Here is a 280775-nt window from a genome sequence, read left to right on the forward strand (position 1 = left end):
TGGGTTCAGTCCCTGGTACAAACAACAACAACAACAACAACAACAAACAAACAAACAAACAAACAAAAACCTTTATCCCTTAATCTTATTTCTATTTGGCAAAATCTTACAACGCTGTGGATTACTTTCTACGGCAAAAGCCTAACATTATGTGCTGTGATGCTGCTCTAACAAGAGCTCTGTAACTTGTAAAGCGGGCCGTTGCTCGTTGCTCTAGAAGGCAGAACTCTGAGGTCACCCCCACGCAGAATCACACCTTCTGGCCCAAAGCCTGCGGAAGGCCTGCCTCGGGGGACAGAAAGACCTGCCCCGTCGGAACAACCCGGGCTCGGGCTTCCTCCCACTTCACTGGGCCGGGTGCTGGAGATCAGGGAGTCCACTCACCTTCGGGCTCAGGCACAGCCTCCTCACTGGGGACCGCGGGCATGGCTGTGGGACACAGGCTGGCTGTGGGATCTGAGGCAGAGAGCGAGAGTCAGGGCGCTCCGTCACGCCCCGGCCCCGCCCGCCCCTCCGCGGCCTGCGCTCGGTCCCCACCTCTTGTCTCACCCAGCAGCTGGATGGCCTTGGTGGTGCCGTACACGTCCATCACCGCCCAGAGCGGGGCGCCCACGAGCACGTCCTTGCGCAGCAGGAGCCGGCGGCCCGCGTTGACCTTGGCAAAGAGGCGGCCTCGGCGGTTCACCCAGAAGCAGACCACGTTCCCGGGGAGCACGCAGCCCTCGGGCAGCACGGCCGCCCACGTCGGGCTCTGCTCCTCCAGGTCCGGGCACACGAAGGGCGGCAGGCTGGGCGCCGACACGCGCGCGGGGTCCAGGCGCGTGAAGCCCACGCGGAGGCCCCCGCACCAGCCGCCCTCCTGCCGCAGCACGCGCAGCGCCACGCGCTCGCCGGGGGCCACCGGCCGCTGGCTGAACACGATGCCGTCGTAGAAGGTGGCGCGCCTGCACGCCGTGCAGCCCCGCGCGTCCAGATGCACCTGCGCGCCCTTGGCGTCCTCGTGGAAGCGAAGTGCCTCTCGCGGAGCCTCAGCGGCTGTGGGGCAGGGTGGGGACGTGGAGAAGTCAGTGTGGGCCTGGCCAGACCCACTGGCTCCTTGGGGGAACTCACAGCACCCCAGGGGCCCCAGCACTCAGGGCCACCTTCGCATTCCCTGGGGGATCATGTCCACTTTGCCCAGGTCCCTTGACACAGCACCATCCTTAATCGCCCCGCGCTCCAGGAACCCCCCGGAAATCTGCTCAGAGCCTGGTGGGAGCCCACTTTGTTCCGGATCTGATCTCCTCTGCAAACCTACTAAACTCTCAGTCCCCTCAAGGAAGACATGAAAATTAAAGGAACTTGTGCCTGTTCCAGACGTCTAACCTCCACCCGGCCAATGGAAGCGCCAGTGTTAAGTGGAAACAGCAGGTGCACAAACTATGTTTATTATATCCACCCCAGACCAGCCCAGGAGTAGCTGGCCCATGTGCCAATGGGATCACTCTGGCAGGTGGCCTGCAGTACTTTCCTGTAGGCTTCTTTGACTCGACCATGACATTTTCCCACAAGGAACTGCTTTGCTTGTGGAGCCCTGCCCCACCCTTCCAAGGTGATGACCTCTTCCTGGGAGAAAGTGGCTCCCCACCGGGTAGGGGTGCAGGCTGGAGAAGGAGGCCGGGGTCAGCTGTTTGGAATCCAGGGTTGGTCTTGCCAAAGCGTGGAGTGGGCTTTGCAACCAGGGACTTCCCATCTGACTCTGCTTGGCAGCCAGGAAGGGGAAGTTCCGGTTGGACCGATCCTGCAGACCTGAGGCCTGGAGGAAGCTGGTGGAGCTTCCTGCCCCAGGGCTGCCCCTCCTGCCCCTGGGCCCTACTTCCTTCAGGGCTGCTTGGGCAGCAGCCCTGCTCTGCCAGGGTTGCGGGGCAGGGAAGCTGGCTAATCCTTTGCAGTTAAAAACAAAAACAGGTAAACTCAATCAGAACTTGAGCCGGAGCCCAGCCAAGACCCTGTCCCATGACGGGCTGTTTTCCCCTGGCTTGCTCTGACCACACACATGCCAGCCTCATCCCAGCAGGGGCCAGGGAGAGGAGACTCCATCTGGTCAGGCTTAAGGGACACCTTTGAGACCATAGTGACATCCGTGATGCGCTGAAATATCGTGCCCTGTGACCTCTGAACAGGCCTTCAGAGAGCCCTGTGAGTCCACGCTCGCCCACCTCACCCATGCCTCTGTCCCCAGTGTCACCCTTTCCCACAATGACCTCATTCCCCCTTTCATCTGATGGACGTACCAGACCCCTGTTCCTCAACACTCTACTTGTTCCTCAAGGCTGCACCCTGTTCCTCAGGAGGGCGCCTGCGGGGCAGTACATCTGGACTAGTGCCAGACCAAAGGGCCCTGACATCAGCAAGCCTGCCCTCTCTCCACTCCCGAGCCGGGCATCCAGGAGCCAGGGTGGGTTACTGGTCATGTTTGCCACCCGGATTCTTGTCCAGATCCCCCCTGCTGCCTAGGACCCAGTCTCCTTAGCCACAGGTAGGAATGATATCCCTGACCGTCCAAGGCCTGGAGTCTCTGGTCGCCTGCCTGGAGACCCTGAGCAGGAAGCATTCACTGCCCACCAGGGCTGGGGCTCAGGGGCAGCCAGGAGCTCCTGGTGTAACCAGCTCAGACCCAGGAGCGGGCAGGCCGCCCCCGCCACACACACTCAGCCTGCCCCTGAGTGGGCACTGGAGAGAAGCCCTGGAGTAGGCCAATCCTGTCATCTCCTGACAGCCACTGGGGACAAAACTAAGGGGCAAATAGGAGCTGTCCTAGGCTTGCCCAGCACAGGCCCTGCGGGAAAGCGGTCCGTCCCTGTCGGAACGGGAACTAGATACTGGTCACGCTCAGCTCCTGGGGCCTCCACAGTGACCAGCAGAGATGAGCCCTTCTGGCTGACTGGAGTTTCTACCCCCACCCCCACGGCCTGGGCAGCTGGAACAGAGACTCAGGCCAGCCTGACCCCTGGCAGGACCTACTCTAGGGGCAGGGAGAGGGTCAGAGGGAAGGCTTAGGGCCCTTCCCTTCCTGGAGGGGAGCCAGGGCACTGGCGGGCTGGGTCCAGACCAGGGAGGAGGGGAGACTCCCTGGGAATGTCCTCAGTGTGTGCAGGAGTCCCTCAGCAGGACAGGGAGGCCTTGGGGATGCCTGAACAGGAACTTGACAGTCTGCAGAGCTCCATCCCTACTCAGGAGCCTCCCCACTGAGCGGCCATGGGAGTTTTGTGTTCATGTCACCTACACAGAGGAGAACTAAGGAGACACACCGGAGGCACGGTCCCCGGTGGCCAGGATGTGTGAGCATCCTTCTCCCAGCTGCACACTTGGGCTATGCTCCCTACTCCAGGCAGGCAGTCCCTTAGCAATTGCCTCCCGAGTGTGATCTTGCAAGGTGGCCCCACAGGCAGGACAACACAGGGCTCTCCACACTCACTCTCCTGTACGGTTGTTATGGTTGTTCACTGCACAAGGCCCAGATTGAGTGGGGCTGAGAGCTACCCTCACCTAGCCAGCCCAGCAAGAGCCTACAAGACTGTGTCCACCCTCAGAATCCCCTTCCCTTCCTTTGCACCAGGTTCTGACACTTGAGTTTGGAGCTGGGCCACAGGGGCATGAAAAGGGTGGACACCCACTTTCATTCTGCCTGGGTCCTCCCACAGAGCTTTGCAGGAGTCCCCCTTCTCGACGTAGGCAACCTGGCACTCCCACCCCCAGGGTGGGGAATGGCAGAGGTGGGCACGGGCCAAATGTGGCTCTTCATGCAGGTCTGTCCTGCTGGCTGGGTTGACACCGGTTCAGAGAGCCCAGGCCCCTGAGCGCCCCCACACCCAGAGGTGTCTGTCATTTGGGGCCCATCTTCAGGCAGATCCTGAGGCTTAGTGGAGCAGCGTGACTTACCCATGGAGACCCTGTCCACTGCTGCTGGAGGAGAAGGGCTGTATACTGGGCTGGACAAGGACCCACCCTGGCAGCAGGAAGTTCAGGAAGCACGAGTCATGTGCTTTGGGATGTCTCCACCCCTGGACAGGTAGAGTCAAATTACAGCTCTTTGCAGCTAGGGTCTTGAAATTTAAGTGACATGGGGTCAGCGCCTCCTCCACTCGGGCCTCCTGGACCGTCGGCGGCGGCTTCATCACCAGCCCTCCTGCCTCAAGACTTTCGGGTGCGAGGTACCCACTTAGCTACCTGCAGCCTCTCGCTCTCCTCCCTCGCTCCACAGGGGAGGCACTCCGAACTTGGGAAGCTGGGTGACATCCACGTTCTGCCAGCCAGAAGCGGGGGACCCCGGCCCGGCTCCTAGCCACGCTCAGCCAGATGCTACCTCCTTTATGGCGCTGTCAGTGTCCTGCCTGGAGCGCAAACGTGGTTGTCAGAGCAATGGTGGGTCTGGGGGCTGGTACGTGAACCTTCCGTGCCCACCAGGGTGCCCTGAGCAGTGGCTTTGGCTCTTTGCCTGGGAGGGCATGTCCAAAGACACACAGTCCCGGCCTCTGAGGACGAAGGACCTGGTTCTTCTGCCCGCCAGAGGCCCTTCTACTCAGGAACGCCTGTGGCCCCAGGTGAGGCTCCCGGAGAGCCCGGTCTCTGTCAATTTGTTCCTCCTGGTAGTCCTGTAAAGCCAGCAGGGTGGGTCGCATTGTCCCCTGCCTACAGATGAAGGAACCAAGGTTCTGGGACAAAGTGACCCGCTCACGAGCAGAGCTGGGACTCCTGGTTCTCCACAGACCCTGCACTCTCGCCCGCTGCCCTCGCCCGCTGCCATTCCCTCTGCACAACAGGGTCTGAGAAGCATCACAGCAGATCCTGGACCCAGGTCTGCTGGGCTTCCGCAGAGCAGGGAAACGGCTGCACAGGATCCGAGGGGCGTCAGGCGCGGCCCCTGAGCCAGGGCGACCCTGCCTGCACCTCCACCCTGGGCTTCCACTGTGGCAATGACGGTCTCGCCGCTTCTTGCATCCCTGGCCCAGGATCCCAACTGGGGATGCAGGAGGTATACTTACAGGCCTTGGAGCAGAGGTGGGCTCCCATCAGCCTGGGTCCTTGGGCACAGGTCCCTGGGTCTGCAGGGAGCTGTCTGCTGAAGGCCAGTGGTCAGGTTTCCAAAGACTCAACAGGTTCCCTTTTTATGGGCCAGAGATCATGTTACCGAGTTGATGATTAATTGGATTGGCTGTCAAGCATTACAATATCCTGGGGATTTCCTGGTCAAGTTCTCCTGGCTTGCAGCAAACTTGGTGCAGCTGACCGACCTGAGAAAAGGAAACAGGAACTGGGGACATGGTCTGGGTAGGTTTTAGGGTTGCCTTCTCTGACTTCTGACCAATCTCAACCTGGCTGTGTGTTGTGATTGCTCAAGTCATGTTAATAAGCACCTGCGTCCAGACTTGCCCACAAAGATTCGGGTTCCATTGACAGGTGGGACCCAGGCATTAGGAGTTTTAAAAAGTACTCCCGGTGAGTCCAGTGCACAGCCAGGTGGAGGCCCACAGCTACAGGCCCCACATACAGAAGGCGCTCAATTTGCTGAAGTGGAATTGACTTGAATGAGTTGCACCCCAGAATCTGTGAAGTGGTGTCTGCCCTGGGTCTCCAGCACAGAGGAGGGGGCTCTGCAGACAGAAGGAGAGAGGGGGAGATGGTTCCCCCAGACCTGCTGGAGCTGAAATTCTACTTTCCAGAATTTACCACATAATGCAAAAGGCCCCAGCAGAGGTCATGCCAAAGGCCTGCTGGCTCCTGGCTCTGGCTAAGAAGTCAGAGATCTTTTGTCCCTTTGATTGCCGCAGGGAAACTGAGGCTCATGGAGGAAGGAGCTCCTCTTACCCAGTGTTTTCTATGGGGCAAAGAGTCTCCCGCACACTTTGTTAAAAGCAGAATGACTCAGAAGGCCTGGGGCCTGCAGGGATTTGTTTCTAACTTCAGGTGACAAGGCCCAAGCATGTCGCAGGCCTGAAGTACCTTGGCCCTTGACCCCCAGACTAAGCCTTTCCCAAGATCCCAGATCAAGGTCACGATCAGCCACTACTTGGAACTCTACCATTTGAATATCTCCTGGGCACAAGGACAGAACGGAGGTGCAGCGGAATAGGCTGGGGAGGTTGATCGGTGGGAGTGGGTGGAGAGTCTGAGACCCAGGCTCTGCTCCCGTATTACCTCGGGCTGCTCCCTTGCGCTCCCTGGGGTCTCCATGATAAAACAGGAAGCCACGACGAACTGGTCTGGGGGTCCTTCTAGCGACTGTGGGCTTGGTGAGCGGAAGTTGACAGCAGCCTGGCCTGGTTACCTTCAAAGACGTTGCTGCGCCTGGCCCGCCTCTCATGCCACACCCTTGCCAGGCTCTGGGCTTTGTGCATGACAGGCAGTTTTCCACAGGCCGAGAGCACCTGGGAAGGAGCCAGTGCCAATCATGAGGAGACGGCTCTTGGAGGTAACAGCTGGCCCCGTCCCCTGGTTTACGGTCCTGGTGGCCCAGTCTGAGGGAGCCAGGCTCATGGCATCCCCTAGTACCCTCTGGCAGTCCTGCCAGTCCTGGGGCAACGCAGGAGCCGCCTCCCTCCTCCCTGTCCCAGGCTCCACCTGTTGGACCGGCTGCCTTGAGCGCCTCGCTGATAAACCGCATTCCCACCGGAGAGATATGTGTGGCATCTTATCAGGGAAACCAGGACTGGAGCTTCAGCCTCTCTGGAAAAATACTGGGCAAGCTGTGGCCTGCAGGCTGCCTGGTTTGCAGGACCTCAGTGGGGGTGGACATTCTGAGACGCCAAAGCCTCCTCGGTCCCAACATCCCAGGGACAGGAGTGCCAGGCCGGCCCCCCACTGGCTCCCACGTGAATTTATTTAACAAACTGACAGGTTTGGTCCAGGCCCCTCTGAAATGTGGCGCCTCCAACGGGGGAAGACAGCAGAAGTGGGAAGGCAAGAGCCACCTTGCCCTTCCTGCCTGAAGCAGGTCACAGACCCTCAGCGGCATCCTTAGCTTTGAGGACAGCAGCAGAGGAAAGAATCCGGACAAACAGGCCTGGCTAAGCTCCCCCGGCGTCTAACCTCTAGTTCCTGCCCCTCTGTCCAACCAAGCTCCTACACAACAGCCACACTCCACCGCATTCGGCAGAAAGGCACGCGGGCGTCCCTGTTTCTTCAGGCCTTCCTTTGTGAAGGCTCCTGGCCACATGTTAAATAAGCTTCTCTCATTCATCTGTCTTTTGCGATTGGGGTCTTAGCCTTGAACCTAGCAGCAGGTGAGCAAAGACAGAACCTCTCCTTTTAAGAGACCACTCTTCTGAGTCCAGTACTATATTAACTTGGTACTCTTCCTGGAAGCTCCTCAGGTCCTATCTATGGTACCCATTCCCATTTCACAGATGGGGAAACTGAGGCAAAAGTGGTCAAGCAACTTGTTCTGTGTTCAGGAAGCAGGACTTGGTCCTCACACGGTGGCTGAAGAACAGGTGCCCTAACTGCCCATTAGTCCCTCTGTGGTTCCTCAGGGTACTTGGCACCTGGTGAGTATTTGGTTGCTATTAGTTAACATCTCCTGCACTGGACTGTGCTGATGCATAGTAGGAGTCTCATAAGGTAGTTGCTGACGGGTTGCCTGAGCGTGTGCTGGAAACCGCCCCACGATGGAGACTGTCCCTTCCCTACCCTTTGGTGCAAGGCAAAGCTGGTGCCTGGCAAGTCGTCGTAAATATTTGTTCTGAAAAGTGACAGGCCCTGAAACAGGGGAGCCTTTGACCGGAACGGAGGTTGGGGCGGCCCCTGCTGGCTGTATTCGGTACTGCCGGGTGACACGCGGCCCTGTGAGCCCTCCAAGCCCGGGGTGGGTCTGAGGCTTCCGCGGACTCAGCACCCACTCCCCTCGCCCTGCAGCTCCTTACACCCCCTCTCCCCAGGGCAATTTTGTCACTTCACTGGGACCCTCAGTGATAGTCTGCACTCAATTTGCCCAGGGCCCATTTTTAAAGTGCTTTTGTGCTGGTGCGGTGGCCCACGCCTGCCTGTAATCCCAGCAGCTCTGGAGGCTGAGGCAGGAGGATCTCCAGTTCAAAGTCAGTCTCAGCAACTTAGCTAGACCGTCTCAAAATAAATAAATCTCAAAAGGGCCGAGGATGTGGCTCAGTGGTTAAGCATCAATCCTTGGTCCCAGATATATATATATCTTCATATATATATGAAGATATATATATATATATGTGAAGATATATGTATAAATGTACATATATATGTATGTATAAAGTCTATATGTATGTATATATGCATATGTGTGTGTGTATATATATATATACTTACGTCTGTATCAAACAGGCACAGACCTTTTTTCCTTGTCATTGTTCCCTAAGCAATTCAGCCTAACGACTATGTCCATTGCACTAGGTAGCACAAGTAATCTAGACACGATCTGTACCTTATGCAAATAGTAGATCATTACATAGAAGGTTCTGAAACCAATCCCCACGGATACTGGGGCATGGCTGTGCTGTTACCCCAGTCAGTAGGCGTGAACCTGGGGCTGTGAGGTTGATGAAGAGAAGATTCAGAGAGCACCACTGCGCGTGTGCCTCCTGCCGGCTCGGGCAAAACCAGGCTGTGGTGTAGAAGCCCGGGTGGGGCTGCTCTTGGGGAGTCTGTGACTGGGGGGAGCACAGGGGAGCCCCTGGGATGCAGGTCAATCAGGTGCTGGTCCACAGCTGTGCGTACACACAGAAAAAGCCATCGGGACCCCAGTGGTATGCAAATTGCAGCTACCTTGCCAAAACCCCCTCCTGCCCTGAACTCTAACTCTGAATGAGCTGGTGAAGGACGAAGCCTCCGGGCTTGGCCAGCCCTGCCACCTGGTGGAGAGAAGGGGACTGACTGTCCCCCAACCTGGAGGGAAACAGTGGGCCACGAAGGCTGCGCCTGTGTCCCCAGACACTCACTTCTGGGCACCCAGTCTTTTTTGTCTTTTAGCCACTTCATGCCGGCCATGGTGCAGTGCTACTAGAGGGCCAAACTGGGACCTGGGAAACGGGGGGTGTCATGGTGGGTTGCTATGTCCAGGGAATGGGCGAGGGTTTGTGGAGAAACAGAGTTAAAATCAAGCCCTGACGTGGGATCACAAAAATAAGCCGAAGGTAGGCAGTTCAGGGTGGCAATGACAGCTCTGTGGTGCCGGGTTCCAGAACCCTCCTCTTTTCCGTTCCACCATTCCCACACTGGCTTCCACACTTTGGTCACTTTGTGGACCAAAAGGGCTGCTGGAGCTCTAGCTAGCACATCAGAGTTCCAGGAAACAAGAAGGAGCAAGGCCCAAAGAGGCCTTCCTTCCAGCTAAGCAGCTCTCTATCAAGTCGATTGACAGGGGGCCTGGCACACTTTGATCACATGTCATTGACCTAAACTTTGTCATGCAGCCACAACTCACTGCCAGCAGATATGAAAACTAGTCTTTATCAGAAGGATCAAGACAGACTGAATTTGGAGACCCCCCATCTGAAATTGGGAAGGGCGCCCCGCTGCTGAAACTGGAAGCTGAAGGGCTTTGCCCCTCTTCCCACGGTTTCTTCAATCGGTTCCTCCATCTCTAACACGCTGTCCTTTGGCATTCGAAGTTCTAAAGAAAGCCCTCTGATAGTGCGCTTATCTAAAAGGAAGCCGCAGATGCTGGCCCCACAGGTCCCAGCTCCTTCTGATGTGATTAGGAAGCTCCAGGGACTCACTTTGAAACTCCTGTTTTGTCTTACTGCACCTTTGTTGATCCTAAAAGCTTTTGGGAGAAGGAAACTTTGAAACTATTAAGTTTATCCTATCTTTCTTTAAATAAAACCACTTTCCTACCAATTTGAGTATTTTTGGAGCAGCGAGTATTATGGCCTCACCTCTTCCCTCACAGGCAGAGGTGCCTGGTAACAAGACCAGCTAAACCATGGCGTCCTATTAATAAGGAGGAAGGGGTAAATGGATACTGGCTAGGCAGGTAGCATGGACTAACCCAGTGGTCAAGTGGAGCACTGGTCCTTCAGTGTGTGGGAGAAGGGGGCAGCAAGGCCTTAGATTGCAAAGGTCATGATGAACAGGGTCTGGGCTCTATTTTGTAGAAAACAGGAAATTGCTGAAGTATTCTGAGAAGGAATTGAGGGTCAAGGGATCTGAAAGCAATCTGATTTTGGGAAAGAGCCATTGGTCATGTATTAGTTAGCTTTCTGTTACTGTAACAAATACTTGAGATAAATCAACTTAAGAAGAGGAAAGGTTTATTTTGATTCACAGGTTTGGTGCTTTCCATACATAACTGACAGACCCATTGCTTTGGACCTGTGACTTACAGTACATCATGACAGGAGCATGTGGTAGAAGAGGCCCAATCACCTGACAGTGCCCAGGTACCAAAGAGGAGCAAGAGACTGGTGTCCCAAGGGTGTACCTGCAATGACCTAAAAATCCCCCACCAGACCCTTCCCCCAACACACGAACCTCTCAAAGTTTCTGTCACCTTTAAATAGGGTCAAGCTGGGAATCAAGCCTTTAACACTGGGTCTCTGGGGAACACTCAGATTTAAACTACAGCAAGACAAAAACAGAGTGATATGCAGAGGTACTGTTAGGAGATGCGGAGGCATGAGGCAGGGAAGGGCACCATGAGAGGGCAGAGGCTAAGCCCTGGTGGCAGTGGGAGATGACTCTGCTATGGGGAGGGACATAGACCCAATAATACACTGAGCTCTGGGTATTTGTGGTGGGGCAGCTGCAGGTCCTGTCAGTTGGCTTGAAGTCACCTGTAATGGTTATTTTTGAATTGACAACTTGATTGGATTAAGAGATGCTGATGATTAAGCAGCTCTGGGTGTGTCCATGAGGGCATGTCTAAGGATGATTGGCATGTGGGATAGCCAACTGAAGTGGAGCCCCTCCCTACTCATGAGCAGCACCACCCATTAGGATGGATGGTGGCTTGGATGGAATAAAAGCTGGAAGAACAAGGAAGCAGATGTAGATGTAAGCTCGGCTCTTCTTGAAGGGGCTCTTGATTGCTGCTGTGATCACCTGAGGACATCAGAGTCATCGCTTCTTCACTCTTCCAAAGCAGACTCTGCCAGTGGTTCTCCAGGGAGTTTCCAGAAGCCTTGGTTTTGGACTAGGTAGCACTGTTGCTCTTTCTTGTTCTGGGGCTTCTGCCTCTTGGACTGCACACTGCTGGGTCTTGCAACTCTCCAGTTGCAGACGGTCATGGTGAACTGTCCATCTTCTGGTCTTGTAAGCCCATCTAATAAATCCCCTTTTATAATCACACTTCCTGTTGAAGGGTTTCTACCAACCCTGACTAATACGTCACTTGGGAATCCAAGTGGAAGCTTAGCCCAGAGGACAAGGCTGGGGATACAGAGCCTCAAGTGACCAGTCATACAGTGGTGGATGATAGCAGCCAGGCGGGGCCAGAGGAACCAGGTAGACCCTGCATCTTACAAAGGAGTAAGGACACACATTCTGGAGCCAGATAGAGCTGGGTTCAAATTCTGACCTCCCCACCTAATAGCCATCACCCCATGGCTGATTGTCCTTTCTAAACCTTTCACACCTGCACTGGGAACAAAGAAGCTGAACTTGAGCGACCACAGGAGGATGGAAATGCTTAGCACATTTTCTCTGGGACGCTGAACTGAGCAGCCTACACCAGCTCTTTCCAGTGGGGGAGCGGCCGTCCCCTTAGCAGGGGGGACATCGGTGCCTTTCCTGGGGCATCAGTGTGTCCCACACACCTGCTGAAGGGTGCTGCCCTGGAGCCTCGCATAGGCTCACTCGGGAGTGAATCCTGAGCGCTAGGTGTGTTCAGGGTCCTGCGAAGCCAGGACGCCCCAGATCCCCCAAACATCCCGGGCAGCGGCATCAGCAGCCCCAGCCAGGTGGGTCAGGAGGGGAGCAAGCGGGCCACGTAGGGTGCTGCAGGCCTTCTCTTAAGGGGAAGAGCCGGGGAAGGTCACACAGCACCAAACTTCAGCTCGCTTCCCATTGGCCAATGCTTAGGCCCGTGACCACAGACAGCCGCAGGGGCCTGGGAAATGTCGCCCATGGGGTGCCCCAGTGTAGTTAGGAGAGGGGAGAATGGAACTGGAGGGAAACGCACAGCCACAGCGTGCAGGGAGGGCGTGGCCGCGAGGGGCACAGGGCGGAGGAAGGCTGTCCCCGAGGCCATGTGCGCGAGGGCTCAGGGCGAGGAGTGACAATTCCGTAGGGCCCCTGAGGTCCCCTCCTCCATGGCACAACTAGACTCCAAGTGTCCCCCGCCGGAGTGGGTTCCAGCCCATTCTCTCTCCCTGGGCGCCCCTTCTGTGTCCCCTCGGCTTTAAGAAGCTGGAGAAGGGGGTCGGGGCGTGACTCGGAGCCTGCGCCAGCCCTGGGTTCAATCCCCAGCGGCGCAAAAAGAGAAGAAGAAAATAGAGACGTCGGAGTCTGAATTTCCCTTGGGCTGGGGATGACTCAGCCTGAGCCACAGATGGCCTGTGCGCCTTTCATTGTGCCACCCGGCGCGCACGCGTTTTCCCGGGGCGCTTTACCACGGAGCCGCATCCCCATTATTTGGAGACAGCGTCTGGCTAAGTTGCTTGGGGCCTCGCTAAATTGCTGAGGCTGGCTTTGAACTCGCGGTCCTCCTGCCTCAGCCTCCCGAGCTGCTGGAATCACAGGGGTTACAGGCGTGCGCCACCGCGCTGGTCCCCTGGTTGATTCTTTCAGTCATACAGTCAGCAGGTGTTTACCGGTGGCTCACGATGCCCAGTCCTGGGCTGCGCACCGCAGCATGGACTAGTGCAGACCGCAGCGCGCACTGGCGTCTCTGCACCTGCTGACTCTGGGACTTGACGCTACAGACAGGGACACTGAGACTCCGAAGACTGTGACTAGGACCGAGTCCAGAGCTCTGTCTCCTCTGGCTAACTCTAAAACAGAGACGATCAGGCTGAGTGAAAGCCCACGGGGCGTTTGAGAAATGTGCTAAAATGTGCACGTTTCCTTGTTCTCAGGAGTGCTCTGGTAAGGGAGGCAGCTACCGGAGGCTGCCGGGTACGTGCGGGCTGCCATCTTGGGATGGCTCTGCAGTTGGAGCAGCATGTGTTTGCTCACTCCGGGTGGGCTTGGCATGTGAGCTCCTTCAGCCCCCTGGTCCATGGGCTGTGCTGTTGGAGTGAAAGTGTCCTGGCAGGGCGGAGCGGTGGCTACGCCTGTGATCCCAGTGGATGGGAGGCTGAGGCAGGAGGATCGCGAGTTCAAAGCCAGCCTGAGATACTTAGCAAGATACTTAGCAAGGCCCTACGCAACTCAAAATAAAATACAAAAAAGGGCTGGGGATGTGACTTAGTGGTTGAGTGCCCTGAGTTCAATCCCTGGTACCCAAACAACAACACAGAGTGTACGGCTCCTCCATCTATGTTCATAGCAGCTCAGTTCAAAAGGCTGACCTGGGGAACCAACCTAGGTGCCCTTCAACAGATGAATGGATAAAGAAAATGTGGTACGTATACATAATGGAATATTACTCAGCCAAAAAGAAGAATGAAATCATGGCATTTGGTAAATGGATGAAACTGGAGACTATTATGCTAAGTAAAATAAGCCAATCCCAAAAAACCAAAGGCCAAATATTCTCTCTGATTTGTGGATGCTAATGCACCACAAGGGAGGGTGGGGAAGGAAGAACAGAAGTCCATTGGATCAGACAAAGGGGAAGAAAAGGAAGAGAGGGAGGAGGGAAAGGGGAAAGACAGTAGAATGAACTGGACACCACTTTCCCATGTTCATATGTGAACACCCGACCAGCGTAACTCCACATGGTGTTCAGCCACAAGAACAGGAAGTCACACTGCATGTATGTTTGATATGTCAAAATACACTCCCCTGTCCTGTGTAACTAAACAAAACAAATTAACAATCAGAAAGAAGTGTCCAGCTCCCCTTTTCAGTTCAGAGGGAAAGCCATGCCTGTCCCTCAGAGGCTCCGGGGCTCCAGGGCCCAGGCTCTCTCTGGCCACGTCCTTCCTCCTTCCGCATGCCCTGCCGCGTGCGCTTTCCTGTGGGTACTTTCTTCCCTCCAGCCTAGTGCACCCCAGGGAAGTTCTTCTCTTGATTTTACTCAGGTACCACTGGTGCCTGCATTTGTGAACAGCGACGCCGTGGTTTGGACGTGCTGGGTCCCTGTCCTGGAATCAGGACGTCAGGACGGTGGTGCTGGGAGGGTTAGATCCCTTAAGAAGTGGGACTGAGCGGGAGGTGGTTAGGTCATGAGGGGCGCTGCCCTTGGAAGGTAGTAATGTGGTTCTCGTGGGACCCTGGTCTATTCCAGAGGGAGCGGGTTAAATAAAAAATCGAGCCTGGTCCCTGAATCTCTCTGGCTTCCTATCTCACCGTGTGACCTCTCCCTCTTGCGTGTACTCCCATGATGACGCCATCTGCCATGTTGTGGCGGAGCCAGGAGGCCCTCTCCAGAGTGATGCAGGTGCTGTGACCGTGCTCTTAAATCTCCAGAGCTGTGAACCAAATGACCTCTTTTCTTTATAAAGTACTCAGCCTTGGGTATTTTGTTATAGCAACAGAAAATGGACTAAGACAGTGCCTCTTCCTGAAGGGTTAGGGCCATGCACTAGGTGCACTGAGGGAGGGCTCACAGTGCAGCGTAAGGTGGAGAGCAGAGTTCAGGTGGATCTCAGCTAGGCGCTCTTTTCCAAGGCCTTGTGATGTTTGTGGCACCAGAATTTTCTACAGTTCATTCACTGCGAGCCACAAACCTTCCTCCATCCTCCCAGGCCCTCGATTCTTCCTCTTTCTCAGCATCAGCCCCCTCCCTCACCCCCGCAGCCCCGCTGGCTTCCCATGCAGAGCAGTTCGGCTCCCCGATATTACCTCCAGGCCAGCTCTGCACGCCCCAAGGCCCCCGGGGGCTCAGCCACACATCAAGACCATGCTCTCAGGTCCCGTGGCATGGCAAACTCCCCTGATCCCAATGCCACGGCCGGCCGGCACCAGTAAGTTCAGAATGAAATGTTAAAACTGCACTAGAACTTGGGAAAGGGGGAGCCTGTCTGGTGCACTGAGAGAGCGCAGAGCCCAGGTGGGTTTGAGCCAGGTGACCCAGTGAGGAAGCGGAACTTGGTACAGGCCGATTCAACACCTACCTACACATAAGAGGTGTGGCCTTAAGGAGAAAGGAAACCGAGTCCCCTGGATAAAGCTGGAACCCTGGAGAGGCTCCTCCCTCCGGGGAGACCATCTACCACACCGGGAAGTGGCCGTGAGTCTCGAATCTTGTCTGAGCTTAGGCCTTTGCGTCGTCTCCCGGAAAAAAATCAAACCTCACAATCAAAACTATTCAGTGGATAGCATCCAAATTTATGATACCCATATAGCAGCAAATTCCCAAACAGACATCTGACATAAAAATATTCCCCTGCGGAGGGGGAAAAAAAAAAAAAAAGGTTTTAGGTCATTTTTTAAAAATTCATTTTTATTGTAAACAAATGGGATGCATCTTGTTTCTCTGTTTGTACATGAAGTAGAGACATACCATTTGTGTAATCGTACATTTACCTAGGGTAATAGCTTTTGATTCATCCTGTTATTTTTTTCTCCCTCCCCATCCCTCCCACCCCTCTTATCCCTCTATAGAGTCCCTCATTCCTCCATTCTTGCCCCCTCCCACCCCCAGTATGTGTCATCATCCACTTATCAGCGAGATCATTCGTCCTTTGGTTTTTTGAGATTGGCTTATCTCACTTAGCATGATATTCTCCAACTGCATCCATTTGCCTGCAAATGCCATGATTTTATTATTCTTTATGGCTGAGTAATATTCCATGGTATATATATACCACAGTTTCTTTATCCATTCATCAATTGAGGGGCTTAGGTCATTTTTACAACCCTGGACACACTGATTTCTACAGAACAACAGCCCCCTAGAGGTGAGCTCTCAGACAACAGCTGAAAATCACATGAAGTAACTATCGGGTGATGCATGTCTATAATTCCCGTGTCTTCAGAGGCTGAGACTGGAGGATCACAAGTTTGAGGCTAGCCTCAGCTTAGCAAGGCCCTAAGCAACTCAGTGAGACCCTGTCTCAAAAAATAAAAAGGGCTAGGTCTCACTCCAATCAGAATGGCAATTGTTGGCGAGGATATGGGGGAAATGGCTCACTCATACATTGCTAGTGGGACTGCAAAATAGTGCAGCCACTCTGGAAAGCAGTGTGGAGATTCCTCAGAAAACTCGGAATGGAACCACCATTTGACCCAGTTATCCCACTCCTTGGTTTATACCCAAAGGACCTAAAATCAGCATACTACAGTGACACAGCCACATCAATGTTTATATCAGATCAACTCACAATAGCTAAACTGTGGAACCAACCTGGGTGCCCTTCAACAGATGAATGGATAAAGAAAATGTGATATATGTATGTGTGTATATACACACACACACACACACACACACACACAAATGGAATACTACTCAGCTTTAAAGAAGAATGAAATTATGGCATTTGCTGGTAAATGGATGGAGTTGGATAATATGCTAAGCTAACTAAGCCAAAGCCAAAAAACCAAAGGCTGAATGTTTTCTCTGATATGCAGATGCTGATTCACCATAGGGGGGGCTAGGGAAGAATAGAGGTACTTTATATTGGGTAGAGGGGAGTGAAGGGAGGGGAAGGGGTACAGGTAGGAAGGATAGTAGAGACAGACAGACATTATTGCCTCGTGTGCAGGTATGACTGCATGACCAGTGGGATCCTGCAACATGTACAACCAGAAGAACTGGGGATTACACTCTGCTGACGTCTGAGCTACAAAATGATAGGTGCATTCTACTGACATGTACGACTGAGGAGAACAAATTTTTAAAATAATAAAATAAAAAACACATTATCCATAAACAAACAAACAAACAAAAGTTCTGGGGCTCAGTGGTTAAGCACCCCAGGGTTCAATCCCCAGCACCCAAAACAAACAAACAAACAAACAAGAGGGAAAGAGAAAATGCAGCTACTTAAAAATAAATAAAATAAAGGCATGCTGTCTATCTACAACTACAAAAAAAAATTTTTTTAAAGAGTTTGTTAGATAGTTTTCCATTACTATAACAAACACCTGAGATAATCAGTTTACAAAGAGAGATATATTTTGGCTCACTGCTTTAGAGTTTCGGTCCATGGTCGTTGGCCCTGATACTCTGGGCAAAGCAGTGCTTCATGGCAGAGGATGTGGTGGGGCAGAATCACTCACCATGTGGGTAGAAAGTGAAAGAGAAGATCTATTGCAGGAGCCAGGGTCACACTCTAAATTGTATTAACTGTAACATTCCACAATAATAGAGGCCATAAAACAAGAAACATAAATAGCTCCAATATGCTAAAGGAAAGTAACCATTAAACTTGAATTCTAGATCCATGAACACTGTTATCCAAGAGTAAAGGTGGTGCCATCTGTCATCCCAGCGGCTCAGGAGGCTGAGGCAGGAGGATCACAAGTTCCAAGCCAGCCTCAACAACTTAGCAAGGCCTAAGCAACTCAGTGAGACCCTGTCTCAAAATAAAAAAATAAAAAGGGCTGGGGAAGTGGCTCAGTGGTTAAGAGCATTGAGTCCTATCCCTGGTACCAAAAAAATTTTAAAAGAGAAAGAAAGAAAAGAAAAGGCTGCCTGAGCTCTATACCCAGGTTCTTGATTCATCATGTGCAGACTTCACCGGCTTTTATAAGAGAAAGCAGCAAACCATTAAAAATTTTAAAAAATAAATAAAATAAATATATTATATATATATACACACACAATCTTCTTGTGAGGACTTAATTGGGACAGAAACTGCAGGTTGAGGCCAATTCCGTCCCGTCTCCACATGGACCTGTACAGAAGGGGCAATGGTGTCCACACCATAATCCCAAATCCCTGCAAAGAAGCTCAGTGGATTCTCCACTTCTGTGAACTAGCTGGTGGCAGGGGACTCTGCTCTGGAAGCTGACGCTGCACACGAGCCTGGTTCTGTTCTGGTTCCTCTCACAGCCTAGAGAGTGATCACTGTGCACATTTTACAGATAAGGAAACTGAGGTTCTTGAGGTTTAGGTAACCTGACCAAGGTCACATATTTAGAAAGTGGTGGAACTTTTCAAAATACTAAGTTGGGGAAATGCTCATCATTTGTAGAAAGGTTTTCAATAAGGAATAAGAACACAGGCTTCCAGTTAACCCTCAGTTACCCAGAAAAGTGAATTCCCCAGAACCTTCTGCATGCCACTTGGGCCTGTGTGTGCGCATGCACTTGATATTCTGATTAAAAGAGCTCTTGGTAAACAGGCCAGACCACAGGAAGAAAAAATGTACAGAAATCAGTAATAGCATTCTCTGAATTCATTGCATGCTTGGAGATCCCCAGGCGAAAGGTAGCAAAATAGACTTTCCAAGCAAGCAGCCATGGATGGGGCCCGTAGCATTCACCACTACTAGGGACACAAGTGTCCACTGGGGTCCTTCCCAAGCTCTTGCTTTCATGGGGAGCTGACCCAAGGCTGACAGGCCACCTCCCTCTGCTCCCACTGCCTGCAATGCTAAAGGAAAAGCAGGCCCCGAGTGGGCCTTCTCCCTTCTCTGGACCTTAGTGTCCCCCTCCGTGGAATCAGGGGACAGCAGACTGCAAAGGACTCTGAGGGAAATCTCACAGGTTTGGTTGAGGATCCCAGGACGGCTGCCCCTCGGGAGGGTCCTCCCTCAGGACAGGGTCTTGAACCTTGAGGACCTGAATCGGGATCATTCCCGGGGAGAAGGAAGCGTCCAGGGGGTGCGCTCCCTCCACCAGGAGGCTGGAGGCGAGGCCCAGCTCCCCGCCCTGTTGTTTCCCTTTAACAGGATTGGAGTTCAGCTGAGGCTGCTGCCTAGCAAAGAGGGATGTCGCTCTCCCACCCAGTGAGCCTGTTCATGGGGCATGTGTGAACACAGGACAGCATGCCAACCGTGCCCTTCTCCTGGTTCTCTAAGGGGAGCCCAGAGACCCTCGGGCACCAACCCTTTGGGGCTAGGCCTAAGGCAGCCCTTGCCACCCTTTAGTGACAGGCCCGCACCTGGGCACCGGGACTTCCAGAAGGGTACCATGACAAGGCAGAGCCACCTCTGCCCCTGCCCTGCCTTCAAACCCTCTTCAGTGTCTTAAGAGATAGTCCCTGTTCTCTCCTGAGGCACCTTGGGATTAACAGGTGCCTCCACACGTGCCTCCAAACTACTCACGGTAATGTTGAGCACACCTGGGTAGCAGGACCAGGGGCTAGGCCAAGGCCACCAAGCGGCCCCACCTCAGTCTGCCTCCGAGCATACCCTGTCAGACTTCCCGACACTGCTCCAACTACAGGAGCTCTGGCCAGGTCTTCCGATAGGTCAGTGGCCAGGTCCACCCAGCCCTGTCCACCCCACCTCCCCATCTCTTAGTGTCTGTTGCCCTGGAACCCGGGACTGGGGACAGGAGTGGGGTTGCAGGCAGGGGTACTCCTCACACACTCAGCTGACCCTGCATGGCCCTGACCTTGGCCATTTCTGGCACTTGTCCTCATGTGGACCTGTGTCCAGACATCTTGCTCTGGGTGAGAGCAGCTTGTGCCCGGCTCACCCAGGATCTCGTGCCTGTCTGGCTGACAGGGCGAATTTCATGCTGAGACAGCAGCTGGGCCCAGGCGGCCGTGCAGCAGGCCCGGGCCAGGTGCTCTGGGCAGCCAGGGAGATGAGCCAGCAGCAGAGTCCTGCCCACACCTGTCCTGAGGTCAGGAAGAGCGGGGTCCAGCAAGTCCCCACACTGAGTCTGCAGAGCCTGGGCTGCCCCCTCAAGACTGAGGACAGCCTGCAGCTGAGCCGGGGTCTGGCAGGACCAGAGTCCACACAGGTGACCTTGAGATTGGACAAGGAAAACCCTGGCGCTGCCTGACCTGCTCCATCTGGCAGTTCAGCCTGAAAAGATGATTTGTTAAAATAAACAAATAAATAAATCGGTTGATAGACAGGTCAGGGTTTCTGTCCAGGTGAATGTCAGTCAGTAACCCCTGTTAACTTGGGTCTTGCTGTGGCCACTAGGATCCTGTCCAGAGGGCAAGGGCAGCAGGCCTGGACGTGCAGTTGTAGGAGGGGTGGAGGGAGGGGCAGCTTCCTTGGATGAACCTTTTCAAGGTGGCTTCCAGCTGGCCGCTATAAAAGGGTGCCTGCAAGAGCCCCCAGCAGGATCAGCCTCGGACTTCTGGAAGGCGTTGCGCTTTGCCCCAGGGGGTGTGCGGGCCTTTGCCAGCTGCGGAGAGAGCTAGAAGCCTATAGAATAGTCTGAGATGGGCCGCGGTACGGGGCAGGTAGATGGAGGTCTCCCAGAGTGGCGGGGAGGACCTGGGCGCCCCGCAGGCAGCAGGAGGCAACCTCCCCTGCTGGTCCCTTCTGACCCTTGGCCCTTCCTGGCCCCTCTTCCGGGTGGAAAGAGGAACTGTGCATGCTGATGGGGCTTTCAGTGAGGCCCGAGGGGCCAGCGATGCTCTGACCCTGGAGCTCCCTGCCTGGCAGTCGTTGGGACCCCAGAGAAACATTCGTGGCTGTGGCTAACCGAATTGTTCTTTCGGTTTGAGCCAGCACCCCTTTTTGACTCAGATCCGGCAGGGTAAGGAAAGCACTTTCTGGAACCCCTGTCTGGGTCCTCCAGGGGCAGAAGGAGCTGCAAGATCGAGGATCGAGGATCGGTGGGGACCAAGCACGTGCTTGGCACCAAAAGAGGAAAAGAAAAATGCTTGGAAAGAATTTGCTGTTTCCCAGCAATAGTGGATGCGCACTCTCCAGGTCAAAGCCTTGGGGATGTCCTCGCACTGACTTAACCGTCCCCAGCTGCTGTATTTCCAATGGTGTCAGGGGTGGGCATCCGGACCTCCTTCAGGGTTTAGTGCTGTCCCCACCCCCAACAACCTCTGGGCCGGCAGGTCTCCGTGAGTCCCAGGACTATTTTAAATCCCTTGGGTCACAGGGCTGCACAGCTGTTTGCAGAATTTTTCTTGCAGCGGATCTGCAGTTCTGCTTACTGCTCCTCCAAGTGACTCACAAGGGGACGTGGGGATTTCTGAGCTGTTTCAAAACTTACCCAGAATATTAGAGTTTTCATGCAGCCCTGGTTTATTTGAAAAGAAAGAAAGAAAGAAAAAAGCCCCAAGGCTAACAACATATGACACACAGATGCAGAAGAGGGGAGGGGGCCTCCCGGACTCACGGCCTGTGTGCGCGCTGGCGCTGGGGTCCTGCCCGGCTCCCAGGCCTGGTGGACTTGCACCTTCCACTTGGCCCAGGGTGCGTTCGGGAGGCTTCCTCCTTGGACACCAGCTGAGGTCTTTAAAGGAAAGCCCTCACCTGTGCATGTCACGGCACTAGGAGGGCAGTTGCTATGCTGTCCCCATTTTGTAGATAAGGACACTGAGCATGGGTAGCTAAACAGATTGAGGGCACTTGGTTTTCATCAGGTGAAGGATGCCCATCGTTTCCCACTCTGTCAAGGCAGATCCTGCCTGACCATGGGTGGATCTCATACTCTCCAGAGGAAGATTCTTGGTGTCCCCAACCTCCCTTTTGCAGAGACGAGCAGAGGCAAGGGGACCCTGAGCTCCTGAGGGGCTGAGGTCGTAAGCAGAATCCAGGGTCCAAGATTTGGCTCACCCTCATCTACCTGGGGTCAGCAGCAGAGGCCTGTTGGGTGGCGGGGAGGCTAAGCATTTACTTCTGTCACAAGCTCAGAAGCACACTGCTGTGGTTTGAATATAGTGTGTGTCCCCCAAGGGTGCGAATGTCGACACTAGATTCCATTGTGGGGAATCAAGACAGTGGAACTGCAGTCTTATGGTGTCTAACAGGGGGGCTTTGGGAGGCCATTAGGATCAGATAAAGTCACCAGAATGGGACCTCATGGTTGAGTCTTGGTTTTATAAGAAGAGGTAGAGACCAGAAGACAGAGTCGTGTCCCCCCGCCTCGGTATGTGATGATGTCCTGCATGGCCTGGGGACTCTGCCAGCAAAAAGACTGTCACCAGATGTGGGCCCTCAACCTTGGACCTTCAGAACCATGAGCCAAAATCAACCTCTTCTCTTTCCTTTTGTGACTCGCCCAGAGCCTGGGAGGATTCTGTTTTGGTGATAGGCTGAGAGGCAGCCTCCTTGGTAAAGGGATTTTTTTAAAGTGCCTAACTTGCTTCAAGGATCTTAGGACTGGGCTGTGTCCGCCCCAAAGCATTGGGTGGTCTGCTTGAAACTGGCTGGGAAGCCAGGGGAAGGGCTCTGGGCCTCAGTGGCCTGAACTACCGAGGATCCAGGTTAGGGCCACCAAGGATGGGGTCTTGATCAGCCCACCCTCCCCAGTTCATCCTAGTCCTACCCCTCAGGATGTCAAAAGCAGAGCTAATAGTCACCCTCTGGCCCACCCCATCCTAAAACAGGACAACCAAGGAGAAAAAGTGACAAATGGAAATTAAGGAACACTCCCAGCCCCACGCGATGATGCCTTTCCTGAAGTCAGAGGCAAACTGTGGGAGTGGGGAGAGAGTGGGGACCCTCCTTTCCCTTCCCTGAGTCCCCAGTCCTTCTTTGAGGGGGGGGGCGTGGAGCAGGTCTGAAGCTATCAAATGTCAACTCGAATTGGGGGCGGGCAGGAGTTCATGGAAGAGAAGGGAACCCCAGATCTGTCGGGTCCCATCCCCTTTCTATTCCCCTCGCAGGGCCGCCACCACGAGGGACACCAGTTGCTTTGGAGGAGGCAGCCCCAAGCTGGGCAGAGAGACCAGCCTGTGGCCCGGGGCTAAGCCCTTGGTGGCGGGGTGAACCGAGGCCCGCTCCTGGCTGCCTCCCCGCCTCTGATGTAAGCTGATATTTTAATTCTCTTACAAGGAATGGTGTTTAGAGAAATGACTTAACCGGATTACTCATCGTCTATAATGACTTGGCCCGACTCCGAGGCTATTCCTAGACGTGACGCTCGAGGCTTCGATTCTTTCTTTACTTTTGCCCCCGCCCCGCCACCCCGCCACCCCGCCACCCCGCTCCGCGTTTTTTTTTTTTTTTCCAATTTTTTTTTTTCAATCAAGAAATTACATTCCGACCACGCGGCGGCCCCGCCCCTGCGCGCGCCCCCTGCGCGGCATCCTGGGAGGTGTAGTCCCCCTGGGCCCCGTGGCCCCCTCGCCCGGCCCTCCCCACCAGCCCCAGGGGAGCGTCGCGGGCAGGCCGGCCTCACAACGCTGCTCACCTCCGTTTACCCGCCTGTCAAGTGAAAGGGCGCTCGCACAACATGAGCTGGCGGGCCGGCTGCGCTGTCCTTTTATGTAAAAGTGCTGCACAGACCCCTTTACTAAAAATTCGTTGTCCGGTGCATTCGGTACCCATCTCCAGGCTAGATGACCACTTGGCGACACGGTGGCTCTAGGTAGCCCGATCCCGAGATCCGGGACCTGGCACCTGGCAGTCAGCCCTTCCTGACTCCTTCCTGCCAAGCCTGTGAACTGGTACAGTAGTGTCTGTTCCTCAGTGTCCTCAAGAGCTCTCTGGGGGCAAATATAGTGGTAACTTCTAGGGACTGGGGTGATAGTAACTGAAATAACACAGGCCAGGTGCAGGTGCAGTGCTGGCTGGAGTAAACCCTGGTCACCTCTCCCAGCCCCTGGCCTTGGCTCAGTGACAAAAGGACTGACCAATGGGCCACAGTCCCTGGTTGGGCAAGGGCTGCACCCTCTGTGTCAGGAAGTTAGGGACTTGGCTCTGACTGTAGCTTGTCCCAATGTCTATCCAGTAGACAACTAGTTTACTAGATAGGACCACAAAACACATGTGGGCTGAAGGTCTAAATGAAGGTTAACTCCTGCTTCCAGATGAGGCACCCAGCTCCCTGAGGTTAAGTGACTTGCCCAAGGCTGCACGGCTGGGCTGTCTGAGTGGGATGAAAACCCCAAATCTCTCTCCTTGCCCTGCCTCTCCCCTCCCCGCAGGGGATTCCGCTCAGCTCAGGAAGTTCAGGATCTTGGGTTCCTCCCTCCTGTTGGTTGGGGTCAGGGAGGGGCCCTCAGCCCAGCCCTAACCCAACAAGGGAAGCTGGTCCAGATTCAGCAGGGAGGCTGGCGGGAGCCTGGGGCAGGTGTGTACGGGGCTCCCTGCGTGGACAAGCACAGGAAGCTGCGTCCACGTGCCCTGGTGGCCATGAGCAGAGCTCCTTCAGGCAGGAAGCCGGCCCCTAGTGATCAAGGACTGAGCCCTATCCCAGCACCACTACCCCTCCCCACACACACACTCCCTTATCCCCAAAGGCCAAAAGCTATTCTTGTCTTTTTCTAAAAGAGGCGTTTGAAACCATGAGCCAATTTTTTCCATTCCTGAGCTTGGGTATCGTCTATTTCGGGCATTTGTTGTTTTCCATGAGTTGCAAATGCCACCGAGAAGCCGGCCTTTCCTGGACAGCTAGGCCAGGGAGGGCGGCAAGGCAGCGCCAGCATTAAAAATACTTCCCGCTTCATTTCTCCTTTGAAAACAAAGCCCTAGGGGCCTTTTGCAACTGCTGAGCCTGGGAACAGAGCTTCTTAGGGCAGAGAACTGGCTGCGTTTCTGTTCTCTGAGTGCAGTGAATGGCTTTGCAGGTTTCAGAAGAAGCAACAGCACTGACTTTGCTCTGTGACCTAGGGCTATTTGCTTAACCTCTCAGGGCCTGGTGACCAGATGATCTTGAATCATCTGAGAGTTCCAGGGTGAGAAAACCCCCAAGGTCAGTTTCTCTTCTTAGAAACAGATCAACAAACGGTGTGAGCAATCAGCTTTAGCTCGAAGTGTCTGGGAACACTTTGGGAGCTCCTGGGCCCTGAAAGTGTTCTAAGGGGATCTAGAAAGTTCTCAGCAGAATTCATGTACTTGACAAAAAGATTAAAGGCCATTAAGAGGAGAGTAAATACACTGTGGTAGAACCCTGTGAAGGGAACAGCGGTCACAGAGAGAAGCTGATCTGTGTTGTACCTGCAAAGTTCCCCAAGATCTGTAGTTGACTGAACAAGCAGGTTGTGGGATGCAGCAATCAGAATTGTATCATTTACTTAACACACACAGAAAACAAAGATGCATACTTTATGACACCGTGGATTCCTGTATTTATGAAAATACATACGGAACATTCTAGAAGACTTTATCCAATCTGATAAGGGGGAAGGAAGGGAACTGAATTTGGGGTAGTGCCAGAAAAGACCGATTTATTTGTAGTATTTTTACAGGAAGAATGTGTTTATTTGTGATGGTTTGTTTTTCTACTGAGGGGCCAGGTGACCCCTTCAGGCTGTCCCGGGCTGGGACCTTGTGGTTGCAGGAGGAGGTGGCTGTGGGCTGGGGGTGGAGGTGTGCGAGATAGAAGCTTTAGCGATGGAAGTGTCTATGCTTTTAGGGAGGTAAACAGAGCTGTCTCTGTAAATCCTCTGCAGGATTTACTGGCCGTTGTAAATTACTTTCTATTGCAAATAATGCCCTCAGGAGGCAATTAAATTTAGATCATTTTGTTCTCAGGTTGGTCAGGCAGGTGTTGACTCGCTGGGCCTTTGCACAACAGCTCCTGCCTGAGAGTGTGCTCTGCTGCCTGGATAGCAGTGAACCCCTGTCCCGTGCTGTGATGCGCGGCTGCTCTGTAAGGGAGTGAGTTTCTCATGCATGGGAATATCCAGCCCAGGAGCGAGGGCTGGACTAGACTGTGCCCCGTGGGCAGCATCCAGGTCTCCACATCCTGCGGTGCAGTCGTACCTGCTTCAGTGGTGGGGCTCGAAGCCTGTTAAGCTTCCCCATGCCATCCATGGTAGGGTCTCTGTCACAGCCTCAGCTGTCCCAGAGGGGACGGTGACTTGTAACCTTGGAAGTGGGAGGCACTGTTAGAATCACCATGATGGTGATTATTCTGAACAGTTAATAAGTGTTGACAATGATGTGTCCGTTAGCAAATCTGCAGGTGGTGTCTCTTACACACCAACCATGGGGAGAGGGACAAGGGGTTTATCGTACAGAGCCCACAGTGCCGTCTGCTCTGGGCTGAGCTTGCAGAGATCTGTCATCCCAGGGCCAAAGAGTAATGGCCAAGGTGTGGGGTCACCAAACTGCAGCCTGATTCATTCATTTAGAGGATCCCTGGCATGCTGATGGCGGTGAGGAGGCAGAAGGTTGGTGGGCTCTTGGGATGGAGGCTTCTCTTCTAGGCCCCAATGACTGGGTTTAGCTCAAGCTCCACCATGCCCTGGCTATGTTACCAGAGCTAATTAATCTCCCAGACCTTCATTTTACCCTATAAACTGAGGATGATAATGGTGTGAACTGCAAAGAGCTGTTAGGAATACTAAAATCAATCAATGAAGCTTTTGCATACCTACTATGTGCTGGAACAGGTTTCAGATTCCAGCTAGCTATTTGCTGAGACTTTAGGCTCTTACTATCCAAGCCCCTGTTTCCTCCTGCACAGGCCCAAGCCACTGCCACGCTGGCTCCACACCTCTTCGCGTACTCCATTCACCCTAAGCCTCAGCGTCTCCCTCAGCAGGGGGTCATCTCCCCCCACCCCCCCACCCCCGTCTGCACTGCTCAGCTTGTAACTGCCATACTGCGTGGCATACGTGGACACTGGCTATTAAGGTTGGGTTGGAGACATCAGGCATTCTGGAATCCTGCAGAGCCTAGGTCAAGGACTCAGGAGTCTGGTCCCTATTAGGCTACCATGAACCACTCCGCCTTCTACCTCGGGCTGTGGGGGCTGTGAAACGCCCAGGACCACTTAAGACAACGTCGAAAGCACTTTGCTTACCCTGCTCAGCCTCAGTCTATGGCAGACGGCGAGAAGGATTCTTCCAAAACTCTAGTTGTGCCCCTAAGGGGACGGGTGCCAGGCCGGGATGATTCCTGGAAGTGCGCCTTTCTTTCTAGTGGGCGCGGGCGGAGGGGGCGCACACTACAACTCCCAGACTTCCCTGGGGCCAGGGGCGGGCCCTGCCCCTCGAGAGGACCGGGCTACCAATGGGAGCCCAGAGCGGGGCGGGGCCGCGCCCGGGCGGGGCGGGGTTGCGGGAGGCTGCGGCGAGCCGAGCGGCGAGTTAGTCGCGTGGGGAGCGCGGGGCCGGGCAGCATCGTGTGCGGGGTCTTCGGGCGGCGACGCGGGACCGCGGCGGGCCATGGGTAAGCGGCTTGGCGGCCCGGGACGGGCCCGGCGGCCCGCGGGGAGGGCGGGAGCTGCGGCGCCGGGTCTGCTAGCGGCGGGCGGGCGGGCGGGCGGGCGCGCGGGGCGGGCTCGGGTCCGGCTTCTGGCCGGGGCTTGGGCGCGCGGAGCGAGCGGAGACCCCGGCGCCCGCACCCGCGCCGGGCACCGCAGGGCGAGGCTGGGCGTCCGCGTGCGCTCTTCGAAAAAAGGAAAGACGAGAAGTTTGGCGGCCGGGGCTTCCCGGGCGTTTATTTCGAAACTCTTCTCGCCGTCTCCTGCCTGAAATTTACCAAACCCGGCAGGGTTGTCATCCCACTTCCTGCTGCGGTTTCAGTCTCGAGCTGGGCTCAGCTAATTTGTTGTGACAGCTGTCGGCGCAGTCCCTCTGCCCCCCGCCCCTCGCGCCCCGTGACAGCCCCGCGGGTTCTCAGAACCCGCCGCGCGGCCGAGAAGAGGCGCCGGGTCCGCGGCGCGCGGCGCGTCCCGCTGCGGCCGCGTTTCCTGAAAGTGACTGCGCGGGGTTTGAAGAACTTGCTCAACGCGCTTTGAAGAATCCACCGTTCCTCTTTCGGCTGGGGGTGTTGCTCGCCCGCGGTCGCCGGCTGCTGGCCTGCTGCCCCTTCTCTCGCTGTCTTCTTTTTCTCTTCCCTCCTCTGGTCTTCCCCTGTCTCTTGCTCAGCCTTCCCAGCCCCGTGCGGGGAAGAAGTAGCTTCCCCTTGCTCTCCTCTTCTCCCGGGTCTCCAGCAGGGACAGGGTGGTGGCCCGGGGAGTGAATGGGGAGAAAAGGGCAAAGGCGCAGGTTTCGGGCGTACAAGGAGAGAAAATTCCGTTTCGCTCTTCCCTGGAGCTGGGGGCGCAACCCCGGCGCCCCATCTCCAACGCTTTGCAGCTTTGCAGTGTCGGGGCGGGGGCAGCTGCCGGATTGGGGTCGCACCGCCCTCCGCCCCCGTCCCCTCCAGGTGCAGAGGCTCAAGCCGGGCATAGGGAGCCCGAGGACTCTTGGGGGTGGTGCTTTCTGGACGCAGCGTCTCTTTGTAGAGTCTTGGGCCTGCGGGGAGTGTCCGAGGGGCCCAGGGAGAGAGAGTAACATGTCCCCCCGCTGTTGAGAACTGATGCGCCTATGACAGTTTCTGCCCCTACAAGTGGGCTAAGGCACAGGAGGTGGGAGAGGGTGGCTAGGAGGTATGCCTCCAGAGCAGAGTTGAAGAGTGTATTCTGGACTCACCTGGGGCCTCGAACTTGCTATGGCAGAGGTAGAAAGGGCTCTAGAATTAGCCCCTCCACCTTTGACTTATAGTAAGAGAAGTGGAGGCAAAGACCAGCCTAGGTCTGGCAGTGAGGGAGGGACAGGCGTCCAAGACTTCTTGCTTTCGGCCTTCTCCAGGGTCTCCGGTTTGGGAATTGGAAACCCAGCTGGAATGATCACATTCCCTGAAGACCCGGGGCAGCAGGCTTGGAGGGCCATGCTGGGTGGGGACAGAGAGAGTAGGAAAGCCCAGAGGTAGGGGAGTGCCCCCTGTTGGGTGACATCTTGGACAAGTCACCTGCCCCTGCATCCTATTTCTCCCTAGGTGGGGTGGGAAACAGGAACCATCCTCAGAAGATCTTAAGGTTCCATCCAGCATCTCCCAGACTTGGCCGGGAGGGGCAGTGTGGGTTTATTTCCATCCTGGAACAGGAGTGTTTAGGACATTCCAGAACTGAGTAGAGGGACAGGGCGCTCCAGTGGGCTCGGGAGTTGGCAAAGTCACGTCTGGTACCCTCTGCCCTTCTGCCTTTTTGGACCTCTTACTGTCTTGACTTGACTCCAGCTGCTCCCAGGCCCTGTCCCTCACCCCCACCCTGCCCAGCCGAGGTACTGAGCTGGACTCTGCTGAGTGCTGCACCCTGAGTCCTCAGGGTCCCCTGCCCAGCCCCTTTGTCCTCAGCACTGACCGTTGGCAGTTCTCCCCGCCCCAGACTGCCCCCTGGAGTGAGCCCCTGCGGAGACTGCCAGCAGCCTGCTTCTGGGCCGGGCGGGACTGGCCGCTTCAAAGGCTGTCTTTGTTTGGGCTTCAGCTTTCACCAAGAAACTGCCGCCAGCAACCTGGGCCTGGCCAGGGGGCGGGGCTGTGGCTGCGGTTGCCATTCAGGCTGCTGTTGCCATTATTTTCGTAATTGACACAATGTTCCCAGTTGTGACTTTTCATGAAAGGAAGTGTCACTTCCTTCCCATCACACACTCGCTCAGCAGGCCCCCAACCCCAGGCAGTGCGGCCTCTCTGGGCGTCAGGGCTGTCTAAGGTGCAGGGTGCCCCTCCCACAGGCACAAGCTATGTTCCTGTGGTGCAGTGAGGTACCATGGGGACTGGGGAGGACAGGCAGGTGTGCCCGCATTCAGGGGTGCGTGTACACACGCCTGCCTGTGGTTTGTGGGGGGAACCTCATTTCTCATTGTCTTCCATTTAAAACCTTGGCCCGTTGAGTCTAGCATGCGCATCTCATAGGTGGGTAAACCAAGGCACAGAATCAGCGGCTGAATTGGCAGAAGATGCCCCAGCCCCCTACCCCAGCCCTGCTCCTGTCCCACTCTCTTCTGATTTCCACCATTGTTTGGCAGGGGAGGGGTGGGCTCACCAGGGCCACCGACTTCCCCTCACCCACCCACATTCTTTCCCTGGCTAAGCCCAGGTGAGACCACTTGAGTCCCTGTTCCTTCAGCTTCTTCCCTTTGCAGGGACTCCCTTCCTCCCACCCCAGTAGACAGCCCTGGCCCAGGAGTCCACTCCCTACTCTGTGGCAATAGGTGGCAGTTTCTTAAAGGAATAACAATGGACATCAACAGTTTTTCCTTCTGTTCTCAAGACTGTGGAGACAACAGTCTTTATTCAAAAATGATGGGCTTCTGAGGGCCTCCGAGGCCGGGGAGATTGACTCACACAGGAGAGGCTCTCTCTGCCCAGGCCGCAGCCTGTTGACCTGCCCCTCCTGTCCTGGAGTAACTGAGCAGTCCACAGACCAGCTGTTAGCAGTGTCAGGGGTCATGTGATACAGAGCCAGAAGGGGAGGTGGGCAGATTTGCATCCTGTGAGCAGAGATGAGGAAATTGGTGTCTCCCCAGTCCCATCAACCAAAAATACTCTAGATCTCAGGATTGAATGACTTGGAGCAGTCAGACTGCTCTGCCACTGGAAAGCTGTGTGACCTGAGGCAAGTTATGGCACACCTCTGAGCCCCAGGTAAGGCAGCTGTTAAAGCCGAGAAGGAATACCCACTGGCGAGGCTGGGAGGAGTTAGAAAGGCGGTGCAGAGCACCAGGCCCAAGGCCAGCCAGGGATCTGATTTGAGTTGGGGGAGCATTAGTGCAGGAAGGGAACTTGGGGCTGGTTGCATCCCAGCAGCTTGGGAGGCTGAAGTAGGAGGATTTTAAGTTTGAGGCCAGCCTCAGCAACTTAGTAAGGCCCTAAGCAGCCTATGAGACCCTGTCTCAAATTTAAAAAAATTAAAATGGCTGGGGGTATGGCTTAGTGATTAAGCACCCCTGGGTTCAATGCCTAATACCAAAAACAAAAAAGTTTTTTTTTTTTTTAAAGTAGTTGGGGAAGTGCGTGAGCACACACACCAAGAGAGCACCCTCTCCTGGGAGTGAGTGACACTACCGCAGCCGAGGATCTGGCACTCAGCGTGACTCTTGCCTGAGCCTCGGAGCTTAGCGGAAGCCAGATTCCTAACGCAGGAGGAGCCTGGGGCACGGCTTCCGCCCGCCCCTGCCACCCCTCACTGCCTAGTGAGGGGCTGAGGCACGGGGACCCTGGCTCACCTCCTGGCCCAGCCACCCGCCTCCCTGCGTCCTCTGCCAGCAAGAAGTGAGCAATCCAAGGGGGGCAGGTCAAGTCCTGCCCTCAGTGATCGGGACTTCCCTGAGGCCATGTGGAACTGCACGGACCCCAGGCAGCAGGACGCTGTAAAGGGGCTCAGGGCTGTCGGAGGGAGCCTCCAGGCTGCGGGGCACCTGCAGTGGAGGGTCGTGGTCCCTGACAGAGAGCTGGACAGCAGGCGGCGCTTCTCCTCTGCGTACGTTCTGAATGGATGTGCAAGTCAGTCACAGCACCGCTGCTCCTTGGCTCTTCGGTTGTCGTTGGTTGGTCTGGAGAATGTGACCAACTCCTAACTTTCCAACAGAGTCTTTTTAAAGAGGAGTGCTGGGGTCTTGCCCTTTGGATACTAAATTGTTTGACAAAGCTAGAAAAATGGAGTGTGCACATAGGCCAGCGTTCCACTGCGAACAGAGCAGAACAGAAAGTCCAGAAATAGCCCCAGAGAGGTTCCTAAAAGTTGAGATTGTGGGGGAGAGGCATTTCAGTCACTGGGGGGGGCCACCCGGTCAGTACTGGCAGCACCTAAGGCCGGGGGCAGGGGGGAGCATGGTCATCCCTGTGTCCCACCTCAGGCCACAGCCTCAGATGTGTCATGAGTAAACAGTGACACATTCATCACCATGTCGTTATTGTCCTAGACAGAAAAGGTCACATCTGAACGAGGTCTGTGTAGAGAGCGAGCTTGCTTTTCAAGCTCGAGCCACCTCCCCCCACAAACAGGACGTGGAGACCTCGTCCAGGAAGGGACCGTGTGCACACTCAGAGCAAGATACCGAGCGACTAGGTGGCTCCTGGCAGTGGCAGTGATGCAGGGGCGGGTGGGTGGGGCTAGGAGGCCAGGTCCCCAGCTCCATAAGCCCCTTCCCTCCCGTGCAGAAGCAGGCGGACAGGGCCCACCCCACGTCTGGGAGCCTGTTTCCCGCTTATTTTCACAGCAGAACCCTTTTTCCCCGTGAAGGTTTGCCTGAAACCCCAGTCTATAAGTGACCAGGGATGTGAGGGATTAGAGTGGCCAGGGACAGGCCACAGGGGCTCTTCTGGCTCTCTCATCTAATACTGTGGACTCGGGGGTGGAGAAGGCCCTGCCAGGACAGGCAGACAGCGCCAGCCCTGGTGGGGAGCAAATGGAGACCAAGTTCACTTGGGGACCTGGCAGGACACAGAGAGAGTGTCTCCCTTTGTGTCTCAGGGCAGGAGCGCTGGCCCTTTCCCATCTGGGCTTCAACAGCTCTGACTGGTGACCTCCTTTCCCGGTAACCCTAGTGCTCAGCTCCAGAAGGTTTTCCCTGAAGGGGAAACTTGGGAGCCAGAATCCAGCAGAAGGCACTAGAGGTCCTCTGGTCCATCTGACCACCTGCTGAGATGGCCCACATAGGATCAGTCTTAAAAATGCTCCCCCAGGTGGTTCTAATGGTCCCTCCACCTTATGTATTTATCAGTCGTTTTGCTTTTGAGAAGGGTCTCACTGTGTTGTCCAGGATAGCCTCAAACTCCTGGGCTCAAGTGATCCTCCTGCCTCAGCCTCCTGAGTAGCTGGGATGACAGGCATGCCACCCTCTGCCTGGCTCAACCACCTCATTCTTTCTGAAGTCCAGGGATAGTAGCATGACCGGAGAGGAGCCAGGTCACACTCAGAAATGGAGCCGATGGCCAGGATCTGAGGCAGTGAGAAGGAAGGGGGAGAGAAGGCACGTGTGCAGCAGGCAGGCGGGGAGGGGAAGGCCAGTGTGAAAGAGCACCCCGATGACCCGGAAGCTCCTGAGTTCACAGAGTTAGCGAAGGATTTGAGACCTTTCTCCATTTCACAGAGGGAATGACCAAGCCACCGAGTTGCCAAGAACTCGGCTGGAAAGGCATCGCTGTGGCGGGTCAGTGGTTAGCACCCAGGATTCCTGGAGACTGGCCGTGTCTTGATTGTCAGAAGGCACCAAGAGGGTGACCCCAGTCTCTCTGTCTCTGACTGGTCTCCAGACTTGTTGAGATTCTTTTTAATTTTTTTTAAAAATACTGTTTTAGTTGTAGTTGGACACGATACTTTTGTTTTATTTTTTATTTTTATTTTTGTGGTGCTGGTGATTGAACCCAGGGCCTTGTGTTGTGATACAAGCACTCTACCAGCTGGGCTGTGTCCCCAGCCCTGTTATTTATTTCTTTCTATGTGGTGCTGAGGATGCAACCCAGCGCCTCACACATGCGAGGCAGGCGCTCTCCCACTGAGCCACAGGCTCAGGGCTTTGCACAGGTTGATGGTGGCCGCAGCGGCCACTTCCCCCCATGCCATGCAGGCTTCGTTTGGCATCCTGGTCCACCAGGGAGACAAGCAACTTAGCCTCTCTGGCTTCAGTTTCCTTCTCTTTAAAATGGATCCTTCCCAGCCTGAGAGAAGGTGCGTGAAAGAGCGAGAGATGTGAGCAAGCGGTTGCAGGCTCAGCAGGGCCTCATGAACCACCAGCTGTCGTCAGAGGCAGATTCTAGCACCACATGCCTCTGGCTTCTGCGGCCCTGGGTCACGCTGGTACCAGCTTGTCGTTCCAAGGGAGTTTTTCCCTGTCTAGGCTGGAGGGGAGTCTTGCGGGTTTCCAACAATACAGACATCTGGAGCGGAAGCAGAGAGGAGTAGGAGCCCTTTCATACCAGAATAACTAGCGAAAAGCAAGAAAAGGCCGGTGTGAGAGGTGCCATTCCTGATCTTACAGATGCTGCCAGCCTGCTTCACGGCTAAGGTGGCTTCCAGTGGTTGTAACTTATGCAGAGGTGTTGCATTTTTGCAACCATAGGCACATAGCTGGCTGCCCTTGGTAGGACAGACCCTGCACTCGAGAATGGTTGTCCTGAGCCTTGCTCGCTCCTGCTGATCTGACACCTCTGCATTTGGAGGCTGGAAGTCTCCCTGAGGTATCAGGGTTACATAGGCGACAGGCACTTCTGCCGGGATGACCGTGAGCAGCTGAGACAGTGAGAGAGGAGTGCTGGGGCCACTGGGGCTGGGAAAGGCCACCAGGGGAAGGGACTTTCAGCAGAGAGCTATAGGGCCCTCAGGACCCTGGCAAGTACAGGCAGCTTGAGACCTAAGTGGGGCAGTTAGAAGGCCACAAGTGCTTAGGGACAGGCCGGATGGGTCACAAGTGGCACTCATCTGCATCACCCCTGGAGGAACACCTGTGCAGGCCCCTGGGAGGTGCTCTGGGGCCACAGACACAGGAGCCTCAGTATCCCTGATCAGTGAGTGAAACTTCCCGCCTGGGTGTGGGGCAGGCGTGGGGGTCTTGCCCACTTCCTCTGACTTGTCCCCAGGGGCTTAGGGTCTTCAGAGATGTGGGAGATGGCTGGGAGAGAAGAGAGGACAGAGACGATGTGCTTAGAGGGACAGCCTGAGGGCAGCCAGGGCCGGGGGCAGAGGCCACGCCGAAGGAAGGCGAGGACACCTGGGAGCCTGGGAGCAGAGGGCGGAGGGCGCGGGCGCCGGCCCTGCCCCTCTTCGCAGCTCACAGGCTCTCCCTGCCCTTCCCTCCCTCTTTTCCAGCAGCACCCCCTGTCAAAGGGAAAAGGAAACAGTCAGAGGAGGGCCACGCCCCGGAGCCCCCCGCATCCCCCAAAACCGACGGTGCGCAGAGCAGGGGCCAGAGCCCGATCCAGCTGGAGGTGGGTTCTGCGACTCCCCGGGATGTCTCTGCACCCCGGCCTCCGAGCGCTCAGGAGGACCCTGTCCCTACAGAGCCAGCGGGGGCCCACGCCACAAGTACAAGAACTGGGCGCTGAGCAGGCCAGGGGCTGGCCGGCCCCTGTGGCAGCGAGCCTCAGACATAGGTTTGGTAGCAGAGGCCTCCTTTCAAAGGAAGACGGCCGCGTGCTGACCACAGCCAGGCAGAACACTGTCCTCTGAGGTCAGCCTGCATTTCCACCCACCCGTCCATCCATCCAAGAGCACATCACAGTGGCCCATGGCGGGTGGGTTGCAGCAGCCATTGCAGCAGAGGCCTGGGAACAGCCCGAGGAACAGCCCCACAGTGCCTAGGAGCACCGGGCACCCCAGGGCCTGGAGATGCCTTCCAGGAACTCGGCCTGATACAGGGGCCAGAGGAAGAGTAACAGGTCAAGGGCGAGATGAAGAGGTGGTCCTGGCCAGGAGGAGGCAGGGCTGCTCCTCTGATGCTGGGCACTGAGAGCTGGCCCGTGCCAGCGCGACCCAGAACTGCAGTCCTTGCCCCATCCTGCCCACAGCCTGTCCTCCCTCGGTGCCCTTGCAGGTGACAGTGCAGCCAGGGAGGGGCTGGGCCGGCGCCTTGTCCTCCCCAGCCAGAGGTCTCTGCGTGCCTCGCCGCCCACGGGCGGGGGCCTGTGCCCACGCCTCCCGTTCTTTCCCTAGGACTCCCCCGAGGCAGGCGGGGAGCGGGAGGAGGAGCAGGCCTTCCTGGTCAGCCTCTACAAGTTCATGAAGGAGCGGCGCACGCCCATCGAGAGGGTGCCCCATCTCGGCTTCAAGCAGAGTGCGTCCTGGGGTGCAGGCAGGGAGGGGGGCCCAGCAGGAATCCCACCCGCCGAATGCCAGGGCAGGCCCCTCTGCTCTGTGACCCCGGACACTGCCCGCCCGCAGGGCTTCCAGACAGAAAGGAGGCCTCCGGCAGGGTCAGGGTCCGTGTGAGGTGGACTCCGTTCACGTGACCGCCAGGCCGGACGTGCACAGAGCCCAGCCTGCCTGGCGTGGTAGCGGCCCCGTCTGGGTGTGCGCAGGGTGCAGGTTGCGCCGCTCTGCAGTCTGACAGCCGCCCTGCCCTCTTCCCTCCAGTTAACCTCTGGAAGATCTACAAGGCGGTGGAGAAGCTGGGGGCCTACGAGCTGGTAAGGCGAAGGCCACCGAGCCCCCGCCATGCTTGTGCCCCCTCCCCGCACACCCCTGCTGCACCTGGGAGGTCTGGGCAGGGGCAGCCACAGGGCTGGCCTCGCCGCCGACAGGCAGGGAGCAGCCAGGACCCCCGTCCAGCCCCTCTCGCTTGCTGCAGGGCCAAGGAAGAGTCCAGCGGGGGGACTCGGCTGTTCTAGCCTGTTCCTCTCTTCCCCGTCCGCTCTGCTACTGGCCAGCAGCCACGGCCCCTCCAGCCTCCCGCCCTGGCTGGAGGAGTCCCGGGAAAGTGCAGTCCTTGCCCCATCCCTGCAGTCCAGGTCCCCGCGGCCAGGGGCCGCACACGGCCCTGCCCTGACTCGGTGTCCTTGCAGGTGACGGGCCGCCGCCTGTGGAAGAATGTGTACGACGAGCTTGGGGGCAGCCCGGGCAGCACCAGTGCAGCCACGTGCACGCGCCGCCACTACGAGAGGTAGGTGGCGCGGCCACCCTACCCGGCACCCGACTGGCCTTCCCCTCCCAGGGCCAGCCCCGCAGCGGGTGGCAGTGCACCTGTCGGGAGGAGCTTGCGGCCTCAGGGTCAGGAGGGAGGGAGGCCCCGGGGTGGCCGCCTGCAGACACGCTGCTCCCCCGCAGGCTGGTCCTCCCGTACGTGCGGCACCTGAAGGGAGAGGATGACAAGCCGCTGCCCCCCTCCAAGCCCAGGAAGCAGTACAAGGTGGCCAGGGAGCCCCGGGGCGATGACGGGGCCACCGAGCGGCCGAAGAAGGCCAAGGAGGAGAGGCAGGTGGACCAGGTGAGCACGGGTGGCGAGCGGCCCCCTGCAGCCCCCTTGGCCCTCCCGACCACCCTGACTGGCCACGGGGCATCCTGTGGCGCACTGGCGGAGGGCTCCAGCTCCTCTGCATGGCCCCCAGTCCCGCGCCTCTTCACCAGGCCATGTCCTGACGCCACACCATGACCAAAGTGCTAAAAAGCCCACAGAGGCCCTGGACACCCCTGACCCCTGATGCGCAGGCCCCGAGTCAGGAGGTATGGTCTGCACTCAGCCCTGAGGCATGGCCTGTTCTCATTCTAGATGGTTCCAGGAAAGACCAAATCAGATACAGCAGACCTGACACAGCTTCCTGGCCAGGAGCCCCCTAAGGACAGCACGAAAGAGCAGGGCCGGGCTCCGGGGCCCTCTCTGCCTCCTGTGGGCACCAGCGGCTGCCCTGAGGCATACAAGCGGCTCCTGACCAGCTTCTACTGCAAAGGGACCCATGGCATCATGTCACCACTGGCCAAAAAGAAGCTCCTGGCCCAAGTCAGCAAGGCGGAGGCCTTGCAGTGCCAGGAAGAGGGCTGTCTCCACGGGGCCGGTGCCCCCAACAGGGGGCCCCCAGAGAGCCCCCGGAGCCCGGAAAGGCTGGCCGAGGACTCTGGGCTTCAGCTGCCCCCTCAGGAGGGACCGCAGGCCCTTGGTGGCAGCCTCAGGGTGGAGGCTCCGGCAGGCCCCTGCCCGGCAGCGCCTGTTTTCACCGGCTGTTTCCACGCCTACCCCACCGAGGTGCTGAAGCCTGTCAGCCGACACCCCCGGGACTTCTTCTCCAGCCTCAAAGACAGGGTGCTATTGGGGCCTCCTGGCAAAGAAGAGGGGCCATCCGTGCAGGAGCCCCCACTGGCGTGGGGCGGGGATGCCAGCCGTCCCTCTGCATTCCATAAAGGAGGCTCCAGCAAGAGCAGCTTCTACCCCAAGCCCAAAGCCTGCTGGGTGTCCCCCATGGCCAGGGTCCCTGCCGAGAGCCCAGTGGCCCCACTCCCGCTCCCCGGCGGCCCAGGCCTGGGCAACAAGCGTGGCCGGGAAGACGAGGGCTTTGTCTACGGTGGCAAGAAACTGCGGGCGGTGCCGCCCTTTGTCCAGGAGGCTGATGCCAAGGAGGGCAGGACCAAGCCCGCCGTGCCCGGCCTGGCCCTCTCCTGCCTGCTGGGCCCGGGGCTGGGGCCTGCCCTGCCAGAAGCCCACAGGGGCACCATGTTGCACTGCCCACTCAACTTCGCCAGCACCTCAGACCCTGTAAAGGGCCAGGCCGCACTGCCCTTCAGCCCCCTGGTCATCCCTGCCTTCCCGGCCCACTTCCTGGCCACTGCGGGGCCCTCGCCCGTGGCCGCTGGCCTGGTGCACTTCCCCCCCACCTGCTTTGACAGCCCCCTCCGCCACAGACTCGGCCCAGCTCCTCCTGCCTGGCACACGCCCCCCGTCACTGCCTGCACGGTCCCCCACTTCTTGCACCTCAACACCAAGCTGTAGGTCGGGCCTTCGGGGCAGTACTGGGCAGGCCCTGCTGGGGGCCTGGGCCGCAGACCACCAACCAGGGCACCTGCACCGGCAGCCTGGCCTGGGCAGAGGGAGGCAGGGGAACTGGCTTGTCTCAAGGAAGAAGCCCGAGGCCTGGAGAGGACAGGCAGGGTGGGCACCTGCTGCCTGGCATCCCGGAGCAGAGCCCAGGAGCGGGCTGAGGGCAGGTGGAGGCGTCCAGGTCTCCCACGGAAAGCCTAATAAAAAGACCCCAGTATGAGCGCCATCAGCACGGAGGTGTGTACAGAGCGACCCTTGCAAGGGGGACACAGGCCGTGGCTGGGACCTCCAGCTGGGGCGCCATGGAGACAGCGCCGCCCTGGGATCTGGAGGCCTCCATGTGCTGGAGAGCCGCCTGAGCATCTGCAGGCTGGGCGTGTCCGGTGCCTTCCACCCGCTTCCCTGGTTGAGCCTCAGGATGACTGTCAGCCCTGCCTGCAGCCGGGAATCAAGCTCAGGACGGGCAGGGGACCGGCTCCAGCAGGCCAGGCCAGGCCAGGGCCGCACACCGATCAGCTGAGCCACAGGACTCCGGCCTCAGGGCTGGAGAGGGGTTCTTGACGTCTTGCCCAGGCTGGTCTCAAGCTCCTGGTTCAAGTGGGTCTGCTGCTCAGCCTTCCCCACGGCCAGACCACAGGCTGCCCTCCTGTGCCACGTCAGGGGTGGAGCTAGTAATGCTGAGGCCTGGGCTGCCCCAGTGGTCAGCCTTCACCCCCTCCTGGAGAGGCAGGAGGGGCAGATGTGGGGCCGGGTGGGCAGATGGCCTTTGATCTGCACCACTGGAACCCACTGCCCGCTGGAGTACCTGCTGCAGACCAGGGGCGGGGCATAGTGTGGCCCGTGGATCACGGGTGAGGCTGCTGAGGACAGACCCAGGATGTGCCTGGCACGGGGGTGGTGGCCGGGGCAGGAGGCAGCTGCCTGTGGAGTGCTGGGTGCAGGTGCCCCCACCCCAAGCAAGATCCGCAGCAGGCGGCCGGGGGTGGTGGCCACCACTGCTGTGGGCGCTCAGACTCCAGGGGGCCATCAACCAATTCCTTGCCCCTCTCCTGAGGGACTCTGAGGTGCCAGCCTAATTACGTGTGACCTGCCCTGAGCTCCTGACTCACATCCACACTCTGCCCAGAAGGTGACCAAAGGCAGAGGAACCGACCTGTCTACGCTCCAGGAAAACGCCCTGGGTGCTCGGCCACGGGCCATAGGGAGTCCGATCCCCTGGCTGAGGGGAGGTGGGGGCGTCCTGCCTTGGATGGGGCAGGAGCTGCAGGGTCCCCTTCATCTGCAGAGCAACGCTGGCCTCACCTGATAGGACGGTGGCCCTGTAGCCGGGTAGCAGGGCTCGGGCCCAGAGCACAGCACTGTGGCGATGGCGCCCTCTGGAGGCAGGTGTGGAGAATGTGCTTCTCGGGGAGACAGGCCTGGCATCCAGCCTGGCATCCAGCACCAGGGCGTGCCGGGCTGCAGGAGCTGGCGGGCAGTGGGGAGAGAAGAGGAGCAAACAACAAACACGGTGCCTGGAGGAGGCGCTGCTGCAGAGAAGCTAGGCTGAGGATGGTGCACAGCTCTGTGCTCCGGGGATTGGAGAACGCTTGCCTTCCCCGCCATCTTCAGGGTGCGTTCGCAGCGCCGGGCAACCACCGCCCCGCCCGTTCTGCAGGCACGCATTCAAGTGGACCAGAGCGGGCCTCTAGAAGGTGGCTTTGAGCAGTGGCTGAAAGCGGACGGAGGGAGCTCTGTGGCAGCAGGAGAAGCAGAGGGAACGGAGCTCCAGGTCCCAGGCAGCAGGCCAGTGGAGCCTGGTAGCTCGAAGGCCTGAGTGGAGCAGAGGGGCAGGAGGTGACCCAGCTGGAGAGGGGCTCCCAGGTCACTGGGGCAGCCAGGCCCCTGCTTGGAACAAGAGGAAGACAGCCGCGTGTCCCAGCCCGCTGCCTGTTTGTGGCAGTGCAGGGTCTGACCCTGGGCCGCAGGCACGCAGGCAGGCGCTCTACCCTGCACCCAGCCCTGCGGTTTTACCCACGGCTTCTGGGTCTGCTGGGTGGGACGGGGTGCCCAGGACGGGGGCAGAGAGGGAACCCATTCTTGGGGTGGTGGGGCTGTGGGCCCGTCTGGCCAGTGCTTCCGTTGGTCAGCGGGCAGCAAGGCTGGGAACTGGGTTTGGAGGAGGCTGGTGATCTCAGGAGCAGACGGTGGCTTGGAAGGCCCCGGGCTGCACTGGAGACAGGTGACATGAGTCTCAGTGAGACCAGGCGCCAGCTGGGTGCAAACTTGGGATCCCGCAGGGCTTAGAGAGAGGGTGGGTGGTGGCACGCACAGACTGCAGGTCCCCTTGGACTTGGACAACTGGGGACATACAAGGGGGTGGCTGGGATGATGCGAGGGCCGTGGGGATGGCCATCAGGGGTGGCCACAGGAGCCCGTGCAGAGGCTGTGGGAAGGCTCTTGGGAGCCCGGTTGTGGGGAGCCTCGAAACCACCACAAATGGAACTGCACAAGCACAGCGGACCAGGCCCAGGTCCACAGGGACTGGGATCCACAGCAAGGCACCATGCAGTGGGGGCACAGTTGCCTGGCAGCAAGGGCTCCCCTTCTTGGATAGGGTGGAGGGGAGAGATCTCCAGTGGGACAGAGCCTCAGGCTGACCTCAGAAGGGCAGCTGGAGCCCAGCAGGTCAGTCAGAGACTCAAGTGGCACAGAAAGGATTTGGCCTCAAGACTGGAGGCTGCTGCTAGTGTGTTTAGTGTGTGTGTGTGTGTGTGTGTGTGTCTGGGACGCTTTTACATACTAAGCTCTATACCCTGAGAGATTTTTGTTTATTTATTTATTTTGAGCTGGGGGTTTCATTAAGTTGCTGTCTTGCTAAGTTGCCCAGGCTGGCCTCAAACTTGCCAGCCTCCTCCCTTGGCCTCCCACATCTCTGGGATTATGGTGTGTGCCTCTGTGCCTGGCTAAGTATTTTTTTAAATATAGTTGACTGCATTTAAAATCAAATTTTGCAGCTCAGGGGCAGGGTCTGAGGCAGGAGGATTCCAAGTTCAAAGCCAGCCTCAGCAATTTAGTGGGGCCTTAGCAACTTAGCAAGACTGTGTCTCAAAATAAAAAATAAAAAGGACTGGGGATGTGGCTCAGTGAAGTGCCCCTGAGTTCAATCCTTGGTACCAAAAAAAAAAAAAAAAAAAATCAAGTTTCACCAGGTGTGATGCTCACCTGTTACCCCAGCAACTCGGGAGGCTGAGGCAGGAGGATTGTGGGTTCAAAGCCAGCCTCAGCAACTTAGCAAGGCCCTGAGCAATTTGGTGAGACTCTGTCTCAAAATTCGAATTTTTTAAAAAGGAACTGGGCATGTGGCCCTGTGGAACCACTTCCTGGAGCTAGGGGCTGCTGGCCCTTGGGCAGGGCGACCTCCATTCACCACCGTCCCACCATCCTCTTGCCCATGGGAGCCGGCGTGCCCCTGCCCTGAGCTCGCCTCCACGCAGCTGTGCCGTCAGACACCAGGGGCAGCGTCCCTTCTTTGTTATTGGAAGGTCAGCTCCCTAGATAGCGCTGCTGCTCGACGCTCCAAAGGTCCCGGGCAGGACGGTCATCGTGCCCTCCCATGGGCGAGCGGGGCAGTGAGGTGGCCAGGGACGGACGGACCTGGCTCCCACGCCCCTGCTCCTGCGGCTCGAGGGGCCTCTACTCTGCCCTGGACCTCTGCATGTCCACAGTGACCACGCTTTGTGTTCTCTGATCCAGAATGAGGTACAGCAGGCTCTGGGGTGGCCAAGGGAAGGGGCCCTGAACACCTCCTGGCCCAGCTCCTCGGGCCCTCACCGGTCCTGGAACACCAGCGTCACCTGCCCACGCAAGGGTCTCTCCGGCCACTGCCCCTGGGTGTGAGGGGCCCCACAGGGAGGCAGGGGCTGGGGTGCTGGAGGGGAGCCAGGGTCTTGGAGGTGGGATGACCCCCCACCTCTGGGCCTTCCCGGACGTTCTCTCTTCCCCATTCTTGGCTTTGTGCCTGGGCAGCGGGTGGGCAGCGAGGGTCAGGGAACTGGGAGGCTGAGGCAGCAAGTGGACCAAGCCCAGCCCAGGCGGGAGGGGCCCGAGCCCCAATGGAGGGAGAGCCAGACGCCGGCCGGAGCTTCAGGAGGGGATCTGATCCTGCCTGAGCCCCTGAGCTCGGGGCAGGTCAGCACAGAAGCCCTGGACACCCACCTGCTGGGCCTTCTGTGTCCCTGCCTGTGACATGGAGGCGAGTCACCCCGGCCTCAGGAGCGTGGGTACCTAGTGAGAGTCCCGGGAGGCGAGTCACCACCTCCTGCGACTGTGGTTCTGCTCCGCCCGCCCCCGTCCTGCCCTGTCCCTATCCCCTACCCTGTCCCATCCCCAGCCCTGCCCTGTCCACCCCTGCCCCTGTCCCCTGCCCCCGTCCTGCCCCGTCCCCTGCCCTGCCCTGTCCCCATCCCCCACCCTGCCCCGTCCCCTGCCCTGCCCCGTCCCCCCCTGCCCCCGTCCCCCGCTGCCTCGTCCCCTGCCCTGCCCTGTACTTGCCACTTCTGAGACTCCGCGTGTCCCGACCGCTGCCTCCACCTGGCTTCTGACTCAGCTACCCTGGCCGTGGAATCCTGCCTGTCTGGGTCAGGAACGGCGAGTCCCCCAGGTGCCTGCCGGCTGCCTCATCACGGCTGCGGGCAGCGTTGCCCTGACTCACAGTGGACATGACGCCATGGACCAGTGATGTCTGCCAAGCGGGAGCAGCGGGGCCTGTGCGCTCCGTCTGGCCGTCGGCTGGGGACTCTGGCCTCGCAGCCCGGCAACCAGCCTCCCTCCCTCCCATTCGAGCGCGTGGGGCCACCAGAGGGGAGGTTGGTGCCCAAGTGACTGTTCCAGGAGGAGGGGCAGGTCCTCCCCAGGGGCCAGGTGGACAGGGCTGAGCGGGACCCACCCCGGGGCCACCTGCAGGACAGCTGCAGCGCTTTGGCAAGGAGGTCTGGGGAGACGTGAGGGGCTCCCGGCTAGTCCAAGGCAGAGTCTGCCCCGGAAGCAGACGCTGAGGGAGCCCCAGGGGGACAGCAGCCCACCGGGTGGGTGCTATGGTCAGACTGGAGGACGGGCAGAGCCACACAATGCTCTCCAGTGTCCCCGGCTCGGCATGTCCTCCCATGACAAGGCTGACTGAGGGCATGTCATTCAGGAGTCACAAACACTCCTGGGCACTTCCTGCACCTCAGTGGCCCGGAGACTTTCCTTTGAGACTCAGTTCCCCCCTCTCTTTATCCTAAATCCCTCTCCCACCTGCCACGCCCACGCTTTGCTCCTTGAACTTAAGAGTTGGGGAGGGGTGAAGATCCATCTTCCATGGTGGCTTCAGGCTGACCAGGGGCAATGACCCTGTCTTGGGAGGGATCCCAAGTCTCATCCTGCCTGGTGCACACCTCTAATCCCAAAGCTCGGGAGGCTGAGGCAGGAGGATCACAAGTTCAAGGCCAGCCTCAGCTGGAAACATGTTGCAGAAGCTGAAAGCTTGGACTCCAGGATTTTGATGCTTACTAGTTGTTGAACTTTTGGCAACTGAAATTTTCTGTGCTTTGTTCTCTGTATGACAAAATGTAGACAATAGAGCGTCTACCTCCTTGGGTTTGTCAGCACTGATATATGTAAAATGCTTAGAAAATCGTGTGCAGTGTAGTTAAATAATAATGCTGGCATAATAAGAAAGAAAGAGTAAAAAAGAAAAATTATTTGCACAATCCAACCCTTTGGTGGGTCTTAGTTTCCCTCCTCCTGCCCCCTAGGGAGCCTAGGAGTAACACATACACCTGTGCGGCTGAAATAAAAGATCGCCCAAGCAGCAGTAAGTCTGGGCGAGGGTGTGTGGAAAGGCTCACTCACATTGCTGGGACTGTAAACTGGTGCAGCCACTCTGGGAAGCCGTGTGGAGATTCCTCAGGAAACTTGGAATGGACCCACCATTTGACCCAGCTATCCCACTCCTTGGTCTGTACCCAAAGGACTTAAAATCAGCATACTACAGTAACATAGCCACATCAGTGTTCATAGCTGCTCAATTCACAATAGCTAAAATATGGAACCAACCTAGATGCCCTTCAACAGATGAATGGATAAAGAAACTGTGGTACATATATGCAATGGAATATTACTCAGCCATAAAAAAGAATGAAATCATGGCATTTGCTGGTACATGGATGGAGCTGGAGAATATCATGCTAAGTGAAATAAGCCAATCCCAAAAAAAACCAAAGGCCAAATATTTCCTCTGCTATGTGGATGCTAACCCATAACAAGGGAGGGTAGGGAGGGGAAGTATAAAAGTTTACCAGATTAGACAAAGGGGAATGAGGGGAAGCGGGAATGGGAACAGGAAGGACAGTAGAATGAACTGGACAGAATGTTCCTGTGTTCACATGAACACACGACCAGTGAACCACCTCATGTACAACCACAAGAATGGGCAGTTATGCTCCATGTGTGTATGGTATGTGGAAACACACTCCGCCGTCATGTATAGCTCAAAAGAACAAAGGAAATAGAATGAAATCAAATTTAAAAGAAAGATTACCCGGAGCTGGCTCAGCAGTGTGCTGCTGTAGTCCCAGCGCTTTGGAGGCTGAGGCAGGCGAATCACTTGAGCCCAGGAGCTCAAGCCTGCAAGGTCAGCCTGGGCAGCAGGGTCAGACCTCGGCTTAAAAAAAAATGACCCATATCCTCTATCTCCCTTCTTACCACATCCCTATATTTCCCAAACCCAAATAAGGACACAGGGTTTGCTAAGATTTTATTTTGAATTGAGAAATATGAAACAAAAAGAAAACAAGAAAAACATTTTTCTTTTTCTCAAATTAAAAACATAGAGTGAGGCTGGGCTGGTGGCGCACGCCTGTGATCCCAGCAGCTCGGGAGGCTGGGGCAGGAACACGGCAGGTTCAAAGCCAGCCTCAGCGACTTAGTGAGGCCCTGAGCAACTCAGCGAGACCCTGTCTCAAAACAAGAAACAGTACTTTCTTCCTCCATACTTGCCCCCCTCCCTAACCCTAACTCTAACCCTAACACTAACCCTTCCCTCCCCCCCATTATGTGTCATCCTCTACTTATTAGCGATATCATTCGTCCCTTGTCTTTTTGAGATTGGCTTATCTCACTTAGCATGATATTCTCCAATTTCATCCATTTGCCTGCAAATGCCATAATTTTGTCATTCTTTATGGCTGAGTAATATTCCATTGTGTATATATACCACAGTTTCTTTATCCACTCGTCAATTGAAGGGCATCTAGGTTGGTTCCATAGTCTGGCTATTGTGAATTGAGCAGCTATGAACATTGATGTGGCTGTGTCTCTGTAGTATGCTGATTTTAAGTCCTTTGGGTATAGGCCAAGGAGTGGGATAGCTGGGTCAAATGGAGGGTCCATTCCAAGTTTTCTAAGGAATCTCCACACTGCTTTCCAGAGTGGCTGCACTAATTTGCAGCCCCACCAGCAATGTATGAGTGTACCTTTCTCCCCACATCCTCGCCAACACCTGTTGCTTGTATTCTTGATAATCGCCATTCTAATTGGGGTGAGATGGAATCTTAGGGTGGTTTTGATTTGCATTTCTCTTATTACTAGAGATGTTGAACATTTTTTCATATGTTTATTGATTGCTTGTAGATCTTCTTCTGTGAAATGTCTGTTCATTTCCTTGGCCCATTTGTCGATTGGGGAGGGGTGGGGGGAAGGGGAAAAAATAACAGAATGAATCAAACAACATTATTGTATGTGGATTTATGATTACACAAATGGTATGCCTTTGCGCCATGTACAAACAGAGAGGCAACATGTATCCCATTTGTTTACAATAAAATAAAATAAAAAAACAGCATTGTAAAATAACATTGAAAACAATATAAAACTCAAGTGAATAAAATAAAGTAGATTTAAAATGTTAAAAAAAAAAAGATGTCAGTGTGAACAAGCAGAAATTTTGAGACAGACTTGAGATTAGTCTACAAGATTGGATATGTCAGAGAATTCAATGTTTCAAACACTAAATATTCAGTTATCTCCATGTTAGCTTAAATCGCCACCTTTTATTACTATTGATAATTTGTCCTAAAGTCAGCTAACTTTATAAAATCTCCATTAAGCTTATATGCAAAATTTTATTGTCTAACTAAATACTGCTATAATTTTTCTCTTCTTTCCAATTGTTCAACCTAAGGAAATTATAATTTATTCTTCATTGGCATAAAAAAAAAAACAAAAAAAAAAAACAAAAAACAAAGAGGGCTGGGCATGTGGCTCAGTGGGTAAGCGCTCTTGGGTTCAATCCCTGGTACCAAATAAGTGTGAGTGTGTGCGTTGGTGCATGTGTGTGTGCGTGTGCATGTGCGTGTGTGTGCGTGTGGCCAGACGAGAGCTTGAAATTCACGATCCACGCTCCTGTGGGAACGCAGCGTCTCACAGCCCCTGGGCTCTATGGAGAGCGGCAGTGACGTCCTTCCCATCTGATCAGCGGGAGTGTCTTGTCCCAGGTGGTTGGCGATGCCCAACAAGAGGGCGCCGCGCCTCTGGCAGGTGGTGGCACTGAAATCGCACGCAGGGAGCCGACTGGCACGCCACCCTGTGCTAATCACGCAGCGTTACTTTATGTGAGTCTTCCCTGGAGCTGGGGTTGGCCGGGGCCTGGTGCAGGCTTGGCGGTGCCGGGCCCGTGAGCTCCACCCCAGCCACAGGGGGACCGGGCGCTCCAAGGCCAGCAAGGGACCGTCACGCGGCTTAGGCTGGAAGCGAAAGCCCTGTTTGGAAAGGTGCTGCTCCCACCCGGGAGGCCCCAGGACCCGGCCTTGGAAGCCCAGCCACGTCCTGGGACCAGCAGGCAGAGCCTGGGCACAAGTGGGGCCTGGGGAGGAAGGACCTGCCCCACCGTCCCTGCCTGGTGCCACTGGGCTCAGTGTGACCGAACACCTCGTCAGAGCATCCTGGACAGTTGTGCCCCGCTGGCTCCAGAGCATCCAGGAAACAGGACGTGACTGGGCAGCCCAGCGCACAGGACCCAGCTCCGGCCACTGCGACGGGTTACGGAGCAGGTCAGTCCCCGAAATGCAGAACTGCCCTAGACATTCGTGGCGGCCCCAGGCCCCAGGCCGTCCTGGAGATGCTGCCTTTCAAGGAAACCGAGATGATGAGCGAGGAGTGGGGCTGGGCCCAACCTGGCACGACTGGCGCCAGAGACGCGGGCACCGTGCCGCGCCTCCCCCTCCAAGCACGAGCCCAGGACGGCCACACGGGACACGGCGGGGGCAGCTGTCCAGGCCAGGAAGAGGCTCCCCAGAACCCCTGCTCCAGGCACCTCGGCCGGCTTCGGCCTCCCGCTGGTGGAGTGTGGCGCCCAGCTGGACAGGCCGGCGGGATTCCCGGGACAACTGGCGCTCTCTTGTCCCCGGGAGAACGGCTCCCAGATGGCGCGGCTCAGAATCTTCACTGAGGAGTTTCCATTGTGTCCAGCTGGCCCCGCGGCTCCCGCGTGGCCCCGTGCGGGTCCCTCGCCGCGGGCTGGCCCGGAGGGGGCAGCTCTCGTTTCCTTTCAGTTCACGGGTCTCTGGCTCCAGGAGCCTCGTCCACGCTGGTGACGTCTGATGGACAGGGCGACAACCTGGATCTCACGACAAGGCTGCGAGGGGTCGAGGCCCGGGACTCAGAGGGCAGGGGAGGTGGGAGCCGCGTCCAGGCCCCAGGGCCCCACAGGTGGAGGACGGAGGGCAGCAGGCGGTCAGGCCTGCTGAGTGGCTGACCCTCAGCAGAAAAGGCTGCCCTGGGTCACGCGGAACAGTGTCCCGCCAAGTGGAGAAGGAGGAGGGGACGGGAGGACCAGAGCGGTGGCAGGGAGGCCCTCCCTGGCGTCACCGGCCTCCCAGACGGGCCACGAGCGGGGTGAGAGGAACGCTTGTCTGGGGACGTGTTCCCAGCAGCGGCCTCGAAGCCCCGCAGGGAAGCTCCTGGCGGCCCAGGACAGGGTCCTGCTCATCAGCCCGCTTCCGCGTTGCCGGGCAGTAGACAGAAGCGGCAGTGACAGCGGCCATCTGCTGGTTTTCAGTGGGAACTTGGTCTCAGCTTTGCTTCTAATTCAAATCTCCCTCTTTCCGGGCAGTGGTGGCAGGAGGGGATTCCCACCCCCTACCTGTGCACTTCTCTAATCTGGACTTGCTGAATTACTTTTCCGACATCCTTGATAAATTCTGGTTGTCAAAAAAGAACAACGGACTCTGGAGTGAGGCGGGCAGCTCAGTGGTAGAGCACGGCTCCGTGGTTCAGCACCCGTTTGTTCTTCTGTACTGGTAATGGGATCAAGGGTGCTTGACCACTGAGCCACCTCCTCAGTGACCCTTTTAATATTTTACCTTTTTTTTTTTTTTTTTTTTTAGACAGGGTCTCATTAAGTTCAGTAGGGTCTGAACTTAATCAATCCTCCTGCCTCAGCCTCCAGAGTTGCTGGGATTATAGGAGTATGTCACCACGCCTGGCTAAGGCCCTGCTTTGATCCCCAGCATTGCAAAAACAGAAAAGAAAAAAAGAGATAGACTTTATTGGGAAGATTGTCGCATGGGAGTGTGGTGACGGTGGGGAGACTAGTATGCTACCACCTGGCTCTACTACTGCCCAGAGAGGCCAGGCTGTCATGCTCATTGATCCAGAAATATTTGGAGTCAAATTGGTAGGAAAATAGGTTTTATTCAAAGTCCGCTTTGAAGGAAGACAGAAGAAACTTAATTGTTTCCAACATTCCATCTATAAAATCCCTGAAAATTAGCAGGTATTTAAAGGAGAAGGGGCAGGAAGTGACCAAAGGCCTGCTTGGGCAACCTCTGCTCCGTCCTCCCTGGCGCCTGTCAGGGAGGGAGGTCGCAGCCTCACCTCCTCTTGGCATAGGCCATTCCCAACTCCAGACGGGGACCCACGAGGTCCGGTGCTTATTCCTGAGGCGGCGGGTGCTGAAGGGGCCAACTGCCTGCCCGCGAGCGGGGCTCTGTGCGCCTGCAGAACTCCCTGCCTGGCCTCCCGGCTCTGCTGGGGTCCCATGGCAGCTCCCTGGTTCTCAGGATCCTCTCCGAGACTCTGGGCAGCTGCTAGGCGCCTTGGCTCCCTCTGCAGGAGCTTCTGCCACTCTTTGATCTGAGGGGTCCCACGTCAGAGGGAAAGTGACAGTTTGAGTCAGCGCCGGAAAGATTAGCTCTTAGGTCGCAAAATGCAAGCCACAAACAGGAGCACTGTAATTGGCCTGTGTGACAGATTCAAATTAATACCAAGAAAAGCAGTTTGTCTGTAGAAAGCAATCCTGCAGATGCGCCCTCAAGACTCGGCGGCCACTCAGCATGCTTCCTTGTACGAGGCAGGGGTTTCTTAGCATCAGGTGCAGAACCGCAGACATTCTGAACAGAGGGCAAGAGTCCGTGTCATTCCACCAGTTAAGAACAATGTGCTGAAGTGTCCTCTGTACAGTCACTGCGAGCGGCTCCCTGGAGAAACGCCCTTGTGAAACAGTCTCACAGGCATCCCGAGTTGAAACCCAAGTCTGCCTGGAGACGTAGGGTGAGCAAAGAAAGACACCCCCCTTTTTTTTGGTACTGGGATTGAACCCAGGGCACCCGACCACTGAGCCACGTCCCCAGCCCTATTTTGTATTATATTTAGAGACAGGGCTCACTGAGCTGCTAAAGGCCTTGCTAAGTTGCTGAGGTGGCTTTGAACTCGAGATCCTCCTGTCTCAGAGCTGCTGGGATCACAGGTGTGCCCCAGCTAAGACACCCCTTATTAACCACAGGGACACAGCTCACATTAAATAAAAATGTCTACAAACAATACAAACTTTTTATTTCTTACAAAACTTAGCAATTAAGCCAAACAATTTAGTTAGCTTACAGTATGTTAAGATAACGATCATGATTTACAGTGTTATATTCAGAGCATCAGATTTTTAAAGATTTACAGCAGTTGTATCAACAAAATATATGACAACATTGTAAAAATTGTAGTTCATAAATGGAAATTGGAATAAATCTTAACTCTTGTAGCACTTAATTTTCTTTTATGCAATAATAAAAAAACTAAAATCGGCAGAAAATAGAAAATTATCCTAATGAAACACACAATCTTTGTTTTTAAGCTGATTCTTATGTAAACTTTACTGAGAACAGTTTATAGTAACTTCTTGGATCCTATGCATTTTAAAAATTATTCTTAGTTCCTCTAGAACTTAAGCATACTAGGTTTTTGACACCAGACACAGCATAAAATCCATTTAACATTTTAAGAAGTCAGTAAAGCACCTTGCTGACTGATAGTTAATTTTTGAAAGTACTGCTAGGATTTATGATTAACAACCACGATGAAATTAACAAAACGCCACAATTTCTAGCACATTATAAAATGAAATTATTACAGAAATCAGAAACACAAAGCATACGTAGGTTATAAGCATTTGAAGCCATTGGCGATTTGACTTATCTTAGGCCTAGAACCAGGAAAGTATAGGCTCACTGTGAATTTCCAATTCTACTAATAATTGAATAATTAATAATTCAGACAAACCATAAATGTTATAGATATAAGCATTACACACTTATTAAAAGAAAACACATTTCTGAGGTGTGAAAAGCTCTGAATTAAGATTTCCTTCTTTTGCTGGTTTTAAAAGCCAGACTTTTGAGCTGATACTGAAAGTAGTCTGTTAAGTCTTAAATTTGCATTTCCAAAGTTAAGCCAGGCACAAAATTTACACCTTTAAGACTAAGGTTAGCAAAACTTGAAGAGTGAGTTTCTTTTTCAGAGACAGAAAAATGTATCAGATAGTGAAAATGTAAAACCTTACCTAGATGAGAAAGAAAGAAGTGAACTCACCAGAGGGGGAAAAACCCACGAGCTTAAAACTGCATGGCTGCAGATACATTTAGTCCATTCCTTTCTACAGAGGCCCACCTAGAGACTGAAGCACAGACCACGCTCAGGAAATGTTCGCCTAGTAAAACAGCACTGCTTTTTGGAATCCCTTTCCACTGGTTCACCAGTGGGCCAAGAAATCCATCTTACATGTCACGGAAAGAGCCCCCGGTGTCAAGGGGTGAAGGGTAAGCTCAAGGTGCAGGTTGACTGCACCCTTATTATGCAACTTCTGGACAAGTTTCCCAAAGTTTCTTCCAACCCGGGAATATGGTAAGTTCTTCTGAAATGGAAGTCCCTATGTTGGTAGGAAAATCTGTTGCTGAAGCCACTGGAAAACAGCCTGTGAAGCCAACTGTTGAGCTAGTGAGCATGAAGCAGCATGCACTTCCAGGTACAAAGGCCACCATGCAATCTTCCAATGAACAAAAGCGCACTCACCAAGTCAGTATCATTGGTGGAAAATTTTTACAACCTCTGAAGTTTACCTTACTGACCAGTACCCAAAGGGCAAATGGTCACTCAAATCCCACACCGCTTAAGCTCCAAATGGCTCACCTGGGCCCTAAAGAGCTTAGGTTCCATAGCTGAAACAGCCTAGATGAGAGATAGCCAATACCACAAAATGACCCACTCAGCCAGCAGAAATAAAATCCCCAGTGTGCTCCCTATGGGGCTACTAACAATGGCTCATTGACCACTTCCATTAATCTATTTTCCCCACCAATTAAGTGATTTTTGGAAGTTGAGGTTGTAGTAGGACGGAAAGGGATACATCCTGTAGGATTTAAGTATTAAGAAAATTTCCCTCGAGATCCATCTGTAATCTTGGTTGGTTGTGAATGTCTCACCCTTGAGCCCTCTTCCCAAAGATCACTGCCGGCCTGAGCTACGTGCTCAAGGACAGGACAGGACCCGGCTCCTGGCTGGCCGGCCAGAAAGCCATTTCCAATTTCAGATGGGAGTGCCCCGCCCCCGTAGTACTGGGGCTTCACATATGCTGGACAAGAGCGCTATGCTGGACAAGAGCGCTACGCTGGCATGCCACCCACCCTCGGCAGAGTGTGTTTCATGGAGCGGGGTCAGTGAGCCTAGAGAACCAGGTGTGTGTGGGAAGTCCAGCAAGAGGGTGGTGCCATGGGGTAGCAGGTCCCAGAGGTCCGACCCTGACACCAGGCTGTGTGCTGGCAGAGGCTGAAGATGGGCCAAGGCTCAGGGACCTTGGAGGAAGGAGAGAAGTAGAGGCAGAACTTAATTTTGTTCCCAAAGACCTGAGGACAAAACAGCTCAGCTAATCATTTACGAGGCAAAGAATGGAACTGGGAGGGTCTAAGTCTGACTTTGTCACACATAAGGGACATCCCGAAGTCTGATCTAAGTCACACAGGGAGGGTGGCCTGGACACAGCGCGTGTGTGTGTGTGTGGTGTCTTAGCCTTCACTGCTTCTAGGATCACAGGGCTCATGTAAAACTCAACATTATTATTGGTACATTCTAACGATATACCTGGTAATATCCATCACATACTATTTCAAGAATTTTATATATGTATATATACACATATAGATATACTTTTTAATTTAAATGGACACGAAACCTTTATTTTTATTTGCTTATTTTATATTTTATGCTGAGGATTGAACCCAGTGCCTCGCATGTACTAGGCAAGCGCTCTACCACTGAGCCACAACCCCAGCCCCAAGGAATATTATACTTTATAACTTACATTTTTTTCCTGAAATAATTACTTTCACCCATTTTTCTGTAAATTAGACATACCACACACTTGTCTTTGAAAGCAAAGTTAGTACCAGTCACTGGGGATGCTGAGGCAGGAGGATGGAAAATTTGAGGCCAGCCTCAGCAACTTCATGGGACTGTCTCAAAATAAAAAAATAAAAAATAAAAACCTGGCTCAGCAGTAGAATGCCATCGAGCATGTGTGAAGCCCTGGGCCAATTCGCAGCACTGAAATAAAACAAAAACAAACAAACAAAATAGGCGGGCAGTGGGAAAAAGGGCTACTCATCACTGCCTAGTGACCCAGATGAATCTCTTCCACCCTGATCTTGCCTGTCCTTGGGGACAGGATGCCTGAAGGCCATGAGTCCCTCCTCAGGTGGGCTAGCCTAAACTGGTTGGATTTTAAGATGGCTGCCACAAAGCCTCAGACTTTTGTTATCTGCAAGCCAGTGAGATGGAGCCAGGCACAGTGGCCACGCCTGTGATCCCAGTCTCAGGAGGATCACGTGAGCCCAGGAGTTTGGGGCTAGCCTGGGAAACACAGTGAGACTCATCTCTTAAAAAAAAAAAAAAAAAAAGCTGGGCACAGTGGCCACGCCTATGATCCCAGTGACTCAGGAGGCTGAGGCAGGAGGATTGTGAGTTCAAAGTCAGCCTCAGCAACTTAGTGAGGCTCTAAGCAACTTAGCGAGACCCCTAAATAAAATATAAAAAAGGGCTGGGGATGTGGCTCATTGGTTAAGCACCCTTGGGTTCAGTCCCCTGTACAAAAAAAAAAGGGCCATGTAATCTGTTTGGGTGAGGACCACAATAAAGGAAGGAACTAGAAAGAAAAATACAGCTGGTACGCAAGAACTTCCAGGTGGTGAACAGTGTGCAAGGGGATGGGTGGAACAGGAAGACCTGGGACAAGCCGAGTCAGCACAGGCTGGTGGAATACAGGACAGGCAAGGGGGCTTAACCCCATGACGTGAGGCCAAGGCTGGACCTGATCATGTAAGCACTACTGGGGAAACAAAGGCACATAAAATTCGGGGTATGGTGATGTGGCCTGTGGTAGAGCACTTGCCTGGAATGTGTGAGGTCCTGGGTTCAACTACCAGTGAGACAGAAAAAAAGAAAGGAAAGAAAGAAAAAACTGGAAGGGGGGCATCTCATCACTAAAGCCACGTAACAGGACCCTGCACTAACTGCAGGGGGAGGTTCTAGGGCACAGAGGTGTTCATGAGGCTCTGAACGGGGAAAGGCTGGGGAGCGGAGGCAAGAGGACAGACTGCCCCAGACAGAACCTGTGTTCCGAGACCGAACAGAGGGGCGGGCACAGCAGCATGCCTGTGATCCTAGTGGCTGTCGGGGGCTGAGCAGAGGCCTGTGAGCCTGTCACTTGCGGACGCAGTGACATGGCTGGGGTTCTGGTGTGATTCTGGCAGTGCTGGGGATAACGCCCAGGGCCCTACCACAGTGACAGCCCAGCCCCGCGCATCCGTTATCTTTACTTAGAGCGTCTAGTGAAGGCTGAGAAGCGGGAAGGGGCCTGGTGAAGGCAGGCGAAGGTGGAAACGCACGTTTGGAGGCAGCCTGGCCTCACCGAAGGCTCGGCAGGAAACTACAAGCGGCTAGAGCGGCACCAGCACTGGCCAGTGTGAGGCCTGGAATCGCAGAGGCCGCAGGGAGGCAGAGGCTGGGGAGAGGCCCGAGTGCGAGGGGCGCGTGCGCAGCGAGGACCCGGGGACAGCGCTCTACCTGGAGCAGACTGCTCAGCCCGAGAACAGCCCTGTGGCAGAGCCGGGCCCTCTTCCTGACGGCCTGCCCTGCTGCCCTGAGTCTCTACATCTAGAATTCCTCTGTGCCCAGCACCCACGGGTCAAAGGAGCAGAATTAGCAAAAACAAAAAATTGAAGTTTCCTGGTTGGAGGAGGGAGAGGGAAAGCACGACGGTGAGTAAGAGTGCTCAACCCCTCGGCCCACAGCCACGCGCGGTCCTGCTTTGGCCTCGGTCCTGTGAAGCTCCGGCGAGAGCATGGAGGGAGGCCAGGGCTGCAGGAAGGAGGGAGGGCTGGCTCCTGCACGCCACTCCGCGCTGGCTCCCGCCTCCGGTCCCCACGCTACCTCGGAAGTGGACCAGGGCACCTGTGGCCCTTCTCTGCGGCCAAGCCCCCAGGCTCTGAATATAAAATCAGAATACGCATGCGACACGTCGGCTTCCGTAAGGCCAAAAGGAAAGGCAAAAACCCGTGCCAATATCAGAGGTACAAGAGGGAGGGCGGAAGGACCTATCGCGTGTCCACAGGACTCACCTTCCGGGTCATGCGTGTGCTCAGACCTCAGGTGAAGACTGGACTTTCACAGAACTAGCCGGGTGGTGGCTCCACCTGTGACTGCTGTTCAAGGTGCAGCTTCTTTCCTGGAAGGACCCAGCGCAGCCCTTGACACCTGCGTGCTTCGAATGACCTGGAAAATGTCTTCTCATTCCAACTCTTAGGACCACAGGTGCATCTACCTGGCATGGCCAACAGGAGACACTCGCGGTTTTGCTTCAGGGTTATGTGACTGCTCTGTCACAACAGAGCGTGCAAGGACCCTGGCCACAAGATTGCTAAACATCGTATCGACTGGATCTGACGAGCGAACAGCTTAGTACCCCCGAGAGACCTCTGCAAACAGACAGAGGCAGACAGACCCCCAGGGACTCAAAGGCCCATCACTCAGTGAAGCTCTAGAGAGCCAATGGTTAGGAGCACGTGAAGATGTCACCTCCAAGATGAAGATGCCACTGTACTCTGAATCATCTGCCACTTTGTTGTTGGAGGCAACAAACCTGAGTGTGGTATTTCAGTCACTCACTTGGTAAAGACTGAAGCGAGACAGTCAGCATCGAGTGCAGGCTGAGGAGCAGCTACTCCTGCCTTGGCCTTGGGTCCAAAGACGCCGTCCTATGGACCTCCAGATGCACTGACAGGAGGATCAGAATGCTAGGGTTTGGGGCGAATCCTTCTGACTTCATTTGAAAAACGTGCTGCTTTTTCACTGGTCCTGAGTAAAGAATGCGTTTTTAAGCTGAGCACAGAGGCCCACGCCACGGGAAGAGCTGAGGCAGGAGGACCGCAAGTGCCAGACCAGCTGGGCCCGATCCCGTACCAAGCTAAAACGAAGGGCTGGGTGTAGCTCAGCGATAAAGTGCTTGCCTAGCACATGTGTGCTCCTGGGTTTGACACCAGTACCGCCAAAAACAAACCATGTTTAACTAGGAGACCTCAAGTGACCATGTGACCCGTGCGTCCCATCACGAACGTAGACTTATCTGAGCCACCTAGGCATAGGGTGAGAGGTGCAGCAGAAATGCGAGACTGGACGCAAGCGAGCCCAACACTGACCGCTCTGCACTGCTTCCTCTTGTGCCAGCGCCACCTGTGGCCCCACTGGGCGCTCCTCGGGACTAGGTGACAGATTAGGAAGTAACCTGGGCCTGGCTTGCAGAGCTCTCTGTAGTTGGGGCCCACAGAGAGCGAAGGGCTGCACCGTTACACATTCCTCAGAAGAGACTGAAGGACGGCGAAACGGGTGCTTCCCGAGAGGCACAGCGCGGCCGTCGGGCCGTCCACTGGAGCCGAGGGAGATGTCACTCCGGAGGTACTGGCTGGAATGCTGGTGACCAGGTCCAGGCATGTACCCAGAAGACGGAGGTCTGGGTCCCCGTGGAGGCTGCCGCAGAGGAGGGCAGCGACAGGCTCCTGGCCATGGAGCTAAGGGCCTCACCACGGCCAGCACGAAGCGGCCCCAGCAGATGGTGGGATGGCCTCCTAGCCTCAGCTGTGCCACCAGACGGGAGTCAACACGGGTAAGGGTCTCAGGAGACCAGGACACACTTCAAGACGAACGCGCGTGACCCAGCCTCGCTTGGAGTTCTGGATCCCACCTGCACCCGGGGCTCGGCACTGGCCACTGACCGGAAGCTGAGACTGACACGTGGGCCCCTGAGGTTCCTTGTGCCGTAAACCAAGAGCGGAAAAGAACAGACGAGAGAGGAGTGACAGCTGGCTCAGTGACTGATGTCCATCAGCCAGGGGAAGCTGGGGCACTGCCAGGAAGGCCAGGTCCAGAACCAGGGTGCTTCTGGGGTTTCTCTCAGCACCTCCAGCAAAAGCCACCGCCAACGACCTGCACCTCCTGTCCCCACAAAGGACATTCTTGCTATTTAAGAGCTCCTGGACTAAACTGCTCAGAGAAAAGGAGAGACACTCGGTACTGAGACCCTCCTCATTGTTCTTTTTCAGGTCTCCCGTCACCCTGTCCCTGCTCGGCTCCAGCTCAGCCCAGAAAGGCCGCTGCCACCCTAAATCTCATCTGGTGCTGGGCGTCACTGGCCTTGGAGCCCCACGCCCACCGGCTCTGCTTCCCAGGCCCTCCCCGGGGCTCGCCGTCAACAGCCTGGCTGGGATCTCAGGTTTTCCCTGGGGACTGAACAAGGATAAGGCAGGCCCCCACAGGCCACTTCAAGGCCACCAGAGCACGGGGGAGCCTTCTGCCAGCGTTAGCCAGGCTGCCGATGCCACGCAACATCCTATCCTCCCCCGAGCCAGGTTTTGCACTCCTCTACCCTGATATCTGGCACCTCCCAGGTGCTGGGATTACACGCGTGTCACACTGCGCCTGGCTGGTTCCATCTTTATAGTTAAAAACCAGCAAGACCTACCCGTGGCAGGAGCCAGGAGAGAGGGTGCCCTGGAGCAGGGGTCTGGCAGCGTGCTATTTTTTCATCTGTATGTTGGTTAAAAGGTGTTTGTGAAAACCCACTCGCTGCACACCACTGGTCACGTTCCTGCTCGGACCAACATGTGAGTAAAGCATCTGTATGAAGAGTGCCTCGTGGAATCCCCACACGCTAGGTCACCAGTGGCCAGAACACAGCTTCAGGGCTTCCTGGAGGAGGCAGGAGACTGCCCAGCCATTACACGGCAGCGCTCTGGAGGCCGTCTGGAGAAGCGCAGGGGCCGAGTGAAAGCCCAGGGCTCTGGTGTCCCCCCCGTTACTATAACCCACGGCGCTTATTAAAATGGATGCCAGAGTCGAATCTGAGGCCCGAGCCCCAGCTGAGGGGGAGGCTTGGTCATAGTTTAAGTCCCAAGATAACTCTGCGGGCCGGGTGTGTGGAAAAGATGGCAGACCTGCCCAGGCTGGCCTTGAACTCCCGATCCTCCTGCCTCAGCCTCCCAGGTTGCGGGGACTCCAAGCCTGCCCCACGGCTCTGTCTTCTTTTTCTCGAACACTCGGCGCTCTCCACTCCTACTCTGGGCAAGGCAGGCTCATCTGCACCGCTCACTTTGTATGCTGCCGCCCAGGGCTGTAGTTCTCTCCCTCCACCCAGCTGTCCACCCCTCCTCCTCTGCTGCCATCTTCCTCTCTTCTGTGTCCAGGTGTCAGGTCCCTGCAGCACCTGGTTCCACAGGGCAGAGCAGCACCGAGCCTGAGGACAAGAGAGCGGGCTGGTGCCGCCATCTTGCCCCTGGCCTCAGCAGGGAAGCCGTCCACCTCGATCCTTCGCCCTACTGCCTTGGAAGGACTCCTCAGTCTGACTGACTTATCTCGAGGTGCTAGGGATGGAGTCCAGGGCCTCACTCGTGCTACGTGAGCCATCTACCACCGGGCCCCACCTCCAGACCCTGAGGTTCTTAATTCTGATCTTCCAACTCAGCGCCCCACATCCTTTAGAACTAGAGAAAGTTCTCTGGCCGAGCTTGGTGGCACACACCTGTCATTCCAGTGATTCAGGAGGCTGGGGTAGGAGAATCACAAGTTTGAGGTCCGACTAGGCAACTTAGCGGGAATGTGTATTAAAATAAAATAAAAAGGGCTGGGATGTAGTTCAGTGGTAGAGCACCCTTGAACTGAACCCCTAGCACCGAGCAAGTTTTCTAAACAGAAGGGAAATAATAAAAGAAGGAACCTTGAAACAGCAGAAAGGAAGAAAGAAAAATGGAAAGGGTAAAACACAATGACCACCACAGACTTCTCTCATTTCCTAAATTATATTTGAAACAAAAATTTTAACCCTCTCTCATGTGGTTCTCAACACAGAGAAAAAATCATACTGGAAGCAAGAGAAGGTAATATGGAGACCAGAAGACTGCTAAGTAAGCTATATATAACATAACACTTTAAAGCAGCCACTGAAACAGTTATAAAAGGAGACATGGTCAAAAATACTAGGGACAAATCCAACCTGTATTCTAAAAAAAATGTTTAGAGCCAGGTGTGGTGGCACATGCCTGTGATCTCAGCGGCTCGGGAGGCTGAGGCAGGAGGATCACGATTTCAAAGATAGCCTCAGCAACTTGGCGAGATGCTAAGTAACTTAGTGAGACCCTGACTCTAAGCAAATACAAAAGAAGGCTGAGGATGTGGCTCAGTGGTTAAGTGACCCTGGGTTCAATCCCCGGTACCGAAAAAAAAAGTTCAAGTAACCCATGAAGGCAGGAAAAAGAAACAAAACAACAGAACAAAACCCCAAAGCTAAAATGGCAGACTCAAGCACTGACTCATCTATAATTACATATAATAGGAACAGTCTAAAAACACAAATTAAAAGAAAGAGATTGGCAGAGAAAAAAAACTGTGCTAAATGTAGGCTGTCTACAAGACACTTCCAGTATAATGACACAAGCAGGTTACAAGGAAAAAAGAAAAAATACATCCCACACACACAAATGGCAGCTAGGCACGGTGGCACACACCTGTAATCCCAATGACTTAAGAGGCTGAGGCAGGAGGATCCCAAGTTTGAGGCCAGCTTCAGCAACTAAGCGACTCAGCAACTAACTGAGACCCTGTCTCATATTGAAAATAAAAAGGGCTGGGGATGTGGCTCAGTGGTTAAGTGCCCTTGGGTGCAATCTGTGGTACCCCCCAAAAAAAAACAAAAGCAAAGAACAAACACCAACTAACCACTAATCAGATGTCAGAAGAGGCAGGTACAGACCAGTGGCAGAGCATGAGGTTGGTGTGTGCGGGCTTTGGGCTCCAGGCCAACACCAACCAAACCAAACCAAACTAAACCAAAAAAACAGGAATCCTAAAATGTGTGCACCTCACCTAACAGAAATGCCAATGACATGAAGCAAAACCCAACAGAACTGAAAGGAGACAGACAGTCCCACGGTGCAGCTGGGGAGTTCAGCGCCACCAACAGCCTGACAGGCAAGCAGCAAGGAGACCCAGGGCCTGACAACCGCAACCTGCAGCTCCATCTGCACTCGCAGACAGACACCAGGACATACCACCACGTCCCGGGCCGTCAGCAAACCTTGACAAGTCGAAAAGGTCAGTGAGCTGCTGTACACGCCTTTCAGAACAGCACGTAAGAGATGAGGACAGAACCACGTGCTGGCAGAGGCAGGTTGCTGGAAACGTGGATGCTACTCTGGAAAAGCCTGACAGTTTCCTGGAGAACTGAAGACTTGCCTGAGGGCCCAGGAAGCCCACTCACCGGCCTTCACCCGGAGAAAGGAAGACATCCACGCCAGCACCTGCTTTCAACTGGCCCAGCAGCTTTCCCTGTAATAGCTAAAACGGGAAATAATCTGGATGTCCCCAGAGTGAATGGGTCCATGGACGGTGACATGGCAAGGCCACGTATGCACTCAGCAATAAAAGGAACTGCTGATGCACACGACCTGGATGGACATACGGGAACTATGCCAAGTGGAAGGACCTCGAAAGGTTGCAGACTATTGTTGGGGGGTGCACGTCTGTGATCCCAGCAACCTGGGAGGTGGAGGCAGGAAAATCATCAAGTTCAAGGCCAGCCTCAGCAACTTAGCAAGACTCTCAAAATAAAGAAAAAAGGGCTGGTGATGCAGCTCAGTGGTGCCCCTGGGTTCAATCCCCAATACCAGAAAGGAAAAAAAACCCCAAAAAACCAAACCCCAAATCAAGGAAAGCAAGAAGTCACGTACTGCAGGCTCCTATTTACAGAGACGCAGGGAGACGGTGTAGACAGAGCAGCTCTGGGTCTCCACTGGGGCTGCAGGGGTACAGCAGAGCTGAATGCACACCGTGCGTGTCAGAGTCCTGGTCTCCATGTGGCGCTATTGTTCTGAGATGTGAGTGCTGGGGACCTGGCCGGGGACACGGGTCTACGCTCAGGGCACAGGTTAAAAACATGCACACACTGCAGGAGCCCAATAGCAGCCTGAGAGCGCTCCTTTGTTTTATCCCTCTACCTCTTCCTAGAGAGGTGGCAACTGGAACTCGCAGTGGGAAGGGACAAGAACAGCCTCTGGGTGGGGGAGCCACCAGGCTCACACCTTCAGAACCGGGAGGAGGGAGGGAGCCGCCATCCATGAGGATGCCGAGTAAGTCCCACGGGCAAGGTCAAGATAATCTCCGCAAGTCTGAGTCAGGGGAGGCCCTGAGAGAAGCCCGAACGGCAAGACTCCCGTGAGCCGCTGTCAGGGCTCTTCTGATGGATGGGCTGCGCCCGAAAACCACGCAACATGACCGAAGCAACACTTGGCAAGCAAGGCGGAGGGAAGTGGGGTGTGGCCCCTGGTCCACTGGGCCCTGCCCTCCGCCTCTGCGGCCTGACACCTGTTGCTCTGGCTCCCCTGCGTGGGGAGGCTGGGGGCCAAGTGGGTGGCAAGGTGCAGGGCTCTCCTAGGGAGGGCGGAGATGACGGCACACGTGTGCCAGCAGCCAGCAGAGCCACGGCCTCCAGCAGAGGGGGCCACTGCCAAGCACAGGACAGGGTATAAGGAGGGGCCTCTGGGTCAATTCACAAACAGCCTGGAGGAATTCACGCTCACATCCCCAGGTCTTTCTCTACTGCGGGTGGGATGGGTATAGAATATGCAGAGGGAGGCCAGGCTGGTGGCGCACGCCTATAATTCACGCGGCTCAGGAGGCTGAGGCAGTAGGATCACGAGTTCAAAGCCAGCCTCAGCAACTTAGCAAGGCCCTGAGCAACTCAGTGAGACCCTGTCTCTAAATAAAATGCAAAATAGGGCTGGGGATGGCTGGTGGTTGAGTGCCCACAAGTTAAATCCCTGGTAACACCCATTACCACAAAAAAGAGAATGTGCACAGGGATACTAATCTCCAAGGCCCAGCCCACAGGCCTAGCAGAGCGTCACTCCTGCTCGGTCTGGGGAAGGTGCGCTGAAAAGGACCACCCTGCGGGCCACGCCCATGTCTCAGCTCCTGGCTACTCTCCTGATCTCGCATGCGGGACCCCAGCACAGTGCACAGGACAGACACGAGACTGCCCGGGCTCTGGCTCGCTTCTGCCTGCCTGCTGTGTGACTTCTCTGTGCCTCAGTGTCCTCACCGAGCGCCTGGCGCTGACGGGTCGACCACAGGCATCATGGTACCTACCTCAACCTTGTCTCCTGCCTCGTTCACCAGGCACAGAAAAACACCAAGTCAAATGAAAACAGGCCGGAGCAATCCACGGGTTGGTCTGGGGTTTTTAATTGTTTCTGCCAATGTAAGGACAGAACTGTCACAGTGCTCAGCTAAGTAACTCATCCAGCCCGAGGCTGCTCTAGCAGTGGGACCAAGGGTGGACGTGGGGTCTTTGCCCCTTAGTGACCCCTCCTCAAAGCCCAGGACATCTTCCACAGGACATCAACCACATCCATCATCCAAGAATTTAAAGGCTTCTTGATCCTTCAGCATTCCCCACCAAGAGTACTGCCCTCTGAGGGCGTGGCCCCCAGGTCTGCCACCAGAGAGGGAGTGCAAAACTTCCTTCCGTATTTCAAAAGGGGGTTGGAGATGGACCGGGGAGTGTGACTCCATGGACCTCAACCATGTCCCCTGCTGGCCAGTCCCTCCAGGGCGAGGATCAGTGGGTGTCCCCACAGCTCCACTTCTGCAGGGAAGACGTACAGCCCGAGCCTCAGAAGCCACTCACAGGACCTGCCATCAAGGCAGAACAACACCCGAGTCTGCCTTTGGTCCCAGCACCTTCAGAAGCGGCCTCTCCAGTGTCATCTAGGCTGCTCTCCGGTCACAAGGGCTGTCCATGGCCTCCTGCATGTCCTAAATGAGTCCCAAAGGCGTCCCGCAGGCTCATGGTGTTAGTGCTCTGCTCTTCTGGCGTGCTGCGATCCTCTACAAAGCCACCACGCCCCTGAGCCTTGGCTGTCTCAGGTTTCAGACCTTCCTCAAATTGACTAACATGCCTCCTGGACTCCAGAAAGCAGGTGCCTACCAGTTAATGCAAACATGCCAGCCTGCCCTGTGAACCCCAGCTGAGAGCAGCTCTGCAGACCAGGGAGGGGCCTGGGCTGTAGGGAGCGCCCCACTCCTGTCGCACTGGCCCCGCCTGCCTTCTCTGAGGCTCCCGACCGCTGCACACACCCTCGTGACGGCTGCTTGGCTGCTCTGAGGTCCTGGGATTGAACATGGGTGGTCCTGGCTGAACGGTCACACGGGGTTGGCCTCTTCATCAGCCAGCTGGAAACCCTGGAGTGTGGAAGGAAGGGGTGGGGTGGGGGTCGGGGTTCCGTCTTCAGCCACCAGGTCCCTGGGGACTGCGACCTGCAGGGCTCAGGCTGGCACTCAGAACCAGCCCAGTGGGGTCGCTGCCACTGAGAGGCAGGAAGACAGAACAACGTATGGAATGGAAACAGAGACCCTGGCGCATGGCCTTTGCCACCCTGCTGCCCACGCTTCCAGGGACAGCTCGGCACTACTGCAGCTGGGCCCCGACTTGGCAGTCCTGCTTCTTGATCCCAGCCAGTGCCCAGGCCCAAGTCGCCTGCACCGCAGGGCTCTCTGGCACATCCGCCAGCTGTCTTCGCTGCTCACTCCTCTGCAGCCCCTCTGGACCTGCAGGCTCTCCAGCTGTGGAATCGCCCCACGCACGACGAAAAGGACAAAGGGCCAGCTGTCACCTCCTGGCAGCCGCTGCTCCCACGGCCTACAGTGCAAAGGGGCTGGAAGACAGCACGGCCCAGTTCTCTGCCTTCACCAGGGAACTGCGGAGCCAGGAGCGCCAGCAGCTGCTCAGTACCTGAGGCAGCTTCTCATCCCACGGCTGCTCAGTGAAGCAAGCGACGTCCACCATGAGCCCCGCTGGTCCTGAACCCTGGCTGGCGGCTCCCACTCCTCACTCCCACAGCCAGACCAGGCTCGGGGCCCCTCCTGACATGCAGTAGGTGGCAAGCACCGACGCAGGTCCAGCTGTGCCGGGCGGGGAAGAGCCCTGATCCACGCACGACCACGTCTGCGGAGGCGGCGGGCATCGCAGGAAGCAGACTTGCAGATCCTGGACCGTGTGCTCCCCTGGCGGTGCCGTACCACCTGGCCTCACGACTTCTCGAGATTCAGAGGCCCAACCCTGGTGACAGTTGGCGGAGAGGCAGAAATGACCGTCTTAAAGAGGTCTTCAGACACGCAGCTCAGCAGGACCGCGCACCAGCCCAGCGCGAAGCGGCCGTCACCAACCTTGCAAGGAGGACGCATGCACGGCGTCTTCAGGGTGCTGGAGGCAGGCGCTGTGGCAGGAGAGCAGTAAACAGGGTCAGCACGTAGTGACCACCTGCGACCCTCTGCCCCCGCCCCACTCCTGATGTATCCCAAGAAGTAACCCTCAGCAGGGACGAGGTTGCCCGCACAGGACGTGAGCCTGGGCAGGTGGCTTGGGCCCCGCAGCCCTCTCCCTGGCCTGGAAGACATGGGTGATGGCGCCTGCGTGCCCGGGTGGCTTGAGGATCCAGCAAGAGAGCACAGAGCACCCAGAGTGCTGCGTGTGCTCTCCCCAGGGGCCGCTCTCGCGCCTGAGGACAGGAAGGAATGCAGAGTCCCACAGGGTGACAGGACCGAGGGAAGGTTTCCTTGGCTGTTCTGACAACTGCGCTTTTTAGGTCTGGACGCAAGGTGTGGAGGATGCTGCACACTGAGCCCTGGGTGGGGCGCAGGCCGTTTCACCCTCAGCACCCCAGAAACAAACATGGAACTCTGGGAGGGAGGAGGCGAGGCGAGGGCTGGCCTCTGCTGAGCAAGCCGCCACCAGCTTTGCAGACTCCACACTTGGGAAACCCTGGGGACCCAGTCAGGGGTCAGGGCACAGGGGAAGGAAGGAGAAGGCTGACCTCGGGACCTCCAGGGACCACCCCTTGCCTCTGCAGCCCCAGGGCAGGGCTGCTGCCTCCCGTGTGGCCCAGGGGACAGAGAAGGCCAGTTGTGACCACGAGCGAGCAGTCCACCCTCAGGACCCTGCCGAGCTCAACGGGGTCCGCCCTCTGCAGCTTCTCTGCTATAAGGGCACCGGCAGGACGTTCCCACGAAGGACACATGCAGGAGTACTCGTCAGCACCAGAAGTCTAACAGATAATTAAGAGCTTTCGCAGACCTTCCAGAAGTCTAGCTGGTGCCGACAACCCTTTCTAAACTCATTCCATCCGTAATATTACAGTAGGTAAGCCCAGAATACAAAAGGATTTTTTAAAAAACATTATCATACATAAAAAGGTTAAGAACTCCTTTGTATCAACAAACTACTGTGTTCAAATTTCCAACTGCCTCATAAACATAAAAAATAGGTGCTTTGTTTCTCAACATTTAAACATTTGTGTTCCCAACGCCTGAGACGAATCTGAGCCGCTACTAATCCCTCCACAAGGTTCCCTGATAAAAGACAAACTCCTCACTAAACTAGAGAAAAGCAAAGCCCGGAGAGATCAGGTAATTCGCTCAGGATCACACAGCTAGCTGAAGACAGAGGGCCTGTTCAGTGATCTTCCCTCAATACCATCCTGTCTGGCAGCGTGGAAACGCAGGTGACCATTGGAAGTGGCCAGTCAGCAAGCCCTGGCCTCACACCCACCCCCTGGTGGAAAAGGACCACCGCGGGCCACGCCCAGTGCCACACCCATTTTTCTCATGGGAAAGCTAATCTGACATCAGCACCTGTAGGTCTAAGACCAGAACTCTTAACTACTGGCCTTCAATTCAGCCGTGGAAAACGAGGCTCCCCAACGACCCGACTCTCTTCCCAACCCTAACCAGTCCCTAGGCCACGGCAGGCTGGGCCAAGGCACCTGGGGTATAGCTCTGCATCAGCGTGGCACTGGCAAAGGTACTTAGCCTGAAAACAGGGTCCAAGGGCTTTGTGGGTCACTTCCACGGAACCACCAAGGAACAGAGCCTTTTTCACTAGTTAATTGTTTTAGAGAATGAGGAAAAAAAAAAAAAAAAAAAACCACTGCCTGTTTCGAAACAATTCTACGAGGACTAGCTGGACAAGGACAGTGTGTGCACACACACACAAAAGTGGGGAGAAGAAAACTATCAGCCAATCTCACTGATAAGACAGGCTGAAATCCCAAGTAAAAGAAAAGCAAATCAAAAGAAGCAACAACATGCTTTTCCTCGGAAACACTGGTTTTTTTTCTCATTTTGTTCTCTTTTGATAGGGTCGTGTTTCCTTTGTATCCACTATAAGAATAATTCGGGTACTCGCAAAAACAGAAGAGTAGGAAGCCGGGTGTGGTGGTGCAGGCCTATAATCCCAGCAAAACGGGAGACCCAGGCAGGAAGATGGCGAGTCCAGGCTGCCTTGGTGAGGAAACCCATCTCGAAAAGAAAAGAACAGGGCGTAATGAATGAGCCACTCAATCTGGAATTCAGACAGTTCAATATTCGGAAATCTGTTAAAATAACTCATATGTTTAACCAATTAAAAGAAAAAAAGGAAATGTTCATGCTCATTCCTCTTCGATTAGAAAAGAGCAAAAGATAAAATCAAAAACCCATTATTTAACAAAAGAAAGGAAAAGAATAAAGATCTTAGCAAACTTGAGGATCTGCATTTTCATTTTTTTTTTTATTTTTGTGGCGCTGGGGACTGAACCCAGGGCCTTGTGCATGCCAATGACCTCTACGCCCAGCACCCCCAGGAGCTGCGCTTCCAAACCACTGGAAGAGACAGATCCAGGCTAAGAACAGATGCAACGTGAGAGCAGCTGAGTTCAATCGAGTGCAGAAGGACGGACTCCTCCTCGCCTCTGAGCAAGGGGACCACCAACAAAGCGACCCAGAAAGCACTGGGAGAAGACACACACAAGCTTCAGGAAGCGAGGGCGAGGCCCCGGAGGTGGCGGTGAGTGACGGCTGCACGGCAGTGTGGGCATGCAAGGCCCCTGTGGTGAGCCTGGCGCTGTGCACATTTTACCAAACTAGAAAATTAGAAAACAAACAGAAGACGATGTGCATAGTCTTATGATAGGACGAGCTTTCTTAAGACACAAAACTCTGGATGCACATAGAGAAATATTTAAGGATTTTACTACATAAAATCTTAAATGTCTATATGACAAATGATCTTGAAATCAAAGTTAAGCACTCAATGCTTCAGTAAAAAGAAAACAAAGACAAGCCACTAGCTAGAATAAAGTATATGCAATTACATAACAGATAAAGGATCAGCATCTTAAAATATAAAGCTGCTTTAAATCAAAGAATATGACAATTCATAAAAGACGAGCATCAGAAATAATTAGGAGAATGTACATTATAACAATTTCATTTTTAACCATCATTAATAAAATTAAAAAGACTGATCTCCATAATGGACAAAAATACAGAAAACTAGGTATTTTTACCACTGTGGCTGGAAATGGAGATTGGCTAAATGTGTTTAAGGTAATTAGCCAGCAGCTGGCCAGATGTTAGATGCACACACCCTCCACTTACTGGTCTCAAGCTCAGAGAGACGCTCTCAGAGGGACACAAGCATCAGGAGCAAAGGTGTTCACCCCGTGACAAAAGGAAACCCAGCCCCTCAGAGGTGCCGAGATGTGCTGGCAACATGCCCACAGTAAACATGAGTCGAGCTCTGAAAAGACAGTCTCTCAGCTGACAGGGAAACACGTCACAACACGATCATAGACAAAGGCTCCTTACTCTTCATTCCCTTAAATAAATAATGTACTTTACATTGGAAAAAAATCTGGGAGACTCCATATCATGCTATTAGAGTCAGTAACACCTCTGGGAGGAGCAATATGGGAACTTTTCACCTTCTAAATTTCTATAATATTTGAATCAAAATTCAAAAGAAACACAACTGCTCTTATAACAGAAAAAACAAGGAGTCAAATAAAAACACTTCTACCCTCTGCAAAAAGAGGCAGCTAGCACCCCAATGAATGAATGTCAGTCACTGATGTCTGCAGTTTTCCCCAAAGAGGAAGAGGTGGAAGCCCTGTGGGTGGCCCAGGCACTGTCACCTGCAGTAGCGTCCGTACGCAGGAAGGCTGTGGCTGAACAGGGCACGCTGGGGAGAAGCACGCACAACCCTGCACTGTACTATTTTGGGGTTTAACCTCTAATTTTCAGGTGGCACTTGAAAATATCACAGTGGAAATCAGATTGGCCAAGAGCAACTAATGAGCAAGAGCTACAAACCCAGCTGCACCCTACCTGAAAAGACAGCAAGGAGTGCCCAGACCTGGAAAGGCAGAGCACTGAGAGGTCATGGGAGGATGTGGTCGCTGCCCCTCCTGCTGCCCCCACACGAGGAGGCCAAGAACAGGAGGAAGGGAGGAGAGAAACCAAGAACACTGCACACCAGGCTCTGCGTGTATGCAAGGAGTGTGGCGGAGGAGAGGCTAGACGTGACGAAGCTGAGCCCAGTGTCCAGAGTCAGACCTGGTCTGGCTACAAGCGCAGCACAGGGGCAACTCCTCCGGCCGGCCAGCTGACCAGCCCCAGGCCACCCAGAACTACAGCCCCTGTCCTGGTCCTTCGGGGCAGACTCACCTGGGAGCTGGAGGGCAGCACCTGGGAGGTGGACTCCTCGGACGGGGCTGCTCCTGAGCCCATGGGACTGAGCGTGGTGATTCTGCTCGGCTGGCCACGGAGAGTGAGAGTGATAGTGGTGGGGACCTTCAGGCCTGCCAGAGACAGCGTGCAGGGTCTTGGCCGCAGCGTCCACTTTCTGCTGAGGCTTCCCATCCCCCCAGCCTCCTCCCCAGCTGGGCATCTAAGCCCTATCAGTGAATCAGAAACAGCAGGGAACCTCTGGTGTCCTCTCGCCCTCTGGAGGACGGGTCCACACAGCTGAGACCAGCGGGAATGCCTGGACACCTGGCGTGGGGTTCAGACCTGGCCCACACGAGATGCAAAGGTCACCACAGTTTGACGAGACTCACCTGACGCTTGGTTAGAGATCTGAGCCAGGCCAGGGAGGCTGCTTGCCAACTTAGCGAGGCCCCCATTCGTCAGTAGCTGGTGGATGGCTGTGGGCTTCCCACCAGGAGTGGCGCCCAAGGAGGAGAGAGTGGTGGCCACAGGGATGGTACGCACAATGGTGCTGGTGCCCGTGGTGATGGCACCCAGACTCTGCATGGGGGTGGACAACTTCACACTGGTGGCCTGTGGGACACACAAGCCAGGTGATCAGAAGCTGCTGCCCAGCAACAACACTGGAGCCTGAAGGGCCCCCAGCACTACGACTGCAGACGAACGCGCCGAGCGTGCGCCAGGGGCAAGGTCCTCTTCCAGGCATCCAGCACTTACCATCTTGAGCCTCACAACTCTAAGGGGGCTATGATCACGATCTCACTTTACAGAAAGGTAAAGAATCTCACCCGAGGCCACATGGTAAATGATGGACCTTAACCTCTGGCAGCTCCCTGGCTGTGGCAAGAAGGCTATCTATCCTTGGCCCACTGACTCCAGACCCAGTCACCTTGCCCAAACCAACCAAGGTGGGGGAAGCCTCCTCCCACAGCTGCCCAGCCCAGGGAAGGCAGAGGCACCTGTGCGGCTGGCCCAGGGCCAGGGAGGCCAGGGTTTGTGGGGGGCCCGGAGCTCTTGCTGCTGATGTCCTGCAAGCTGAAGCTGAGGCCTTGCAGGAGGCTGCTGGCTGATGGGGCACCTAGGAGAGAACGGGACAGCACCAGCACAGGTCAGTCACCCAGGTCCACGAGCAGCCGTGCTGTTTTCTATGGTCACCTTCCAGCAACAGACCAAAAAGGCAGCTGAGAGTGGGGAAGATGGGCAACCAGATACCTGGGAGGGAGCTGCCAGGAGAGGTGGCCACCAAGCGGCTCTGGAGCGTGTGCAGGGTGCTGGGCGTGGTGCTGCTGGAGACCGAGGGGGCTGGGCTGGCTGCGATGCCTTCAGAAGCACTGGACCTGGAAACAGAGTTGCTTCATTCAAAGGTCAGAAGGCAACTGACCTCAAGCCACACAAGGGGCGAGTGGGCCCACAAAGCCTCAACTGGACACCTTCTGACCCCACCCAGGCTCTGGCCCTGGTAAGTCAGGCCTAAAGTCAAGAACTCAGGCCTCAGAGCAAGACCCAGGGAATGCTCTACAGGTAAAAATAAACTGAGCCGACCCAAATCGAAGAGAAAAATACCAGCCAGAAAGAAGCCACACCCCCATAACCGACAGAATAAAGGAGCCACCATCTTCCCAAAATACAAATGGGCCAGAGAAGCGGTGAAGGGAGGACGGGACCAGGACCAAACACACCTGGCTGTTGGGAGAAGTCCCCCTGCTGACGCCTGCCCCAGCGTCACAGCGATGGCCTTCCCGCCGGCAGCTGTAAGATGGGAACCACCAAAGTCGCCATCAGTCCTACTTGGCCCTAGGTTCCCAAGACCCACAACCAGGATAACAACAAGATGCTAAGGCAAAGACTGAGGGTGAAGGCAGGACAGCTGTTGGGGCAGGAGAGGTGTGGGGTCCCTCCCCTCTATTGTCTGAACTTCTGGAGTCTCTCACCACCTTTCACCGAAACCAAAGGAACAAAACACACGGAGCTCTCAGTGGCCCGTGGTGCCTTCCGCTTCCCCTCTGGGGCCACCCACCCAAGGAGTCACCCACCCGAGGAGTTGCCCACCCCTGGAGCAGCCTCCCGAGGGCCAGGCTGCGAGCCTAGACGGCCGGTCGGTCCTTACTAACAGGCTGGCAGACTCACCATCCGGAGCGCCTCCTTGGGAAGCAACACAAGGTCCTCCAGTTGTGTCCCCCTGAGAAATGAGGGACACTTTGATCTTGGGTCGCTTGGAGGCCTTGCTGCCAGGAAGAGGGCTGGAGGGATGGTGCCGCTTCAGCTGGACCCGGAGTTCCTCCTTCTCTGCCTCTTCTGCTGGTTCTGAGGAAATGGGAACTGAGAGACGGAGCTGGGTGAGATCCCCCAGGAGCTGAGACAGCACAGGCCACCTCAGGCCCTGCCCGCCCTTCTCGGGGGCCACCCCTCCCTCGGCCTGCCCTCAGTGGGAAGGAGGGCGCTGGGCTGGCGGGAGCTGACGGACAGAAGACACGCTGCCCAGCAAAGGCCGGCACCACAGACAGACTCACTGCAGTGCGGCGAGCAGGCCTCCCCAGATGGAAGCTGCTGCGAGCCCCCCTACCGTCCCCCAGCGGGGCACAGTAGGCACTATGAAGAGCCCATGAGGAGCAGGCCGCCAGCCCTCTGAGAAAGGAGGCTCTCGCGGTGCTCTCGGGAGCCTACCCTGCCCTCAGAGCCCAAGGCTGAGGGCTCGCCTGCCAGGAGGCCCTGAGCAGGGCTGTCCCCAGGACTTGAGGCTGGCTCTGAGCGGAGGCAAGGTGAGGAAGCTCCTCAGCCAGGCAGCCTCACGGCTCCTGCCCGAAGGCAACAGGGCAGCAGTGGCCGATGCCACAACCCAGCCCCCAGGACATCTGCTAACACACAGGCTTTCCCTCCCCTGACTCCGACAGATTCGTGGGTACAGCCACACCTCTGAACCTAACTTTTCCTTTGCCTTCCTCACAGGCCCCTTCCTCCTGAAGCCCTGAACTCTCCTGAGCCCCTCAGCACAGGTGAGCAGGGCTGGAGGTGGGAAGGAAGGCAGCAGTCACCGAGCACGGGGCCCCTGGCAATGGGGCCACCAGTCAGGGCTCACCAGCCAGGAGGGGTGCTTAGGGACAAATGCACGGCTGAACTCAGAGGTGGTGGGGGGCAGGAGCTGGTGTGCCTGTAGCTGCCAGGAGGGACACAGGGAGAAAGGATGGGAGGACACAGACGAGGAAAGAGGCCACAAGCGATGGCCACAGGCACACAAAGGAGCAGCAGAGCAGGAATCCCAGTGAAAGAACCACAGTCAGAGAGAAAGAAGCAAACAAGAACAGAGCACCAAGACCACAGTGTGAAGAAGGGAGGCGGCCACAGAGAACAGGAGCCAGGAGGAGGCCACAGATATGAGGGAGATGGAGGACGGCAGAGAAGAGCCATACTCACCAAAGAGACAGGAGGAGGCGCCAGGAGGAAGAGCTTTCCTCACCAGCATGTTTTGTTTCAGAAAAGCAGCAAACTGTGCTAGAATGAATCAGAAAGAATTACAGAATCACAGGCAGCCAGAGGAAGGAGAAGAAGAGGGAACGAGGAGGAGATGAGAACGGTCTGGGGGCTCTCTGAGGTCACTGCAAGGGTTTCCTGATCCTGTCCCTGAAGACGGGACACAGCCGCCTCACAGGGCCACTGCGAGACTCAACGAGCTGGGCTCGGCCAGAGTGAGAGGAAGGGTCTCAGCGAGGGCTCCTTTGTGCTGGCCTTCATTCCCTGCTTAGCCAGGCTTCTACGGCTGCTCCCGTCTCCCACGACACTCTGGGTCTTGTTCCAACCCAGCCCACCAGAACTCCTTAGATTCTCAACCAAGCATGCTGCCCAGAGGCACGGCAGACTGCAGCTCATCTTCATCACCCATCTAAAGGGACACTGTCCACCCAGGACAGCTCTGCTCACCACTCAGGAAAAGACAGGCCACAGGGCATCCAGGCTGACCCTAGGGCCCAGCCTCCCTTTTGCCTTTGCCCACCCAGTCACCCTCTCTGCTCCTGGTTAGTGATACTCTTATGAGCAATCTCACATGAGGCCTGGGGTCAAGTCCTGACTTTTGGCTCCACCAAAAGCAACACCTCTCGCCTGAGTTCTCTGCCTGAGAGCCAACTCAAGCCACCACCTCCTCCCACACACTCCCACTCCCATCTGAGAACCTCGATGACACATGCACTTAGGCAAATGACCAAACGTCTTGGCTCAGGGTGGCCCACCTGGATGACCACGGTTGGGGGTGGGGGTTGCTGCTGCTGCGTCCTTGACCCACCACCTTCTCCCGCTTCTACAGCTCCTCACATGGCCTTATTGGCGCCCACACTGATTTCAATCACACAAGTGTTTCCCAGACTCATCTTAAACTTATCTGCAGAGGTCTGATAAACTTTGTGGGAGGCCCCAGAGTGGGAACCTTAACTCTTGAAGGACAAAGCAAAGGAAGGGCCAATACCAGGTGATATGCCCTAGAATCGGATGACTCAGTCCACACACACCCCCGCAGGAGTGCCAGGCAGGGCCTGGAGCAAAAGAAAGTGCAGCTTCCCAGTGAGAGGTCAGAAAAGGTCACGCCAACATACAGGCAGCTGGCTCACAAACCCGACGTCTCCAGGGCACCGAGACAAAGCTGTAACTAGTGACCACAAAGTCCACTAACACACGGACCCTGGGATTCGCTGCAGCCCAACTCTGCCTGGACAGGCCTGTGGGAAAGGAGCCACGCACATCCTCCTGGACAAAGCTGCAGACCCAGTGCTTTCCAAATGCCACGTGAAACCACCTGCGGATGACAGAACCCATGAGAGGCTACTGGGCCGGGAGCCTATACCCTGGGCTTGTTTGTGGGTCAGCATAGCTTCTGTCCGCTGCACGTGTCTCTTCAGCAGCTGGGAACTCCCGATCTGACTGGACTTCTGAGCAGAGGTCACTGTGGTCACTTTGGTCTTGGGGCTGGAGGTGGGGCTGCTGGACACACTGGAGAGATCCTGAACAGTGAGAAGGTCAAGAGACAAGCCAACATTGCTTGGATTCATGGCAGCTGGCAGGTCACCTGGAGCCTCCTCAGAGAACTCACAGGTGCCCCAGGAAGCTGGAGAGCCGAACCGAGGTCCTCACCCAGCTGGAGCGCTCCCCCTTCCTGCTCTACCTCTGAGCCTGATGGTGAGGCGGGCAGCTTGGCAGCGGGGGAAGCAGGTCGACTGCCCCGCTCAGGGACTTCAAAGGCCAGGTCTCTGCGGACCACGTCACGGGGCTTCTTCTTCTTCTCAGCATCCTGATCCCGAGGCTCAGAGCCCACGTGACCCTCAGCGCGAGTGAGCACTCCCGTCAGGAAGTCCACGATCTCATCCTGGTACAGAAAGGAGCCGGGCTGGTGAGTCCTCCGCCAGAGGACAGGAACCCCAGAGGGTATCAGACTCTGTGACTGCACCGAGGTTTGGCCTCAGGTGTGCTGACGCTCCCCACTCACAGAGCCTGCAGAAGCCCAGGCTTCTAAACAGCCCTGGCAGAGGAGGCCAGCAGATGGCTCTGAGCAGGGCCCCCAGCCCACTTCAGCAGACCCCCTCCCTGTCCCCACTCTCCCCTGCTCATGATTCAAGCCTAGCAGAGGCCCCAGCGGACACCCCTACACCTTCAGTGAGCTGCTGCTCACAAGACCAAACCTAAAAGGCAAGAGAAGAGGCATTGCTGAGAAAAATAGGAGACAACTGTTCACCTGAATACACCTGTCCACCATGCTTTGAGTCAACCCTTCTGATTTCTTCTTTGCTTTGCTTATCCTAAGAGACAAAAAGAAGAAAATGCTTACTTTTAAAATATTCTATAGCATCCTATGGAAGTAAGAAATGGATGTCTCTTCTGTCATTTTCTGGACCCAGGAAGCAGCACTATATAAGCCCTCTGGCAGGTGATGCACCCTCTCTGAGCCTGTTTTCTCATGGCAAAATGGGGAATCATAATACCTCATTCAAGGAGTTGTGGGACTGAACTCAGTTACCCATGTGAAAAAGCAAGCGTGGTGCCTGGGACTGTCCCCTCCACAGGTACCACGCCTGTCTCAACAGGTAAAGTCCATCTGGATTGCTGGGGCCTCACTGAGAGGTCCCCCAACCAAGCCTCCAACCCTGAGGTTACTGGACTAGCAGAAGAAACGGGGTCCCAGGTTAGGTCTAAAGGGATAAGAGAAAATGACCATAGTTGGCTAGATCCCCCACTTTGAAAGCTAGTCTTAAAACCCCCTGGCTTCTCATAAAGAAGAATAAAATTCTGGCATTTGCTGGTACATGGATGAACTTGGAAAATATCATGCTAAGTGAAATAGGCCAAGCCCAAAAAACCAAAGGCCAAATGTTTTCTCTGATAAGTGGATGACAATATATAACGAGGGGGGTTGGTATTGGGGGGAAGAGAAGAATGAAGGAACTTTGGATGGTGTAGAGGAAAACGGGGTGCGAGGGAGTGGGGGACAGAAAGATGGTAGAATGAAACACAGTATTACCCTATGTACATGTATGATTACATGAATGGTGTGAATCTACATCGTGCACAACCATAGAAATGAAGTTGTGCCCCATTTGTGTACAATGAATCAAAATGCAGTCTGTAAAAATAATAAAAAATTTAATTAAAAACAAAAAAAAACCAAAAAACAAACAAACAAACAAAAAAACCCTGGCTTCTGGGCTGGGGTTGTGGCTTATGGTAATACACCTGCCTAGCACGTGTGAGGCACTGGGTTTGATCCTCAGCACCACATATACATAAATGAATAAAAAACAAACAAAAAAACCTGGCTTCTGACTGGAGATCCTGACAAAGAGACAACCAGGCCCCCACGTTCCAGGGTAGAGAACAATATCATTGAAACTCTGAATCCTGATATCCCATCAGCCTGACTGCTGATGGCCTCTGCACAACACGTGCAACACCCTCGCTTCTCAAACGAGGACAGCGAGTGCCCAAATTTCTAAGCAAGGGCTCAGTACTGATGGAGGGCTCAATACTCTTGGCACCATGCAGCCAGACAGGCAGTAACTCTTGTAATCCCAACTACTGAGGAGGCAGAGTAGGAGGATCCAAGTCTGTGGCCGGCCTCAGCAACTTAGAGAGACCGTCTCAAGATTAAAAATAGAAAGGAATGGAGATGCAGCTCGGTGGCAGAACACCCCTGGATTCAATCCCCACTACTGCAAAACAAAAACAAAAATTAAAAAACAAAAAACACCAAGTGTCGTCAGCAGCTCACAGGGTAACTGGGGAAGTCCCACCTCTGCTCACTCCCTACACCAGTTCAGCACACACACCTTTCCTCCTGTAGATGAGAACCTCTGAATTACTAGGAAAAACGATGTAAATAAAGACACGCCCTCTTTTTCAGTACATTTCATGACAACAAAACTAAAGCTCTCCGCCCCACCATGTTAAGGCAAGAGTGGCCATCTCATTTCAAACTTTGGCTGTATTTACACTCCAAAATATATCAAGCGAAGGCTTCATACAAATAACATCTACATTCGTTCCTCCTCAACAGGGAGTACAATTTTTAAAAATGCCTAACTCCAGTGAAAGTACAATGACAAAAGAATACTTTTACAGTCTCAAGAAACCTTCTCCCTACCAGGTAACTACTAATCACAAAGGGAAAAACAGTAATTTCATGAGGCGACCCTAGAAGAAGCTACCTTAACCACACAAGCAAGGGGATCATCAGTGGTGATAAGACAAACCAACAGGAATTCCATGATGGGACTCAACAGGACAGGCAAGAACACTTCCCACTGAAGCTTTCCTGCCAAAATGCGTGTCTTCAATGTAACAAGAAGAAAATGTCAAAATCCTAAAGTGACAGTCTACAAAATAACTGGCCAATAATTTTCAAAAGTGTCAAGGCCATGAAAGACAAAGGAGGCCTAGTATTGTGGCGCACACCTGTAGACCCAGCAACTCAGGAGGCTGAGGCAGGCACTGAAAGTTTGAGGCCAGTCTGGGCAACAAAGCAAGAACCTGTCTCAAAGTTAAAAACAAAGCCAGGGTGGTGGCGCATGCCTGTGATCCCAGTGGTTCTGGAGGCTGAGGCAGGAGGATCACAAGTTCACAGCCAGCCTCAGCAACTTAGCAAAGTTCTAAGCAACTCGTGAGACCCTGCCTCAAAAAATAAAAAGGGCTGGGGATGTGGCTCCACAATAAAGCGTCCCTGGGCACTGGGGTTGTGGCTCAGTGGTACAGTGCTCATCTCGCATGTGTGAGGCTCTGGGCTCCATTCCTCAGCACCATATAAAAATAAATAAAATAAAGGTGTTGTATCCATCTACAACTAAAGAAAACAAACAAATAAATAAATAAATAAAAAAAATAAAGTGTCCCTGGGTTAGACCCCCAGTGCCAAAAATTAAACTAACTAAAATAAATAAAAACCAAAAAGGGCAGGGTGTAGCTCAGTGGTAGAGCATCCCTGGCTCAGACCCCAGTACCATGGATACAGGTGGGGAGTCAAAGAAAGGAGCCTGAGGAGGCATGGCAACCACAGGGGACGTGTGGCCCTGGACTAGCTCCTGGGTCAGGAACAGGGCATTAGGAGCCAACTGATGAAATTCGAGTCTACAGATTAAATAATGCCATCACATCGATGTCCACTTCCTGACTGAGAATCATACTTCGGTTGTATACACAACATGCCGACATCTGGAGAATCCAGGGAGGGTATATGGATTTTTTTGTACCAGTTTTGCGACTTTTCTACAGATGTGAGATTAACTAAAATGCCTCGCTGCCTACTGTCCACTGATTAGCAGAGCAGCCTCAGTCCCAGCGCCACCTTCCAGCCCACCTGAGATTATCATCAGCTCCCCCGACCACCACCAAGCTATTCTCGGCACGGATCTTCTCCCGGAAGTCCTCCATGGCTTCAGGGTGACACTGCAGGGAATTCTGACCAATGACAAAGAGGACTGGAGTCTTCATGTCCAAGAGGGGGTCATCCACATCCTAAAGGAGGTACAGGGTTAGAGCTGGCCAGTTCACACTCACACAGCACGGACCCCAGCATGGATAAGGATGCACTCCTGCTGTCCCCTGCCCATCATCAGCCCCGCCTAGTTTCACCTGCTGTCCCCTCACTGTCAGCAGCCCCACCTAGCTTCACCTCGCTCTTACCCCTCGGGGGCCGTCCACAGTGAGCAGAGGAAACCCAAGGCAGACAACGGCAGTGACGTACTCCATGACTGACACCTGTGGATAATGGCACAGTCTGTTAAGGGGAAAGTGACTCACTGTCCCTCAGCATGCCTAGTGTGCAGGAGATGCCCAGACCCACCTCCTCTTCCCCATCCTAACACAAGGTGTGCTGTCCCACGGCAGCTACCATGAAGGGAAGTGGGGTCCTCTCAGAGGGCGGAACCTTGGGACAGGAGGTTTCACATGTCAACCTTGTCACCCTGCTAGGGCGAGACTGCTCCTCACTTTTCTCCACCAAGGGTAAATACAACAGCAATAAGCGGTGCCTTTCTCCCTTAAGTAGAGCAAACTCTCTCTTTTGGGCTTAACACCTGCTCCAGACATCCAGGTTTCACGGGACAGTCGCTGACCCCACATCTCTGGGAGCAGGGCGCAGGGGTGGATGTCTTCTTCCTCTCTGGGCTCTAGGTATTGGACTCGAGTATGAGCCTGGGCAGTTCAGGGGCTCTGGACACGTCAGGGACACTTAAACAAACTGGTGGACACACAATTTAAGACAAAGGAAAGGCTCCTTGATGTCTTATAAAGGGATAGGATGTGAGCAGCACATCAAATTCCAGAGCTATTAATTTGTGCCTATGAGATTAATTTTTTTAAATGGAGAATTGGATGGAACTTATATGTGGGAAAAAAAAGAAATCTGGGAATTCTTTTTTTTTTTTTTTTTTTAAGAATGCTGACATATATGTGAATGAAAGATATGATATCTGAGATTTTCCCCGAAACAACCTGGGGGAGAGAAAGCAGGCAGGGGAGGCAGAGCCTGCCACAGCTGCCCTCTGGTAGAGCAGGGCAAGCCCTGCATCTACTGACTGGCTCTCTCCACCTCTGGTCCCGCTTAAAAACGTCCACAATAAAGTCAAAAGACCAACGTTTGCCTCCGACAGTTTAAAATGCGACCATGTAGGTAAGGCCCAGCACTGGGACCCAAGCGCCCCAAGGCCTCCACGGGCGTCAGAAGCGAGCTGCGCACCCAAGACAATCTCCTCGCGAGCCGGAAGCCACTTACCTGACAGGCCACCAGAGCTCCCGTGTTCCAGCCAATCAGGATAATGGGCTTGTGCGGGAAGTGGCCGTGAATCTTTGTGGGAAGAGAGAAGAGGGTGAGGACGCAGCCACAGGCGGGTGCAGGGCAGCATGCGCCTAAGCAGTGGTGGAGGGTACTCACCTCCAGCACCTTGCTTCTCACGGCCCCGATCATGTGCTCCAGACACTGCAGAACGCCCACCCCGCTGCCACTGTTCAGGAGATGGGTGGCCACAGGGATGACCTGAGGAAGGAGGGGCGTCAAGCCACAGCGGCGGACACTCCTGCTGGACTCCTCCTCTTCCAGCCATGGCCCCCACATACCTTGCCCAAGCAGGACAGCTGAGACTGCCAGAAGCGGTGGCGGCGGGAGGTGGGGAAGGCAGAGCTGGAGGGGCCCGAGGAGGCGATGAGAATCAGAGGGGAGCCGGGGAGCTTGCTCTGCAGAGAGAACCCGCCCGTGAGCCTGCTCACCGCGACCTCCAGGACCGCCGCTGGCACGCTCCTCACCCAGCCCAGGACCCTGTGCTTACGGAGGGACATCGGGCACTAAACCACCAACTGATAAAGAAAAACGCTACGTCTGCCTCTGGTCAGGGTTCCAGGGCTTGAGTCACCTCACTGCCGCGCTGCAGCCTGAGCCGCCCAACTCACTGGCTTGTTATGAGAAAGCACCCCCACGGCAGGATCCCAGGGCCTCTTCAGCAGCAGCGACAAGGCCTCAGCTCCGGCAGCCCCCGTCTTCGTGTTGGAGGACACGAGCATGCGGTCAATCAAGGTTGGGATCTAGACAGAAGAAGCGTGAAGACACTTCAGTGTGAGCAAAGGTGCAAATAAGTGGCTGCATGAAAAGCCTGCCCCACGGTGGGAGGACAGGGGCGCCGCTCCTTCTGAAAGCAATCTGGTGAAGTGTGTCTGGGACCTAAGTTTATTCCCATCCCTGTTCCCGACAATTTCACTTCTGAGAACCTTCCTTAAGGACTTATGTCCGAGCCGGGCACAGTGGCGCATGCCTGTAATCCCAGCAACTTGAGAGGCTGAGATAGGAGGATCACAAGTTCGAGGCCGGCCTCAGCAACTTAGCAAGGCCCTAACAACTTAGTGAGATCCTGTCTCAAAATAAAATATTTAAAAAGGGCTGGGGATGTAGCTCAGTGGTTAAGTGCCCCTGGTTTCAATCCCTAGTACTAAAAAAAGAAATTATATCAAAAACACTCTCACAATCACAAGGAGAGTTTTGCACAGAGACGAATTCTTTCTCTATAACAATCAAAACACAAAAACAACCTAAATGTATATGTTAGGGAGTAGTTAAGTAAACTATCCACCTAACTGGATATTAAGGATTATTTTCTTTTTTGGTTTGAGGACAGCCTGAGCTGTGAGACTGTTTCAAAATTTAAATAAATGAAGGGCTTGGAGCTACAGGTCAGTGGTACAGCACCCCGTGTTCAATCCCTAGTACTGGGAGACAGACAGAAAGAGATAGATAGGAAGAGACAGAAAAAGCAAGGGAAAGAATTTTGCTAAAATGCTATAGGTAAAACAGAAATATAAACATTATCTCTACTCAGAAAAAGGCTGTAAAATATGCCACATGTCAATATAATGATCTCTGTGGAATTATGGTGACATTTTTCTTTATATATCTTTGTATTTTCTAAATTTTCTCAGTGAACATTTGCTGATTTTATATATTTTTCTTAAATTACACTTTCTTCTAGAGTACAACTTTCAAGTTGTGGCTTGTTAATGAAACCTATTATTGTGTTCAAAAAACACATCCAACTCTATTGTGTACATCATGATTTATACCATATCCTGTTTTTCACTAGCCACCAAAGATGTGACCTCGCAGATTTATAAATATGGGTTTCAAACATGCTGATGCTTACAGTGTGAAGAACTATCTGAATTTCATGCTGCCCACAAGAGGCCAAAGTGATCTCAGGGAAAGGAAAAGGTTTTTACATATTAGAGATCCTTTTCAGAAAGAAGGGAAAAGAAAAGGTCTTGAGAGATTGGAAAATGAAAAGTATCATGGTTTGATGCAGGCTGTTAGACTTCAGAGGCAGCAGGAAAAAATAAGCCGCTTATAATTTGAAAACAGAGAAACCAGGGGCTCAGCGATAGCGTACCTGCCTACCATTCATAAAGCCCTAGGGTTCAATTCCCATCCAGCACTGCCAACAACAAAAAAGAGACTAAGAAGATTTTTGCAAGAGAAATTAGGGGATTATAATCATGAGACTGTTTTAGTTAATTCAGAAAATAAATATGCAGTTGGGCATGGTGGTGCATGCCTGTAATCCCAACAGCTAAGGAGGCTGAGGCAAGAGGATCGAAAGTTCAAAGCCAGCCTCAGCAACTTAGCAAGGCCCTGGGCAACTTAGTGAGATCCTGTCTCAAAATAAAAGTTTTTTTGAGAATGAGCTGGGGATGTGGGTCAGTGGTTAAGCACCCCTGGGTTCTATCCCCTGTACCAAGATAAATAATATTCAACAGCTGCCGTTACAAAGCACCGGGCCAGGCCCGCAGAGTAATTAAACCTGCAAGGGTGAGGAAGACTGACATGACTAAACATAGTCATGGGAAAGCAAGAGTCCAGTGGTAGAGGGAGCACCCTGGAGAGCACACCCCAGGGGACCGTGCAGGTCTGGGGACCTTGCTGACTAGTACACCAAGGGGACTTGTGCCATTCCAGCAACACACACGGCCAGCCAGCAGCTGACCCGCAGCCCCTGTGCACACCTGGGGAGCCCCTCAGAGGCCTGTCATGCTCGAATATGTGAATGCACCTCATTTACACAGGCCACACCCAGCAGGTCACTTAAATGGGAAAGAAACACAAACTTGTTTCTAAACCAAGGAGAATCAGCAGGGCATGGTGTCCCACACCTGTAATCCCAGTAACTTGGGAAGCTAAGGCAGAAGCATCACAAGTTCAAAGCCAATCTCAGCAACTTAGTGAGACCCTCTCTCAAAATAGAAAAATAAAAATAAAAGGGCTCAGTGGTTAAGCCAGCACCAAAAAATAAATTAAAAAAACAAGGGTAATCAGACTGCCATCATGCTGGCTAGTGAGTCACAGCCACCCAAGAACTGGTGCCACCAATGCCCTGCCCTGGGCATTACCAGCCCTCATCCCCTGGAGCACACGCACCATGGCTGTGCCTTTACCACAGGTAGAATGTATTTATGAACAGGCCACCACTCTGCCACTCTGCCAAGGGCTATCTTGGTCCCACCCCACTTGTCCCCAAGCCCAGGCCCACTCACCCCCAGGCCCAGGGTCCCCACTGTGGAGGAGCAGTACATGGCGAAATCTGGGGTCTGTTTCACTCATCTCATTCTCCACTAGAAAATAAGGTCCACCAGAACAGGGAGCGTTTCTGCTTTATGCACCCCAGTGAGTGAAAAAATTAGGGTCAAACTTCCTACCATAAAAACATGAATATCTCTAATCCTGAGTTTTACACAAAGCCTGTCTTCTGTAGCTTTCTAACAAACTCAGCATCCTGCAAAGTGAAACCAGGTCAAGAAACAGTCTGAAAGTTTCTGGGATGTGGCTGGAGGAAGCTGGTGGCCAGGCAACTTACAGCAGCAAGAGGGGCCAGCTGCCTGCAAAGGAGAAAGAAAATCTACTTAAAAAAAAAAAGAGAGAGAGAGAGAGAGAGAGAGAGCAAGAGCGAGCGAAGCAAGCTGGTATAGCTGAGGAAGTCAAGAACTGAACTGAGGGCTGGGGAGATAGCTCATTCAGTAGAGTGCTTGCCTTGCAAGCACAAGGCCCTGGGTTTGATCCCCAGCACCACCAAACACAAAACAAAACTGAACCAACACAGGTTGTCTGGACAAAGTACATCACATATTTCCAGAACCTATAAGAGTATTGTTCCTGTGAGCTTAACTATGTGCTAAAATTTTGTGCCACTCTTTCTTGAAGAATTAACTTGATTCTCACAGAAATTCCACACAGATATTGTTACCAGGAACTTTCTGGAGATGAGGACACAGACCCGGGTCTGAGCATCCCCCGTAGGTCAGTGGCAGGGCCGAGACAGCCAGGTGACTGGCCTCTAGAGCCTGTTGTCCACCAGACTGAGGCCCAGTGCAGCCACTAGCACAACATGCTGATCTGCAGGGGAGATACCGTACCCTGCAGGAGACAGCAGGGGCGGGTAACGCTTGCGCGGCGCCACCGAAGGCTCTTCCCCTGATGAGGAGAGACCAGGGCCAGGGCGCCCCTTGCCCTGTAACCCCCTGGCCCCCAGCCCCCAGCAACACAGGTCTGCCTCTCACACCCTCCAGCACCGCCCCTGCATCTCTTCCGCCACATTCAGTTGGGGGGGGTGCGATGACGCAAGCCACGACTGCAAGGCTATGAGTACCCTGGTTTTCAGTCCCATGCCTCACCCTGGAGATGGCATGGAGACGTTCACACCAGACAAAATGCAAAATGATACCCTACCTCCTATTTTTAATAGCATACCTGCCTAGCCCTGCCCTCCAAACCAACCAGGTAATGACCTTGCCCAACCCCACATCTGAACCCACATCAGGGGCTGGCAACCCCTAGCACAGGGCAGACGCCAACCACAGCCTTACCTTTCCTTTCAGGGTCTGCAAAGCGTCCAGGTAGGCAGCCAGCATGGGCAGACTCAAGGTCTCCACCAGGGTCGTGTGCAGCCACTGGATCAGCTTGGTGTCCCAGCTCACGCTGGCCAGGGCCTGCCGCACCCGCCTTGCACACTTGTCCACGGCTACACGGCGCAGCACTGGCTCGTTACAAGCCTGAAAGATGCAAGAAGAGGAACAAGAGTTCCACCTGGTTAGCAAGTGGGGGTGGGTACAGATCAGTCAGGCCTGAACTCGGAAGGCCCGCATGGGGCAGGTGTCTGAGCTCTTACCCCTTCACTGGCCAAGCGGGCGAGGCGGTCGGACTGCAGGGCTTTGAGGATCTTGTTGAAGAGCTTGTTCTGGGCCATTGTCCAGCCAGTCCTATAATGGAAACTCTGAGGAATTAAGTCAAACCCTAGGGACACACCCCATGTATATACACATGTAAAGAAGACTGTCATCTTTTTTGATGCCATTATGAAAGCATATAACCTAAGGTAACTTAGTCAAAGGCTACTGATGGAAAACACGAGATTCTGGTCCCATCCTGCCGATGAATCACCTCAGCACACATCTGTATCAATCACACCTTCGACAAGTCAAGACCAGTCACAATGAAGTCTTTTAGTGCCAGCAAAGCTAATTATTTACCTAATGGCTAAAATACTCACATAAGCAAAAGAAGACAGGGACCACTGTGAAGGTATATTTGAATTTCAAAGACTGCACGTTTCACACAAAGACAGATCAGCAAGCATTTCACTGTACCAAAACCTTGACTAAGGTAAGAAGTCCACTTACACTAGCTTTAAAAACAAAAATACAGAAATGTGACCAATGACGTGCCTATTCCCCCAGTCCCAGTTCCACCCTGCACTAATCTTGCCCCTTTTCCACATTTTTAAAAATTTTCCTCTATGCCACAAAATTAGTAAATCTGTGTTCCACGTAAGTTAACATTTTATTATCCCAGTACAGGACACCAGCAAACACATGGCCACCTGCAGTAAATTCTGAAGCCAGGAATCTATCTGCTGTTCTTATCCCACATCACTGTACCCAGACACAAGTGTGGATCCTGGTAACCTTCCCCTTCACCCACCTCCTGGTAATCTTAGTAGATACCGTAATTCAGACTAGCAAGCCTCCTAAAGATACGAACAGAAAGGCAACTAAAGATACCCAATCAGTAATATTTGCTTACTGACTCTCCCTGCCATTAGAAAAAACTGCTCAATAAATTATTTTTATAAATATAAGTGGTTGCTAGGCCCAACCAAGATAAATCAAAGTAGTATTTCCTATCAGTAGGGATAAAGTCACAAAGTAGAGCTGTGATAACCACTAGCTACGTAGAAAACAGTCATCAATCTACCTACCATATACTACCTATCTATCTTAGAATCAGGCCTTTCTAAGAATGAAAGAAGATAAAACCTAAGAAATAACTGCCATTGCACTAAAATAAGAAAGATGCTCTGGAGCCTGGTATGGGGGCACACACCTGTAATCTCAGCCGTTGGGAAGCTGAGCGGGGCAGGAGAATCGCAAGGGCAAGGTCAAGCAGGTTCAATCCCCAGAACAAAAACGAGGCTCCAGAAAATTAATATGATAAAGAGTAAAGTATTTCACAGGCAAAGAACATGAAAAGGCAAAGGCAGGTCACAAAAAAGTACGGCTGACTTTGCCTCAAAGATAAACAAATGCAGATTAAAATAAGAAAATATTATTTTTTTAAACTATTAAGTAGGCAAAAAATTTTAGTTTAATAATACTGGGTTACAAGGTATAAACTGGTTATGGTATTCCCTCCATATTCTGTTGTTGGAAATAAAAAGCAGTACCCCTGGAATGTCAGTTGGGAAAATGAATTTGGAAGGTCAATCAAAATCCCGAGTCAGGGCTGGGGATGGCACTCAGTGTAGAGCACTTGCCTGGCGAGCCTGAGGCCTGGGTTCGATGCCCAGCACCACACAAGAAAACCCAAGTCGGATCATATCCTTCCTCTGCCAAGCCCTTCAGGGCTTCACTTCGATCAGCTAAAATCAAAATGCTTGCAATGGCTGTGCGGCCCCCACTGCCTCTGTCTCAGATCATGACTGCCCTTGCTCACGCGGCTTGACTCGGAGGGTTCCCCATTCCCCGCTCAGGACCCCGCTTCCCTGGCTTCCATGCACATCAGGCATGGTCCTCAGTCAGGCTGGCCTTCCCGTTCGTTCCCTGAACTGAAACAATGGGTCCATTTCTCATTTCCTTCAGGTCACATTCAGGTATCCCTTGCAGCGAGGCTCCCCTAGTCTCTCCTATTTAAAACTGTAACACCCCAATCCCACCCTGGAACTCTCTAACCCTTTTCCAGCAGAAGCTGTACCACCACTTCACATTCTAGTCACTGTATTGGTGTTCAGTTTGTCTCCCTTTGCTACAAAGTAAAAGCCAAGTTGGCAGGACTGCGCTCGTTTCCTTTAAGTCCTGCATCCCCAGACATAAAACAGCCCGACATCCCGGGGATAATAACGGATGAACGGTGTCACCCTACACCCAGGTCCGGACTCAACCCTTCACACTCCATACCCCACCGGACACACGGGTACAGAGCAGCAGAGAGGAACATAAAGGCAAAGCTTGTGCCACGAGAAGAGTCCTTCACCAGACCAAGGTGGCCCAACCGCCAGAAAAGCTGCTTGGAACATCCCCACAGTCTCGATCTCTCTTACTTCATTCATAGCACACGAGAATCCTTCCACCACACCACCCTGCCCAACGAGATAACCTGACTTCTACTGGCCACGGCTCTAGGAACACTATTGGGCAGATTACTCTCTGTAACTTACTCTGTACAACTATTTGTGCCCTGCAAGTGAGCAAATACTCACCAGAAAGGAGGAAAATGCCTTACTCCTTTCCTTCTGCAAAATAAAACTCCACCTACTACATCTCCAGTTTTACAACATGATCCAGGAGAACGCTAACTCTATGCAGCTCTCCAATAAAGAGACATGGACGGGATGATTTCTAAGTTCATCCAACTTTCAGGCGGAACTATGATCACTGACAAGAACAGCTGAAATCCATGATCAGAGACAGAACTAGGCAACTCTTCTTCGGAAGCCCCTTCTACCTATATTCAAACCTTTCCTTGCTATAGCTAAATCCCTTTTTTTTTTTTTTTTTTTGGTGGCACTGGGGATCAAACCCAGGGATGCTCTATCACTGAGCCATATTTCCAGCCTTTTTACTTTTTATTTTGAGACAGGGTCTCACTAAGCTGCCAAGGCTGGCCTTGGACCTGTAATCCTCCTGCCTCAGCCTCTGAGTGCCTGGGATTACAGGTATGTGCCACTGGGCCCCACTGCTAAATCTGTTAACCACCTCCTGCTCTTCTGACACAGCTCCCCTCCCCGACAGGGACATTAGAAGCAGTCTTAGGTTTCTGGGGATTGTTTTTTTTTTTTTTTTTTTTTTTTTTTTTAACCTAGTTCTCTTGGCTTAATTTCTATTACTTCATCAGGACCCACCCATTTTCGTTGTGGTCTGATGCTCAGACATCTCGGACTTGGCCTGCTGGGGCAGGGGGCGGGGGAGGTGGTGTACACCATCCTAGCAGCTCGAGAGGCTGAGGCATGAGGATCACAAATTCAAAGACTCAGCAACTCAGTGAGACCCTGAGCAACTCAATAAGACCCTGTCTAAATAAAATATAAAAAAGAGCTGGCAGGCTGGGGTTGTGGCTCAGTGGTAAAACACTTGCCTAGCATGCATGAGGCACTGAGTTCAACTCTCAGCACCACACACAAATAAAATACAGGTCTATCAACAACTAAAAAAATAATAATAATAATTTAAAAAATAAATAAATAAATAATTAAAAAAGGGTTGGGGGTTAAGTACCCCTGAGTTCAATCTCTGGCACTCCCCCCCCCCCCAAAAAAAAAGAGAGAGACCCTGGACTTGGGAAGGAGGGAGTGAAAGCTTCAACTCCACATTAGGACCAAGGATTCCTTGGGACCCTGGGAAGGTTTGCTGGGACCAGTAACTCCAGACCACCAGTTCATAATCCTGTTTTCCTTAATGTTATTACAACACAGACATCCACACGAGTAGCAGCTCTCTTATATCCAGTGATCCTAAGGTGGTAGTGAGGACTGGGTACAGGCTGGAGGAGACAGAGGATGCTCACGAATAGTGTGAAAAAGCTCCCTGGAGACACATGGCTGTGTCCCTGTGTAATATGCCTCTGTTTTTAAAGTTGGTTAAGTTCTATTTGTAGGCATTTGGGATGCATCTCTCACTGCTATTTATTTATGTCAGTTGCAATGGTCACCCCGTCTGTCCCTCCAGCGCACATAGACCTCCCTATCTACATTTTCATGTATTATTGCGAGCATCCCTGTAAAATAAATTTCTTGAACTGGAAATAAAATAGCAAAGGTAACCTGTGTTAAAAGTGAGTTTCCAATTCTGTGAAAATATGTTTAAAGAACCTGCTACAACACGAAAGAGGGATTATATTTGTAGTCTTACCTCCAGTAATAATGCTTGTTATGAACAACCAGGGTTAAGTGGTGGATATAATTTTTTTTATGTTCAACAACCTCTGGAACTTTCTCAAAGTCTATTAATCACACTGCAAACTTAAGCTTCAAGAACAGAGAAGGAGGTAGAATTGATTTATGAAGTACCAACAGCATTTCCAAAATTATCCTGTTCTTTATCATGCAACAGGATGTTTTCTGTTTGTTTTTCTTACTCTATATTTATTCTAAAACCCAAAAAGATGAGAGAAAGAAAAATGATGTGAACAAATGGAAAGAAGGTCTAGAAGCTACCTGAAAATCACCACCATACACCATGACAGCTGAAATTAAATTTAAAAACCACAAGCTGAGAGTCTAAAATCCCAGAAAAGGTTCTTAGGATTGTTGCTGTATATATAACAAAGTAATCCCAAGAACTGAAACATGTTCTCTCTATTTTGTCGGCTTCGTGGGAGGCTGGAAAATTAAGTGGGCAGAAAAAAATGATCTACCCCAAGATTAAGATAAAGAGCATGCAAAAGATATAATTAAGGAAAAATTTAAAAACAGGAGACAGAATTTTAAATACAAGTCTAAACAGTCAAATAGCTGATGGGCATTGTGGTGAGCCAACCACTCCCCCTGCACCCCGCCTCCACCTGAACCTATTCAGTTCTCATGAGTGCAGAAACGCTTTTCTTCATTTCTTAGAAAAGATCAGATCATCTTTTGTTTTCCGTGCTCTGACCGATTCTGAATAATATGTTGACCTCTTGCCCGTCCCAGTCAGTGGCCAAAAGAGCCCATTGGTCCTAGAAAATTTTGATATTTTCAAAGGTCATTATTTCTCTGATACCATTTCCAGGGAGACTAATTCAACATTAAAATATTTAAAGGATTGTTTAAAAAAAAAAAAAAAAAGTCAAACAAGGAGAGAGAAAGAATACCAGAGAAACTCAAGAGGCCCCATTCACCCTGAGAAAGGAAGGAGGTAGAGAGGAAGAGAAAGAATCTGGACCTAACAAAATTCTGTGCCAACATCTCAGGCACAGAATTTCCAACTTCCAGCCTAAAACTTCTACGCAGACACATACCATATTGAGATGTAAATTTAGAGAAAGTTCAGAAAAGGAGAAGTGGGGGGTTTAAGCTGGAATTCAGAAGTTCTGATTTTTAAGATAAGACAGCCTGCTTTCAAACACTAGATTCTTTCATCAAAATGTTGGATTTGTCTCAAAATTCATCTGAACAGATGCTGAGAAGTATCATGTGTAAGGAGTATTTTGTTAAATCTCTTCTAAAAACTGCATCCAATGTAACTTGCCATTTGACACTCCTGGAGAAGGGGGAAAGCTGGCCTACCCTAGTCAGGACTGCACTGCTATGCCAGCAAATGGAAACGGTTTTCTAAGGTCCTCCAAGGCACACGACCGGGGCACACAGTCTCCAGGACAAGGCCCAGACCCTGTCACCTGACTTCCTCTTTAAGAGACTAGAAAGTAACTATATTAGGGCTTCGGAGCCATATGGTCTCTGCCATAAAAGCAGTCATGGGCAACACTTAATGAACAGCATGACTATATTCCAATAAAACTTTATTTATGGGCACCGAAATTTGAATTTCATGTGTTATAAATACTATTATTCTTCTTTTTTTTTTTTTTTTTTGGCAACCACTTAAAAAGGCCATACAAAACAAGCAAAGGGCCAGATCTGGCCCACAGCTGAGTTTACCAACCCCTGATCTAGACAAACAAACAAAGAGAAAAATTTAAACCGTTTTACAAAATATCCACCATTCCCAGAGAAAGTCAGAGTTGGGTAGTGGTGGCAGTGGGATCTCACTTTTTATGCAGTAAAGGTTACCTGAAGGCAGTTTCTACTGAAATAATTCAAGGGGGCAAAAGCCCTAACAAAGAAAATAAGTTTCTGGGGCTGGGGAGATAGCTCAGACGGTAGAGTGCTTGCCTTGCAAGCACGAGGCCCTGGGTTCGATCCCTAGCATCGCAAAAAAAAAAAAAAAAGAAAAAAAGAAAAAAGAAAGAAAGAAAAAAAGAAAAGAAAATAGGTTTCTGACTCCACAGATAAAAAGTCATCAGGATGCTCTCTGGGGACAGAAATCTAGAGCTGTTGTAGGGAGCTGTCCATGGAGTTCTCAATGTGGGAAACTGTAATCTTACATGACTTTATGCAGAAAGAAAGGAAGCAGCAATTTAACAATCAAGTCAAAGGAAAGAACAGCAACAAGATGATTACAATCAGAGCAGAGGAACCACAAACTCCAAACAGTCTACGGATTCAGGGACAGGATCAAAAAAAAAATGGTGATCTGTGAGGCTGAAGCTAATAAGGACCATGAGATAATGAAACCAGTCATGAGCAAAAGTGACCTATCCAAAGATACTGTTTTCAAGCCTGTGGCTAATGAGTGGACATCCCCAAATTCTCTTCAAATACTAAAGAACAAATAATGTGATATAAAGTATTCCAGAATAGCTGAACAATATTAATTTGTGGCAACGTCACGGCTGAAGGATGGAGGCCCCCAAGGAGACTGCAGAAAGGCAGACCCGAGATGAAAGTCTGCCAGTGTTTCTCTGCAAGGCGGGCCAGTGAGGGGGTTCTGGCATGCGCTCCACCCACCTACCACTTCAGGAACAGAATGGCTTTCTGTACTCTTCTACTGAGGACAGACACTTGGGCCAGGTCATCTCAGTGTCTCTTCAGCTTGGAAGTTTTATCTTTCCTTATAAATTATAAACTGGTATTCCCATGTATTATTAAGTGTCTAATGACTTTGATAAACATGAATAGTCTCCAAAAAAAAATTTTTTTTTTGGTACCAGGGACTGAACCCAGGGGCACTTAACCACTGAGCGACACCCCCAGCCCTTTTTTATATTTTATTTAGAGACAGTCTTGCAAATTTGCTCGGGGTCTTGCTAAATTGCTGAGGCTATCTTTGAACTTGCAATCCTCCTGCCTCAGCCTCCAGAGCACGCTGGGACAACAGGCATGCACCACCACGCCTGTCTCCAAAACCATCTTAACTATAACCAAGGTGAACTAATAAAAACACCTGGCAGTTTTTCCACATATTTTCTAAAACTGCATACCAAGGACAAGGCAGTGGACAATACCACAAAGGGACACATAACCATAAGAGGGCATGCTGTTCAACCACCACTAACTGTCCTTACTCTTTTTCCTGCCCATAGAGCTGAGGAGGTGGCAGTCAAGAATGCTGGGGCTCTGGAGTCAGTCTGCTTGGTTTGAACAAACCCCTGTTCTACCATTTCCTAACTAGGGGGTTTTCTTCATCTTGTAGGACAGAGATGACAGAGGGCTACATCTCCAAGAGTCACTGGGAAGATTAAGAGAAAACGTAAATGAAACACTTGGTACAACTTCTGGCACCTGAAAAGTGCTCAATACCAGGTGGCTCTCTTTTGTCACCACTACTATAGGATTTCTCATCACTGACTGTAGCACTGGCGCTACGTCCTCGTGCTGAACCCACTGACTCGGGCAGTCTTACAGAGGTTGACCTCCACTCGCGGCAGCTTTCCTCTCCATCTGGCCCGCAGAGAGCATTTCCTCTTCCTAGGGCAATATGTTAGTCCCAATCCAAGACCCCACCCGACTTCTTTACTAGTTCTTCAACCAAGGGGCAGAGCTGCTCCTCCCTCAACGTGGCTGTCCTAACAACGAGCACAACTGCTCCCAGCTGCTGGCCTCTGACCAGCCTCAGAGATCACGCCCACCCCCTCCAACTTCCCTACCTCTCGAGTTCTCTTTTTCATTATTAGAAGATAAAAATTCTCCAACACTATGGCAGGTGTACCACCTACCAGGCTTCTGATGCAAAGAGCACCAGTCCCTTATGTACAGTAGATATGAACATAGTCACTGGGAAAAATGCAAATTAAAATCCATAGTGAGCAGGGCATGGTGGTGCACGTCTGTAATCCCAGCAGCTCAGGAGGCTGAGGCAGGAGGATCAAGAGTTCAAAGCCAGCCTCAGCAAACGCAAGGCGCTAAGCAACTCAGTGAGACCCTGTCTCTAAATAAAATACAAAATAGAGCTGGGGCTGTGTCTCAGTGGCCAAGTGCCCCAGAGTTCAAGCCCCAGTACAGGCCCCCCAAAAAATCCATAATGAGCTGCTACTTTACTCCCATTAGGATGATAGTAATAATGCTGAAGATAAAAGGCAAATATTAAGTGTTGACAAGGATATGGGAAAATTATAATTTTCATTCACTGCTGGTAGGAATGCAAAATGATGCAGTCACTTTGGAAAACAGTCTGGCAATTCTTCAAAAGTTAACTACAGAGTTATTATACATATGATCCAGCAATTCCACTTCTAGGTACATATCCAAGAGAACTGAAAACACATCCACACAAAAACCTGTACAGAGGGGCTACTGATATAGCTCAGTACAGTGCTTGGCTAGCATGCACAAGGCCCTGGGTTCAATCCCCAGCACCACACACACACACACACACACACACACACACACACACACACACAAAGTACACAAACGTCCACAGCATTATTAATCATAACAGCCAAAGTGGAAACAACCTGAAAGTCCATCAACAGATCAGTGGACAAACAAAATGTGGGGCTATCTAACCAAAGGAATATCACTCAACAAAAAGGAATGAAGTACATGCTCCCGCAGGCAGGAGCCTTGGAAACATCATGCTAAGACCAAGCCAAAGCCTCCCATCACGGAGAACACACAGTACAAGATCCCATACACACCAAGTCCATAATAGGCAAATATACATCAGAAAGCACACTGGTGGCTTCCAGGGACCAAAGCGGTTGGGAGGAATGGGGAGTGACTGCTAATGGGAACAGAGTTTCTTCTTGAGGTGATGAAATAGTTCATCAAACTAACTAGGGTAATGGGGGCACAACTCTTAATTTACACTAAAAAGCACTGGCTGTACACATTAAACAGGTAAATTATAGGGTATGTAAATAACATCTCCCTGAAGTTGTTATGTAAAAGATGAATGTTTGCAAAATGAACACAGAAAAAGGGAACAATGCTGATTCTGTTGGAGGCAGGAAAACAAAACTAGCCAGCAAACCCAGGAAACTGAATTGAAGTGTACCTTCAAAAACACGGATTGCAAATCTTTTGTTTGATAACAGTGGGGATTATTCCCGAGGGCTCATGCATGCTAGGCAAGTACTCTAGTACTGAGCTGTAATCTCAACCCTTTCTTTCTTTTTTAATTTTGGGACAGAATCTAAGTAGCCCTAGCTAGCCTCAAACTTGCAGTCCTCCTGTCTCAGCCTCCCTGGTAGCTGGTATTACAGGCATGTGCCACCATGCCCAGCTGCAAATTCATTTTTTAAAGCCATCAAACATCTGTTGGCTTTTCATGTGATTCCAAAACATTTTCACTATACTAGTGTGGACTATAAAAATATAAAATCTTACAAATGTACATTTAATATTTTTGTAGTCTGTGTGACCCCTATATTGTAACATAAGCTATAGAGCTAGTCATACCTATCAAATTTAATTCATTTATTTATTTCACAAACTTTTTTTTTTAAAGAGAGGACTCTCTTAGCTGGGCACAGTAGTGCACACCTATAATTCCAGCAATTCAGAAGACTGAGGCGGGAAGAGCACAAATTTGAGGTCATTCTCAGCAACTCAGTGAAATCCTGTCTCAAATTAAAAAAAAAAAAATTTTTTTACAAGGGCTGTAGCTCAGTGGTGAAGTACCCCTGGGTTCAATTGTCAATACTGGGGGCGGGGGAAAGAGGGAGAGAAGATCTTTCTATGTTGCCCAGCCAGGACTCATGGGCTTAAGCAATCCTCCTGCTTCAGCCTCCTGAGTGGCTGGGATTATGCCGAGCTCTCAATAAACATTCTGCCTATTGTATGCCAGGCAACGCCCTAGTGTCAGGGATGCTGAGATGCAGACCCTGCTCTCAAGGAGCTCAGAGCAGTGAGCTGACAGTTATAAGGCAGAGTTAGGAGAACATTCCAATTTATGTGGCTACAATAAATGTGTTTCCATGAAATTTATGGGCTTTGAATAAATGTTTCCATGAAGAGGATGGTACAAAATAATTACAGGATGGTGACATTAACCCATGCTTCTGAAGAGCGGCCTACCTGTTGACATGCTCCTCCCAGTCCTCTGGTGGAGGAGGGGCATCTGCGTCAGTCCTGGCGAAGATGACATGCCGTTCACACTCGTTCATCACGCTGCGCGCCTTCTGATTGTCATAGAGTGGCACGGGAGTCGATGTGACAGTCTCCACATCTATTGGGACGTCTGATTCACTGTGAACAGGTGAGGAAATGGGACCAGGCCACACGCACTGCACACAACACCCGTGTTATAAAATCATCTGGTTACCGAAAAATGTCTCTTTAACTCAGTCAGCTTTATCAGGCATATGCACATTACATTCACGAGAAATTCTGATCCCAAGTCATCTTTCCCACATTTCTCTAGATCTCTGCCCTCTCTATTAAGTGCGGAAGGACATAAAATCATTTTAAAATGAGTTATACAAAAAGTGACCACAGCTTTTTCGAAGAAAGACAAATATTTTCCTTAAGCAAATAGTTACATGATACAAATAATTATAATTACAAATACGGAAGCTGTAAGCCACACGTGACTACCTAAATAAATTTAAATGAATAAAATCACTACATTTAAAAATCCAGTTCCTAATCACACAAACACATTTCTCATGCTCAGCAGACTGGCCACCATATTAGTCCACACAGGGTTACACATTTCTATTATTGCAGAATTCTGTTGGATAGCACTAGTCTGGAATTTTAAATGATTCATATAAAATTTCCTTTTCATTAGTAAGTTAACTGGTGGTCAACTTGTAAAAGTATGTGATTCTCTAGGATCACCTGGAATGCAGATAGCTCAGCTATTTAACTCACTTTGTGCAGAGCCTACAACAAAAATGAATATAAATGGGTCTCTGAAGGCTCTTTCACGTTTTAAAATGATGCTAATGAAATTCTAGTGCCATGAGGGTCCTTTCGTAACTCATTAGGTACACTGAGAAACTGTCACCCAAAATACCATGCCCATCAGTCTGGTCTACTGGCTGTCTCCTAAACATCATATTAACTTTTTGACCTTGATGATCTTATTGCATCCATTCCCCATGACTGGAATAATCATATCATTATGAAATGAAGTAAATAATTGTGCAGCTAGATTTGGTAGTAGGCAAAAGAGCTGATTATCTTCTCGAGTCAGACACTGCGTTAACACTTGTGGACATGTACGCCTACAAGACTACTCTTGATTTTCGCATCCCAAACTTATCCTCCCTCAGTCTTCCTGATTCATGGCACTATCCAGCTGCTCAAGCCAAAGATCTAAGGGGCATCCTAACTGAACCTTTTCCTTTGTACCCATCCGTCTCCAGGCAATCATCATGTCTGGCTCATCTCAGGCTACTAGTTGGTCATCTCAGGCTACTCCCATTCATATCTACTTTCTAAACACCCAAAGTGATCCTCTAAAAATATAAATTGGATTTCTAGCTTAAAATCCTTCACTGACTTCATACCACTCATACCACTCTGCCAACTTCTTCCTACCTTCCACTTACAACCCAACTGCCACCATATTCCAGCCACAACAGCCTAAAGAATAGTTCCTACAATATGCCAAATTCCTATTTTCAGGGTCTGTGTATGGAAACAGTGTTTATATGAGGAAATAACTTTCTAACTACCAAAATAACTAACTCTATAGAACCTCACTTGAAGAAAATGTCACAAAGCCAGGTGTGGTGGCAGATACCCATAATCCCAACTACTAGTGAGGCTGAGGCAGGAGGATCACAATTTCAAGACCAGCCTGGGTGACTCAGGGAGACCCTGTCTCAAAACTTTTAAAAAGGGTCGAAGATGTAGCTCAGTGCTTGCCTGGCACGTGCAAGGCTCTGGGTTCAATCTCAAGAGGGAAGGAGGGAAGGAGGGAAGGAGGGAAGGAGGGAGGGAGGGAAGGAGGGAGGGAGGGAGGGAGGGAGGGAGGGAGGGAGGTAGGTAATATAATGAGCTAAGGACCCAGGAAATTCAATGTCAGCAAGAAGCTTTACATAACAAAAAGGAAAAGATTTCAAATGCTCTTTAAAGGGGCTTTTTGGTCATGGCTTAGGACGGAGGCATCAAGATTACACTTGGGAATGGTGGTGCACATGTGTAGACCAAGCTGAAGAGGGTCACTGGAGCCCAGGATATGGAGACCAGCCTGGGCAACATAGAAAGATTCCCTTCATGAAAACAAAAACAAAACAAAACAACAACAAAAAACCTGTACAAAATGTCAAGGAGGCCAGGCACAGTGGCACATGCCTGTAATCCCAGAAGCTCCTGAGGCTGAGGCAGGAGGATAACAAGTTCAAAGCCAGCCTCAGCAACTTAGCAAGACCCTGTCTCTAAATAAAATATTAAAAATGGGCTGGAAGCCAGGTGTGATAGCACATGCCTATAATTACAGCAGCTCAGGAGGCTGAGACAGGAGGTTTGTGAGTTCAAAGCCAACCTCAGCAAAAGTGAGGTGCTAAGCAACTCAGTGAGACCCTGTCTCTAAATAAAATACAAAATAGGGCTAAGGATGTGGCTCAGTGGTCAAGTGCCCCTGGGTTCAATCCCCCATACCTAAAAGAAAAGAAAAAAAAAAAAAAAGATATGCTAGACTATTCCCTTAAGTCACAGATCCTATGTCCTGTACAACAAAAAAAAGGGCTAACATCATTAGGAAATGAATTAAAAACCACTATTTTACATGTACTTAAAACACGATGGGGGGCAAGAGAAAAACGGAGGAACTTTGGATTGTGTAGAGGAAAATGGGGTAGGAACGGGTAGGGGAAGGAAAGATAGTGGACTGAGACAGACATTATTACCCTATGTATGTGTATGATTACATGAATGGTGTGAATCTACATTGTGTACAACCATGAAGATGAAAATGTCCTACCCCATTTGTGTACAATAAATCAAAATGCAGTCTGCAAAAATAAAAATTAAAACAACAACAACAAAAAAAAACACACACACACACACACATGAGATGCTAGGGTTGTAGCTCAGTGGTATAGTATTGCCAAACAATGCAAAAGACCCTGGGTTCAATTCCCAGCATTGAAAAAAAAAATTAACAAATAAATAAAAATAAAAATAAATAAATAAAAATAAAAATAAAACGTATCATGGTCCTTCTAATTCATTAAGACTCAAAGGTGGAGGTGAGGTGGAATCTAAAGAAGCAAAATACAAGATCTCTATTCCTCAACAAAACTAAAACCTGTGATTAAGAAAAGATCAAAATTAGGTAAAATTAAAACAAATCTCCAAGAGATTATAATTAAGGGCATTATTTGGTCATCAGAACATATCAATAAATCTTGAAATATAAGAAATCAGACTTCCTTAAATATCAAAAGAATTGCCAAACAGGTTTATTTAAGCCAAATGTAACTGTAGCACCTATTAGATAGTACATTTATGAAACTTCCTAAGCCTATAACATAGGCCGGTTGAAAATACTAGACTTAAGAAGGGTTTTGATGAACCCATGATGGCAGTTCTATAACAACCTAAGTTGAAAGGGCAATGTCTTAGGAATTTGGTCCTAACCTTTGTATGTGAAGCCAGGAAATGCAAAATGGCTACTGTTGGCACTCTCAAGCTAACCGGAGCACTGCACCAAAGTGACACAAGGTCTTATACTGCATGGCATGTCTTTATGTCTGTCTGTATTTGTGTATTTATTTATTTATTTTTGGTATTGGGTATTAAACCGAGGGATGATTTACCACTGAGGTATACTCCCAGTCCTTTTTGGGACAGGGTCTTGCTAAGTTGTGGAGGCTGGCCTTGAACTTGCGATTCTCCCAAGTTGCTGGAATTACAGGCATGTGCCATTATACGTGGCCTGTGTGCCAATCTTTTTTTTTTTTTTTGGAACCAGGCATTGAACCCAGGGGTGCTGAACCACTGAGTCACATCCCCAGCCCCCTTTTTTAAATGTCTTATTTAGAGACAGGGACTAAGTTGCTGAGGCTGGCTTTGAACTCACAATCCTCCTGCCTCAGCCTCTGGAGTTGCTGGGACTACAGGTGTGGGCCACCATGACCCACTGTGTGTGGTCATCTTTAAAAATCAACTTGTCAACATTTCTTTTCACCAGTTTATCCTCTTCAATTTCCTTTTCATACATGGCTTATCCAAGTAAAAAAGGGTGTCTGCTTTCCTTTACCCATCTTGCTTTTCTAACTTCCTAGATATCTCTGGTGCAACTGTCCACATTTAGACCTGATATTTTTATGCTGCTCAACACAGATGCCCGAATTAAACATCCACCCTTCCCACACAACACCCCCAAATCATCCCCAAGAAAATCCTCTCTAATCCCCACCATCTGATCACTGCCCAGTTCGGGTAGTAGCAGCCTTTAGAAAAGAAGCCCAAACTCACATGGTATTCTCGTGCTGCCTCCGGGGAGTAACAAAGAGCATGCGGGTGGGGCGGGCACTACTGGCATCTGGGTGGGCACTCCATGGCTTGGCATAGCTATGATCCAGAAAAACCAGGTCCAGCTCCCGTTCGTGCACTGAAAGCTGGAAGAGCAGTGAGGTGCCCATGCGACGAGCTGAAGTCTGGAAGTCCCTCTCCCCACCCCGGTGGGCCATGTCAGTAGAGGGGCAGCAAGTCAGAGCATGGGTATCTGCATGCTAGTCACCTGCGGCAAAAAGTTCCGGTTTAAGTCAATTCGAATAGTCTAAATTTCTCCCAACCAAGACTGTCTAACATGCTTCTGGGACCCGCTACCAGTCCTACTGCGTGTCTATTACACAGCACATCTGTACCCACGCTGGGACGGCTCCTGAGATTCCAGAACTACCACCAAAGGGGTGATGGTACCCTAAGTTCCTCCCTAAGCAACCTTTCCAAAATTCCCTTACTGGGGCGCTGACTGCCTCCACGGTTCACAAAGACCTCCCTGGACGGCCACTGAACGTACTCGGCCAGCACCACACGTTCCTCAGTGGGTGGGAAGGGTTCTAGCAAACAACAGGTATCACAACCATGAATTCCAACAAGCTACGGCTCTGCTGTCCCCATTCTCTCCAGGAAACGTGGGCAGCGCCGGGCGCGCTCGTGGGCACCCCTCCGGCAAGCAGGGCGACGCGGGCCGCCGGGCGGCTAATCGGCCCGGGTGCCCTCTCCCCTGCTCCCGTGTTATGCTCAACAAAAGTTGTGCAGCGACTTCACGATACGCTGAAGTTGGGGAAATACAGCGGGGCGCGCTCCCCGGGAGCCCGTCCTCCGGCCCGGCGGAGCCCCCGCAAACCGCCCGCCACTCCGGCGGCCTCCGGGTTCCCGCCACGGAACCGCGAGGCGCCCCTCCCCGAGGCAGGGCGTGAGACCCAGAGGGCCGACGCGACCGCGGTTCCGGGGCCCAGGAGACTTGGCCAAGGTCGCCGCGGGTTCGCGACGAGGAGGAGCCGCCCGGCCCCCGCCTCCCGCTCCCCCGGCGGCCCGGCGCCGGCGTCACCGCGGCCCCAGCCGCCCGCCCCCGGGCCCGCGCTCCCGGCCCGCCCCGGGCCCGGGCTCCGGCCCGCGACTCCCGCATGCCGGGGGAGCCCTGCGGCCCTCGCCGACGCCCCCGGCCGCCCCGCCCGCAGCCGCGGCCCCCCGGGCCCGCCGCCCCCGCCGGGGCCGAGCCTGCGTCTCACCCGCAGTCGTCGGGCCGCGCGCTCGCCCGGGCCGGGCCCTAGCGCGCGTGCGCGCTACCGCCTTCGCGCCCCAGCCCTGTGGCACCGCGCAAAACGCGGAAACGGATCGCCGCCGGGGAAGGGAGGGGCGGTGAGCGGCAAAGCCCGGAGTGGATTTAGCTCCAGCGACCCGGTGCGCAAGAGCGGAGCTGGGAACGCATGCGCGTGTCCTAAGCAAGTTTCCGCCGCCTGCAAGTTCAGCAGGGAAGGTGAGTGAGAAGGACGGGGTCAGCTCCGACAGCCCCCAGTAACTGCCGTCCTCTCCGCAGTTGTTCCCTTTCCCTGCGCCCCACAGACCCAGAGACAGGGCTGGGAGGCGTACAGCAGACCCACTTCCGCCAAAGCAGCCCCTTTGGATTGACTCTTTAGGAATGTGCTTGTTAACTCACCATTGTCCTATATAGAAGTGAAAACTCGGGACTTAATGGGATTTATTAATGAGCTGGAGCTGAAGTTCAGTGGTATGAGCGAGGCCCTGGGCTCGAGCCCCAGCAGGGCCAAAAATGTTAAAAAATGTCTTACTCGTTAAGAATTTTCTCTTAACAGAAGAAACAACCACAGTAAAAATAATAAATTAATTTTAAAATAGAGCAATTAATTTAAAAACAAGTTGTGAACCAAAAACTAAAAAATAAAGTTTATTAAAAATAATCAACAAGGGCCTGGGTGTGGCTCGTTGATGGAGCGCTTGCCTGGCATGCTTAAAGTCCTGGGTCGGATCCCTAGCACGGGAAAATGAATAAATAGCAAAACAAAGTGTTTATGCAGAGTTTTTCTGAGTGTTGTTGGTCCTTCCAGGAAGTATAGAGGAGAGTCAGGACCAGGGCTTTTCCCTGAGGAGTTTAAAGAGTAAAGGGAAGGTATCTGGAAGAGCTTGGGGGTGTGGGTGGAATCTCAGCCCCAACATTGAACGCCCAAACTTTAGGAAGGATGCGGGCAGGTGAGACTTTAGCCTTCCCTCATGTCTAAATGAGCAAATGCTAGAGAATAAGCTGGGTCATACAGTCACCTGTCAAGAACACAAATAGACTTCAGGATGGTAATTACCACACAGGGACACGTGCCCCCAAGAATGTTTTAGAAGAAAGATTTCCCACTGAGGGTTTGAAGAGGTGTCTAGAAGGGGAAATCACTGAAGCTGAGTGCTGAAGGACCAGGCAGGTCATCCAAGAGAGAGGGAATGGAAAGCCTGGAGAGGGCCCAGAGGGGACAAAGGACCCAAATACAGCCTGATGACATTTTCTTTAGTCCACACATTACTTTGTTAAAGCTTAAAATTGTATTCAACTGCAAACTTTTTTTTTGGGGGGGGGGGTACTGGGATTTTAACCCAGGGACCCTCTACCACTGAGCTACATCAAGACAGAGTCTCACTAAGTTGCCCAGGCTGGCCATGAACTTGCAGTCTTCCTGCCTCAGCCTCCAAAATCACTGTGATTGCACCACACGCAAGCGCCACCACAACTTGCTCAGTTCCAAACATTTTACACTTGGGAGATTTTGTATAAAAGCCCAGATTTCCAATTCACTTGAAAAGTCAGAGGCTGTGACAGCACTAGACAGGCCTGGCCATTGACCTCCACCTCCTTGGCCTCTATGACATTTGACTCATCATCCACCCACACACACCAGCTTCAGCCTGGACTTAAATGCAAGGTCCCAGGCATGGAAAACACAACCAGGAGTCAAGTCCTGCCATTTCAGGGTGACTAGCGGATGGTTTCATTGGGGTTGCCTTATTAGGACAGGAGTGAGACACCTACTTGTGACACCGATGGAAACAGGGTGCAGAGACTAGTCCAAAGAAAGACAGTGCTCCAGAGCGCCTGTGCAATGCCACATGGGTCCCTGATTGCACAGGGAAAAGTGGGTGGAAGTGGGTACTGGAGACAAAGGTCCAATTGTGGCTCCAGTTCTGAACTGTTTCCCATAATGCAGTGAACCTTCTTCACAGCAGGGGTGGCAAACTCTTAGGGCTGAGGGACAGGGGTTTTTGCTTTCCTATGCCCGTGGCAGACATAGTTAATCAATCACAGTCCGCTTTACCTCTGAATCCAGATGCAACTTCAAAATCCTCTGCTCCACACATAACTCCAGGCTGTCACTATGGATTGATTAGAACTGGCCCTCTCCGGGTTGCATTGCCTCTCTTCCCTCTGACAACCTAGAGCATACGTGTGCCCTTCATTCATTCATTCGTTCGTTCACAAATACTTCTAAGTTCCTACAACGTGATGAGGACTGTTCTAGGTGCTGAGGACACAGCACTGATCAGACATACTTCTTTTTTTAAATATTTTTTAGTTGTAGATAAACACAATACCTTTTATTTAATTTATTTATATGCGGTGCTGAGGATCGAACCCAGTGCCTCATACGTGCTAAGCAAGTGCTTTGCCACTGAGCCACAACCCCAGCCCCCATACTTCTTTTTAATGCACAGAAATAATTACTTCACTTCTAACAGTGATAATAAAGGTTAGCATTTAGAGAACACCAAGTAAATTCTATATACATAAACTACTTAAATCATTTAATCTTCTCAACAGCTTTACCTACTAGGATCTATTGTGATCATATTTTGCCCAAGATCACATAGCTAGTAAATAGCAAAGGTAGAACTGAAACCCAAACAGCAGAGGGACAAAATTGGAAAGAAACACAGGCTGGAACCTGAAGAGGTCTGTGCAATTCCCATTAAGGAATGCTGCTTCCAACCGTGGGCAGCTTTGTGTTGCTAACTCTCCTGTGTTTTTTGTAAAGAATAGGTCCTCAAAGTCAGCATGCTAATATTTTTGTATCCTCCGGAGAACCCAGCACAGGTCATGGTTCATGGGTAGACTGATCAATGACCAATTCATGGCTTGACTGACAACAGACCACCAAGAGAGTAAGAGACACAGTTCAAGATGAAAAATGAAGCTTTGCCACTTTATATCCACTAGGACAGCTAAAAATCAAGAGCGATATCAACAACATCAAAAATAAATGCTAAGCTAGGTGTGGTGGTGCACACCTGTAATCCCGGCAGTTCGGGAGGCTGAGGCAGGAAGATTGCAAATTCAAAGCCAGCCTCAGCAACTTAGCAAGACCCTAATAAGCAACTTAGGGAGACCCTGTCTCAAAAAATAAAACGGGCTGACGACATAGGTCCGTTGTTAAGCACTCCTGGTTCATCTCCTGATACTAAAAATTAATTAAATTAATTTAAAAATAATAATAAAAATAAATGCTAAAAAGTGTTAGCAAATGTGCGGAGAAGTTCAAACCCTCATCCATGTCTAGTGAGATTGTAAAATGGTGCAGCCTAATTAGAAATCAGCCTGGCAGTTTCTCAGAAAGTTAAACACTGTATTAGCATATAACCCAGGAGTTCCACTTCCAAGTTTATACCTAAAAGAATTGAAATATATACACACATAAAATCAAGTACAAGAATGTATAGAGCAGCATTATTCATAATAAACAAACTAGGACAATAATCCCAAAGCCCATCAACTAATGAATGGATAATGAAATGTGGCATCTTCATACAATGGATTTAGCCAACCAAAAAAAGGAATGATGTACTGACTCATCCTACGACAGGATAAACTTTGAAAACACACTACGTCTGAAGTGAACTTTACCCATCCTTTCCTTTGGGGAAGTCATCTTTTTTTTTTTTTAATTGAATGTTAGGGTCTTGTTCTATAAAAGCAAATGACCTTTTGGACATTAAATATATAGTCAATGTTTTCTCTACTTTGATATTTGTCTTTATGTTTTCTGCACAGGAATTTTTAGTTTTAGCCAAATAATGTCAGCTTTTTCCTCTGCAGGATCTCTTGCGCTGTGCTTAGTTTGGAAAATTGTTAACAGAGCCAAAAGCATTATACTGTGTTTAGATTTCAAGAAAAACTACCAAGAAGTACCTTTTTCCTTTTAAATCTGAGGCCCTAGAAAACAATTAAGCACTATGATCAAACATTCAGCTTTCAGTTTTTGAATGCCATGCCTCTTTCAGAGTGCATAATAAGTGGTAGGCTTATTATACACACTTTTAAAATATTCATTAATTCTAATGTGCACTTTTTAAATATTCATTAATTCTTCACTCTGACCATTGGATCAGACGTAACTTATACAAGATTCAAAGCTAACACAGACAAGACTTCACCTAATGGGGACAACAGGAGCAAATGACTCAGCTCCACCCTCATGCAGAGACCTAAAAAGCAATAAAAATAGCCACCACAGAACTGTGTTGGCTTAGCTGGGTGCAGTGGTGCACATCTGTAATCCCAGAGACTTGAGAGGCTGAGACAGGAGGATCACGAGTCCAAGACCAGTCTTAGCAATTTAGTGAGACCCTACGCAACTTAGCGAGACCTATCTCTAAATAAAATATAAGAAAAATTGCAGGAAGGCTGGGTTTGTGGCTCAATGGTGACGCCCTTTTAGATTTGTTCCCTGGTTCCAAAAATAAAGCTGATTTCCCTTTATTGAAGAACTCTATCCAAACTCAAGAAACTTTCCCTTAGAAAAAAAGGAGGCCTAAATATTTTGCTTCCCCACGAGGAAGAGCTCTCCCTGAGACCTCAAAGAAATAGCCCTTGATTTTCCTAAACTTCTTCTCTGATGGCCTCACTTCCCGCAGTTCCCAGTCCTAGGGATGGAACCCAGGGCTTCACACATGCTAGGCATTCCCAGCCTTTTGTTCTTTGAGTCTTGAGTCTTGCCCAGGCTGACATTGAACTTGCAATCCTCCTGCCTCAGCCTCCTGGGCAGTTGGGATTACAGGTGTGGCCACTATGTCCAGCCCTGATGGCCTCATTTCTTTTATTTTCTCATCTAAATTGCACAACTTGGGCCCCGAAGCACCCCAGACAACTTGCTTATATAGAGAAAACATTTTCTTTAGGCCTGATCTTCGAGTCAAAATAATAGGAAGAAAGAGAAAGGACAGAGGAAATGTCAAAGCAGACAGATGACTTTGTTTGTGGAGGTTCAGTCACCTCAAACCACTCACTTGATAGGTACTCTGTTACTTTACCCTCTCCTTATCCCCCAAGATTCCTCTCCAGAACCAAGAACCCTCCACTTCTGTGACATCCCCTTGGTTGCTAAGTTCTACCTGTGCTGGAGGGCCCTGGGAGAAACCCTGGACCAAAGAACCCCAAGAAGGACGCCGTAGAGCTACAGAAGAAAGGAGGAAAGGAAAGTGGTATTGGAGATGCTGCGGCTTTTCGTGGGGTCAGCCAAGATCGACCCACCCCTTATCCCCCCACCCAGACCCTGCCTGACTGCCTACTTCAGAGGTGAGAGCCAAGGTCTGGGGGGAGGAGGCGCCCCAAGAGGCAACATGAATTCAGTGAAGAAAATACATTTATTAATGTCCTAGTATGTAAAAGGCATATTGTGTGACCCAGTGATGACATGACCATGTTCTGTACCTTCAAGAGCTGTCATCTGGGCTGGGGATATAGCTCAGTTGGTAGAGTGCTTGCCTTGCAAGCACAAGGCCCTGGGTTCAATCCCCAGCACCGAAAAAAAAAAAAAAAAAAGAGCCGTCATCTAAGGACTGGGGATGTAGTACAGTGGTAGAGCTCTTGCCTAGTAAACACAGTGCCCTGGGTTTGAGCCCTAGCACTGAAAAAAAAAAAAAAAAAAAAAAAAAAAAAGCTGGGCATGGTGTCATACACCTGTAATCCCAGCATCTTCACAGGCTAAAGCAGGGAGGTTGCAAGTTCAAAACCAGCCTCAGCAACTTAGCAGGACCCTGTCCCAAAATAAAAAATGAGATCAACTAGAAGAACGAGAAATTATACTCCATCTATGTATGATGTATCAAAAGTTCATTATACTGTCACGTATAATGATACAGTTTAGGGCTGTGCCGTAAACTGAGGTTTAAAGAAAGAAAGATAAGCTGGGCAGGGTGATGCACACCTGTAATCCCAGCTACTCAGGAGGCTGAGGCAGGAGGATCACAAGTTCAAAGCCAACCTCAGTAATTAAGCAATTTAGCGAGACTGTCTCAAAATAAAAAAATATAATAAAATAAAAAGGACTGGGATGTGGTTCAGTGGCTAAGTGCCCCTGGGTTCAATCCCCAGTACCAAAAAAAGTATATGGGAAGGACTCGGGTATAGCTTGGTGGCAGAGTGCTTGTCCAGCATGCACCAAGCCCTGGGTGTGGCCCCAGCACCACAGAAAAAGAGAAAAAATATCTATAGGAGGATGTATGTAGGTTATATGAAGATACTAGGTCATTGTATCTGAGTGACTTGACCATCCACTGACCTGGATACCCACAGCAGGGCCCAGAACCAATTTCCCGAGATACTTAGGGACAACAGTAGTTCCTAGAAAAACCAAGAATGAAATTCCTCTACTATTTTTTTCTAGTCTTAAGCCATGCTTGTTTTATGTGACAACCTTCAGAGAAGGAACATGTGGTACCACGGACCCGCAGGGGGTTCCTGTCTCTAGCGTGCAGGTTCACAGAGGCATCCTGGGAGTTCGGCAGGCGTTTGCCCTGGCTGACTGATTTAGCCCGGCAAGACTTGCAGCTCTTCTCCCTGACTGGAGCCATCTTCTCCACCATATCATTGTGTTTCTCCTTCTAGAAATATCTCTGACAAAAATGCCTAAAATCCAGAACCCTGGGCTCACTCACAGATATACCCAAACCTTATGACTTCCTATTTGTTTTGTTTTTTTGTTTTGTTTTTTAGTACTGGGGATTGAACCCAGGGGCACTTAACCACTGAGCCACATCCCCGACCTTTTCGTTTTTTATTTTGAGACAGAGTCTCATTTAGTTGCTTAGGGCCTCGCTAAATGGCTGAGGCTGGCTTGGAACTTGTGATCCTCCTGCCTCAGCCTCCCAGACTGCTTGGATTACAGGTGTGTGCCACCATGCCCAACCCTATTTATGTTTGATGTTTTTGTTTTGTTTTGTTTTTTGGTACCAGGGATTGAACCTAGGGGCACTCAACCACTGAATCACATATCCTGCCCTTTTTATATTTTATTTAAAGTCAGGCCCTCAGGGCTAGGGATATAGCTCAGTTGGTAGAGAGCTTGCCTTGCAAGCACAAGGCCCTGGGTTCAATCCCCAGTACCGCTAAAAAAAAAAACAGGGCCTCATTAAGTTACTGAGGGCCTTGCTAAATTGCCAAGTGTGGCCTTGAACTCAAGATCCTCCTACCTCAGCCTCTTGAGCCACTGGGATTACAGTCATGGGGCACTGCATCTAGCTATGTTGGATGTTTTATTCCTTTTGTCCTGTCCTTCCCAGCATCTTCCCCATGACCTGCACTGCCCTGCACCCCTGGCTCACAGAAATACACACACACACACACACACACACACACACACACACATTTTTTTTCACATTCTTTTCCTGAGAAGAAGCTCAAAGTAATTTAGCATTTTAAAAATCCTCTTGCAGGACTATTGACTGTCTTTAGTTAAGGACATTTTGGGGGAGAGACGTGTGAGTGGGTCGAGTGCTCAGCCCATTACAGATGTCTCAGTGCATCTTAGGTAGAGTACTCTAGGCTTGGCCCTAATTCTAAATGAACCTTGAATCTCAGTGCTTAACAAAACAAGTTTACCTCTTACACCAGGTTCTGCATGGATGGTGCTGATTAGAGGGTTCTCTGGCAGGGCAGGCCCTAGTGGGGATCAGCTGCTTGCCCCTCGAGGGTGTGAAGTCATCTCTCTGCCAGTAGGACATGAGGGTGGCCATGGAGCAAGGGGACGAGGAGACTGGAGACTCAGTGGAGATTTCAGGATCCTGGCAGTGGCAAATATGCTCCTGTACCCATTGACCAGAATGAGTCTCATAGCCCACGTGACGGTAAGATGCTGGGAACCATGTACCTCAAAAGAAAATGGAATGAACACAGCATTGTTTGTCATGTAGGGTGATAAAAAGTGAGACATTTCTAAACATCCTCCCCCTTCTGCCAAAATAAATAAATAAATAAAGTCGATGCCATCTCACCCCTGCCAAAGTAGATGGGAAAAGTCCTTAGGGTGTACTATGTCTCTTGACCCCACTCAAGCCCAGACGTTGAAATCTTTCCCACCACCAATGCTGGCCCCTTGGTGTCTCTGCAGATATGAAGAAGAGAACTCATGTGGCAGAAGGGAATGACCCCATATGGAATGAGGTAGACACACAGGGCAAGCCCAGAAGAGGAATCAACGACCCCAACAGCAAGGGGGCGGTGGGGGGGGTCCAGGCAGGTGCCCAGAGGTCTGGGGAGCAGACAGGGAGCCTCACCCACTTTCCGGAGGCCAAGGCATTTCCAATCTGACAAGGTCACATTCCCACAGCTCTCCTAGTGCTTCTTCCCCAACTCTGGGTGGACCACGGTGTAGCCCATCTGTTGATCTGGGCCAGGCCATCCTCATCTATCTAGAAGCCCAAAGCAGAGACAAGGATCCCCCATTTTCCTCTTTAATCCATTTCTGCTGCCCCACCCCCAAGCCCCTTAACTCCTAACCCACCTTTACAGTTCAAACCAAGGAACCCGGATGGGATACCCCATGCCTTGGGCAAGATAGCGAATGCCATCTCAGGAAATTAGACATGAGGGAAGCTCCTGGGTTTTAGGAAAACATGGTGTCAGGCCCTGCCCCAGCCTTTCCTCACTAGGAAGATGTGACGGGGAGGGTGAAGGAAGGATGCTGACTTCTCCATGCCCTCCACAGACCCTAATATGGTACCTCTGGAACCGTCCCCTGGAAAAAGACTCCTTCCTACAAATCATCCTTCGGGACATGAGCCCATCAAAGAAAGAAAGGTGAGGCCGAGAGGAACAGGGGAGCCTGACTCCCCGACCAAAGCAGCGCTGGCAGATCCATCTCTTCTCTCTCGCAACTCATTCAGATGCAAGGACAGGGTGCCCTTCAGTCAATCAAGGAGGAAAGGGGGTGGGGACTGGAAGGCTGTTAGTTCAAGTTGGCTAGAATCGGAACCTGGGCTTCCAGCAGCGGCCATGACCTTCTGAAGCCACCTCGACTTCCTGCTTCTCCCTTGCTGAATCCTGGCTTCCTATCATGGCCCCATCTAATGTCCCACTGAGACTAACATCCCCTTGGGAGTGAAGTTATTCCAGTTCAGAGAATCTGATTGGCTCAGCTTTGGTCAGGTGCCCACTCTTGGTCCAATCAGTAGTACTTGCTTGGGAGCTCCAAGCCATTTCCCAGAGAGTGGAGGGCCCTGGGCCCTCTGGTGGATCTTCTGCTTCCCCAGGAGGTTCTTTAGCCCCAGCTAAGGCCATTCCTGGGACAGGGGAGGAGAGCCCTTCCCCTGGCTTGGATCTCACACCTGCTCCTTGCCTCCCTAGGTTCATTGGCGTGGCCACGATACTGCTCAAGTCATTGGAGAAAAAATCACGTGAGATCCTTTTCATGAAGGACCTGATGCTGCTCAACCATTCCATGGAGCCCACAGATGTGAGTCAAGCCCAGGAAGGCCGAGGCAGGCAGCTTGGGAAATAAGAGCAGCTGGTAGAGCTGAGCTTCTGCACTGGAGCAGGGCAGCAGCCCACTGCCGTTGTGTCCAGATTCCCCCACCCTGACACGCACCTGGCGTCTCCCCATCCAGCCATCTATTGGGAAAGATCAATTGAAAGAGTAAACACTGGGATGCAAAATTGAGTTTTAGCCGACACTTGAAGGCAGGCAGGGGCTTTTTGCAGGGAAAGGACAGGCTTGGCACGAGCAGAGTGGAGCTGGTGCATGGGAAGCCAAAGACAGGCTAACTAGAATCCCAGCACCCCCTGTGATTGGCTCAGGTGCCTATTTCTCTACTCGGTCTTAAGTTGCAAATGGGAACAAAAATTAGGGCAGCCGTCAGGTGGTTATTCATCAAGTCCTGGTCATTTGAGGCTGATGGGCATTGTCTGGCTTCCTGGATGGTTGTTAGAGATAGTGGTCTGACTTCCCAAGAGGTGGACTTCCCAAGGCTGGCTTCCTGGGCTGGTTGCTCTAGATAACGGATTGGCTTCCCTGCAGGTTGCTGCCATCGCCGTCATTGTTTTACTTTTCGTGTGCGTGGCCTCCTTCATTTGTATATTCAGTCTGTCAGGAGGGCCTGCCTTTTCCCAGCGGGCAGGAAAAGAAGGCAAATCCAGGCGGGATCCTCAGCACTTGGAGAAGAGGCGGGTGGGCTGCCTCTGCTTCTGGCACACGGTGGGAGGATGAAGGTGAGGTGGCAGAGCTGAGGCAGGGGGTGGCCGAGTTGAAGGACCCTGGGGTCTGTGCTGCTGAGTGGCGGCCTTGCTCTGGTGGCTCAGCCCTTGGGGATTGTAGCGAGGGATCCTGGTGAAGGTGTGAAGCTGGTTCGTGGCGAGGACTCGGGAGGCAGGACGTCAGCGAGGAGGTCTTTGAGGAGGTCGGAGATGCTGAACTACGGGGAGAGATGGTTCTGGATGGGCGCCCCGTCACCTCCTCCTCTCCTCACCACCCTCTTGCCACCATCTTCTGCCATCGCCACCACTGTGCGGCTCCTTCATCTTCCTGGTGTTCTCCGCTGTACCCACTGCTCTCCCCTCTTCGGTTTATGACTTCCCTGCTCCCGAGCCACGCACGGTGTGGGCCCGTATCATGGGCGTTGCCACTAACCTCCAGAGGATTGGCTGTGGACCCAGCAGGCCTGGGAGGGGTTCCGGTGCTGTGACTCTGCCAAGGATTCCAGGGTCCGGCTGGCAAATCCCCCGCCTTTGCTTTGCAGTGTACTGTCAATCTACAGGTGTACCATATGACCCAAGAGGACTTCGAGAGAACAGGTTTGTCCTTCCCTGGGCTTCTCCAAGCCGAGCTCCATGGCTCTTTGGAACCTTTGACACCCAGCCCTAGAGGCTGTCAGAAGGATCGTGACCAGGTTAGGGTCCCTGGGAACCACACAGATTTAGTGGCCAGCTCCGCAGACATCTGGCTAAGGTCATCCGTCTCCTGGTGTGTCCACTCACCATCTCCAAACAAAGGCCCAGCCTTCGGTGGGCATAGGGGGAGACGGGATGGCCATTGCCAAGAGCCCCCAGTGTGAAGAGTTGGGTCCGGGGATCCACAGTCACCGAGGGTGGCCGGGGCCCCTGGGAATGTTCTGGCGAGGACGTGTCAGAACAGTCAGGGCCTCTCGGCCGTGTTTTCGGTCAGTGGCTGGTCGTGGGGGGCAGAGTGGTGAAAGCAGGGAATGCCTCCACACCCCCTGAGCTCCAGCCTCGGCCCTCCCTGGTCTGCTTCCCCAGACAAGGAAGACCTGCTGGGCATAACTGTGAAAGAGGCCGTCCGTCAGAAACTGATGGTCCCCGGCACCACCGTGCCAGGGCCCCTGTCTTCGAAGCCCCAGCACTTTCAGGTGAGGCCCCTCCAGGTTGAAAGTCATATGACCCACCTGACATCTTTACTGTGCTCCCCAGCAGCTCCTCCCCTCCACAAGGTCACGGTCAGACCCAGCTTCAGGGTCTCAGATCCTCCTTGCATCCCCTGCTCCTCCAGGGGCCTTTCTGGGGGGCTGGAGGCGGTCTGGTGAGGTGGGAGGAGGGGCCCGGTGTGCACCTGCAGGCCCCTGTAGATGCTGGGGAGGCAGAAGGCATGGACCCGCCCTTCTAAGTCCTCGGACTGTTGGCTACACAAGCGAGGCTCCAACAAGGTCAAAGTGAACTATGCGAGAGAGGCTGAGGACGGTGTGAGGGGGCCCAGGGGAAGTCCAGAAGCCCATCCCATGTCTTACCAACTTCCCTCTGATTCCTACCCTGTGGCCTAACATTGCTGCCACAGTTCTGCCAGCTTCCCAGCAGGCCACCTAGCCGGGCATGGTGGCACACGCCTGTAATCTCAGCAGCTAGGGAGGCTGAGACAGGAGGATCTCAGGTTCAAAGCCAGCCTCAGCAGCAGCAAGGCACTAAGCAACTCAGTGAGACCCTGTCTCTAAACGAAATAGAAAATAGGGCTGGGGATGTGGCTCAGTGTTTGAGTGCCCCTGAGTTCAATCCCTGGTACAAAAAAAAAAAAAAGGAAAAGAAGAGGAAGGTCAGCAGGCCACCCACGCAGGAGGCAAAGTCAGCCTTGACTCCCCTCTTCCTGCATCCAGTCAATGGCCAAATCCCAGCTCTTCCTGTCGCCAACTGCCCCGCTTCTCCCGTTCCATGCCCATCCCCTGCCTGGGGCCACCCCTGTCATTTCCCGCCACCACACAGACGGCCTCCTCCTGAACTCCCAGACACCGCTCTCTCCTGCCGTTCTTCCTTTCTTTGGTGAACCCAGAACCTTGCACATGCTAGGAAAGTGCTCTACCCCTGAGCTGCACCCCAACCCTCCCGTCGATTTTTTAGTTAAAGTGGTCGTCTTTGAAAGCAAAGATGTCCGGCCATCCTGTCAGACACCTGCTTTAAAAACTCCAGTGTCCTGGGAGAAAATCTAGCTCTTTACAATGGCAGCCCAGGACTTTGCTAACCAAGGTTGCCCTGGTCCAGCTGCTCCTAGCTTTCCCCAGGGGATCTCTCCCTACCCACAGCACGTAGAATGCTGCTTCTCAGAACAACGGAAAGAACAGTCCCTGGGGAGCAGGGGAGCCTGGGCCCCCAGCGTCTCCTGTGTGTCTCCTCTATAGGTTCGGGTGAAGGTGTTTGAAGGGCGACAGCTCATGAGCAACAACATCAAGGCCATAGTGAAGGTGACTATTGCAGGCCACCAGCATAACACGCGGATGAAGATGGGGAGCAACCCCTTCTTCAACGAGGTAGGCTACACGGGGCAGGCAGGGCACGCGGGCAGGCGGGAGGTGGAGGTGAGTGCTCCCGCAGGCTTCTCATCAGGGTGTCTTCAGGTAGCTCTCCTACAAGCATTTACCGAGCGCCTGCTGGGGGCTGGGCACTGTGCTTGGCACGGGGAATACAGAACGCCATCATCTGGAGCCTTGCGTTTGAGGCGCTAGTGGTCCGGTGGGAGCGGGCCCAGCATGTGAACCCCAAAGCAATTTCATCAGGGAAAAAGAGGGCTGGCAGGTCTGGGAGCACTATTAACAGAGCCTCAAAAAAGGAGGTCAGGCTGGGGATAGAGCTCAGTTGGTAGCGTGCCTGCCTCGCAAGCACAAGGCCCTGGGTTCAATCCCCAGCACCAAAAAAAAAAAAAAAAAAAAAATGCAGGTCAGACCATGTCGCTGCTGGATCCCCAATTTACAGCATCATGTCTGATCTATGTCTGTTCATTGGTGAAGAGATGAACGAATGAAAGACCACAGGACAATGGAAGATGGGCAGAGTGAGCGGGCAGTGAGGCTGGGGCAGCAGCAGAGGGACTCAGACAAGGCTCCATAGACCTTGGGGGAAGAGTCTACCAGGGAAAGATGGAGGGGGTTGTGGGGGAGGAGATGAGTCAGAAGAAAGGAACGGTGTTTTCAAAGACCTGGAAGCAAGAAGCGACTTCATTTGTTGTTAGAACTGCAAATATGGGGATGGCTGGATGGGAGTCTACAAAATAGAGTGGAGTCCTCTCATGGACAGCCCTCGGGAGCCATGGAGGGCTTAAGCAGGAGAGTATCAGAAGAAAGGAGGTTCTGGCTACTGCAGGGAGTTGGGCAGGGCAACATAGGAGGTGAAGGCTTTTCATCACTGTGACCAGAATACCTGTTATGGTTTGGATGTGAGGTGTCCCCCAAAAGCTCATGTGGGAGACAAGACAAGAAGGTTTAAAGGAGAAATGATTGAGTTATAGAGTCTTAACCCAAGCAGTGAATGAATCCCCAATGGGATCAACAGAGTGGTAACTGGAGGTGGGTAGGGTGCTGCTGGAGGAGGTGGGAATTGGGGCGTGCCTTTGGGGTATATATTTTGTATCTGGAGAGCGGAGTCTCTCTCTGCTTCCCGATCACCATGTGCGCTGGCTCCCTCCACCACGCTCTTCCACCATGATGTTCTGCCTCACCTGAGCCCTGAGGCATGGAGCCTGCTGACTATGGAATGGGACCTCTGAAACTGTGAGCCCTCAAATAAGCTTTTCCTCCTCTGTAATTGTTCCGCTCAGGTTTTTAGTCACAACAGTGAAAAAGCTGGCGAAAGCAATACCCAAGAACAACTTGGAGGAGGAAAAGATTATTCTGGTTCACAGCTTCAGAGGTTTAGTCCAGGGTGGGCCAACCCCGTTGCCCAAGGTGAGACAGGATATCCTGGTGGGTCTGTGCAGCGGAGGAGCGCTGCTCCATTCTTAGTGGCCAGGAAGCAGTCCTTCCTGGGCACACCCGTGACCCACCTCCTCCAGGCCCACCCCACCAGCCTGCAAAGACCACCCAGTTAGGTCATTGAAACTAGGATAGACTGAGTAGATCACGGCTGTCATAGTCCCATCTCTCAACACTGAACATTATTGCATTTTGACACAGGAGTTTTGGGGGGACACCTTGCATCCAGACACAACACTGGGACAGCTAGCTGGTTAGGTTCTCCGGGGCCCCCTCCCCCTTTGCCTGGACAGAAAGCCCCCCGGGAGCCCAGGAATCCTGTGTTCCTGGAGGAACTTGAGGGTGGTCTTAAACTGAAAGTCATTGAAATGCTTCAGGTTGGGGAAAGAAGCACAGTGTTCTGAGGTTTCAGGTTTGTACTGGGTCCTTGATGGAGTGGTGGGAGAAACATGGGTCCACCTCACGCCCTACCAATTCTCTCTGCCTCGCAGATCTTCTTCCAGAATTTCCATGAGATTCCTGCAAAGTTCTTTGACGAGGTCATCTTGATCCAGGTGAGGAGCCAAACTGGTCGCCAGCAAAATGGCCCCACTTTCTTGTCCTGCTTCAACCCTGAGAAGCACTTCAACCCCAGCCCCTGCCCTTAGAGCCAGGGTCCCTTAAGATTGTCTCTCTGACCCCAAACAGCCTCTCTACCACCTTCTTCACCACCAGTAGCCCAGATTTCTCATTCATTCACTCATTTAACAAATGTCATGGATGGCCGACAGGCAGGCCTGAGAGGGGGCCCTGAGGTAGACAGGTAACCACTTCCATGTGCCAGGATTCTCACGTCCCCAGAGGCCCCTCAGAGTGGACGACTCCATTCTCCAACCAGAGGGAGCCACTCCCAGTGGAGAACACATGTCTGAGGAGAACAAGGAGCCTTCGCCCCCGGAAGCAGTTACATGTTCTTGGGAACGAGACAGAAACAACCCTGAGGAAATGTGGTGCCGAAAGTCAGGGCAATGCCTTGCTTTGTGTTGGCCTGGGGCGAGTGGGTTGCCTCTCTGATCCATGAAATGGAACTAAACATCTGAACCTCACAGGATTCCTCTGTGAAGTAAACGAGGAAAAAATCATGTGTAAGCACTGGCCATTAGGAATCATTCCACAAATCCCAGAGGACCCTGGATAGATCCTTCCTATTGCTTCCACAGGGGATGGGGGAAATTGGGGTTGTGAATAATTAAGATCTCTCTGGGAACTCCTCCTTGCAGGTGGTGAACTCATCATTGGCAAGATCCAAAGCAGAGATCGGGAGATTCCAAGTGAGCCCAGCATATAAAGTAGCAGGCTTGGTAAAAACAGTTGTACGGACCCCTCACTGGGTTCCAGGCTCAGGTCTAGGGGAAAGGAAGGATCCAGGCTTGCTTGGATCCACCTACCAACTAGGTGATTTAGACAAATTACTCTGAGCCTCTACTTCCTTGCCTGTAAAGTGGGAATAATAATAGACCCAACCTGCGGGGTCACTGTGAGAATTGAAGTATATAGCAATTAGGGAAGTACTGGGCGCCATCTTGAGTTACCCAAACCCATGATACTGTGCACACACGTCAAATCTCTGCTTCCAGGCCAGGGGAGTGAAGGAAACAAAAAGGCCAGCATTAAGCGTTGGAGAAACCCAAAGAAAGATTGCTGACCGTGAGGACAGAGTAAAACAATGTAATTTTGAAAAGACACAGCTGATCGAGAAGGAGTTTATAGAGTCAGGGAGGGTTGAACTAAGAGTCTCAAAATCCAGGAATATCAGGAAAAGGTTGGTTGCTAGTTTAAATACACAACGCCTGGTTACATTTGAATCTTAGATAAACAACAGATACTTCTTAGATCTGTCAAAGGACAAAGTGACAATTTAGTTTAATGATTTTAATAGGTTTTATTTTGAGATTCCAGAATGGGGTGATACTTGATTACCCCATAAAACAGAATAATGGGCTGTACAGAGGTAGTTGGTTTTATGGACAGAGAATGACTGACAAAAAAAGAGAAACTAGCCAGGCATGGTGGTGCATGCCTGTAATCCCAGAGACTCATGAGCTGAGGCAAGTTCAAGGGCAGCCTGGGCAATTTAGCAAGACCCCACCTCAAACACAGTAGGGCTCGGGATGCAGGTCAGAGGAAGAGTATCTGCCTAGCATGCGTGAGGCTCTGGGTTCAGATCCTACTTACCCCCTCCAAAATAATAAGATAGAAAAGCAAATTGGTCGTCACAGAGTTCCTTTTCTTGTGAGGTAGGGACAGGGGGACAGAATAATAGGAAAATAACTGACTGCTTAACAAGAAGTTCCTTTTCATAAGGATTAAAACAGAAGGAAGTTCATTGTCGTACAGATGCACCTGGTTGGGGAATTTGGCTCTTACTCTCCCGATTGTTAAGGTCACATAATAATTTAAGTGGTGGAACTTCAGCATGGGTGACTCACTTTGATATTTAGTCTAGTCTGTTGGGACTCAATGCAGTAGCTTGTCTAAAACAACAGACCCCTGTAATTTATATAAACAGTTATGATTCACTATGTCCCAAATATTGCTTGATTCCACACCAAATATTGCATATGGATACTGAAATTCAGTTTTTTTTTTTTTTTTTTTCCAGTACCAGGGATTAAACCTAGGGGTGCTTAATCACTGCATCCCCAACCCTTTTTATGTTTTATTCAGAGACAGGGTCTCACTGAATTACTTATGGCCTCGCTAAGTTGTGATCCTCCTGCCTCAGCCTCCCAGCTGCTGGGATTACAGGCATGCGTCACTGTGCCCAGTCAGAATTCTTTAAAGTTTGTTCAAATCAGGATTCAAACCAGATTCATTCATTGCAGCTAGCTAATATGCAGTTTAGGTTTCTTATTCCATTGCCCCCCCCATTTAAAAAATATTTTTTTTGTAGTTGTAGATGGACAGAATGCATTTACTTCATTTGTGTATTTTTATGTGGTGCTGAGGATTGAACCCAGTGCCTCACACATGCTAGGCAAGTGCTCTGCCACTGAGCTACAGCCCCAGTCCTCCGTTGGTCCCCTTTAAATTTTTTTTTTCTTTAGCTTGCAATTTACTTGTTAAGGAAACAGTAGTTGTACCTGTTATTCTCCAGTCTGGATTGCATTTCCAGGGAGTCGTATCTCATCCTCTGCCCCATTTCCCTATCCAGAGGCTTGATCAGGCTGGGAGCAATTATTTAGCAAGGTGACTTCAGCAGGAGGCGCAGAATGTCTGTGGGGCTCTTTCCTTGTCGGTAGCTATTCCTGGTTGCTGCCTAGATCTGCTGTTTATCAGGAGTGGCTGAGCCTGTATTTCCTTTGTTTTGCTGTAGCTTTATTGGGATACAGTGGCTATAGAATGAATTGCACATATTTAAATGTGTAATCTATTTTAAAAAATAAGTACACACCCATAAAACCACCATCATAATCAAGATAATAAATATCTGTCATATTTATCATCCCCCAAAAGTTCCCTTCCTCTCACTTCCATCCTACCTCCTCCCATCCCTAGCCAATCACTGATTCTTCTTTCTTTTTTATTTTTTCCCCTCTTTCTTTCTTCTTTCTCCTTTCTCTCTCCCTCCCTTCCTCCCTTCTTTCCTTTCCTGGGCATTGAACCCAGAAGTGCTTTACCACTAAGCTATATCCTCCAGCCTATTTATTTATCTATCTATCTATCTATCTATCTATCTATCTATCTATCTATCTATCTATCTTTGAGACAGGGTCTTGCTAAGTTGCTGAGGCTGGCCTCAAACTTATGATCCTCCTGCCACAGCCTCCCATGTTGCTGGGACTACAGGCATGTGCCACCATGCCTGGCACTGATCTACTCTCTCTTGCTATAGATTGTTTACATTTTCTGGAGTGTCAGATAAATGGAATCCTATGGTATATACCCTTCTTCATCTTGCTTCTTTCACTATGCAGTTATTCTGAGCTTCATTCCATGTTGCACATAGCAACAGTTTGTTCCTTTTTATTGCTAATTGTCCATTGTATGGACATAAGGGTTTGTTTATCAGTTCATCTGTTAGTTGCCATTTAGACTGCTTCCATGCTGGGGCTATGACAGTGAAGCTACTGTAAACATTTAGATACAAGTCTTAGTCTGGACACATGCCTTCATTTCTCTTGGGTAAAGCCTGTTCCAGGGCAGGCCTCTTCACTGTTTTTAAGGCTCTGGCCACGTCTCTCAAACTCAGGATCCTCCTGTGCAGAGTGGAGGTGACAATGGGCCTCCCTTCCCAGTTATTGTAAAATTCAGACAAGTTAAGGCAAAGATTATGTCAAGCGCCAGTAGCAAATACAGTCATGGGGTAGGTGGGTGTGACAACCTTGGCTGGAGGCATGTGATAAGTCAGGTTTCCCTACTATCACAAATCCCTGAGACTGCGTGCGTGCGTGCGTGCGTGCATGCACGCATGTGTGCACGTGTGTCCTGCCCTGGGGGACGGGGATGGTCACGGTAGGAGCAGAGGCTGTGGCTCTCCCTCTCCCTGGCCGAAGGCCTGAGGTCTGGTTCGGTGCAGGCCAGGAGGGTGTGTGTGGCCGGGGCTCATGGAAACACAGGCACACGGAAAGGCTTCTTAGGGTTCACAGTCATGGATGTTTCAGTCCATGATTGGACCTGTTCTTTTGGGTCTTTGGTGCCCCGTCATGACAGGAGTGCAGGGTGGAGCAAAGTAGCTCACTTCATGGCCAGGAAGTAAGGGGGAGACAGAGGAAGGCGCCAGAGTCCCACCATCACCCTTTGGGGTCAGGCCCCCAATGTCCCTCCCCCTACGTTCCACCCCCTTCCAAGAGTACCAAGCTGGGGACTGAGCCTCTAGCGCACGTGCGTTGGCGGAGGACGCGGAAGCTTGTGTCCAGCACGACACTAACCCTCACTCCACTCTTGTCTTTCCAGACAGACATTGGGTTTATCTACCATTGTCCAGGTAGGTGACAGTTGTTACCCCTCCAGGTGTGTCCTACTGAGAAAAATCAAGCCGGGGTCAAATCACCTCAAAATCCCACCACGTGGGGAGAGAGTATTAGAGGGCACAAATGACTTTCTGTACTTGATAATATTTTACTGTACTCTATGGTATTTTATCTTACTTTATTTATTTGTTTATTTATTGGTTCCAGGGATTGAACCCAGTACTTAACCACTGAGCCACATCCCCAGTCCTATTTTGCATCTGATTTAGAGACGGGATCTCACTGAGTTGCTTAGTGCCTTGCTAAGTTGCTGAGGCTGGCTTTGAGCTCGAGATCCTCCTGCCTCAGCCTCCCGAGCCACTGGGATTACAGGCGTGTGCCACTGCACCCAGCCCTTACTTTATTATAACAGCATCTTCTTCTGAACAACTCAGGGCATCCCTTTGGGTCAAATGTTAAACTTTTATTGCAACCCTGAGTTGGATTTCTGTTTCATGAGTCCAGTATTGGGTGATTTAAGTTGGTTTTAAAATATTTTTTTTTGACAACTAACAATTGTACATATTTATGGGGTACAAAGTGAAACTTCGATACATGTACACAATGTGTCCTGATCAGATCAGGTAACTGGCATATTCATCACCTCAATCATTGTGTGTGTTTAACAGTCAGAATTCTCCTGCTGGCTATTTTGAAACAGACAATTTATATTTATATAGATAGATACATAGATAGATAGATAATATAAATATATATAATATAAATAAATATATATCACACAGATATATATCAATTATATAATATAAATCAATATATATAAACAATATAATATATAATATAAATAAATATATATCACATGGCTATACATATATCAATGTATATATTATATAATTTATATATAGATCAATTATATAATATATACATTGACATATATTCATTGTAGATGGACATAATGCCTTTATTTTATTTACTTATCTTCATGAGGTGCTGAGGATAGAACCCAGTGCCTTACATGTGCTAGGCAAGAGCTCTGCTACTGAGCCACAACCCCAGCCCCGGAAACGGACAGTTGTGGCCAACCGTAGTTACCTTACGTGCTCTGGAACAGTAGAAGCTTTATTCCTTCCTCTTCAACAGCACCCCTGTACCCAGAGACCATCCTCTCTCCATCCCTCCTCTCCACCCCACCCCGACCTCCATAACCACTGTTATGTGGGAGATTGAGTTTGAGTGGCAGTGCCCACCGTGACCTGGCCAGGACATACCACCAGGTTAAGATTTGGGTTTTGGGGTGGGGCAGGTGGCTGCCTCCATCGTGTCTGGCTCCAGTCCAGGCCAGTCACAGAAGCAGGTTCCCAGGGTGGACGGGGGTCCCTCTTTCACGGAGGCAATAGCTGGCAACCCTAGGAGGACACCAGCATCCCCTAATGGCTGAGGTGGCTCCCGAGTTCCTTCACTGTTGGATGGGAACCAGGATGTGAGAGACACGTTTCCTGCTCCCCCACCCCCAGCATCAGCGACTGGTTTCAGGGAGAGCAATGGAGACTCGAGGCTGGTCTCCCACAGCCCCTCTGCCTCTCCAGGTCACGCACTCGTAAGGAAATGGCTGGGCCTGTGCCACCCAAATAAATCCAGCAGCGGTGTGAGAGGCTACCTGAAAGTCACCATCTGTGCCATTGGTGCAGGCGACCAGGCCCCGGTGAGGCTGCCCACCGGCCCCAGGAGCATCTTCTGCCCTGGCCTCTGACCCGCACATCCCTCCTTCACCTGCTGTGCCTGCGCCAAGCGGGAGGTTGGGTGGCCCTGGCTGTGACCTCCCACGTCCCTGACCCCGTCTGCTCTCAGGTGGATCAGAAGCTGCCCTACGATACCGACGTCCAGGTCTTCAAGTCGACGGCAGTCCCCATCAACATGGCTTACCTACAGTTCTTCATCTACTGCGCGGAGGATCTTCATTCCGGTTGGAGCCGGGGGGCAGGGAGCAGCCGGAAGCTCGCGGGGCTCCTCATTCCTTTGGATACTGACCTAAGCTGCGGGGTGGGGGGCAGGGTGAGATGAAGTCCCTCAAGACCGTCTGACGAAGGTCTCACGGGTGTCCCCTTGCCTTTGATGCCGGATGCAGACTCACTGTACTGCTGACCATCCCACCCCGCCCCACGCCATGATGTGGATGTCACACAGAAGGGGCAGAGCGGTCCCTGCAGACACGGCTGCCCAGGGGCTAGTAAACCAGGCTACCGCAGGGGTGGGCTGAAGTGGTGTGTTACCTTCCATTTCCACCTCCTAAAAAAGGCTGCTGCCATCTCAGACTTTCTTATCCATAGAGAAACGCCCAACAGCGAATCCTACGCTGGAGGTGGAACTCATTGGGGAGAAGGTAAGAGGAAGAAGGGTCTCGACCCTAGAGAATGTGGCGCCTGGGAACAGTAGTGGGCTGGGACCCCAGAAATGGCATCCCGCCTCACCTACCAAGAAGCAGTGCGAGCCCCTGGGCTGGGGCTGTGGAGGGGTGGAGGCCAGGGCCTCGCACGAAGAAGATGCCCACAAGAGTCAAACGTGGCGGGCAAATGAGTGGACGAAAGAACAGCCCACCAACAACTGCAGTGGTATGGTCCCCGGGCCTCAGTTTCCTCATCTGTAAATGAAAAAACTCAGGCAAGAGAACTGCCAACCTTCCAGGAACCTCTAAAAACACCAAGTAGCATTTTCCAAAATGTGCCGGCAGGGGTGAGGTCCTATGTGGCAAGCACCAGGCCTGGAATCCCAGCAGCTCAGGAGGCTGAGGCAGGAGGATCACAAGTTCAAGGCTAGATCCAGCAACTTAGCGAGGCCTAAGCAACTCAGTGAGACTGTGCCTTAAAATGAAAAGGGCTGGGGATGTGGCTCACTGGTCAAGTACCCGCTGGGTTCAATCCCTAGTACCGAAAAAAAAAAAAAAAAAAATCCCATGTTCAAATTTGGGGAAGGCTAGGTCAAAGTTAAATAGGTTTGTCTCGGAAGTCACAAAACATCATTTTACTCCTATCTGTTAAAACTAGTCATTAAATCCAGCACACATGTCAGGAGAGAAGAATTAAGGTCCGCCTTCTGAAGGGAGAAGTACTAAAGAGCATGTGTACATATTTAAAATCACCACACGGCGCCTTTATTTTCCTGTGGTCGGGGTCTGCCAGAGCTAGTGAAGAGGTTCTTGGGTGAGAAGGGAAACACGTATTAAAAATGTTTGATCTGTTCGTGTACCTAAAAAGCTTAACAAAGTCAACTAACACTTGATTTCATAGATGCCACCATTGCCTAGAGTAAGGCTAAGTTTACAATTTATGTCAATTGATGGTTTCAAGGGTATTCTGTCATCAGCTGTGGGGTGGGCCATTTTTCAGCTGGGATCTTAGAATTTATCTAGCATAAACTATGTGTATGCACTCATGAAGTAAAAGTTGTAGCCCTATCTGTACCTATTTAAAAATGAAAGGGCTACGGATGTAACTCAGGGGGAGGGTGCTTACTTATCCTGTATGAGGTCCTGTGTTCGTAGCATTGCTTAAAAAAAAAAGAATAAAGAGAAAAAAAAGTTCACTGGAAGGCGATTTAAGGAGAAATACTGAGGAATTCAGACCTGGCAAATGCTTTGAGATAAGTAACCAAGGGACTGGAGTTGTAGCTGATGAGAAGTTGTCCAAGGACAACCCTCAAGGACAAGCCCGAACACTTGGTGCCACAGAGTTCATCTGGGGGCTGGACTGGGACAGCTGGAAAGTGAGGCCAGTAGTGGGAGGAGGGGACAGGCTGGCACTGACCATGCTGTATCAGTCAACTCTCCATCGCTGTGACAAAGCACCTGAGAGAAACAGCGTAAAGGAGGAAAGGTTCATTTTGGCTCATGGTTTCAGAGGTTTCAGTCCATGGTCGGCTGGCCCTGCTGCTTTTGGGCCTGTGGCAAGACACAAAACCATGGTGGGAGCGTGTGGTGAAGCAAAGCTACTTACCACCTGGTGGCCAAGAGGCAAAGAGAGGAGGAGGGGCTGAGGTCCTAATCTCCCATTCAAGGACATACCCCCAGTGACCTCACTTCCTACCATCAGGCTCCACCTCTTAAAGGTCCCACCAGCTCCCAATAGCTCCATCGGGTGGGGACCAAGCCTTTAAAAGATGAGTCTTTGGGGGACACTGAGGGTCCAAACCATAACACCTGCTTTGGGATGTTCCCAGCTCAAGACGATTGTGCAGACTGAAACTGACAACCCAATATGGAACCAGATCCTGACCTTCCAGATTCAGGTACGGCTGTTCCCTCATGCTCACCCTTGCCCCCAGGAGAAGGGAAGTTCAGATGTTCATGTGGGAGTGTGGATGGAAGGTGAGGATGGGAGCCCAGTGAGGGGAGTCGCGGGCTCCACCTTAAGAGAGCACAAGGAAGCCCAAGACAGATCAGGGAAAACTTTGTTTGATTTATCCAGTATGAGGCAATGAGTGAACCATGCAACAGAACTTTCCAGAGAATTTAAATGTGCCCTGTCACCACATTAAACAAAGGTAACAAAGGGGCTGCAGTAGTGGGTACCTGTGGTCCAGCTATTCGGGAGGCTGAGGCAGGAGGATTACTTGAGCCCAGGAGTTTGAGACCAGCCAGGGCAACAGAGTGAGACTTCATCTCCTAAACAAAACAAACAAAAAGCAAATCACTTCAAAGGCTCATCCTAGATTGTAGTATACATTTTCTGCCTTCAAGGCAAAGTACCCTGAAGATAATTACAGCTCTCCGCAGATGGCCTCAAGCATGTGGGAGCCTAGTTATTACACCGTATGTGGCACAGGGCTGTTTCCTCTTAACCGAGTGGCTCCAGAATGCTCTGCGCTCTGGGGTGCATAGTCTGACCTCAGTCTTTCAGTCTTCTAGGTCATCTGTAACTGTCGTGCATGACAGTTCTCTTGAAGCCTTGGTGAAGCCTTAATGACCTTTTGACTCAATGCCAACTCCTAAGAACTGTGTGTACAATAAGAATTCGCAGTTCTGCGGGGCAACTTGAGCTCGCTCATAAGTGCAAGTGCAGAGGAATTTGTGTTGTATCACTTGCCTACCCAGAGAGTGCTTAGCTTTCTGATAGCTTTCATTGTGCAATACAAAATTAGCTTCCTTCTTCTCCTCTAAACTCCCCCCCTGCTGCTTCTAGAAGCTTCCCCCAGTGGGCCTCCTGGTGAGTCATCATTTTCAACAATTCTTCCTAACTCCTACTGCCTTAGATGATCTTACAGACTCTTAAGATAGGAGGGAATTAAGAGGAGGCCTAGTGCATCTACCACCCTTGCTGGGGTCCCTCCCCGCTTTCTGTGGCTTTATGTGGCCCAGATCCTCCGTGGATGTTCACATGTTGGCCTTCCAACATGTAAAGGTGGCCAACGACCTCTGGACTTCACTCATGCCCCTAGAACATGGTCTCCAGGGGCTGGTTCATTTGGGGTCATCGTCATCAGCCCTTTGGAAGGGTAGCAGGCAGATGTGAGCTTCATTGTGAGAGGCAGGGTGACTACACACAGGTGGTGGCACCCAAGGCCACCTGGTCAGGGAAGCAGAGCTGGGGCACTGCTGAAAATGGGCCTGTGGTGATGGCCAGCCCGAGGCCCCAAGAAGAAGCAGGGGAAACAGTACACTTGAATCTAGAGGAGGAACTGGGATAGGGGGGACAATTCTTTTTTTTTTTTTTTTTTTTTTTTTTTTTTGGTGCTGGGGATCGAACCCAGGGCCTGGCAAGCACTCTACCAACTGAGCTATATCCCCAGCCCAGGGGACAATTCTTAACAGAGTGGATAAAAAGATGGTTTGGCCATGAGTTTGAACTTGGAGGATTCATAACTTGGATGACCTGGATGGCCGATGGCCCCCATCTCTCTCTGCCCCTAGTGTTCTTCCTTAACGCGGGCAGTTTCTTACTTCTTACTATGTGCTCAACTAGAAAGCCCTTTCCTCACTCCTCACTTGGTCCCCAGCCACCAGGGCAGGGGGGAGAAAGAATGAAGAGGGTGGAGAACCAGGAGGTTCCCAGCCACATCTCAGGAACTGCTAGGAGGAGGATAAGAAGCCCCATATAAGGGGATTTGGGACCCACTCAGGTCTCAAACCCAGCACCCCTGTTTTACACATGAGTTTTTCCCTTATTATTTTCTTTTTAATAATGAGGAAAACATATGTAGAGATAAGACTCAGAAGCTGGAATTCAAATCCTTTTTTTTTTTTGCCAGTGCTGGGGATTTGAAACCCAGGGCCTTAGTGCTTACGAGGCGAGCACTCTACCAACTGAGCTATATCCCCAGTCCCTGGAACGCAAATCCTGATGCCACTCTTTACTATATGACCTTGAGAAGATCCCTCTGGTCCCCTGGGCCTCATTTTCCATCTGCATATAGGAACAAATCACAGCCCTCACTGGATTATGGCAGAGTAGTTAAGAGGTCAGAGGTTTCAGCCTCTTGCATGAAGCAGGAGAACTTCAGGAAACTCAACCCCTCCATGCCTCAGTTTCCCCATATGAAAATGAGATTTTTTTTTTTTTTTTTTTGGTACCAGGGATGGAACCCAGGGGCACTTAACCACTGAGCCCCATCCCCAGTTCTTTGTTTGTATTTATTTAGAGACAGGGCCTTGACAAGTTGCTTAAGGTCTGCTAAGTTGCTAAGGCTGGCTTTGAACTTGTGATCCTCCTTCCTCAGTCTCCCAAGCAGCTGGGATTACAGGTGTGCACCACCCAAGTCCAGCTGAAAATGAGAACATTAATAGCACCTGGTGGTGGGGTTGTGGAGAGTTTCACTCAGCTCATCTGTGGAAATGGTTCAGCTGGTAGACAACAGAAACCCTCCCAGGGTGGTAGCTATTATTATTTATTTACTCTTTGAGGAGATGGTTTGGTGAGCACTCATTTAAACTTTGAAGGGTTGTGTAAGGGTCATAATCCTCCATCAGGCCACAGTGAGGGAGGGCCCAGGTCTCTTGAGTCCTGAAGTTTAAACTAATAGATCATTTTAAGATCAAGAATGATGATGTGACACAGTCCCAGAGCCTTTCAAGGGATTCCCTTAAGTTGGTGTGGGTGAACCTAAGGCCAAACCTCTATTAGGGCCCTGCTAGATTTAGCTTATCTGGGATTGACTGGCAACGGAGCTGGGCCTTGACCCCCGAACTTCCCCAATCACTCTCAATATCTCTGCAAGGACCGGGCCACCCGGGTGACTCTCTGCTCTTTTGCCTTCACTTTGCAGCTGCCCTGCCTCTCCAGCTACATCAAGATCAGAGTCATGAACTGGTGAGCGGAGGGGCTCTAGAAGTTGAAGCACAAAGGGGAGGAAACCAGGAGCCCGGGCGAGGGCTCAGTCCACGGAGTGGTTTCTCCCTAGCCCAAGCAGAAACTGCTGGGATGAGATCGGGACTGTCAGCTTGTGCCTCAACCAGATCTCGTCCTCGGGCGAAGAGATCGAAGGCAAGGAAAGCCCAGACCCAGCCTCCCGCACCCTTCCCGCCCGGTCCCACCTGCGCTCACCCTCTCTCCTTCCAGGAATGTACTCTGGCTTCCTGCCTTGCTTTGGCCCCAGCTTCCTGACTCTGCGTGGGGGTAAAAAAGGCCCCTTTCAGGATCTACGGAGACACTGTAAGCTCCTCGTGTCAGCTCTAGGGACAGCGGAGGTAAAAGTTATCACTGTAAAACTAGAGGCCGAGCAATGCCTGGGGAGGACTCGGCCCTGAATTCTGACCACCACACTCCAGCCGAGGACAGGAAACTGTACATAAGTAGCCATGTGTCTGTGGGACAAAAGCGGTTGGCCCCATAAAGGGACAGACGGGGTGCTGTAGACAGTCCCGGAGGAAGGGCACTGAGACGAGACCTTGGGTAAGACTTTCGGCAGGTTTCAGGAAAGGGCTTGGCGCAGATAGACGTGGAAAGGCGTGGGGATAAATGCCAGAAACCCAGCTCGAATTGGCTTAAATGAAAAAGTTAGGAGGCTGGAAAGGACTCTGGGTGAGGAGGAGCCCCAGGCGCCCCAAGGCAGACGCTGGGAGGAGGCTCCTTCCCTCCCTCTCCCCCCAGCGCCGGCTGGGAACCAGGGAAGCACTCTAATTGGCCTCCCTCGGTCGTTGTGTGGTCTCCTCCGACCAATCACTGTGGCCAAGGAGGCGGCGTGTGCCCTGATTGGCCAGTCGAGGAGCGCATGCTCAGTGGTTATCAGCCCCGGTCCAGCGGGATCCTTCAAGGTGGCTGGCACGTGGTCTGCATGAGCATAAGTAGTGGATGCTAAGGGTTGTAGAAAAGGGATCCGGCCCAGAGGTTCCCAGCCACACAGGTGTCTGGCGTGTCTGGAATTCTTTCCGGAGTTTGTGGCTGGAGACACCTGGAGGCAGGCCGGCAGGCAGGCAGTCACGGACCACCTTGTCCTTGATGTGGGAAATTCCGGCGGCAGGTGCCAGCCCTTTCTCTCTCACCCCTTCTCTCCATTTCCTTCTCTCTTGCCATAGTGTGTTCACAACTCTGTTAAGGATGGGTTAGCTTACCGAGGCCGAGTCTACATGGAGTTAGTCACCCAAGTCAAGTCCCAGCAAGAAACTTGGATAAAGGATCTCTCCCCGTGACGTGATCCGGGGTGGATGGTAACTATGGGAAACAGCCTGGGGAAGAGAGCCCCTCGGCCTGCCCCCAGATCTACCGTGGACCCCAGTTTCTGACCCTGTACCAACCCTGACTGAGCGAGCTGTTGGATGTGTAAAGATGCTTGCTCAATCCGCCTTAGTATTTACTAAGTCTGCACTGGCACCTTCATGTTTGCCAATCTCCAGTGGTAAGGTAAGGCTGGTGGAAGGGTGGGGGCACCCAGTAAAGATAAGGTTCATTTTAAGAAATGCATAACCTACTGGAGGAAGAATGTTCATCGATGCCCTAGTTCTCAGGGCTTTGAAAAATAATGTAAGGGTTTTGGATTTCTTCCCAAAGCCAGTGAAGGACCATTGAATTGACAAAGGGCATGAGGAGCAGTATTAACAATAGATTAGAGGGGAGTAGGTTGGGATTACCCAGTAAGGAGATTTGGGGAGACAGTCCTGGTAGAGGATAGTTTGAGGAGACAGATTCCAGAGACCCTTTGGAAACAGAATAGTCAGAGTCAGTGACCAACAAGACATAAGAAGTGAAGCTGACCCTCTAAGCTCGTGTCCATTCTCTGCTTCAATGGACAAGGTAGTCAGGGGTGTCAGGCACCAAGGTGGGCCCTCTGGAGGAGGAGCAGGTCTGGGGAAGATAATGAATCCCATCTCTGACAGGTGCTTGTGAAACATCCACATTGCAAGCTCTTGAGACTGCTAGCCACCAGGATGGTCCACCAGGGTTTTGCACCTGTGGTCTGGAATTTATGACTCAGGGAGAGAAGTGGAAGTGGAGAAAGGAGAAGGAGTCTGAGCGTGGAGCTTCAGGAGCCATAGGCTGAGAGGCAGGGGAGGGGAGTCTGCAGAAACCCTTTCGGGAGGGGAAAAAGGGTGATTGGTGGATCTCCAATGTGCATGAGAGAGCGCGGCGAGAACCGAAGGGTGTCTGCAAGTTTCTCAGGAAGGCCCTGGTAGCCATGCTCAGGAGATGCTGGCCACCGTAGAAGAGAGGGAGAAGTTGGAGACAGGGTGAGGAAACAAGATACCAAGAAACTTGTATGAGAAGTGGAGAAGACAAGATTGGGATGGCAGCCAGACAGGCTTCGGGTGGGAGACGATGGAGGGAGATAAGCCGGTGAGCAGGGGGGAATGCAGAAATAGAGCAGAAGCTGGTGACAGAAATGGAAGGGGCTGAGGTGGACAGAGGGCCTGGGCAGGTAAGAGCAATGGTGGGAAGGACATAATTAGGGGACAGTGAGCAGCTGAGGCAGGAAGTGGAAAGGTGCAGGTTTTCGGGGTGTGGTGTTGCGCCACCCCCAGCCCCGCACCCTGCCTGCCCTGGACCCACTCTTCTGGGGGGGAGGGCTTTAGACAAAAAGGAAGGTGCTCCTCCACTCAGAATGGGCCGGGCTGGCCTGACCAGAGTAGAGGCCCTTTCTGCCCAACTCCATGGAGGGGAGGCCAAGTGACAGAGGGTCCGAGAGGACTCAACTCTTGACCAACCGTGGTGCGAGAAGGGTCTCATTAAAGCCCTGGCTCACTCTGAAGAGAAGCAAAGGTGACTTTGAAAGAAACAGGGCATCTCTTCCCGATCTTCAGTGTGGCTTTGTTCTCCCCTTTACTATTGGATGGGGGATGGGTGATGGTTATCGTTTTAGAAACAGCAGAACCGCCAAAAGTATGGCCTGTGCGTCATCTTCCTCTCCTTGTACCCATGATGCCCAACTTTAAGAACCTGATCCAATTTGAGGTCAGCATCGGCCCCTATGGAAACAAGATGGACCTGAATTACAAGCCTCTAGTGTCAACCACACAGTACAGCCCAGTGATATATGATGGTAACCCATCAGATTATTCTGTAAGGAATAGAAGCCGGGTGTGGGAGTGCATGGCTGTAATCCCAGTACTTAGAAGGCTGAGGCAGGAGGATGGAAAGTTCAAGGCTACCATGGGTGACTTTGCAAGACCCTGTCTCAAATAAAAAATAAAAAGGGCTGAGGGTGCAGCTTAGTGGTAGGGTGCCCCCTTAGTTCAATCCCTACTACCAAAAAAAAAAAAAAAAAAAAAAAAAAAGTAGAAAGCAAGCAACGGTCTGCCAGGCCTGAGCGAGCTCTTCCATGGATATTAGCTCTGAAACATTCATAGGCATTGTTTACCCACATTTTATACATGGGGAAAATGACATTCAGGGTCATGAAGTCACTTGCCAATGTTTTAGTCAACTATTTTGCTGCTGTGACTACATGATCTGACCAGCACAATTATAGAGGAAGAACGATTTATTTGAGGGCTCAGAGGTTTCAGAGGTCTCAGTCATAGAAGGCAGCTCCGTTCCTCGGGGCTTGAGGTGAGGCTGAACATCATGGCGGAAGAGCGTGGCAGAGGGAAGCAGCTTCACATCACAGTGCTCAGGAAGCAGGAGAGACTCCACTCCCCGGATACAGAAATATATACCCCCAAAGCCACACCCGATTCCCACCTCCTCCAGCCACATCCTACCTGCCTCCAGGTAACACAGTTAATCCCATCTGGGATTAATTCATTGATCAGGTAAAGACTCTCAAAACCCAATCTTTTCTCCTCTGAGCCTTCTTACATTGTCTCACATGTGAGCTTTTGGGGGACACCCTCTTATCTAAACCATAACACCCCCCATTGCCTAGCGAATAGGCAGTGAACCAGAGTCAAAACTAGGTCTAGACTTCATGTTCTTCTTTAAACTCCTTTCCATATTACAACTTCTAGCCCCAATTTCCTTCACTACTCTGGAACTCCATTCATCCACCCAATTACCATCCACCCCCCATCCACCTGTCTACCCAGTGTCCATCTGGCTCCCTGCCCATCTGTCCACCTGGTGACCATCCCATCCCCCATCCATCCATCCACTCAGTGACCATCCACTCCCTGTCCATCCATCCTTGCCCATCATTGATCCCTGCCCATCCTCTCTGTCAAACACTCCATCAGTCACCATCCCTCGCTCATCCAGTATACATTTATTGGACCCTTTGGGCACGAGGAGAGTGGCATAGTCCCCTGCGGGCCAGCAGCATCAGAATCACCTGGGTACTTGTTAGAAATACACGATTCTTGACCTGACTCAAGACTCTCAAATCAGAAATTCTGGGGGTGGGGCCTTACAAGCCGTGTTTTAAACAAACCCTCTAGGTGATGGTGGTGTGCTAAAATTTGAGAACTGCGGCCACCACAAAACTGTCTCCCTTCATCTTCAGCTTCACCATCTCGTCACCCACCAAGAGCCTTTCTGTAGGTCCCAATACTCTGCCTAGTTTGTTTGATTTTGTTTGGGTACCAGGAATTGAACTCGGGGGCACTCAACACTGAGCCACATCCCCAGCCTTTTGTATTTTTATTTTGAGGACAAGGTCTCCCTGAGTTGCTTAGGTGCCCTCACTAAGTTGCTGCAGCTGACTTGGAACTTGTGATCCTTCTGCCTCAGCTTCCTGGGTTGCTGGGGTTAGAGGGGTGTGCCACTGCACCCTGCCGCTACCTGTTTTTTAAATAAAAGCTTTATTGGGATCAATGGCCTGGGAGCACTCTCTCCCCATTTCCCTCCCACCTCCCCAACCCTAGACAACTGCCGGTCTAATTTCTGTCCATAGGTTTTCCTACTCTGGACACTTCATGTACATGGAATCATACAATACATGGTTCTTCGTGACTGGTTCCCAGTATTTTACATACTGTTCTGCTGCTTTTTATATTATGAAATGCATACACCAAAAAGTTTATGTGCAGTGTAAAGTTCCCATGAACTCACCACCCACCTTAAAATGCAGAAAATTGTTAGTGTCTTCGAAGATGCTGAACCAGTCACCCCAGAAAGGACCCCGATCCTCTTATGCCAATCCTCCTTATCTTCCTAATTCTTACCCCCACGTGTGAACTCTTAGCGTGCTGCTTTTCTGTTTGCCGGAAGTGTACTCTTGTCCCCTGCGTTCGTCTGTCTCACGTCATCCTTCAGCAGCGTGTATTTATAGAGGTCTGTGGGGTTGCAGTCCCCGCTCCACGGCATGATCAGGCCGTAGATTATGTGGATAGGTAGACCTTTGGGTTGTGTCTTTTTTGGCTAGTCTAATGATTTTGTGATGAACAGCCCTGTACATGTCTCCTGGTCACAAGCACCAGGCCTCCTCTAAATTATACACCTAGGAGTGGACGAGACCCTCCAAGCAAAAGTGATTATACCAAATTACACTCCCAGCGTGGTATGGGAACTGCCGTAGGCTCCGCTCTCACCACTACTTGGTGTTGCCCGGCCTTTTCATTTTAACCGGTCTAGTGAAGGAGAGCTCGCATCTCGCAGGAACTTCATTTGCTTTTTCCCGACTCTAAATGAGGGCGGAGCATTTTCTCATGTGAATACAGACACATGATTTTTCCTTGTGTGTAAACGTGCTCATCTGTTTCATCATCCCATTTGGCTGCATTTTTCTTAGTGATTTGTTCATTGATTCTCTCACCAGATCTGTTCTGTGAATTCACCACCCAGCTGAAAATAGAAAATTGGTCATTGCTTTCTTTCTTTCTTTTTTTTTTTTTTTTTTTTTTTGGTACCAGGGATGCTTAACCACTGAGCCACATTGCCACATCCCCAGCTCTTATTTTTTATTTTTATTTTTTTTAGTTGTAGATGGACACAATACCTTTATTTAATGAATTAATTTATTTTTGTGTGGTGCTGAGGATCGAACCCAGGGCCTCACACGTGCTAGATGAGTGCTCTACCACTGAGCCACAACCCCAGCCCTTTTTATTTTTTATTTAGAGACAAGGTCTCACCAAGTTGCTTAGGACCTTGCTAGGTTGCTGAGGCTCACTTCACACTCATAGTCCTCCTGCCTCAGCCTCCTGAGCCGAAGGGATCACAGACACTCATTCACATATGTGTCAGCGAAGGGACTGATCAAGTCTTTGTCTGTCTTTCACCAACTTGCCTCTTTGGCATCCTCTGTATTTTGGATTCAAGTCCTTCATCAGATATATTCTGCAATATTTTCCCAGTCTCTCACTTGGCTTGATTTCTAGTGCCTTTTTAAAATCAGAAGTTTCTATTTTTCCCCTTTTTTTTAATCTTTATTTTTACAGACTACATTTTGATCCATTGTACCCAAATAGGGTACAGCTTTTCATTTCTATGGTTGTGCATGATGTAGATTCAGACCATTTGTGTAATCATACATGTACATAGAGTAATGCTGTCTGTCTCAGTCCACTGTCTTTCCTTCCCCCACCCCTCCCGCCCCATTTCCCTCTGTACCATCCAAAGTTCCTCCATTCTTCTCTTATCCCCCTACCACCCCCTAGAAGTTTCTGTTTTTTAAAAAAAATATTTTTTTTAGTTGTAGAGGTACATAATATCCTTACTTACTTATTTTTAACGTGTGGTGCTGAGGATCGAACCCAGGGCCTCACACATGCAAGGCAAGCGCTCTGCCACTGAACCACAGCCCCAGCCCCAGAAGTTTCTAATATTGATTTCAATTTGTGGATCATCTTTCCTTTTATGGCTCATACCTTATACGGCCTAAGGAATACTTGCCTTGGACCATGACCCAAGATTGTGAAGACGGTCTCCGGTGTTGCATTCCGTAAGTTTCCTAGGTTAGCTCCTTCGTGTAGGTTGATGATGATCTAATTCGACTTCATTTTTGCATTTGGTTATATCTCCCAGGAGGCACTCTTTACTGCTGTTCATTCTCATATTGCCTCCTGTGTTGAAGATCCATCAACCATAGACTGGTCTCTCTAGAATTTCATTGATTTATGTGTTGATCCTTATGCCAATTTAACACTGTCTTTTTAAAAGACATTTTTTAGTAGATGGACACAATACCTTTATTTTTTTTTAGTTTTTGTGGAGGGGGCACTGGACTACTGAGTCACATCCCCAGCCCTATTTTGTATCTTATTTAGAGAAGGGTCTCACTGAGTTGCTTAGGGCCTCGCTTTTGCTGAGCTGGCTTTGAACTCACAATCCTCCTGCCTCAGCCTCCTGAGCCACTGGGATTATAGGCGTGTGGGACCACGCCCAGCCTTTTCATTTTCTTCTTGGTATCTTTTGCAGTGCGGATATTTTAAATTTGAATCAAATCCAATTTATTTTTAATATTGTCTAAAAACTCTTTACCAGACCCAAGATTACGAAAGTTTTCTATTTTTCTTTTTAATAGTTTTAGTTTTTACATTTAACTCTATGATTCACTTTGTTCTCTTTAATTTTTTTCCTGTGATTCATTTTAAATCAATCTCTGTGTGGACACTGGATTGTTCCAGCCCCATTTGTTGAAAAGACAACCCTTTCCCCATGTGGGTTTTCTTAGATTGTATCTTAAAATACTTATTCAGTCCCACTGTTCGTCTTCCTACGCCCAGGGCCCCACTTTTGGGTTGGACGGTTCTCCTTGGTTTTCTCCTGTCTGTCATTTCCCCCTGATCTTTTTTGGACTCCTTCCTTCCATCTTATTTTGGTCACTTTCCTGATTTCCTCCCTCACTTCTGTGGAGCCATCTCTCCACCATATCATTGGTTTTTCTCTCTCTAGAAACTCTGACAAAAATGCCTAAAATCCAGAACCCTGGCTCACTCACAGATATACCCAAACCTTATGACTTCCTATTTGTTGTTTTTGTTTTTTTGTAGTACTGGGGATGAACCCAGGGCACTTAACCACTGAGCCACATCCCCGACCTTTTCGTTTTTTATTTTGAGACAGAGTCTCATTTAGGGCTTAGGGCCTCGCTAAATGCTGAGGCTGGCTTGGAACTGTGATCCTCCTGCCTCAGCCTCCCAGACTGCTTGGATTACAGTGTGTGCCACCATGCCCAACCCTATTTTTTGATGTTTTGTTTGTGTTTTGTTTTTTGGTACCAGGAGAACCTAGGGGCACTCAACCACTGAATCACATATCCTGCCCTTTTTATATTTTATTTAAAGTCAGGCCCTCAGGGCTAGGGATATAGCTCAGTTGGTAGAGAGCTTGCCTTGCAGCACAAGGCCCTGGGTTCAATCCCCAGTACCGCTAAAAAAAAAGGGCCTCATTAAGTTACTGAGGCCGCTAAATTGCCAGTGTGGCCTTGAACTCAAGATCCTCCTACCTCAGCCTCTTGAGCACTGGGATCAGTCATGGGGCACTGCATCTAGCTATGTTGGATGTTTATTCCTTTTGTCCTGTCCTTCCCAGCATCTTCCCCATGACCTGCACGCCCTGCACCCCGGCTCACAGAAATACCACACACACACACACACACCCACCCACACACACACACATTTTTTTTCACATTCTTTTCTGAGAAGAAGCTCAAAGTAATTTAGCATTTTAAAAATCCTCTTGCAGGACTATTGACTGTCTTTAGTTAAGGACATTTTGGGGGAGAGACGTGTGAGTGGGTCGAGTGCTCAGCCCATTACAGATGTCTCAGTGCATCTTAGGTAGGGTACTCTAGGCTTGGCCCTAATTCTAAATGAACCTTGAATCTCAGTGCTTAACAAAACAAGTTTACCTCTTACACCAGGTTCTGCATGGATGGTGCTGATTAGAGGGTTCTCTGGCAGGGCAGGCCCTAGTGGGGATCAGCTGCTTGCCCCTCGAGGGTGAAGTCATCTCTCTGCCAGTAGGACATGAGGGTGGCCATGGAGCAAGGGACGAGAGACTGGAGACTCAGTGGAGATTTCAGGATCCTGGCAGTGGCAATATGCTCCTGTACCCATTGACCAGAATGATCTCATAGCCCACGTGACGGTAAGATGCTGGGAACCATGTACCTCAAAGAAAATGGAATGAACACAGCATTGTTTGTCGTAGGGTGATAAAAGTGAGACATTTCTAAACATCCTCCCCCTTCTGCCAAAATAAATAAATAAATAAAGTCGATGCCATCTCACCCCTGCCAAAGTAGATGGGAAAAGTCCTTAGGGTGTACTATGTCTCTTGACCCCACTCAAGCCCAGACGTTGAAATCTTTCCCACCACCAATGCTGGCCCCTTGGTGTCTCTGCAGATATGAAGAGAACTCATGTGGCAGAAGGGAATGACCCCATATGGAATGAGGACACACAGGGCAAGCCCAGAAGAGGAATCAACGACCCCAACAGCAAGGGGCGGTGGTGGGGGTCCAGCAGTTGCCCAGAGGTCTGGGGAGCAGACAGGGAGCCTCACCCACTTTCCGGAGGCCAAGGCATTTCCAATCTGACAAGGTCACATTCCCACAGCTCTCCTAGTGCTTCTTCCCCAACTCTGGGTGGACCACGGTGTAGCCCATCTGTTGATCTGGGCCAGGCCATCCTCATCTATCTAGAAGCCCAAAGCAGAGACAAGGATCCCCATTTTCCTCTTTAATCCATTTCTGCTGCCCCACCCCCCAAGCCCCTTAACTCCTAACCCACCTTTACAGTTCAAGCCAAGGAACCCGGATGGGATACCCCATGCCTTGGGCAAGATAGCGAATGCCATCTCAGGAAATTAGACATGAGGGAAGCTCCTGGGTTTTAGGAAAACATGGTGTCAGGCCCTGCCCCAGCCTTTCCTCACTAGGAAGATGTGACGGGGAGGGTGAAGGAAGGATGCTGACTTCTCCATGCCCTCCACAGACCCTAATATGGTACCTCTGGAACCGTCCCCTGGAAAAAGACTCCTTCCTACAAATCATCCTTCGGGACATGAGCCCATCAAAGAAAGAAAGGTGAGGCCGAGAGGAACAGGGGAGCCTGACTCCCCGACCAAAGCAGCGCTGGATCCATCTCTTCTCTCTCGCAACTCATTCAGATGCAAGGACAGGGTGCCCTTCAGTCAATCAAGGAGGAAAGGGGGTGGGGACTGGAAGGCTGTTAGTTCAAGTTGGCTAGAATCGGAACCTGGGCTTCCAGCAGCGGCCATGACCTTCTGAAGCCACCTCGACTTCCTGCTTCTCCCTTGCTGAATCCTGGCTTCCTATCATGGCCCCATCTAATGTCCCACTGAGACTAACATCCCCTTGGGAGTGAAGTTATTCCAGTTCAGAGAATCTGATTGGCTCAGCTTTGGTCAGGTGCCCACTCTTGGTCCAATCAGTAGTACTTGCTTGGGAGCTCCAAGCCATTTCCCAGAGAGTGGAGGGCCCTGGGCCCTCTGGTGGATCTTCTGCTTCCCCAGGAGGTTCTTTAGCCCCAGCTAAGGCCATTCCTGGGACAGGGGAGGAGAGCCCTCCCCCTGGCTTGGATCTCACACCTGCTCCTTGCCTCCCTAGGTTCATCGGCGTGGCCACGATACTGCTCAAGTCATTGGAGAAAAAATCACGTGAGATCCTTTTCATGAAGGACCTGATGCTGCTCAACCATTCCATGGAGCCCACAGATGTGAGTCAAGCCCAGGAAGGCCGAGGCAGGCAGCTTGGGAAATAAGAGCAGCTGGTAGAGCTGAGCTTCTGCACTGGAGCAGGGCAGCAGCCCACTGCCGTTGTGTCCAGATTCCCCCACCCTGACACGCACCTGGCGTCTCCCCATCCAGCCATCTATTGGGAAAGATCAATTGAAAGAGTAAACACTGGGATGCAAAATTGAGTTTTAGCCGACACTTGAAGGCAGGCAGGGGCTTTTTGCAGGGAAAGGACAGGCTTGGCACGAGCAGAGTGGAGCTGGTGCATGGGAAGCCAAAGACAGGCTAACTAGAATCCCAGCACCCCCTGTGATTGGCTCAGGTGCCTATTTCTCTACTCGGTCTTAAGTTGCAAATGGGAACAAAAATTAGGGCAGCCGTCAGGTGGTTATTCATCAAGTCCTGGTCATTTGAGGCTGATGGGCATTGTCTGGCTTCCTGGATGGTTGTTAGAGATAGTGGTCTGACTTCCCAAGAGGTGGACTTCCCAAGGCTGGCTTCCTGGGCTGGTTGCTCTAGATAACGGATTGGCTTCCCTGCAGGTTGCTGCCATCGCCGTCATTGTTTTACTTTTCGTGTGCGTGGCCTCCTTCATTTGTATATTCAGTCTGTCAGGAGGGCCTGCCTTTTCCCAGCGGGCAGGAAAAGAAGGCAAATCCAGGCGGGATCCTCAGCACTTGGAGAAGAGGCGGGTGGGCTGCCTCTGCTTCTGGCACACGGTGGGAGGATGAAGGTGAGGTGGCAGAGCTGAGGCAGGGGGTGGCCGAGTTGAAGGACCCTGGGGTCTGTGCTGCTGAGTGGCGGCCTTGCTCTGGTGGCTCAGCCCTTGGGGATTGTAGCGAGGGATCCTGGTGAGGTGTGAAGCTGGTTCGTGGCGAGGACTCGGGAGGCAGGACGTCAGCGAGGAGGTCTTTGAGGAGGTCGGAGATGCTGAACTACGGGGAGAGATGGTTCTGGATGGGCGCCCCGTCACCTCCTCCTCTCCTCACCACCCTCTTGCCACCATCTTCTGCCATCGCCACCACTGTGCGGCTCCTTCATCTTCCTGGTGTTCTCCGCTGTACCCACTGCTCTCCCCTCTTCGGTTTATGACTTCCCTGCTCCCGAGCCACGCACGGTGTGGGCCCGTATCATGGGCGTTGCCACTAACCTCCAGAGGATTGGCTGTGGACCCAGCAGGCCTGGGAGGGGTTCCGAGTGCTGTGACTCTGCCAAGGATTCCAGGGTCCGGCTGGCAAATCCCCCGCCTTTGCTTTGCAGTGTACTGTCAATCTACAGGTGTACCATATGACCCAAGAGGACTTCGAGAGAACAGGTTTGTCCTTCCCTGGGCTTCTCCAAGCCGAGCTCCATGGCTCTTTGGGAACCTTTGACAACCCAGCCCTAGAGGCTGTCAGAAGGATCGTGACCAGGTTAGGGTCCCCTGGGAACCACACAGATTTAGTGGCCAGCTCCGCAGACATCTGGCTAAGGTCATCCGTCTCCTGGTGTGTCCACTCACCATCTCCAAACAAAGGCCCAGCCTTCGGTGGGCATAGGGGGAGACGGGATGGCCATTGCCAAGAGCCCCCAGTGTGAAGAGTTGGGTTCCGGGGATCCACAGTCACCGAGGGTGGCCGGGGCCCCTGGGAATGTTCTGGCGAGGACGTGTCAGAACAGTCAGGGGCCTCTCGGGCCGTGTTTTCGGTCAGTGGCTGGTCGTGGGGGGCAGAGTGGTGGAAAGCAGGGAATGCCTCCACACCCCCCTGAGCTCCAGCCTCGGCCCTCCCTGGTCTGCTCTCCCAGACAAGGAAGACCTGCTGGGCATAACTGTGAAAGAGGCCGTCCGTCAGAAACTGATGGTCCCCGGCACCACCGTGCCAGGGCCCCCCTGTCTTCGAAGCCCCAGCACTTTCAGGTGAGGCCCCTCCAGGTTGAAAGTCATATGACCCACCTGACATCTTTACTGTGCTCCCCAGCAGCTCCTTCCCTCCACAAGGTCACGGTCAGACCCAGCTTCAGGGTCTCAGATCCTCCTTGCTCCCCTGCTCCTCCAGGGGCCTTTCTGGGGGGCTGGAGGCGGTTGGTGAGGTGGGAGGAGGGGCCCGGTGTGCACCTGCAGGCCCCCTGTAGATGCTGGGGAGGCAGAAGGCATGGACCCGCCCTTCTAAGTCCTCGGACTGTTGGCTACACAAGCGAGGCTCCAACAAGGTCAAAGTGAACTATGCGAGAGGGCTGAGGACGGTGTGAGGGGGCACAGGGGAAGTCCAGAAGCCATCCCATGTCTTACCAACTTCCCTCTGATTCTACCCTGTGGCCTAACATTGCTGCCACAGTTCTGGCCAGCTCCCAGCAGGCCACCTAGCCGGGCATGGTGGCACAAGCCTGTAATCTCAGCAGCTAGGGAGGCTGAGACAGGAGGATCTCAGGTTCAAAGCCAGCCTCAGCAGCAGCAAGCACTAAGCAACTCAGTGAGACCCCTGTCTCTAAACGAAATAGAAAATAGGGCTGGGGATGTGGCTCAGTGTTTGAGTGCCCCTGAGTTCAATCCTGGTACAAAAAAAAAAAAAAGGAAAAGAAGAGGAAGGTCAGCAGGCCACCCACGCAGGAGGCAAAGTCAGCATTGACTCCCCTCTTCCTGCATCCAGTCAATGGCCAAATCCCAGCTCTTCCTGTCGCCAACTGCCCCGCTTCTCCCGTTCCATGCCCATCCCCTGCCTGGGGCCACCCCTGTCATTTCCCGCCACCACACAGACGGCCTCCTCCTGAAACTCCCAGACACCGCTCTCTCCTGCCGTTCTTCCTTTCTTTGGTGAACCCAGAACCTTGCACATGCTAGGAAAGTGCTCTACCCCTGAGCTGCACCCCCAACCCTCCCGTCGATTTTTTAGTAAAGTGGTCGTCTTTGAAAGCAAAGATGTCCGGCCATCCTGTCAGACACCTGCTTTAAAAAACTCCAGTGTCCTGGGAGAAAATCTAGCTCTTTACAATGGCAGCCCAGGACTTTGCTAACCAAGGTTGCCCTGGTCCAGCTGCTCCTAGCTTTCCCCAGGGGATCTCTCCCTACCCACAGCACGTAGAATGCTGCTTCTCAGAACAACGGAAAGAACAGTCCCTGGGGAGCAGGGGAGCCTGGGCCCCCAGGGTCTCCTGTGTGTCTCCTCTATAGGTTCGGAGTGAAGGGTGTTTGAAGGGCGACAGCTCATGAGCAACAACATCAAGGCCATAGTGAAGGTGACTATTGCAGGCCACCAGCATAACACGCGGATGAAGATGGGGAGCAACCCCTTCTTCAACGAGGTAGGCTACACGGGGCAGGCAGGGCACGCGGGCAGGCGGGAGGTGGAGGTGAGTGCTCCCGCAGGCTTCTCATCAGGGTGTCTTCAGGTAGCTCTCCTACAAGCATTTACCGAGCGCCTGCTGGGGGCTGGGCACTGTGCTTGGCACGGGGAATACAGAACGCCATCATCTGGAGCCTTGCGTTTGAGGCGCTAGTGGTCCGGTGGGAGCGGGCCCAGCATGTGAACCCCAAAGCAATTTCATCAGGGAAAAAGAGGGCTGGCAGTCTGGGAGCACTATTAACAGAGCCTCAAAAAAGGAGGTCAGGCTGGGATAGAGCTCAGTTGGTAGCGTGCCTGCCTCGCAAGCACAAGGCCCTGGGTTCAATCCCCAGCACCAAAAAAAAAAAAAAAAAAAAAATGCAGGTCAGACCATGTCGCTGCTGGATCCCCAATTTACAGCATCATGTCTGATCTATGTCTGTTCATTGGTGAAGAGATGAACGAATGAAAGACCACAGGACAATGGAAGATGGGCAGAGTGAGCGGGCAGTGAGGCTGGGGCAGCAGCAGAGGGACTCAGACAAGGCTCCATAGACCTTGGGGGAAGAGTCTACCAGGGAAAGATGGAGGGGGGTTGTGGGGGAGGGAGATGAGTCAGAAGAAAGGAACGGTGTTTTCAAAAGACCTGGAAGCAAGAAGCGACTTCATTTGTTGTTAGAACTGCAAATATGGGGATGGCTGGATGGGAGTCTACAAAATAGAGTGGAGTCCTCTCATGGACAGCCCTCGGGAGCCATGGAGGGCTTAAGCAGGAGAGTATCAGAAGAAAGGAGGTTCTGGCTACTGCAGGGAGTTGGGCAGGGCAACATAGGAGGTGAAGGCTTTTCATCACTGTGACCAGAATACCTGTTATGGTTTGGATGTGAGGTGGTCCCCCAAAAGCTCATGTGGGAGACAAGACAAGAAGGTTTAAAGGAGAAATGATTGAGTTATAGAGTCTTAACCCAAGCAGTGAATGAATCCCCAATGGGATCAACAGAGTGGTAACTGGAGGTGGGTAGGGTGCTGCTGGAGGAGGTGGGAATTGGGGCGTGCCTTTGGGGTATATATTTTGTATCTGGAGAGCGGAGTCTCTCTCTGCTTCCCGATCACCATGTGCGCTGGCTCCCTCCACCACGCTCTTCCACCATGATGTTCTGCCTCACCTGAGCCCTGAGGCATGGAGCCTGCTGACTATGGAATGGGACCTCTGAAACTGTGAGCCCTCAAATAAGCTTTTCCTCCTCTGTAATTGTTCCGCTCAGGTTTTTAGTCACAACAGTGAAAAAGCTGGCGAAAGCAATACCCAAGAACAACTTGGAGGAGGAAAAGATTATTCTGGTTCACAGCTTCAGAGGTTTAGTCCAGGGTGGGCCAACCCCGTTGCCCAAGGTGAGACAGGATATCCTGGTGGGTCTGTGCAGCGGAGGAGCGCTGCTCCATTCTTAGTGGCCAGGAAGCAGTCCTTCCTGGGCACACCCGTGACCCACCTCCTCCAGGCCCACCCCACCAGCCTGCAAAGACCACCCAGTTAGGTCATTGAAACTAGGATAGACTGAGTAGATCACGGCTGTCATAGTCCCATCTCTCAACACTGAACATTATTGCATTTTGACACAGGAGTTTTGGGGGGACACCTTGCATCCAGACACAACCACTGGGACAGCTAGCTGGTTAGGTTCTCCGGGGCCCCCTCCCCCTTTGCCTGGACAGAAAGCCCCCGGGAGCCAGGAATCCTGTGTTCCTGGAGGAACTTGAGGGTGGTCTTAAACTGAAAGTCATTGAAATGCTTCAGGTTGGGGAAAGAAGCACAGTGTTCTGAGGTTTCAGGTTTGTACTGGGTCCTTGATGGAGTGGTGGGAGAAACATGGGTCCACCTCACGCCCTACCAATTCTCTCTGCCTCGCAGATCTTCTTCCAGAATTTCCATGAGATTCCTGCAAAGTTCTTTGACGAGGTCATCTTGATCCAGGTGAGGAGCCAAACTGGTCGCCAGCAAAATGGCCCCACTTTCTTGTCCTGCTTCAACCCTGAGAAGCACTTCAACCCCAGCCCCTGCCCTTAGAGCCAGGGTCCCTTAAGATTGTCTCTCTGACCCCAAACAGCCTCTCTACCACCTTCTTCACCACCAGTAGCCCAGATTTCTCATTCATTCACTCATTTAACAAATGTCATGGATGGCCGACAGGCAGGCCTGAGAGGGGGCCCTGAGGTAGACAGGTAACCACTTCCATGTGCCAGGATTCTCACGTCCCCAGAGGCCCCTCAGAGTGGACGACTCCATTCTCCAACCAGAGGGAGCCACTCCCAGTGGAGAACACATGTCTGAGGAGAACAAGGAGCCTTCGCCCCCGGAAGCAGTTACATGTTCTTGGGAACGAGACAGAAACAACCCTGAGGAAATGTGGTGCCGAAAGTCAGGGCAATGCCTTGCTTTGTGTTGGCCTGGGGCGAGTGGGTTGCCTCTCTGATCCATGAAATGGAACTAAACATCTGAACCTCACAGGATTCCTCTGTGAAGTAAACGAGGAAAAAATCATGTGTAAGCACTGGCCATTAGGAATCATTCCACAAATCCCAGAGGACCCTGGATAGATCCTTCCTATTGCTTCCACAGGGGATGGGGGAAATTGGGGTTGTGAATAATTAAGATCTCTCTGGGAACTCCTCCTTGCAGGTGGTGAACTCATCATTGGCAAGATCCAAAGCAGAGATCGGGAGATTCCAAGTGAGCCCAGCATATAAAGTAGCAGGCTTGGTAAAAACAGTTGTACGGACCCCTCACTGGGTTCCAGGCTCAGGTCTAGGGGAAAGGAAGGATCCAGGCTTGCTTGGATCCACCTACCAACTAGGTGATTTAGACAAATTACTCTGAGCCTCTACTTCCTTGCCTGTAAAGTGGGAATAATAATAGACCCAACCTGCGGGGTCACTGTGAGAATTGAAGTATATAGCAATTAGGGAAGTACTGGGCGCCATCTTGAGTTACCCAAACCCATGATACTGTGCACACACGTCAAATCTCTGCTTCCAGGCCAGGGGAGTGAAGGAAACAAAAAGGCCAGCATTAAGCGTTGGAGAAACCCAAAGAAAGATTGCTGACCGTGAGGACAGAGTAAAACAATGTAATTTGAAAAGACACAGCTGATCGAGAAGGAGTTTATAGAGTCAGGGAGGGTTGAACTAAGAGTCTCAAAATCCAGGAATATCAGGAAAAGGTTGGTTGCTAGTTTAAATACACAACGCCTGGTTACATTTGAATCTTAGATAAACAACAGATACTTCTTAGATCTGTCAAAGGACAAAGTGACAATTTAGTTTAATGATTTTAATAGGTTTTATTTTGAGATTCCAGAATGGGGTGATACTTGATTACCCCATAAAACAGAATAATGGGCTGTACAGAGGTAGTTGGTTTTATGGACAGAGAATGACTGACAAAAAAAGAGAAACTAGCCAGGCATGGTGGTGCATGCCTGTAATCCCAGAGACTCATGAGCTGAGGCAAGTTCAAGGGCAGCCTGGGCAATTTAGCAAGACCCCACCTCAAAACACAGTAGGGCTCGGGATGCAGGTCAGAGGAAGAGTATCTGCCTAGCATGCGTGAGGCTCTGGGTTCAGATCCTACTTACCCCCTCCAAAATAATAAGATAGAAAAGCAAATTGGTCGTCACAGAGTTCCTTTTCTTGTGAGGTAGGGACAGGGGGACAGAATAATAGGAAAATAACTGACTGCTTAACAAGAAGTTCCTTTTCATAAGGATTAAAACAGAAGGAAGTTCATTGTCGTACAGATGCACCTGGTTGGGGAATTTGGCTCTTACTCTCCCGATTGTTAAGGTCACATAATAATTTAAGTGGTGGAACTTCAGCATGGGTGACTCACTTTGATATTTAGTCTAGTCTGTTGGGACTCAATGCAGTAGCTTGTCTAAAACAACAGACCCCTGTAATTTATATAAACAGTTATGATTCACTATGTCCCAAATATTGCTTGATTCCACACCAAATATTGCATATGGATACTGAAATTCAGTTTTTTTTTTTTTTTTTTTTCCAGTACCAGGGATTAAACCTAGGGGTGCTTAATCACTGCATCCCCAACCCTTTTTATGTTTTATTCAGAGACAGGGTCTCACTGAATTACTTATGGCCTCGCTAAGTTGTGATCCTCCTGCCTCAGCCTCCCAGCTGCTGGGATTACAGGCATGCGTCACTGTGCCCAGTCAGAATTCTTTAAAGTTTGTTCAAATCAGGATTCAAACCAGATTCATTCATTGCAGCTAGCTAATATGCAGTTTAGGTTTCTTATTCCATTGCCCCCCCCCATTTAAAAAATATTTTTTTTGTAGTTGTAGATGGACAGAATGCATTTACTTCATTTGTGTATTTTTATGTGGTGCTGAGGATTGAACCCAGTGCCTCACACATGCTAGGGCCAAGTGCTCTGCCACTGAGCTACAGCCCCAGTCCTCCGTTGGTCCCCTTTAAATTTTTTTTTTCTTTAGCTTGCAATTACTTGTTAAGGAAACAGTAGTTGTACCTGTTTATTCTCCAGTCTGGATTGCATTTCCAGGGAGTCGTATCTCATCCTCTGCCCCATTTCCCTATCCAGAGGCTTGATCAGGCTGGGAGCAATTATTTAGCAAGGTGACTTCAGCAGGAGGCGCAGAATGTCTGTGGGGCTCTTTCCTTGTCGGTAGCTATTCCTGGTTGCTGCCTAGATCTGCTGTTTATCAGGAGTGGCTGAGCCTGTATTTCCTTTGTTTTTGCTGTAGCTTTATTGGGATACAGTGGCTATAGAATGAATTGCACATATTTAAATGTGTAATCTATTTTAAAAAATAAGTACACACCCATAAAACCACCATCATAATCAAGATAATAAATATCTGTCATATTTATCATCCCCAAAAAGTTCCCTTCCTCTCACTTCATTCCTTACCTCTCCTCCCATCCCTAGCCAATCACTGAGTCTTCTTTCTTTTTTATTTTTTCCCCTCTTTCTTTCTTCTTTTCTCCTTTCTCTCCTCCTCCCTTCCTCCCTTCTTTCCTTTCCTGGGCATTGAACCCAGAAGTGCTTTACCACTAAGCTATATCCTCCAGCCTATTTATTTATCTATCTATCTATCTATCTATCTATCTATCTATGCTATCTATCTATCTATCTTTGAGACAGGGTCTTGCTAAGTTGCTGAGGCTGGCCTCAAACTTATGATCCTCCTGCCACAGCCTCCCATGTTGCTGGGACTACAGGCATGTGCCACCATGCCTGGCACTGATCTACTCTCTCTTGCTATAGATTGTTTACATTTTCTGGAGTGTCAGATAAATGGAATCCTATGGTATATACCCTTCTTCATCTTGCTTCTTTCACTATGCAGTTATTCTGAGCTTCATTCCATGTTGCACATAGCAACAGTTTGTTCCTTTTTATTGCTAATTGTCCATTGTATGGACATAAGGGTTTGTTTATCAGTTCATCTGTTAGTTGCCATTTAGACTGCTTCCATGCTGGGGCTATGACAGTGAAGCTACTGTAACATTTAGATACAAGTCTTAGTCTGGACACATGCCTTCATTTCTCTTGGGTAAAGCCTGTTCCAGGGCAGGGCCTCTTCACTGTTTTTAAGGCTCTGGCCACGTCTCTCAAACTCAGGATCCTCCTGTGCAGAGTGGAGGTGACAATGGGCCTCCCTTCCCAGTTATTGTAAAATTCAGACAAGTTAAGGCAAAGATTATGTCAAGCGCCAGTAGCAAATACAGTCATGGGGTAGGTGGGTGTGACAAACCTTGGCTGGAGGCATGTGATAAGTCAGGTTTCCCTACTATCACAAATCCCTGAGACTGCGTGCGTGCGTGCGTGCGTGCATGCACGCATGTGTGCACGTGTGTCCTGCCCTGGGGGACGGGGATGGTCACGGTAGGAGCAGAGGCTGTGGCTCTCCCTCTCCCTGGCCGAAGGCCTGAGGTCTGGTTCGGTGCAGGCCAGGAGGGTGTGTGTGGCCGGGGCTCATGGAAACACAGGCACACGGAAAGGCTTCTTAGGGTTCACAGTCATGGATGTTTCAGTCCATGATTGGACCTGTTCTTTTGGGTCTTTGGTGCCCCGTCATGACAGGAGTGCAGGGTGGAGCAAAGTAGCTCACTTCATGGCCAGGAAGTAGGGGGAGACAGAGGAAGGCGCCAGAGTCCCACCATCACCCTTTGGGGTCAGGCCCCCAATGTCCCTCCCCCTACGTTCCACCCCCCTTCCAAGAGTACCAAGCTGGGGACTGAGCCTCTAGCGCACGTGCGTTGGCGGAGGACGCGGAAGCTTGTGTCCAGCACGACACTAACCCTCACTCCACTCTTGTCTTTCCAGACAGACATTGGGTTTTATCTACCATTGTCCAGGTAGGTGACAGTTGTTACCCCTCCAGGTGTGTCCTACTGAGAAAAATCAAGCCGGGGTCAAATCACCCTCAAAATCCCACCACGTGGGGAGAGAGTATTAGAGGGCACAAATGACTTTCTGTACTTGATAATATTTTACTGTACTCTATGGTATTTTATCTTACTTTATTTATTTGTTTATTTATTGGTTCCAGGGATTGAACCCAGTACTTAACCACTGAGCCACATCCCCAGTCCTATTTTGCATCTGATTTAGAGACGGGATCTCACTGAGTTGCTTAGTGCCTTGCTAAGTTGCTGAGCTGGCTTTGAGGCTCGAGATCCTCCTGCCTCAGCCTCCCGAGCCACTGGGATTACAGGCGTGTGCCACTGCACCCAGCCCTTACTTTATTATAACAGCATCTTCTTCTGAACAACTCAGGGCATCCCTTTGGGTCAATGTTAACTTTTATTGCAACCCTGAGTTGGATTTCGTTTCATGAGTCCAGTATTGGGTGATTTAAGTTGGTTTTTAAAATATTTTTTTGACAACTAACAATTGTACATATTTATGGGGTACAAAGTGAAACTTCGATACATGTACACAATGTGTCCTGATCAATCAGGTAACTGGCATATTCATCACCTCAATCATTGTGTGTGTTTAACAGTCAGAATTCTCCTGCTGGCTATTTTGAAACAGACAATTTATATTTATATAGATAGATACATAGATAGATAGATAATATAAATATATATAATATAAATAAATATATATCACACAGATATATATCAATTATATAATATAAATCAATATATAAACAATATAATATATAATATAAATAAATATATATCACATGGCTATACATATATCAATGTATATATTATATAATTTATATATAGATCAATTATATAATATATACATTGACATATATTCATTGTAGATGGACATAATGCCTTTATTTTATTTACTTATCTTCATGAGGTGCTGAGGATAGAACCCAGTGCCTTACATGTGCTAGGCAAGAGCTCTGCTACTGAGCCACAACCCAGCCCCGGAAACGGACAGTTGTGGCCAACCGTAGTTACCTTACGTGCTCTGGAACAGTAGAAGCTTTATTCCTTCCTCTTCACAGCACCCCTGTACCCAGAGACCATCCTCTCTCCATCCCTCCTCTCCACCCCACCCCGACCTCCATAACCACTGTTATGTGGGAGATTGAGTTTGAGTGGCAGTGCCCACCGTGACCTGGCCAGGACATACCACCAGGTTAAGATTTGGGTTTTGGGGTGGGGCAGGTGGCTGCCTCCATCGTGTCTGGCTCCAGTCCAGGCCAGTCACAGAAGCAGGTTCCCAGGGTGGAACGGGGGTCCCTCTTTCACGGAGGCAATAGCTGGCAACCCTAGGAGGACACCAGCATCCCCTAATGGCTGAGGTGGCTCCCGAGTTCCTTCACTGTTGGATGGGAACCAGGATGTGAGAGACACGTTTCCTGCTCCCCCCACCCCCAGCATCAGCGACTGGTTTCAGGGAGAGCAATGGAGACTCGAGGCTGGTCTCCCACAGCCCCTCTGCCTCTCCAGGTCACGCACTCGTAAGGAAATGGCTGGGCCTGTGCCACCCAAATAAATCCAGCAGCGGTGTGAGAGGCTACCTGAAAGTCACCATCTGTGCCATTGGTGTAGGCGACCAGGCCCCGGTGAGGCTGCCCACACGGCCCCAGGAGCATCTTCTGCCCTGGCCTCTGACCCGCACATCCCTCCTTCACCTGCTGTGCCTGCGCCAAGCGGGAGGTTGGGTGGCCCTGGCTGTGACCTCCCACGTCCCTGACCCCGTCTGCTCTCAGGTGGATCAGAAGCTGCCCTACGATACCGACGTCCAGGTCTTCAAGTCGACGGCAGTCCCCATCAACATGGCTTACCTACAGTTTCTTCATCTACTGCGCGGAGGATCTTCATTCCGGTTGGAGCCGGGGGGCAGGGAGCAGCCGGAAGCTCGCGGGGCTCCTCATTTCCTTTGGATACTGACCTAAGCTGCGGGGTGGGGGGGCAGGGTGAGAATGAAGTCCCTCAAGACCGTCTGACGAAGGTCTCACGGGTGTCCCCTTGCCTTTGATGCCGGGATGCAGACTCACTGTACTGCTGCCATCCCACCCCCGCCCCAACGCCATGATGTGGATGTCACACAGAAGGGGCAGAGCGGTCCCTGCAGACACGGCTGCCCAGGGGCTAGTAAACCAGGCTACCGCAGGGGTGGGCTGAAGTGGTGTGTTACCTTCCATTTCCACCTCCTAAAAAAGGCTGCTGCCATCTCAGACTTTCTTATCCATAGAGAAACGCCCAACAGCGAATCCTACGCTGGAGGTGGAACTCATTGGGGAGAAGGTAAGAGGAAGAAGGGTCTCGACCCTAGAGAATGTGGCGCCTGGGAACAGTAGTGGGCTGGGACCCCCAGAAATGGCATCCCGCCTCACCTACCAAGAAGCAGTGCGAGCCCCTGGGCTGGGGCTGTGGAGGGGTGGAGGCCAGGGCCTCGCACGAAGAAGATGCCCACAAGAGTCAAACGTGGCGGGCAAATGAGTGGACGAAAGAACAGCCCACCAACAACTGCAGTGGTATGGTCCCCCGGGCCTCAGTTTCCTCCATCTGTAAATGAAAAAACTCAGGCAAGAGAACTGCCAACCTTCCAGGAACCTCTAAAAACACCAAGTAGCATTTTCCAAAATGTGCCGGCAGGGGTGAGGTCCTATGTGGCAAGCACCAGGCCTGGAATCCCAGCAGCTCAGGAGGCTGAGGCAGGAGGATCACAAGTTCAAGGCTAGATCCAGCAACTTAGCGAGGCCTAAGCAACTCAGTGAGACTGTGCCTTAAAATGAAAAGGGCTGGGATGTGGCTCACTGGTCAAGTACCCGCTGGGTTCAATCCCTAGTACCGAAAAAAAAAAAAAAAAATCCCATGTTCAAATTTGGGGAAGGCTAGGTCAAAGTTAAATAGGTTTGTCTCGGAAGTCACAAAACATCATTTTACTCCTATCTGTTAAAACTAGTCATTAAATCCAGCACACATGTCAGGAGAGAAGAATTAAGGTCCGCCTTCTGAAGGGAGAAGTACTAAAGAGCATGTGTACATATTTAAAATCACCACACGGCGCCTTTATTTCCTGTGGTCGGGGTCTGCCAGAGCTAGTGAAGAGGTTCTTGGGTGAGAAGGGAAACACGTATTAAAAATGTTTGATCTGTTCGTGTACCTAAAAAGCTTAACAAAGTCAACTAACACTTGATTTCATAGATGCCACCATTGCCTAGAGTAAGGCTAAGTTTACAATTTATGTCAATTGATGGTTTCAAGGGTATTCTGTCATCAGCTGTGGGGTGGGCCATTTTTCAGCTGGGATCTTAGAATTTATCTAGCATAAACTATGTGTATGCACTCATGAAGTAAAAGTTGTAGCCCTATCTGTACCTATTTAAAAATGAAAGGGCTACGGATGTAACTCAGGGGGAGGGTGCTTACTTATCCTGTATGAGGTCCTGTGTTTCGTAGCATTGCTTAAAAAAAAAGAATAAAGAGAAAAAAAAGTTCACTGGAAGGCGATTAAGGAGAAATACTGAGGAATTCAGACCTGGCAAATGCTTTGAGATAAGTAACCAAGGGACTGGAGTTGTAGCTGATGAGAAGTTGTCCAAGGACAACCCTCAAGGACAAGCCCGAACACTTGGTGCCACAGAGTTCATCTGGGGGCTGGACTGGGACAGCTGGAAAGTGAGGCCAGTAGTGGGAGGAGGGGACAGGCTGGCACTGACCATGCTGTATCAGTCAACTCTCCATCGCTGTGACAAAGCACCTGAGAGAAACAGCGTAAAGGAGGAAAGGTTCATTTTGGCTCATGGTTTCAGAGGTTTCAGTCCATGGTCGGCTGGCCCTGCTGCTTTTGGGCCTGTGGCAAGACACAAAACCATGGTGGGAGCGTGTGGTGAAGCAAAGCTACTTACCACCTGGTGGCCAAGAGGCAAAGAGAGGAGGAGGGGCTGAGGTCCTAATCTCCCATTCAAGGACATACCCCCAGTGACCTCACTTCCTACCATCAGGCTCCACCTCTTAAAGGTCCCACCAGCTCCCAATAGCTCCATCGGGTGGGGACCAAGCCTTTAACAGATGAGTCTTTGGGGGACACTGAGGGTCCAAACCATAACACCTGCTTTGGGATGTTCCCAGCTCAAGACGATTGTGCAGACTGAAACTGACAACCCAATATGGAACCAGATCCTGACCTTCCAGATTCAGGTACGGCTGTTTCCCTCATGCTCACCCTTGCCCCCAGGAGAAGGGAAGTTCAGATGTTCATGTGGGAGTGTGGATGGAAGGTGAGGATGGGAGCCCAGTGAGGGGAGTCGCGGGCTCCACCTTAAGAGAGCACAAGGAAGCCCAAGACAGATCAGGGAAAACTTTGTTTGATTTATCCAGTATGAGGCAATGAGTGAACCATGCAACAGAACTTTCCAGAGAATTTAAATGTGCCCTGTCACCACATTAAACAAAGGTAACAAAGGGGCTGCAGTAGTGGGTACCTGTGGTCCAGCTATTCGGGAGGCTGAGGCAGGAGGATTACTTGAGCCCAGGAGTTTGAGACCAGCCAGGGCAACAGAGTGAGACTTCATCTCCTAAACAAAACAAACAAAAAGCAAATCACTTCAAAGGCTCATCCTAGATTGTAGTATACATTTTCTGCCTTCAAGGCAAAGTACCCTGAAGATAATTACAGCTCTCCGCAGATGGCCTCAAGCATGTGGGAGCCTAGTTATTACACCGTATGTGGCACAGGGCTGTTTCCTCTTAACCGAGTGGCTCCAGAATGCTCTGCGCTCTGGGGTGCATAGTCTGACCTCAGTCTTTCAGTCTTCTAGGTCATCTGTAAACTGTCGTGCATGACAGTTCTCTTGAAGCCTTGGTGAAGCCTTAATGACCTTTTGACTCAATGCCAACTCCTAAGAACTGTGTGTACAATAAGAATTCGCAGTTCTGCGGGGCAACTTGAGCTCGCTCATAAGTGCAAGTGCAGAGGAATTTGTGTTGTATCACTTTGCCTACCCAGAGAGTGCTTAGCTTTCTGATAGCTTTCATTGTGCAATACAAAATTAGCTTCCTTCTTCTCCTCTAAACTCCCACCCTGCTGCTTCTAGAAGCTTCCCCCAGTGGGCCTCCTGGTGAGTCATCATTTTCAACAATTCTTCCTAACTCCTACTGCCTTAGATGATCTTACAGACTCTTAAGATAGGAGGGAAATTAAGAGGAGGCCTAGTGCATCTACCACCCTTGCTGGGGTCCCTCCCCGCTTTCTGTGGCTTTATGTGGCCCAGATCCTCCGTGGATGTTCACATGTTGGCCTTCCAACATGTAAAGGTGGCCAACGACCTCTGGACTTCACTCATGCCCCTAGAACATGGTCTCCAGGGCTGGGTTCATTTGGGGTCATCGTCATCAGCCCTTTGGAAGGGTAGCAGGCAGATGTGAGCTTCATTGTGAAGAGGCAGGGTGACTACACACAGGTGGTGGCACCCAAGGCCACCTGGTCAGGGAAAGCAGAGCTGGGGCACTGCTGAAAATGGGCCTGTGGTGATGGCCAGCCCGAGGCCCCAGAGAAGCAGGGGAAACAGTACACTTGAATCTAGAGGAGGAACTGGGATAGGGGGACAATTCTTTTTTTTTTTTTTTTTTTTTTTTTTTTTTGGTGCTGGGGATCGAACCCAGGGCCTGGCAAGCACTCTACCAACTGAGCTATATCCCCAGCCCAGGGGACAATTCTTAACAGAGTGGATAAAAAGATGGTTTGGCCATGAGTTTGAACTTGGAGGATTCATAACTTTGGATGACCTGGATGGCCGATGGCCCCCATCTCTCTCTGCCCCTAGTGTTCTTCCTTAACGCGGGCAGTTTTCTTACTTCTTACTATGTGCTCAACTAGAAAGCCCTTTCCTCACTCCTCACTTGGTCCCCAGCCACCAGGGCAGGGGGAGAAAGAATGAAGAGGGTGGAGAACCAGGAGGTTCCCAGCCACATCTCAGGAACTGCTATGAGGAGGATAAGAAGCCCCATATAAGGGGATTTGGGACCCCACTCAGGGTCTCAAACCCAGCACCCCTGTTTTACACATGAGTTTTTCCCTTATTATTTTCTTTTTAATAATGAGGAAAACATATGTAGAGATAAGACTCAGAAGCTGGAATTCAAATCCTTTTTTTTTTTTGCAGTGCTGGGGATTTGAACCCAGGGCCTTAGTGCTTACGAGGCGAGCACTCTACCAACTGAGCTATATCCCCAGTCCCTGGAACGCAAATCCTGATGCCACTCTTTACTATATGACCTTGAGAAGATCCCTCTGTGTCCCTGGGCCTCATTTTCCATCTGCATATAGGAACAAATCACAGCCCTCACTGGATTATGGCAGAGTAGTTAAGAGGTCAGAGGTTTCAGCCTCTGCATGAAGCAGGAGAACTTCAGGAAACTCAACCCCTCCATGCCTCAGTTTCCCCATATGAAAATGAGATTTTTTTTTTTTTTTTTTTGGTACCAGGGATGGAACCCAGGGGCACTTAACCACTGAGCCCCATCCCCAGTTCTTTTTTGTATTTTATTTAGAGACAGGGCCTTGACAAGTTGCTTAAGGTCTTGCTAAGTTGCTAAGGCTGGCTTTGAACTTGTGATCCTCCTTCCTCAGTCTCCCAAGCAGCTGGGATTACAGGTGTGCACCACCCAAGTCCAGCTGAAAATGAGAACATTAATAGCACCTGGTTGGTGGGGTTGTGGAGAGTTTCACTCAGCTCATCTGTGGAAATGGTTCAGCTGGTAGACAACAGAAACCCTCCCAGGGTGGTAGCTATTATTATTTATTTACTCTTTGAGGAGATGGTTTGGTGAGCACTCATTTAAACTTTGAAGGGTTGTGTAAGGGTCATAATCCTCCATCAGGCCACAGTGAGGGAGGGCCCAGGTCTCTTGAGTCCTGAAGTTTAAACTAATAGATCATTTTAAGATCAAGAATGATGATGTGACACAGTCCCAGAGCCTTTCAAGGGATTCCCTTAAGTTGGTGTGGGTGAACCTAAGGCCAAACCTCTATTAGGGCCCTGCTAGATTTAGCTTATCTGGGATTGACTGGCAACGGAGCTGGGCCTTGACCCCCGAACTTCCCCAATCACTCTCAATATCTCTGCAAGGACCGGGCCACCCGGGTGACTCTCTGCTCTTTTGCCTTCACTTTGCAGCTGCCCTGCCTCTCCAGCTACATCAAGATCAGAGTCATGAACTGGTGAGCGGAGGGGCTCTAGAAGTTGAAGCACAAAGGGGAGGAAAACCAGGAGCCCGGGCGAGGGCTCAGTCCACGGAGTGTGTTTCTCCCTAGCCCCAAGCAGAACTGCTGGGATGAGATCGGGACTGTCAGCTTGTGCCTCAACCAGATCTCGTCCTCGGGCGAAGAGATCGAAGGCAAGGAAAGCCCAGACCCAGCCTCCCGCACCCTTCCCGCCCGGTCCCACCTGCGCTCACCCTCTCTCCTTCCAGGAATGTACTCTGGCTTCCTGCCTTGCTTTGGCCCCAGCTTCCTGACTCTGCGTGGGGGTAAAAAGGCCCCTTTCAGGATCTACGGAGACACTGTAAGCTCCTCGTGTCAGCTCTAGGGGACAGCGGAGGTAAAAGTTATCACTGTAAAACTAGAGGCCGAGCAATGCCTGGGGAGGACTCGGCCCTGAATTCTGACCACCACACTCCAGCCGAGGACAGGAAACCTGTACATAAGTAGCCATGTGTCTGTGGGACAAAAGCGGTGGCCCCATAAAGGGACAGACGGGGTGCTGTAGACAGTCCCGGAGGAAGGGCACTGAGACGAGACCTTGGGTAAGACTTTCGGCAGGTTTCAGGAAAGGGCTTGGCGCAGATAGACGTGGAAAGGCGTGGGGATAAATGCCAGAAACCCAGCTCGAATTGGCTTAAATGAAAAAGTTAGGAGGCTGGAAAGGACTCTGGGTGAGGAGGAGCCCCAGGCGCCCCAAGGCAGACGCTGGGAGGAGGCTCCTTCCCTCCCTCTCCCCCCAGCGCCGGCTGGGAACCAGGGAAGCACTCTAATTGGCCTCCCTCGGTCGTGTGTGGTCTCCTCCGACCAATCACTGTGGCCAAGGAGGCGGCGTGTGCCCTGATTGGCCAGTCGAGGAGCGCATGCTCAGTGGTTATCAGCCCCGGTCCAGCGGGATCCTTCAAGGTGGCTGGCACGTGGTCTGCATGAGCATAAGTAGTGGATGCTAAGGGTGTAGAAAAGGGATCCGGCCCAGAGGTTCCCAGCCACACAGGTGTCTGGCGTGTCTGGAATTCTTTCCGGAGTTTGTGGCTGGAGACACCTGGAGGCAGGCCGGCAGGCAGGCAGTCACGGACCACCTTGTCCTTGATGTGGGAAATTCCGGCGGCAGGTGCCAGCCCTTTCTCTCTCACCCCTTCTCTCCATTTCCTTCTCTCTTGCCATAGTGTGTTCACAACTCTGTTAAGGATGGGTTAGCTTACCGAGGCCGAGTCTACATGGAGTTAGTCACCCAAGTCAAGTCCCAGCAAGAAACTTGGATAAAGGATCTCTCCCGTGACGTGATCCGGGTGGAGGTAACTATGGGAAACAGCCTGGGGAAGAGAGCCCCTCGGCCTGCCCCAGATCTACCGTGGACCCCAGTTTCTGACCCTGTACCAACCCTGACTGAGCGAGCTGTTGGATGTGTAAAGATGCTTGCTCAATCCGCCTTAGTATTTACTAAGTCTGCACTGGCACCTTCATGTTTGCCAATCTCCAGTGGTAAGGTAAGGCTGGTGGAAGGGTGGGGGCACCCAGTAAAGATAAGGTTTCATTTTAAGAAATGCATAACCTACTGGAGGAAGAATGTTCATCGATGCCCTAGTTCTCAGGGCTTTGAAAAATAATGTAAGGGTTTTGGATTTCTTCCCAAAGCCAGTGAAGGACCATTGAATTGACAAAGGGCATGAGGAGCAGTATTAACAATAGATTAGAGGGGAGTAGGTTGGGATTACCCAGTAAGGAGATTTGGGGAGACAGTCCTGGTAGAGGATAGTTTGAGGAGACAGATTCCAGAGACCCTTTGGAAACAGAATAGTCAGAGTCAGTGACCAACAAGACATAAGAAGTGAAGCTGACCCTCTAAGCTCGTGTCCATTCTCTGCTTCAATGGACAAGGTAGTCAGGGGTGTCAGGCACCAAGGTGGGCCCTCTGGAGGAGGAGCAGGTCTGGGGAAGATAATGAATCCCATCTCTGACAGGTGCTTGTGAAACATCCACATTGCCAAGCCTCTTGAGACTGCTAGCCACCAGGATGTGTCACCAGGGTTTGCACCTGTGGTCTGGAATTTATGACTCAGGGAGAGAAGTGGAGTGAAAGGAGAAGGAGTCTGAGCGTGGAGCTTCAGGAGCCATAGGCTGAGAGGCAGGGGGAGGAGGAGTCTGCAGAAACCCTTTCGGGAGGGGAAAAAAGGGTGATGGTGGATCTCCAATGTGCATGAGAGACGGCGAGAACTGAAGGGTGTCTGCAAGTTTCTCAGGAAGGCCCTGGTAGCCATTGCTCAGGAGAGATGCTGGGCCACCGTAGAAGAGAGGGAGAAGTTGGAGACAGGGTGAGGAAACAAGATACCAAGAAACTTGTATGAGAAGTGGAAGAAGACAAGATTGGATGGCAGCCAGACAGGCTCGGGTGGGAGAAGAGGAGGGAGATAAGCCGGTGAGCAGAGGGGGAATGCAGAAATAGAGCAGAAGCTGGTGACAGAAATGGAAGGGGCTGATGTGGACAGAGGGCCTGGGCAGGTAAGAGGCATGGTGGGAAGGACATAATTAGGGGACAGTGAGCAGCTGAGGCAGGAAGTGGAAAGGTGCAGGTTTCGGGGTGTGTGTGTGCGCCACCCCAGCCCCGCACCCTGCCTGCCCTGACCCACTCTTCTGGGGGGAGGGATTTAGACAAAAAGGAAGGTGCTCCTCCACTCAGAATGGGCACGGGCTGGCCTGACCAGAGTAGAGGCCCTTCTGCCCAACTCCAGGAGGGGAGGCCAAGTGACAGAGGTCCCGAGAGGACTCACTCTTGACCAACCGGGTGCGAGAAGGGTCTCATTAAAGCCCTGGCTCACTCTGAAGAGAAGCAAAGGTGACTTTTGAAAGAAACAGGGCATCTCTTCCCGATCTTCAGTGTGGCTTTGTTCTCCCCTTTACTTATGGATGGGGGATGGGGATGGTTATCGTTTTAGAAACAGCAGAACCGCCAAAAGTATGGCCTGTGCGTCATCTTCCTCTCCTGTACCATGATGCCCAACTTTAAGAACCTGATCCAATTTGAGGTCAGCATCGGCCCCTATGGAAACAAGATGGACCTGAATTACAAGCCTCTAGTGTCAACCACACAGTACAGCCCAGTGATATATGATGGTAACCATCAGATTATTCTGTAAGGAATAGAAGCCGGGTGTGGGAGTGCATGGCTGTAATCCCAGTTACTTAGAAGGCTGAGGCAGGAGGATGGCAAGTTCAAGGCTACCATGGGTGACTTTGCAAGACCCTGTCTCAAAATAAAAAATAAAAAGGGCTGAGGGTGCAGCTTAGTGGTAGGGTGCCCCTTAGTTCAATCCCTACTACCAAAAAAAAAAAAAAAAAAAAAAAAGTAGAAAGCAGCAACGGTCTGCCAGGCCTGAGCGAGCTCTTCCATGGATATTAGCTCTGAAACATTCATAGGCATTGTTTACCCACATTTTATACATGGGGAAAATGACATTCAGGGTCATGAAGTCACTTGCCAATTGTTTTAGTCAACTATTTTGCTGCTGTGACTACATGATCTGACCAGCACAATTATAGAGGAAGAACGATTTATTTGAGGGCTCAGAGTTTCAGAGGTCTCAGTTCATAGAAGGCAGCTCCGTTCCTCGGGGCTTGAGGTGAGGCTGAACATCATGGCGGAAGAGCGTGGCAGAGGGAAGCAGCTCACATCACAGTGCTCAGGAAGCAGAGAGACTCCACTCCCCGGATACAGAAATATATACCCCAAAGCCACACCCGATTCCCACCTCCTCCAGCCACATCCTACCTGCCTCCAGTTAACACAGTTAATCCCATCTGGGATTAATTCATTGATCAGGTAAAGACTCTCAAAACCCAATCTTTTCTCCTCTGAGCCTTCTTACATTGTCTCACATGTGAGCTTTTGGGGGACACCTCTTATCTAAACCATAACACCCACCATTGCCTAGCGAATAGGCAGTGAACCCAGAGTCAAAACTAGGTCTAGACTTCATGTTCTTCTTTAAACTCCTTTCCATATTACAACTTCTAGCCCCATTTCCTTCACTACTCTGGAACTCCATTCATCCACCCAATTACCATCCACCCCCCATCCACCTGTCTACCCAGTGTCCATCTGCTCCCTGCCCATCTGTCCACCTGGTGACCATCCATCCCCCATCCATCCATCCACTCAGTGACCATCCACTCCCTGTCCATCCATCCTTTGCCCATCCATTGATCCCTGCCCATCCTCTCTGTCAAACACTCCATCAGTCACCATCCCTCGCTCATCCAGTATACATTTATTGGACCCTTTGGGCACGAGAGAGTGGCATAGTCCCTGGGCCAGCAGCATCAGAATCACCTGGGTACTTGTTAGAAATACAGATTCTTGACCTGACTCAAGACTCTCAAATCAGAAATTCTGGGGGTGGGGCCTTACAAGCCGTGTTTTAACAAACCCTCTAGGTGATGGTGTGTGTGCTAAAATTTGAGAACTGCGGCCACCACAAAACTGTCTCCCTTTCATCTTCAGCTTCACCATCTCGTCACCCACCAAGAGCCTTTCTGTAGGTCCCAATACTCTGCCTAGTTTGTTTGATTTTGTTTGGGTACCAGGAATTGAACTCGGGGGCACTCAACACTGAGCCACATCCCCAGCCTTTTGTATTTTTTATTTTGAGACAAGGTCTCCCTGAGTTGCTTAGGGCCTCACTAAGTTGCTGCAGCTGACTTGGAACTTGTGATCCTTCTGCCTCAGCTTCCTGGGTTGCTGGGGTTAGAGGGGTGTGCCACTGCACCCTGCCGCTACCTGTTTTTTAAATAAAAGCTTTATTGGGATCAATGGCCTGGGAGCACTCTCTCCCCATTTCCCTCCCACCTCCCCAACCCTAGACAACTGCCGGTCTAATTTCTGTCCATAGGTTTTCCTACTCTGGACACTTCATGTACATGGAATCATACAATACATGGTTCTTCGTGACTGGTTCCCAGTATTTTACATACTGTTCTGCTGCTTTTTATATTATGAAATGCATACACCAAAAAGTTTATGTGCAGTGTAAATGAGTTCCCATGAACTCACCACCCACCTTAAAATGCAGAAAATTGTTAGTGTCTTCGAAGATGCTGAACCAGTCACCCCAGAAAGGACCCCGATCCTCTTATGCCAATCCTCCTTATCTTCCTAATTCTTACCCCCACGTGTGAACTCTTAGCGTGCTGCTTTTCTGTTTGCCGGAAGTGTACTCTTGTCCCCTGCGTTCGTCTGTCTCACGTCATCCTTCAGCAGCGTGTATTTATAGAGGTCTGTGGGGTTGCAGTCCCCGCTCCACGGCATGATCAGGCCGTAGATTATGTGGCATAGGTAGACCTTTGGGTTGTGTCTTTTTTGGCTAGTCTAATGATTTTGTGATGAACAGCCCTGTACATGTCTCCTGGTCACAAGCACCAGGCCTCCTCTAAATTATACACCTAGGAGTGGACGAGACCCTCCAAGCAAAAGTGATTATACCAAATTACACTCCCAGCGTGGTATGGGAACTGCCGTAGGCTCCGCTCTCACCACTACTTGGTGTTGCCCGGCCTTTTCATTTTAACCGGTCTAGTGAAGGAGAGCTCGCATCTCGCAGGAACTTCATTTGCTTTTTCCCGACTCTAAATGAGGGCGGAGCATTTTCTCATGTGAATACAGACACATGATTTTTCCTTGTGTGTAAACGTGCTCATCTGTTTCATCATCCCATTTGGCTGCATTTTTCTTAGTGATTTGTTCATTGATTCTCTCACCAGATCTGTTCTGTGAATTCACCACCCAGCTGAAAATATAGAAAATTGGTCATTCGCTTTCTTTCTTTCTTTTTTTTTTTTTTTTTTTTTTGGTACCAGGGATGCTTAACCACTGAGCCACATTGCCACATCCCCAGCTCTTATTTTTTATTTTTATTTTTTTTAGTTGTAGATGGACACAATACCTTTATTTAATGAATTAATTTATTTTTGTGTGGTGCTGAGGATCGAACCCAGGGCCTCACACGTGCTAGATGAGTGCTCTACCACTGAGCCACAACCCCAGCCCTTTTTATTTTTTATTTAGAGACAAGGTCTCACCAAGTTGCTTAGGACCTTGCTAGGTTGCTGAGGCTCACTTCACACTCATAGTCCTCCTGCCTCAGCCTCCTGAGCCGAAGGGATCACAGACACTCATTCACATATGTGTCAGCGAAGGGACTGATCAAGTCTTTGTCTGTCTTTCACCAACTTGCCTCTTTGGCATCCTCTGTATTTTGGATTCAAGTCCTTCATCAGATATATTCTGCAATATTTTCCCAGTCTCTCACTTGGCTTGATTTCTAGTGCCTTTTTAAAATCAGAAGTTTCTATTTTTCCCCTTTTTTTAATCTTTATTTTTACAGACTACATTTTGATCCATTGTACCCAAATAGGGTACAGCTTTTCATTTCTATGGTTGTGCATGATGTAGATTCAGACCATTTGTGTAATCATACATGTACATAGAGTAATGCTGTCTGTCTCAGTCCACTGTCTTTCCTTCCCCCCCCCCTCCCGCCCCATTTCCCTCTGTACCATCCAAAGTTCCTCCATTCTTCTCTTATCCCCCTACCACCCCCTAGAAGTTTCTGTTTTTTAAAAAAAATATATTTTTTAGTTGTAGAGGTACATAATATCCTTACTTACTTATTTATTTTTAACGTGTGGTGCTGAGGATCGAACCCAGGGCCTCACACATGCAAGGCAAGCGCTCTGCCACTGAACCACAGCCCCAGCCCCAGAAGTTTCTAATATTGATTTCAATTTGTGGATCATCTTTCCTTTTATGGCTCATACCTTATACGGCCTAAGGAATACTTGCCTTGGACCATGACCCAAGATTGTGAAGACGGTCTCCGGTGTTGCATTCCGTAAGTTTCCTAGGTTAGCTCCTTCGTGTAGGTTGATGATGATCTAATTCGACTTCATTTTTGCATTTGGTTATATCTCCCAGGAGGCACTCTTTACTGCTGTTCATTCTCATATTGCCTCCTGTGTTGAAGATCCATCAACCATAGACTGGTCTCTCTAGAATTTCATTGATTTATGTGTTGATCCTTATGCCAATTTAACACTGTCTTTTTAAAAGACATTTTTTAGTAGATGGACACAATACCTTTATTTATTTTTAGTTTTTGTGGAGGGGGCACTGGACTACTGAGTCACATCCCCAGCCCTATTTTGTATCTTATTTAGAGAAGGGTCTCACTGAGTTGCTTAGGGCCTCGCTTTTGCTGAGGCTGGCTTTGAACTCACAATCCTCCTGCCTCAGCCTCCTGAGCCACTGGGATTATAGGCGTGTGGGACCACGCCCAGCCTTTTCATTTTCTTCTTGGTATCTTTTGCAGTGCGGATATTTTAAATTTGAATCAAATCCAATTTATTTTTAATATTGTCTAAAAACTCTTTACCAGACCCAAGATTACGAAAGTTTTCTATTTTTCTTTTTAATAGTTTTAGTTTTTACATTTAACTCTATGATTCACTTTGTTCTCTTTAATTTTTTTCCTGTGATTCATTTTAAATCAATCTCTGTGTGGACACTGGATTGTTCCAGCCCCATTTGTTGAAAAGACAACCCTTTCCCCATGTGGGTTTTCTTAGATTGTATCTTAAAATACTTATTCAGTCCCACTGTTCGTCTTCCTACGCCCAGGGCCCCACTTTTGGGTTGGACGGTTCTCCTTGGTTTTCTCCTGTCTGTCATTTCCCCCTGATCTTTTTTGGACTCCTTCCTTCCATCTTATTTTGGTCACTTTCCTGATTTCCTCCCTCACTTCTGTGCCCCTCGCTGAACGGTCTCCAGGGCTGCTCTCCCCCGGGCTGCTGCTTCTGTTGTCTCCTCTTCTCTGGGGTTTTGGTTTTTTCTTCGACCCATTCTCTGTGTTCCGCCAGCTCACACCTCCTCCTCTGCGTCCTGCGCGTATTTGTGCTGTCACCTCCTTGGATCTGCCCCTCTCCGCTGCCCCCCAGGCGCCTGCTGCTGCCCCTCACCCCTCAGGGCTGCCGTGTGGCCATGGTTGCTTTTGGCAGTCCTTCCATGCACTTTGAGTCTGCAGATTCTGCCTTTCTCCTTGTTTACTGGAGACGAAGTTACTTTCCTTCTCCGTGTTGCTCTTGTAAGCTCTCCAAGAACCGAGGAGGGAAATTGCCATCTTGTCTCCCATGCTCCTCCTGAGAACCCAGCCTTCTTGGGTCTCTGTCATTCTGAGGATTCACTCAGTACCAGAGGCTGAAACCAGGGTCTTCCAATGAGTCTGGAAAATCCCAAGATCGTTTCTCCTTGTGAATTTCCTCTTCTCCTTTGGGCTTGTTTCCTTCTAGAACTCATTCTAGGGAGCTTTCCATCTGTCCTCTGTGTTTTTAAATGTTTCTTATACATTTTCCATCTTGTGGGCTCTCTGGGGTACATTCTGGATACTTCTGGATCTTATCGAAAGGTCTTAGGTGAGCATTCTGCTTAACATAGCCAGCAGCTCCCGGCACACACACACCTTATTCTCCGTGGCATTTACCACTGTTCCACACACCGTGTTGGACATACTGATTTTCTTTTTTAACATTTTTTTTTCCTCCAAGGGTACTTTACCATTGAGCTACATCCCAGCCCTGTTTACTTTTTGTTTTGAGTCAGAGTCTCCCTAAATTGCTGAGGCTAGCCTCCAACTTGGGATCCTCCTGCCTCAGCCTCCGGAGCCGCTGGGATTACAGGCATGTGCCACCATAGCCGGCTGCTCATCGGTCTCTCGGTGTGATGGGTTCACAGATTGAGGTGACGTTGGGTGTGCTGTAGCTCACTTGCTGTGTAGCCCGTGACCTAGGGGATTGATGGGCGGTGGAGCAGGCATGTGGGTTCCGAACTGCTCCTTTTCTTGGAATTTTGTGGGAGTTCTCTGAGGTCTGTCTGAAGTTCCCTTCTCTGGAGTAGATTTTCCTTCGACTCTCGCTACCTGGGCCACTGCCCACCAGGGGCCACTTTGATTTCTTTGCTTGACAGTCATCCACCTTCTCAGGCAGTGTGGTCGCAGAGCCCCCACCTGGGCTAATGACCTTGGGACAGATTTTCTTCTGCTTGGCCCGGAGCCACAGTGAAGGTGGCAGTAGTCTGGCTGTCCCCTGCTGTGTGCTGGTGCCCTCCCTCCACCGGGGCCTTGAGGATGGGGGTTTGGGAGCACCTGCTCTGTCTACCAGACCTGCTTACAAAGCGCCACCGCCTGGATGGCTTAAAACTAGAAATGTGCCGGGTGCTGTGGTGCGCGCCTGTGACCCCAGTGGCTGGGGAGGCTGAGGTAGGAGGATCCCAAGCTGGAGGCCAGCCTCAACAACATACAGAGTGACGCCCTAAGCAATTTAGGGAGAATCTGAAAAAAAACAAAAACAAAAACAAAAACAAAACAAAAAAAAACACCACGCTGGGGCCATGGCTCAGTGGTTAAGGGCCTCTGGGTTCAATCCCTGATGCCAGAAAAACAAAACCGTACAGAAGTGTATTCTCTCACCGGCCGGAGGATGCGAGAGTGAATCAGGGCCGCTCCGGCTGCTCCTGAGGGCTCTGCAGACTCCGGCGCGTCCTTGGCCTCGCTCCTAGCTTTGTGCCGGGCAGCGATCCTGGGGGACCCTCTCCGCTCGCTGCCGTGGTCCTCCCTGGCGTCCTCCGCGCCCGCGCCTCTTCCCGTGACCGCCCCCTTCCTGCCTCCCTTCCTGTGAGAACAGGGCGCCCGCGCCTGGGGTGCTGGGGTGCTGGGGTCGGGGCTTCCTCGAGTCTACCCGGAGCGCGGGGCTCCTGCTCGACCCCACCGTGGGCGCCTCGCCTTCCTCCTGCCCCGCACCCCTCAGCGGCCACACGCGCACAAGGCCCCCAGACTTGCCAGAGTCACGGGGGAAAAGTCGCTTTGGCTTCTGCTCGTCTCTCGGGCCTTTTTTTTTTTTGATACTTGTGAGTTTATTTCTCTATTCCTTTTAGATATACATGGCAGCAGAGGGTACTTTGGCGTGTTATACATGCGTGGCGTGCGACGTGTTCTAACTGGGATCCCATTCTTGTGGCTGTACATGGTGTACACTGGTCTGTGTTCATATGCGAAAGTTCTGTCTGGATCATTCTCCTGTCTTTCCTGTTCCCAGCCCCTCCCTTCCCTTCATTCCCCTTCGTCTGAGCCAGTGAACTTCTATTCTCCCCCACCAGCTTTTTGTGAGTTAGCATCAGCGTATCAGAGACAACATTCAGTCTTTGGTTTTTTGGGATTGGCTTATTTCACTTAGCACAATATTCTCTAGTTCTATCCATTTACTGGCATATGCCATAATTTCATTCTTCTTCATGGCTGAATAATATTCCATTGTGTATATATACCACATTTTCTGTATCCATTCATCTGTTGGAGGGCACCTATTGGTTTCATAGCTTAGCTATTGGCCTCACAGGCTTTTTAAAAATCTTTTGCTGCTGGGTACAGTGGTGCATGCCTGTAATCCCAGCAACTCAGGAGGCTGAGGCAGGAAGATTTCAAGTTTGAGGCTTGGCTAAGCAACTTAGTGAGACCCTGTCTCTAAATAAAAAATTAGAAAAGACGAGGGATGTGGCTCAGTGGTAGAGCACCCCTGGATTTAATCCCCAATGTCACAAACTCATAAGAAAAAAACCCTCAGCCTTTTGGCTTCCGTGGGTTTCCTCCTCTGAGACCAAGGCTACAGTGCCTTTCACACTTCCAGCTTCCCCTCTTCATCTGGAACATTCCGGGGAACTCAGCTGGCCCTGCATGCCATGTGTTTATCCAGACCCCTCTCTCCACCACAGCCCTCTGTGCGGGCAGGTCCCTGGCTGCTCAGCCTCACAGGCCCCCTGGCAGGGAGCCCCACCTCCAGGCTGCCCCACGGCCTGGGGTCAGAAGCCTGCACTGTGCTCAGCTGCTCAGGTGGCTGACCTGGGCTTCTGCACCTGTGAACCAGGGACCAAGCGTCCCAAGCACGATGAAGGCTGGGAGGGCCAGCCATGTCCCTCACGGTGCGCAGACCGCTGGAGGGTCCACTTAGCGCTGTGAGCAATGAGGTGGCCCAGGAGAGGTCCGCCGAGGGGACAGTGACAGGGACGCCCAGGGTTCCTCCGACACTCCCTCCCACTGCCGTCTAGGGACCGTCTACCATTACGTGCCCTGGTACGACACCAAGCCCGTGGTGGCGGTGACCTCCAACTGGGAGGACGTGGGCTTCCGCCTGAGCTGCCTCAATGCCCTCCAGGTCGTCCGGGACCGCCTGGTGAGTGGCAGGGAGCACCAGGCAGGGAGGGAGCCTCGGGAACCTGCCCGTGTCCTGGGACACGGGTCACGCGCTCACCTGGACGTTCCCACAGTGGAGACCAGGGTGCCAGATGCAGTGCCAAGCACCCAAGAGGCACAGATGAACTCACTGCCCTGGTCCCCACCATCTGGGGAGGTGGGATGTGCACAGGGTCACTGTGCAGTGCCACCAGGGCTGCCGTGGAGATACAGGCGCCCAGAGGTTTAGGACCAAAGGGATGGAGGATGGACGAGTCAGAAGAGGTATTTACAAAGGAGGTGACAACTGTGGGTCTTGAGGACTGTGTAGGAGTTTGTGAGGTGGCGTGCCACTGTTCGAAGTTGCAGAGGAATGGGGCATGAAAATGACACGGAAGCCAGAGAAGCTGGGAAGGGTCAGATCATAGAGGGTCTTACGTAGCTGTCAAGGAGTACAGATCTCAGGATACCCACACTGGGTGCCTCCAGATGAGGGCTCAGGGTCCAGGATCCGCACTGCTTTCCTGTTCGGATGGGGCCTCCCTGCCACCCAATCTGTGGGGTAGCAGGAACAAGGCCAAGGAGGAGCTCCTGGTATTTCGAGGGTCTGGGATAGCCTTGGATGGATGTCACCGGGTTCCACGTCAGCGCCCATCCGCCCTGCAGCCTGTCCCTGGTGAGCTCCACGCTGAGGCCAGCTCTCTCCCGTTCCCTCCTGTTGGCAGAAAGCCAACCTGGACGCCCTGAAGTCCATCCGGAACCCGAGGGACCCAGATTTGCTGTTCCAGTGGCAGAAGCTGCTGAGGGAGCTGGCGGAGGACTGCAAGTAGGCTCTGGGCGCCTGGGGGGCGGGGCTCCATGAGGGGCGGAGCTCCAGAAGGGGTGGGGCTCCAGGAGGGGCGGGGCCCCAGGGGGCGAGGCTCAGCCACACCCCTGCCCCACCTCCAGACCTATGAGTTCCGCTCTCATCTCTGCTGGGCTGGAACCCTGATCTCTTCTCCCCTCCCATCCGCACTCCCCAGAAAATGGCCCTGGCCTTCCCGCACGGCCTGGTTACTGCTGTCCCACTCCCAAGGCTGATGCTCCCACCCAACCAGTCCAGACGAGCCCACAGCATCCACTCCACGTCACCCCCACTGCTCCTTCCTCCGGCCTCTGCCTGTTCTGGAGACTCACAGGAGAGGTTCTCCCAGCCTCCGCCCCAGGGTCTGGTTGGCTCCTGTCTCAGGGCCAGCCTCCCTCCCCAGGGGAGGCCATGGACACAGGCCAGTCACACTGCAGACGCTAGTGGATGGGCCGGCTCAGAGGGAGCAGGCTGGGGTTCCTGCCAGGCCAGCGGTAGACACAGACCTCAAGGTTGGGGAGGACTCACTGGCCCGCAGCAGGACGAGAGGCAGTGACTTAGGGAGTGGGAGAGAGGCCCAGCGCCTGCTGCCCTGTCCTGGCCACAGGAACCCTCTGCCCTGCGTGAAGGATCATCCCAAAGCCACCAACCTGGACAGGCAGAAATGGCAGGTCCGCAACCTGCTCCTCCAAGAACTGGCCCAAAAGGCCCAGAAAGCCGAGCCCAGGGACATGGTGGCCACAGTGGAGGACTGGCTTCGCCGCCTGGACGTGGTGCTCCCTGAGGTGGGCGTGGGCACGCGGACCTCCGGGTGCAGGGCTGGGAGCTGCCACGGGTCCTGACATCCTCCCGCCCTGGCAGCCCCAGGTGAGCCTCCCGGATGTGATGATCTGGCTAATGGCCAAGGAGCAGCGCGTGGCCTTCGCCCGGGTGCCCGCCCACACCATTCTATTCTCCCAGGCAGGGGCCCTGCACTCGGGCCAGTTCTGCGGGAAGATCCAGAACCTCCTCCTAGAGGTGGGCAGTGGGTCCTTGGAGGGCCGGGCCCCAGGGTGTGGCCCCACTTCCTCTCCCTGGCCCTGCATCTGGCAGGCAGGGAGGGACCTAGGCCCAGACACGGGAGCCATGCCCGTCCACGTCCCCATGAATGTGCCCCACGCCCATCTCCTCTGTCACTGTCACAGTCACCATCCTGTCTAGTTTCTTGTCATCTCCCTGGACCGTGATGGGGTGACCTCCAAAATGTTCTGTGCCTAACAGGCTTAGGCAATGGCCCCTCGGTTGAGAGGCAAAGTATAAACAAAGCTGTCCCCCGCTGAGCCCCTCCCAGCCCTGGTGAGAGCTTGTTCCCTTTGGAAGGCGGGTGGGCTCTCAGAGCTACCTGGCTCCCCATGGCCTCCCAGAGAGTGGACAACTTCCCCACTGCCCAGCCACCTCTGGCATGTCCACCTCCCAGCAGATGGGCCGCGCTGGGCTTTCCCTGGCCCAGACATGCCTGCCCTCTGCCCTTCTGGTTGTCCTGCACGGCCCCTCCCGAGGGGGTCCTCCTCATTCCGCAAGAACCCCTGAGACTTGAATCTGCAGCTTGCTGGCTTGTGTGACCTGGGCCCGCTCCTGACTGTCCAGACCTCGGTCTGCCCCTCTGTAGAGCAGGTCTGGTGTAGCCTTGCCTGCCTGGCACTGAGCACCATGCTGGCCTGTGCCAAGCATGCCCCAAATAATATCACCAGTGTCACCACGATCATGGCTTCAGTGGGACCTTCCTGGGCTCCCGAGGCAGCATCTCCCATGTCCCCACCCTGCTTCCTGCTAGGTATGAGGTCACAGGGTGTGACCACTGGCATGTGGCTTCCCAGTCTGGAGGGAAGGACACTGTCAATTTTTTTTCGTTTTGGCCTCACTGGGGATGGAACCCAGGACCCTGATCCCGGGGCAGAGGGAAGGGACAGGGGTAATCCATTCTGAGTGTGTGCACCCACTGCCACATCCCTGGGGTGGGGGCTGGCACCTGGTGGGATTGACCTGCCTCTGGCTCAGTACCCAGAGGGTGAAGGACCCAAGAACACAGTCCCAGGCCACCTCCGGGTGTGCATGTGGCTCGGCAATGTCACCGACAGCAAGGATCTGCAGCTACTGCATCAGGGGGACATCGTGGTGTACGCAGAGACGGTGAGCGACAGCCAAGCACAGCAGAAAGGCTGGCAGGCGGGATGGAGGGGACCGGGCCTGGGGCGAGGGGGTCTGGACTCCAGCCGGAGGTTCAGGACAGGGAGGGCGGCAGGCTGCAGTGGTCCAGCCCAGACGGAGAGACTCCTGCTGACCAGCTATGAGATGGAGAGAGGAGCAGAGACTGAAGCATCTCCTACACTGCCCCCTCGGGGGTCTGGGGGACAGGCCCTGGTGACGAAAGGGGCCCCTGAGTGGCCCCCAGGACCTGGCCATGCCCTCCCTGGTGGAGGTTGACTGGCCATGGCGTGAGGGGTGAACAAGGCTGTCACTTGTATGGGGCCTCTCTGTCCCCAACAGGGCAGCTGAGGACCCTGCAGACCCCAGCTGGGCCCTAGATTGGTGGTCCTGAGCGGGGGAGGCCTGGACCAGAGAGGAGGAGGACAGGAGGCATCTGCCCACCCAACCATCAGTCTGGGGGGTGCAGCGGCAGGGTGAGCAGCCAGCCAGAGGCTGCTCTGGAACCAAAGGCCAGGAGGTGGCCTTTGCTCCCCAGGATAGGACATGGCTCAGGAACCTTGTCTGGCAGCAGAAGGAAAGTAAGATTCAAATATCAGGCTCTCAGTGGGCTGAGTGGAAACACTTGTGGTCCGAGTTGCCGTGCAGTTAATCCCGTTGTGACGTGGTCGGCCTCCACATCTGCGGGTTCACCGACGGGTGGAAACGCACTTAGGCTTGCGATGGCTGCATCTGTGAGGAACAAGTACAGACTGTGTTTTTCTTCTTGTCATTATTCCCCCCAAAATGCAGTATAACACTTTCAAGTTGTAATAGTATGGAAAGTCATCCGGACAGGGTCCACGGTAACGGAGGTTGTGCCTGGGTCGTAGGCGAACACAGGCCATTTAACTTAATGGACTTGAGCATCTGAGGTGGGAGGGGGTCTTGGAACCAATTTCCTGAGGACATGGAGGGACAGCAGTGTCTCTGTCTAACCAGATCTGGGGAGGGCGTGGCGATGCCGAGATGGGGAGGAGATTCAGGGGGAGGTGCAGGAATTGGAGGAGAGGGCTCAGAGGCAGCATGGGGGCCCATGGGCTGGGTTGCCCTGGTCTGCAGTGACCAGGGAGAGGGCGGGTCACAGCTGAGGGGCCAGCTCAAACTCAGGCGTCACCTACTCTACGGGCTGGTGTGGCCTGCACCTTGGTCTCCTCACCTGTGTGATGGGGGTGAGGCCCTTTCTTGTCTGGCTACCACATTTCCTGGGTGTGGGGGCCCGGGGCAGGACCTGACCCCCCAGGACTGCATGCTGGAGTTGGGGTAGGTCCTGACCGGGCTTCTGCTCCCACAGTATGAGAATGAGGCCAAGTACAAAGACCAGTGGGGACTACAGGGGCTGAACCGCTGTCCCAACTTCTCTGATGTCACGGGACGCAAGGCCCTGCCCAAGACGGATTTCAGGGAACCCCCAGGGTGGCATTGGCAGAACAACTGGATAGTGGAACCGCAAAAGAGGTGAGGAAGGGGGCAGGCCCGGGCTCGGGCCAGGGCACAGACACTCCCTGTTGGTAGTGGCCCAGAGAGGTGGGCACTCCGCCAGGGCAGATGATCCTGCCTGTCACCTGGTCCTTCCTTGCCAAGTGGGCGGGGAGACAACAGGGCAGCCCTTGGCCAGCAGAGGATGATGCGGGGACCTGCCGGCTCAGGGAGCTATGGAACCTGGGGTCTCGCTGCCCCCAGACTGCTCCTGGACATAGACATCAACAAGAGCCAGGTGCTGGAGGAGGTGTACGAGAACCAGGAGCACGATGCCACCGGCGCCTGGGTGCCCGCTGCCGTCCCCAACACCGACGTGGTGAGCAGGGCCAGAGCCGCCTCGGGGGTGGACGGCAGCCAGCCGGGAGCCTGAGAAGCTGGCACGTCCCAGTGGTAGGAGCCGAGTCTGTCCCCTGCTCCCTCCACACTGGGGGACCCCGTGAGCCACAGGCACCCCCTCCTGGCCTGGCAGAGGGGGTTGTACCCTGGTGCAGGGCAGACTTTAAGTACGATGTGGAAGCAGCACAGGCAGGCAACCGCTCGCCTCCAGGCCCCGTGGAAGGCGTGCTGACCACGATGGGGAAGAATCTGAGGACCCACGCTGGTCCACAGAACGTTCTGCCGTGAGGGGAGCGTACTATACCCACTCTGTTCCCGTGGGGCTCAAGCCCTGGGAAAGCAAGGTTGAAAAACGGAATAGGAATCTGAATGGAAGGAGCCCCTGTTGGCTGCTGGCCACGTGGTGGCCTAAGTCACTAAGTCACTAACGCATATTGAGGGACTGCTCAGGTGGCAGCAGCCGGAGCAAGCACTGCTGGGTCCAGGGTGGGAGGCCATGGCCGGTCTATGGGACCCCTCCCTCACCCCTCCTGTCCCTACAGAATGGACACCCTGTGGAGGCCCCCGAGAATGTGAGGTGCCCCAAAGGTTGGCACTTTAAAAAGGACTGGATCGTGGAGCTCAATCACGCGGTGGACAGCGAGGGTCAGTTCTCTGGTTGGGGCTGAGGTCACGAAGGCCTGGGGACCGCGAATCACCAGAGCCACCCAGAACCATCCTGGGCGGCCTAGGGTCTCTGTTTCTTCTGGCACCTGAGTAGCTCTTAAGGGGGCTGGGCCTGAATTCCCAGGGTGTCCAACCTCTAGGGTCCCCTAGCCTCTAGTGTTAAGGTGGTACGGGTTGTGCGTGCCTCCTAAGGCCAGCCAGATGAGGTGTGGCGCTGTCTGTGAATGTGAATCACCAGGGTAGCTCCAGGCAGGAGCCCCGGCTGGAAGTCTCTGGCTAGGGCTCCGGGTGCGAGTTCCGCTGCTTCCAGCTGTGCGGCCTTCTGGGAGTCTCCTTCCTCATCTGTAGGACAGGCAGCTGTGCCCAGGTGTCCCGGACGCGAGGGACACCCCACCCCTTTACCTGTCCACTAGTGCCCGTCTCCCAGGCCTGCCCAAGCTTCCTGCCCCCGGGACATGGGTCACGGTGCTGTCCTGCAGGCTGGGAGTACGGAGTGGGGATCCCACCCTCCGGCCTGCCCCAGGTCTGGAGCTCCGTGGAAAAGACCTACCACTCGCGCCGGCGGCGGCACTGGGTGCGTGTGCGCTTCCGGGACCACGGGGAGCTGGGCCTTGAGGAAGAGACCCTCTCCTTCCTGCAGCTGGTGAGAGGCCACGGGGCAGGGCCCTGGCGGGCACAGGCAGGGCCACCTTGGGCAGCGGGGGAGCACGCACGACTCACGCTCCTCCCCGAAACAGGAGCAGGCCAAGGAGAGAGAGGGCTGGGAGTACGGCACCTTCGGCTCCAAGTTCCACCTGAACCCGCACCCCCAGAGCCGCTTCCGCCGCCGCTGCTGGCACCGCAGGCTGGCCCCCAACAAGGACAGGGGCATTGCGCCCATATTCCTCCTGGAGGGATCCCTGGTAGAGCCTCCAGGGTGACGCCTGCCGCCGCCTCGGGAGCAGGGCCCCACCTGCCCAGGCTCGGGAGGGCGGCGCCTGTCGGGAGGGGCCGGGGGCGCGCCTAGAGCCTCAGGGGTGGCCGTCCCGGGCACAGATCCTGGACCTGCAAGCACGCCCCAAGAAAGAAGAGGATCCCAAGGCCTGGACGTGGCTTCAGCTGAAGGACACCTGGAGGCCCCAGCCTGAGGACACCCGGCAGCCCAACATGCCCTTCATCTACTGCGTCCTCAACAGTGAGCACTGGACGGGAGGGAGTCTGCTTGAGTGGCCTCAGAGGCCAGCACCGGAGGGCGGGGGTGGCAGGAGGCAGAGGGCAACCATGGGGACCCTGGGGCCGTGACGGGTGCGGCTCCTCTTTACCCAGAGCCCCACTACTACCAGCTTTTCTGCTACATCTACCAGGCTCGGAATTCAATGTCCAACCAGATCCTGACATTCCAGGGTAGGAAAGTCCCTTGTCATTCAGCCTTTGTCCCCAGCCTCCCCGGGGCGGGATGCGGGGAGGTGTGCTGCCAACGTGGTCACCCGACAGCATGAGGAATCCAAGAGAGAAGAGAGTGACAAAATGCAGAGTCCTCTCCCAGGAACCTCTTTGTCTAGTTTTGGGGAAACGATCCAAGACAAAGACTCCAAGGCGGGGCTGTGGGATCGCAAGCGGGAGCTGAGGAGGCGTCACCCAGGGGTGACTGCCTCGCTAGCCCTGGCAGAGGACGGAGGAGACGTGAAGGGGAGAGAGGGTGACCCACTGGGAACCACAGGTCACTTGTGGTTGGACAGAAGAGGGGGGTGGGGAGACAGCCCTGCGTGGGAGGAGCCTGTCCGCAGCCCTGTGAGGAAGACCCACTGAGAGGGAGCTCAGTGGCACTGCTCACAGGCACCAGGGAGCAGGTGGCAGGGCTCCAGGGATGTCCATGGGCCTCACCACCCACATCCCAGGGACCACTGGTTGCTGCCGTGTAGGGGCTGACATGGCGCGTCCTCCCAGCACGCTCCAGAGGGGCCCCTGCCCTCATCTCCGGGCAGCCCCAGCTTCACCACAGTGGGCGTGAAGGACAAGTGGCTGGAACCAAGTCTTCCCAGCCTCTGGGTTTTTGCGACATCACTCTGCAACTTACACCAAGGCACCCTGCTGGGCAACGGGCAGTAGCAGTGGCCACCTGGCCTGGGTCTCCAAGGAGAGGAGAGACCGACTTGGCAACTCCTGCCCTGCTCGCCCCTCCAGGGCCCTTCATTCGGGTGGTCTTCCTGAACCACAGCCAGTGCACCCAGGTCCTGGTGAACTCTGCAGCCCCCACCTGGGCCCAGACGCTCATCTTCCAGCACCTCCTGCTGTACGAGAACCCCCAGGACACCAAAGAGAACCCCCCGCTTGTGGTGTTGGAACTGTGGCAGCGCGACCCCTGGGTACGGGCAGGGGCTGGGAGGAGGACCATTGGCTTGTTGAGGGGTTTAGAGGAGGGCATTCAGAACCTGCCCCCGCGAGGCTGGGCGTGCGGCCAGCACCAGGTAAACGGGAATGTCTGTCCTGGTCCTCACCGGAAGCCCAGCCCAGGAGCCGGGTCTGTCTCCACACTTAACGCACTTCCCCTCCCCTCCAGGGAAAGGAGATCCTATGGGGACGAAGCATGTGGCCCCCTGTGGTCTGTCTGGACCTCCAAGACTGGACCCTGCCGCCCCTGAGGTGGCACCCATTTGTAAAAGAGTTGGGGGCAGAAGAGGGCGAGATCTTGGCATCCTGTGAGCTGATCCTGGAGACCGAGGTACTGGGAGATGGAGGCCTGGCTGTCCCTCCGTAATCTGCCCCCAGCCACAGATTTCCGCAGCCAGGGGGGCCCACCTCTACCCCTCACGAAAGGCTGGGGCCTGGGAACCAGAACAATGGCCTGGTGACGGCAGCCTGTCCCCTAACTGCCCTCCGGCCCTACTCAGTGGGGTCTGGGCTTCTCGGCTGAGCTGCTGAGCCAGGCGCAGGGGCAGCAGGACCAGCCGGCAGGTCCCACTCTCTGCTCTCCCGCGTCCGCTCTCCAGAAGCTGAAAGAGAAGCATCTGCCAATCTTAAGTGTTCCCTGGAAGAACGGGATTTTCACGCTGCCCAAGAGCATCCAGCCCACGCTAAAGAAGATGGCCATTGAGGTGTGTGGGGTGGGGGACAGCGTCGCCCCGAGATGCACACCCTGCTGCTCTCAGCTCTGCCCTCCTGACCCCCGGCTCAGAGCTGGGACCCCAAGATGACACTCCCTGGGGGATGGAGGAAGACAAGCGAAGTGAGCAGAGGCTCGGACAGAACACTGTGAATCACTTTCCTGCCAGGCTGGCGGGTGGTGACAGGCAGTGACATTCACATTAGAGCCTCCAGAGGAGGAAATTGAGGTTCTGAGGGAACACAGTCCATGCACAGGGATAGGAACTAAATGACAGAGCCATAGCTTAGGCCCAGCCCTGCCTTGCTCCAAATGCCAGGATGTCCCTTTGCAAGTAGCCTGGAGGGCCCAGCATTGCAACGTGGAGGCCCTGCCACCAATTTGGCAAAGAGCAAAAGGCGGTCCATTCCTCCAGGGGCTGGAGGCTTCTCCAGGGTCAGGCCCCTTCCCTGGGCCCAAGGAGGCCCTCACCAAGAAGGGTATGGAGACTTCCTGGGTGCCCAGTGTCAGCTGAGAGAGGAATCGGATAGAGGGCAGCCATGAGTTGAATGGCCTGAGGGGACCCTGAGACATTGGGTACCCGTTTTCTGTCGGCCGTACAGGCAGCGGACCTTGGGGCCCACCTGAGAACTGACTAGAGGCCGTGTGAGGCAGCAGGTGGGAGGGCAATGTCTAGGGCCCTGGAGGTCAGTGGAGGACAGTCAGTGGCTGGGGGCACTGACCTTGTGGACCGGAGGCCTGGAGGACAAGCATAGTCCCTCAAAGGACAGGGAGACCTTGGGCGCCTGCAGCCTGGTTTCTCCACATGGCCTCATTCCCTGGCCCCACATACACCCTGCCACACTGTCCTTCCCAGGGCCCCTCCCTCTGACCAGGACCCCCTTACAGAGGCACCGCCCGACCCTGATTTGCCCTCCTCGGTTCTAGCAGATTCTGGCCTGGGGCCTCCGCAATATGAAGAAGGTGCACTACCCGCAGCTCCTGGTGGAATTTGGGGAGCAGTCCCTGAGCACAGAGCCCATCAGTGACTTCCAAAGCAACCCCAACTTCCTGGAGTCGGTCCTCTTCCTCACGGTGGTAAGAGGCCCTGGGGCGGCTGGGGCAGCCTCCTCGTGGAGGGGCCTCACCTTCGGTCTGCCCTTGGGTTGCAGTTGATGCCTACGGAGGCGGTCTACGCGCTGCCCCTCGTGGTGAAGGTGGTGGACACAAAGGACTTTGGCCAGCAGAAGGTGGTGGGTCAGGCCAACATTGACGTCCTCCAGCCCTACTTCTGTGACCCTTGGGTTCAGGGCTACGTACCCCCACAGGTTCCAAGTATGTTCCTTACTGGGAGCCCCTCTGGGAGGTGTCCTGGGAGGCTCCTGGGCTGGTGTCCTCCTCAGCCTCTCCCCTGAGGCTCGCCACCGCCTTCTCTCCGCAGTGCTGTCTGAGAAGAAGCAACACGATGTGAGAAGAGGGCCGAGGCCCCCTCCCCCACTGCTTAGGGGCCAACCCTGTCCCTGAGGAGGCAGTTGAGAAAATCCTGGCATCTGTGCCCCAGTGTGGGGAGCCTAGCGGCCACTGCTAAGACCATGATCCTCCGCCTGGATCGGCTTTAGACGCCGAGACCCTGGCCCCTGAGGAGCTGCAGCAGAGCTGCTGGGGAAGGCCCCGGCACTGGGAGTTAGTCCCAAGAGCCTCCCCACACGAGTGGCGCACGGGAGTCTGGGGTGTCTCTTCCGAAGCAGATTCCCACTCTGGGGGCTGGGGGCTGGGCAATTCTGCAGTTCTGAGCCCCTTGGAACCCAGGTCACTGCCCTGGGCTGGGAAGACTGAGAACCAGGCCCGGGTCTCAACTATGTGACGTGCGGGGGGCAGGGGGGTAGCCAGGCAGCCAACCCCAGCCTCAACCCCTCTCCTCTCAGGAGTCAGAGCCCCGTGGCTCCGGCTGCCGACCTCACCCTGCCCGCCCTCTTCCTTTTCAGTTCCTCTGGTTCCTCTGCGAAAAGTTCTGGTTCAAGTCCAGCAAAGCTGAGGTGAAGTAGGCCCAGCCACAGGGAATAAGGACCATCCCTGGCAGCTGAGGGGGCTGGGGGGCTCACCCGGACGAGGCCAGCGCGACCCTCTCCCTCCCAGGATGAGTACGAGCACGAGGTGGACTGGTGGAGCAAGTTCTTCTGGGCCACGGGTGACAATCAAAGGGCCCTGAAGTACAAGTACAAGGACTACCACACCATAAAGGTTTGGAGGGCCAGGGAAGGGGCGCCTCCCACAGGGAGGGCCAGCAGACCTAGCTTGCGTCCTGTGGGGACCGGCAGTGGAGTTTCTGCATTGTCCCCTCGCCCCCTGGCTTCTCTGATGGGTGGACCCTTGGGGAAAGCCCTGGGAGCTGGTGGTCTTTCCATCCCCCGAGCCGGGGGTGCTCCGCCTCCCACGCAGGTGTTTGATTGTGAGCTGGAGGCCGTGCCAGACTTCCAAGGCCTGCAGGACTTCTGCGAGACCTTCCGCCTCTACCAGGAGCTGCCCAAGGCGGACAGCCCCGTGGTGGGGGAGTTCAAGGTGTGTGTCTCCAGCTCCTTGTGCTCCTTCTGTCCCTAGAAGACTGACGAAAGCCCTGCTCTGTGTGCTCATGGAGAGGACCAGGCCAGCAGGTCCTGGGCGTGGAGAGCAGAGATTAGCCTCCACAGAGACTCGGGGAGGCCTGACCTCAGAGGGGAGAGCAAGGGTCTTCTTACATCCAGCTCTGGCCTGTGCTGCTGACAGCCAGTGCAAAGCTGACGGGGTGGAGGTGGGTGGAATGAGTGTTGGCATCACCAGAAACTGGGACTGCACCTCCACACTGTGGTTCCTTTGCCCAACACCCGCCAACACACTGGCGCCTGGGGAAGACCTCTGCTACGCCTGCCTCTGTCCTCTCAGCCTCCGTCCCTGCCACCCTCCGCTCAGCCCTCCCTCTGCTGAACTTGGACTGATCGGCACTGCCAGGCTGGGTCCCCAGTACCTTTCCTTCCCCAGGGCCTTTTCCGCATCTACCCCTTCCCTGAGAATCCAGAGGGCCAGGAGCCCCCCCGCCAGTTCTTGATTTTGCCCGAGAGAGATGACTTCCCTCAGCTGTGCATGGTGCGGGTGTACGTGGTGCGGGGCATCAACCTGCAGCCCCAGGACTACAACGGCCTGGTGAGCACACCCTGCCCGCGCCGGCCCCTGGAGCTCCTGGGGCTGCTGATACCCACAGGCCTCATGTGACACAAGAGGCCTCACGCCCACTCTCTCTGACCAACCTGATGAACCCCCCCATTTGCTCTCCTTTCCCTGCTTATATCTGACCCCCAGTGTGACCCTTATGTGATCCTGAAACTGGGGAAGACAAAGCTTGGCAACCGAGATGCCTATCTCCCCAAAACTCTGGATCCTGTCTTTGGCACGTGAGCTGCCCCTCCACCGACCCCAGCTCCACCCCCTCCACACCATGCTGGGGGTCGATGCCAGCAGACACCCTGGCCTTCCTTCCCAGCCACCAAGTTCCCTCCAAGTCAGGGCCTCACGCACGAGGGGCGCTCCACAGGTAGAGATGACAGACGCAGGGGCAGGCGGCTTTGCCCTCTCTTGCACTCTGCTGGGAGGGAGCTCAGGCCTCAGAATGTATTCCCAGCGACGACCGGGGTAGGGCTGTTTGCAGACCATCCCGCTCTGCTCTCCACACTCACCATGAATGAGGAAAGGGACGGAGAAGGGGCCCCAGGGCACAGCGAGTGTGGAGCACAGCCTCTGCAGTCTCAGTGTCCTCACCTCCAGGGTGTTTGAGCTGACCTGTAACATCCCTCTGGAGAAGGACCTGGAAATCCAGCTATTTGACTTTGACCTTTTTTCACCTGATGATGAGATCGGAAGCACAGTCATCGACTTGGAAAACCGACTCCTGTCTGGTTTCGGAGCTTGTTGTGGGCTCTCCAAATCCTACTTTGTGTGAGAATGGGCTTGTCCAGGGGATGGGGCCTAGGATGCAGCAGGTGGGGGAAGAGGTGGGAAGAACCAGGCCCAGCTCCCCACTGGTTCCTCACGTAACCACGCAGGTCAGGGCCCTTTAGATGGCGCGACCAAATACGCCCGAGCTACCTCCTGGAGCGCTACACCAAGCGGAAAGGGCAGCCTCCACCTGTGTTCAACCTTGAGGAAGACTCTGTCTTATACAACGGGGAGGAAATCAGCCTGCACACCTTTGGTGAGACACTCAGCACACCACTAGAGACAGACGCCGGCCCCTCAAACCAGGAGGGCTCCAGATGGAGGGGACCAGGGGAGGACCAGGAGCTTCACCGAGACGGAGGGCAGCCCACCCTCCTCCCATGTCTCCTGTAGAGGCAACCTGGCCCCCACCCAGGCTGGGTGGGAGGGTGCCTAGGAGGTAGGAGGACCAACGACCCCACGATCCCCGCCCTCCCCTCCAGAGCCCGAGCCCCCTACTGTCCATGGTTTGGGGCCCAAGAAGGAACGCCTTGCGCTATACATCCTGAACACCCTGGGCCTGGTGCCTGAGCACGTGGAGACTCGCACATTGTACAGTAAAAGCCAGCCAGGCATTGACCAGGTATGAGACTGGAGGGCCCCCCACCTCCCGTTGGATGGGCTGGAGCAGGAGTGGGGTGCCCGCCTACCAGCACAGTGCCTACCGTGAGAGGCAAGGATGGGACATTTGGGTATGTGCAGGCACAGGAGACAAGCGTGTTTTGCACATGGCAGTTGAGAAGTTTGAGTGATGTCACTTAGAGAATTTCAGAACTGGGAAGTTATCTACAAGAAATGGAGGCCACACATCTGTGTCAAGAAATACTAGGGAGCCCTACCAGCCAGCACTCCACAGCCCAGACTCCAGAGGGGTGGGGAGCGGAGGCCTCACAGCAGAGTAGACATTAAACCTTGGTTCTGACTGTTAATGCAGGCTGCTCGCTCCGTGGCAAGGAATCCCAAACAGTGGGACACAGATCCCCAAGGGCACCCTGATTATCCTTCACCCTCCAGCCACCAAAATGGTTCAGCTAATTCTCCAAATCTCTCAAACTGAGGCTACAGTCTAGATAAAGTCCTCTGCTGAGCATTTTTTAAAACCATTCTCATTAAACCTGTTTTCTCAAGTGGATCAACTTCCAAAGAACAAAACCAGGCCAGGGGGTTTGGAAGACGGGCACGGTGCTCCCTTTCTAAGGCTGGCGTGGCCCTTTCACTGCTGGTTTTCTTACCGTTTTTCCTCCCTCATCATTTCCTGAAACCTCTGGGCCTCGTGGCCAGCTTCATTCATGCCTTCGGCTGTGGTCGCATAACAGAAAATGACCGGCTCCAGCTGCCAGCTTGTTCTTACTCAGGGTCACTGTGCTGCTTAAAAAAAATGAAGGCTTGGGCTGGGTCTCAGTGGTGGAGCACTTGCCTGGCACATGTGAGGCACTGGGCTTGATCCTCAGCACCACATAAAAATAAATCAATAAAATAAAGGTATTGTGTCCGTCTACAACTAAGAAAAAAATTTAAAAAAACAAACAAACAAAAAAAAAACTGAAGGCTCGACCCCAGCACACTCTGCTGAGGGTTCAGCCCTCAGGATCTGTCCTAAGTGAAGTCCTGGGCCACACCGTCAGCCTTGGAGACATCATGCCCCACCTCACCGCACACTTCCCCAGCCAAAATGGAAAGGTCATCTGCCACCTCAAAGGAACTCCTGTGCCACAACCCCCTGGGGTCAGCAGTCTCAACCAGAATCCACCCCGGCTCTAGGGAAAGCTGCAAATATGGGTGGACATCTTCCCCAAGAAGCTGGGGGCACCCGGGCCACCAGTCGACATCAACCCCAGGAAACCTAAACGGTGAGTGACAGCCCAGGTCCCGACTGGGGTGCCAGGTATCATGATCCTGGAATGCTGAGTGGCAGGAACTCTTCTTTTGGGAAGAGAGGAAGCTCCACTGGTGCTTTCTACCCAAGTTCCCCAACCTGGGCAAGAGCGTGCGGGCAGCCTCCAGGCCTTTCCTCCTCCAAGGCTGGGGCTGGGGCTGTCTCAGCAAAGCCTCAGAGCACGGTGGCTGCAGGTATGAGCTGCGCTGCATTATCTGGAAAACGGCACAAGTGGACCTGGTGCACGAGACCTTCAGTAGAGAGAGGATGAGCGACATCTACGTCAAAGGGTGAGGTGGAGGAAGAGGCCTCTGGCAGAGCCAGGCCCCAGTGGTCACCCTGCCTGGGCCTCCTAATCTTGAGGGGGACACCTCCCCACTACCCCCTGGCCTGGCGGGAATGGGGACCACACCCATGAGCCCCAGATGAAAGGACTCTGGCCCCAGGTGGCTGTTCGGGCTGGAGAAGGACATGCAGAAGACAGACATCCATTACCACTCCCTGACTGGGGAGGGCAACTTCAACTGGCGCTTCATCTTTCTGATGGACTACCTGGCAGCGGAGTGTGTGTGCGTCCAGAGCCAGAAGGTGAGGCCAGCAGTGGGAGGAGGGGTCAGCCCGGGCCGGGAGCACCCCCATCGGAGACTGGAAGTTGTGACGGGAGCCCGTCCTCGGGTGGAGACCCTTCCTTGATAGCCCGTCCCTGCAGGGTACGGGCTATAAGGTTCCAAGGGGAACATCAAGAAGGCAGACTGGGGGACGCGCTCTTCGGCATCTTCCAGGATTACATATGGAGCCTGGACCCCACATCCATGAAGTTCCCAGCCCGGCTGATCATCCAGATCTGGGACAATGACATCTTCTCCAGTGAGGGCTTCCTAGGTGAGGTCCTGGCATAGGGCTTACGACCACAGGTCAGGGAGGGCCTGCTTGCTGACGGCGTTTCTCTGGGCTCAGGGGTCCTGGAGCTGGACTTGACCGACATGCCCTTCCCAGCCCGGCACGCCAATCAATGTACCCTCAAGATGATGGACACCGATTCCAAGCAGACCCACTTCGTCCAGTACAAGCGCTTCTCGCTCTTTAAGAAGAAGGTTGTAACAGGATGGTGGCCTTGCCAGGTTCACAGTGGCGACAAGTGGCGCTTGTCGGTAGGAACTGGGGAAGGTGTCTCTTGAATGGGACTGCTCTGCCACATGGCCCGGCTCCAACAGACTTTGGGGACCTTGGCTAAATCCTTTTCCTCTCTGAACACTGGGGTGTGGTCCTAAAACCACCTTGCTCCCTGTCTTTCGCCTCCCTCCCCGGTGGTGCTCCCAGGGCAAAGTGAAGATGACTCTGGAGATCCTGACAGACAAGGAGGCTCTCATCAGGCCGGCCGGCAGAGGCCAGTCGGAGCCCAACCAGTACCCCAAACTGCACCCTCCTCCGTAAGGGCCCGTCTCCTCGGTCTGTGTGTGGCAGTGAATGAGCCTTGCAGTAGGAGGGGTAGTTTCTTCCTGTGCCACAGCTGTTAAAAGCAGGAGAATGGGTTTAATGGGTTTGGGTGTGGGGGACACGCCCTCAAAAGAAAGCTCTGGGTTCTGGTCCCTGACCTGAAGCTTCCTTTTTGCCCTCTGTTCTTGGGCCCCTCCCCATCCTGGACAGACGTGCTGGCGGTTCTTTAATGTGGCTGAGGTCACCTGTTAAAAACTTCTGCTTCGCTTGCTGGAAACGCTACCGATTCAAAATCGTAGGCCTCGTGCTCCTGTCGATAGTGGCGTTCATGCTGTTCAAATTCATCTATGCTGCTCCGGTGAGTGGCGACCACGGGGACAGGGACAGGGGCACTGGTTGCTCTTGGGAAGACTGCCCAGTGTGCCTCTGGGTCGCACTTTCAGGCTAATTCTACTGTCTGTTTTCTCTAGAGTTATTTGGCCATGACCTGGATCAAACCTGAACTTCGGATGGGACCTCCCATTAAAGTAGTCAATGTCATGAATCCACAAAACCAAAACAAGCCTCCCAACTCTGCTGCCTAGGATCTGATTCTACAGCTTTAACAGATCATGAGCTGAAACCCCTCCCTGGACCCAAGAATCACCTGAGTGTTATCCTTCCAGAACTTCCAGCTCCACAAGACTAATTTGCCCACATGGGCCTGGCTCTTCTCCCCACCGCCAGCCTTTCCCTCCGGCTTCCTACCAGGTCCTTGTTTCTGTCTTCCACGACATATACAAGGAGCTAAGCGTACTCTGGCTATTGTGCTCAGAAACCACTTCCAATAAGGGGAGCAGAGTTGTAATTTCCACTGAAATAAACAAGTTTTATAAGGCGAGTCACCTTGTAATTTGGGGGGTTGAAGACAACACGAAAGGCTGAAATCACCAGTCTTTAGACCAGATTCACGGGAACAGAATGAGTCACCTTTACACATGCCCTCTAGTCCTCGGGGTCTCTTGTGTACTAAGAGGCTTTCCATCAGAAGAAACGAAGGAAAGGAGGACTCTCCTGGGTCAGCAGCACGCCAAGGCCACTGCTGTCACCCCACGCGTGCATGCACGTGAGCCACTCCAGACCAGACGCCACCCTCCTCGGGCACACACCTGGGGTTACAGTGCCCAGAACAATATTCACCCCCACATTTGTTTCTAGAACTAAAAGTGAGAGCCACAGCAAAACACACACGAGCAAGCAGGGTGCGCTTTTTGCCCATTTCTCTGAGGGCAGAAGCCAAGGTCCTCGGCTGGGTGGGGACTGCATTTCATGGCTTCCGTACCTTCTTTGAAAAGCCTCGAGATGCTTACCCCTCCCCTGTGCCAAGACCCCTTCCGCCGTACCCACCTTGGCCATCGCAAGGGCCCACTTGTCCTCCCCTTGAGCTCAAAACAGCCAAAACATTTTTTTTTTTTTCCCCAGTGCTCCCTGGTCCTAAGGCCAAGCTCTAGGTCCCCACCTGTCCTTCAGTGCCCTGGAGCTACCCTGTTCTTGTGAGGAAGGAGTCAGGAGGACGGTGTCAGCCTCCAGTCCACCTTCGTTCTCTGGAGCACACAGAAAGGACCCAAGTGCAGCCAAGATGACCCCTTTCCTTCCAGAAGAAGTGTTGGGCTTGAGGCTCAGGAAAAAGGTCTGGACCTCCCCCTCAGCCCACCCCCCCCAAGCAAGGACACAGAGAGGCTCATGATTGGTTCCAGCAGCCATGTTTAAGAATTCCCTCAGGCTACAGAGGCCCACAGGAGAGGAGTTCTAGGCCTCCATGGAGACTGGCCTGTAACCAACTGAATCACAGGGCAAACAGGTGAGCAGCATGTGACCCCCTTGTCAGGTAAGGCAGTGGAACAGAGGTGACACACAGGGGACAGCACTCAGGCTGTGCTGCTCTGACCATGAACTCTTCCAGGCACAGATGATGACCGTCTTTTGCTCTCAGATTTGCAACATGAGAGAAGCAGCTGTTTCTTCTCCATTAAGGAAAGTCAAACTCCCCCTTGGGAGGGATCCAAGCTCAGGTAATAAGAAAGCTTCCTTATACTTACCACCCTCAAAACGGGAATGCAAACATCACGATAAACACACAACATGCAGCTAAACAGGTTCCAGAAAGTCTACAAAATTTCCACACGGTCAGACCACACAATAGATGTTGCTTTGCGTGTCTCTCCTGGACCCAGTTGGGTTCAGTCAATCTCATGGTGTCCACAAAGTCTTTGAGGCTCCCCTTGACTTGCACACTGTCCAATGTGACCAATGGATCAAGGGATCTGATTAAAGAGGTCACCAACACACCAATCAAACCAAGACCCACATGAGAAAACAAAGGCTAGAGCAATGAGCCCAAGCAGAAAGCCCTGGGGTCACCTAATGAGGGTAAGAAAGCCAAGTTTGCTCCGCAGTCCCAACACAGAGGAATCCAAACGCCTCTTCCAGCTTAGGTGGCACGTGTAGAGGACAACGAACAGAGGGAGACACAGAGGAAGGGTGCAGCAGGGAAGTTTCCACCCCGATTTCCAAGGAAAGCTCCTCAGGTGGATAGGCTTGGGCAAAAAGCAAAACCTAGGAAACACATGTCCAGAAGGTAAGTTAGCAGTTTTCTATTCCCTGTGGAGAAAGGCCTGCTGAGTCCAGTCCAAGTGGGGCTGTCCCGTCCTGTTCTGATTCTGCATCACAACAGCATGTACTCTTCTCATGCCTCTTCACTCCCAAGGGGAAGGACTGCAGGGAAAGGCACATCACAGCAGCACTGTCCTGGGGTGTGTGGCTTCTTGGACCAGGTTAATGTCCCCATGGATGACCATGGGAACACAGGGTCCTTGCATTCAAACCTCCAGTGACAGTACACAGTCCCTGACCGCTGCTGGAGGCCAGCACGGGTTCTCCAGATGGTGTGCTCCGGCAGCAGCTGCCCCTCCACACCTCACGGGTGTCATTCACAGAGGTGGTGGCAGCAGGAGGGCTCAGTAGAAGCGCTTTCGGCTCTGTTCCTGCCACTTGTTGTAGAGTATGATGCCAATGACAATGGCAAACACAGAAAACACCAGAGAGAAGAATACGATGAGGAAGAGGGCCAGGCCGCCCAGCGGCGGCAGTGGGGCTGTCACTGAGGAGACAAGAGAAGCCAGTCAGAATACGCAGCCCACCCCACCGGAAGGACCACCTGACTGGCGCCTCGCCCCCAGTTCTGATCCCACTTCTGGGCAGAGCTTAGACCCCTGCAGACGGCTCGATTTTAAAAGCACGCTCTGCCTGCTGCTCCCGTAACGGGAGGACAAGAGGAAAGGCAGACCCATCACGAGAAGGGACGCCGCCCTGCATGCTGTGGGTGCCAGGCGCCCGACCGCATGCACTGCAGCCTCCTCCTGCCCGTGGACCACTCCCCAGGTAGGCCTCCCAGCTCACTCTCAGGCAACTTCATATTGTCCACCGAGGGCAAGAACACGTCTCGATGTAGCTTCTCCTCTTCTGGGGTCCTCTCCACTGTTAGCTCAAACAACTTCAGGGAAATGACGTCATGATTATCTATAAGACAAAGTAAGGAAGACTACTCTAGCCACCGGGAAATGGGGCATCTTAGAGTCAATGTCTTGGTTCAGCTTCTGCTCCATGGTTAACCAGCAGTGACCTTAAAATGTAATTGAGCTGGGGTAATCCCGGGGACTTGGGAGGCCGACCGAGGTAGGAAGATCTCAAGTTCAAAGCCAGCTTCAGCAACTTTGCGAGGCCCTAAGCAATTTCGGGAGACCCTGTCTCAAAATAAAAAATAAAAAAAGGGCTGGGGATGTGGCTCAGTGGTTAAGCACCCCTGGGTTCAATCCTCCACACATAAGGATGGAGAACAGAGCATATTCTATATTCTTCTGTATTTGTTTTTACCAACAAACGTGCATTACTTGTATAAGAATACATTCAGAGATAACGTTTATGAGAATTAAATGCCATACCCTAAAGCCTTCTAGCAGAGCGAGGGGGACAGAGCATGTGGCTTCCCCCTGGTGGAGACCACAGACTTGCATACAGACAGACACAGCAGGAAAGGGTCTCTTGGCAGCTGCTGGTGGGAGACAGGCAGGGCACAGACAAGGCAGGGAAGACACTGCCGCTCCAGACACCCGGTTCTCCACAGCTCCGGGAATGATTACCTGATACGCCAGATCAAGGAATCAGAAACTGGACTCCTCGTCCCTTCCCAAACATCACCCTCAGATTTAAAAGCATTTTGTTTCAATGCACTGGCATTATTCTATTCAAGTTCAACTCAACCCATGTTTGTCAGTGGGAGCTATTCAATTTGGCTCCTGAGTCCTTTTAAACAAACCCAGAAGTTTTTTGATATTTTCCTCACTTTTCTGAAAAGTTCCAGGCTTGTACATTTCCTGCCTCAGAACTGGTGCCAGCCGTTTCTTGAGGAAGTTCTGTTCCTTTTAGTGGGAATTGGTGTTAAGAGACCACAAATGTAAGTGTGAAGGGTACATATTGCTGCAAGGTCGGATATGGACTGGGGCTTGATTTCTGGTCATTTCTATTATTAGGATACCATCCATGGCTGCTTGGATTACTAGAATTATTTTTCTTTCTTTTTTTTTTTGGTACTAGGGATTAAACTCAGTGCTTTACCACTAAGCTACACTGAGCTACATACCTTGTTCTTTTTCTTTTTTATTTGGAGACAGAGTTTAAATTGTTGAGGCTGGCCTTGAACTTGTGATCCTCCTGGCTCAGCCTCCCAAGTCACTGGGATCATAGGCATGCGCAACTGCACCTGGATGAACTGCTAGACCCTTTAGCAGATCCCCAGATAGTATAAAACTGGATTTATCTTCAACTGGAAAAGTGTTTTAGCTATCAGAGTTGAGCTTAAACTGTGGGACAGGATAAAACGCCAAGGCAATGCTATTCATAATGCAGGGGCATGAGATAGACGGGCAATGTCTCACCAATGTCGCTGCAGTTTTCAAAAAGCAACTGCACAACAAATAAGATGATGCCAACAAGAAAGGCCTTAGAGGAAAGGGGTTTTATATAGGCTGAGAACACAGACTTGCTAAGCTAAGCCTTATCCCTGAAAACCCAAGGCAAAAAACTCCTTAGGATAAACAAAAAATTCTTCTCTCCTGCCATTGCTGGCAGCTGGGAACAACTTCCCATTAAGAAGTACATCAGTAAAAAGAACCAAAAAAAAACAGTACACCAGGAGGTCAACGTGGAAACCTGCGAGCTCAAAGGAAAACACGAGGCCGCGATTCCAAGCCCAGGCTCCCGTCCCTGTGCTGAGGATGGCCCTGTCCCACAGCTTTGGCCGGCCCAGCAAATCTCTGTGGCAGGAAGCACAGCCCGCCTGGAGCCAGGGCAGGGGGAGTACTGCCAAGGGCACAGGGGATCTTCTGACAAGTGATGGCAAGTTCTGTGCTGCTCCCCAGAGGTGCTTATGCAGTGTACATATCTGTCAAACTCTTCAAACTGGGCACTTCTGGTCTAGGCATAGCGTACCTCAAAACAGTTTTTTTTTTTTTTTCAAGAAAAAAAATTAGTTTCCAGGGATTTTAAAACCCCAAGATTTCATTTTAAAAAATCCACATTTTCAGCCTCTCTTGAACAAAGATCCAGGAGATTTGGCCTCATGAGCCCACATTTCCTTTTGACAAAATGGCTACAGCTGAGCAGCTGCTGCCCACCCAAAGTGGCACTTGCCTTTCCATCTTTCCACAAGAAAGTTCTATTTGAAAATCAAGCTTTATCCATAATAAGTTATATTAATTAAAAGAACCCCTGGGCTAGGGTTGTGGTGCAGTGGTGAAGCTCTTGCCTGGCATCTGTAGGGCACCAAGTTCAATTCTCAGCACCGCATACAAATGAATAAATAAAGGTTCATCAACAACTAAAAAAATATTAAAAAAAAAAAAAAAAAAAAAAAAGAATATTCAGTCCCTTATCTCTTCCCAAATGATGTTATGATTGGGGCTAACAAGCACACAGGGAATCCATGACTGGGCACAAAGAGAAAGAGAACCCAGAGGAGACAGAAGGGTGGGGACCAGGCACTGCTGATGCCACAGAAGTCAAGGAAGGCGAGCTTCAGGGCACACAAGTAAGTGGGCTGAGCAAGGCTAAGAGCAGAGCACCACAAGCAGCAAGGAAGCTACAAGTAACTCGTGACAGCGAGGTAGAGATGCAGGTCTGAGAACAGCCTGGGAAGGAGACACGTGCACGGGGAATGAAGAGCATCTACACATAATGCATTCACAGTCTGAGCAAAAAGGAGGGTCTGGGGTCAGTCAGAGAGGGATGGCAGAGTTAAGGAGCATCTCTGGGGTTTTATTTTTGTCTTCTATTTTTTTAATCCCCCTAGAAAATGAACCAAGGTGCTCTACCACTGAGCCACATCCCCAGCCCTTTTAATTTTTTAGTCTGAGACAGGGGCTCATTAAGTTGCTCAGGCTCGCCTGGTACTTGTGATCCTCCTGCCTCGGCCTCCCGAGTTGCTGGAATGATAGGCAAGGAGAAGGGGAGCTGGGCATGTTGGCAGATGCAGGGAGAGGGCCTGAAAGCAGGGGTGCTGGGGAGATAGCTCAGTCGGCAGAGTGCTTGCCTTGCAAGCACAAGGCCCTGGGTTCGATCCCCAGCACCAAAAAAAAAAAAAAAAAAAAAAGGCAGGAAGGGGCGGAAGAGAGAGGGAAGAAAGGCGAACAGCACCCAGGCTGGAAGAGCGGGCTGGCTGAAGAGGCAAACACTGCTGTGTCAGCACCACCACCTTCCCATACCAGACAGCCTGGGCTGGGCTCTTAAGGGATCTACGTATGAGGAAGCAGCACTCAGAGCACTGCTTCCCAACCAGGCTCCCCCGCCGAGGGGCTTCACAGGCCTGGTACTTAGAAACCGTAGTCAGGGCAGACAGAGTGCACAGATCTGTACCCGAGAGATCCCCAGTGATGGAGGAGGTGCCGAAGTAGTAGCCCCGGGGCAGGCGGACCCCAGGCACCTCAATGCAGTCCCTCCACTCATGCTTGCCATCGATATCCATCATTATCTAGAATAAAAAAGAAGAACTCAATCAGGGACAGGCCCCAGGAATAGGAGTAAGATGGCCCACACAGTCAGCTGGTCCATGACAGGGACTCACCGTCAAGTGCCTCTTGACATAGCGGATCACAAGGAAGGTGTCATAATGAAGATTGCGGACGATGGCCGTACAGCCCCCCAGCTCTGTGGGCCGCCCATCTCGCTCATGATCATAGCTGAGGGAGCCGTTGTTCACCATGGCTGAGATGTAGGGGAATACCCGCTGGGACACAGAGAGGGAAAAGCAGAGACAGTGAGGAGGAGCACCAGGAACGCCCACATTGCAACAAGAATTTTGCACATTACAAGCCAAGTGTTTTTAGCAGACCAGACGACCAAGCCTCGTCATTAGCAGCCCTGAGCACTCACAGCCAAGGTTCACTCGAGGGACATGGACCCAGGAAGCCATGATCTCCCTACTTACCTTCAGTGATTCTCTTTGCTCCTGATATGGGGCGGGCCTGAGAAAGCCCCTGAGAGATTCTGGAGTTAGGTGGATTCTCCCAGAGGACGCCACTTGGCACTTACACACTGTCTAGTGTCAGGGGTTCCCGTCTTACGTGCATATTCCCACCTCCCCAACTATTTTCTTGGAGAAAAATAATTATTTATTGCTTCTTCCCAGATCTCCACTTCAGTCCCATTCATCCTCCACCCGACTCCCAGCTAAGTGTTTTGCATACAGCAGGTATTTTGAAAATACCCACTTGATTGGGCAGGGAAATCCTTCCATTCAGGATAGTTCAAATTCTAAAATCCCACAAGCAGCATATGATACTAACTGGATGAAGACTCAGAGAGCACAACGCCAGAACCCAGCTGCTGCACAGGCTTAACCAGCCACAATGACTGCTGAGTCAGAAGCCTCTGCAGTCCACAAGTAACTTCCTCCAGTAAGGCTAGTCATGAGGGGGCGAGGGTCCCCTGCACCCCAGGAGAAAAACTAAAAGCTTCCCCGTAACCCGCTTTCCCATGTACTCCAGAGACCTCTAACAGAGGTGTAGGAGCCAATTCTTCGTCAGAATTGTTAAACTAACCCTTCTAGAACAACCCCATGCCAAGGCAATGCAGAGAGACAGGGAGATGAAAAGGGAGTGTAACACGAGGCATGCCACTCCTTGGGGAGTTCCCCTGTCCTAGACAGTCAACATGCAAGGTGGAGATGCAGTCGAGACCAGAGACAGGCTCCTGAGACAATAGCCACATGGACTCTAAGTAGCACAAATGTTGGATGGACACATGGGAATAAGGGATAGTCATGGTGGGTCAAGAACTGAGTACCTGGACTCCTGGAGAGTATCGCCTCTTCTGGGCCTGAGAGGGTCCAGCAGGTTATTAGACAAGAGAGGGCACAGAAGACAGAAGACCAAGTCAGAAAGAAATAGCCATGGGGGAGCTGACCCAGCTGCAACGGATGAACAAACCAACCAAAATCCCCAAACAGAATTTTAGGTTCCATGAAGGGCTCAAAACTATATGCAAAATCATATGCACACGTGTTTGTACATCTTTTTGAGAAGGTCTGTTACTGTCATCAGATTCTCAAAGGAGTCCACAAGGAAGACCTCTCTATCCTAAAGGTTCTGACGCTTCAGAAGGAGCTTTATAAAAAACAGTGTCCCATTAGCCAGACAGGTCCCACGCATGTCTCTGGGAGTCCAACAGTCACAAGCTTGCCTGTTTCCAGACTACTTTATTTCCAGAGCAAGAGGGAGGATGGGAGAGGCAAGCAGGGCTAAATTCTAAATTTGTGATGTCTTTTGCTGCCCAGGAGCCTAGGATACAACTCTCACCCAGAAGACAAAACCCCACTGTTTGAGGGACTATGAAATCAGCTATAATTCAAAGAAATCATTTACCCTCTAATTGAGCCAATGGATGTTTATTTTCAAACAACTACTGTCGTTCTCACAACACGTGGGTAAGGAAGCAGCTCTGCAGAACTGCCATAGGAAAGATTTAGAAAATCATCAGGCTTGAGAGCGTCAAGCTTTGTTCCAGAAAACCTCCACAGCTGGAAGGTTCCAGCATCAAGAGAAAGCTACACCAGGTTCAGCCCTGCCCTGTGGGAAGGGCAGGGAAGGGATGAACCACAAAGCACTCCTTCTTCTAGTACTTAGTGAGCATCCATTACAAGTCAGGCCCTGTTCCAGAAGCTTGGGGTCCAAAGAAAAACAAGACAGATGGTATCTGCTCTCATGGAGCTGACATGGAAGTGGAGAAACAAACAATAAGCAGGTAAATAAAATTATTTCAGATGGTGATAAATGCTATGAAAATAACACAGGTAATATGACAGAGGCTGGTGTGGAACCTCTCTCTCTGAGGAGGCAGCACCTGAACTGAGACCCAAGTACTTAGAGGGAGGCCACCACAAGATTGGGGCACAAGAAGCATGAGGTCAGCATACATGAGGAACTCAAAGATGACAGGTGTGTCTGAGCTATTGAGGAGGTGGCTGGTTTGAGGTGGGGGCAAGAGACACAGCAAGGAGTTGGGGGAGGCCCCAGAGCAACTCCCCAGCTATTTTTATGCCTGTAGCAGGACATGCACAGGATACAGAAAGGTATACAGCCAAACAGCAGACGATTAAATTGCCATAAAATGACTCTTCTACAGCTATCATTTGTAATAAGGGAATTGCAGGCATATCATAGTTTATAGAAATGGACTTCTGAGAAAAAGCTTGCAATTTCAGTGAACAATTAAAGAAAAGAAGGGATTAAAAATACCCTAGGGAGCTCCAATGTCCCCACAGCTTGATTCCCATATCACCTCTAGTACCACCCCTTGTCACAAATTTAAGCTGAGCCAAGCGCCATGGTGTCTGCCTACAATCTCAGTTACTGGGGAGGCTGAGGCAGGAGGACTGCAAGTTTCAGGGCAGCCTGGTCAACTTAGTGAGACCCTCTCAAAATAAGAAGGGCTGGGGATCTAACTCAATGATAGAGTGCTTATCTGGCATGGGCTAGGCCCGGGGTTTGATCCCCAGTACAAAAAAAAAAAAAAAACAAGTTATAAAGCTGCAACTTTATAAAGTGCCTAGGCAGTAATCTTTAGCCTAAGAGTGCCTCACTCTTTCCAAGAATGGTGTGGCATCCAACTGTAAGATCACTGCCAGGTACAACCAGCACTTCAGGATCACCTGGGGGAGCTTGCCATCTGTGCGTCTATACGGGGCCCTAGTCAGTGTGCCGTTCAGTAGGTCTAGAATGGGCACAGGAGTATGTACTTTTTAAAAAGCACCAGAGCACACTGACGTGCAGCCAAGGAAACACTGCACGGGCCACAGCCCCACACTCCACAGCTGTCATTTGTCTGCTTCAGCAACTCACAACTTGCCTTCAACTTTTAACCCCACATTAGTAGTAAATCGTTAAATGCCGGCTTACTTTCCACAGCTAGGCAGAAGTTCCTCAAGTGTTTCTCAGATAGCCACTAATTTCACACAGTAGCAGATTTCCCCCTGGAAAGCAGCCTCTAGCTAGAACCAAAGGTTGAAGAATCACACCAATTCAGGCAAGGTGGTAGTTTCATTCCTAATTTAAGAGTCACCAGAAATGAGGAACTCCTACCTATTATCCAAATGATTATTTGCAGGGTAGAGAAATGTTTTTGACTTTTTGTACTACAAGGTCACTACTAGATCATTTTAGAGGATAATTTTACCTCTACCACTTGTTGATTGAACAATGAGCTTGTGGATTCTAGGCTAAAACTCCATGGATCCCAAGTACACAAGAAGTAAACACTTAGATAGAAAAAAGATGGGCTAAGCCAGACATGGTGGTGCACACCCAAATCATAGCAACTCAGGAGGCTGAGGCAGGAGGATCTCAAGTTCAAGGCCAGTCTCAGCAACTTAGCTAGACTGTCTCAAAATAAAAAATACAAAAGGGCTGGGAATGTGGCTTAGTGGTAAAATGCCCTGGGTTCAATCTCCAGTACCAAAAAATTAAAAAAAAAAAAATAAAAAAGAAAGAAAGAAAAAGAAAAAAGACGAGCTGGTAGTGTAGCTCATGGTACAGCACCTGTCTTGCATGTAGACCCTGGGTTCAATCCCAGCATGGAAAAAAAGAAAAAGGAAAAGCACACAGAGCCCCTGTAATCAAGGAGTGCTGGGTTCTAACTGACAGCTACACAACCTGTGTGGACCCATCACCTCTTTGAGATTCTCCTGGGAGCAGAGAATCATGCACAGCTCACTGGTTAACCACAAGGAAAACTGAGATGTGTTCAGCATTTAGTACATCGTCTGGTATTCAGGAGGAAGGCAATAAATGTTCAATCAATCAATAGCTAAACTAATAAGTTTCTAGATACAAATATTGTTCAACATTAAACATTCATCATTTTTTAAAAAATATTTTAGTTGTATATGGGCACAATACCTTTATTTTATTTGTTTTTTTATGTGGTCCTGAGGATAGAACCCAGTGCCTCACACATGTTAGGTAAGCAGTCTATTACTGAACTACAACCCCAGTCCTCAAACATTCATCATTAAGGGCAGTAATTCTCAGACCCTTGTCTGTCGTGAATCAGTAAAATTTCCCAAAACATTTTAAAGTATTTAATTTTATTATTTATGTATTTGTTTTTTTAGATCAACACAATACCTTTTATTTTTTATTTTTATGTGCTGCTGAGGATCGAACACAGGGCCTTGCACTGAAACCAGGGCTACCAATGAGCCACAACCCCAGCCCCACCAAAAACCTTTTTTGTGTGTGTGTGGTGTAGGGGATTAGACCCAGGGCCTTATGCACGCAGGGCACACACTTTACCAAATAAGCTATATCCCCAGCCCCTAAAAACAATTTGAAGGTTAATCAGTTCAGTGTTTTTTCATTGCATAATAAATATATTGATATACAATAATGCTGAAACAATCGATAATACACACCATTTTACAAAAGGACATTTTAACACCAAAAATGAAAAAGGACTATGTAGTTTCATGACACAGTAACTAGATACATTTAGTACTTATGAAAAATTACTGCACTGTTCTGATTCTTTGGCCAGAAGAACTGTTGCCAACAACGTAAGTTCAGGAACCAGCATCTGAGAGCCACTCCTTCAGACCTGCGTTTCTCAGGCCAAGTCATACTTCAGTCTGCTAAGCTGCCCATCTGCTCTCTGAAATGCAGATGTGATGAAAAGAAGGATGGGAAAGGAGAGAATGCTGCCACAGTATCTACTGCCAAGCAGTCTGCAAAATGTCCCTGAGGAATCCACTTAAGGAAGGAACAACGGCCAACTTACTGGCAGTTTGCCGGGCACTGTCCTCGATACCGAACACACCTGCATTCACTAAGTTCCCACAACCCTAGTGGGTAGCAGTAGTACCCCCATCTCACAGGTAAGAAAACTTATCCCAGGGGCTGGGCATATAGCTCAGTTGGTAGAGTGCCTGCCTCATGCACAAGGCCCTGGGTTCAATCCCAGCACCACAACAATGACAACAACAAAACTCATCCAAGAGGGCACAGGTATTTAGCAGTGGAATCAGGATTTGAAACCCAGAGGGTGGTTCCAGAGCCCTGACTCGATCATGCTTTTCTCACTATCTACATTAAAAAAAAAAAAAAAAAAAAAGTTTCACAGGTACTATTAAGACACAATAATAATAAGGGCATGGGTCTAAAAAAATATCCTAAAATACAAAGAAAACTGCCAGGCACAATGGTACATTCCTGTAATTCCAGTGACTAGAGGGCTACAAGTTCAAGGCCAGCCACAGCAACTTACGTGAGATGCTGTCTCAAAATACAAAATAGGGGATGGGGATGTAGCTCAGGACTGGGGGATGTGGTTCAGTGAAAAAGCACCTCTGGGTTCAGTCCCCAGTACAAAAAGAAAAAGGGGAAAAAAAAAAAAAAAACCAAACCCACAAAAAAATACTGCAGAATGGTTCCAGATTAAAATACAGGAGAAACAACAACCAAATGCAAGATATAACCGGAGTTCCTTTTGCTGTAAAGAACATAATGTGACAACTGATGAAATCTGAACAGGGCTTAAAGAGCAGACAACAGGGCTGGGGTTGTATTTCAGTGGTGGAGCGCTTGCCTGGAAAGAGAGGCACTGGGTTTGATCCTCAGCACCACATAAACAAATAAATAAATGAAATAAAGGTACTGTGTCCATCTACCACTAAAAATATTTTTTAAAAAGGATTAGAAAACAGTATTGTTATCATTATTAAAGTCCCAACTTTGACCATTTGGCTACATAAAAGAGCTCATTTTTAGGAAAAACACATGTATTTAGGATTAACAAGGCACCATGAAGGCAAGGTACGCTTAGCTAGTTAAGAAAAAATAGGCACACCTGCATGAAAACACAAACAGACATAAAAGAAAAAACAAAGCAAATGTAGTAAAACACTGAACATTTGAAAGAATCCGGGTGAAGAACATTTCAGAATTCTGTCATATTGTTATAACTTATTGGTAAGTATGAAAGTTTTATCCAAATAAAAAAGACAAATCTGGGGCTGGGGATATAGCTCAGTTGGTAGAGTGCTTGCCTTGCAAGCACAAGGCCCTGGTTCAATCCCTGGCACCAAAAAAAAAAAAAAAAGACAAATCTGAATCTAGTTTTCACCATACTCCAATTTTTCTGTCTGAAAAATTTCAAAAGTATATATATATATATAAACAGTATGCAGAATGGGATATGATATTTTTCTTTAAAAAAAAAAAAATTGGGTTGGGGTTGTGGCCCAGTGGCAGAGCACTTGCCTAGCACGTGTGAAACACTGGGTTTGATTCCCAGCCCTACATATAAACAAACAAACAAATAAATAAATAAATGTCCACCAACAACTAAAAAAAAATAGTAAAAAAAAAAAGGTAAGAGTTTTCTTTTTCAGCCTATTCTGGTTTTTCTGTAATGAACCCTTATATAAAAATAACAAATAAAATCAACGGCTCTTGGATAGATGTTCTAGAAGCAAAGCTTCTCCCTCATCTCTTCAATCCACCCTCCCTTGGATCACTCACTGCCTTCTATTCAGACAGGTCACTTTTTAGCTGCAAGTCCCACAGTACTCTTACCTAGGCCTGTATGCAGGAATTTGGATAGGGACAGAGTAACTGAGCAATGCCCGTTTTATTTAGAGTGGGTATCGTGATCAGTGAGATTCTCCCCCCAGTACAGGGCGGCATGAGAAGGCTCCGTAGCCCCCAACTCCATGAACCCACACCGGCAACTCTGATCCAGGTCTCACAGCTCCTCAACTGGAAGACATGGAAAAGTGGAACTCGCAGGCCCACTAACTACCATAAGACCACTGTATTCTTGAACACCATCATGATCTAAGAAACTCAAGGAATCATTTTAATCTCATTTATCATAGTTGTGGTCCCACTAGAACAATCCCAAATCAAGCAACTTGAGGACTAATGGAGTACTCCAAAATCAGGAAACTTTAAATTTGGGGTTCAAGTTCATAGCCCACCCACCCACATTACTACAAGTGCCAAGTTTCAGAATGCCGCCTCATCCACAGGGCCTGATTTCACGACTGCCATCATTTCAATCCACACGAATCCTTTCTGTTAATGAGAAGAGTCATCAACTCTATAGGACAAGAGATCCTGCTTATCCTTGTACTTTGGGGAGTGTAAACCTCCTAAAATTGTATATCAACTCCTATTTGTGCGTGCATCTTTCTAAGCAGTCAAACCCCAAAGGGTCAAAACCCAAAGGGAAGGCTGACCCAGAGCAAACCCCGTCCAGAGCACCAGCTCTTGCTCTCTTCTTCTCTTGCTTTCTGCCTCAGACAAGAAACACATCTCCTTCTCACCTTCATGAGCAGAAAGCCATTCCACTTCCACACTTCCCTCCTAAGCCAGTTCTCACCAGCGAAGCCCAGCTCGGGATCTACTCCCCTCTAGAGTTGGCCCCTGTGTGCTCTACAGGCCTGACTTCCAGGAGTTTCTCCCAGAAAGTGTCACTCCACCTAACACAGATAAAGATTTCAAATCACATGCAGTGGGGTGATAACAAGAGAACCTAAGTCACAGGACTCCTTTAATGATTAAAGATTCTCTCTGCCAACAGTAAAAAGACCAAAGTGAAATGGGTATATTCAAGATAAAGCCTTGGGTTGGGGTTGTGTCTCAGTAGTAGAGCACTTGCCTAGCATGCATGAAGCACTGGGTTCAAGTCTCAGCACCACATATAAATAAATAAATAAAAATAAAGGTCCAGGGATGCAAGGTTGGTTCAACATCAGGAAATCAATAAATGTAATTCACCATATTAATAGACTTAAAGTCAAGAATCACATGATTATTTCAATAGATGCAGAAAAAGCATTTGATAAAATACAGCATCCCTTCATGCTCAAAACACTAGAAAAATAGGGATAGTGGGAGCATTCCTTAACATTGTAAAGGCCATTTATGCTAAGCCCATGGCTAATATCATTCTAAATGGTGAAAAACTGAAAGCATTCCCCCTAAAAACTGGAACAAGGCAGGGATGCCCTCTTTCACCACTTCTATTCAACATCGTCCTTGAAACTCTAGTCAGAGCAATTAGACAAACCAAAGAAATTAAAGGGATACGAATTGGAAAAGAAGAACTCAAACTATCCCTGTTCGCTGATGACATGATTATATATTTAGAGGAACCTGGAAATTCCACCAGAAAACTCTTAGAACTCATAAGTGAATTCAGTAAAGTAGCAGGTTACAAGATCAATGCCCATAAATCCAACGCATTTTTATACATAAGTGATGAATCTTCAGAAAGAGAAGTTAGGAAAACTACCCCATTCACAATAGCCTCGAAAAAAATAAAATACTTGGGAATCAATCTCACAAAAGAGGTGAAAGACCTCTACAATGAGAACTATACAACACTAAAGAAAGAAATTAAAGAAAACCTAAGAAGATGGAAAGATCTTCCATGTTCTTGGATAGGAAGAATTAATATTGTCAAAATGGCCATACTACCTAAAGTGCTATACAAATTCAATGCAATTCCAATTAAAATCCCAATGACGTACCTTACAGAAATAGAGCAAGCAATTATGAAATTCATCTGGAAGAATAAGAAACCCAGAATAGCTAAAGCAATCCTTAGCAGGAAGAGTGAAACAGGGGGTATTGCAATACCAGATCTTCAACTCTACTACAAAGCAATAGTAACAAAAACAGCATGGTATTGGTACCAAAATAGAAAGGTAGATCAATGGTACAGAATAGAGGACACGGACACAAACCCAAATAAATACAATTTTCTCATACTAGACAAAGGTGCCAAAAATATGCAATGGAGAAAAGATAGCCTCTTCAACAAATGGTGCTGGGAAAACTGGAAATCCATATGCCACAGAATGAAACTAAACCCATATCTCTCACCATGCACGAAACTAAACTCAAAATGGATTAAGGACCTCGGAATCAGACCAGAGACCCTGCAGATTATAGAAGAAAAAGTAGGTCCAAATCTTCACCTTGTTGGTCTAGGATCAGACTTCCTTAACAGGACTCCCATAGCACAAGAAATAAAAGCTAGAATCAACCACTGGGATAGATTCAAACTAAAAAGCTTTCTCTCAGCAAAGGAAAATATCAGCAATGCGAAGAAAGAGCCTACAGAGTGGGAGAATATCTTTGCCTCTCATACTTCAGATAGAGCACTAATCTCCAGAATCTATAAAGAACTCAAAAAACTCTACTCCAAGAATCCAAATAATCCAGTGGACAAATGGGCTAAGGAAATGAATAGACACTTCACAGAAGAAGATCTACAAGGAATCAACAAACATATGGAAAAATGTTCAACATCTCTAGTAATAAGAGAAATGCAAATCAAAACCACCCTAAGATTCCATCTCACCCCAATTAGAATGGCGATTATCAAGAATACGAGCAACAACAGGTGTTGGCGAGGATGTGGGGAGAAAGGTACACTCATACATTGCTGGTGGGGCTGCAAATTAGTGCAGCCACTCTGGAAAGCAGTGTGGAGATTCCTTAGAAAACTCGGAATGGACCCTCCATTTGACCCAGCTATCCCACTCCTTGGCCTATACCCAAAGGACTTAAAATCAGCATACTACAGAGATACAGCCACATCAATGTTCATAGCTGCTCAATTCACAATAGCCAGACTGTGGAACCAACCTAGATGCCCTTCAATTGATGAGTGGATAAAGAAACTGTGGTATATATATACAATGGAATATTACTCAGCCATAAAGAATGATAAAATGATGGCATTTGCAGGCAAATGGATGAAATTGGAGAATATCATGCTAAGTGAGATAAGCCAATCTCAAAAAGCCAACGGATGAATGATATCGCTAATAAGTGGAGGATGACACATAATGGGGGGGAGGGAAGGGTTAGTGTTAGGGTTAGAGTTAGGGTTAGGGAGGGGGGCAAGTATGGAGGAAGGAAGTACTGTATAGAGGGTAAAGAGGGGTGGGAGGGGTGGGGGGAAGGGAAAAAATAACAGAATGAATCAAACAACATTACTCTATGTAAATTTATGATTACACAAATGGTATGCCTTTACGCCATGTACAAACAGAGAAACAACATGTATCCCATTTGTTTACAATAAAAAAAATAAAAAATAAAAAAATAAATAAATAAATAAATAAATATATAATCAGAGAGAAAGAGAGAGAGAGAGACCATTATAGAAAAAGATTTTCCTCCCTTTCTCATTACATTTTCTGAGTGTTGTTTTCTTGCATTTAATCTATCATGTGTCCTTGTTGTTTGCAAATTTAGAGACATATTTCCTTAGGAAATTCTTTCCAAAAAACTTTTTTGTGACTTTTTCAAGAAATATTAAAATCTTTTGGTAATCTGGAAAAATAAAAAAATAAAGGTCCATCAACAACAAAAACAGTATTTAAAAAAAAAAAAAAAAAAAAAAAAAAAAGGATAAAGGCTTGAGGGAGTATGTTTTTATTATACTTCTTTATTCTTTGGTGTGGTGCTGGGGATTGAACCCAGGGCCTCATGGCCTCATGCTTGCTCAACACTGCCTCTCCCACCAAGCTACATCCCTAGCCCACAATGTATTTTTACTTATTTTTTGTTGTTGTTTTTGGGGTTTGTTTTTTTGTTTTTGTTGTTTTTTGGATACAGGGATCGAATCCAGGGGCATTTAATCACTGAGTCACATCCCCAGTCCTTTTTTTATTTTTTATTTTGAGGCAGGGTCTTGCTGAGTTGCTTAGGGCCTCACTAAATTGCTAAGGCTGGTTTTGAACTTCCAATCCTCTTGCCTCAGCCTCCAGAGTGGCTGGGATTACAGGCGTGCACCATCACACTCAACCACAATGTGTTTTCAAAGTGGACAGCAAAGTAATATTAATTTTCTCCCAATTCAGAGGAAAAACAACCATTACATCAAAAAAATATATACGTATGGGGAGTGCCTTACAGTACTTGACCTAGGAAGATCAGAGAGCTTTTCACCCCACTCTCTAAACAATTGCTTCTACCTCCACTGGGTGAGGCCCAAAGATCTCAGAGAAGAACGAGTGTCAAACCTGCCAAGGGCTGCACTTCTGTGCTCTCATCAACAGGAAGTCTCTTGCTATTACTCTCATTTCAACAGAAAAGAATGCAAATGAGTTCCCAGCAATTCTCACTACCATCTGAGTTCAAATGCACCACCAATGATCATCAGCTCATGAACTCATAGTGCCAAGAAAAGATGATTGGGTCTTCTTTTAATCAAGTTTTAAAATAACAGTAATACTAAGACATAATTCACATACCATGATTCATTTACATATATAGTGTCATGGCTTTCAGTACATGCAGAGTTAAAGAGTAATGATCATAATTGGTCTTAGTTTTATCACCCTAAAATGAAACCCTGTGCCTACTAGGAGTCACTCTCCCCACCCACCCAAGTGCCCCAACCCTTAACAACGGCTAATCCACTGTTTTGTCTCTGGAGACTGGCCTAATCTGGACATTTTATATACATAGGATCATATGGGCTTTGGTAACTGGCTTATTTCACTTAGAAGATGTTTTCAAAAGTCATCCACATTGAAGCACCTATCACAACTTCATTTTTTATTGCTGAATATTCCACCATATATTATGTTTTATCTATTCATCAGCCGATGGACAAGTGAGGTGTATCCATCCATCTTTTGGCTGCTATGAACATTCGTACACATTTTTGTGTAGATGTGTTTCCATTCCTTTGGGGTATTTACCTATGAGTGGAATTGCTGCATCATATAAATTCTATTTATCTTGAACCATTTTAAGAAATACCTGCTTTCCAAAGCAACTGCAGCCTTTTATAGCTCCATCAGCAGTGTAGGAGAGTTCCAGACCACTTTACAGCCTTGTCAACACATATCATCCATCTTTCTTATCTTAGCCATCCTGAGTGGCTGATTTGCTTCTCTCTGATGGCTAATGTGAGGAGTATTTTCTCATGTGCTTGCTGGTCATTTGCTTATCTTTGGAAAAGTCTCTAATCAGATGCTTTGCCCATTTTTTAACTGGGTTCTTTTTGAGTTGTAATAGTGCTATATGTTCCAGAAAAAAAAGTCTCTAACAAGATATGTGTGTTTAATTTCTCTCATTCCATGTGTTGTCTTTTCACTTTCTTGATGGATGCAAGCTTTTAATTTTGATGAAGTCTATCTTCCTGTCATATCTAAAAAATCACTACCTAATCCAAGGTTATGAAAAATTAAACCTGTATTTCCTTCTGTGAGTTTTATAGTTTTAAATTTGGGGGGAGGGAATGTGGGGACAAACTGGGGATTGAACGCTGTGGATGTGAGCCACATCCCCAGCCCTTTTTATTTTAAGACAGGGTCTCACTAAATTACTTAAGAGTGTTACTAAATTGCTAAGGCCGGGCTTGAACTTACAATCCTCCTGCTTCAGCCCCCTGAGATGCTGGCATTATAGACATGCATTACCATGCCTGGCTATAGTTTTAATTTTTAAATCAGATCCTTGATACATTTTTATTTTTGTTATTTCTATTTATTTTTTTTCTTTGAGGGGATACTGGGGATTGAACTCAGGGTCACTTGACCACTGAACCACATCCCCAGTCCTATTTTGTATTTTATTTAGAGACAGGGTCTCACTGAGTTGCTTAGCGCCTCACTTTTACTGAGGTTGGCTTTGAACTTACCATCCTCCTGCTTCAGCCTCCTGAGCTGCTGGGATTACAGGCAGGTACCACAGCACCCAGTTATTTTTAGTTTTTTATAATCCTGGGGATTGAACCCAAGGGCTCAGGTATGGTAGGTGTTCTACCACTGAGCTAGCTATATGCCCAGATATTTCTTTTTTTGGTACTGGGGATTGAACCCAGGGGCATGATGTCACTGAGCTACACCACCTGATCTTTTTTCTATATTTTGAGACAGGGTCTCACTAAGTTGCTTAAAGCCTTGCCAAGTTGCTGAGGCTGGCCTTGAACTTGTAATCCTCCTGTCTCAGACTCCCGAGTTACTGTACCACCATGCCTGGCCCTTTCTACTTTATCTTTAGACAGGTTGGCTAAATTGCACAGGCTAGCCATGAATTTCTGATCGTCATGCCTTAGCCCCCAACAAGCGAAGATTACAGAATGTGCCATCATGACTAGCCTCCAATTTCATCTTTTTCAAGACTATTTCAGCTATTTTGGGTCCCTTGAACTTCCTTATGGATTACAAGAACAGCTTGTCAATTTCTGCAAAGAAGCCAGTTAAATTTTTGATAAACAGGGATCAAGCCTACTGATCAACGTGAGCAGCATCACCACTTGAACAGTTCTAAGTCTTCCAATCCATGCCGTGGCATATCTTTCTGGTTACTCAGGTCTTCCTTAATTCTTCTTCCTTTTCTTCTTCTTCCTTTTCTTCTTCTTTTTTTGGCCAGGGATTTGACCCAGGGGTGCCCTGTCTCTGAGCTAGATCCCCAGCCCTCTTTTTCTTTCTTTATTTTCCTGAGGCAAGGTCTCACTAAGCTGCCCAGACTAGCCTCACAGCATCCTGAGCTGCTGGCTTTATTGTCATGCACCACCATGCCCAGCAAGTTATTTTTAATTTCTTTTAGAAGTATTTTGTAATTATCAATGTTTTTCTGTCACTGTCAAATTTATTTCTAAGTATTAAAATACTTTTTGATAATAATGTAAGCAGAGTTGTTTTACTCTCGTTTTTGAATAGTTCTTTCCAAGTGTACAGAAATGAAATTGCTTTTTGTAACTTTTTCCCCCCCGTACTGGGGATTGAACCTACGATACTGTACCACTGAGCTACTTCCCTACCCTTTTTATTTTTTTCACAGGAGACTAAGGCAGGAGGATCACAAGTTCAAGGTCAGCCTAGGCCATGTAGCAAGACCCTGTCTCCAAATAAAATAAAAAGGGCTGGAGATGTAGCTCAGTGGTAGAACACCATGAATTAATCCCCAGTACCACAAAACACAAGAGACAGGGAAAGACAAGTTTAAAACTCCCATAAAGTTCCGAAGCTCATAGCTCTTACTATGGGCTTCTAACTACCACTAAGACTCTGCAGTCAGCAAGACCACTAATCTAGTCCCAACTGTACCCTCATCAGAGTCCCTTAATACACATGCCCCTTCAAAATCATGTCCAGACCCTCCAGAGGAACATAATCCCTCAGAACCAGGCCTCCTGCAGTACGTGGCGAGGCAACTCTGGCACTGATCTAAACAGTCAGTGTATGAATACTAAAGAATGCAAGCTGGACAGTTGTCCTGGAATTGTGCAGCTTGGCAAGACAGCTGTCCCTGCCGTTCTTTCTAGCCTCATCTCTATCAGATGCTCCTGCACCTCCTCACACTCATCTTCCCCTCTCTTATCTTAGCACCTTAACGTATGCTTTTCCCTCCACATGGAACAATGGCTCTTTATCCTACAGACCCCAATGTAAACATTATTTTCTAAAGGAAGCCTTCCATGGCCACCACCACCCCATTCAAGGTTGGAGTTCCTCCTGGGTCCTCCCATGGTGCCAAGATTCCCCATACCACTCTCCATGTTAGAGTGCAGAGACCATACTAGTCTTACTAAGTCCCAGAAGGAACACAGAGAAGTAACTCCAACTGACCCACAACAAAAGGCTATCCTCCTAACTCAGCTCTCACTTCGTTCCATCCCCTCTAAGGTGAGTGCTGTGGGAAACCTAATTACTAAATCTGGGTGTTGCATGTATGATGATCATTCTGTAAGTTTAAAATTCCTCATAATAAACCTTTGCCAAAAAAAAAGGTCACTTCTGCCTCCATTCCTAATTCTATCTTCCTTGTGAAGTATTATTTACCTACAGGATATCCAGTGACAACCTGCCATAATAATTTGCCCCCATCTGATGGCAGTGTCATAGGACAGAGTACAGCCTGCCGGTATATGAAAGTACCAAATAATTCTTAGGGTCAGCTGATAAAAAGCAAGCAGCTCTGCCCTTGCCAAGTACTGGGTTCCATTGAAATGCTGGGATTCCATCAACATTTTTTATTTATAATCTTTCCAATAAGCGAGAATTGCTGTTCAAGTCTGAGAAAAGGAAGAAGAAAAAGATACTGGAAAGGGTGAGCAAGCTGCAGAAGAGAACACAGCAGTGATGGATTAAAAGTTAGGGGAGCAGTTACACAAATTCAGCTGCTCTGGTGCTGGTCTAGCAGCCAAATCACCAACCAGCCAAGTGTGCTCAATTTCAGTGGCTACCTAATGTGCATAGAGAACACTGTTAGCACCACAGAAAAAGTGCCCATTCATGACAGCTATTCTCAAAAGACTGTGCAATCGTAAACAATTCTCTCTAGAAAAAATACTGACAAGGACATTAACTTCAGAAGTTCGACAGATGGAGAACCCCTCGCTATCTATCCCCTCGGTTCCCTCCTGCACAACACTCCTGAGGGAAAGAACTGTGATGTCAGTGCAGCTGACCTAAGCTCTGACACTTGCCATTACCTCTTGCTGCTTCTCCTCATTGGGGTAGGTGTCTACAAATACTCCCAGCCCCACAAATTTGTCCATGTTTCCAAACACAGGCCCTAGAGAGAGAGAACAGATGATGAACAATGAAATAAAGCCAAGAGTTGATAAAGGAATAATATCTCACTATGATGAAGGAAAAGGTGGAATTCAAATGACTCCCAGGCCTCTCAAGATGAGAAAACACATGTAAAAGCACCAAGCAAAGTGCATGGCCTGTAATAAGGGTCCAGTAAACACCAGTCGTTTGCTGTTGAAGGCAGGGAAAGAGAAAAGGCCACTGCAACCTTGTTTAGCACTATGGCAGCTCCCGGAACCAAACTAGTTGCCAAGGTGCCCCTACAGAATTGTGCCTCACAAACACTTGGTGAAGATTATGCTCCAGAGAGAAATGAATTCCCAAGTTCTACTTCTTATTGCAAAAGAGATCAGGTCAAAGCAGGTTGAGCCTGCCATCTACTTGGAGCAACGGCTCCCACGCTGCAAGAAAAAACAGATAACTCTTCTCTGGACTTAGAAGTGCTGAGAGCACTCACTGAATGTGCCAGAAGAAATCAGCTCACCACTCATCAATGCTCAGGAGAGCCAGTGCTTCCATCCAGCTGATAGGCCACACTTCACAGGGAAACTCAGAAGAAACTAGCAAGCAAGAAATTACCCCCAGGATGAGTTGATTTCAGCTGCTAATATGCAGCTAATAAGGGCTAATAAAGAACCACCCCCTTCTGGAGACAACACAGGTCAGTGTGTCCACAGACATAAAGGGAGGGGTAAAACTGTGGGGAGGAGCCTTCTCAAAAAGAGGGCACATGAAAACGCAGGCTTTCACACCCACACAAGAGCAACTGAGGGAGGACCCTGTACCTGGCTGCATTCGATCCTTCGTGTACCAGATTGCCAGGCCATCCCCATGTAGATTCTTCTTCCCTTGTCCATGGATCTTGAAGTGCACCTGCAACTCCCAGTCTCTCAGGAAACATGGCTGAAGTGAAAAAAAGACACTGGAATCAATAAGAAATAGGAAATACGAAACCCCTCAACCCCTCAGCAGCAGTCTACAGACTTGGAAAACATAAATGCAGGTAACAAGGCTAAGGGTTGAAACTGAAATCTAAGGCTTGTGACATGTTTGCATCATAAAATTAAAGCATCGAGCTATGCGACTGTTTAAGATATTTAATATAAAGGATGAACAAATCACCTAATCATATTCAACATCTCCCAAGAGAAAGGAGAGGACTCCACATTTGGAAAAGAGAAGTTAGACTACCATGATCTTACATTTACCCAGTCAAGTATCTCAGCCTATTAAGTACAGATGACTGAATATTCATTTGCACCTTTGGATCATTCCTCTGAAGAAAGACTTTAAAAAGTCAAGTTTTAAAGACAGGTCAAAGCCTTATTAATTATGAAGGAATAAGAAAAGCTAAGTCATCATGGAAAGGTTTCCAGGAATAATTAGCAGATGCTATAAACAACTCTAATTAGCTAGACTTGGCCCTTTGCCAAGCTGAGGGGCAAGCCTCAGTTCCCACAAGAAGGGTGAACGATAGTTCCCCAAACCTCTATGGCATAACCAGGAAGCATAACTGTATCAGGGAACACCTCTCCCATCACTGGGCCAGTCTCTGGTGATGAAACATTAAGGACGTGGGTACTAATCAAACTTCTGTTGTTCTCTTTTTGAATCGTGTCTCAAAACCTTAAAATGTAGAGGTGGCAAGCAGATGGTTAAGTGCTCTGAATAGCTGAACAGTTTCAAGGAGAAACCCCAGTTGGTACAGTATGTGGTTTAGGGAGGCTCACGGTTAAGAGTACACTGTGGACGAAGATGGGAAGGAGCAGCAGACCAGCTGGGTTCAGCCAAAGGCTCTCCAAACAGACTGCTCTGGCTCTTGAGCAACATACTGCTTGACCATTTTCAGTTTTCATTTTTAAATTCTGGGATACTTTCCAAAAGCATTAGTATTAGGGGAATAAAGTCAAAATGAAAGGAGATTGAATGCTTCTGCTTTCAGCAGAGAGCCCTGAAATTCCCAATAGCTTACCCTGTTCTAAAGAGCCCAGTCCATGTCTTATCATTTTGGGTTCTTATTTTCTCTGCTGTTTTACTTAGATTTTAGGGCAAGAGTGAAATTCAGTGACAGAAATCTGCCCACAGATTTATTAGTAGGTAGATATTATGTCCCTAAGAAGAGGGCCAGAGAAGTTCACAATGAGCTGAAAGACACCTGTCACAGATTCTTGGCCTCAGATTCTTGGCCTCATGTGGCACAATGCCATACTGTTCTGGGTTATGTACAACAGTGGTTCTGAAACTTTGCTGCGTAGTGGGTTCTCCTAGAGGAGCTATTTAAAATCCCAATGGCCAAGCTGCACCCTATTCCAATTAAATCAGAATCTCTGGGGGTGGAACCCAGGCATTGAACCCAATGGAGAGCCTCAAACAAATGTATCTGCTCAAACAACTCCACAGCTCATTCTGATGGACAAGTAGTTGAAATAACAAGTATCAAAGAATCTAAAAAAGGGGGCTGGGGAGATAGCTCAGTCGGTAGAGTGCTTGCCTTGTAAGTACAAGGCCCTGGGTTCGATTCCCCAGCACCCAAAAAAAAAAAAAAAAAAAAAAAGAATCTAAAAAAGGGTAGGAAAACTAGGTCCTAGAATACAATTGCTGCTAAATGAGCTATGTAGAGAGATAGGAAGACTGCAGCAAAGCATCAAACCTTGAACATATTCATTTAATTATCCATTAGAGCCCCATCAATGAAATTTTTAACATGTTAAAAATGACACATATTTCTGTCATCATTCTAACTTTCCAAAAAGTCTTTTCATGTATGTTGTCTTAATTTATTCTCACAACAACCCTGGTGGGCAAGTATAACAGGGGTTATTATTAAGTTCGTTTGACAGATGAAGGAACTGAAATCTGAGAGGTTGAATAATCTGCCTAGGGCTCACGATGGGTCAGTGACGGCTGGATTCCTGATCCAGGTCCTTCAACTGCCCTTTCCATCTTTCACCGTGCTCTGTACGCGGTTCGAAAATGAGCGCAGCACTAAAATCTGGGTTATGGGGTCAACTTGAACAGATAGCTCACAGAGAAACTTTTCTTACCCCTCTGCTCCAGAAAAAGAAAAGGGAAAAGAAACAGTTCTCTTTTCTGAGGTTCACTCATCTCCATCTAATGAGAAAAGCCATGGAAAAGTTTAAGAATTTTTTTTCTTATTTATGGGAGTCCAAGAGAACAAATCAAAGGATGCCAAAGTCATCCCCAAAAGTAATATGGTTTTAAAGGATTTAGAAAAAGGCCTGGAAACCAAAAAGAAAGCATTATCTTACACTTGTACAAAATCACAGTGCAGCCACACCAGGAATACTGCATTCACTTCTTGTCACCATACCTCAAGGAAGACAATGTAGCTAGAAAAATTCCAGAGAGGGACAGATAAAATGACCAACATCTCTCGGTGACTTTCATATGAAAATAAAAGTTTAAATTAGACCCTTTAAACTGAAATAACAAGGGAAGGCTACTGGGGTAAAGTGAGGTATAAATTATTTGTTTGTTTGTTTATGCATGAATGCATGGTAGAGAGGGAACTCAGGACCTTGCACATGCTAAGCAAGCACTCCACCACTGAGCTATATCCCCAGTCCATATTTACTTTTTTGAGATAAGATCTCACCATCTCTCTTTTTTTTGAAGATCTCACTATCTTGACCCAGCAGGCTTCGAACTCCTGGGTTCCTCCTGCCTTGTCCTTCTAAGTAGCCAGGACTACAAGTGAGCTCCACCAAGCCCAGCTCTGGGATAAATTTTAAAAAGCACTCTTTCACTGGGATCCAGAGACACAAGCCTGTAATCCCAGCAGCTCATGAGGCTGAAGCAGAGGAATCACAAGTTCAAAGCCAGCCTCAACATCTTAGTGAGACCCTGTCCCAAAATAAAAAATAAATAAGTAAATGTAAAATCAAAAGGGCTAGGGACGTGGCTCAGTGATTAAGTGCCAAGTTGCCCCTAGTTTCAATTCCTGGTATGGGGAGGGGAAGCACTACCACTTTACAAAGTTAACTTAATAGGATATAGGACTTATTAAACCCCCAAAAGTGGTACTATTTAGTCAGTCAGGAATTAGAGACATTCCTGAAAACAGATTCAAAATGACTTATTTGCTATAATAAGGGCAAAAAGAGCATGACCTTAAATAGCTGATTTATTATGAAAGTCACAACAATCTCTGAAATAATGACCCTTGACATCTACAGAAGACAGAATACTGGGAACAGACAGTAAAATTAAGTCAATATGCCACTGCTGAACTTTTCAGGACATTCTGGGTCATCAAAACAAGAGGGAGAAGATTCTTACCACCCGGTTCCACAAGGCACCCTGTTTACTTTGCATGTCAGGAGTAAGGCGGATATACTGGGTCATTACCATGGCATTGCCCATCAGATTCCACAGTGAAGAACTGCCTGTGCCCACACCTATGGAAAGGAAGTAGATCAGCTCATACTTCTCAGCACCACAAAAGGTCACACGACAACTGAAGCCTGTTTTTTATTTTTTTCTATTTCATCTGATTTCATCTTCCACCTCTGTCACTAATGAATTTTTTGCTGATCCTATTTTTCTTCATATTCTTTTTTTTTTTTTTTTTTTTTTTTTTTTTTTTGAGTTGGGGGTCTCACTATGTTGCCCAAGCTGGTTGCGAATTCATGGGTTCAAGGGATCCTCCTGCCTGTTTGGAGTAGCTGTGTCTACAGGCACATGCCACTGATCTGTCCTCTTCGTTGTTAACTGCACCAATCTTCAGGAGGATGAGCTATGCTTAGGGGACTATGAACCCTAAACTGAGCAAAGCTAACCAGCCTCTGGAAAAAAGCTCCTGCTCTGGAAAAAAGTAGATGTTTTAACCAGCAACCAAAAGTAACCTTCTTTCTCGCTCTGGCCAAGTTCTGCCCCAGTTCCTCCTCACGCTTTATTTCTAACACATCCACAGCTCTGTCTTGACAGGGCTCATTGCTAGTGGCCCTCGATCATCCCTCGCTATTCCCGGTCCTCTTTCCTTCCTGCACTCCTCCGGTCCAACTCCGAGCTCCCCTTCCTCCAGGCCTAGGGCTGGTGGCATCTGAGAGCCCTACCTAGACCTACTAGAAACTTCCAGCGCTCGGGAAGGAGGGGGGCGGACCCCTGCCCTTCGGACCTGTGGCTCTCAAACGTGGCGGGAGTCCCCGGGGGCTCCCAGGCGCGCCGGCAGCTTCCTGCGGACCGCGGAGCCCGCTTCGGGCCCCCTCACTACCGGTGCGCTGAGGTCCCGAAGCCCTCCCGCTGCGCGACCACCTCGCCCCGGGCGCCTCACCCTGGTAGGGCTTCGACAGCGAGTGCTCCCGTTTCAAGTACTCGAACGTCTGACCCGCCCAGACTCGCCGTGGCCCCTGCCCAGACCCCAACAAGAGGAGAAGAAGCAACATCCTGGACCCATCCCAAGCCGACAGACGCCGCCGCCACCGCTGCCACCACCCAGAGGGTCCCAGAGCCGCCGCCATCTTTCCCACCGCCGTCCCTTCATCAAAAGCCCGCCCCGTCGCCCAACCCATTGGTCCATAGAATCATCTGGCCCGCGCCCCATTGGCTCTTGTCGAGTCCCCGCCCCTACAGGTGAACATCTCACCGATTGGCTGGCTTAGGTATCAGTTGCCTTGCCAACCCAGGAAAGGGGCGTAGCCGAGTGGTCCCAACTCCCTTATTTGCATTTGTCCTGAACTTCCCTGAGCCTGTTGGGTTACACTGTGATTTCGGTTTTGTTTCGGCATTCTATAGTAAATTTTGAGAGAAAACGTTTTTTCCGACTCCAAGCAAACGTTTGATCGTCTGTGTCACAATGCTTTCCTGACTGTATGGCGCTGTCAGGAGGATGTAAAACCGAAAGAAGAAATAGAAAAATCCACAATGAAGTAACTGGAAAATTATCAAATTTACTGAAGAACAGCACTGCAAACCAACTTAACCTGATGACATTTATGGAAACTCCGCCCAACAACAGGGGAAGACGCATTCTCTTCTGGTGCAAATAAAACCAACCACAAATGTGAAATACTTGAAAGCACAAAAATTGTTTCATTCTCTACACTATCGCTTCCTTTACATCCCTCCTTTCTTCTTTTTCCTGAGCCATAGCCTGTATCCAGACTGGTCCTCTAGGCCACCATTCCTCAGGTGGCCACCAACATGATCTAAAACCATCTAATATGGTTATTGACAGTGTTAAAAGAGTCAATATTGATAGCGTTCGTGGAATTGTCCCTGCTATGCAGTAAGTACTATCTCATCATCATCATTGTTATTAATGGAGCCCTGATGGCTTGCCATCATCTTCAGCGAGGAGATGCAACCTGGCACACAAAGCTGTCCATCCTATGGCCCTGGTGGTGGCCTGACCTTACTGCCTGCCTCCACCTACATTTCCCAGCTTCCTCACTCACTTTCCCCTTCTTTTTAGCAGCCCACTTCCTCCTGCCCACTTCCTCCTGGAGGAAGTACAAGCCAGGGCTTGTACTACTCCCTGAGCTCTGAATGTGCTCCATGCACATCTTCTACAAAGTACTGGCCAGCTCTGTGTCTGTGTCTTCCCAGGAGTCTTCGTCACAGTTAACTCTTTCCTTCCTGAACATACGTATATTTTAAAGAGAAATTTGGTATGAGATTGAATTATAGGGCTTCGACTTTTTAAAGCTGTCAAAACCATTGATCTCTTATACACTCCATACAAAGTTGACGTGTGGTGACAAACAGGAATTGCAATGAATCTATTTATGTCCTGCCCTGCATTCATGGTAATCAATTACCATAGGATGAAATCCAATCTACTGAGCATAGCATTCAAGGCCCTTCACAACCTGACTCAAATAAGACTGTACACATGTCTATTAAAATGTGTGTCACTGGAATTATGTAGCTCAATTAGCAGAGTATGCATTTGTCTCCCCAGCAAGGCGGGGAGCTCCTGGACCACAGGAAGCAGGTCTTACTCATGTCCTATGCCAGGTCCCACCCACTTCTCCACCCGCTAACCCATCACCAGTAAGGGTTCTAATTGTCTGAAAAATTAGTTCCATTGTGTTTCTCTATCAGCTGGATTTTCCTTTTTCTTTTTTCTCCAGTGTTGGGGATTGAACCCAGGGTCTTTTTCTTGCTAAGCAAGTGCTTTACCACTGAGTTACATCACCAGTTGGATTTCTTTTTGCAGGGAAGGAGGGTCTCATAATCTACCCAGGCTGGCCTCCAACTGGTGATCCTCTTTCCTCAGGCTCCAGAGTTTCTGGGACTATAGGTAATAGCCACAACTCCTGGCTTGGGTTTTTTGTTTTGTTTTGTTTTGTTTTGTTTTGTTTTGTTTTGTTTTGTTTTGTTTTGTTTTGTTTTTTTTGTGGTGCTGGGGATTGAAGCCAGGGCCTTGTGCTTGCAAGGCAAACACTCTACCGACTGAGCTACCTCCCCAGCCCCCATACAATTCTTTATGATGAAGAAAAGGGGAATAAAGAAGAAGAAAGTGGAAAAAATAAAAATAACAAAAAAAGAAGGGAGTACAAGGTGAATGCATCAGACAATAAACCAGATGATTATGTCCCACCTGTTGCAATAGGAAGAATAGAACCTTCATCAATGAGGAAGGTATCAATAAAAAGGAATGGAGTCTGGGGCTTTAGAGAAGCAGGAGCCAAGGGCATCATCCAGAGGAAGAATGGAGGAAGAAGGTCTTGTCTGAATTACTAGGAAGGATAGAAGTGGGTCTCATCCTGGAATATTCCAGAACAGGGTGGTCCTTTAAGATTAGCCATTTCTCAGAATATAAAGTGAGGAGGGAGCACAGAAGGATGGTGGAACTTTTTTACTGCATTTACTTTCCAGAAGCACAGGATTCAAACAAGTTCAACACTGTCAAGGTGTGGAGAGTCCTAGATGGAAAGAGGAAGGGGAGTCATGCCCGTCCTCGCACACAGAGAAACTGGGTCTGGTCTTGACCTACCGTCCTTCCAGCTGCCTCGTAGGTCCACCTTTTCTCCACGGTCGTACCACCCATGATCTAGGACTGCACAACTCAGAGCAAAGAGCACTCATACACAATGCCAGCTGTTCATTCCAGTAGTTCTGGGTGACTCCTGAATGTGTCATCTTCAAGCAGAACAGGCACCTCCACTCTGGTGCACCTTGAAACCTGATGCCCCCCACCCCGTCCCATCACAGAGGCTCCAAGGCAGCCTCCTGGTTCATTCTTTCTTTCCCTCCCACCCTTCACTTCTAAATTCACATCCACCTCCACCCTAAAACCAACACCCAAAGCAGGGGCTAACAACGCCTCTCAAATGAGGTGCAGCCACGCCCCCTCCTCTGGGGTCTGCTGGGACCTTCAGGGCAGGTCCGTCTGCAGCCCCATAGTCACAATGGATCAGGCCCCATGCCCTCATACTTCCAGAATGCCAAGCAGACCCTGAGACACAGGAGCAAATGCCTCTAACACTACCTAGCCAGACACTTCCCCTCAGTGACTTTTCAATACTGGCCCCTGGACAAGCCACCATCAAGTATGCTGGAGTAATTTGAAATACACAGATGCCTGTCATTTGAGTCAGTAGGTCTGGGATAGGTATCAGGAATCTGGTTTTGAAAATTCAATTTAATGCAAAGTTCAATTTTCAGACTTCAGGCCGTTCACATCCAGTGTCTCATTTCAACCCTCCCACAAGTTTCTTGGCGTGTGGGCTTTGAATGCCATTTGTAGCTGGGTGTGGTGGTGCACACCTGTGATCCCAGCAATTTAGGGGCCAAGACAAGAGGGTTATAAGTGCGAGACCGGCCTCAGCACCTTGACCCAACTCTGCCTCAAAATAAAAAATGAAAAGAGCTGCTGGTATAGCCAAAGGGTAAAGTGCCCCTGTATTCAGTTCCCCAGTACAAAATAATAACAACAACAATCATGAGACATTTATGCTCGGTTTGTAGAGTACATTCCAAACAGGGAATGACGCCTGAATTTAGACATAAGATTTAGAGATAAGATCAAAAACTTCCACTGAAAATTCTCTGGGAGAAAACTGTGGTTGGTGGGGGGTTTGATAGATGGAAAAAAAAAAAAAAAAAAAAAACCAGCAAGATGTTGATAACTGTGGAAGCTGAGTTGTGAGCGCAGGAGGATTCCCTTCTAGCTTTATGTATGTATAAAAGTCAGCATTATAAAGAGATTTGTTTTGTTTTGTTTTGGTACTGGAGATTGAACCCAGTGGTGCTTAAATCCTCTTTTTTATTTTTTATAGTAAGACTGCATCTCATTAAGTCCTTAGGGCCTCACTAAGTTGCTGAGGCTGGCCTCAAACTTGCTATCCTCCTGCCTCAGCCTCCTGAGTTGCTGGAATTACAGGCCTGCACCACCGTGCCTTGCTATAAAGAACTTTTTAAATTCTTCTTTGGTGATGATTAAGAAGTGTGCTAGGTATGCATTTGCAGTGTTTTCTAAATTTCCTCCAAGGAATGAAAACAGTAATTTACTATGATCTAGGAAAATTCACTGTGATCCATCCAATACAATGTTGTTGGAACTAAACAGAGAGGAGTCTGCCATTTAGAAAAAGAACAGTTGAGCAAGGACAATATGTCAGAGTTCCATCTCCAGGGGAGAGAGCATTTCTAAGTATCTTGTGTTAGGTTCCTTAAAAGTTGATTCAAATCGAGCCTGTTCTTCCAATGTATTCACAAGGACTTCTAATGTACTAGTTATCTGAACAGTTTAATTTCCCATTATAAATTAAGAAATTAGTATTTGGCTTTATCACTTAGTTATATGTTGGCTTAGTCAGAGTGACTTATCCTCTCCAATCTATTTATCTATTGGTGAGGATAAAAATCAATATCCTGAGGACCGGATCTCAGATCTGTGGTGGTTCCACAAAGAGACAGAGGTTTCCATGAATGAAGATCTGTCTCCAGGAAATCGAGATTTCTGCTTGCCAGAGTTAGGGCAAAAGATTCACCAAGAATTGCAAAATGGGACAGGGAGAGAGGAGAACTCTAGTACATTTGATTTGAAATAAAACTTCTGCCCTTTTTTTTTTTTTAACATTTATTTATTTATTTGTTTGTTTATTTGTTTATTTATTTATTTTACGTGGTGTTGAGGATCGAATCCAGTGCCTCACATGTGCTAGGCAAGCGCTCTACCACTGAGCTACAACCTCAGCCCCAACTTCTGCCTTTTTGATACAGAGCTGTACTGTCTGACCTCAGGGGCAAATTACTTAATCTCTCTGAATATCAAATTCTCTATCTGTAGAACAGGGTGATAGAACCTATCATACTAGATTTGCTAAAAACATGAACCAGAAGGATGAAGGATTGCGTATACCCTCTGTGACCCTGAAGAGTTCCATAAGAACATATGTGGCTGTTGTTTATATAAGGTATTGTTATGGCTTGCCTACTCATGTTCTGAAATGGTTCTGGGAAAGTGGTTTTGGCCATTTTAAAAGAAAGCACGTGTGTCAGAAGGCGGCTTATGAATAGAGGAGAAGTCACTGGTCCATTTGAGGATATTGCTCAGAGTTCTGGGGTCCCGGTGGAAGTGAGTAATGTACATTTCCTATTGCTTGGAAATATCAGAAGCTGGAACTTTGAAGGTCAAACAACTAAGAAATGGTTTTGGTGGATGTAATTTTCCTCATTTGCCTTCTTCCTGTGGAGGCTAACAGGTGGGGGAACCCTGAGTTCCCCAGGACCTGGGTGAAGGGGAAGTACGTGCCTGAAACTGAGCCATAGCTATGATGAAAGTCCAGGGGGTAGAGGAAGCTGGGGAACACCCATTCTGAACCTCTGCAGAGCACCTGGCTGCAAGGGGTGGCAGGCTTTTGGGGTGATGGTTCTAGAGGGAAGTCAGAAAGTCAAGGTTAAATTGAAAATTGATGGATAAAAACTGAAGACTAATGTGAAAGGAACCCAATTACAAAAGCATGGTTGAATTTCTATAAAGCATATATATATATATATATATTTTTTTTTTCTTTCCTTTTTGGTATCAGGGATCAAACCCAAAGGCACTTACCCATTTAGAGACAGGGTCTTGCTGAGTTGCTCAGTACCTTGCTGAGTTACTGAGACTGGCTTTGAACTCATGATCCTCCTGCTTCAGCCTCCTGAGCTGCGGGGATTACAGGTGCATGCCAACGTCCCTGGCTAAATCATGCTTTACTTGGCACTTTTTCCATACTTCTTATTGGTGCATTCTAGTTGTACATATGGGAGGATTCATTGTTATGAATTTGCACAGGAGAGCAATAAAATGTGACCATATCATTCCCCAGTATTTCCTTTTCCCTTTGTATTTTTTTTTTAACCAGGGACTGAATCCAGGGGTGCTTAACACTGAGCCCCATCCCCTGCCCTTTTTATGTTTTATTTTGAGACAGGGTCTCGCTTAGTTACTTAGGGCCTCGCCAAGTTGCTGAGGCTGGTTTGAACTTGTGATCCTCCTGCCTTACTGGTGTTACAGGCATGCACCACTGCACCTGGCTATACTTGGTATTTTTAAACAACTAGACTCACATATGGGTGGGAGGGCTTGGTTTGTTTTTGGTTTTCTTTTAGTTGTTATTGTTGCTTGTGCTGGGGGGCCGGGGACCTAAGCCAGGGTATTGCACATGCTATGTACACACTGCACCGCTGAGCTATGCCCCAGCTTGGGGCTTTTTTTTTTTTTTTTAAAAAAGAAAAGATATCTTTGACCAGGCTTAGTGGCACAGGCCTGTGATCCGAGTGGCTTGGGTGGCTGAGACAAGAGGATCACAAGTTCAAATCCTGCCTCAGCAACTTAGAGAGGCCCTAAGCAACTCAGCGAGACCCTGTCTCTAAATAAAAAATAAAAAGGACTGGGGGTGTGGCTCAGTGGTTAAGTGCCCCTGGGTTCAACCCGCAGTACCAAAAAAAAAAGTATATGGGCTGGGGAATAGCTCAGTTGGTAGAGTGCTTGCCTTGCAAGCACAAGGCCCTGGGTTCAATCCCCAGCATCGCAAAAAAAAAAAAAAAAAAAAAAAGTATATGAAATGGGGGTTGGGAATTTAGCTCAGCAGTAGAGTGCGGGCCTAGCATGCATGAGGCCCTGTGTTTGATCCCTGGCATTGCAAAAATGAAAAGGAAAAAAGTATGTGGGAAGACGCGTACAGGTTATATACACATACTATGCCATCTTACATAAGGGACTTGATAATCCACAGATTTTGGTATTCTTGGGTGGTCCTGAACCTATCCCCTGAGGATACCTAGGGATGACTGTGTTTTCAGTGTGTAACCAACAGGAATTTAAAAATATTTTTTAGTTGTCAATGGATCTTTTAATTAATTAATTAAAATTTATGTATGTATGTATGTATTTGCGGTGCCAAGGATCAAACCCAGGGCCTCATACATGGTAGGCAAGTGCTCTGCCACTGAGCCTCAACTCTAGCTCCGCCAAGAGGATTTTTGATGGGACAGGTAGAAGTAGAACAGAAAGAGAGGAGTGAAGGATGACTCCAAGATTTTTGGCCACAGCAACTGGAAAAATCACCATATGCAGATGGAAGAGAAATTACGGGAGATTCATGTTTTGGAGAAAAGACAAGCAGTTTCTTTTTGGTGACTCTTGGTTTACATATCTATTGGGACATCGAAGCAGAGAACAGGGTCCTTGGGTTTCAACTATTACTCTAATAAGATCAAATTCCCAGTCTTTAAGAGGTGTCAGGGATCAGGGTGGGGGGAAATTTATCGGTTGATCAGTGTTGAGTGAAGAGGATGTTCCTTCTGGCATCATGATTCAGAACCACTGCTCTTCATGTCCTTGTGGGGTTCTTCTCTGTGTTCCTGACTTGGTCCACATGACCAACAGAACATGAGATAAGTGGTATGTGCCAGGCATGGTCGTGCATGCCCGTAATCCCAGTGGCTCTGGAGGCTGAGGCAGGAGGATCGTTAATTCGAGGCTAGCCTCAGCAATTTTGCAAGGCCCTAAACAACTTAGTGAGACCAGAAACCTGCTGAGAGAGAGAGAGAGAGAGAGAGAAAGAGAGAGAGAGAGAGAGAGAGAGAGAGAGAGAGAGAGAGAGAGAGAGAGAGAGAGAATAATACACTTATTTCTAGAAGTCTGGGAGACCCTGTCTCAACTAAAAAGGAGGGATGCTGGGGTTGTGGTTCAGTGGTTAAATGGTACTTCCCTTGGGTTCAATCACTGGTTATCCCCCCTCCCAGAAAAAGAAGTGGTATGTCACTTCACAGGCTAAGTGACAAAAGGCACTGTGGCTTCCATCTTAGGTTTGTTTGTTTGTTTTTCCTTTCTTGGATCACTTACCCCAGGAAAAGTCAGTTATCATGCTGTGAGCAGCCCAATATACAGATCCTGATGGTGAAAAACCGAGGCTTCCTGTCAACAGCCATGGGTGTGCCCTTGGAAGTGGACCTTTCAAACTCAGGCAAGCCTTCCGACATTTGCAGCCCCAGCTGACAGTGACTTTAACTCAGGACACACTCAGCGAGAACCACCCAGATAATCTGCTTCCGAATTCCTGGCCCACAGAAACTATGATATAATACAGGCTTACTATCTTGAGCTACAAGTTTTGGGATTAACTTGTTATGCTGCAGTAAGTATGTAACATGCCTTTCAAAGTCAAATGGAGCGGGTGATCCAGGAAAATCTGGAGACTACTGCAAGAAGAGAGACTGGCACCTCAAGCCACCATAGACCTCTGCTCAGGGAGCAGACTTGCTTCCTAGAGCAGAAATAGAATCGGAGAGGCCTGCGGCAGTGGAGTGCTCTGTATTGTAACCCCTGGGTGCTTTCATTCAAGAGCAGTGTCTTCCTGGCAAAGGGGACCCCAACAGCAAGAAGTCAGGGCAAATCCCAGCAGCTAGGGAGGCCGAGGCAGGAGTATCCCGAGTTCAAAGTCAGCCTCAGCAAAGGCAAGGTGCTAAGTAACTTAGTAAGACCCTGTCTCTAATAAAATACAAAATAGGGTTGGGGATATGCTCCTGAGTTAAAACCTAGAACTCCCCACACCAAAAAAACTGGAGATGAAGAGAAACTTCCCTTCTCTCTCACCCCGATCAGGCCCCCCAAGCTGGAGAAGTTATTTAGATCCTGAAAAGAGAAGAGAGGGCATATCAGAGAACGGCCCAGGAGCCCTTGCAACACTGGATGCAGGCACACATGCGCACACATCTCCAACTCTGCAGGGAGGGAGGAGAGGCCAGGCATCCCCACCTCCCAGTCCCTGCAGCAAAAACGTGGTCCCCGGAGGTGGGGGCGCCTATCACTACTGCAACATGCATTAGTCTCTGGGTTTGATCCCTAGCTCCAAAAGATGAGAGGGAGAAAGGAAGAGAGAATGGAGGGAAGGAACTGGTCGCTAGAGAAAGGTGACAGGGAGGGGACACAGGTGACATAAATCAGAAAAGAGATGGCAGTTTTTCTTTTTTTCTTTTTTTCTTTGAGCTATCATTTATTTATTTTTCTTTTCAGAGATAGCAATTTTTTAATTTTTAAGATTTTTTTAGTCATAGATGGGACACAATACCTTTGTTTTATTTATTCATTTTTGTTATGTGGTGCTGAGAATCCGACCCAGGGCCTCCCATGTGCCAGGTCAGCGCTCTGTCACTGAGCCACAACCCCAGCCCGAGACAGCAGCTTTAATGGACTTCACTGGACTTTAAATACTAAAAGTCATATAACAGTTATGGGATGCTCCCAAGACCTCAAGAAGGGAAGAGAAAGGGAAATTTGACAGAAACTGCTGAAAAGCCTTACCAAGTCATGTTAAGGCCCTGCTGAGTTGAGACTCTTCAGAAAAGTGGTTACCATTCTGTCCATTTCTACTGAGTCCTGTGCAGGGGTTATGAGGGTTGGAATCAAGACAGGTTTGAATAGAATTGAACTTCATTTCTGGGTGATCCTGAGCAGATTTTTTAAAGCTTTCCAAACCTGCATTTGAAAATGAAACTAATAAAGGTACCTGTTTTAGTCAGTTTCCCATTGCTATAACAACATACCTGAGGTTGGGTGATATATAAAGGAAAGAGGTTTATGTAGCTCAAGGCTAAGAGCCTAAGTCAGACTGGCCCCATTTGTTCACCTCTAGTGAGGCCCTTATGGTAGATGGGAACCTGTGAATTATATTGCAGGACAGGAAACCAGAGAGAGGGAGGGTCCAGTATGACCTCCTACTAAGGCCCCAATTCTTTTTTTTTAATTTTTATTTTTTAGTTGTAGATGGACACAATACCTTTATTTTGTTTATTCATTTTATGTGGTGCTGAGGATGGAACTCAAGGAACCCAATGCTTCACACATGCTAGGCAAGCACTCTACCACTGAGCCACAAACCCAGCCCTTGGTCCCCACTTCTTAAAGGTCTCAGCACCTCTTAATATTGCTACACTGAGGACCAAGTTCCCCACACATGAACCCTTGGAGGGCTTCATTGCCTGAACCACAGCAGTATCCCTCCCACAACCTTACAGGGCTAAAGTGAACCCAAACAGATGTATTGCATTCAGAAGGGAGGGAGACTCAGCCGCAGACATTTAGGGATCTTCCTCCTTACATAAAAGCCCAGATGAACCCTTCTTAGTCCCCTGTTCACCTTAGGTTCAATTGTTATACAGTGAGTCAGGTCCTACTAGAATCCATGGAAAATGGAGGAGGGACATGTTCCCAGAGGAAGGAGAGCCAAAAAAGGAGGCTGGGTGGATCAAAACAACAGACACCCACTCCATCTGGCTTTGCCTGTACCTCACAGGAGTCCGTTGTGATTCTTTCTTTGGTTGACCCATACCTTTGTTCTGTTTTTGTTGCTGTAACAAGATACCCAAGACCAGGTAATGTGTAAAGAATAGAAGTTCATTTGGTGTGTGGCCCTGGAGGCTGAGAAGTCCAAGAATATGGTGCTGACATCTGTTCTGCATCTGGTGAGGGTCTCCATGCTACATCACAACATGGTGGAGGGCATCACCCGATGAGATGAACTGAGTACGCCAGTTCCGGTCTCTCCTTTTTTTTTTTGTATTGGGGACTGAACCCAGAAGCACTTAACCACTGAGCCACATCTCCAGTCCTTTTTGTTTTTTGAGACAGGGTCTTACCAAGTTGCTTAGGGCCTTGCTGAGGCAGACCTCAAACTTGGAATCCTCCTGCCTCAGTCTCCCAAGTTGCTGGGATCACCACCCCCAGCCGTCTCCCTCTTCTTATAAAATTACTTATGTCATCATTCTGATGACTTTATCTAATCCCAATCACTTCCTCCAACCCCACTTTCAAACACCATCAACATATATGACTTTAGGGATTAAAATTCCAGGGGACACACCCAAACCATAACCGCCAGGGAGAATCATACATCGGAAAATTAACTGAGGATGAAACCTGTGTATCTGATGAGGTCCTCCTGTGTTGAAGATAAAGGCCCTGTGGCCCAGCAAAATGAGCTAGCCACTAAAGGCACTCCAAGGATTTGGTGTATCCGCAGCCATTTGGGAAGAACCAGAGGAGATCTGGACAGGAGAGGACACAGGTTTCAAAGGATGTTCTCAATTTCTGGGTGGGGCAGGCCATGATCAGACTGCGGAATCAGGAATTTGTCTCATTGATATGTCTGGGATGATTTATTGCCAGGCGTGGGTTGTGTGGGGTGTGGGTGCCCTTGGCACCCAGAAAGCGTTCAGACTCCACCTCTCCCCGTAGGTCCTCTGAGGGGAATTCCAGGGGGAGGCCCCGTGTGCTTTCAACTGTGGGGGTCAGCCAGGAAATCGATTGGGTCGGGTCAAGACCAGATTGTGCTTGTTTTTTTTTTTTTTTCTCACATCTTCTATTTTAATATGAAATCATAGAAAAATAAACATGTCAACAAAATTCAGTATATTTAGTTACAAAGTACTTAACTTGAATCTATAGCCCCTCGGAGGCCGGGCAAGTTAAAATTCAAAAATTTAAAAATGCAGAAATTGCTTTGATATCTTCCACAAAGATGCAGAGAAAGTTGTGGAGCTGACTATGAAATTAAAGCTGGATAATTTAGAGGCATTTTCCAAAGGATCAATTAGAGTAATGGTAAATAGTATCTAGGGAGAGTGACAAAGCAACCCAGGACAGAGCGGCTAATGCGTGATAGTAGATCAATAATCAGGGTCAATACTGGAGATTTCTTTCTTAAATTTAAAAATTTTTTTATGTGTTCTTTTTAGTTATACAAGACAGTACACTGTATTTTGACATATTATACATACATGGAGTGTAACTTATTAAGATCCCATTCTTGGGGCTGGGGCTTAGTGGTAGAGTGCTTGCCTAGCACATGTCAGGCACTGGGTTCGATTCTCAGCACCACATAAAAATAAGTAAAGGTATTGTGTCCATCCACAAGTAAAAAAATATTAAAAGAAAAAAAGATCCCATTCTTCATGATGTGGAGTTACGCTACTTGTATTCATATATGAACATAGGAAAGTGATGTCCAATTCATTCTACTATCTTTCCTATTCCCATCCCTTCGTTCCCCTTTGTCTAATCCAATGGACTTCTATTCTCTACCTCCACCCATTATGTGTTAGCATCCACATATCAGAGAGAACATTTGGCCTTTGGTTTGGGGGGATTGGCTAATTTCACTTACCATGATATTCTCCAGTTCCATCCATTTACTGGCAAATGCCATAATTTCATTCTTCTTTATGGATGAGTAATATTCCATTGTATATCTATACTACATTTTCTTTATCCATTCATCTGTTGAAGGGCACCTAGGTTGGTTTCATGGCTCAGTGCTTGTGAAATGAGTTGCTATAAACATGATGTGGCCGTGTCACTATAGTATGCTGATTTTAAGTCCTTGGGTATATGCTGAGGAGTGGGATAACTGGGTCAAATGGTGGTTCCATTCCAAATTTTCTGAGGTTCTCCATACCGCTTTCCATAGAGGTTGAACCAATTTGCAGTCCCACCAATAATGTATGAGCGTACCTTCTTCCCCACATCCTCGCCAGCATTTATTGTTACTTGTATTCTTGATAATTGCCATTCTGACTGGAGTGAGATGAAATCTCAATGTAGTTTTAATTTGCATTTCTCTAATTGCTAGAGATGTTCAGATTAGCTTTCCTTTTAAGAAATTGAGGGCTGGTGCCAGGTGCAGTAGCACGTGCCTGTCTTCCCAGCATCTGGGGAGGTTGAGGGAGGAGGATTGAAAGTTCAAAGCCAGCCTCAGCAAGTTAGCAGGACCCTAAATAAAAAAAGTAAAATGACTCAAAATAAAAAAAGTAAAAAGGGCTGGGGATGTGGCTCAGTGGTTAAGCGCCCCTGGGCTCAATCCCTGGTACATTGAAAAAGCAAAAAAAAATGAGGGCTGGGGTGTAGCTCAGTGGTAGAGCATTTTCCTAGCACAAACAAGGCCCTGGGTTTGATCCTTAGCACCAGAAAGAAAACAAACAAACAAAAAAGAATAGGCATTGTGTGCATGTATGAATATGTAACAATGAATTCCACTATTATGTATGATTATCATGCACTAATAAAAATAAAAGTAGGAAATAGTAAAGAACAGAAATAATGCCAAGGGGTAAATGTATGTGGTCTCAGGAAACAGTTGTGATTTTATATCTAAAGTCGAGCTCCAAACACTTCCTCCTGTCTTCCTATCTCTGATCTTCAGCAGCGTTATTCTGATCCTGTTCTTAAAAAGTACAGTTTGTTCTACAAATGCATATGGATACTGTCATGTTTAACCAAAAAGAACAAATAAAAACTAAAAATGCATGGAGAACAGTGAACACTCTGGGTACAGAGATGACTTCTATGACACGTTTTGCCCTTGAGGGGCCTCAACCCAGGGGAAAACGGCCTCCAACCCAGGGCGCATAAGAGGGGGTGATGAAGGAGGCATTGGGGGCAAATCCTTAGCAGGAAACAGGCCCTGCGATGTGTTGGAATGGGGGCACTTAGGTATTCTACTTCCACACTCTGCAATTTGAACTTGGGTAGGAAATACATGACTTGTTATTTTAGAAGCCCAACCAAAATACAGAAAAATGCATGAATGAATAGATTAGTAAAATGTAATGTGAAAGTTGTGATCTGGGAAAAGGAAAAAGGAAACCCTCACATTTATGAAGCAGTGATGTCAAACACCGGCTCATTTAGTCCCTTTGATATACTCAGAAGGGTCTCTTGAGCCCCGTCTTAGAGATGGGGAAACCAAGGCCCTAGGAGAGGCGCTTTGCCCCAGGGCGCCCCGAGCAAACGGTAGAAGTCTTGATGCTTCAGCTGTGGCTTTTATTCTTTGCCATCTTGTAATGGTGAGGGGTCCAGTTCCACCGCCCACCTGATGAAGCCGTTCTGACTCAAGAGACAAAACGAGACAGAATGAGCTGGCCTGGTGGCGCACACCTGTAATCCCAGCGGCCGGGAGGTTGAGGGAGAGGCTGGTGGGTTCAAAGCCAATGTCAGCAACTTAGCGAGGCCCTAAGCAACGCTGTGAGACCCTGTCTCTAAATAAAATATAAAAAAGGGCCGGAGGGCTGGGGAGATAGCTCAGTGGGTAGAGTGCTTGCTTTGCAAGCACAAGGCCCTGGGTTCAATTCCCAGCACTGCAAAAAAAAAAAAAAAAAAAAAAAAAATGGGGCCGGGGATGTGGCTCAGTGGTCGAGTTCCCCTGGGTTCAATCCCTGGTACCAAAAAAATAAAATAAAAAAGAGTAGCAGGGATAGGAAGAGCTTCACAGGCCCCAAGCAGGCAAGCTGGAAGCAGAGGGTTTCATTCATTTCCATCTTGCCAGGGTAACAGGGGCAAAAACTTAGCTGGTTCTGAGAAGTCTCATTTTAGGTATAGCCAGGTGGCCACCAGAATGGTCACCAGGTCACTAATTCCTACAGCAATCAATTTTACTTTTCTTCTTTTCTTTTTCTTTTTTTTCGTGGTGCTGGGGATCGAGCCTAGGGCCTAGCTTACACTAGGCAACCACTGAGCTACATCCCCAGTCCTCTCGAATGATCTTTATTTATTTATTTATTTTTTATACTTTTAGTTGTAGATGGACACAATACTACACAAGAGTATTTTATTTCTTTATTTTTATGCGGTGCGCGTTAGGCAAGGGCTCCACCACTGAGCCACAACCCCAGCCCCTCTTGACATGATCTTGATGGTGTCCATGTGTCCTGTGAACCTAAAGAAAGATTACTGATTAGAAGGGCACATGACTGCCAGGCGCAGTGGCACACACCTGTCATCCCAGCAGCTCGAGGCCAAGGCAGGAGGATCTGGAGTTCAAAGCCAGCCTCTGCAAAAGTGAGGCCCTAACTCCGTGAGACCCTGTTTCTAAATAAAATACAAAATAGGGCTGGGGAGTGAGGAAAAGAGAAGGGAAGCAGAACTGAAAGAGTGGAAAACAGGTTTGCTAGCCAGCACCAGTTAACCCATTCATACTCAGGACACCGCCAGACAACAGGGACTAGGACCACAAGCACTTTCTTCCTAAACCTTTGTAAAAGCTCAGCGTTTATAATCTTGCTCTTCCTCAGCTTTCTCAGGAGTTTAATAGTTAATCTTTTAAAATAAAAAAGGGTCTAGTAGAGGGGAGGGAAAGAGGATGTGCTGGGGATTGAAATGGAGCCAACTCTGTTATACACATTTGTGAATAGGTCAAAACGAACCCTACTATTATGCATAATTGCACTAATTAAAAATCAACAATTATTTTATCACAAAATATAATCATTAAAGTTCTTTTAGGATCTTCAGAAAAAAAAAAAAAAAAAAAAAAAAAAAAAAAACAGATCTAGAGGGGGCTGGGGATGTAGCTCAGAAGTACAGTGCATGCTTAGTGCGCAAGAGGCTCTGGGCTGGTTCTCCAGCACTGCAAAATAACAAAAACAAAGTGGAAAGACAATCCGAAGAATGGGAGAAATTATATGCAAATCATTAGTTCTTTATCAGGGACTTGTTTTCATAATATGTGAAGAACTGTGGGCTGGTAATGTGGCTCAGTGGTAGAGGACATGCTTAGCACATGCAAAGCCCTGGGTTCAATCCCCAGCACCAGATTTAAAAAAAAAAAAAAAAAAAAAGGCAAAAGGTCTGAGTTTTCAGAGATGGAAGGAACATCTTCCTGGGGTACCAGTGTGGGGAATGCTGGGTACCCTCGTGTGCAGGGGGAGAGGGCATCATGCAGAAGAGCAGGGTGAGTCCCAGGGGGCTGCCCAGCCCCTCAAGTCAGTGTGGCCCGGGGCCCCTGCAGGGGCTCTGGTATAGGCAGGGGCTTCCTCAGCAAGAAAAGTTCTTGCCTTGAGGGGTTGTTGAGTCTCCTTATCCTGATGCTCCATTTTTACCTTCCACGGAGGTCCAAGGTTGTGACTAGAGAGACGTTCTGGAGCTAAAAATATATGTGCGAGTCCTCCCTAAAAACCCTGGCCACATCATTCCATCGTCATGGTTGCTAAGTGCATTTACTGAGCTCTTGCCACAGGCCAGGTACTGGCAGAGTGCTTACTGTACATCCTGATGCAGGACTCTAGAACATTGCAGAGGCAGGTGCAAGTGGTGCACGCCTGTAATCCCAGTGACTCAGGAGGTTGAGGCAGGAGGATGGCAAGTTCAAGGCCAGCCTTAGCGACTTAGTGAGGCCCTAAGCAATTTAGCGACATGCTGTCTCAAAATTTAAAAATTAATAAAAAAAAAGGGCTGGGGATGTAGCTCAGTGGTTAGGTGGCCCTGGGTTCAATTCCCCAGTACCAAAAAAAAAAAAAAAAAAGAACATTCCAGGGTCCTAGGTCTCAGAAGCAATCAGCCACCAAGCCAGCTTCCAGCATGCCCCCAGAACTGTGCTCTGACCTCCTGCCTGCTGTGGTACTGCCTCAAAGGAGAACACTTGGTCTCATGGCTGGGGGACCCCTGAAGCCTGCTTGCACAGTTCATACAAACTCTCCCTCAACTCGGAGGCTCTGGCCTGTGACTTCCTGCCAGGGGTAGATTCTTTCCATGGCCTGAACCCCTGACCGGATGTTTCCATTCCCGCCTCTGGCTCAATGAAGCATGTGTCAGGTAGAAATCACAACGATCTCCCACCCAGGTCCTCAAGTCCCCACTTGCTGGGATGACCTGAGTTGGGATTTGAGCCAAGTCAGCACTCCTGCTAGTTCCAGGCTCGCTCTGTCCCTATAGAGGGATAACTGCCCCTCCTCTCCTGAGACAATTTAATGGAATTCCTATATCCTCACGTGCTCTGGGTTTGCACAGGCTTACAGAGAACTGGTGAGCAGGCCACTGCATGTACTGACAATGGCCTGCACCACCTGCAACCCGCCTCTCCACCCCAGGGCCCATGGCACACCCCAAGGGACTTCCAGTGTGGAGCCAGGGCAGACCTCAGGCTCTGGTACCACCAGAAGATGGGCAGCTTCTTCACCCACAGCTCCCGCATCTTGGGGACCCAGAGGGTTAAGAGGGCTAAGAATCCAGCCTGGAAAGATTCCATCCTCGGTTGCTGATTCGGAATGCTTGCTCATCCTTCAGTCCCCAGCATTAGCATGATGCAGGCACAAACAAAGGGGCAATAAACCTTCGAGCCTGATCCTCTGCCCAGGACCAGGAGGGAGTGTTTCAACTACTAGAAGTTCAGACATACTGCCACAGGCCTGGAAAGAACCAAAGACCTCGTGCATGCACTGCTCTGTCAAGCTTAGGGTCTGGGGAAGACCTTTCCCAAACTCCTTACTTGCCAAGGGAGGCAGCTCAGATGAGTAGGATTGGAAGAAACAAGTCTGACTATGGCCCCCCAAGCCTTCCTCTATCTCCCAGGAGAGAGGGACTTCTGATTCCTGGGATCCACACATGGTCCAGACTTCCTGACTCTGCATTTTATGGTATCCTTTTCCCCACGTGGTCCGCAACTTTGAGGGAGAGGTATTTCAACGTTGCAGATGCAAAAGGTTAGATGCCCTTGTCACTGGATAGGGGTCTGAGGAAGTTCCCCAGAAGGGTGAAGGGGATCTCAGGTCAGTCCTGGAAGATCCTTTTATTTTTCTAGCTATTCGTGACAGTAGAGTGCCTGGAGAATTCTTGACTTACGCCACATTAAGGAATTTCAGGATGCATCAAAGAGGCCTAGAGATTTATTTAGGAAAACAGAATACACAAAGAGAGAAGGACTGTGGGGGCTCAAGAGCCAGGTGTGCGTTTGGGGTCCTGAGCTCTTTTACAGGAAATGATGATTTACATTTGTAAATGATGAACACGAGGAGTGTGTGCAGGTTACATCAGTCTGGTGAGCTCAAGTCTCTTGATCATGGAGTGCAAGGCGGGTTTTGGTGGTCTGGTTCTTTCAGGATCTCCAGGTTGATAGCAGCCAGTCAACAGATAATGTTTGGAATATGCCCACATCATAAGTCTGTAACTGGCTTTGTAGACAGTTTAAAGAAACAGCACAGTGGGTACAGGGGTGTGTGCCTGTAATGTCAGTGACTTGGGAGGTTGAGGCAGGAGGATTACAAGTTCAAGGCCATGCTGGGGGAAAACAGGCTTGGAGAGTAAAGGTGAGGGTGTTTATCAAGCTTCTTAGATTTATATATATATATATTTTTAGTTGTAGATGGACATAGTACCTTGTATTTATTTTTTTATGTGGTGTTGAGGATTCAACCCAGTGGTGCTAGCCAAGCACTCTACCACTGAGCCACAACCTCAGGCCCGAGCTTCTCAGGTTGAAGGTTACAGTTTCTTTTCCCTTCCCTTCCATCCCACCTCACCCCAAGCAGGGGTGCCAGCTGACAGTAACGCGGCAACTGAATCTCAAGTCCAACCTGGGCTCCAAGGGCCTCCTCTGACACTTCTGCCATTACTTTGTCTTTTTTTTTTTTTTTACAAAGCAACTCCTGTCTCCTGGGCCAGACTGCAGGCCTCAAGAGGGGGAAGAGGAATTTCTTTACCTCGTTGAATCCGCTCTTGTTCTAATTCTGAATATGATTGCATGGATCGAAGAACTGGACTTCAACAGTGAATTTTTTTTTTTTTTTCTTAGCAGACTCTCATCATTGCTCTCGATTTTCTTCTTTTTTTCTTTTTTCTATTTATTTGTTCCACTTTTAACAGAAGGGACTCAAGCGGTTATTTTCTATCCCTTTGTTGGCTGCTGTCATGAAACTCAGTGCACATCTACACAGCTCCCGAGTGCAGACAGCATGAAAAGGGCAAAATAAAAATACCCACTGGTCGATAACAGAACAGGAAAGCTTCTAAGTGCAGAGGGGGTGAGCGGGCACTGGCGAAGGCCAGCTGGAGATGAGGAGGCCAGGTGGAAGCCTTCCTGAGAGCTGGGCTTGCTTCGAGACAATGCAGGTGACTCTTCCTGGTTGGGGGAGACAGGGAGGGAGCAGCCAAAGATTCAGCTCTTGTCCTGTTGTGGCCAGTGCCCATTATGAGGCCCCTGTTCTTTAAGAAGCTGGCCTACTGGATGCACTGTGGATATACAGTGAGGCACTTGCTTGCAAGGAGCTGCTTCAGGCTGACCATTTGCAGGGCCCTCAACCCCTGTGAACAGAGCTTGCTGAAATCAGGTCTTGGTGACCACATCTTCTCCATAACACTGTACTGATTGTTCCTTTGCTTAGGCTTTTTGTGGCTGGTATTGATTGTTGCTTTTATTGGTAAACAGTATACCAAAATAAAAATAAATGCAATTATAGGTGCAACAAAAAAGGTAAGTGCTTTCTGTGTCTCCAAGGCTGAGAAAAGACTTGCTCAGAGACACTGTGGTTTTCCTGGTCACTGATGCTCTCAGTATACCTCTGCAATTATTGTTAGGATGTTTGTCTGTCTGTCTCTCTTGTCTCATAAGGGCGGGCAGCTGTGGTCTTCCCCACATCCACCCTGGGTGCTTGGCTCTCGATTCACTGCTGCTGATTTCATTGAGGTAGGACTGTCCAGGAAGCAGTCATTTCAGGGCTAGGCCAGCAGCCGCACCCCTCTGCTCATTTCCACATGCTGGCCAGTCACCACAATTTGGGGTTAGGGGTTTGGTTCCAGAAAGGCAAGCAGCAGCATCAACAACTACTATTACTACATAGCCAAAGAATATTTACAGAGTTGTCCTGTCATGTTCAATGTCTAGGCCAACTGTTCCCACAAGCTTAGCCAAGTGGAGCTGTATTATCTTCTTCTTCTTCTTCTTCTTTTTTTTTTTTTTTTTTTTTTTTTGTGGTGCTGGGGATGGAACCCAGGGCCTAGGGCAGGCTAGGCAAGCTCTCTACCACTGAGCTACATTTCTAGCCCCTGTATTATCATTCTTACTGCCATTTACAGATGGAGAAACTAGGGCTAGATGGCAATCTGGAAGGATGAGAATTTGTGCCTAGGTTCAATTTCTGCATCCCTAAAATGGAAATAATACCTGCCCCTAGGTTTGTTGGGAGAATCAAATAAACATTACCTATGTATTTACTTGTGGGCAGGGACTTTGGCTTGTTCACCATCATATTGTCAGAGCCTGAAACAGTGCCCGGTGCATAGTACAGGTGTTCAATAAATACTTGTGATCAAATGCAAGTGACAGAAAATAGGTCTAGGCCGGGGTCTAGTCTTTCTATAACCTCGGTTTCCTAGCACGCCGGGAGACCCGACTTACAGAAGTGTCATGCTGGAAGCGGGGGAACTTACTTCTGGCCTTGGCACAAAGTCAGCAAAACTCCAGGAGTGAGGAGGCTAGAAAAGTCTCCAAGAGGCGGGCAGTCTAAGCCCTCAGGTCCCCTTTTTCTTTTTTCCACATTAGGAAACGCACGTTTCGCCGTGCCTGCGAAGGGCCAACTGCCCAGGCTCAGCTGCACAGAGCTGGGGACTGGGACCGAGCCGAGCACGCCAAGCCCGGGGAGCGGCGGAAGCGGAACGGCGCGGCGGGCGGAGGAGACCTGTCCAGGGGACCCAGCGCGGGCACTCGCGGGCAGAGCCTGCAGGGAGCGGCGGCGGACGGCGGGGCGGGGCTCACGCCCGCCCGCGGCTCCCGCGCTCCCGGGAGGCTCCACCTTAAGCACTCCGACCCCCCTAAAGGCGGGCGCTCGCGCGGCGCGCCCGGGGGCGGGGCCTCGCATGCAAACGAGGGGCGTGGTCGCGGGCGGGGCGGGCGGGGCGCTGACCTGACGTCAGGCCCGCGGCCCGGGCAGTTGGCTCGGCGGCGGCGGAGCGGCAGGAGCGGCGGCGCCGAGCGGGCCGCGCGGCGGGGCGCGGGGAGCGGCGGCAGCGGAGCCGGAGCAACATGGCGCCGGTGGGCGGGGGCGGGCGCCCGGGCGGCGGGCCGGCCCGAGGGCGCCTCCTCCTGGCGGCGCTGGTGCTGCCGGCGCTGCTGTGGGCGCGGGGGGCCCGGGGTCAGGGCAGCCCCCAGCCGGGCACTGTCCTGGGCATGAGGCTGGCGAGCTGCAACAAGTCGTGTGGGATGAACCCGGATGGCATCATCTTCGTGTCCGAGGGCAGCACGGTGAACCTGAGGCTGTACGGCCAGCGTCTGGGCGATATCTCCAGCAACCTGATCTCCTTCACCGAAGTGGACGACGCCAGCACCGTCCACAACTCCTCCAACTGCCTCGAGCTCACCAAGGACCTGGTCGTCCAGCAGCTGGTCAACGTGAGCCGCGGGAACACGTCCGGGATGCTGGTGGTATTCACCAAGTTCCTCCGGAGGAGCGAGAATATGAAGCTTTATGCGCTGTGCACCCGGACCCGGGACGACGGGCCCTGGCTCAAGTGGACAGACAAGGACTCGCTGCTCTTCATGGTGGAGGAGGCTGGGAGGTTCCTGCCGCTCTGGCTGCACATCCTCCTCGTTTTGGTGCTGCTGGTGCTGTCGGGCATATTTTCTGGCCTGAACCTGGGGCTTATGGCCCTGGACCCCATGGAGCTGCGCATCGTACAGAACTGTGGCTCGGAGAAGGAGAAGAGGTATGCCCGCAAGATAGAGCCCATTCGGCGCAAGGGCAACTACTTGCTGTGCTCCCTGCTCCTGGGGAACGTGCTGGTCAACACCTCCCTCACCATCCTCCTGGACAACCTCATCGGGTCTGGCATCATGGCTGTGGCCTCCTCTACCATTGGTATTGTCATTTTTGGGGAGATCTTACCTCAGGCCCTGTGCTCCCGACATGGGCTGGCAGTGGGTGCCAATACCATCGTTCTCACCAAATTCTTTATGCTGCTCACCTTCCCCCTCAGTTTCCCCATCAGCAAACTCCTGGACTTTTTCCTGGGCCAGGAGATTCGCACTGTTTACAATCGGGAGAAACTGATGGAGATGTTGAAGGTGACAGAGCCCTATAATGACCTCGTGAAAGAGGAGCTAAATATGATCCAGGGTGCCCTGGAACTGCGGACCAAAACGGTGGAGGATATCATGACCCAGCTCCAAGACTGCTTTATGATCCGCAGCGATGCCATCCTGGACTTCAACACGATGTCGGAGATCATGGAAAGCGGCTACACTCGCATCCCTGTGTTTGAAGACGAGCAGTCCAACATTGTAGATATCCTCTATGTCAAAGACTTGGCCTTCGTGGACCCCGATGACTGCACCCCTCTCAAGACCATCACCCGATTCTACAACCACCCGGTACATTTTGTCTTCCATGACACCAAGCTGGACGCCATGCTGGAGGAGTTCAAGAAGGGTAAGGACCGGTGCAGCGGCCTGCTCTGCTGCCTCTTCTGTGTGTTTCATGTGTGCTGATTTTAGGGTTCCCTTTGTGTGACCCTGGGTCCCTTTGCCCATCACTTTCTATGCCTTTGAGGCCAATGGTATTAGGGATGGTGGGAATGGTTCTCAAGGGTCGGCTGTCTGCCAGGTACTGTGCTTTGGTGCTTTGGATGAATCAGAGGGAAAGACTTGATCAGTTTGATCAGTTTAGGGATAGAGCAAGGCCTCACCAGGCAAGACCAGGACTCGTAGAGAGGCCAGCACCAGGCTCCTGGAGGGTTAGAAGGAGGGTGATGGAGGGGGCTGGGGAACTGGGGAGACCTTCACAGGGGATGGAGCATTTGAGTTGACCCTTAAAAGATAGGGTGGCTTGGTACTTGAGGTAGAGGGAATGCCACAAGCAGAGCTCTAGGTGGGGAAGCCAAGGATGTGCTTGTGGCCCGGAAGGTGGTGGCATACTGAGTGAGTGGGGAAGAGGCTGGAGGAGTTGGGGTCCCCGCTGGATGGTAAGTGTGTTCTGAGCCTGGGGCTTGGGAAGGCTTTTGAGCAGAGCAGTGACGTCACTGGAGCTCTGCACCCACAGAAGCAGTGTTGGGAGGTCTCTAGTTGGCTCCCTGCTCAGAACAATGCCAAATAAACACTTTCCACCATTCAGCAGAAGCAGGCAGATTAAGTCTGGGTCATTGTCCCATCTTTCCCAGGCGCCAAGCATTAGCTTGCCTCCTGCGGTCTGCTGGGAATCCCCAGCTGGCCCTGCTGCCTTGGGCTCTCACTCTCCCACGGGCAGGCGTTCTTGGCCAGGGCTCAGGTAGTTAGAGAGGCGCTGGGAGGGCTTCCTCCCCAGCCTCAGAACTCAGGGCACACACCCCTTTCCTTACTTCCCACAGAACTTTCCTCCCACCTCTGCTACCCAGAAACACTTAGAGTGGCAGTAAACAAACCAATTATGGAATAAAACCCTAGGCCAGAGCAGGTGGGGGGCGGGCAGAAAGCACTGGGCAGGTGGGGGGGTATCATCCTAAACCTTGGGGTTTGATTCTTGAACTCAGTCCCAACTTTCTTCCCCTAGGAAGAGCTGCGCCTGGCTTAGGCTCAGGCAGAACTGGGCTGGGAACCACTTCTGAACCCTAGCTGCAGGCAGGCACACCGCGGTTGTTTCTGGACCAGAGAGTAGACAGCCTTGGAGTGGATAAGGGAGGGAGGAGCTGGCCTTGCCAGGTTCCACCTGAAAAGATGCTAGGTCCGGGTCAGGGTCAGGGTCAGGGTCCAGGCCAGTGGGCCAGATGGGTGCCCTCCCTTTTTAAGTTCGCCAGACTGAGTCTCAGCGTCAGAGCTGAGGAAAACTTGAGTAATGTGAGCCAGGCTGGGAGACAGCTTGGGAGGGAGGAGGCTTCTCTGCAGTGACTGGAGGGACACGGATGCCTGGCGGTGAAGGCAGAGCCAGGGAGGAGCTTTGGGGGTGCAGACCCAGGAACCAGTTTCTCCCAGGAAAAAGCAATGAGGCGTGTGTCCCACCTCCCTGCAGGGCCCACAGCATGGGCCTGCCCTGTTGCTTGGTCAGAAACCTGATGAGGACTCACCAGCCCTCAGCTTCCTCCTCTCACCCACCGCTATAGTTTTTGAGGCAGTTGCTGGTGACACACCCACCAGGACCTCCCCATCAGGTCATCCAGATCTGGATCCAACCAGTATGGATTGGCTTGGCCAGGCTTCCTGGGCTCTCTGAGCGGGAGCTTCCCTGAAGGAGTGCCTTTTCAAGAAGCTGGGAAAACCAGGCTGGCATCTCTGAGGCCAGCGCTCTCCTGAGCTGCTTTCCAGATGCATAGTTTGATCCACTGGACTCTTGACACAGGCCTGTGGCCTGAGCTGAGCTTTGGAGGCATGCCAGCGCTGCCCTGAAAAGCAGGCTCCATCTGTGTGTACAGCAGGCCACCAGGAGCTGTGAGTGTGAGCTGTGGTCCGGGGCCTCGGGCTCTCCCTTCCTGGTTCCCAGAGGCTTTGGAAGACAGGTTCCTCCCAGAGTAGCCTCCCGCAGATCTTTAAAGGCATCTGGCATTTACTTCTTTATCCTGAGGCCACCCAGGAAGCGGCAATCACCTAGGGTACATCTGTGACTGGGAAGATTTTTGTTATGAGGTTAGTGTTAGGAAGACTTCTTTTTTGGCCAAGAAAAACAAGTGAGCAAGGTCAGCAAGGCCTGCTTGTCAGTAGCACTAAAAGAAGCTAGGGAGACTGTGGGTCTTTCCTGGACCCTTCACCTCCATCTTCTCCTTTAGGGTCCTCTTCCCTGCAACTCAGCATGATCAGCTTCTCGAGGTAGGGGCACTGCTGGATTAGGGTTTTCACCACTCAGTGTCTGGTGGAGAGATGGGTCTTCCATAAATGTCTGTTAAAGAAATGAACGAATGAACCAGTGAGCTGGTGACTGTCTGGCAAGCCCTGCTGGCTTCGCTGTGGCTTGAACACACCGGGACACTCCCACCCAGGGCCTCGCCCTAGCTATTCTCTCAGATGGGAGTGCTCTGCCCCAGCAGTCGGGTGGCTCCTTCTCTTCCCTCCCTTAGGCTGGCTTCGGCATTGCCTGGGTGAGGCCTTCCTGCCTCCCTGCCTTAAGCTGCATCCTCCATCCACTGGACCCTCCCAGCCTTCCCTCCCTGTGCTGCTCACTCTTCTTCTCCTAGCACATCTCACTCTCTAAGATCTGTGTAGTTTACTGACTTTCTGTTTGTCTGTGTCCTCCACGAGAATGGAAGTTCCACAGGGCAGGGCTTTTGGCTCTGTTCCTCTGTGAATCTGTTGTTCCCAGAATGCCCCTTGGCATGTAGTCATAGTAAGGCCTCAATACAATGTCGCTGAGGGACGCAATGAAGGAAGGAATGACCTGCCAGGTTTGGGAGAGAAGTATTCCCATTCCAGAAGTGTTAGAACTTGGAGGAGCTGATGAGGCTAAAGCTAAATGAACACCGTGCATCACAGGGGCTCAGCGCTTCCAGGGCACAGGAGAGACGGGAAGAGCTCCCTCAGTGACAGGTGTTAATGATCCAGGGCAGGGGCCAAGAGTGTGATGCCCGGCTCCCTTCCCTGTGCTTCAGTCTTTGGTTATTGTCAGATGACACAGCCAACCTCAGGCTCTAAGGGGAGCTGAGCTTTCCCTAGAATTAAGGCCAGAATGATGGCCTCCAGCTGCTTCTGTCCCTACTTCAGGCGGTTAGGATTCGATGCTTTTGAACCCATGCCCATGCAAGGCACGGTGCCAGCTGCTGCAAGACCTTCTGGTCGCAGGAAGACAGTCAGTCAAGCTGCTGAGGCTCCTGCATGTGAACCTTGACCCTCCACTGAAACCACACCTCAGACTGTTTGCAGTCCTGGCTGTTAGGAGTGGGTTTGTCCACTGCGTGGAATATTCTAGAACAGTGGTGTCGGTTTCCTCCTGGCCCAGTGTGCATTTTGCCTCCACCTCAGATGCTTTTGCAGACCATGAAGCCAAGTCAAGAGTGGACTACCCATGTGGAGCTATGGGGGCTGGGGCTCATGCCCCACACTGAACACACCTTCTGACTTTTCCTGTACCCACACTCTGGAACATTCCTGCCCCTCCCAGGCTCTTGGCTCATCTTCAGCCATCTTATCTTTCCCCACCCACCTCGTAGCCCTCTAGACCACTGTACCAAGCTGAATGTGAACTCCACCCAGCCAGAGCTGGGTTTAAATTCCACCCTGATGGGTCACTGACCTATGAGGTGACCTTGGACCTGTTACTGCTCCTTTCAGCAAGTTAGTGGGGTGTAATTTGGAGGAGAAAGAAAGCTAGAAATAATTTCAATGAGAACCCCTCCCATATTTCCATGTGTGCCTTGCCAGATTTCCCACCTACCTAACTTTATTCCTGGAACAATAAAGTCGAAAAAAACACACTGCATGAATTTCGCCTTCCCCCTGGGTTCCTGTCATCTGACACGACGTCATTACCTTCCACCCGTCTGCTTGTTCATTCATTTATTCAACAAGCATTGAACTTTTTGCAGCCTATGTGTCAGACGGCTGTTGGGAGTCAGGTGAATAAAAGTCCTATTCCCGGAACTCCGCTTCCCGGAGACAGATGTAACTAGGGTTTGGCTGTGCAGAGCGCACAGAGAGGGTGCAGGGAGCCGGGACCAGGGAGGCCCTCCTGAAGTCAGGACGACAGGACCCACACAGGACGTGGGAGTCAAGCCCAGGAAGCGCTGTGGCTGTTGGAGGCTTCTGGCTTGCACGTTGGGTCAGGCGTGTCGTCATTTAACTGCAGTAGGGAGAGGAGGAAGAAGGCTGTTGGGCAAGGGCGGAAGGGACGGGATGCCACCTTCTCTGTGTCCAGTGTTGTCTTCACTGGAGCTCCTCACACTTGACCCTGCTCTGGGACCACCTGGGCATTTTGTTCAAGGGTGTGGCTTGGGAGTCTGCACTGCTGACAAGCTCTCAGCTGGCCGTGGTCTGGACCACACCAGAGTGCAGATCATCTCGCAGGTGTGCAGGTGAAGATGCCCGTGTGGGCTCGGGAGGGAGGCCAGGAGCAGGCTGGTGTCCGAGTCATGAGTCAGCAAGAGCGTGCAGAATGGGAGAAGGTGTCAAGGATGGTGCTGGGGCTGCCAGTGTGGGAAAGCTGGCAAGCCGGGATCGGGGATGGGACAGTTAAGCCCCAAGGCCTCAGTGACGAGTGGAGAGAGAAGGCAGCGTACATCTGGTGCCATCAGCTTCTCTTGGAAGCAGTCTGCAGTTGGTGATTTGATCTTGAGAAGCCGCCCAGGGCAGGCGTATAAGAGAGAGTGACAGTTGCCGCCTGCTCATGGATGACACTCTGGCACAGGGCAGAGGTCCCAGCTGGGGCAACTGACAAAGTGCTGGCCAGGCTGCTGCTCATTTTCTCTTTGGTGTGGTGCTGTGGGCAGCAGCCAGGCCCTGTGGAGTGGCCGGTGTGTCTTTTGCCACCTACGTGCTGGTTCCCACGAGGACGGGATGCGGATGGATGCAGAGTGGTCTCACCAGACGCTGACAGATCTCTCTTAGAGCTCATCTTGATGATGGGCTGCAAGGAGCCCAGGCCCTGATAGGAGCTTTTTAGCACACCAGTGCTCACTTTCAAAAAGTCCTACATTTGTTGTACTTGGGGAACTCAGCTGTGTTTCCTTACACTTCAGCTCAGAAAGGGATACTAAACCAAGGTTTAACCTTGAAAAGAGACGCAGGCTTGGGAGCACAGAACCACAGAACTGGGATCCATGGGAACAGTGGTTAACGGCTGGGGACTCTGGGAAGGAGGCTTGTCTGATCGGTAGAAGTCTGGGAGGACCCTGAAAGGAGGGGACATCTCAGCTGGGCTTTCGAGGGTGGATAGCCATGGCATTTTCCACTTTGGTACCTCCTGTTCTGAGAGAATCTGGATGAGAATCGTCGGAGGAAGAATGAGCTCATCAGTTCTTTGTGCCAGCTTGGGGTAAAAGTGCTTCTGCCCTTTGCAGCTGCTTCGCAGCCCTTTCTGGGGTGCCTTTGAGGAACAGATCACAGTGCCTTCTCTGTGTACCTCTTCCCCACCCTAGCGCTGACCAGGTCTCGCTGAGTTGCTTAGGGCCTTGCTAAGTTGCTGAGGCTGGCTTTGAACTTGGGAATCTCCTGCCTCCTCCACTGGGGTTCCAGGCATGCGCCACTGTGCCCAGCAGCAAGTGCATCTTTAAGTGGAAGGAAGCCCTTGGTGACTTGAGTTATATCAACCTACCAGCCTTGGTCTCCTGAGGACCAGGCCAGCAGTCCATTCGTTCCTCACTGAGTGCTGCTTCCTGAAGGGTCACACAGCCTGGGGATATAGAAGGGAAGAGGGGCTAGGCCCTGCTGTCCCTGTCCTGAGACTGCTTCACCCCAACCCACTGGGTGGTGTGGGCTCCCTTGCTGTCCTTGCAGGGACTCTCCCCTAGTTTCCTGTGGCCTTAGGGGTCATTTGAACTTCTCTCAAACTTGCCCCGAGTGCATTAGTGTCTTTCAGTCTTTCGGTGCCCATGATGGCCTAGGGCCCGGAGGTTTGCTGGGGTAGCTGCTTCATCCAGCTCTCTTCTCTTGGGACACAGCTGTCTCAGGTGCTGCCTATTTGGGCCCGACCTGCCCTGTGACTCGGCTGTGCCTGTCCTTACACTTGACTGGTCAAGACCTCCTGTTGTGAGAGTCTTTAAGAGAGTCTGAGTTCTTTGCTTCTATTCTTGTTTTATTTATTAGATAATTTTACTTTTTATGCAATTTTTATGCCTTTTCCTAGCTTTAAGAGAGGTACATCTCATTGCCAGAACTTTAGAAAACACACAAACATCTCAACTAAACCAAACCATGAGCCTACAACCAAGAAGGAACCACTTCACATATTTTGAGGTGTCATCATAACTGCTTTAGAAATTTACTTTTTAGTTTAAAAAATCTTGCAGTAGGGCTGGAGACGTAGATCAGTGGTGGAGCATTTGCCTAGCACACTCAGGGTCCTGGGTTCCGTTCCTAGCATCCGCAAAACAAAAGCAAAAAAACTGGCAACCAACAGCAGGATGGAAACCATTTTCAGCTGGATGTGGGGTGCAGGCCTGTGATCCCAGTGATTGGGGCGGGCAGCTGAGGCAGGAAGATTGCAAGTTCAAGGCCAGCCTCAGCTACTTAGTGAGACCCTGTGTTAAAATAAAGTAAAAGACAGGCCGGGGGTGTAGCCTCGAAGTGGAGCGTCTGCGGTAAACCCCAGAGCCACCCAAGAAGGTGTTGCGGTCTCCCATTCCAGCTCGCTCCGGGAGCCATGCTAAGCATGCTCATGTTGATGTCGCTGCGTACAGTTTTGTGTCCTGCTTCTTGGAATGTAGTCTACATTAGTTGTTCAATTGCTCCTCGGATAAGAAATGAAATCTTTTCCTGTGCCCCTGCCCTGGTCCTCCAGCAGAGCCTCTTGATCGGGACTGTGGGGCTCAGCAGGAAGGTGAGCCCAGAGGCCAGTATGCAGCACCAGCCTGTTTTGCTGGGGGTTAAGCCTGGTGGCCCTGAAGTGTCCCCAGAGGTTACAGTCAGAGTGGCTTCCATGCTGCAGGGCTGATTTACTGTGACCTGGCCAAGGTTCTCGAAAGACTGGTTCACCGGGCTCTTTGGAACGCCTGGTCTACAGCCAGGAGCCTCCTTGGAAGAAGAATTCATCCCCCGGTTCAGGCAAGCTCACTCCCACACTCCTCCACACCCACACACTCACCCAAGCAAGCAGGTGTGCACCCTCCCACACACACACCACCACGTGCGCAGGAGGCACACACATAGGAACACACATGCTCCCTCCCACCATGCACAGGCAGACTCACACACACTCTCTTACACTCCCCCAGTGCACAGGCAGGGCTGCCGCACACAGCCCGCACACACACAGGCGCACCCTCACCTGCCTGCACACCTCACTGTAACAGGCAGCACTGCTTTAGCTCAAGTCTACCTCCCATCAGACTTTGCTAAGAGTTAAAAGTATGTTTAAAAAATGAGAAAGTGGGGCACCTGTAATCCCAGGTACTTGGGAGGCTGAGGAAGGAGGCTTGTAAATCGAGGCCAGCTCGGGCAACTTAGTAGGAAAATGGCAGGAGTGTGGCTCAATGATAGAGCACCTGCCTAGTATACATGAGGCCCTGGGTTCCACCCCTGCACAGGTCGGGGGTTCTTAAGCCTACGGACAGCTCTGCTGCTGACACGGTTATCTAAGAGAACCTTGTAAAGCGTGGAGGCTGGGCTAGCCTTATCACACACTAACCCAAGGACTTCGGAGGCTGAGGCAGGAGGGTCTCAAGTTTGAGGCCCTAACAACTTAGCAAGACTGTCTCAAAATAAAAAATAAAAAGGGTCGGGGATATGGCTCAGTGGTTAAAGTACTGGGGAGTTGGGGTTGGGGCTCAGCGGTAGAGCGCTTGCCTAGCACATGCACGGCACTGGGTTTGATCCTCAGCACCACATAAAAAATAAATAAAATAAAGTTTAAGAAAATGCTTTGAAAAATAAATAAGCATTTAAAAAACAAAATAGAAATGCTTCTACATTCACTCTATTTCATGAAATGCCCCAAATAATGACTGTCTCTTGGGCTCAGGAAAAATTTTCCACAGTAGCTGGTGATTTGGTCATCTACGTTGACGACTGCGCCTGCTTCCAAGGGCTGCGGGAAGGACTGAGGCGGTCAGGCATGCCAGGCATCTGACTTGTGCCCAGCACCATGTAATCATGCAACAAATATTAACTCTCTTAAAACTGTCCAGAGCTGCCCCAGCTGGCACTGACACCAGCCCCTGCGCGGGGTTCTTACGCACTGGCTCGGGTGGCAGGATGCCCACTGTCCAGGGCGGTGCCTCCATTTGGAGTTATGGACGTGGAGCCCAGAAGAGCCCGCTGGGTAATTGCGTGCTCATTCGGACTCTTGGTTGGACCGTGGCTGTTTGTCAGGGAAACAACGCAGAGCTTAAGGAAAACAGCGTGTGGAAGAGAAACTTTAACTTGAGGAAATGCTCCTCGTTTAGTATTTATTCCTGCAAATTGGAGAACGTTGCCTGCCACCTGCCTGCCGGCACCCTCCTGTCCCGGCTGCAGGAGTGTCCTCTGCTGGTGGCAGCTGGGGGAGATCGGGGGCGCTTATGGGCCTCAGAACCAGTCATACCTTGCTTTGTTCCATTCTCGGTTCAGGATTCGCCAGCCCCATTTCCTTCCAGTAGCCCAGCAGGGGAGAAGAGGGGACCCAGGGCAACAAACACTCCCCTGGAGGCCCAGTCCCCCCTCAAACCCCAGACTCAGAAATGTTCTGTTTCCGTTTCGCAGTACTGGGGATTGAACCCGGGCACTTTACCCCTGAGTGAAATCCCCAGTCTGCCTTTATTTTTTATCTTGAGATAGGGTCTTGATAAGTTGTCAAGGCTGGCCTTGAACTTGCCGTCCTCCTGCCTCAGCCTCTTAGGTCACTGGGATCAAAGGCCTGTGCCACTGCACTTGGCCAGAAATGCTTTTCAACTTGGGCCTCTTGGGTGCCTGGCAGGCGCTCTACCACTCAGCTGCCCTTGAGGATGCCTTCCGCAGGTGTCCAAGGCAAGAAGGCAGAGGGGGAGGGCGTACAGTGTGAACAGATGACAGTCTGCCCCTTTGAGGAGAGCGGCTGCATTGGAGAGGGGGAGAACAGAGCTCAAAGAAGGACGCGTTCGCAGTCTGGTTAGCATTATGGCGTGCCTGTTTACCCTCCAGCGTTGTGGATGGGACTGAGGCTCAGAGAGGCTGAAAATCTTTCCCAGTGGCATGACAACCCCAGGCTCTTTGGCTTCAGAAGCCATGCTCTAACCACTATGCTGTGTCCCCTCTAAGCGAGATGACTGTAGCTCTTAAGAAAGAGATCAGCCAGGTGCAGTGGAGCATGCCTGTGATCCTAAATATTCAGGAGGCTGAGGCAGGAGGACCACAAGTTCAAATCCAGCCTGGGTAATTTTTTTTTTTTTGTACAGGAGATGGAACCTAGGGGCACTTTACCACTGTGCTGCATCTCCAGCCCTTTTGCTTTTTTATTTAGAGGCAGGGTCTCAATAAGTTGCTTGGGGCCTCACTAACTTGCTGAGGCTGGCCTTGAACTTGTGATCTTAAGTCTCAGCCTCCCAGGCCATTGGGATTAGCGGTGTGCACCACTGCCTGGGCATTTTGAGACCCTGTCTCAGAAGGGGCTGGGTGTACCTCAGTGGTAGAGCACCTGTGGGCTCAACCTCCAGTTGCAAAAGGTGACAGGGAGGGGGCTGAGAGAGAGAGAGAGTAAGTCCCAGTAGCTCAGGAGGCTAAGGCAGGAGAATTGCAAATTCAAAGCCAGCCTCAGTAATTTAGTGAGGTCCTGAGCAACTTAGCAATACCCCTTCTCAAAAAATAAAAATGATCTGGGGAAAAAAAGTGAATCATAGCAATGTATCTGGTTTCTTCTTTTTTTGTGGTGCAGGGATTGAACTCCAGGCCTTGTGCATGTGAGGCTAGCACTCTTCCACTGAGCTGCCTCCCCAGCCCCCTGATTTCTTAATGTGAAGATTAGGAGCTTTCTCCCTGTTGGGCATCGCTGTAGCTCGTTCTTTTTGTTGCTGTGTAGTATTCCATTATGTAAAGTCACCATGGTGGTACTGTCGTGTTTGGATTATTTCCAGCTTGGTACTGTTATGGATGCTGCTGCAAACAATCTTGGCATGTCCCCTGAGGAATCTGTGGCTGCATTTCTCTTGGGAATGTGGCTGGGAGTGGAAGTGCTAGGGCTAGGACATTCTCTGCAGCGCTTTATCCATTTATACTCCAATGGCCACCAGTGCTGGTATTATCAGCTATTTGTTTTATTTTTGCTTTTTGAGTCAGTGTGTGGTGGTGTCTCGTGTTTTTAATTTAGATTGTCTTAGTGACTAATAAGGCTGAGCACTATTTTTTTTTTTTTTTTTTTTTTTTCTGTTTTATGGTGCTTGGGATGGGACTCCAGGGCCTCATACGTACAAGGTTAAATTTTAAAAAGTGCTCATCCTACCTCTGAGGACATCCCCAACTCTAGCATGTTCCATGTGCCTCTATCCATTTTCTTCTGTGCAGTGCCGATCATGTGCATTGTCCCTTTTCTCTTTTGGTACTGAGATGGGACCCTGGGCACATAACCACTGAGCCGTCTCCCCACTGAGCCCCATCCCGAGCTCTTTTATTTTGAAAGGCCACCTAGGTAAGTTGCTTGGGGCCTTGCTGAGGGTTTGTCTCTTTTTTAAGGGATCATCTGTGTTTTTCTTAATGATTTCTAGGTGTTCTTCACATATGTACTTATGAACCCATTGTCAAACATGTGCATGTGAATTATATTCTACTCTGGATTTCCTTTTCACTTTTTTAAAAAAGTATTTTGGGCATTAAATAGTTTTTTTGTTTTTGTTTGTTTGTTTGTTTTTTAAGTATGGGCGATTGAACCCAGGGATGCTTAATCTCTGAGCCACAACCCCCCAGCACTTTTTATTTTGAGGCAGGGTCTCACCTGGCTAGTTGCTGAGGCTAGCCTTACATTTTCAAGCCTCCTGCCTCAGCCTCCCAGTTGTAGGTATTACAAGAATGTACCACCACACCTGGAATTAAACAGCTTTTTAAATTTCATTTTTTAGAATATTTATTTTTTAATTGACAAAACATTACATATATTTATGGTGCATAACATGTTTTGATATGCACATGCATTGTAAAATGACTACATCAATCTAATTAGCATATGGACTGTCTTAGCTGGCCTTGAACCTGTGATCCTCTGTCTCAGAAGTTGCTGGGATTACAGGCATGGGCCCCCAGGCTAGGCCATACTATTTTTTTGTGGCGAGAACACAGTCTATTCTGAACAATTAAAAAATATATTTTTTTAGTTGTCAATAGACCTTTATTTCATTTATTTATATGTGGTTCTAGGATTGAACCCAGTGCCTCACACACACTAGTCAAGCACTCTTGCACTGAGCCACGACCCCAGCTCTGAAGAATTTTATACATAATACATTGTTACTAACTATAGTCACCGTGTTGTACAATAGAATTTATTCCTCTTATTTGAAATTTTGTATCCTTTGAACATCTTCCCAATCCCGCCCCTCTTTGACCCTCTCCTGACTCTTGACTTAAGGTTTTGTTTTGTTTTTTTCTAACTGGGGATTGAACCAGGACCTCCCCTATACTAGACCGGCGCTCCCCACTTGGCCACACCCCAGCCCTTCTCGTGGCTCTTGGTGACTTGAAGCTCTTAATTCTGGTGTAGTTCAATTTATCAGCTTTTTCCTTTATGGTTTCTTAGTGCTTTGGATATCCTGTTTAAAATTCTTTATTAGTACACAAGGCCGGAAGCTAGACTCCTATATTATCTTCTAGAAACTTGTTTATCTTTCTCATTTTGATCTGTGAACCTTCTGAAATTTATCTTTGTGAGGATTTTTCTTGTTTCGTTTCAGTTTTGACTTTTGGAGTGCCAGGGATCAAACCCAGAGCCTTGTACAGGCTAGGCTATTACACTGAGCCTCATCCCCAGCCCCACCCCCCCTTGTTTGTGATGTGAGTTCAAGGTTAAATGTTCTTTCTTTCTTTCTCTTTTTTTTTTTTTTTTAATAATACACATGGACATTCAGCTACTCAGGGACTAGTTAATGAAAAGAATCCCTTCTCACTGAGCTGTGGTGTGTGTCGGGGGTGCTGTCTCTGGCTTCTGTGTTCCACTGGTCTATTTATCTTTCTGTGCTCCACATTGACATAATTGTAGTATTTAAAATAAGTTGATCTCTGAAAATATTAAGCCCTTTGTTCTGCTTCAAGATTGTCTTCGTCGTTCTTAGGTTTTTCACCTGGAAATTTTATGGAATTGTACTGAATCTAGAAATCAGCTGGAAGATTCAACTTTTTTTCTTCTTTTTAGTGCTGGGGATTGAACCTAGGACCTTATGCATGTGAAGCACACAGTCTTCCCCTGAGCTTTACTCCCAACCCCATGACCTGACATTTTATAAAAATAATCTTGCAGTTGGCAAACATGTTGCCTCCTCATTATGTCCTCTAAATTTCTTAATTTTTTTCTTTTCTTTCTTTTTTTTTTTTTGGTATCTGGGATTGAACCCAGGGATGCTCTGCCACTGAACCACATCCCCAGCCCTTTTTTATTTTTAATTTTTTATATTTTTAATTTTTTTGAGACAGGGTCTCGCTAAGTTGCTGAAACTGACTGGCCTTTGAACTTAGGAGCCTCTTGCCTCGTCCCCCCGAGCCCCTTGGATTGCAGGTGTGCACCGCTGTGGTCGGCCCTTTTTTGTTTTTTATTTTGAGTCAGGCTCTCATTAAGTTGCTATGGGTCTTGCTAAGTTGCCCAGACTGACCTTGAACTTTCAATCCTCCTGCCTCAGCTTCCCAGCCTCCTGAGTCTCTAGAATTATAGGTGTGTACCCCCACACCCAGCTCAAAAATGTTTTATGTTTTCTGGGTAGAAGTCTTATGTATATTTTCTTAGATTTATTCCTTAATATTTCATTATTTTAAATGGTGTGTTTATTCCCCAGTAACCCCCCCCCCAAAGTTTTTAAATGGGGTATTTAACATTTATTTTTCTAGATATTTGTTGCAGGGTGTTCCATTAGCACCTTAACTGAGATATATACTGAGTTCATTTCTGACACCAGCCGCTCGGGTAGCATAAGACTGTGCAGCGTTAAGGGCTTTGTCTTCTACAAGAGTACCTTATTCCAGATGCCACCCACAGGTGGGGTCCCCTTCACTTTGCACTTTTGACCAACCAGTTATCAATATGGGGGTTCCTATGACTCCCTCAGATTCAATTTTTTTTTTTGTGTGTGTGTGTATGGCATGTGCTCAAACATGGAGCTACACCCCAGCCCCAATAACGCACTGCAGCAACTCACAGAATTTAGGAAGGTGCTGTCCTTGGGATGTGGTGTCATCTGGAAGGATGCACGTGGGAGGCCTGGAGGAGAGGCCTGTCCTCAGCTGTGGAGGCGTACCCTCCTCCTCCGTCCAGAGTTTTTAACCAGGCCTTCTTTACCTAGGCATGATTGATTGAGCCACCGATTCAGGCCTGACCTTGACCTCTCGTCCTCCCTCCAGGGAGCCCTCACCTGTGGTCTGGTGCTTGTTTTTCCTGGTGACCAGCCCTCACACTGAAGCCCTCCTGTTAGGACACCTAGGATGGTGCCAAGCTGGTGCTCAGGGGCATCCTCACCTCACCCAGGCCTGGCATGCTTGAGGCCGGGTTGCAGCCCCCAGACCACAAAAAAATGAACAAAATAAAACAAAATTTAAAAAACTCTGGTCATTATGTATGATTTTGTTTTTGTTTTTTAATAGATTTCCTTTTATCAGGTGAAGGAAATTCCCTTCTCTCCTGAGTTTACTAATCCCAGTTCTTTTTATATTTTTGTACTTAGAGACTCTCAGTTGCTGAGGCTGACTTTGAACTGCAGTGCTCCTGCCTCAGCCTCCCGAACCACTGGAATTACAGGTGCACCCAGTGGTGCCTGGCTCTGCTATGGGCTTTTATAATGAATACAGGCGTTGGATTTTACCACAATTTTGTTGTTGTTTTTTGTTACTGTTGAGATGATTGAATGTTTAATCTCCTTTATTCTGGGAAATGCACTGATTTGGGGGAAGAGTTTTCTATTAATAATTCTCTCACCTCGGGTAAACATCTTTGGTTATGATACTGCCACTGTGCGAAGCTGGAAGTATACTGATTTTTTAATTTTTTAAAAAAAGTTTTTCATATATACTTTTAGTTGTTGATGGAGCTTTATTTTATTTATTTATTTATATGCAATGCTGAGAATTGAACCCAGTGCCTCACACATGCTAGGCAAGTGCTCTACCACTGAGCCACAACCCCAGCTCCTGATTTTTGAATGGTAATCTACACATTTATTGCATGACTGGAGTAAAGCTGTCTTACTTATGATTTATTATCCTTTTTACACATCACTGGCTTTAATTTGCTAATATCTTTATTTAAAATTTTGGCACCTACATTCATGAGCAAGATGGGTCTATAATTGTTTTTCCTGCTATTATAAGATGTCGTCAGTTTTTTTTTTTAATGGCAGGAAAAATAATTATTTAATAATTAAGTCTTTTCCCCCATGCAGTTAAATCTCCAGATGAGCAGGTTTGAACATATCACATAATATTCTTGTCCTCCTCTGCTTCTAACGACCAGCACACGCCTCTTACATCACCTCTGCTGCCGCCGCCGTTTTCTCCCTCTTTAGGTTTTGACATCAAGATCTGGAATGACTGGAGGAGTCTGTGAGCATTTGGGAACAGTGCAGGATCACCAGGAGGCACCCGGCGTTCCCTAAAGGGAAACCATGCGGGTTTTCACTTCGTTCACGTATGTTGGTGGGGGTTGTTCCCAGATTAGTTCACAGGAGGCTAATCCCAGGCCAGATATATCTGGATTTCAGCAAAGTCGTTCGCGATTTCCTATTAAATCTTTACGACTAGCATGGCACATATAGGCTCCTTAAGGAAGGTCCAACCTTTTGATTGACTTGTCTGTAGACTGTTAGCAGGTGGCCCAAACAGGTCCAAAGATGGGTGTCCTACAGGGCAGCGAGTGAGCCTGTAGGCGTGGAGCCACAGCCTGGGGAGCGGGGCTGCTGCGGGCTGGGAGTTCAGGTGGGAGGCGAGGCCGGAGCCCCGCCTCCAGCTCCGTGGTCCCGGGAGAGAACTGGCTGGAAAGGGTGGAGCGGTGGGCTGGGTGCTTCCCAGCCCCGGAGAAGCTGGTGGTGCTGCCCCACGGCTGGGCCCCCTCCTGGCCCCATACCCCGTGCCTGGACCCAGATGCCAGGCCCTTAGCCAGGTCAGCCTCGGGGTGGGACACAGGGTTGACACTCTGCTTTCCACTTCAGCGCCTCCAGTTCTCTATTTCCCTCCCTGCCCTTGATCCTGGATCCACTGTCCTGGCTGTGTCCTGCAGGGTGCACTGGGTCTGAACCAGGACACTAGGTGCTTTCAGAAAAGTTTTTAAAGAGCCTGCCCTTTGACCCCTATCTCCAGGACAGGAAGAGTCAAATACATGTACACATAAAAATTTCCATATGGCAAAAAGGGGCGGGGGGGCAGGCACAATCAGATTGGGATTGTGTATGCTGGTATATAATGAGTAGTTCTGAGGCTATTCAGTATTTTCAAATACTATTTAGGCTCAATGGTAGTGTCTGCCTAACATGCCTGGGGTCCTGGTTCAGTCCGAGCTCTGCAAAAGGAAAAGAAACAAGCACTTTTTAATGACATGGGAAAATAGAAAGAATGTAAAATATTTAAAAAGCAGGGTATGGCCAGGTGTAGTGGTGTGCCTCTGTAATCCCAGCTCCTCATCTGAAAAGAGCTGGGGCGGGGCTGGGCTGTGGCCCAGTGGTAGAGCGCTTGCTGAGCACGTATGAGACTCTGGGTTCGATTCTCAGCCCCTCATATAGATAAGTAAAATAAAGGTCCATCGAGAACTAAGAATACATTAAAAAAACAGATGGGGATGTAGCTCAGTGGTAAAGCATCTTTGGGTCCAATCCCTAATACAAAAAAAGGAAGAAAGAAAAAGAAAAGAAATGAAGGAATATCCCCTCAATAAAAGAAAGAAAAAAAAATATGGTCAACAGTAGTTATATTTGTAAGTCAGGATTTTAGATATAGATACAGCTATGCGGACATAGATATGTACATAGAGAAAAACAATTTTATGTATGTCTGTATGTATTTTTTTGGTGCTAGGGGATTGAACCTAGGGCCTCTCACATGTACCACTCTACTGAGTTGCACCTGCAGTGAGATAGGATTATAAATTATCCATCTTTCCACTTTTGTTACCAATATCAGGGGGAAAAAAACATGTAAAAATTAGTGAGGCGTGAAAATAAAATTGTAAGAAGAAGACTGGAAATTAGCACACTGGATAGTTGATAATCTTAAATATTTTTACAAGGTATGATAATACTATTTTGCTTTTTAAAAAGACTCCTTGGAGATACCTATTGAAAAGATGAACTATTTGCAGGTATAATTAGCAGATTCTTACAGATAAAAACAGGGCTTTGCTTCAAAATGAGCCAGTGGAGTGAGGGAGTGGGGATAAGCGGGAAACAAGATCAGCCGGGAGGAGCTGTTAATTATTTAAATTAGGTGAGGATGTAATTATGTTATTACTTGTACTTTTATATGTGCTTGATATTTTCCATAAGAGGTTAACTAGACTGTTGAGTAAATGAAAGGCCTGAAGACCTGGCCCCAGGGTGAGGGACCAGTCTCAGGGGCTGTCCTGTTTTCTACAGCTTCGCGATCCCTGGGGTGCTGGGGTTGGAAGGCTAGTTGGCCTAGAAGCCCCAGTTTGGTACCCCAGCTCGATCACCTGCTGTGGCTCTGGATGTGGCGTCTCTGAGCCTGTGAGGAGTGACGTCCACGGAAGGGGCAGCTCCTGAGCCCCTCCCAGGAACACGTTCACCAGAACAGATTGATAGGCAGGGAGAGGTGGACTGTGACTGGGCACCCAGGAGGGTGTTTACTAAGCAAAGGGGCAACTGAGACAGGACCATCTTGACGGGGCTCTTCTTTTTTCAGACAGGTCTCTCTATGTTGCCCTGGCTGGCTCCAAACTCCTGAGCTCAAGCCATCCTCCTGCCTCAGCCTCCCAAGTAGCTGAGACTATGGGGCTCTTCTGAAGGGTGCTCTCCAAACTTTTTATTGTGCACCCCATTAGGAAAAAAAAAAGATTTTTGTTTATACGACTCCATTCATTCAGTATGTTATATCGGTACTATTATCCTACTACGTGTTATGAAACAAACACACATTCTTTAAAGTTAATGATGAAATACCCATGTTTAAATATCCTGCTCATAGTTATCCCTTCATATCTCCAGCCCAAAGTCTGAACTCTCTCAAAGCACGAAAGGCACTCACAATGGACTCATTATTAATGACAGTGCCTGTCAGCCTGTTTCAGACAATTTTCTCAACAATTGTGGATTTTTGGCCTGCCAGCCACAGCCAGCCCGGACAGGGTGCTTATTGTGTTTCCCCTGCTGTGGTTGACAAAGGCCGGCCTCTCAGCAGGCTTGGGGTTGCTAGGTGCACGCCCCCTCTGTCTGCCATTTCCGTGCAGGGGTCATGTCTATCACTTGGCCAGCAGTGCAGAGCGCACCTCTGTGGACTTCCTCCCTGTGTACTGGGAGGGAGCGAGCACAGGCCCCCCGGACAGGGCCCATTGTCTGTGTGCAAAAAAAGTGAAACTTGTTTATTTTGGATTGGGAAATAAGTGTAAACAGAGCCTGGGACAAGTGCCCCGGGAGACTGCTCTGACAGGTGGTCCTCATGTGTCCGCGTGGTGTCCTGTCTGCTGTCATTCTTGGTCAGAATGGGGGGAAACTCTCCAGGAGTCCTTTTCATTCTGTGTAGGTCTTATTATTTATTTTTATTTTTTGGGTACTGGGGTTTAACTTGGGGGTGTTTTCCTATGAGCTACAGCCCAAGTCCATTTTATTTTTTTATTTTTAGACAGGGTTTTGCTAAGTTGCCAAGGTTGGACTTGAACTTGTGATCCTCCTGCCTCAGCTTCCTGAATTGCTAGGATTACAGGTGTATGCCACTGTACCCAACTCCCATCTGTATTATTATTATTATTATTATTATTATTTTATGTACTGGGGATTTAACCCAGGGCACTTAACCCAGTCTTTTAATTAATTATTTATTTATTTATTTTATTTCATTTAGGATTTTTTTGTTGTAGATGAACACAATACATTTATACTATTTATTTATTTCTTTATGTGGTGCTGAGGATTGAACCCAGGGCCTCACATATGCTAGGCAAGTGCTCTACCACTGAGCCACAACTCCAGTCCTTACTTTTTTATTTTGAGATGGGGTCTAAGTTGCTGAGAACTTCTGCTGAGGCTGGCCTTGAACTTGGGATCCTCTTGTCTCAGCCTGCCATCACTGGGATTAGAGGCATGTGCCACCGCACCACTTCCCATCTGCAGTTTTAGCAAATGGACCCTCGCATCCTGCATTTCCATTTCTGTCTTCATGCAAGACATGAAAGAATGAAAGGGAGTCATGGGACATAATGTGTGCTGGGAAGGGAACTTGGAGGTTTCTTATGGGATTTGCCCTTGAAGGAACTCTGGCCCAGTGACTCCACTTTTATAAATGTATCGTAATCTCACATGAGTCAGACGGGTGGGCAGACATACAGGCGTTTTTATGCAGCATTGTTTGCAGTAGAAAACAGACTGGCAACAATCCGTGTGTCCCCCAGCAGGAGGCATGTCTGACTAGAGGCCACGCAGGCCAAACAGGCGGAGCTCTGTGCTCCAGGGACATGGCCGAGTGAAAAGACAAGGGTGGGGAGGTGCATATTGCATTTCTTAATTTAAAAGTAAAAATCAAAGTTATATATACATACGTATATATATTTAAATTATTGTTATTGTAATAGTAGTAGTGGTACCAGGGATTTAACCCAGGTGTCCTTAACCACAGAGCTAAATCCCTAGCCCTTGGTTAATTTTTATTTTGAGACAGGTTCTTGCTAAGTTGCTTAGGGCCTCACTAAATTACTGAGGCTGGTCTTGAACTTGAGATCTTCCTTCCACAGCCTCCTGATCTGCTGGAATTACAAGTGTGCACTAACACATCTGGCTTATTATTATTTCGAGTTGGGGGTCTTGCTGTGTTGCCCAAGCTGGTTTTGAACTGTTGGGTTCAAGTTTTCCTCCTGAGTATCTGGTACTACAGGTTTGAGCCACAAGATCTGACCAACAATAATATATTTATCACAGAAATGTTTAGGAAGGTAGATATGATTAAAAAATAAAAGTCACTCTTACCTTACTTCCCAAAGCATGAATATTTTGTTGTGTTTTCTTTTAGTAAGTCAGCAGTAAGTGCTATTGCTTCCCACCCGCTAGAAGTAGCATTTTTTCCCCATCCCCTGTAGGGACATTGAACCCAGGGGCACTCTGCCACTGAGCTACATCCCTAACCCTTTTTATTTGGAGACAGGGTCTTGCTAAGTTGTCCAGGCTGGCCTTGAATTCGGGATCCTCCTGCCATAAACTTCCAGTAGCAGGATTATAGGTATGCACCATCCATCACGCCTGGCAAAAAGTAACATTTTTATTATCTCTGATTATAAAAGTAAAAATTAAAAAAGAATACACGTTGGGGGTAAAATGGCAGTAAACAAAAGTGAACAAGAACACTGCTCAGTCCATCTGAACAGTCTGGTAACTTGCTTCACACATACCATGAATCACTGTCTCTCTCCTAGACGCCCACCTGAGTCAGCTTTCTAGTGACTGTGTTATAAACAGCATTGGACGGACCCTCCTGGGCACTCCTTGCCAGCTAGCCGAGGTATTTCCTTAGTATCAAGGTCACTCCTTAGGAGTGGAAGAAAGAGCTGAGTCCAAGGTCGCGTGCCTTTTACTTTCTGACACACACTGGCATGTGTCTGAAGAAAAACTTAAGCTCCTAGCAGTAGAGGCTGGTTCTTCTGCCAACGCAGACCACCAACTGGTCAATCTTGGCTGATACACTAGGTTAAGAAACAATAGTTCATTTAAAAAATTTGTATTTCCTTAGTTTTGATTTATAACTATTTGTTTTTAAAATTAAGCTGGTAGCTTTCCTGATTCAGTTCTGAAGCCTCGTTTAAAACAGTGCTGATAGGCCACTTAGTCCCTTGCCTTCCATTGCATGAGTCTCTTTTTTCCCCTCCAAACTCAAAATGCCAAATTTCCCAGCGTGCTGGAGTTCGTTCCTGAACTCTTCCATTGCTTTCTCTGGTATTGCACTGCTTTAATCACGTGGTCTCATGATATGTTTTACTTTGTATTAAATCAAGGGATCCAGCGTGGTGACATTCACCTGAGGTGCCAGCTACTCAGGAGGTTGTCGCAGGAGGATCACTTGAGCCCGAGTTCGAGGCCGACCTGGGCAACATAGACCCCATATCAAAATTAAATGAGTACCGGGCGTGGGCACTGCTTGCCTGCTGGGCAGCCTCCGGTCTCTAGGCCTTGCCCTGTCTGACTGGCCTGCCCAGCAACTGCCTCCTTGGGAGAAAGGGAGCCAGGTGAGTGAGCTGTGCCCAGGGGTTGGGTGAACGCTGCCGGACCTCTCCGAGACTAGAGGGCACGAGGCTGGTCTGGCGGGGCTGCTGCCATCCTGCAGGTTGAGGTCAGCACTATTAATAGCCAGCTTAATCCTACCCAGGCCTGGGTGAAGGCCAGGAAGCGGAGTGCCAGCCATCTGTGGGTGCAGAGTGGGCCCTCCCACGGGAGCCCGGGAGCCCAGGGTTCGTCCTGGAACTTGCGGGAGACACAGCAAGGGAGCCGCCGAGGACGCCCTCTCAGATGCTGGGATCCCGTGTCTGATCTGGGCCCCCTGATCTTCCCCAGGGGAAAGGCAGCCGCAGCTGGAGAGTGGAGCCCCCTCTGGGGCCCTCGTGGACTTTGAAACTCAGCACATGGTGATGTGTTTCCTTATGGTCTTTGAGGGATTATAAAAAAAATTTTATGGGAGGGAGGAGGATGTGAAGTTTGCTAAAATAAGCATCATGCAGGGTGGGGACTGGGCTTGCTGGGGCCCCTGGATCCCTCGTTCTGTCTCCAGCCAAGGGTTCGGAGTGCCCCGACCCTGGTTAGCCGGAGGCACGAGTGCTGTGCAAGGAAGCCATGGGGTCGGCTGGGGCGGTGGGACCTGGCAGGGGCACAGGAGGATGGAGAGGTGACATGGGAAGGCTGGGGGCAGGACAGGAGGAGACTTGGGGACTCAGGCCAGCCTGGTCCACTCACGCCTTGCCGCGATTCATGACCTGACCCAGGTGGGAAGGAGCTGTTAGCCGGCAGGTTTCTGGAGGCTTCACCTGTAGTTCTTCGACTGGGGAGGGGACAGTCCTACCTGGCTACTCCTGGACAAAGGTCGGCAGAGGGTGGAGTGGGCAAGCATGCCAGGCAGGGCCGCCAGGGCTCCAGATGCCTCCTCTCCGGACTCTCGCTCACCAGGCCCCCCGGGGCAGTGCTTGCCTTAGGAAGACGGGAAGCCTGAGGCCCAGGGAGCAGCATTAGAGTGATGTTGAGAGTTCTTGTCATGCATTGTTTCTTTCTGATTATGAAATTAATGTAGTTAATGATGGAAGTTCGGAAGTTCTATATAAAATATAAAAAGAAGATCTCCATCCTTGGTTCCTCATTTGGTTATGCTGTGCCATGTGAGATCACTCTTATTTGGTTGAAAAAAAAAAAAAAAAGAATCAAAATGTCAACGATTCCATATGGTTCAACCAGAGACTAGCATTTGGCTATATTTCCTCAGTTGTTTTCCTTGAATAGGATTACTTTGAAAAACGTAGAAGTGTTATGTAAATTTCCATGCTCCATTGGTGACCCCAGCCACCCCCAAAGCCAGTTATCCAGTGGAATGGTCAGCAGTAATAAAATGAGGTAGCTCAATGAAATAAATTTTTATATTAGTCTATAAATGACAATCATAAACTCAAGGCCTAAGTTGATTTACTTAAAAACAAACAAAAACAAACCCTGTGTGTGGGAGGGGCGGGTGCCGGGGATGGAGCACGCTAGGTAAGGGCTCTGCCGCCAGCGACATCGCCAGCCCCTGGTCTAGTATTCTAAGTGGTAAAGCAGCAGCAATACTTTCTGAAGCATAGAAACATCTAACTTACTGAAATCCAAAGTATTTCTTTCTCCGTCTGCATCCCCTTCTCTGCCCTTCACTGGCTGAAGGATGTAGAAGGTGGAGAAAGAGGAGGCCAGGAGGCCAGGCTTACCCTGGTCAGCTGGAGGGACAGTGCAGGGGGAGCTGGGAGTCCGTGAGCTCACTCTGGGCGGCAGGCCTCTCAGTCCACAGCGGGAATGAGGAGTCTGGGGGACACCGGAGACCAACTGCAGGTGTCTGGACGTAAGACTGTATTTAAGTCCTGAGGCAAGAGGCCAGGCACGAGGACTAGGCCCAGGACCCTCCAGCTTGAGGAATCAGGGACAGGGAGCCGCCCCTGAGGTCGGGAGTGCTGGAGAGCCGTGTGGCCTGGTTGCCAAGGGAGGAAGGTTTACAGGAGGCGGGAGGTCATCTGAGACTGAGACAGCCATGGAGGTCATTGGTGACCTTGACAGGAGAAGTTCTCTGGCCAAGGAGGGAGAAGGTTCTGCCAGGACAAAAAGATGCCCCCCGCCCCCGCCCCTGGGGCTGCCCCAGGAGAGAGTGACAGATGGGCCCTCAGCCAGGAACCCTTGTGAGGGGCCCCAGCTGACCAGCCACAGCAGCACCAGTGCTGGAAGTGCTGAGCACAGAGTAGGGCCAACCTGTGCCTGGTGCCCGGGCTGCATACCTACAAGGTACCCTTCACACATGTGGCTGCCACCAGAGGGTGCCCTTGCACAGCAGTGGATCCAAAGAACCAGGAAGGGCCTGGGAGAAGGAGGCAGGAGGGCTGGTGCGGCAGAGCCCTTGCCTGGAGCCCCTTTCACCCCAGTAGGCGTCTGTGTCCTTTAGAGAAGCTGCCAGCCTTTCCCTGGGGGGCCGGTGCAACGTGTGGGGGATACTTGGTGCCTGTAGGGCAGCTGTGTGTTTCAGGGAGGAGGAGTCAGAAGACACACCCCATTTCCTGGGCTGACCTGTGGCAGCTGGAGACCAGAGAGCCCCACTTTCTCTGTCTCTTAATTTTTTCTTTGTGTGTGCATGTATGCGCATGCGCCATAATGGGGACTAGCCCAGGGCCTCATGAACGCCAGGCACATGTTCTAGGCTGAGCCGCACCCTGGCCCTGGTTTGATTTTTTCAATGATAAATGTGAAGCATGTTGCTGTGGGTGGTGGTGCCCATCAGTAATCCCAGCAGCTGGGGAGGCTGAGGCAAGAGGATGGAGCGTTCAAAGCCAGCCTCAGCAATTTAGCGAGGCCCTAAGCAACTCAGTGAGACTCTGTCTGTAAATAAAAAATAAAGAGCGGCTGGGGGTGTGGCTCAGTGGTTAAGCCCCTCTGGGTTCCATCCCTGATACAAAAAAAGAATAGAGCATGGGTCTATGAAACAGAGTGGCGTGGAAGGCACAGGAGCGGGTGGCAGGGCTCTACCCACAGAGGTCCTCCAGAGGGGACCCTGTCACTGCCTCCAGGGCTTCCGGTCCCATCGAAGCCCCCACACTCCCTGTTCCCGCACGGCTGGATGGTGCTGTGCCCGTGCCTTGTCCTGAGAGCACTTCTGGGCTTCAGTCCTCATTCGCCCATCCAGCTTGCCATCTTCCCTAAAGTAGCAGGCCCATCCCGGACAGGCCACCTGGCTGTGGCTCCAGGAGGTTCTGGTTGTAGGAAGGTTGCCATGAGCCCCTTTTGTGTCCTTGTGCTTTTGTGACAGTCGTATCTCTGTAGGATGAGTTCCTAGAAGTGGAATCTCTAAGTCCAGATTAAGTTAGGGACCCTGGATTTTGAGGTGTGTTGCCCTGTGAGCCCTTAGACGCACCCTTGTCCACCAATGGGAGTGTGTGAGGGCCTGTTGTCCCCCAATGCTGGGCATGACCAATAGGCTTTTTAGGGGCTGCCAGCCTAGCAGGTGCTAAAAGCCATCTTATTTAATTCTTGTTTCCATTTGGTGACACCGTTTATCTGGCTGCCTGGGCGCCCTCTCTAGAGGCCACCTCCAGCAGGTGCCAGGTGCCGGGGTGTAGCCCTGCAGATAGAGCTCTGGGCTTGTTGGCTCATCTCTGGAAGGATACAGGGATTTCATGGAACGTGCAGTCCCGATGGTTCTGTCTAACGTGGTATGAAGCCTCCATGTGTATCTTAGTGACTGGCCCGTGTACAGAAAACTCCCAGGAGCCCTGTTCCTGCAGCACGCTGGGACCTGAGGTCACAGGTCCCCAGGGCTTTCCCCAGAGGCTGCTCTGAACATTTCCACATGTAGTCACTTGCTAGGGCTGGGGACACGAGAGCAGGGTGGATGCTCCAAAAGAGCCCAGGAAGCCCCAACACCTCCAGGGCCTCTGTGGAGCGCCCACCCCGCCCGCCTCCCAGCTCTTGCTCGGGTGGACGGGACAGCCCCTCTTCCTGCAGCAGGCTTATTTGCTGGTGGCCTGGGGAGCAGAGTGCCTTTGCTTGGGGCAGTATGACACCCTGTATTCATGCCAGGTGAACAGCATGGTGGCCTCCAAGGCCCTGGGTGTGGGCAGCCAGACCATCTGTCCAGCTGGCACACCTGCCTCCTGTGGCTCCCTGTGCCCTCGCAGTGTGGGTCTGTCCCCTCCCAGAGAGACCCAGGAGCTCTGGGGAAACGGCACCAGGAGGCCTTGTCATTTTCAGCCTCTGTGATCCATCGTGAAATGCCTTTAAAAATACTTTGGGTCTTCCTTTTCATGAAAGTAACATGTTTGCAATAGAAACATCAGCAAATAGGAAAAGGGGAAAAGCCACCCGTGATGCCTCCCAGTGACTCACGACTCCAAGTGTGTTGACATTTTTGCAGATGGAGTCTCATGCCTGGTCCCTGTGCTTGTCTGACTCAGTGCACTGTCCCCACAGGGAAGTCCCACCTGGCCATCGTGCAGAAGGTGAACAACGAGGGCGAGGGCGACCCCTTCTACGAGGTGCTGGGCCTGGTCACCCTGGAGGATGTCATCGAGGAGATCATCAAGTCCGAGATCCTGGACGAGTCGGACACGTACAGTGAGTCCAGCCCTCTCCATTCCTGCTCAAGCCCAAAATCCAGCCCCTGGGGGAGAGGCCGGGGTGCCAGTGCAGGGAGGCCGGGTCACCAGGCGCCCTGCTGGCGGGTGAGTGGGGAGCACCCACTGAGCACACAGAGGAGGCCACCTGGCTCCTCCTGCCCAGTGGGAGCGGGAGCCGCTCGGGCTCCGTCTTCTCCAAGTCCTGGGGATGGCAGTCTCAGCTCTAGATCTTTCCCTGGCAGCTGACAACCGAAGCCGGAAACGGGTGTCTGCGAAGAACAAGCGCGACTTCTCGGCCTTCAAGGACGCTGATAACGAACTCAAAGTGAAGATCTCACCCCAGCTGCTTCTGGCTGCCCATCGCTTCCTGGCCACAGGTGAGGGCAGGAGGCCTGCATGGCTGGTGGAGTCAGCCCAGCACGGGGCTGTGGCAGCTGCAGGGACGGCACAGCTGCTCCCGGAGGGCCCATCCCTGGGCGCCCCTGCAGTCTGCTTGCTGTCCCTGGGCTGCCCCTGCAGACTTTTTGGATGCCTGGGGTGGCGTTGGGAAGACGGTGGGAACGGAACTCCTTAGGAGCTTGCCTGGGTTCCACAGCCCTCGTGGAACTGTGGGAGGGAGAAGAGACTGCCTGCTTACCTGCCCTGGAAAGCCCGGGCTAGCTCTGTCCCCGTCCTTCCTGCCCTCGCCTATGTATGTGTGTGTGTGTGTGTGTACTCTGGTTCCCACGGGAATTGTCTCTAGTCAATGCCATTTCTCTCTTCTGACCCCTGAGTCAAAGCTCCCTTGAGGACCCAGGTGACAGTTTAGAAAATATTCCTGCCTACTGCATCCCCTCTCCCCCAGTCCAACTTCCTTCCCAACCCTTACTTGGTAAAGGTGCCATGATTCCTTTTCCTTTATTTTTATAGGAACTCTTGTTTTTTGGTGGGGAGACAGGTACCAGGGTTTGAACTCAGGGACCCTCGACCACTGAGCCACACTCCCAGCCCTATTTTGTATTTTATTTGGAGACAGGGTCTCACTGAGTTGCTTAGGGCCTTGCTTTTGCTGAGACTGGCTTTGAACTTGCAATCTTCCTGCCTCAGCCTGCAGAGCTGCTGGGATTACAGGCATGCGCCCCAGTGCCTGGCTGTAGGAACTCTCACTAACCACTGGCCGCAGGCCGGGATCGCGTCTGAGTGCCCTGTGCATGTTAGCCCATTAACCTTACAGCCACCCTGTGAAGGTGTAACCCCCATTTTACAGATGAGGAAACTTGGGCACAGGTGAAGTCGTTTGCCCAAGGTCACAGGCTCTTTAGTACAGGAGCCACACTTGGAGGCGGGGCAGGCAGACAGGCTGGGGTCCAGGCAGGGAAGTCAGGTGCACGCCCTCCCTGGGGAGGTGTGACCTGAGGATGGCCGAGCAAGGAGGAAGCATCCCAGCAGAGTGGCCCCGAGGTGGAGCAGTGGCCCAGCCCCCAGCCTCGCGAAGCCTCCTCTCTTCCCCTGCAGAGGTGCCTCAGTTCAGCCCCTCTCTGATATCAGAGAAGATTCTGCTGCGGTTGCTCAAGTATCCAGACGTCATTCAGGAACTCAAGTTTGACGAGCACAACAAGCACTCGGCGCGCCATTACCTGTACACCCGGAACAAGCCGGCTGACCACTTCATCCTCATCCTGCAGGTGCAGTCCTGGGCCCGCCACCCCGCTCTGCTCAGACACGGGGGTGCCGGCCTGCCCGTGAGCCTCCACGTGTCCCGCGTGGTCCTCTGCCCCGCCAGCCCTCACTTCCCCTCTGGTCTGACCCTGACCCCGTGTCCTTGCAGGGGAAGGTGGAGGTGGAGGCAGGCAAGGAGAACATGAAGTTCGAGACGGGCGCCTTCTCTTTCTATGGGACCATGGCCCTGTCCTGGGTTCCCTCTGGTGAGTCATCGGGCTGGGGCTGGGTTGTCCTGGGCGCGGGAACTGAGGGCAGTGCAGGTGGCTTGGGAGAGGGAGGCTGAGGCAGCAGCTGCCAGGGCCGAGAGGAGCTGGCCCAGAGGAGTCGAGCAGCCTGGCCTTTGGAGGCGAGGGAGGAGGTGAGAGGGTCTGGAGCGTCCTGAGTGGGAGACGCCTACAGTGGGAGAGGCTGCGTGGGCATGCGGCTCCGACAGAAAGCGGGGCGCATGATGGGCCCTCCGCGGTGCTGCCAGAGGCCACGCGGATCCACTGGAAGTGGCAGGAGGGTGGGAGACAGCCTGGGCGCCGGGGCAGCTCTGCCCTCCTCTGCACAGGGCTCCTTGCTCTGCCCAGGCTCCCCTCCTGTCAGAACCCTGCCCCTCTCCACCCACCACGCTCCCAACCCTGCCCAGAGCAGACTGCCTCCTGTCTGGTCTGCCTCTCTGCCCCTTTCCTGTGGCTCTGGGCCCTGCCTCCTGACCCCGGCCAGGTCACTGACCTCTCCTCTCTTGCTCCAGTTCCTTCTACCCAGGCCGGGTGTCCGCCTGGCAAGCGGAACTCGCTGCTATCCTGGCTCTCAGGTAATGTGGCATGCGAGAGGAGCTCACACTGCCACCTGTCGTCCGAGCCGCTCACTGCGCCTACATTAACCCTGCCCCAGGCACCTGGGCACTCCGCCTGGGCACTAGCTCTGCTTGGCCTAGGGTCCAGTTTCTGGGTGGCTTTGCCCCAGTCCTTAAATCCCTGGGAAGGCACCCCCCACAGATAGACAGACCCCGGTGATGAACGACAATGGAGGGCTTCTGGCCAAGCCCCGGTGCTCCGCCTGCAGGGGACCAGCTCGGCTGCTTGTTTTTTCTCTGCTATAAAATGTGACATTCAAGTCAGAAGCATTTCGGGAGAGGCCAGGTGCTGGGTGCTGTTCCTGGCCTTGGCTCTGCCCGCTTGGACATGCCCCCAGGAGATGTGAGAACAGGGGTCCTGACACTGTGAGGCCAGTTTGCCGGCCCCGTGTGCACCAGGTGGCCCGGCGCCCGAGGGTCTTGGCCGGGCGGGAACATCTTTGTGGGGGGCTTTGAGCCCCCTGAAGCCCGCCCCTCAGTCAGCCGACCTTGCAGTGGGTTTCTCTGTGCTTTAGCAGCACCGGGCTGTTCTGACCCTTCGCTTGTTAAAAATAGGAAATGCAATGGTAGCTGGGAAGAAGCCCCTGCCGCCCTTCCCGGAGCCCCCGGTACCTCGGCCCTTCCCTTGCTGCTCCACTCGTGCGCGCCTGTGTGGTTTGGCCAGCGTGCTTCTGCGTCTGGGAACGGGTGCTTCTGGACAGTGCTCTGTTGGCGCAGCCTGGAGCAGGCCTAGTGCCCCTCGGTCATTCCTGCCTCAGGTGCACTTGCTGGAGCAGTCTTTATTATGGAAAACACCATGATCTTTAAAATTATGCAAAGACTTTTTCTGAGTTTAAAATTATATTCTTAGGGTATTTTCTCAGAAATAGGATTACCAGGTCAAAGAAACCTAATTTTTGCCATTTTTATTGTTTTTTAAAAAATCCTTAAAGTAACAGTTTATTGGGAAATCAGAAAGAAGTTGTGAGAAAATTAAAAAGTACCATAATTTCATTTCCCAGAGACAACACTCTGGCATTTCTTGATAGGACCTGTTTGTAAGAGATATTGGCCTGGGTTCTGTATTCAGTGGTAGTCTTCACTTAGCATGCCCTGGGCCTTGGGTTCCATCCCCAGCCTAAGAAAGTAAATTATGTTCCTGTTTCAGAAAGCATTCCATCATTCAAATGATTAATGTGAGTTTTTAAGTAATACTCCTGGTATTTCTGAATTTTTCCTGGAGGTGAATCAGAGGTATTACTTAGCTACTTGCATGTGACCTCTAGCGAGCCTGTTTCCTGTTCCCAGGTGGGCATACCCAGTCCCAGAATGGCCAGACTGTATTTTCCTAGATTATCAATGAAAATTTAAGCTTTACTAGAGGAATACTTGATTTGGTCTCACTTGGTTAAGAGCTGTGGTGGTCGTTGAGTCACTGGGCTCTGTGTGTTTGTTCTCTCTGCTGGGCTATTTCTTGGCATAGCTAACTTAGTAGTTAACTAAAGCAAATTTCCTGTTTGTGTAAAATAAGTCGCATGCACTGGGTGCCTGTAATCCCAGTGACTGGAGGCTAATGCAGGAGGATTACAGGTTTGAGGCCAGCCTCAGCAATTTTGCAAGACCCTCAGCAACTTAATGAGACCCTGTCTCAAAATAAAAAAAGTTTAAAAAGAGCTGGAGATGTTGGGATGTGGCTCAGTGATTAAGCACCCCTGGGTTTGATCTGTAGTACAAAAAAATAAAATCAAATAAAAAATAAAACAAGTTGCCTGCCTTCACTGGTAACTTCTCTGTGCCTTTCATTGTTCTCTGTGTTTTCGAAACTGAGCCAGTGTTGAGCAGTGTCAGGCAGAAACAGCTCCTTTCCCCTTCCCTGGCTGGGCTGGAGTCGCCCCCTTTCCTGGGCAAGAGGTCCGTGCTGCCTGGTGGCCCATCCTAGTTAACAGGGCCCTCGGGGTTCCTGAGGACCTGCCACCCCCTCCTTCTGCCAGCTGGCAGGGATCGGGTAGACAGTGGGTAGGACTGGCTCCACACTGAGCGGGTTGCACACAGGACACACCTCCAACCAGTGAGCACCATAGCAGTGACAGGTGTGTTCCTACTGCGAGAGGGAAAGCCGTGTGTTCCTCCTCTCCATAAATGTTACTTGTTTAAAAGTATATAGTTTATGTCACTTGACATATAAGCTGGTATTGAGACAAAGGTGGTGGCTTGTCTGTCACTCGAGGGGGATCACGTGTGGCCTGGGAGTGATGAATTTGGGGGGTTGACTGAGGCTCTGTAGCCACGCATTTCCTGTCTGTGGTTTTCATGTTCTGTTGGCCAGTTTGCTTGGATGGACTTTTTGATACTTACTGCCTGACACTCGCTGGCCGTGAGGAGGTCAGCCCGGTGTAGCTGGAGCTTCTGTGTGCTTTCGTTTGTCCCTGAAAATGGTTCTGCCGGGCTGGAGCTGGGCTCTGGCAGAGCGCCTGCCTAGCATTGTGAGGCACTGGGTTCCAGCCTCAGCACCACATAAATATATATAAAAGAAAAATAACATCAACTAGAAAAAAAAAGACTGGTCCTGTTCCTGGGAGAGGGACCATGTCCCTGCCTCCTCTGGGCTGAGCTCAGACAGGGCTGCAGGGGGGAACCAGACAAAGCCTGACCTGCCGGCCTCTGCTGTCCCCACAGACCGCTCCCCATCGCACGCCATGCCCCTCAGCCGCTCAGCCTCCCTCAGTTACCCTGAACGCAGCACAGATGCGTCCACCACGTCCACCCTGGGAGCTGGCAGCAACCAGTTCGGCAGCTCCATCCTGGGCCAGTACATCTCGGACTTCAGTGTCCGGGCGCTCATGGACCTGCAGTACATTAAGGTGAGTGCTCTCTGCGGTGGCCCGCGGCCCCTGTCCGCGCCCTTGCCCGCTCCTGCCGGGGGCTCCCTCTCCTCTGCCTGGGCCCAGCCCTGCCCCTGCCCACTGCACACGCTTCCCTCCTGCAGATCACGAGGCAGCAGTACCAGAACGGGCTGCTGGCGTCCCGCATGGAGAACGGCCCTCAGTTTCCCATGGACGGGTGCACCACCTGCACGGAAAACTCGGCGGAGAAGCCCGAGAAGCCCGAGCTGCCCGTGGTGGACGAGACCACGACCCTGCTGAACGAGCGCAACTCCTTGCTGCACAGAGCCTCCCCCGACAACGCCGTCTGACAGCAGGGCCCGGGGCCCCGCCCGCCCTGCGGGGCCTCCCCAGTGGGCCACACGAGAGAGGGAGCCTTTAGGCCAGGGGTGCGGATTGCCTGTTGACCGAGCAGCCAGGCGTCCCCGCCCGTAGGGATCCGACTGCTGACTGGGACCTCTGAACAGCTCTGAGGTGGCGGCTGCCCAGCCCTGGACTGGTGGGCAGTGGGCCAGCCACCTGAGCAAAGGCTGTTTTTTACTGAGGATTTGTAAACTAGGCTCATTGCTCCTTTTTTAAAAATATCGTTTTGGGAAGGGAAGACAGGGTTAAGGAACTTTATGTTAAAAAAAAAAAAATGTTTTTGCAAAAAAAAAAAAAAAAAAAAAAAAAAAAAAACTTTAAAAGGGGAAGGGTCCCCAACCTGGAAGCAATAGCCATAATCTTCTCCCAGCCGCGACCTTCCAGCCTAAGCCCCTGCCTCAGGGAGCCCACCCTCTCCTGCAGGGTGGGGGCCAGCGCCTGCAGGAGGAGGTGGCTGGTGCAAGGATAGCTCTTCAGAAGCAAGGAACCCAGGCCTGAGGTCAGCTGCCTGGACATGTGCACACCCAAGGCCTGACTGAAGTCACCGAGGCTGACTGTGTCTGGGAACTTGACCAGGGACATGATGGCCCTGGCCATGGAGAGGAACACGTCTCCTGTCTCTGCTGGACCCAGGAACCTCTCAGAAATTCTGTGGACGGGTTCTGCCGGTGAGTCAGGGCTAGCTGAGGACTCTCCTCCCACCTCCCGTCTCTCCTTTCCAAGAACCCCCACCTTGTAATGGGGCCGGTGTGGAGTGTCGGGCGGGGTCTCAGTCGTTCTGCTGCGCCCTGCTTCCCAGGCCTGTCCCCACCTTTACCAAAGGTTCCCCCTTGCGGGGCAGGGCATCTGTGCCAGGGATTGCCTGTCGGGGTGCTCCTCTTGGATGTGGGGGCGAATCGGCCACAGGCTTCCGTGTTGTAGCAGCCGTGACCACTCCTCCCCAGCCCTCCAGAGGAGCCGCGGCACAGCTGACCCGGGAAGCCATCCTCCCAGGCTCCCTGCTCCTCTCCAAGCCCCGTCCCTCTTGGGGGCTGGGCACAAGAGAACATGTTGAAGCCAGCAGGACAGCTCTTCACGCCCTTTCCTGTGGCTGGCCGAGGCTCACCTGACCGTGTTGGCTCCCTTGTGGGACCCCATAAGTGGGGTCACTGGGGAGGGGCCTCTGGGGAGAGCAGAGGTGCATCCCCATCTCCTCATGCTGTGTGGGCTCAGGCACTTGCGCTGATGCTGGTACTGGGTGAGAGCCTCGCACGCCACGGGAAGTCCCACCCAGAGCCCATTCGTCAGGCTGTCGTGCCTGCTCCAGAGCTCCTGGCTGCCACCGTGGGGAAACTGGGACCAAGGGCCTCATCAACCCTTCTGCCAGGAGGCACAGGAGCCGGGGCACCAGATCCAGGTGGAAAGCTGCCGGCCTTCTGCCTGAGTGGCGTTTATTCCCTCCTTTCCTCAGCCAGGGCAGGCCTGTCACCAAAAGTGCTCTGCTCTCCAGGCGCCTAGAGAACCCTAACTCCCAGGACCAGGGAGTCCCTGCACCAGGAACGCCTGCCCCAGCCCATATGAGGCCTCCTGGGCGCAGGGTTTACTCCTGAAGTCCGGGGAGGGTGCAGATGCTTGCAGGCTCTCAAGCATAAGGGAAGGGGCAGCAGCGCTCTGATCCCCTGGGGAACCCTTAGTGTTCTACAGAAGCAGCTTGGCTCCCAGCCCTGCAGGAGCTGGCAGGGTCGTTCCTGAGACCGGAGTCCGGGTAGAGCAGAGCGCCGGCCCAACCTGGCGGAGCAGGCGTGCACACTTCCACAGCTACCTCTTTGCACACAGTTGCTCCCAACAGGTGGCCCCCGCCCCTTTCTAATCACTCCCTGAAGAGGGTCATGATCGTTCCCAGATGTCACCAGTCCACTGATGTCCTCCCAGTGCAATTTCTCACTTCCTATTCCAACCTCTGGTTCCTGGGCTGAGCCATACCCTGGACCCGGCCTGCTCCGCTTGTCTTCCTGGGTCAGGGAGACCTTGGCATGTGGCATCCAAATGGGTAGGCAAGTCACAGCCACCGTAGCAGATAACTCCTATTTATTTTGCATAAGATTTTAATTTGTATATTTTTGTGATTTATTTTGGCGTTGTTATGAGTGTGACTCTCGGGGAGTTTTGTTGTTATGACTCTTGTGTCTTTTGTCACAAAACAATGATAATATTTGCTAAACAATATACGGAATTTATTTTTGATTGGTAATAAAAAAATGAAATACATAAAAATCTTGGTGAGTCTGTAGCACACATTTGAGTTCAGTCTGTATTCAGCATCTGTGGTAGGGAGGGAAGTGACTGGCTGGCTGTCACTGTGACAGAGCATGGGATATAAAGTACTTTGGGGCTATTGAAGAGTGAAATGCAAGCAGAACTATAGTTCACAAAATACACATCACCAAGGCTGTTGTCTCAGGCGTTGGAGAGTGGCAGCTGCTGGCAGACATTCAGGCACATGTGCCCAGTGGCCAGCACAGTCCTGTGAGCTGGAAGCCCTGAGGCTCCTGCCGCAGGTCCTGAAGGGTGTTGGAATGAGTACACGGTCCCTCCTTCTCCGGGGGCTGGGAGGTGATCAGCTTCTCCAGCCTGATCCACTGATATGATCATATGATTTCCTAACATGCAATTGCCTCTCTGTCCACACTGGTGGGCTCACGTGGTCTACAGTTGGAGTGCTGGTCCCCTGAAGAGCCACACAGACTGGCAGCTGTGGAATCTTTTTTTTTTTTTTTTTTTTTTTGATACTGGGATTGAACCCAGGGGTGCTTAACTACTGAGCCACATGCCCAGCCCTTTTTATATTTTATTCTGAGTCAGGGTCTCACTGAGTTGCTTAAGGCCTCACTAAGTTGCTAAAGCTGGCTTTGAACTTTCCATCCTCCTGCCTCAGCTTCCCGAGCCATTGGGACCCAGATCTTTTTTTATATTTTGAGAGAGGGCCTTGCTAAGTTGCTGAGGCTGGCTTTGAACTTGCGAGTCTCCTGCCTCAACCTTCCAAGCTGCTGGGATTGCAGGCGTGCGCCACCATACCTGTTAGCTGTGGAATCTTGTGGCACACACTCAGTGCCTTCCAGAGTGCCAGGGCCAGGGGTGAGCAAGCACAGCTTAACATTAAACAAACTGGGGAGGCATCTGAGGAAAGGGGGGCACTTGGGTAGCAGTGAAGGAAAGTGGGTACTTCAGACAAAAGGGGTAACAAATACTGTGTGTGCAGCTGGGCAGGAGGAAACGACATTGGTCTGCCTGTCCTAATGTGTGTGGCTTCTGCTGCATTCCAGCTGCTACCAAACCGAGTGAGGTTACTGAGGAAGACCCCCCGGGAGAGGCACACAGGGCCTTTGCATGTGCTATCTCCTTCTCCTAGGACATGTCTCCAAGTCTTTACAACATGCTGAGCATGCGCTATAGCACTAAGCTTCTCCAACACCTCTCCCAAGTCTTTGTGAGGCGCGCTCACGTCATTTACACCTCAGTTCAACCATTTCCTCCCTAGAGAAGCCTTCCCTGATTGCTCCATCTCAAACAGCATCAACCCAACCCCTCTGTCTCCTTACCTTGCCTTTTCTCCACAGCATGATTATTTATTGATAATAAAATATAGATATTTATTTTCTGTTGTCATAGCACTGGACTAAGCCTTTGAGGGCAGGGACTTGATGTCACCCCCACCAGACCCCAGCACTAACCACTTTGGACATTCAGTGCTGGAAACACTTGTCGGGTGAAATGAAGATTTTACAGTTAAGCCAAGAACTGGATGCCGTGAGGGAGCACATAGCACCCCTGACCATGACCCGACTCAGTCAAGGAAGATCACTTGGAGGAAGGGGCACAGGACTTGAGAGATGAGCAGGAGTTAGCCAGCGGTGACACCCAGGAGCTAGGAGTTTATTAAAAAATAGAGATGTCTTGATCCAAATGACCAGTCAGGAAAATGGCCCAGAAAGGCCCAAGGAGGGTCCAGGGTCTCCACCAGAACTGCAACTGAGCAGAGTTCAGGCAAGTGGCCCCGAGAAAGGAAGAAGCCACTCTGAGCAGCACTGCTCGCTCCATCCTGGGTTCACTGCCTCTTTGGACACAGACAGTGTAACTGACCGATTGTGTCGCTCAAGTTTGAGGGAATTGCTCTTCCACCCAAAGGCCCCCCTCCTCCCTAGCAAGAATGAGTTACAGGTTGTTTTCAAGAGGGCCTGAGGCCAGGGAAGAAAGTCACCCTTCGAAGGTAAGAGTCCTGTCTCTCGCTCCACAGGGAGTTATTTCTTCCTGTCCTTTCAACTGGTTTTTGCTAGTTAATGACTTTCCAGGCACATCACATTTCCAGCACATCATCTGTTCTATCTCATCAGCATTTTATCTTGACTTGAAGACAGAAGTGAAAACTGAATGGAACAAATCCGAATCCGGCACAAAGCTTATGCTACTTCTTCAAAGGAGACATGATAGTCCAGTGGAAAGGTGCACTAAGGTCTTTATTGCTGCTGCTGATTTCTCCAGAATCTTCAAGAGTGAAGCAAGCCAGTGGAAGGTCACGTAGCACCATCTGGATAATAAAAACTGGAGAACATGGAGAAGCAGCTGGCCCAGTCACTCTTCCGGATTTACATCTCAATAGAGATGACACTATTACCACGTTTTAAAGAGATTTTTACCATATTTTTCCCTTCAGTCATTCACCATGGGCTTACCTGGTTTTGCACACAATGTGTGGTTTACTTATGGCCACAGTGCACGTATTTTTTAGATTGATGTTTTCAGGAGATAACAAACTGTTTCTATAGAGTCCTTTAAAGGCCATTTTAAAAGATATGTTGGAGCTGAAGAAATAGCTCCTTTTGGACAGCACTCACCTAGCATGCCTAGTGCATGCCTAGCATGCGCAAGGACCGCGGTTCAAATCCCGGGCCCCTCAAACGGGGGTGGGGGGGACAAAAAAACAAAAAAAAAACAAAAACAAAAACAAAAAAAGGTAAAGGTATTACTTGTACTAGGAAGTCTGAAGAACATAAAAATTAGACAAAAATACAAAAATCACCGCGCGTCGTGGCACATGCCTGTAATCCCAGCAGCTACGGAGGTTGAGGCAGGAGGATCACAAGTTCAAAGCCAGCCTCAGCAAAAGCAAGGCACTAATCAACTCAATGAGACCCTGTCTCTAAATAAAATACAAAATAGAGTTGGAGGCTGGGGAGATAGCTCAGTTGGTAGAGTGCTTGCCTCGCAAGCACAAGGCCCTGGGTTCAATCCCCCGCACCGCAAAGAAACAAAAACAAAATAGAGCTGGGGGTGTGGCTCAGTGGTACAGTGCCTCTGAGTTCAATCCCCAGTATCCCCCCTCAAAAATAATCACTTAATCCAGATGCTTATAGAGAAGCCTTGTTAGCAGATCATTTAAATTTTTAAATGGCCTCCTTGGCCCCGCGAGGTTTCTGGGCCCTTTACTAAGAAAACGGCCCATTTCCCATGCACTTGAATCTCCGTGTGCAACTTCAGGAGCGCCGAGGTCCGTGATTGGTGCGAGGCCCTGGGGCTTCCCAAAGCGCTGGCGGGCCTCCGGGCGCCGGAGTCCGGGGCCCTGACTGCCACCCCGCGTCCTCCGGCGCTGGCCACCGCTCGCCCTCCATGCAGCGGCCAGCGGCAGGGCAGAGCGCCCCACGCCCCCGACCCGCCCCGCGCGGCTTGTTTACTCCCCGGCGCAGCCTAGTCCGACCCCGGGGCCCGCCCTCGCCCGCCGCCCATTGGCCGAGGCGGCGCGAAGGCCGGCGACGATTGGCCGGGGAGGCGGGGCGCGGGGCGAGCGGGGTAGGCTGCGCGAGAGGCCGAGAGGGGCTGCAGGCGATGGCGGCGGCTGCGGGTCGGCTAGGCTGGCTGCTCGCCGCGCTCTGTCTGGGCAACGCCGCTGGGGAGACGGCGCCGGGCCCGCGAGTGCTGGGCTTCTGCCTGGAGGAGGACGGAGCGGCGGGCGCGGGGTGGGCGCACGGAGGGGCTGTGCGGGCGGCGCCGGAGGCCACCTTCCGCCTGCGCCTCCTGGGCTCGGGCTTCGCCAACAGCTCCTGGACCTGGGTGGCCCCCGAGGGCGCAGGCTGCCCGGAGGGCGGGCCGGCCTCGGCGCCCGAGGAGACGGCGGACCCCGCAGGCCAGTGGCGCGCGCTGCTGTGCCTGCGCGCCCAGGCCGTGCCCCCAAACTCGGCGCTGCTTGCGGTGCGCGTGGAGCCAGGCGGCGGGGCAGCTGAGGAGGCGGCGCCGCCCTGGGCGCTGGGCCTGGGGGCGGCCGGGCTGCTGGCGCTGGCGGCCTTGGCGCGGGGCCTGCAGCTGAGCGCGCTGGCGCTGGCTCCGGCAGAGGTGCAGGTGCTGCGCGAGAGCGGTTCGGAGGAGGAGCGTGCGGCGGCGCGGCGCCTGGAGCCCGCGCGGCGCTGGGCAGGCTGCGCCCTGGGCGCGCTGCTGCTGCTGGCTAGCCTGGCGCAGGCGGCGCTGGCAGTGCTGCTGTACCGAGCGGCTGGCCAGCGCGCGGTGCCCGCGGTGCTGGGCTGCGCGGGGCTGGTGTTTCTGGTAGGCGAAGTGGTGCCGGCCGCCGTGAGCGGGCGCTGGGCGCTGGCGCTGGCACCGCGCGCGCTGGGCCTCAGCCGCCTGGCGGTACTGCTCACCCTGCCCGTGGCGCTGCCCGTGGGGCAGCTGCTGGAGCTGGCGGCGCGGCCCGGGCGGCTGCGGGAGCGCGTGCTGGAGCTAGCGCGCGGAGGCGGCGACCCCTATAGCGACCTCAGCAAGGGTGTGCTGCGCTACCGGACCGTGGAGGACGTGCTCACGCCGCTCGAAGACTGCTTCATGCTGGACGCCAGCGCCGTGCTGGACTTCAGCGTCTTGGCCAGCATCATGCAGAGCGGCCACACGCGCATCCCGGTGTACGAGGAGGAGCGCTCCAACATCGTGGACATGCTCTACCTCAAGGACTTGGCCTTCGTGGACCCCGAAGACTGCACGCCGCTCAGTACCATCACCCGCTTCTACAACCACCCACTCCACTTCGTCTTCAATGACACCAAGCTCGATGCCGTCCTGGAGGAGTTCAAGCGAGGTAACGACCCGGGGACCCAGGAGGGGACGCACATGCCAGTGCCCTGTCCTGGAAAAGGGGTGGGAGATATGAAGCCCTAGAATGAGACCTCCCCTTTTCCGGAAGGTGATGGCCTTGCATCTAGCAGTGACCTTTTGAAATATTTCCAAGCAGATGCGGTGCCATAGAAGCAGACACCTTAACATCCCCCTCTGGTGAAACTTGCCATTTGGCTGTAATTCCCCGAGGCCATTCCGTACACTTTGGGCTTTGTATGCCCCAAACTCTTGGATACAAGCCAAAAGGACCTGTGAAAGTTAGATGTCTAGGTGCTGTTATCTGCACGTTTCATACCACATTAGCTGGCCCGTGATATTTCTTGGACCTTGCGGGGTCCCTGATGCTGCAGAAAGGGAATGACTCATAAATACTTTCTTGCAGGAGAAGAAACTTTCACTTTGATTTCACCGAAACAGCTTTATGGGTGCTGGTTTAATCTCCTTTTCCCTTGTCTTCCTCTGTTTTCCCTTTTCAACCTCCCCTTTTCTCACCCTAGGAATCATTCTCAAGTTCTCCCTTCACCCCGTCCTTTCATCTGAGTTGTCTGTGCAGCTCCCGGGGTGGAGGGAACACCGTGGGGCTCTCCAGGTTCGAAGGCCAGGGCTCCCTGGAGTCCCCTCCTCCTCCCTCCAGCGTTCATCCCAGAGTCCGACAACTGCTTGGCTGCCAGCCATGCTTCTCACCTCTGAACTCCTGCAGGATGAGGGGAGGGGCCGCCATGGCTCTAGATGGACTTGACCCTAGAGGCTGCATGATGGGAGGGGAAGTATGCAAAACCCCTGGCATTTCTGGCAACTGGGAAGTCTCCTTGCCCCAGTTCTGCCTGGGAGCTGCTGGTGAGCTGGACAGTCAGGGCAGGAAGGGGCTTTCTTGTAATGACTCCCTTGTTGAGCCAGGCTCTGGTATGGGCTCTCCACAACTTATATCCTTTCGTTTTGCTTTTTCTTTTGGTACCAGGAATTGAACCCAGGGGCACTCGACCACTGAGCCACATCCCCAGCCCTGGCTTGTATTTCATCTAGAGACAGGGTCTCACTGAGTTGCTTAGCACCTCACTTAGTTGCTGAGGCTGACTTTGAACTCTCGATCCTCCTGCCTTGGCCTCTCGGGCCACTGGGATCACAGGCGCGCGCCCCTGCGCCCAGCCCTCCTCTCGTTTTGTCCTTGCACCAGGCCTGGATGCAGCTCAGGATTGGGTGAAAGGCCTGGACAGGTGTTCTGCCTGATCTGTTGGAGAACATCTCGGGTTTTCCTGGCCATTTCCCTAGAAAGCCATGCGGCCCGCCCCCTGAAAGTGACCCTGGGGTGGACCCAGCTGAGCCTCCTGGTGGTGATTATGCTGTCCGGCCAGGCAGCTCTGTTGCAGTGAAGGCGGGGTGGGCTCCATCGCCTCCGCAGCTCTGAGCCCCTGCACCTGCACCCTCGCTCACGGTCCTCAGCTGTCAGCCATGAGCAGGTAAAGGGTCTGGAGACCACTGGTCCTACATGCTGCTCCTGTGCTTGGTAGCAGAGCGGTGGTCACTCCTGGGCGAACTCTGCTGGTAGGTGGTGTTTGTCACTCAGAGAGGATTTAGCAGAAGGGGTGAACCTGGAAGTGCAGGTTCCCCTTCCAGAATGGTCCGGGGTAGAGACCATAGGTGTCCCTTTGGTATTCTAAGCTGTCATGTTTGGTTCCTTCAAAAAACATTTGCTCTGGGGTCTGGCCACAGCGGATTCCTGCTTCCTCTGCTTCTGAGCTGGCACTGTGGGAGACTTGGGGTGGCGGGGGCGGCAGGGTCGCCCCTCTCTGGAACTGAAGGGAAGAATTTCATGCTCTTTAGGATGAAGTTTCTAAAACCGCCAATGAGGTGAGAACCTTGTTTCCCAAAGCCTTCCGGTCGGATCTTCGTCCCCATGGTCTTGCCTTTCAAATGTGACAGGCAAGCTTGAGCTGGGGCTAATGGGCATCCTAGCTGGGAGGAATTCAAATGTTCATAGAGGCTGTCAGGCTGTCGCGGGTGGAGCCGCCTTGTTGGTGGGACCTGGGCTCAAGAGGGGTGTGGAATGTCCTGGAAGCGCAGGGAAAGGACCAGTTCAAGGGCAGGAGAGCGGTCAGGAGAGGAGGGCCAGCTGAGATGGGGAGGTACAGGTAGCGGCTGGGAAGACATGGTGCATGTCTTACACTGTAGACAGGCCTCCTGAGCTGGCGTGGAGGGGAGCCAGGGGCAGTGACTGGTGGGGAGGAGCCTTCTTGGTTTTTCAGTCAGGTGGGTGGACCTGTTGTCCTGGGGTGGGCAGCGGGAGCAGGTTCACACTGCCTGGTGCTAGAGGGCGGGCGAGTCCCTTCCTGGTTGAATCAGACCGTCCCAGAGCCAGCTAACAACGTCCCAGAGCCAGCTAACAACGTGTGGAAAGCCTCTTTCTAGAAGCCGGAGGTGGGGAGGAAGGACAGGGAAGGACCTGCAGGTCGTGAGGCCATTCTTGGGGCGGAGCGGCCCTGTCGTCCCAGTGCCACCCTGGAGCCATCTTGCCTTCTCTGTGCAGTCCTGTGGCGGTTCCGCGTTTCTCCTTGTTAAAGTCACTTTGTCCTCTTCTTTCCCGCATCCTCTGCTGATGAACCTGTTGCTGTCTTCCTGGCATTGGCGGTTTTAGAAATCAATCGATCCTTCCCCATCTCTGCCCACCAATCTTCCTGGAGCCAGGAGTCGCCTGGCGTCTTGGCCAGTGCAGTCAGGGCCTTGTTCCTGTCCCTCCTTCCGAGCATCGTCTGCTTGGGAAGTTGGTGAGCTGGGGGAGAGGCGCCCTCCGTGCAGACCTGAGGTGACACAGCGATTATTTTGTGCACACATCACCAGGCAGTCTGAGTGCTTGTATCTCCTCTACAGCCACTAACCCTGGCTGCCTTCGCTGGGCCTGTGTGGAGGCTCAGGAAGTAAGTGAGAAAAAGATTAGGGCTTTTCAGAGACAGCCAGTTCTGTCTTGTTAGAAGCCAAGTAATTGCCACCATGCTGAGAAGATTCGGACCTGCTCAGGCTTCTGGGAGGAATGTTTGCATGTGACTTTTCTCACAGCACTTGTGCACTTAATTTTTTTTTTTACAGAACAACAAAGGGAGCCAGGATGCCTGTAATCACAGACTCTGGGGAGGCCAAGGCAGGAGGATTGAACATTGGAGGCCAACCTGGGCAACTGAGCGAAACCCTGTCTCAAAATAAAAAGGGCTAGAACATAACTCAGTGATCGAGCCCTTGCCTAGCCTATGCAAACCCCCCACACCCCAACTCGGCAAACTAGAAGGGGGCAGGGACAGAGGAAAGATGGAGAAAATGAAAGTCTAGGTGCATTTTTAAAGGTATTCTAGAAGTTGGGCATCATGCAAACGTCTTCCAAATAGCTGGAGTACTCTTGAGCCTATGACCTCAAAACTCGAGCTTTTCCAGAGTTTTCTTATGGCGGTAGGTCATGCCATGCCACCCTCCTGGATCCATGGGCTGGCCCTGTGAGCTCCTGCAGATGTCCCTATGAGCGGTTTAGTCCTGTCAGGTGGCGGTAAGCTTTAACCTGCCAGCTGCCTTGTCTCAGCCCCCTGCTACCTTCCCAGGGTTGCTTTCTGGCCCTCAGGCATCAGGTCTTGAGGGTAAGTCACATGGAGGAGCCCCAGCTTGCTTCCGGTCGTTATTGAATCATTCAGTCGGCCGTCATGGGAAAGTGTGTGTGTGTGTGTGTGTGTGTGTGTGTGTGTGTGTACACACTTCGCTCGTGTTTGACAGGCAGGGAGAAGTGAGTCCCTTCCTGTAGGTGGCCTCCACAGGGACAGCTTCCTGAAGGAAGGGAGCTGAGGTCAGGCCTCTCTGCTCTGAGGTGGCCTTTAGACCCTGAGCTTTGGTTTCAGGGATCCCAAGGTGTCGCTCGGCTTCCCTAGCTGGCCTGCGGGTTTGCCTTCTGGGGCAGAGCAGCTGTGGCCCTTGCAGAAATGGTGCCTGCACCCCGGCCTGAGACCCTCCCAGCACAGTCAGGGGGTGGGAAGAATCTAGAAACACGGGTGCCCTGATTCAGGGCCTGTGACTCAGCAGGACTGGGTGGAGATCTCCAGGGACTCTGGGCCTTTTCCTCCTGGAAAGGGGGCAATGACTTAATGTGGTCATTTCCATCTTGACTTTTTGTTCAGGAGTACTAGAGTATCCTGAAGAAGGATGCTTTATTTAATTAAGCCCTTGGCTTGTGGAGTGTGAGTCACACAAAGATTTTTTGCTTGCCGTAAGGATTCTTGGAGCAGACCCCCCCACCCCGCCCGTGTGCAGGTCTATACCAGCACCAACCTTGGCTTTTCCACTTGTACCAGAAGAGGGCGTGCTCAGTGCTGCGGCCCTGTGGGGTGCTGAGGAGCACTGGGGAGCGCACTAGCCTTACTTAGGGTGCACTCTAAGCGTTAGGCACACACCAGATTCAGAGACTCCGTGCAAAAGGGCTAAGCTCTCTGTTGCTGTTTTTTGTGGATTATGTATTGAAATATTTTAGCTATATTAAATTACTTAAAACGTTATTAAATTTAATTCTGCCTATTTCTTCTGCTTCTTTGTGGCATTAGGGTTTGAACCCAAGGATGCTTCCCACTGAGCTACATTTCCAGCCCTTTTTGTTTTTTATCTTGAGTTTGGACTTTTCTAATGCGCCCACGCAAAAGATCTTATTTTCCACTTGTGACTTTTGCTTACTATTTCCTTCAGATAGGTATAAAATTTTATAGCTGAAAAGCACTTATCTCCTGCAGAGTCTATTCTGGAAGTTCCCCAGTGTTCCCTGACACCCTGGGACATGGGTTGTTCTCAATCTGCCTGCTCTCACTAACCCAAGTAAGAAGATGACACGGGAAGGACCAGGAGCAAGGTGGCCCAATCCCGGCCACTGCTGACCTGCCTGCACAGCTTGGATTCTGAATGGCCACCTCCCACTATCTCCATTACTGACTGACCCCCAGAGGGCAGCCTTAATTAGGAGGACCTCCCGCAGAGTCGGGCAGGGTGGGCTCCTGGGCTCCCCCATTGGTACTGTCCCAAGGCATCCAGCATGTCTGGAATCAGTGTCCTGTTAGTGGACACTTGCAGTTGCTGTGGAAGACCTCTGTGTTCCAGACAGGATGCCCTTGGCTCGACCTCCCCATAGCTCGGAGTCACAGACCTGGGGCTGATCCCAGCTCTGCTGCTGTCTGGGGGCCTCAGGCCGATGAACATACCTGAGATTTTGCTGAGCACGTTGAGAACTTGGAGAAGCCTGACGTGTGCCTGTTCCCAGCTACTCAGGAGGCTGAGGCAGAATCACAGGTTCAAGGCCAGCCTGGGCAACTTAGGCCCTGACTCAAAGTAAAAAATTAAAAAAGGACTGGGAATGTCACTCAGTGGTAGAGCACCCCTGGGTTCAATCCTCAATTCCAAAGAAAAAAACTTAGGGCGTCAGCCCAGAGTACAGTACAAACATTGTGGTGGGCTCATACCAGGGAAGCTGAGACTAATGGGGGGCCTCCTGCAAGCTGTAAATAAGTGTCCTCTCCCCACAGGGAAGTCCCACCTGGCCATCGTGCAGAAGGTGAACAACGAGGGCGAGGGTGACCCCTTCTACGAGGTGCTGGGCCTGGTCACCCTGGAGGACGTCATCGAGGAGATCATCAAGTCTGAGATCCTGGACGAGTCTGAAGACTACCGTGAGTTTTGACTTCCAGCCGTTTTGACCCAGCTGGTCCTTCCAGTGACCCGAGACACACTTGTGTACCAGAGGCTGGTGAGTCTCTGTGCTGCTAGAAACCGGCTGCCCCTCAGCCAGGCGCCCTTCTCCCTGCCCTGCGTGGGTTGGTAATGCCACCCGTGGCAGGGCTCACTCCTGCCCCTTGACGCGGGCCGCGCGACCTGTCCCGTCGGTGGGCTTGCAGCCACTGTGCATGCTGGGGCTGTGTGGTGCTTCTCCATCCGGGCTTTTCCAGTTCTTCGTGCCTTTCTGCCACAGGTTCTTTGTTGCCCATTCTTTTGGCTGGTGGTGTAGCTCAGTTAGAAGGCACTTGCCTGCTAGCCTGGATGAGGCCCTGGGTTCTGTCCCCAGCACCACAAGAAGGGAAAAGGCTCCCATCCTTTACTCTTAAGAGCCTCCTGCCCCACCGACAGCCCTGGGCCCCCAAGGGTGCCTTTCTTCCGTGGAATGACGGCTGCTCTTTGCAGGGCAGACTCAGACTGTGCTTCGGAGATTTGGGGCCCTGAGCTGCCCAGCACATTTCTAGCCCGCACATCTGTCCCCAGCACAGCGTCTTTGGTCCAGTCCTGAGACTGACCGGGGCTTGAGGTCCCAAGGTTAGCCACCACCACCACCTGCCACCAGGGGTGCGCGTGCCCAGTAAGGGCTCCCCAGGCCTGCTGGTGGCAGACGCTGCTTTTCTCTTCAGCGTTGTTTCTGCCCAACTCCAAGCAAGGGGGCAGTCCTTTCTCACTTCCGTGGGACACATTTGGAATGAGGGCCACTGCCCCTGTCCTGGGCACCAGGGTCACTGTGGGGATGGCGGCCAGGCTCCAGGGGGAGCAGCGTCAGGGTGTGTCCCTGGGAAGGAGGAGTGGGTCCCAGGTGGACCATGGCTTGTGCCTGAGCTGCCGTCTTCTCACCTCCTCAGGAGACGCCGTGGTGCGGAGGACGGCCACCTCCCTGAGTGCCCCTCTCAAGCGCAAGGAGGAATTCTCCCTGTTCAAGGTGCCTGACGACGCGCACAGGGCCAAGATCTCGCCTCAGCTGCTCCTGGCCACCCAGCGCTTCCTTTCCCGAGGTGAGGGGGGCGCTCCGTGTCCCTGCTCCGCCCACCCACCAGCGGGTCAGGGGACCGCTCCCGATCCCTGTGAGCAGGAGGGACTCCAGGGGGACACCTCTGCTTCCTCTGGGCCCGACGGCTGGCCCAGGTGGCCAGGAGCAGAGTCAGGCTTTGCCCCTGGCCAGGGTGGCCAGGGAGCCTCGGCTGGGCCTGCACGTGCCCTGCCCTGTGGAGGGTGGCAGCTCGGGTCGCGGGGAGCCGGGTGGGCCGGGAGCTGGCTGCTCGGCCCAGTAGGCACCGCTCCCTCTCGGCTTTGGGGCAGAGGTGGACGTGTTCAGCCCACTACGCGTCTCCGAGAAGGTCCTCCTGCACCTGCTGAGGCACCCCAGCGTCAACCAGGAGGTGACGTTTGACGAGAGCAACCGCCTGGCTGCTCACCACTACCTGTACCAGCGCAGCCGGCCGGTGGATTACTTCATCCTCATCCTGCAGGTGACGGCGCCGCAGTGCGTGGGAAGGGATGTCCCCGGCCATGGCGGGTTGTTGGGGTTCGCCTCCCACTGCCTCCTGACGGGAAGCTGACCCGCCCGCTTGTCTGTCTGCCCGCCCTCTCCTCCCAGGGCAGGGTGGAGGTGGAGATCGGGAAGGAGGGCCTGAGGTTTGAGAACGGGGCCTTCACCTACTACGGAGTGTCCGCCCTGACCACGCCGTCCTCGGGTGAGCCACGGTGCGGCTCGGAGCGCGGGCCTTCTTGCGCACCCTGTGTGCGCCATCCCTGCGGAGCCTCCCAGTCCTGTGTCCTGCCCTCTCCCGAGTCCCCACCCTGTCCCCTCTCAGGGCGTCTGGGGTGGGCCTCAGCCTGCGGTTGTCCCAGTGGCTCCGCCGTCACTGACCCTTCCTCTTGGTAGTCCACCAGTCCCCAGTGTCCTCGCACCAGCCCACCCGCCATGACCTGCAGCCCGAGCCAGCTGACGGCACCCGCTGCTCTACGTACTGTCCCGACTACACCGTCAGGGCCCTCTCTGACCTGCAGCTCATAAAGGTGACCGCCAGGGCTGGGTGTTGTGCTGGCGCTGACTGACTTTGTGTCGCTAAGCGGCTAGACCAGCTGGTCGCAGTGTGTGTGGAGAATGAAGTCTGAGCGACACAGGCCCGAGAGTCAGACCCTGCGCTGCCTGAATGTGGGGCCTGGACTCCCTCCCTCGACTCCCCAACTGTGTGGCCTGGCGGTCTCGGGCCTCCACTCTGGCCTCCCTTCTCGTTGCCCCGCCCTTCCCTGCTCCTTTCTCCCTGGGTCCTCACGCTGCCCAGTTCAGTCAGAGGTGTGGGCTTGCACTGTGCTGTGTCCCCCTTCACAGCCTGCCCCTGCTGGGTGACGCTTCTGTCCTCCAGGTCACACGGCTGCAGTACCTCAATGCACTCCTGGCCACCCGGGCCCAGAGCCTGCCACCGTCCCCCGAGAACTCTGACCTCCAGGTCCTCCCAGGCAGCCAGACCAGGCTGCTCAGTAGCAAGACCGCCACAGCTGCCGGTAAGCCCGGTGACAGGTCCGTCCCACTTCCCTGCAGACCTGCTGGCCTCACGCTGCCTGCCCTGTGCCCTCCTGGCTCTGTTCTTCTTGCTGTCCCTGTCCCTTCTTGCTGTCTGAGTGGCTCAGCGACAGCCATAGCTCAGCTGGCGCTGAGGCCCAGAGGGACATCCAGAATGGGTCAGCTTTATTAGGAGGCTGGAGGTAGGAGTCACCCTGCTCAGAGCTTCCGGCCTCTTAGAATTAGGGTTCCGTCACTTGGAGGATGAAGAGTTGGGGTGCCGTGGGCCCAGCTGGGAAGGGGTGTGGCGAAGGAGTTGGGGGAGCAGGCAGCGAGAGCGTCCCTCAGGCCCAGGGCAAGCAGGAGGAGCATGGGAACAGACGTGGCATCGTGGGCAGGAACCGGGTGGCAGTGGGGACTGAGTTGGGCAGTGGCAGGATTGAAGTCAGAAGTTTCCTGTTGTGGCTCCTAGGCCGGTGGAGTCCCTGCATGGGGTCTGAGATGGCGGCAGCAGGGCCGGTGTACAGGCTGCCCTGTCTCCTCGCCCCGCCAGCCCTGGGAGCCAGCCTTGCTGGGACTCGCCCTGGCGCAGCGCTGAGCTGCGGCTTCACTTGGGCAGCCTCTGCAGGGTCCTGAGGCGGGAGCCGCTCTGCCCGTCTTACAGAGGCAGAAGGGGAGTGGAGGGCCGGGCCTGCAGGGCCTCCCGGGGAGCGCCAGCTCTGGTCACTCAGACCTCCCCTTGAGGACAAACGTGGTTCTTCAATAGGTCCTTTCTGAATTGCGAGTGGCATGTGGGTGCAGGAGACAGAGCCCCTAAGCCGTGGCCACGATGGTGGCTCAGCCTGTGTGGCTCCTGCTTGGGGTGATGGTGAGACCAGGCTCTGGGTGTGGGCCACGCGCAAAGTGGTTCACACCGTCCCATTAGACCTGCGTCTCAAAACCCAAGACTTTTCTTTAAAAAGTGAGCCATTTGGTTTTGGTTTCGCCGCCTCAGCATTTTCTGGCTCCATCTGCAGCTCAGGCAGCTCCTGCCGTGCCGTGTGCAGGGCACAGACCTCAGCCAGGAACGCTGCCGCCGCCTCGGCCTCTTACCACATACTGAGTGCTGGGGACGGACCCAGGCCTTCACACGCCAGGCGAGCGCCCACCACTGAGCTCCACCCCGGCCCCGTGAGACTGGAAGCCCGTTGGTTCCAGCTGCGCGCTGGGCCAGCCTAGAGTCTTCTTAGTGGCTTTGCGGGTCATTTCCTCTTTGTAACAGATTACGTAACGCTCCGTTGACATCCGTTGGTTTGTTCCACGTGGTGCAACCCGACGTTTGCCCAGTGAGCTTGCCTGCTGTCTGTGCCCCCGCCTGGCCTCTCGGGCTCTTCCTGTGAGTGTCCCTGGTAGCCTGGCACTTCACTTTCTGGAGAGCTCAGTGTCACTGTGCAGGGTGGTCTCAGCGGGGTGCTGCTTATTAAATGGTGCAGGTGTGAACCGTGCCCTGGAGGCTGGCACTAGATCCCCCCAGAGAAGGGCCGTTGTTGAACCATGGGAAACGGCCATTGAGATGGCCTCCCACAGGGGCCAGCACGCGGTACAGGGGCTAGATCTGGCCAGCTGCCTGTGTGTAAATAGATCTTACTGGAAGCTTCCCGTGTGCTGATGGCTCGTGTCTGGCTGCTTCTTGGAGACGGCCGTGGCACAGAGGAGCTGTGACGGAGCCTGAGTGGCCTGCAAAACCTGAGTCCACCGTCACTGAGAGCATTCTGACCCCAGCCTCCCATCGAGCTCTGAGTGTCCTCCACAGGGCTCACAGGCCCTGCCCCAGGGCAGGTGTGGCGTGTGGCCCAGCTGGCGCCCCCTGCCCCGGCCTCCGCCTGTGCTGCTGGAGCCCAGGCTCCGTGGCCGCCCAACAGCCTGTCGTCTTCTCTCTCTGCTCTCTTTAGCCTTCCCAGTAGACCTTTCCCTCTTTGGCACATTTGGAAACTGCAGTTGATAAATGACTGTGGACTAGTGAGCCTTTTTTGTTTTAAGAGAACACGAAGGTAAATGTCTCCCTTCCCCTTCTCTTGGCTTAGCTTTCCAGCTTGCTGGCTGCGCGCCGCAGAGGCTCCTGGGCGGGAGGGCGCTTCTCCCGGGCTGGGGGTGGGCCCACGTTTCCTCCTGGAAGCCGGAGGGGTGGGAAGCCCCGCTCGTCCTTGGGAGATGAAGCTTCCTTCCAGCACCAGGCGT

The 280775-nt window shown here is 51.4% G+C and overlaps 7 protein-coding genes across 23 annotated transcripts in view; 4 read left to right on the top strand and 3 right to left on the bottom strand.

Moving 5' to 3' along the window:
* Positions 1-6306, bottom strand: part of NEURL3 (neuralized E3 ubiquitin protein ligase 3) — an 8115-nt gene extending 1809 nt beyond the window's left edge. Inside the window, exons 1-4 of the mRNA XM_079110565.1 lie at positions 6178-6306; positions 5025-5273; positions 550-1035; positions 385-456 (exon numbers count right to left, since the gene is read on the bottom strand). Coding sequence (XP_078966691.1) covers positions 385-456; positions 550-1035; positions 5025-5052 — 586 coding nt within the window. The 5' untranslated portion in view covers positions 5053-5273; positions 6178-6306. The remainder of the gene's footprint in view (positions 1-384; positions 457-549; positions 1036-5024; positions 5274-6177) is intronic.
* Positions 6307-27088: 20782 nt separating this feature from the next.
* ARID5A (AT-rich interaction domain 5A) lies at positions 27089-39817 on the top strand. 3 transcript variants are annotated; one of them, XM_079111305.1, is made up of 7 exons: positions 27089-27206; positions 34609-34727; positions 35452-35572; positions 35872-35924; positions 36300-36397; positions 36562-36721; positions 37004-39816. In XM_079111305.1, the coding sequence occupies exons 1-7, from the start codon at positions 27203-27205 to the stop codon at positions 38213-38215; spliced, it is 1767 nt and encodes a 588-aa protein (XP_078967431.1). In that variant the 5' UTR covers positions 27089-27202; the 3' UTR covers positions 38216-39816. The 3 variants fall into 3 exon arrangements, with proteins under 3 accessions (XP_078967431.1, XP_078967433.1, XP_078967432.1); XM_079111306.1 differs by having other exon boundaries at positions 27108-27206; positions 34612-34727; XM_079111307.1 differs by lacking the exons at positions 35452-35572; positions 35872-35924 and having other exon boundaries at positions 37004-39817.
* Positions 39818-50095: 10278 nt separating this feature from the next.
* Positions 50096-99985, bottom strand: KANSL3 (KAT8 regulatory NSL complex subunit 3). Of its 9 annotated transcripts, XR_013759160.1 has the most exons (24): positions 99897-99985; positions 98635-98899; positions 94279-94449; positions 83899-83989; positions 83597-83782; positions 79646-79777; positions 79316-79432; positions 79134-79235; positions 78975-79046; positions 77885-77959; positions 77559-77716; positions 74448-74511; positions 73881-74081; positions 73563-73719; positions 72143-72220; positions 70859-71050; positions 70411-70480; positions 69944-70068; positions 69691-69809; positions 69082-69304; positions 68690-68823; positions 62294-64422; positions 55222-55375; positions 50096-51227 (listed from the first exon to the last, which is right to left on the bottom strand). XR_013759160.1 is itself a non-coding variant. In XM_079110595.1 (23 exons), the coding sequence occupies exons 2-22, from the start codon at positions 98847-98849 to the stop codon at positions 64402-64404; spliced, it is 2703 nt and encodes a 900-aa protein (XP_078966721.1). In that variant the 5' UTR covers positions 98850-98899; positions 99897-99985; the 3' UTR covers positions 62372-64265; positions 64373-64401. The 9 variants fall into 9 exon arrangements, 7 of the variants coding, with proteins under 7 accessions (XP_078966721.1, XP_078966722.1, XP_078966725.1 ...); XR_013759159.1 differs by lacking the exon at positions 55222-55375; XM_079110595.1 differs by lacking the exons at positions 50096-51227; positions 55222-55375 and having other exon boundaries at positions 62372-64265; positions 64373-64422.
* A 5165-nt stretch (positions 99986-105150) lies between these two features.
* On the top strand, positions 105151-182897 carry FER1L5 (fer-1 like family member 5; the record flags this gene model as incomplete). The annotated part of the gene is given in 56 exon segments (XM_079109529.1): positions 105151-105235; positions 108048-108100; positions 136303-136394; positions 136938-137046; positions 138326-138380; positions 138851-138921; positions 138924-138962; positions 140214-140222; positions 140225-140344; positions 142274-142336; positions 143042-143092; positions 146733-146760; positions 148324-148439; positions 148587-148667; positions 148669-148702; positions 149072-149124; positions 150955-151023; positions 154002-154045; positions 154139-154388; positions 155251-155379; positions 157018-157195; positions 165228-165352; positions 166077-166177; positions 166803-166980; positions 167057-167212; positions 168233-168364; positions 169713-169876; positions 170102-170216; positions 170779-170881; positions 171382-171545; positions 171640-171804; positions 171938-172076; positions 172208-172285; positions 173066-173247; positions 173442-173603; positions 173872-173976; positions 174915-175061; positions 175136-175298; positions 175405-175430; positions 175949-175999; positions 176100-176204; positions 176403-176522; positions 176979-177140; positions 177297-177388; positions 177759-177929; positions 178037-178185; positions 178412-178551; positions 179730-179818; positions 180039-180134; positions 180291-180432; positions 180627-180726; positions 180802-180995; positions 181165-181274; positions 181492-181639; positions 181752-181862; positions 181868-182897. Coding segments are annotated over 56 exon segments (6216 nt in total). The 3' UTR covers positions 181970-182897.
* Positions 182898-183006: 109 nt separating this feature from the next.
* Positions 183007-209937, bottom strand: LMAN2L (lectin, mannose binding 2 like). Of its 5 annotated transcripts, XM_079110703.1 has the most exons (9): positions 209733-209931; positions 208739-208857; positions 205225-205342; positions 204337-204419; positions 189658-189690; positions 188438-188599; positions 188230-188344; positions 184720-184839; positions 183007-184420 (listed from the first exon to the last, which is right to left on the bottom strand). In XM_079110703.1, the coding sequence occupies exons 1-9, from the start codon at positions 209917-209919 to the stop codon at positions 184278-184280; spliced, it is 1080 nt and encodes a 359-aa protein (XP_078966829.1). In that variant the 5' UTR covers positions 209920-209931; the 3' UTR covers positions 183007-184277. The 5 variants fall into 5 exon arrangements, with proteins under 5 accessions (XP_078966829.1, XP_078966833.1, XP_078966830.1 ...); XM_079110707.1 differs by lacking the exon at positions 189658-189690 and having other exon boundaries at positions 209733-209937; XM_079110704.1 differs by lacking the exons at positions 208739-208857; positions 209733-209931 and adding an exon at positions 207709-207714.
* Positions 209938-230602: 20665 nt separating this feature from the next.
* On the top strand, positions 230603-263893 carry CNNM4 (cyclin and CBS domain divalent metal cation transport mediator 4). Of its 2 annotated transcripts, XM_079110697.1 has the most exons (8): positions 230603-232084; positions 257226-257369; positions 257614-257748; positions 258866-259035; positions 259179-259275; positions 259809-259871; positions 262569-262753; positions 262879-263893. In XM_079110697.1, exons 1-8 carry the CDS (start codon positions 230683-230685, stop codon positions 263083-263085), a joined length of 2403 nt encoding a protein of 800 aa, XP_078966823.1. In that variant the 5' UTR covers positions 230603-230682; the 3' UTR covers positions 263086-263893. The 2 variants fall into 2 exon arrangements, with proteins under 2 accessions (XP_078966823.1, XP_078966824.1); XM_079110698.1 differs by lacking the exon at positions 259809-259871.
* A 5070-nt stretch (positions 263894-268963) lies between these two features.
* The window catches only part of CNNM3 (cyclin and CBS domain divalent metal cation transport mediator 3), a 13061-nt gene continuing 1249 nt past the window's right edge, over positions 268964-280775 (top strand). The window contains exons 1-8 of one of the 2 annotated variants that reach the window (XM_079110700.1): positions 268964-270230; positions 275803-275946; positions 276898-277047; positions 277352-277521; positions 277650-277746; positions 277938-278071; positions 278422-278560; positions 280490-280588. In XM_079110700.1, coding sequence (XP_078966826.1) covers positions 268997-270230; positions 275803-275946; positions 276898-277047; positions 277352-277521; positions 277650-277746; positions 277938-278071; positions 278422-278560; positions 280490-280539 — 2118 coding nt within the window. In that variant the 5' untranslated portion in view covers positions 268964-268996 and the 3' untranslated portion in view covers positions 280540-280588. The remainder of the gene's footprint in view (positions 270231-275802; positions 275947-276897; positions 277048-277351; positions 277522-277649; positions 277747-277937; positions 278072-278421; positions 278561-280489; positions 280589-280775) is intronic. The other variant, XM_079110699.1, reaches the window with a different exon arrangement.

The sequence above is a fragment of the Sciurus vulgaris genome (genome assembly GCF_902686455.1).
Source record: "Sciurus vulgaris genome assembly, chromosome: 14".
In the NCBI taxonomy this organism is placed as follows: domain Eukaryota; kingdom Metazoa; phylum Chordata; class Mammalia; order Rodentia; family Sciuridae; genus Sciurus; species Sciurus vulgaris.

What these genes read in the sequence shown, in the direction of transcription:
- ARID5A (XM_079111305.1), top strand. An exon ending in ACGCGCCGCCACTACGAGAG is followed by an intron (nt 36,398 to 36,561) that starts GTAGGTGGCGCG and finishes GCTCCCCCGCAG; the next exon opens with GCTGGTCCTCCCGTACGTGC. An exon ending in AGGAGAGGCAGGTGGACCAG is followed by an intron (nt 36,722 to 37,003) that starts GTGAGCACGGGT and finishes TTCTCATTCTAG; the next exon opens with ATGGTTCCAGGAAAGACCAA.
- KANSL3 (XM_079110595.1), bottom strand. Translation starts at nt 98,849, where the DNA reads ATGGCCCACCGGGGTGGGGAGAGGGACTTCCAGACTTCAGCTCGTCGC. An exon ending in TGAGAAGCAAGGTGCTGGAG is followed by an intron (nt 79,047 to 79,133) that starts GTGAGTACCCTC and finishes CTTCCCACAAAG; the next exon opens with ATTCACGGCCACTTCCCGCA. An exon ending in CGCCTCCTCCTGTCTCTTTG is followed by an intron (nt 71,051 to 72,142) that starts GTGAGTATGGCT and finishes TCCGTCTCTCAG; the next exon opens with TTCCCATTTCCTCAGAACCA.
- LMAN2L (XM_079110703.1), bottom strand. Translation starts at nt 209,919, where the DNA reads ATGGCGGCGGCTCTGGGACCCTCTGGGTGGTGGCAGCGGTGGCGGCGG. An exon ending in GATACTCTCCAGGAGTCCAG is followed by an intron (nt 188,600 to 189,657) that starts GTACTCAGTTCT and finishes TCTGTGTCCCAG; the next exon opens with CGGGTATTCCCCTACATCTC. An exon ending in ATGTCAAGAGGCACTTGACG is followed by an intron (nt 188,345 to 188,437) that starts GTGAGTCCCTGT and finishes TTTTTATTCTAG; the next exon opens with ATAATGATGGATATCGATGG.
- CNNM4 (XM_079110697.1), top strand. Translation starts at nt 230,683, where the DNA reads ATGGCGCCGGTGGGCGGGGGCGGGCGCCCGGGCGGCGGGCCGGCCCGA. An exon ending in CCTGTCCTGGGTTCCCTCTG is followed by an intron (nt 259,276 to 259,808) that starts GTGAGTCATCGG and finishes CTCTTGCTCCAG; the next exon opens with TTCCTTCTACCCAGGCCGGG. An exon ending in TGGACCTGCAGTACATTAAG is followed by an intron (nt 262,754 to 262,878) that starts GTGAGTGCTCTC and finishes TCCCTCCTGCAG; the next exon opens with ATCACGAGGCAGCAGTACCA.